This window comes from Podarcis vaucheri (genome assembly GCF_965113315.1).
Source record: "Podarcis vaucheri genome assembly, chromosome: 4".
NCBI lineage: Eukaryota > Metazoa > Chordata > Lepidosauria > Squamata > Lacertidae > Podarcis > Podarcis vaucheri.
Window position 1 is genome coordinate 81,856,400 of NC_138762.1, and position 243,384 is coordinate 82,099,783.

At 41.6% G+C, this 243,384-nt stretch overlaps 8 protein-coding genes and 1 long non-coding RNA gene across 27 annotated transcripts; 3 read left to right on the forward strand and 6 right to left on the reverse strand.

Annotated features, from left to right (window-relative positions):
- The first annotated feature begins 616 nt into the window (after nt 1-616).
- On the forward strand, nt 617-23,499 carry GRTP1 (growth hormone regulated TBC protein 1). Its single transcript, XM_082218818.1, has 8 exons — nt 617-1,243; nt 5,451-5,602; nt 9,870-10,028; nt 11,998-12,122; nt 14,589-14,685; nt 21,794-21,966; nt 22,078-22,263; nt 23,055-23,499. The coding sequence occupies exons 1-8, from the start codon at nt 1,185-1,187 to the stop codon at nt 23,142-23,144; spliced, it is 1,041 nt and encodes a 346-aa protein (XP_082074944.1). The 5' UTR covers nt 617-1,184; the 3' UTR covers nt 23,145-23,499.
- Nucleotides 23,500-24,770: 1,271 nt separating this feature from the next.
- LAMP1 (lysosomal associated membrane protein 1) lies at nt 24,771-42,228 on the reverse strand. The gene is made up of 9 exons (XM_082218769.1): nt 42,052-42,228; nt 34,835-34,950; nt 32,567-32,780; nt 32,270-32,431; nt 29,620-29,801; nt 28,852-28,974; nt 27,909-27,978; nt 27,256-27,426; nt 24,771-25,744 (listed from the first exon to the last, which is right to left on the reverse strand). Exons 1-9 carry the CDS (start codon nt 42,098-42,100, stop codon nt 25,605-25,607), a joined length of 1,227 nt encoding a protein of 408 aa, XP_082074895.1. The 5' UTR covers nt 42,101-42,228; the 3' UTR covers nt 24,771-25,604.
- Nucleotides 42,229-42,350: 122 nt separating this feature from the next.
- Nucleotides 42,351-44,942, forward strand: LOC309530253. Its single transcript, XR_014218730.1, has 2 exons — nt 42,351-42,525; nt 44,210-44,942. It is a non-coding gene; the product is annotated as an uncharacterized lncRNA (long non-coding RNA).
- Nucleotides 44,264-75,877, reverse strand: CUL4A (cullin 4A). The gene is made up of 20 exons (XM_082218627.1): nt 75,459-75,877; nt 72,534-72,649; nt 71,351-71,455; nt 70,719-70,787; nt 68,532-68,605; nt 67,706-67,868; nt 65,281-65,370; nt 64,127-64,209; nt 61,350-61,417; nt 60,513-60,631; nt 58,436-58,628; nt 55,137-55,241; nt 53,922-54,032; nt 53,599-53,684; nt 52,494-52,601; nt 50,170-50,283; nt 47,820-47,925; nt 46,452-46,624; nt 45,795-45,947; nt 44,264-45,588 (listed from the first exon to the last, which is right to left on the reverse strand). Exons 1-20 carry the CDS (start codon nt 75,631-75,633, stop codon nt 45,493-45,495), a joined length of 2,307 nt encoding a protein of 768 aa, XP_082074753.1. The 5' UTR covers nt 75,634-75,877; the 3' UTR covers nt 44,264-45,492.
- A 2,015-nt stretch (nt 75,878-77,892) lies between these two features.
- On the forward strand, nt 77,893-89,075 carry PCID2 (PCI domain containing 2). Of its 3 annotated transcripts, none has more exons than XM_082218771.1 (15): nt 77,893-78,068; nt 78,640-78,713; nt 79,303-79,392; nt 80,770-80,843; nt 81,362-81,427; nt 82,128-82,169; nt 82,572-82,626; nt 83,187-83,290; nt 83,499-83,574; nt 83,655-83,796; nt 85,653-85,753; nt 86,073-86,146; nt 86,409-86,534; nt 87,898-88,021; nt 88,541-89,075. In XM_082218771.1, exons 2-15 carry the CDS (start codon nt 78,678-78,680, stop codon nt 88,628-88,630), a joined length of 1,200 nt encoding a protein of 399 aa, XP_082074897.1. In that variant the 5' UTR covers nt 77,893-78,068; nt 78,640-78,677; the 3' UTR covers nt 88,631-89,075. The 3 variants fall into 3 exon arrangements, with proteins under 3 accessions (XP_082074897.1, XP_082074898.1, XP_082074899.1); XM_082218772.1 differs by lacking the exon at nt 77,893-78,068 and adding an exon at nt 78,137-78,244; XM_082218773.1 differs by lacking the exons at nt 77,893-78,068; nt 78,640-78,713; nt 79,303-79,392; ... (1 more) ...; nt 81,362-81,427; nt 82,128-82,169 and adding an exon at nt 81,480-81,781.
- A 672-nt stretch (nt 89,076-89,747) lies between these two features.
- On the reverse strand, nt 89,748-98,849 carry PROZ (protein Z, vitamin K dependent plasma glycoprotein). The gene is made up of 8 exons (XM_082218770.1): nt 97,856-98,849; nt 97,088-97,251; nt 96,641-96,665; nt 95,108-95,221; nt 93,532-93,663; nt 92,400-92,485; nt 91,974-92,088; nt 89,748-90,387 (listed from the first exon to the last, which is right to left on the reverse strand). Exons 1-8 carry the CDS (start codon nt 97,926-97,928, stop codon nt 89,870-89,872), a joined length of 1,227 nt encoding a protein of 408 aa, XP_082074896.1. The 5' UTR covers nt 97,929-98,849; the 3' UTR covers nt 89,748-89,869.
- A 135-nt stretch (nt 98,850-98,984) lies between these two features.
- On the reverse strand, nt 98,985-114,540 carry F10 (coagulation factor X). Its single transcript, XM_082218734.1, has 8 exons — nt 114,093-114,540; nt 111,036-111,196; nt 108,447-108,471; nt 107,138-107,251; nt 104,756-104,887; nt 102,435-102,649; nt 101,428-101,545; nt 98,985-100,130 (listed from the first exon to the last, which is right to left on the reverse strand). Exons 1-8 carry the CDS (start codon nt 114,268-114,270, stop codon nt 99,580-99,582), a joined length of 1,494 nt encoding a protein of 497 aa, XP_082074860.1. The 5' UTR covers nt 114,271-114,540; the 3' UTR covers nt 98,985-99,579.
- An 800-nt stretch (nt 114,541-115,340) lies between these two features.
- On the reverse strand, nt 115,341-127,478 carry F7 (coagulation factor VII). 5 transcript variants are annotated; one of them, XM_082218747.1, is made up of 9 exons: nt 127,460-127,478; nt 125,394-125,573; nt 123,209-123,369; nt 122,237-122,261; nt 122,043-122,156; nt 121,722-121,862; nt 120,039-120,145; nt 117,200-117,320; nt 115,341-116,069 (listed from the first exon to the last, which is right to left on the reverse strand). In XM_082218747.1, exons 2-9 carry the CDS (start codon nt 125,548-125,550, stop codon nt 115,489-115,491), a joined length of 1,407 nt encoding a protein of 468 aa, XP_082074873.1. In that variant the 5' UTR covers nt 125,551-125,573; nt 127,460-127,478; the 3' UTR covers nt 115,341-115,488. The 5 variants fall into 5 exon arrangements, with proteins under 5 accessions (XP_082074873.1, XP_082074874.1, XP_082074871.1 ...); XM_082218748.1 differs by lacking the exon at nt 127,460-127,478 and adding an exon at nt 127,279-127,365; XM_082218745.1 differs by lacking the exon at nt 127,460-127,478 and adding an exon at nt 127,124-127,263.
- A 3,772-nt stretch (nt 127,479-131,250) lies between these two features.
- Nucleotides 131,251-241,067, reverse strand: MCF2L (MCF.2 cell line derived transforming sequence like). Of its 13 annotated transcripts, XM_082218554.1 has the most exons (34): nt 240,848-241,067; nt 236,577-236,766; nt 185,667-185,750; nt 180,674-180,788; nt 167,451-167,541; nt 162,946-163,065; nt 161,059-161,175; nt 160,220-160,369; nt 158,867-158,991; nt 158,597-158,711; nt 157,618-157,737; nt 157,316-157,507; nt 155,985-156,176; nt 155,051-155,210; nt 154,878-154,954; nt 152,823-152,899; nt 152,141-152,207; nt 150,608-150,723; nt 149,694-149,763; nt 147,756-147,848; nt 147,560-147,652; nt 145,763-145,888; nt 143,829-144,050; nt 143,548-143,640; nt 143,291-143,369; nt 142,817-142,886; nt 142,089-142,204; nt 139,807-139,866; nt 139,423-139,497; nt 138,918-138,998; nt 135,331-135,449; nt 134,363-134,475; nt 133,674-133,777; nt 131,251-133,549 (listed from the first exon to the last, which is right to left on the reverse strand). In XM_082218554.1, exons 2-34 carry the CDS (start codon nt 236,743-236,745, stop codon nt 133,455-133,457), a joined length of 3,696 nt encoding a protein of 1,231 aa, XP_082074680.1. In that variant the 5' UTR covers nt 236,746-236,766; nt 240,848-241,067; the 3' UTR covers nt 131,251-133,454. The 13 variants fall into 13 exon arrangements, with proteins under 13 accessions (XP_082074680.1, XP_082074683.1, XP_082074684.1 ...); XM_082218557.1 differs by lacking the exon at nt 138,918-138,998 and having other exon boundaries at nt 240,848-241,064; XM_082218558.1 differs by lacking the exons at nt 138,918-138,998; nt 240,848-241,067 and adding an exon at nt 240,495-240,653.
- Between the last annotated feature and the right edge of the window lie 2,317 nt (nt 241,068-243,384).

Below are 243,384 nucleotides of genomic sequence, written 5' to 3' on the forward strand. Positions count from 1 at the left end.
AGTAAATGCCTCAAACCACGCCCCCCTTCATTTCAATGGGGCTTACTTCCAGGGGTGTAAGTGTTGTTTATAGTGTCCCTAGGGTGTGTGTTTAAGAGCTTTAAGAGCACAGGTCCTTGCCCCTAGGAGCTTACAGTCTAAAACAAACAGCTGGAGGAAGTGAGGCAGGGGTAAACAGGGAAGCAAAGGTGCAGTTGTTTGCATACGCTCAGACTTGGTTATAAAGCTGTGTTACAGTAGGGCGTGCATGGGAATTAGGGAGCTGAGGTCACACCCTTTGCTCTGGACTTCCCAGCGGCACGTGCGTGGACCGGCTGCGCTGACCCACGAGAGGAATGCACGCTGCTGCTTCCTTTATTCCCACTGCACCTGCTCCAAAACGGAAAACGAGTCCCGGCCCTCCGCCTTGCTGCAAACTGAAACGCTGCCCTCACTGCCCTGGGCGAGGCTTCCCTCCCCGCTTGGCTCGCCGCCTCCTCTGCCGGCAACACGAACAGCAAGAGGAACGTGGGGAGAGGATTCCTTCTCCTCCCCAAGGTTTTTATGGGGAGGTGCGCGCGCAACCCGAGGCGAAGAAGGAGCGAAGCAGCAGGTTGAGGAGGAGCCAGTCGCGCGCTCAGCCACCCGGGGAAAGGGAGGCTTCTTCTCAGCTGCGCTCCTAAATCGCTCTACCTCAGGAGCCGTTTGCCCCGGCGCTGTCCTTAAGGAGGCGCAATTCCCAACGCGGCTGGCGGTGGGAGCCACAAATAAGCTAAACTCTACCACACAGGCGCGGGGGAAGAAAACAGACTGGTCTGAAAAAGCGCAGACAGAAAGGGATAAGCTCCGCGCGCCGCTCTGTTCCCCGTCCTTGAAGGGCGACGCTGTGGAACTTTGGAGACGCTTCTTTTTCCTCCCACCCCCCCCTCCAATGTGAACACATTTTCCACTGCAGGCTGCCCTGCTCTGGAAACCGCCCGCTCCCTTCCCTCCCACCTCGCCAAAGGCACTTTTTTTTGCAGACAACTTCGGAGCGTAAGAAGAGGGAGGAGGCGCGCTCTCCTTTGATAAGAGTGGTGGGACTTTGACTCGTCTCCAGCAAGGGGAGGAGGAAGAAGAGGAGGAGGAGGCAGCGGCGAGGCCGCGCCGGGCCGGGCGGGGGTTCGACCATTCTGTGCTGGAGGAACCCGGCGTACTCTCTTCCCATGGACGGGGAGGAAGAGCGGCGGGCGAAGCGCGAGAACCGCGAGAGCAACGTCCACAGGTAGGTTGCGCCCTTGCAGAATAATGGAGCGCGCTCTTGGCTTGCCCTCCTGCTTTTTGTGTGGGTTCCTTTAATATTCTATATAGTAACTATCTCTATATATATCATGCCACAAACGTAAATACATGTATCTTCCTGGGTTGGTGTTAAGTGGCCCCTCAGGTGTATCTGTGATACCAACAGGAAGTTAAAAAAAACAACACAGCAGCAGCAGGATTTGCTTGAGAAAGGCAACCCAGAAAACTTATTTACGTTTGGGGTAAATCGATGCTGGGAGTGCCCCATTCCCTACTGAAAGCGCTTCTTCCTTGTGGTTTTCAGCTAAAGTTTGTATCGCATGAATTCCCCTTTGGTTACTGAGTACACAGTGGGGCAGTTATTTCTGCCCTTCAGGTTTCAGTTGGCAGTGTTGGTATGGCTGTTTAATTCAGTGGATAAGTTAATTAAGCTAGCTACATTGTGTGTCCCCCCCCCCAATAATTAAACTTTGAAAACCCTGTTACCAAAGATCTTGATTTGTCACTCTCTTTCGGGTTTTCTTGTAATAAAACTAACCTTTCACTGCCAGGATTATTAGTCGTTTACAGCTGCCACAGTAAACACCTACTCCCTTTGGAAGGTTACATGGAAAGAATGAACTTTTCTTTCTGCTTTCAAACCAATCCACTTGAAAATTAATTTATTTCAGTGCTTTACACTTATTAGCATCTTAACTTCATAAAATAGTGAGATTTAATTATTTTTTGAAATCTCTCCCCAACACCTCCCCCCCCATCATCCCTATTGTTATTGCCACATAGAACTTTAGGAAAACGCTTAATTTGTAAAATAAATCTTAAAACTATAATAGACTCTGTCCCGAAAGGCTGTCTAAAATACTTTAAACAAGAAGCCCTTGTTACTATAAGAAATATCAAAACAATTTGTGTACTGTAGTACTGTACTCTATATATACAGAAATATTATAAAAGAGCGCAGAGGTTGGTAATCATTGGAGAATATGGAAAGGCTGAATACTGTCTAGATGGAAGTTATGTTTATAAATTTCCTTGTAGCTGGAAAAAAGGCTCAGTGGAATTTCTGCAGAGAGATAAATGAGACATCAAGGATGGGCTGACCATCATTTCCCTGTTTATCACCTGACAGTGGCTAATGACTATGCAAGGAAGTAACATAAGAAGAGCTGCCCTGCTGGACCAGATGAAAGATCCATAATTGTTCCACATCCTGTTCTCAACAGTGGCCAACCAGAGGCTTATGGGGAGTCCACAAGCAGGACTTGAGTGCAACAGCACACTCTCCCCACTTGTGAATTCTAGCCACTGGGATTCAGAGTAACACTGCCACTGCAGTGTTCTTTGTCCTGGTGCATATTATCAGGCACAGCCGTTTATACAATACAGTAGCAGAGGCAGATTTAGGAGAGCGCAACCAGTTAGGCGTGGAGCCTTGGGGACGCCATAGCTGCGATTTAGAATGGAGCATGAGAGGCACTGGTTTTTTTAATTTGACACCCCAAGAGGTGCCACTGACAGTAATAAAAGCTTTTCTCCTGAGCTGTACCACTTCAGATTCTATAATGATAATGATAATTTGTTATTTGTACCCCGCCCATCTGGCTGGGCATCCCCAGCCACTCTGGGGGGCTTTCAACAAAGATTAGAAATACATTGAAATGTCACACATTAAAAACTTCCCTAAACAGGGCTGCCTTCAGATGTCTTCTAAATGTCAGGTAGTTGTTTATCTCTTTGACATCTGATGGGAAGGCGTTTCACAGGGTGGGTGCCACTACCGAGAAGGCCCTCTGCCTAGTTCCCTGTAGCTTTGCGTCTCGCAGGGAGGGAACTGCCAGAAGGCCCTTGGCACTGGACCTCAGTGTTTGGGCAGAACGATGGGGTTCTAGTTGGAACCTGGCTTGTTTGAATGCCATCCTCCCAGCAGGGATGAAACGACCAAATGGAATGTGGAAACATGAAATCTTAAGTTACAAGGAAACACAGTGCGATACTTTTTTTTTTTTTTTAACGGTGCAGCATAGAAACATATTGTATTAGTAGTGCAGTCCAGGAAAGGCTTGCTCACCCACACTGCTGTATGTATAAATTGCGGTTGAGCAATTAGGAGGTATTGTGGCCATCTCTTTTGGAAGAGTACTTTTTAAGAATTACATTATTATCTAAAGTCCCATGCCTGCTTTTCTGGGAGGCTTGAGAAAGTTGTGCCTTTTGCGTTTGAATGCTAAATATACAACTTGTTTGTGCTGAAGCGCTGAGCTTTCCTGAACTTTTGCAGTGATTAAATCTGCACAGTTATGCATGCTTAAGTTCAGTCGAAACCAATGGCACTTAAGCACATGTCCTGTAGCTGAACATTTCCCTTTATAAGTACATGGTGAAACTGATACAATTTATTGGAAATGTCTTAAGCGGTGATACTTTATTCTCTCATTTGTCTGTTTTCAAGCAGCTAATAGCCAGAGGCTAAAGGGAGCGGAAAATGGATTGATTGACCTGCCTTATATATGCATTTAGATAAGCAACCATGTAAATCAATATTGGTCCCATTATACAGAGCTTGATGAGGTTCAGAATTTAATGCAAAACACACAAGTGACCTGAAAAAGGCCTTGTCTACTCTCTGCAAGAGTGTGCTATCACTTGCCTGAGTAAACCATGACTGTAAAACTGAGGTAAAACTCTGGTCACTGAAAAGATCATTGATTTGTAACAAGTACTAATAAAAAGAAAAATAATCAGGATTAAAATTACAAAACATCCAATGATATTACTCTGTATAAATGGTCCATTAATGTCCTGGTTAGATAAAAATAATTACCAGGTTATAATATACAGTGTAATCTTTACAACAGCCTTATAAGATAGGTTGAAAGTGTTACTTGGAAGGAAAAAATAAGTATGTAAAAGAATTCCCTGGATGCCAAGATCCACGTTTGGGGCAAGTACTCTTTGGTGAGAGAACTCCAGCAGACATAAAAATCACAAAATATGCAGGAAAGTAAAGTGTGAAATAGATCATTAAAATATGTCCTTCTAAGTTCCTTCCAAAGTCCCCCTCTTCCCTTAGCATAGAAAAAGTCCACAAACTTGGTAAGTTAAACTCTCCAAAGGTTAGGTTCATGTGCTTTTCCACACAGCATTTAAAAAGCATAGGCAGTAAAACTTGGCTTAGTTACACTGCTGAAAGTTCCTAAATCTCTGGTATAGAAACTCAAAAGAGGCTTACTAGAGGCATGTGGTCTGATCTTGGAGCAACTAGCTCAGACCTTGCATGTTGAGCTTCTGGGGTCTACTTAGGTACAGCAGTAGGCCCAATTACAGTGGTGCCTCGCAAGACGAAAAGAATCCGTTCTGTGATTCTCTTCGTCTAGCGGTTTTTTCGTCTTGCGAAGCAAGCCCATTGACGGATTAGCGGATTAGCGCTATTAGCGGCTTTTAGCGGCTTATCGGCTTATCGGATCAGCTGATAAGCGGCTTAGTGGCTTAGAAAAAAGGGGGGAAGGGAAAAAACCCCGCAGGAACTCGCAAGACATTTTTGTCTTGCGAAGCAAGCCCATAGGAGATTCGTTTTGCGAAGCACCTCCAAAACGGAAAACTCTTTTGTCTAGCGAGTTTTCCGTCTTGCGAGGCATTTGTCTTGCGGGGCACCACTGTATCTTCCTCCCAAGGGGAGTGACCTAGCTAAGCCTGGCAGGGCCACATACTCTATGGCATTAACCCTTCCATGCATTAATTAGACTTAAGCATGTTGGTTATATGAGGCTGGTTATCCCTCAGGGTAGAACCAACTGTAACCTTCCTTAGTGTTGCCATTGTAGACTCAGCAGGGAGGATGATGGGGGCAAAACTAAGTTTGCTCTTCCTGTCATTTGTTCTGGCTTCACCTACTGTTGGCCTCTTTGTCTTCTTCCCTATCAGTCCTAATTAGCATCAACCACCACCAAAGCTAATGGGTGTTAGCTGAGTGTCTACAAAAGCAGACACATCTTCTAAACTTCTGGAAGGTTTATTGAGCCCATGTTGGCATTTCTAGTCGATAAAACATTTTTCATTCTGACATTTTAAAATCCAATTTTTCCTCCCTCTAAGCTGCATTTCTGGAAAAAAAAGTTTTAATTTAGGTATGTGAAGTTTATATAACTACATAAAACTAATATGTGTGTACAATGATTTCCCTTCTGTTGCAGAGTGGATCCATATGGGTTTGAAAGGCCAGCAAACTTTGACTATACATCATATGAAGATTTTTTTTCTAGATACCTAGTGATACTCACTAGGAGGGCAATTAAATGGTCCAAGCTTTTAAAGGGTAACCGCGGTGTACCGAAAAGCTTAAAAGGTAATATTCCAATATGAAGCTGTTCCTTGTTTCCTTCTCCTGTATGAAATCTTGCTTGAATCTTTTCAATAGGAGTTTTTCAATAGGGGGAGGTGGACATTGTTTTCACATTTATTGTAGTGCCAATATCTTACACCTACCCCACTTCAGACCTTACTTTGATTCTTTCTGGACAAACAATGTAATCTATACGAATGTACTCTGAAGTATATTCTAGTTCAGGCTTCCTCAACCTTGGCCCTCCAGATGTTTTTGGCCTACAACTCCCATGATTCCTAGCTAGCAGAACCAGTGGTCAGGGATGATGGGATTTGTAGTCTCAAAACATCTGGAGGGCTGAGGTTGAGGAAGCCTGTTCTAGTGAATTCAGTAGAGCTTACTCCCAGGTAAGCAGGCATACAAATTACAGCCCAAATGAATAGAGTTTATGGGGAAACTGCAAGGAGGGTAACCCCTGTTTTTGACAGTTGATCGCTGATTAATTGCTTTCATTTCTACGTAAATTCTGTCCTTGTAAGAAATAATCTGTCGGCTACTACGGATGTTTGGTAGGAGCAGCTACTTGTTGCAAATGCAGCACAGTGAGTTGCCGTGAATAGAAACACTCTTTTTCTCTCCAGCGTCTCTGTTCCCTCACCATGTTTTAAATATGGCATGTTTGGAAATGTAGGTTTTCAAATGCGTCATTATAAAAGCAAATGTAAATGCTGAAAGGAAGTATAGAAGCTTGTTCCTTTAAATGTACATTACTGAAGCTGAAGCAATAAAATCAAGTTTAATTAATTAATCATTCTGAATATCTATTGATTCCAAAGTTCTTCCAAGATGAACAACAAGGCACTTCTTCTTAGTCTATGGTTGTTGTTGGTGGGTGGTGTGGTGGTGGTTGCAGATTCCCCCTGTGCTGCCTCTCATACTGTTCTAGAAGGTTCCCCAACACTTGGGGGCAGATTTTCAGGAAATACATAGGGCATTCAGCAGGAAGAGGATATGAAAGGGCCCCATTCCTTGGAACAGGATTCTGGTCATGAAGGTGGAATCCAAGCTAATGAGATCAAACTCATTTAGTGAGTTTAGTGAGTAGGACAAAGTTTGAGGACGAATCATGACACTGAAGCTAATTAAAATATTTTCACGTTTGCATATTCAAAGCCTTCATGGGCTGAATAGGAAAAGGGGAATTTCACAGTCAGGTATGCGTAACTTATTCCTCTGTGAAGAGAACTGGGCGAGTTCATGACTCGGTGTTTGCACAACAATTGCAGCTTACTGCTGGAATGGTAACAAGTAACTTGCAATTATACAGTTTTCCTGTACATACGAAACTGCTATAACCAGTTGGGCGAGTAAGATGCCACTGATTATTAGTGGCTGTTTATCATAATTAGGCCCAACCACTGGCTTAATGCCAAACTGGAAAGTGATTAAGCTAATCAGAGCTGGCAAAATATTTAAATATTTTCTGCGCCTGTGTCTCTTTAGGTGCTGGCTCTACACATCTTTTCTAAATTCCAGCACAATATTCTAGGCACCCCAGGTGGCATTGCCCCAGCACTGAGCTAAATTTGTGAAGCTTGGCTTCCATTTAAACTGAAAGTAAAAAAAAACAACACCACCATCTCCTTAAAAGATTATTGATAAAGTTTTAATTTTGTAATCCTTAATGGGTGTAAGTAGAAGTTGGCTCAAACCCAAAATAGAACAGTTTGAGAGGTGTTTTGGGTTCTTCTGCTCTCCCCTACGTATACACACATTTTTCTTTTTTAAAAAAGCACACTGAAAATATAGATTGTAGAGGTATACAATAGTATATCTCCCGGCTGCAACACCAGCTTCAAAAGCAGAGACTGCTACAATTAACAATTGTTTTAACTGTTTTCAATTTGTGTGGGTTTGTTTTTGTTGTTTGTTTTTATTGAGGGAAGTCAGATGTGTCTGGGAGGAGAGGAACTGGAGAGAACACAGGGGCCTCCAGTCACAGTGGTTCAGGGTAGGGGAAAGTGGGGCAGGCCAGGTAAGAGGCACACTGCACAGCCCGCTGGTGACTCTGCTGTGTGCTAGCCCTTCCTCTAACCTGGGGAACTGCTGTTGTCCCTTCGGCCAGCCCTTAGGTCTATGACTTCAGTTGCTGAATGCCAGGCTGGCTCTGAGTAAGACCTCCCTCATCCCTCTTCCATGCTCTGATTATACATGAGGAAGCTGGTCTGGTCCATATCACTGAAACCTGGGTAGGCGAGCTGAGGGGAGTTGGTCTCACGCAGCTGTGCCCACCTGGATACTCAGTGCAGCGTCAGGGCAGACTTGAGGGCTGGGAAGGGGATGTTGCTGTGGTTTATAGACATTCTCGTTTGGCTAAACCTAGACAGCATCTTAAAAAGCAGAGACACATCACCTTGCCAACAAAGGTCCGTATAGTTAAAGCTATGGTTTTCCCAGTAGTGATGTATGGAAGTGAGAGCTGGACCATAAAGATGGCTGATCGCCGAAGAATTGATGCTTTTGAATTATGGTGCTGGAGGAGACTCTTGAGAGTCCCATGGACTGCAAGAAGATCAAACCTATCCATTCTTAAAGAAACCAGCCCTGAGTGCTCACTGGAAGGACAGATCGTGAAGCTGAGGCTCCAGTACTTTGGCCACCTCATGAGAAGAGAGGACTCCCTGGAAAAGACCCTGATGTTGGGAAAGATGGAGGGCACAAGGAGAAGGGGACGACAGAGGACGAGATGGTTGGACAGTGTTCTCGAAGCTACCAGCATGAGTTTGACCAAACTGTGGGAGGCAGTGGAAGACAGGAGTGCCTGGCGTGCTCTGGTCCATGGGGTCACGAAGAGTCGGACACGACTAAACGACTAAGCAACAACAACAACATAGACATTCTCTCTCTCAACCTTGTGATGTTCAGAAGAAGGACAGTATCTGAGAAAGGAACGCATGGCCTCCATAACTTAAATTTACTTTCCCTCATTATAGGCCTCTGCAGGGCTGGCCCAAGGCCGCCTGGCACCTGAGGATGCTTCCCCATCACCACAGATCCGGACCCACACCCTGGTGGGGTGGGAGGAGCATGCCGCCTGAGGCGGGTTGTGTCACTGGTGTGCCAGCCATGCTAGGGCAGGAAGCTAGCTTAGAAAGCTAACTAGAAAGGCACACCTTTCTAGCCAATGTCCAGCTCTCTGAATTTGCCACCTGAGGCAGCTGCCTCACTCTACATCATGGTAGGGCCGGCCCTGGACTCGTGGCTTTGCTGTCAGCAACAACAACATTAAAGAACAATGTAACCTCAGGGTTGCATTCCCCTTCCACTGTCTACCAAAGTCATGAGGCTATATCCGATTGCAGCATCTGATTGAGCTGTGTTTTAAGCTGGCTTTACTTTTAAAATCAATAGCCGTGATGGGAAAGGGTTAGCTGCTAGTGCAAGAGACATTGTGGAAGCAATATTCAAATATGGTGCTTTGCTTAACTATAAATATCCATATACTGTAATATCCATACACACAAAAAAAATGCATGAATAGATTCTCCACCCTAATCCTATTTTTGTAAATGGGAATTGTTTGGCAATTGGAATATTGGCAGCATTTTCTGAGCCAGATTTTTAATTTATTTTAGAATTGTAGGGAGATTTTCATATTCCTAATTGACTTAGTCAATCAGATCTTTATTACAGTCATAGATCAGCACAAGTAGGGTGCGGGTACAGTCATTTAGAATCTGTAAAATGTTTTGGAAAGCTAAAAAGTATTAAAACAGAAGGTATACTAATCAACCTAAAAAACAATTAACCTGGAAAACCCAGGAGTGTTTGGTTGTACTAATAGCCCACGTTGAAACAAGTGCTCCTTCCATGGTGGGTATAAATAAAGGAAGGTATAAAAAGATGGGAATAAATAAACAAATCACCTCCTTTTTGCCCTTCTCCATGATACGCACAAACTACCTCTCTCTCAGGATTTTTGTGGTCATCTGAAAAAGGCATTTGCCTGCTTTTTGTGTTTTCCTCTTGTCGCGGAAGTTTCCTACCTTTCTTACTAAGGTCACACAAATGTTGCTTTCAAGCTCTTGTTTGTGGAATGATCAGCAATTGCTGGTTAATAATAATAATTTCATTTGTGCCCCGCCCATCAGTGACTGGGTTGTCCTTGCCACACTAATTACCTTGATGTCCTTTTACTTCCCTTGGAGGGTTTTTTTTTTTTTTGTGTATTTTAAGTATCCAAAATATAATGCTTGAAATATCAACTGGTGTGCTTTTTCTTTTGCAGTAAAACGCTATATCAGGAAAGGCATTCCAAATGAGCACCGTGCACTGGTTTGGATGGTGGTGAGTGGTGCTCAGTCCCACATGGAGCAAAACCCTGGATACTACCAGAAATTACTTGAGGGAGACAAAAATGACAAACTCGTGGACACAATTAAGACAGGTTAGCATCTAAACATATATGTGGTTGCTGTTTACCAAGGAACCTGTAGCCAAGTATTCCATGGATAGAGAGGCAAGCGTGGGAATTTGTTCGTTTGTTTGTATATTGTATTTCATCTGAAGGCCACAAAATCAGGACACAAAATACGTAATAAAACAAAAAAACCAGTAGCGCCCCTCCCACAAATGCATTTAAAATGCCATAGAATGTTAATCAGTCAAAGGTTTGGCTTATAGAGAAACTTTTTTGCCAGGTGCCTTTATGGACTTGTGCCTTGGTTTTGGAGACAAATGAAAACCTGACCCTTTGCAGAAGCAATGCTGTTTGTGTTCAATGTGGGACATTCCCTTGGCAATTCCTATGCATATACAGTGGTATCTCCGGTTACATACGCTTCAGGTTACATACGCTTCAGGTTACAGATTCTGCTAACCCAGAAATATTGCCTCAGGTTAAGAACTTTGCTTCAGGGTGAGAACAGAATTCGCGCAGCGGCAGCAGGAGGCCCCATTAGCTAAAGTGGTACCTCAGGTTAAGAAGTTAAGAACATACCTCTGGACCGAACTAAGTACTTAACTCGAGGTACCAGTGTGTGTGTGTGTGTGTGTGTGTGTGTGTGTGTGTGTTCCTGCTCAAATGGATTATTTGGCTTGATAGTCTGCCAGACTGGTACCAGCAGTGTCTCCACAGGTCTCAAGTGAGGTTGTGTATACACTGACCCATTCATAGCACAGAAATGTAGTTTTTCTCAGTCCAGAATCATTCGTGGTTGTCCTCAACATGCTGCTTTCAGTTTAGATTGTTGCTAGATCCTGTCGTCCACAAGGGTTACTGGCTATGCATTTTAAAACTCTCCCCTTTATCAGTCATGTGCCTTTCCCTCCCTGCGCATGCCACAGGTGAGTGAAGAAGGAAGCGGTGATGCTCACCCACAACATCATTGGGCTGGTGTGAGTGCCTCCCCGTTCCCATTGCTGGAACTGCTCACATCAGTTTTCACACTGAGGGGTTACAGAGAACTGATCTGCAATGAACTTTTATTTTTGGAGTGAAACAAATTTCACAAGCAATGCTTTTCAGGGGCAATAAATAAATAAACGCATTAGATCTAGATTATGTTTGGATTATATTGGGGGGAGGGAATACTCTTTCTCTGTTGATTCTAGAATAAAATGCCAGTTTCTGCAAGTATAACAAGCCTCTCAGAATATCAGGGCAGCGTACAGCAACCCTTTAAAAGCAGTACAGTACAAACATTAAGATGACTGCAGCGATACCACCACATAGTTAATGTTCTAGGCAAGCAACTATGGTGATTATTCAAGGTCGTTGGAATCTTGTAAAGGATAATCCCTGGAATGCAAAGAAACAATAAAAGACTTCTCTGCAGTCCTGAGGGAGATGGGATAATGTTAAATCCATGGACAGTCGGCAAATGAAATAGACACACAGTTGTGGCACCTTTAATGACCCAACAAATTTATTATGGCATGAGCTGTTGTGAAATACAGTCTACTTCAGAGTTGTTTAGAGTCAACCTTCCCTGTTTATAGATATATAGCATTTTGCCTGCATTGCTGAAGAATAAAAGGTTTCTTAAAGCCTGTAATGCTGATCTTCTTCCCTTACAGAAAACCATGTTCAATGTGCAGATGTTTAAAAACAACAACCTGATATTGAGGACAGGGCTAAAATCATGACCCTGTTCAGCTTGTTCAGATCTGTATTTGAGCACCCCCTACGCACAAGTCATGCATCCATAAGGCTGTTTCGATCCTTTCAATAGAACAGCAGAACCGTATTGTTGATCAGTCCTATGGCAGGGAATCCCAGATAGATAACATGTTGTCAACTATTGAGTTCATGGGTGAGAAGGCAACTTCAGATCCCAAGACTTTGGTCCATGAATCATATTGCTTTATAGATACATTTTAAATTTTTGCCGTTTCCTTTTTTTTTTACATTTTAGACATGAATAGGACATTTCCGGATAATGTAAGGTTCCGCAAAACTGCTGATCCCTGCTTACAGAAGACACTCTACAACGTATTAGTGGCATATGGGCACCATAATCAGTCTGTGGGATACTGCCAGGTATGTAACATTCGGAATGCAATCGTGAGCTTCTTTTAAAGCGACGCATTTACAACTTGGGTGGCCTTGATGGCAATGCAAGATTTGAGAAATGTAGATTTCATGCACTTAACCTTCCCACCCTTTTATTTTAGTCCTTAGTCAATATCTTAAATTTGCCATAGTTTAGTACTTTCCAGTTTGCTCCTTTGTTTGTAACTTTCCAGTCTCAAGAGGCTCAGAGACCCTCGCACCACCTCACATGCGAACAATACCTATCAAACTTACACCATCATTGCATATCAAACTGCCGTAGGTATAAAGTGAGCTGCTACTGTTCTCTAAAATGCACTGTAAACCTTAACATTGGTTGGGAGACTTTTTAAAGCAAAAATTAGACGTTTCTTTAAAAGAAGGCAAAGCCTTTTCAGCAAGGTAAAAGATTGCTTGCTGGAAAAAGCGCTCTGGGGGGTGGGGGCAGATTGCTTTGAGTCCTTTCAGACACCCACCAAGTGTGGGACAATGCTTGCGAACCTGGGGCACCCGAGTTTGTGTTTCAACAGGACCTTCCTAACGCTTGTAATGTTAATGTGCCTGACAGTTAACTCCCTGAGAAACATCACTGTGAACTCCGAAGTTAGTGTTGCCTTGCTATTGTACGCTGCAGTACTATGCTTCGGTGCATGAGCTTTTATGCTGGCATGTACAATTTAGTTTGCTCCATGAATGTCTGTTGAGGGGCACTCTTTTGTTGCAGTGCCAAATAACCCTCTGTCACCATGGTTGCTATTGTTGAGCAAGCTGGCAGTCTGAGGGCTGAAAACGTACCCTCACAATTGGAGGGCAAATACCCCCATAAAGTAGAATAGAGGGTTTTGTTGTTGCTGTTTACAGCATCTGTTAGCTTTTTTACATTTCAGGGAAAATTGGAAACAAATGTTTTTGAATCATGCCCATTAGGTACAAACAGATAGTTATGAATTCTTGGAATTAAAAAGCAAAACAACTGGACCTATTTTGGATTAACTGAGCTACTAGTTGTGGGACAACTCTTCATTTATCCAGGAGTCAGTCCCGCCCTCCCATCTTCCTTCTTGAAACCAGATGCATTGTTTATGAAATAAAAATGAGAGAGCTTCGTTCTTTTCCATGGAAGAAGATGGTAAAGAAGAGTGATTGGTGAAAGGTTCAGGGAGGTTTCAAAAGAAAGAGATGAAACAGGAGATGCATTCAAAGGCCGGATCTGACAGACTGCAATTGATACTAGTGTCCATGAATGTTTTAAAACGATCTTACAACTTGTACACTTCAGACTTGGGGACTAGCAATTGCTGTGAGTGTGACTAGGATGGCTGCAAAAGAAATTCATGGTGGGGTTTGTGTGTGTGTGTGTGTGTTGCAGAAATAGAAATAACAGCACAACCCTATCCATGTCTACTCAGAAGTAAGTCTTATTGAATCCATTGGTGGCTAACTCCCAGGTAAATAGGGTTAGGGTTGCCGTCAAATGTGAACTAATATTACGATGAACTTGATGCAATCCTACTCTTCCCCACCACACAGACAGCATTGAAAATCCATTTCTTGCCCAGAGACTGTCTTTTGTCTGCTTTTTCTTCTCCATGCCAATTAGCCACATCATAAATCATTGAGTTAATTGCCATTTCGCTACTTAACCCAAAAACCTACAATGCTTGTGATGATGCACTCAGCTGGTTCTGGTCCATGGCTGACTGCCTGGGAAGCACATGCATCCTGCCTTTGGTTCTGTGAGGAAAGAAAGGTAGGGCATAAATATAAGGAAACAAAAATAAAACAACATTACATCATATGATGCAAAAACCAAACAATGCAGTTGTATTTCCTGTGTTGCTTATGTGTGTTATACTTCAAATAGCCAGGCTATGAACAGGCTGTAATTCTGGAGTCAGCTGTAGGATTCCTAACTGGTATTTTTTTAAAAACACACCTAATTACTCTGGGAAAAGTTTGAGTATTATCATTGGCTCAAAGTAAAGGAGTGTGCTTGGGGTGAACACTCAATCAAAAACCACAACTGGGAGCCATTTTGGCATATAAGCGGTATATAAATGAATAAATAACAATAAATGAAAACGGGGCTTATTCACATCCCTGAATACTGCTTCTGTTTTATGCATTCATTTGTGGTCATTCAAACAGTTTTCATCCTTCATTATTCAAGGCAGTGGAATTCTAGACTTCGCACAACTATAAATGGAGACTTAAGTCTGTGTGATCTTAAAGTCAAAGTGGCCCAAACATTATTTTCCTTTTAATGTAGCCTTGGCAATTGAAGTGTTTTACTCTTGCATCTGCAGCAAGAAATTGCTCACAACACTTTTAAAACTGACTCTTGATAAGCGTGAATTACCATTAGGTCCTCCCTCTGCCCCTTGGCTCCTTTTAAGATTACTTTTGTCAACATTGTATCAAGCTAATTAGATAAAGTGTTCCTTTGTGTTTTAGGGCATGAATTTCATAGCAGGCTACCTGATTCTTATCACAAGGAATGAAGAGGAATCCTTTTGGTTATTAGATGCTCTCATTGGTCGAATATTGCCTGGTAGGTCAAACTCCCACCATCTCTATCTTTGTGTCACAGATAATTTCCTGTGTTTGAGCTAAGTAAGAGTGACTATCAAATGGGTAGCCTAATCATATAATATCGTAACTCCAGAGAATTACTCAATTACTACATTGAAAGCAGTTCTCTGTAGGAAATAGCAATCACATTCCTCTATTCATTCTATTTACACTTCCCTTTTGTATAGCAAAATACATGTTGATATATTCTTCTCTTTTTACTGAGAGCACATAGCCTAGTCTTTTTTGGCATTTGGGTTATTTCCTTCCATAAGAGGCCCTACGTCCTATCACAACATCATCCTATACTATATATATACACACACAGAGAGAGAGTGTGTGAGTGTGATAGTGATATATATTGAAAAGTTGCACAGAGCTAAAACAGACCATAGAATTTGTGATATTTCCATGCAAAAATGCCCCCCCAATAGTTGCGGTGGGTGGCTAGGGGTGGGGCCGTGACCCCCCTGGGTGCGTTCCATGGACCCCAAGGGGTCCCCGGGCCCCTAATTGGGAACCACTGCTCTATACCATAAAACATGTACCACTGAGAAAACCTGGAAGATGTTTCTCACCTAGCCTTTTCTGACATGATGGCTATCTATGTATGGGGAATGTCTTCTTCATGGTACATCATTCTCTATCATGTGAGCTCCCACCTGCAATATAAAGTGCTGCAGTCTGGACATAGGCATAGTTGGTGTTTTGCTGTACTTCTCATCCTTTACAAAAGGCAGGCAGGCAGCAAGGAAAGTAAAAACCTACATAAAAAGAACCTGCGAAATTGAACCAGAGCACTTCTGCAGGCCTCTGTCCATTTGCATGTTAATTAAAATAGTTAAGGTGTAGTACAATAGGAACTGCTAAAGCATGCTTCTTAGAAAGGAAGTGGAATCTTTAGTGGTTCATTCATCTTCCAGTGACTGGAACTGGAACTGCTAGATCTATTTTTTTAAGAGCATGCCTTTAGAAGGACTGCCTGGGGTACAAAACCTGTGACATCTTGAAAGTCTTGTTTGCTTTTGAATTATTTTTGCTACATCCCTTGTTTTTGTTTTCTGAAAATAGTCTTTTAACCATTATCCCAAAGATAATGGGGATTTTCAAGACACCAGATAGCGGTCTCTCTTCCCCCTTTCTGCTCTACCCAACCAAGAAGCAATTCACAGTGAAAATGTGTAACTACAACCTAGCAGAGAGTTCAAAGTTGCTGGATCTGAATCCAGAATTTCAATCATTGTACAGATCTATTTGCAGCATCCTTGAAATTTGATCAGTTCCTGAGTATTGGACAGGACAATTGAGGTGCTTTTGGTGTTTTGAGAGTTCTGAGAAGATGCCTTTAAAGATGCCTTTAAACAAATGCTCCTAAAAGTGTGAAAGCAAGCATAGCTGCGATTCTTTCTCCTTTAAAAAAATGTTTGAATAAATGCACATCTTTCATAAGTTGGCTGGGCTGCCAAGTATTGGGGAATAGCCCCCCCCCCAAATGTCCTCAAGTGCTGCACTTAATCTCTTCTTCACAAGAGTGAATAATCACTACACACTGACGTAGCAGAAAATGAAGAAGTGTGTTTGGGGGATGTTGTTGGAGGGCTAGAATCTTCCGGATATAGACTGCAACTTGCCAATTTTCATTTTGACTTCTTTGTTAAGTATTTCCCAGTTAAACATCCAAAGTTTTTTTAAAAAACTTTCTTGCAAAAGTGGGTACAGCAACCTTGTGTTGAAGTCTAAATGGGCATGCATATGCCGTGTTTCAAAAGATGATTCTTCAGCTTCTTTGCATTGTTGATCTGAAGATGGAGATTTAAAAGTAGAAAAGGTCAGGGCCATGCTCTATTTCTGGATATTCTTTTTAATCCATTTGTGGCAGAGAACAAGTCCACAATAGCCGTTATAATCTTTATTCCTTATTCCCTGCAAATCTCATTACTGGTCCATAGAAGAGTTTGGAAGAAGAGTTTGGACTTGATATCCCGCCTTTCACTCCCCTTAAGGAGTCTCAAAGCGGCTAACAATCTCCTTTCCCTTCCTCCCCCACAAGAAATACTCTGTGAGGTGAGTGGGGCTGAGAGACTTCAGAGAAGCGTGACTAGCTCAAGGTCACCTAGCAGCTGCATGTGGAGGAACAGGGAAGCGAACCCGGTTCACCAGATTACGAGTCCACCACTCTTAACCACTACACCACACTGGCTCTCCCATAGGACAAGAAAGCAGCTGCAACTTTATTGATGCTTTATTAAAGATTGTAATATCAAGACTCAAGCAAATCTGGCAAGCAGAATTCTGTTGAACTGTGAGCCCTAAAAGCCACTGTGTGTGTGAAAATACTGAGTCCCAATGATGAGGGAAATGCATGCACAAACCTGAGCATCATCATAACCCTATAGGGATCTCGTGTTCCTTTTTCCTCCGTCAGTACTGAAGCAGATGCAGTTTTCAGCTGTTGTCTGAATCAGAGGTATATATTGTGAGTTAAGAGGAAGCAGTATAAAGCATACCTCTGTCCAGCACATTGGGAAAAGCAGCTCTCTCTCTCTCTCTCTCTCTCTCTCTCTCTCTCTCTCTCTCTCCAACTTGGATAGGGAACATACTCTCTTAGAGCACTTTTACCCATTTTTTAAAAAGGAAACAAACGCATATCGATCTTCAACTGTTTTGCAATGCCAGTGCAAACCTACAATGACCAGCACTCACATTTTAATTTCTTATGCTTCAGTCTCACAAGGATATGAGAGAGAGGCTCAAAAGCTATTGAACTCTTCCAGGTGAAAACATTGGTTTTCACCCGGTAATTTCAAGTTAATGCAGTTAATTCAGTTGGTTAAGTAACACGTCAACATCACTTTGCAACAATTTCCCAAACAGCCTTTCAAGCTGATACACAAATACTAAAACCACTTCAGTAAACTGCAGGTTTGGTACTTAAGTGAGCTAGCTTTCCTTTGTCTCTATTGCAGCTGTGTATTTTGTGTTGTTGTTTTTTGTAGTGTTGAACACAACTCACTTGGTCTATGACAAAACCTGCTGCCTCAAATCTTCCAGATATTTCATGACTTCAAAGGCTGGTTGCTCCAAGAACTGGACATTCTAAATCTGTTCACAAGCAAAGGAGCTTGAATGTCACAGGGCTGGTGTGGATGCATCATATATTAATTGATCATATTTGATTATATTAGGTGATATTTGAAATTGTGGGAATGGCAAGCAAAGTAATGACGAGATAGAAGGGAAAGATGCAGGAAATACAGGACATTGGATAAATCTCAGTTAGACATGTTCATAGTCGACTGATGAACTGGATAAATCAAGTTAACTTAGGATGATTAGAATTGTTAAAAACAGGACACAGTTAATTTTAAGTTTTTTATCTCCGCCATGAATCAGTCTCTCTCCTCCCCCAATCACTGAGCTGGAGTAGGTGACAGCATATGCTAGGTTTCCTCAAACTAGGCCTTCCAGATGTTTTTGGCCTACATCTCCCATGATCCCTAGCTAGCAGGGCCCAGTGGTCAGGGATGATGGGAATTGTAGTCTCAAAACATCTGTAGGGCAGAGGTTGAGGAAGCCTGGCGTATGCCATGAAAATAATGCCTGGCATATGCCATGAAAATAATTCCCTTTGAGTTTTTACCTAGTCCACACACACAGGGTGGTTTGTTGCTTAGCAGACGTTAATGTCTCTGTAGCTTAAGCCACTCCATAGAATTGGATGTGCTATAATAGTCTTTTAGTAGACCAACCATACCATTTTTGAGCCTGCCTCAACTGGTAAAGATCTCCATCATAGGCAGTGTTCAGAACTCCCATTGTTCTAGGTGCATTTTGTGACAGGGAATTTAATTAGCGTGGGCAGTTTCTGAGCTCTGGGCACAGTACTGCGTCTTAAGATTTCGGATTAAAACTGCGGAGTATAAGAAAGGAGGACCTTTTTCTGCCTCCTCACTTCCAGCTACTCTCTGAAGACTGGGGAAGAGACCCTCTTAAGAATATTAGGGGGGTGGGCAGGGGAAGGACCAGACTATGTGAAAAATGAACGTAATGTTTTAGCAGCAGTTCATTCGTTTTCAGCTTTGTATTCTTGTTATAAAAAAGCACACCTAGACATATGGTTGTTGCATCCATAACCAAGGTTTAAGGTGCCATTTAGCTCCTAGCTTTCATATCTGTTTCTAACAATTGATCATAGGCTTGACTCATAGGTTTTGATTCTTTAAATACGTAGCTACTGGGTGTAAGGCTCTCCTTGACTATGGAAATCTCTCTCCTTATCTTTGTTGCTGCTCTACTTGATCATCTTCCAACACTGAGTAAAAGCAATTCTTCATTTTTGGGCTTTTCCTTGGTACCCTAGGAGCCAACTCCTAGACGCCAAGGGCCCTTCACCTGCCCCCAGTAAAATATATTGGGGGTCAGGCATCCCTAAAGTTGATGGGCATTGCCATTCAAATGGTGTGCATGCACCGTGTCTTGTGATCAATTCTGCAGAGTGAGGCCTGCCTCCCCCTCCCCTTGCTCAGTAGTATTTAAATGGCTCTTGCGAGTTCCAGTACAGTGGTACCTTGGTTTACAACCATAATCCGTTCTGGCGGTCCATTTGTAAACCAAAACAGGTTTACAACTCTGGGGTTGCGGCGCTCATCTTTATTGGCCAAGGGAGCCGGTGTACAGTTTCTGGGTCATGTGGCCAGCATGACTAAGCCACTTCTGGCGAACCAGAGCAGCGCACGGAAACGCCGTTTACCTTCCCACCGAAGCGGTACCTATTTACCGTGTTTTTCGCTCTATAGGACGCACTTTTTCCCCTTCAAAAATGAAGGGGAAATGTGTGTGCGTCCTATGGAGCGAAGACGCCATAGCCCTGCGACCCTCTCCCGGCTGGAGAGGTGACGCGCGGCTATGGCAGGAGCCTCTCCGCTGCGCCTTTCCGCTGCTCCCTGACCTGCTCTTTGGGGCTGGTGGTGGGCTTCCCCCCGCCAGCCCCAAAGAGCAGGTCGAAAGGAACCTGAAGCCTGGAGAGCGAGAGGGGTCAGTGCACACCGACCCCTCTCGCTCTGCAGGCTTCCAAGGTAGCCACCTGAACGCACCTTAAACGGCACCTTGTTTTAGAGCGGGAAAACAAGAGGGGGAAAGTTCTCCCCCTCTCTGTGCAGCGCCTCCTGCCGCTTCACTGAAGGGGCGCTGGGCAGAGAGGGGGAGAATTTTTTTTTCTTGTTCTCCCCCCTCTAAAACAAAGTGCATCCTATTGTCCGGTGCGTCCTATGGTGCGAAAAATACGGTATCTACTTGCACTTTGACATGCTTTTGAACTGCTAGGTTGGCAGGAGCAGGGACCGAGCAACGGGAGCTCACCCTGTCGCGGGGATTTGAACCGCCGACCTTCTGATCGGCAAGCCCTAGGCTCTGTGGTTTAGACCACAGTGCCACCCATGTCCTTGTGTAAACCAAGGTACCACTGTACTATTATCTCAAGTTTTGCTGTTTTTTATTGTTGTGGTTTGGTTTTAAATACGTTATTCTACACTGCCTGTTTTGCAGAAAGGGCCATCCCTCTTTCTATTTTGTGCCTGGATGTTAATATTCCATGTGCAATAAGGCACACTCTGTGTGGCAGTGATGCCAGAGAGAATCCATATAACACTGGGGCACAGACTTGGAAAACTTTTAATTTCTAGTTGACCTCTGTGCTCAGTTGGTGCTAGTCTTTTCTGATCATGAAAGCACAGTAACTCAATAATGGCACGTCTAGCCTCAGTCTAGTTTTTTAGCAGCTTGGAAACATGCCCTGCTAGCCTTGTGGGGGCTTTACCATTCATTTTCTGCTCTGAAGACTGAAAGCAGCAACTGCTGTTCCCTGTCCACAGATCAAGTGATTAATGTTGAACATGATTCACAGTGACTTATGCCAAGTTACAGAGTGCCCTCTAGAGGCTTCCTTAAGAAAATCTGTTTATTTTCTGTATTTCTTTTAAATACAGTGGTACCTCAGGTTATATATGCTTCAGGTTACATACGCTTCAGGTTACAGACTCCGCTAACCCATAAATATTACCTCGGGTTAAGAACTTTGCTTCAGGATGAGAACATAAATCGTGTGGCGGCAGCAGGAGGCCCCATTAGCTAAAGTGGTGCTTCAGGTTAAGAACAGTTTCAGGTTAAGTACAGACCTCGGGAACAAATTAACCCGAGGTACCACTGTACTGAGTTTATGTAAAAAAAAGGGGGGGCGATTACTTGAATGGGATTACTTGGTTGCCTATCTGACAACTTTTTTTGCCACCTGCCCCCAAGCCTATTATGGTGCCAACAGCAGTTTCTGTAGTCTTGAATTACATTTAGCAACTTTATATTTTCAGGTGCCTGTGATGGACTGGGAATTAGCTTGGAGCAGTTTCTCTAGGGCTTTTCAGGCAGGACCCCATCCAGAATGAGACCCAGGGACCCACAAATGTAGTTTCTGATGACTACCAGTGCTCACAAAACCATTCTTGCAACCAGCCGCCCCTGATCACTGTGCACAAAGTAAGAAATCTCCCTTCCCCCGAGTTTTCCGTGAGTCTTGCAGAACTTAATAGGCGAGAGGAGCTATTGCACTATCGGTGGTGACAAATCATAGTAAGGCTGGCACTAATTTATGGAGCCGTACTGAGACCTTTTTGTGTTGAAATAACTCTGTGACAATTGCATGTGGCCTTCGAACGTTTTGTGGACCCACATGTTATAGGTAGGGCCTGAGATGCTCTGAAGGATAAATCCCAAAAGGTACCACATATAGTCACACACAGCTGTTTATCTGTCAACTGTGCATTTGTGTATCTAGAGTTGGGTCTGCTCAAGTCATGGAACACAGGGCACTTTGACAGCCTCTTCTAGTTATAGCGCAATCTGAGCCCTCTTAACAGCTGTCACAGTATGTGGAGTTGAGCCCTTTACTCTTGAAGTGGAAAGACATGCTGCAATTTTACCTTTTGAAAAATGAGCTCTTTCCCTTCCCCATATACTGTTTTTCTTTTCAATGAATGATAGCAATTGGATCATTTTGGTGATTAGCTTTTGTTTCCCCCCTTCCCCCCCTCTTAAAGATTATTATAGTCCAGAAATGATGGGTCTGAAAACAGATCAAGAAGTTCTTGGAGAGCTTGTGAAAATGAAAGTTCCTGCCGTTGCAGAATTAATGGAGAAACATGGCATCATGTGGACTTTGCTGGTATCGCGTTGGTTTATATGTTTGTTCATTGACATTCTTCCAGTAGAGGCAAGTGAGAACTTGATGGTATTTTTAGCTGTGTGGGTTTTGTTTTTGTTAATGACATAGGCTATATGCATGCTTTAGTGATGCCTTTAAACAAAATCCTCTCTCCGACAGACTGTACTTCGAATTTGGGACTGCTTGTTCTACGAGGGATCAAAAATAATATTTCGTGTGGCCTTAACACTAATTAAGCACCACCAAGCTTTCATTTTGGAAGCCACCAACTTCCCAGATATCTGTGATAGATTTAAAGAGATCACCAAAGGACCATTTGTAACGGAGTGTCACACTTTCATGCAGGTAGGCGCCCCATGTTGTAGAGAATTATAAACTGGCTAGAAACGCTGTGAGCATTGGCAGCCTTCAGTTTATTTGCGGTTGCTTTTATGCATACAGTACCCCTTGAAAGTCAAACAGCCTAGTTCTCAAACGTTTGGCTTCCAAATGATCGAAATCTGGAAGTGACTCGTTTTTGAACGCTCTTTTGGAAGCTGAACGTCCACTGGAGCTTCCAATTGGCTGCAGGAGCTTCCCGCAGCCAATCAGAAGCTGCACCTTGTTCGACTTCCAAAACGTTCGAAAACCAGACTTCCAAGGTACAACTGTATTGCTTCAATGTGCTTTTTCATGGTGCTCTTGAACTTGGGTTGGTTGGATATAACTAGAAGTGGGCCGAACACTATAGCGAGAGGAGATTGAGGCAATTTTTTGCTGATGCTCTCTCTAATCTCCTGTAAAGCTGCTGAAAGATAGATGTTCAAGGGATCCTGTGAAGCAGTATGGGAGGCAGCAGCAGAGCCGGCATCTTTGCTCTGGTGTGAATTTTCACTGGATCTCCTTCCCTTCTGCTCACAGAAGAGCAAGTCTGAATCTGACCCATAGTTTGCAGCACTGAAGTGACCACCCTGGGAGACAAACCTGGGCAGAGTGTATGGAGGTGGTCCTGGGCTCCCCAGCCTCGCTGATGTTGTCCAAGGGAAAGAGCCATTATAGTGATGGGAATACTCAAGGATGTAAAAAGAAGAAACCACTTGTAAAAAGAATGACAGTGTCCTGACTTACACTAACAACTGCTAAATTCTTAATTCTAGAAAATATTTACAGAGCCTGGAAGTCTGAGGATGGCTACAATAGAGAAACTACGAGAAACTTGTAGAGCAAATCTGATTGCTCAGACATAAATGGACAATATTTAAAATAGACAAAATGCTGCAAAAAAAAAATGGGCACATTTCTTCACTTAATTCCACTGATACAGCATTTCTTCAGTTTCCATTAGTGTTGATTGACATGACCAATTCTCTCCAGACTTTCAAGTAAGTGTTGAACTGGGTAATTTGATTATTTTTATTTTTTGTAAAAACAAAACTTTGTTATGTGAGAAAAAAATGTGGTCACTGTGGTGGTAACCTTTTTTTTTTTTTTTGGAACAAATGCACTGCAATACCTTCAGAAGATTTTGTAATATTTAAATACACAGATTTATAAGTATCAATATAAAAATGCAAAATAAATTCTATTTTGAAATCCCCTCTTCTTGAATTTGCATAGTAAAATGGACCTAAGACCTCTAGCAGAAGTATTTAAGAAGAATCTTCAGCAGCTGGAAATACCGTATTTTTCGCTCTATAAGACGCACCAGACCACAAGACGCACCTAGTTTTTGGAGGAGGAAAACAAGAAAAAAAATATTCTGAATCTCAGAAGCCAGAACAGCAAGAGGGATCGCTGCGCAGTGAAAGCAGCAATCCCTCTTGCTGTTCTGGTTTCTAGGATAGCTGTGCAGCCTGCATTCGCTCCATAAGACGCACACACATTTCCCTTTACTTTTTAGGAGGGAAAAAGTGAGTCTTATAGAGCAAAAAATACGGTATTCAGTATGCTTCTGCATGCTGCTGACCTTAAAAAAATCAAATTTGGTCTATGTATTGATCACAGGGAGGTTTTGCTGTATCTCCCCTCCCCCCGAGGAGTAGGCTGACGCTTGAAATAAATTGTTTGTGTTGGGAATCAATTGTATGATTAGGAGCTATCTGGTATGCAGATCTTCGAATGAATGGCTACTGGAACAAGCGCAGCTTCTATTTGCACCTCTGAACTTTTAAGTTGTGTGTGCTTTGTCCTGTTGCGACTGTATGATATAGGGTCTCTCTACCTGTTAAGTAAGGCTGGGCAATATCTGGTCGTTAACATTGTGATGTATCAGCAGCTAAATGCCATGATTTACTGATATCATGATGTATATCGGCTGCTGCTTCCTCTCCACCTTAGGGGAGGAAGCAGCAGCCAATCTACATTGCCCAGCCCCATGCCGTTGTGGCTCACGTGAGCAAGAGCAGTATGGGGGCTTGATCCGTGCCCCTCAGTTATCAAGCACCACCCCCACCCCCTTGCATAAGATGGGGGGTGGGGGCTTCCTTAAACTGCTCAGCTGAGGGGCAGGAAGCCTCCAACCCCACAGCTGAGTAAGCCACCATACAGCTCCGGCTTCCGCAAGCCAGAGGGGCAGGGGGAAGGCAAGTGGTGGCTTGCCGCCAGCACAGCAGGAGTGAGGTACACTGTGCTGGAAATGGCTGCCAGGCATTTACACAACAGCCCACCACGTATTCCCTTTGTCTGTAGGTACCTTGTCCCACTGCAAACCCAACTGCTCTTTCATCTCCTGGAACTGCTTCTCTGGGGCACAGAGGCAGACTAGGGAAATGAAGGTGGCAGGCAAAAATTGCTGCTTGGGTTTTGCAGTGCGCCCTTTCCACTTCTCTTTACACAAAGATGTCGCAACTGCTCAACTGGACACTGACAAAACATACAGAAAAGTCTTTATTAGCATTGTTACAGGCAATGCATCCATAACTGATCCTTGCAGTGTACAGTCCCAGCCAAGATCAAAGCAAGAATTAGCAGACTGAAGTCTATTATTGTACACATGTGCAGAAAAAGGACCTCCTTTGAACTTTAACAGAAGAGACTGAAATTCACTTTACAAAAAATAAAGTAACACCCATTTTTTTATGTAAAAAAGGGCCAGCTCCTACCAAGCTGACAGACCAAAAATATCTTAGAAGTCAGCCAAATTGTATCTCCACACCTTGCATATACCAGGCTTAGCATTTAAAGCTTATTAATGATACATACCTAGGTAGAGACAAAGTGGGAATTGTGTAAGTTTGATTGGTCAGTCATTATTACTGTAGTTACTGCACCTAAGCAGTTTAAATTCAGCACTGGGTGGTAGTATCAGAAAAGTGGAAATTTCCCTTTGTTAGATATAATTAATCTGAATTTTAAGTGAATGAATGTGAATTAACTACATCACATCCATTTAGAGTAGTTGACATTAAAAACCATGCCAATTCAGAAAAGCATTCTTAAAACTTCAGCCTGTTTCTATGTGGGTGAATACTTAACCCATTAGCAAAATTAAACAGAATTATAGAAGTTATCCTTTGTGCATAGTTAAATGCCACGAGATGGATTTCACATTTAGTAAAAGCAGGCACTGCAAGAAACAGTTGGTAAGGAAGAGATTGTGCTCCCTCATATCAATCTATTTGAGGGGAAGATGGGGAAATGGGGGGAATCGATGTATCTGCTTCTTGCAACTGCTGTTCTCCCACACTGGTTTAAGGAAGTGCAAATCATTAAATTGTTTGGTAGCCAGCATGACTACGTTTTCTGCCAATTAAATATGCAATCAACACTATAAGGACAAGTCCAGCAAGGGCTGCACCAACTATGATTGGGATCAGCATATTGTTTTCATCCATTGGGCATTCTTCCGCTGAAAGAAAGAAAAAAACAATTCTATTAAGCAGCTTTAATCCTAAAATTCTGTTAGAAAAATAGCAAGGAACCAGGTCAAACACCAAATAACCATTCCAGGACCCAATCTATTCTACTCTTCAATGATCTGTCAGGGTATCTACATTGACTATCAGAAAGTGAATTTAAACCATTTTGCCTCCTAACTTACTGCACGTGCCTTCCAAATACTTTTGGACTACAATTCCCCTCATGCCTAACTCCTAGCAGGCTCATGCTGGAAGTTGTAGCCCAAAATATCAGAATTCTAGGTTCCCAACTGGTAGAACCTTGGAGGAACAACTTCCAAGGTATTATTATTACAGTTGTTACCACTTGGTAAAACAGTGTCTGTATTTATTCAAAATTAATAGAAAGTACAATGCTACTTCAAACTCTAAGTTTTGACAGTAGTAGTAGTAGTAGTAGTTCTAATGGTGGAAGTGCTTTCTTGCCCACCTTTGAGCACAGGTGGTGTCTGAACTAACCGTTTTAACCTTGTTACTTTGCCCTTCATATGAAATCAGGCAATTTCAAGCCTAAGAAAAAAGGTACACAATCTTACAAGCAGCATCTTTCTAGGCTCTCTAATCATGGCTATCATATTTTCTCCCAAAAGTAATGGGAGACAACCCTAACTTTCTGTGGAAAGGCCATATGCACTACACCAGTCCCTCAAGCACACCAGTATAGGAACCCCCTTGCTAGCAGTTCAGCACAATGGGATGGATGCAGAGAAGTCTGGATTGTTGCAGCATGTAGCGCTAGGATGAGGAACCAAAGTCCCACCAGCCACAGCTGGTGACTGGGAGCGATGGGTTAGCTGTTAGCAATATGATGCAAAATAAAATGCTCAGCAGTCAGATCAGATGGCGTCTTGGCAAACCCTCCTTGGGAATCTGAAGGGCTAATAGCCAAACATTTGTAGCATACTAATTAGCTATAAGCACAGTTGTGTACTTTTGCAGTAAGGTCACCCCATAAGGCAGAAATACACACTTTATCAATCTACATTTTTTTCTCTATACTGTATATGGCATCTTGCTCTGTGCCAACTCCCACCCCCCACCCCTTTTGAAACTGCAAAAATGACGATCTTCCTTTACCAATTGGGAGTCAACTTTAAATTAGTGAGGCTGCAGGAAGAAGAATGCTTATTGTGGAGTGTTCTGGTACGACAGACTAGGAATCAATGATAAGTCTTCCTTCTGAAACTTAGTTAAGCTTCTTTTAACTACCTTCAGTGTTTGGGCAGAGCCAAGATGAGCCACCGTATAATAAAACTTACCCCTGAGGTTATGACGAACAAATTAATCTACATTTAAGTCACAGATCATGTGCTCACCCACAGTAATGTAAAGAAACAAACCTATAAATGTGTACAGGTGACACCACTGAGTAGGGCCAAGCTAGATCATCAAGTTACTATTGCTCTGAAAGAACGAAGCTTTTGCACTGAACTTGTGTTTAATATGTAGTTATACAGCTTACGTGTTCCAAATGCATTTCCTGTGATCTTGAAAGCCTGGACTTGAGCATTGAATATATTGAGAGAAGTTTCATTTGAGATCCAAATACTCTCTTCTGAAAAACACTTGTACGATTTTCCAACTGTAGCTTTGAGAGCACTCAGGCTATCGTTGTCAGCTTTAAATGTTCTTTCTGTATTTAAAAAAAACGCACATATGAGATTAAGTAGGATCACACTCTTTTGTAAAGGCACCAGCCCATTTTGCCACCATGTTTTTATAGGTGGTGTGAAGTTACTGATGAGCAGTAACAAGCCAAATGTCAGGACCCCTTTCCTGCTGTCAGTACAGCATTGTTTTGGACAAGCTATTGCACCAAACTTTACAGGCTATTTGCTTTCCTGGGCTTGAGGACCCTGAAATCATGGTGTGGGTGTCAATCAAACCAGTTGACTGTACTTCAAGGTTCATGGCTTTCTCTCTTATCTCCTAGTGAGCCTTCTAAAAGCTAAAGAATGAACAACCCTGGCATTTCAAACTGGCAGTTAACACAGTTTGTGAATACTTGCATCTCTTTATCTTCTTTGAACTCTTTGCTGTTTTGGACATTCTTTGTATCCTTCAAAATCTAAGCTATTAAAGTCATTTTAAAATACATATATATATATTACTTACTTATAGATTCAGGAGGCAGACTTGTGCTCACAGAGATACGGTGCAGAAAATACTTGTCAGTGGTTGAGTTCTTAAAAAGAAAGATAAATCTTAGTTACTGGTTGGGTTTCTTTTAAAAGGCTAGCCTATGCATGCTACAGGGCCACGATATCACTGGTAAAATATGCTGCAGTTGTTAATAGAAAGAGACAACATACATAGCATATACATCTGCATATCATGACAAGCCATAATTAAAACATGGCTTATGTGCATGCACATGCTACTGAATCATTCCTGCTTCATTCCCTTTGTTGAGCCAGTGACAAAAAACCACAAGCACTGGCAACTACAGATCAAGAACCATGGTTTAAACACTAAAGACGACACTGAAGAAGAAATGCCCCATTTTAAGGGTGTGAACTCCAGATCCCACTGGAATTATTGGTGATTTTAAGATAGTGAGGCTGTTTCATAAGCTCAAGTAAATAAACGGAAAAATACAAAATGGCTGTCATGCCAATCTGCTCATTCACAAAATTACAAGTCATCTAAAATTGCCACTTTATTTTTTAACAAGTGCCATTTATTTATTTACTAATTTGCACCACCTTCCTCCAGGGTGATAAACACACCAATAGTAACATAATGAAAACCTCTAAAGCAACCTTCTAAAAACAGTCTAAAGCTACTGAAGTTCTGCACATAAGCTGTTGTGCCCTGATCCATGATCTTCCCAATTACTGGTAGAAGCAGAGTTATGCTCATAAATAGAGTAATATTTGCATGGTCTATACATGTCAAACACAGCTCCGCCTGTAAATCAGAAGCAGTCAATGTGGAGTCCTCCCAACTTCACTGGCTCCAGCTAGCATGACCAAAAGTCAGGGACAATGAGGGGCATAGACCAATACCATATGGAGTACATCAGCATTCTGTAAGTGTCGCATCAAACTATGCTTACCTGCTCAAAATAAAAAACCAGGTCAGTGCTCCCAGAAGTCAAGTTCAGAGTAACTGTGGAATCTCCACAATGCCCAGAGAAAGTTGTATTTGCTGGAAGATTCAACAACTCCCACTTCTTAGTCTTGGAAACAGAAAAACAAAAAGTTATGACAAATTTTTCCTTTAAAAAAAACCTTCTCACTGGAGATTAAGCAATAATGTATGCACTTTCAGTAAATTTTGTGTAAACAGCTTTGGGAACAGTGTGCAGAAACAGGGAAGCAACTTTCCTAGCAGAACACAATAGGGCTAAATTGGATGACTTTACTGTACAGGCTTTGATCTGTATGGATATTGAAATAAGCACATTATTAAAAAGCCTTTGGTGCACAGCAGTGTTATCTCCTTGATTGTTTTTAAATTTTAGCTATTTTTAATTGTCTTGTTTTGCTGCCCTGTGCTCCTTTGGAAATGAGGGCAGGAAAGAATTTTCAATAACAACCATAGCGCCATGGGGGTGATCAGGAGATCAGCTTTTCCAGATTTTTGCCATGTTTATGATTAGTCTAAATTTAACTGGCAGTTGTGCAAGAATAAGAGATCCTGGCCAAGTGTGCAGGAACATAGGGCACAGGTGGACAACACTAACCTCCTTAAACACATTATTGTGTGGCTGCTGGTGGTGAAGAGCCTGGATTTAATAAGCCCACTTGTCTGGTCTAAGGTGCATTAGCTTCCCATATATCTCTATGTATTGCTATGTATAAATAATAAATATGGAAGTTACCTGGTTTTTGGTGGTGTAGGTAATATTAAGCTGCAGGCCCATAGAAGCAAGCAAACAGCCAGTCAAATTGTATCGTCCAACATCTGGAGTTTTGGGGGCTGCAGTTGGTGCTGCAGTTGGTGCCACACTTGTAGTTGCGGGAACGGCGGTTGTAGGCCCTTTGTCTTCACTACAGACAGTTTCTGGAAGGCAGTGATCACAAATCATAGCATGGAAAGTAGTCAATCAACACCCAGACAACCTTCATTTTTTCACTTTGTCCAGTCTTTTCTCCTGCTTTGCTCCCAACTACAAAATGTGTACTTAGCCCCTTTTCGTTTTTGAAAATATATTTTAATATCCCTTGTACAACTGTGTTCTCCAAGGCAATTCGTAGTCTGTTAAGCTCAAAAACAAAGATGTTTACCAATAATGCAATCATTAAAAAGCCCAACAATACGAAACATATGATGAGCACGGGAGCTAAATATTTAAGCATCAGCATGAAGCCTGCAGGGGCAAATTTACCACAAAACTCAGGAAGACAATAGTATAGGCAACAGGTGAGCCTTTTTGCAGAGCATTACATAAATGGGGTGCCACCATCAAAAAGACCCTCTCCATGGTAGCCATTCACCTTACCACATTAGGTGTGGAAATGTGGGGAAGAGCCAATGAAAATCTTAAGGCCCCAGGACAGAAATATATGAGAAAATATGCTCATTCAAGCAGCCTGACCCTAAGCAATTTAGGGCTTTAAAGGTTAAAACCAACACTTTGGATTGGGCCCAGAAAATGGGCTGGAAGCTACTGCACATGTGCAATATGATTTTATTTGCCAATCCCCATCAGTAGTCTGACCACTCTTATTTTGGACAAACTCAAGTTTCTAGATAATTTTCAAGGGCACAATGCTGTATTCCAACCAAGAGCTTTGTTGAGTCATAGTTAGGGTCAGCCAAAACTGATAAAAGGTGCTCCTAATCACTGGACCACCTAAACCTCATGAGGGAGGGGGCAGCGGAGTGCTGGATCTAGAAGCACCCACAAGCTAGCTTTTTGTCCTTCACATATTTTGGACTATGATCAACTGCAGCCAATATGACTGTGCTGTAGTTGGAGGAGCCTGAGCCACAGTACAAAATATCTAGAGGACACTGGTTTGGCAATGGCTGGGCCTATGATACCAAAAGCTGCTGACGGGTAAGAGAATCAATTAGGTCACACTCCTCACCTGTCTTGGCAGAGAACATCTCATAGGGAACCACAGGCAGTTTCTGTTCTGTTCCAAACCCAGTCCTAATGCCTCACTAAGGTGGGTCTAGAAAATCAGAGCCATCCAAGAGAGCTTGGAGCAGCTAAGCCTAGGCAACGTTCCTGTCTCACTCAGTTGCTGTATAGCTTGGATCCACTCCCTCTCACAAGGATGAATTTACATTCTCCTGGATCCAGGCAGACAGCCCCTTCCTAACACAAGTGGTTGGTCAAACTAGTCCAGAGCCATGTCACTACCCTCAGACCTCATTAAGTGAAACTCCAAGCAATAAATTGGACCAGACAGTGTTATGGAGCCCACCTAAGGCACTGCACTAAAAGTGAAAGGTGTGAGGAAACAGGCATAATTATCATCAGCCAACATTTCTTTTCAATCTCCATTTCAAAGAACACTTTGATAGGAACACCCACCCACCAGATATTAACTGTTACTTCACTCCCCCCCCCCCAACAAAAGACTAGATAAAATTCCACCAAGACCCAGTGAACCCAAACACCCAGTTAGCAATAGCTAAATGGCCAACAAACCTTCTCCCTTCTTTAACTCCAGGCACGAACTAGCTTCTCAGAAATGACTCCATCACTAAATTGCTCCCTTAAAAGGTTAATAGGGTAGCCCTCTCCCTCATATTACCCCCTCCACTGACAATGGCACAGCAAAACACACACCCTTGCTTGAAGAAGTCAAGGCTCTTGGCCTTTCTCAGCAAATTCTATCAGCTGTGAGGACTGATGTGAGTCTCATAGCAGGGATGGTGGCAGCTGGTGCTCTCACCCCCAGCCGGGTTTTTTGTGTGGTAGCAGTGAGGAGCAGAGACCAGATGGCAAAACAGATCTCCTGCTGTCCTACCTGTGGCACTGCTGTTCCAAATTCACCCTTGTATTTTGAAGGAAGCGGTGTCTCAAACTAAACTTGGGTGTCAGGCTCCTCAGTGTGATAGCAATTTGCTTCCTGGAAACGGGCCATTTCAAAATTCATTCATTTGCTGCTACATTGCCGTTTCACAGATTGCACACAGCAAAGAGGGCTCCTCCTGTTCTTCCAAAACAGAATACTGTCGGACAGACCAGTGAAAAAGAGAACTGGGAGGAAGGTTCTCCCAATTTGCTCTTCTCTTGTCCTTTCCAACTAGGCTTCAGCTGCATTTGCCAGTAATACTTACTACTTCCAAACTTATTAACAATACCCTTCGGCTTTCTGCATGATAAGTTGTTGGCCATTCAAATCCAAATCTGGCTTTCCCCAATCAGAAACTCATTTTACATAAACCATTACAAAATAGCAATCTTTCAGCACAACCCCAGACCTACAGAGAAAATGAGAGTCCCTGGGGTATGACTAGTTCCAGTGGGAAGAGTTGGCATGCCATAAGCTTTTTGAAAATACAATGCTTACCTTTTCCACTGAAGGTGTTGTTTACAAGGTATGCTTCAAGCGTAACGTTGCTGAGAAGAACAGTCACATTTTTCATGCTTATGGTGTTGTTGCTGTGACATGTATATGTTGTCCTTAAGCCTGCTCGAATATCAGTTTCTTTGGACACATTTCTTGCTCCAGCTGCAGAAAGTGTGCAATTGTATTAGTGTGTGATGGTCTTCAGATAATTTCTCCATAAATATGGCAACCATCCTATGTACCACCAACCCAGCTACCTTCATCATACTGTACTTTGCAAAGCCTCAAAACACTTACTTTCATTTGAGTTGGGGAAAAGGCTGGCATCTGACAAGTTGTAGATGAAAGTCAGACTCTTGACAACGTAGACATCTGCATTTCGTACAAATGCCATCTTTAATGAGTTATTGTTGCTAAATCCAATTGCAAGAACTTCTGAAGTGTCGTTTGGCTTGCCACATGTGCTTTCTGGCAGTACCACAGCATTAGAAGGAAGTGAAAAGCTCTTGACCTAAGAGACAAAAACAGTATTGCTGTTATAGTGAGCATTAGAACTGTTGTAAACATAAAACAATCAAAAGTAAGTAAAATGCTTCAATAACCATAGTACATTTTTGGGGGTGGGGGTGGGAATACAAAGTCAACCTACGTACGTTTTAGTGGTGCACCTTTGGGTCAGGATCAAATTGCCGTTTAATTTCTACAATGTAGGATAAGGCTTTAGAGTGAAAGAAGGATCCCATGCCAAGTAAAAATGTGTTTGCTTGTTTTTGGTGTGCGTTGGGGAAAGAATAATCCCTCCCTATGTTTTAGAAAGGATTTGGCACAGTGTAGGTTGGAGCTTACTTTCCACATTTCGTTTCTGTCTCTATTCCTAAATTAGGCAGGCATACGTAGCAACAGAAAGTTAGCAAAACAATAGTGACAGAACCAATGGTGTACTGATTAGAATGCTGGACTAGGACAAGGGAGATTCAGGTTCAAATCCTAACACAGCTATGAAGCAGATTTTGTGACACTGTGCCAGTCATTGTCTCTCAGCCTGAATTACTTTACAGGGGTATTACAAGAATAAAATGGGGCTTTAGCTTTTTGGAGGGAAGGCAGGATAAAAATTGTAAAATTTAGCCGAATCTCCTTTCCTGCAATTTCTATCCATTAGCTCCAGTTCTGCCCTCTGTTAGCTCCATTTTCTGCATGATATTTTTGAAAACTGCTATTGTCCTCACACCCCATCTTCTCGTCTCAGGCTAAACACGCCCAGCTTTTTCAACCATTCCTCATAGAATTTGGTTTCCAGACTCCTCTGCACTTGGGTCATTCTTCTCGAGACACACTCTCCTCTTTCCATGTCTTCTTTAAAATGTGATGCCCATAACAGTACACAGCTGTAGCCTGACTAGTGCAGAATGGAGTGGAACTATTACTTCTCATGGTATGATTCTGGACACAATGCTGCTACCAATGCAGCCTAAACTTTCATTGGCTTTTTTTAGTAGCTGCACTGGTGGCTCGAGTTTAATTTGTGACCAACAAACCTTTAGTTACTAAAGAGACCTACTTTTCACATGTATTGCTTCGAAGCAGGTCTTCCCTATTCCTACACTTGTGCCCTTGATTTATTAAACATAGAACTTTACAATTTCTCACTGTTCAACTTTATCTTGCTGGTTTGGGTACCATGTTTTAGCCAGTGATAATCACTTTGAGTCTTGATTCTGTCTTCTTCCAAGCTTCCTGTCATCTACAAATTTGATAAGCATATCCCCTACACCCTCATCCAAGGGATTTATAAAGATGTTAAAAGGCACAGGGCCTCAGACAGATCCTTGCACTACTTCACTCAGGACCTTCCTTTAGGTCAGGGTTTCCCAGATTTGGGTCTCCAGCAGTTTTGGACTCGATACTCATCATCCCTGACCACTAGCTAGGGATGATGGGAGTTGTAGACCAAAAACAGCTGAAGACCTAAGTCTGGGAAACTCTGTTCAAGGTTGATGCAGAGACCATTAAGGAGCACATGGTGGATACGGTTGTTTCAGCAGCTATAAAAGTGAAGTAAGCATTGTGTGCCTTATAAACAGGGCTATTTTTAATCCTATATTTGCTTTGAGGCATTATTACTGATCCCAAGGAATTGGGTTAGGACATAATTTTATGTATAACTAAATTTTACCCTCATCTCCCACCAGTAAATGATATTACAAACTTGTTTTCCATCAAGCTCTGCCTTCAGTTGACCACAAACACTTCAGGAAAGTGTCTGAGTGAGTTTTGAGCCAATTCATGCATCACTTTCATGGTGTACATTTAAAATTATTTTCCTACCACGTGGATAGGATGAACATATACACATACTAACAAATCAGAGACCAAGGTTTAACTGCCGCTCCCAATCAAATATAGAAATCCAAAATTTCTTCAAACAGACTCAACCATGAGTGCAAAATAAGCAGCTTCAGCTCTGAAAACAGCATCTTTAGCCACACAGCATAGCACCTTAAAAGTTATGTCTCTGTAAGCAGCTTTCTGGCCCACCACTCATTTAAGCTTCAGCATCCTCACCTCTTTACTGGTTTTTGTGTTGTATTCCACTGTAAATAGCACAGAAAAATTGGCTAATATGCAGGTTTTGTTTTTCCCATCTCTTACTTCAAACGCTGAAGATGCTTGTAAAAATCCTGCAAACAGAAAACAATAAATATCAAGAAGTGCAATGCCGATAGACAGCTTTGAAGAATATGAAGAATATATGCAACATCCATATGTAACGATGGGCTTCACTAGGACAGATGACTTTTGTGGAAGGAGAATATGATTGCTTTTAGAAAGCCCACATTTACTCAGTACAGGCACCTCCCCACTCGCACACAATTGATTTTGGCGTCAAAGGGGGTGGGGTAGAAGGGACCCCCATGCAGCCACCAAGAACAGAAAATAAGCAAGGATTCCCCTGTAGCAACTCTAGCTCGCAACACATTTTATTGTGAAGATAATCTAAGCCATTACAGTATTATAAAACACACAATATTTAAGAACCTATTATGTATTAGTGCGTTCCAACATTCATACAAAGCATGTTCCAAAGGGATGAAAAACTCTTAAGCAACCATGAGAATGATTTAAGAAAAGTCAATTTATGCCAACCAGAATCACAACCTTTGTTTGCAAAATGGTTCATTGTATCTCCACTGGCTTTATTTGTATCTAGTCCTCTTGATAACACACTGATAAAGAGCCCTGTTACAAAACTACCAAACATTCTTGTTAAATTTGTCATGTGAGAAACACAAGCTAACAAGTTTTATCTACATGCTAAAGAATCATTTTCATTTGAAAATATACAAAAGTAGAAAACTCACCACAATCCATTTTTTATACTTTTAATTGTTTATATGAATGGGTAGTATATATTTTCATAAATACAATACCAATACTCAAGTGTACAAGACAGCTTTTTAATAACTGAGCCATGGCTTACATTAAGACTGTACGACACACACAAAAATACTATCTAAATAATCACTCCCATTTTACTGAAAATTAAAGGAATGTAGAAATCCCCACCCCACAAAGGTGTTTGAGTATATTCTACCTCTGGCAGGGATCAGTATTTTTAAAATGTGGTCAGGCAATATTAAGTTGACCTCAGCTATCAGATGTCTTCATTAATAAGGTTCTAGTTGCTACAGTACAGGCTGTTGCCAAAGGCAACTACAGATTACCACCTGCAGGAGCTAATGATTTACTCAAATTGCACCAACATAAGATCTGCACAAAGGACAATTTTTAAAACTCCACCTTTTTAAAACTGTGCAACTATAACACGTGTGTGTGGAAGTCTCAACAGGACCCCATCCCCTAATTTAAGCTAGAATCTTATATGCTTCCCCTCTAGATTTACACGAGTACATTGTTAGGTTTTTTCTACAACAGTGACATGTTTTGTCAGAGGGGAGGACAGGAAAGGGTTAGGGAGGAGCTAGGCCGGGGGGACGGGGACTGGATAGCCAAACTAAACAACTCTCTGTGAAGTGAAGTGAATGAATACAGGTTTGCCTAGCAATATGCAAGTGGGTTGGACTAGATGACCCTCAGGATCCCTTCCAACTCTACAATTGCATGATTCAGGCTAAGATACCATTCAGTCAACTGTTCAACAGGCACCGAGTCTGGTATACCAAGCTTCTCGTCCTCTCTCCAAAGGCCACCCAACCAGCATGTCTCAACTTTTCTCCAGTGGATTTGACTTGAGAACAAACATGATGTACTGTGAATTTAAGACTGGCTGTATGTTGCTGAAACTTTCCATTGCCTATGACTGATTTGTGCTTCTTTGTCCTCTTCCACAACCATGTGCAAGCTGTGAGACTACTGAAAAGTGATGCAGCACGTGAATTTGTTTTCAACTGCTATAGAGCCAAACCATTAATAGGTATGTTTAATTGTCCGACAGCCTTAATACTATTGAAATAAAACCCCAGTGCTTCCCCCTTCCTTCCAAACTGTAGCGACTTTCTTCCCTCTCCAAAAACACAAACAACTATCTTGGAATACCAAGTAGTGACCTGCCAATGAAGAAGCATTGTTGGAAGACACAAAAATCGAGCAAGTTTCACAGCCTGGTTATACCCCATCATTTTGTTGATTTTGTCATTTTTGAACATGCTGGAGTGGCAGCAATTCAAGCCCATTATGAAAGTGCATTCATACAAGTCTTTTCTCCCAGGAACTGCTTAATGCAGAGAGAAGGGCAAAGTCCACTGCAATGTTTTCCTCTTCTACTTAAAAATGCAGGAAGGCTGTAAGCTGTTTGTACTTCTGGATGACAAGTTTTACTGCAGTAGAATTGTGTTCCATTTGTTGTCAGAGGTCTCCTAACATTTAATTGGGAGTATATATACCATGGAGGGATTCCTCTAAAATGGAAGAAAACTGCTACAGAAATCTGCATTGCAAACACACTGCTACATCTCTGAATTGTTTGAATTGTATGGCAGACTCAGAAACAAATAAATGAGCTACACTTCCAAAACAGCATCCAACGAATAGAACATATTCTCCACAAGAGACTAGTCTAGCTTATCCAACTTTGAGAACAGATGTTTCAAGCAGTTTTACATCACTTAGTGCACAATCCAAACTCCTGATGTGCCAAACAGTTTCACCAGCCTCTGTGGGATGGGAAGGGGCTAAGCTGGCCTAAGATCCAGGCCCCATCCCTACAATAGCTCCAGAAGCAGAATTTTGCCTGCCCTGCACCCTGGCAATGAGAGCAATAGAGCTGCAGACGTTGTGGAAGTTCCGCTGCTCTATGTGTTTCTGCTGCCCAACCAGGGTTTGGATTGCTCTGCCAGCGTATTTTCAATGCCAGTTTCTTTAAAGACTTGTCATCAAATATTCATACCCTATGCAAATAATATTTTAACCAAAATGCTTGCTTGGTTTTTTAAAGATATGCACCAGAACCAAGAAACACAAAGGCCTTTTTTTAAATAGATAAATCCTTTTTATTGGCCAATTCTCACAGGTTTGAAACTATCAGCATTATGCAATACAGAGCTGGAACTGCTTATTAGGAAAAGGATAGGTGCTTTACAATATGCAAGCTAACAAGATGAATATATAAATCAAAAGAAGACACACCTGCCTTACTCACTCAACACCATATTAATAGGGTGAAAGAGGCATTTTAAATACAGTGTGTGGACAAATTAAATTTTTAACCTGTGGGATCCGTTGAAAGTTTCTTTGTATTTGCGAGCGCATTTAAGATCTGCAGGCAGGCATCAAACTAGGGCACTAGTCTGACTATAGCCCCACCCGTGCATTTCACAATACTGTACTGCACTATGGGAAAATGGCTGCTCCAACCCTTTATGCAAGTGGATAAGAGCAGAGACAGGAAGACTCCAGGGCAGCCTGAATCACTCTCTACTCTATGATAAGTGTGCCATGCTCAGAACAGTAGAATGGTAGCTACATGTTTCATGCAATGAGAATCTGAACCATGGAGATACCTAGTCAACTTGAGTGAAGAGCAGCTATGTGGGAAAGCAGTTCACATTAGGATTGCGCACCCCATCTTAACTTATGAGTAAGGCTAGGTTAAGTTTCAGTGGATCATTTAATAGTAAATCTTGAAACCAAAAAGTTCATGGTTATGCAAGACAATATATTACAGCTTCCTGCTAAATAGTTGTCCCGGCCCAGATTTCATGCTGCATCAGCTCTTCCTGAGTAAGCAATTCTATGCTACGGATAAACATAAAAACACAAGTGTTAGTGGAAAGTCATTTGTAAGCTTCATGTTTTGGATTATACGTATGTGAAATGAGCTGGTACAAAGAGATGTTTCTAGTGTTTATGCACCAATGTAGGTTGCTTCCTTGTGACTATGGGGCAACTGCAGATAAACCTATGGAATGAATATTACCCTTCCAATAAAGCAGCCATTTTAAAAAGAAACTCCCCCACTGCTTTTCATCTGATAAAGGCACCTCCATCCTCCGTCATGAGCCCTTTTAAGTTAGTGCCTTTTAGAAAGAGATTAGATGACACCAATTTGTCAGCAACTCTGTAATATATGCAAGGACTTTGGGCCAACACTGCACTAGGAAGATCCTAACTTGCATATCAAGAGTTTGGCAGCACTGCAGTGTTCAGACTTGACACACTTTTCTAAAAACACTATCTGTGCAATTTTCAAAAGCTGAATTGGTGGCCATTAATTTAAAGCAAGAAACACTTGCTATGTTTTCCAAATACAACTTCTTAACACCTAAACTGGAAAAGTCCACTGCAGAAGGGAGTTAAAACCCTCCAACAATTATCTACATATCCAGAGCCCTCAGCCTCATTTAGGGCACTGGAAGGATTATCATTCCTTTTACAGCCCTTGTTTATCTTCTTTGTTTGCTCCTAGTAAATCAACTAGAGTTTGGCAGTTCTGGAGAAATATCTACCAGGCCTTGCAGTTAGCTGAATTATTGTGCACATGCACAAGGATTCTGTACCATGAAATCCATTCAAACTGCCCAAAGTTTCAAATTGTTATAGAAACCTCATCTCATGCCATAAAGCTGATTCTAGTTCAACCAACTGTAGTTGACAGCTGATCTGGAAAGTTTAAGAAAGCCAGCCATTTTCATGTAGGCAAAGATGTACTAAGTTTATAGTTGCTTATGGAAATTCATTCCAAAGTCCTGAAATAATCAAGTTCAAGAGAAGCCACCAGTCAAAGTTACAGCTCCTACACAATTAGATATCAGTTAACAATATTATATTTCACTGAGCACCCATAAGTCTTTTGAAGACATGGGCATGAATGAGAGTTCAAGAGAAGACAACAGTTGACCAAAGAGTACTAAATCATCCAACAACAAATATTGTTTGTAGGCAGTAAAAGAACATGCTCTCCTGTCCTTTTAAACCTTTATTTTGGTGCACAGCAGGAAACTGCAAAGTGAAACTTGAGGGAGCATCATATAAGCAAACTAAAGTTGAATTTCAGGAAAAAGCAGGTATCACACCCAGAATAAAATCCACTGACAATCAAATCCATGAATGTATCTTTAAAGAATCCAAGTTCAAAACCATTAAAAACACACACCAAGTACACATAATTAGTTAAAGTAAAATAAGTATTCATTATTTTGCAGTAAAAGGGGAGACTAGTCTCATTAGCCCCAGGTTTGTCTCTGGTTTTCCTAATATTTGTGTTTTAATGCCTTTAAAACATTGTAAATAAACCACTCTTGAATTTGCTATACGGTATGTAGCTTTTTACTTCTAACATACCTCTGCTTTTTTACAATAGGCCCAAATACTTCAGCCTATAATGGCAAGGCTAACTTTAATGACAAAAGTGAGAAAAGGAATCCTGGGGAAAAACACTTCAGGATATACATAGCCACCATGTACTGAGTTGGGATGGAATAAGGCAGACCAGTGATTGCAGACTAATAATCACATACAAATCCATACTGTATCAAGTCAAAGCAGCACAGAAGGACACAAATTCATGAGTCATACTTGTTCTAAATTCTATACTCTGGCCTACAATTCTGGGATGCCCAGGTTTTCTCATTGACCTCATGCTATAGTGAGAAGATTGTATGATTTACAGCCTAATCCTATGAATATTTACTTGGGGGATAAAGTCCCACTGAGTGCAAGAGAACCTGTAGAAATCTCTGCAAGATAACAGCTTCATATCACCAGTGTTATACAGCCAGTGATAAAGGTACTGAAACTAGACAATGCCACTTGGGAGAAAAAAACCAGAAGACAACTACTATCAGGAGAGAAGAATTTCACCTTCAGCTGGGTCACCTATTACATTCTAAGTTCCTTCACATTTGCTACATCTAGTTTCCACAAAACACAAGTTTGGGAAGATGGGGAATGCCTTGCAAAACAGCAGGGATGCAGAACCTCTTTTAGATGGGAGGACACATTCCCTTCTGAGAAGCCTTCCTAAACCACATGCCAATTATGGGTGGGGCCAGAGGTAAAAGTGGACAGAACAACAAATGTAAATTTCACCTTTGTACAGCAGGTTGGTTTGTTCACTCTCACTCTCAAACAAGCCTTCCTATCCTCCATCCAGAGAAACAAGACGACTTATCAGAGTTTAGCCAAATATTCACAAGAAGGCTACAGCAGTGCAGTGAGGGTCAGCCAGAGTGGCCTCAAGGGAGCATTGCCAGTTTTGTTGGTACAATCAAGCAGAGAGGAAACCCTCAGTGCTCTCTGCACCAATATACCAACAGTGAAAGTCATCTATTTCAAATTAGCAGCATGCAAGGCCTCAAGCACAAGAAGGCAAACAAGTTCTCTTGCTCACACCTGTCGTTGCTAGAAGAGGGCGCTTCCGCAAAAAAAAAAAAAAAAAAAAAGTTGTTTGCAGAGCTGCTGGGGTAAAACAGAACATAGGGACACAGGATTTGAGCAGCCTTCAAAACACAGTTGCCTTGGAAGGAGAACAATAAAGTGGCAGTATGTTTCTTAAGATACGCAGCTGCAGCCAAAAGGAATTAGGCGTCAAGGTTTAAGGTTACAAAGCCATCCACACCCTGAGTGTGCAAGCTAGGCAAAGGTTGGAGCAAAGCTACAGCAGCAACTAGTCACCATCTTACAATACAGTGACCTGGAGGAAAAGTAGGTGGTGAGCTCTGAAGATTAATAATAATAATTTTATTATATATACCCCACCCATCTGGCTGGGTTTCCCTAGCTGGGCGGCTTCCAGTACATAAGGGGAGAAGGATGGGGGACGACGACATGGGTTTCGGTATACAGCCAAATCACACCTGCCTAACTGAGGAAAAGAGGCAGCTCCTTTAAACGTTGAATTCCGCGTTAGCGGTTGAACTGCATTAAAGTACACCGTGTCCTGCGCCACCGTTTCCCACGGCGGAAAACAGTCCTCTTGCTTCTCCCTAACGCGGAGAGGCTGCTCTGCCCTCAGGGCCGCGTGGGAGGCCCGCCTGCCCTTTGGCGCAGACACCTGGCCCGCTAACTTCCCAGGTGCCGGGGGAAGGAAGCGGCTGCGGCGACCCCGCGGCCCGGGCTCGGCTCCAGGGAGAGGCGCCACACGGGAGGAGGCCGCCGCCGCCGCCGCCTTTTTCCTCGCCGCGGGGCTTCCACGCACAGGGCCTCGAGCGGAGGGCAAGGGGCGGCGGCGGCAGGCAGGCAGGGCGCTCCTTCCCTCCTCAGGGAAGCGGCGGAGACCCGCGAGAGGCCTGTGAAAGGAAGCCGCCGCCGCCGCGGATACTCACCCAGCAGGGCCGCCGCCAGGAGCAACCCCCAGCTGTACCGAGGCGCCATGACAGGAGCGGGCCGAGACGGGAGACAGAGAGAAGAACGCGAAGCTGAGCGGGGAGCGCAAACTGAGGAACGTCGGCGTCGGCAGCACCGAATAACGCCGAGGCGCGGTCACGTGATCGACGTAGTCGTCGCCGTCGGCCCACCGCTTTCTTTTTTTTTTTACCTCCGTCACCTGATCTTAATAAACCACGCCCGGCCTCTTTAATAAAGAGTGGGGAGGGGGGCAGAGAGAAAGAGAAGACGGGCAGAACCAGAGCCGTGATCTCGCGAGAACGGAGAGAAGCAGGCCATAGGCTGAGGCCGTTGAGGGGCTTTCTCCCCCCCCCCATTTTTTTTAACTGTAGCTTTTTAACCGATTTCGGTTCGTTCTCACGGCACGGGGCTGAACTGCTAATAGCGAGATACAGTGGTTCCTCGGGTTACAGGTGCTTCAGGCTACAGACTCCCTCGGGTTAAGTAGTACCTCGGGTTAAGAACTTTACCTCAGGATGAGAACAGAAATCGTTTGGCGGCAGCGGGAGGCTCCATTAGCTAAAGTGGTACCTCAGGTTAAGAACAGCTTCATGTTAAGAACGGACCTCCGGAACGAATTAAGTTCTTAACCCGAGTACCATTGTATAGGGGAAGCTCGAATCGGCTTGTGGCGATTATAATCACTATTAGGCCCGCAGCCCATCCTGGCTGGGAATTTGTTGCGTGGAAAACGCCGCTCTTCCCGTGCGTCGCCCGAGGTCGGCTGGTGGCAGGAGTTTCGTTTCCTTTGGGAGGCTGCTCCGGGTTCAGTGCCAAGGAAATTACTCCCATGTCACATGAGCTCTCGCGATAGAGTCATTTTTTTAAAAGAAATTTTATTATTGTGTGGGCGGAGAGGGAAAACAAATCATATCCTCTACTGGAAGGTTCTCAGAAAAAGCAAGAGAGCCCCTAACAAATGGGGCTTGTCGGTTGTACTGTCGCCACAAACGCGACTTGATAGGCATTTCAACTACAGACATTTTAGGGCGAGGGGCAGGGAAAGTCACATAACAACATGCCAGTGAGACAGCAGAAACCTAAACACAAGCTGCGTAAGTTTGAAGTTGCTTTACGTTGAGCTGAAAGAAGTTTTAAGACCTGCTCCGGCTTCTGAAGCCACCTGCAGCAAATGGAGGTGACAACCTACCAATGCCACGAAACCTCACTAAAATGGCTACTGCTGTCACTGGTCATTACTGCCTTTAAAAAGAAAGAGAGGGACTGTAACGGAAGAGGGTAGATATGAAAATGAGCTTGGCACCAGTGATTGCAAACAGGAGGCAGTCTTTCGAGTTCCCCCTCTCCCATCCCTTGATTGACTATTGGAGTCGAATATTTCCCTTTATCTCTCTATAAATGCATCTCTAATGCAGTTGTCTCCCACATCCAAATGACCAGGCACAGAACACTGGAAAGCTGTAAGCTGAACCATTTTCAGGCCATCATTATAGGCAGATGTGCAAGCAAAAATCTAGTACTAACTGGGAGAATTACTACGTTTATTTAAAATTGCAGTGTTGACAATAAGAATTTATAAAATACATGTTATTAACTTTTATATTTATATTTTTCTCTTTTATACTTTTTCAAGCAATCGATAGTTTTGACTAGTAAACTGAAGTAGGATCCTGGTTACTGATATATGTTGTTTTGGTTTATTATTTTGTTTTCCAGTCTAAATAATAATGCAGGTATATTTATTGTAGAGATATTTCCCATAACTTTGTTAACAGCCTTCTTTCTGTGCAAGCTTCCAAGCTGAACAAATGTTGCAGGAAATAAAGCAGTACTGGAGACAAGAAAAGAAAAATGAGGATGTACTTTGTAAAAATACTGAAACATTGAACTAATCCCTTGTATGAATCGTCATGAAGGTTCTTGTCTTTTAGAAAGAGGCATACTCATTATAGCATTAAAAAGGTAGCAACACAATTTTACTAATATTGGATAGACAATACTCCATGCTATTGCAAATAGGAAAGAGATTGTCACATTCATACAGTGGAAAAGCAGTTACTATGCACGACATCTGCTTTAAGTAAAAATCAGATTTAAAAGTTTCTATTTGCTTAAGATTATTTTTTTTTGAAACAGGAAAATGGGAAGGAAAATTCAACGAATGTTGGATTCATCACTAACTCATAGTAATGCAGATGAGAAAAGGATTTTAATTTGCAGAAGTCAAAATAATACAAGGGAGTTTATATAATAAACCAAGTTACTAATTTTATGCAAAGCATTTTAATAAAGATACTACTAACATTAATGACACAAAAGGTCAAACTCCCTTTGGTTTCTTTTAAACATACATCATTATGCGTATCCTATAAAGCCAGCAGTTACAACTGTCTGTTAACATAGCTTTCTTTCTTCAAAGTTCGGTGAATTTCCATGTAAATGATATGAAACAAGCTACTTCATCTGTCAAGGTAAAACTATGAGAACAATCAAATCTTCCTGCGTACAGAAAGTCCAGAGAAACTTTGCAAATGAATGCACAGTATGGGATACAAGGGAGGAAAGCTACCACAATAGGAGTATTTTCTCATGTTTTCTCATGTTTCAGCAAGTATGATCCGAAGAGGAGCTGGATTGTTTTCGTTACAGGGCAAAAAAGCCTTAAAAAAATATTTTGAAATTTTCTAAGATCATGCCACTGTAATTACCCTGTGTGTAACTTTTAGAATAAAACTATTATCCTGTAGTTTCATTTTTTTTACATGAAAGGTTATAAACAATTATCCCAGAGCTAGAAAGTGCTTATTTGGTTCACCTTCATGTGGCCAAGAAGAAAATATATTTCACCAATGAATATCTGAGCTCATTAGGAAGCTCATCTATTGTTTTTAATGCAGTTATCCTCTTGGCACTTGATCCATCTAAACAGGGATAAGGTATAGAAAACAAAAAGACAAAACAAAAATCTAACAGAACAAACTAGAATTCTTGGTGCATAGTTAAAACTTCAGTGTACCCCGAGACCACTGATTGTTCTTCAACAGTGTTTAAAAGAAACTCAAATAATTCTTGAAGCGAAAAATGGCAGCGTAAAGTATTTTTATGATGTGCTGTCAAACACACACAACCACTCTTCAGGCAAAAGAATTATATCATACAGAGGACAATTACCATTCACTCCAACTCCAAAATAAATTTTGAACAGAATTCTGAAAGAAATCAAGAAGCAGATCTAAAAATAATTGTCTCTGAATACCACCACAGATTCTAGGCAAGGATGTTTCAAGTATCAGCAGTACATGCAGCTGCTTAATGAACATCATTCCCAGTTCTGCTAAAAGTAAGGTTTGGGAACAACACAAGTATCCATTGTTGGGAAGCTAATGTCCTCCTGTTTTATAAAAACAGTTTCCTCCTCATCATGCAACATAGTGGTACTGATTAGGGTTATCTTTGTCTCTCTCCATATAGTCTCTGTCTATGAGAGATTCAATCCGCTTTTTCAAGTCTCCAGGCTGTAATAAGAGAATAAGTTGACACTTTAGCAATGTAAGGACAAAGGAAATAAAATACTAGAGAGAGACAGACAGAGAGACAGACAGACAGACGGAGACAACAGTCTGAAAACGATAATGTATTCTGTGATCACAGTAATTTTACCATAATTGTGCTCCCAATTTCGCCTCTCCCTTACTGTATTATACATTAATATTTCACTCACCTTTACTGGAAATTTTAGCTGATTATATAACTCTGAAACAAGAAGATTGTGACTGAGTGTCTTCCTCATCTTCATTATTCGTACTATAGCTGCATCAATCTGATACTGTCTATCTTGAAACACCCTTTCAGTTGTGCTGACTTGCTCTTCGACCTATACGGCAAGTATGAAAAATATGCATCAATTACCCTGACACACAAACACACACATGTGCATACATACATGCATATTATTTGGTTAATACTTATACTTAATTGATAGTATGGAGAGAGGATCTATACCAAAAGAATTGGGGGATTAGGCAAGAGTGAAACAAAAGTCAACTAACGGTTGCATCATGTAAATTTGCCTCAGAAAGGAAAGGCAGCACAGGGTATGACTGAAAATAAAGGTCAGATAAATATTTACAAATTATCTACAAATTTAACTGGCTGAATCCATAACCATGTCAAATGTTTAGTTTTTACCCCTCAAAACAACCCCCCTCTCTGAGTCTAATACTACAATACTTGGTTGAGCCCGGAACAAAAGCACTTCTATTCAGAGCTGAGAATACAGCACATTTTTCATACATGTCTTAACCTCTCTTGGTTAAACCCAAACACCACCGCACTATAGACAGACTATTCCAAAGAGCTGTCCGCATCGAATACATACCGTTTCTTTCATCTGGATTTGATTGATCTTTATTCTGAACAATTTATGCTTAAAATCACCATTAAAGGCAAATTTGTCTCCATCTTCTACATCCTTTCCTCTTGGACTTTTATTCAGCACTCTTGCTTTACCACAGGCCAGAGACTGCAAGGTTCTTTTTAATTCGCTGTCCTCTGTGAAAGGGGTTCAAAATGCAAACACACAGTGGAAAATTGTTTACAATTGCTGTATCAATTGCCACAAAGCACAGACTGAAGAAGAAATGAGCTGGAAAAGTGTTGAGATAGGGGCAGGTAGAGATTGCTCTAGTTCAGTCCTGAAAATCTACACATATCTACTTGCTTAGGGGAGTTAACAATATCCTAGGAGATCAGGATATCAAACAGCATATTACAAACTGCTTCTGTCCCCCTCCCTTCTGCTATAGTGCAGAAGACTGTGAAATATAAGCCTGCCATATACAGGTACAGTAGCACCTCGGCTTATGTTACCCTCGGGTAACGTAAACTTCGGATAGCGAAAGCGGCAAACCCGGAAGTGTTTCACCCCGCGCACATGAGCAAGAAATGCTCTCCTACACTGTGACCATGCACAGAAGCAGTCTGCCACCACATGTGCAGAAGCGGTCCCTCCGGTTGAGGAAACCTCGGGATCCGACTGGAGTTCCGAAACGGATCCCGTCCGCAACCGGAGGTACCACTGTACAACTACCATAGTAGTTTGCTTGGGGAAACACAGCAGTACTATTGTGGATCCATGTGCCTCCCCTGCTTTTCTTCTATGCTTAAGTATAGAAAAAAGCATGAGGGAATTGCCAGATACCATAATGCAGTGCAATCCATAGGTACAATATTCAGTTCAGAGTTCCATTCAGTTCAGAGCCCAGGGTCAACTACATCCTGTATGTCATAAGCAGTTATTGGAAAAACTGCTATTTGCAGCCTAAATGTCATAGGATCATAGAATGTGTTCCACAATATATTCTGAAACAACAGTAGTAACATGTAGTACTGGTATCTCTTTGTATTCATGTTTACCTCTATTAATAAAGCTCTTGTAACAAGTCATTCTCCTGTACAGTGGTACCTCTACTTACGTTCACCTCCGGTTATGTAACCTTCAGGACACGTACGTGGCAAACCCCGAAGTATTTTTCCGGGTTTTGCCAGGCGTGCATGCGCAGAAGCACTCTACCGTGCCGCATGTGTGTGCAAAACAGGCACTTCCGGTTGCAGAAACCTCGGGATCTGACCGGAGCTCCGGAATGTATCCCGTCTGCAACCAGAGGTACCACTGTATTTTAATCCGATCACATTTATGCCAGATCAAATCCACAAGACACCTGTCTTCTCAAAAACTATTACATACCTATACCAGTGGCCATTTTAATTTCTTCAAAACTGAATTCATCTCCTTCATTGAACATTAAAAGCACTAAGGTTTGGAAGAGTGACACCTGAAACTCCTTCTTGCCCTAGAACAAACAAAATATTTATATTTATAACATTACACACACACACACACACACACACACACACACACTAGCCTAACTGTTAATGACGCTGTCCCCTGTTCTTTACCAAAGGTCATTTATCTGCAGCTGGATAGAACGATTACAAACAAATCGTATACATAAGCTGAACACTGGAATGGGTTAAGTTACCTGCCATACTCTACCATATCTTTAGGCCTTGGCTAAGCCAGGATAAAGGACTTATGCCAATGTATCTCCAGATGAGCAGGCTCTATGTTGGAGAGCCAACTATTCTAAACTCCCCTCATTCAGGAGGATCTTGGGTTTGAGTTGCTCCCTTTGTGCTAGAAAGGCAGGAAGAAGGAAACTGATGGATGACAGGTTTGGCATTAAACCATTCTGAGCTAAAGTGAAATTCAACCTAGGAATTTCCAAAACCCACCTCTGCTATTTCCAAAAGAAGAAGAAGAAGAGTTTGGATTTGATATCCCGCCTTTCACTCCCTTTAAGGAGTCTCAAAGCGGCTAACATTCTCCTTTCCCTTCATCCCCCACAACAAACACTCTGTGAGGTGAGTGGGGCTGAGAGACTTCACAGACGTGTGACTGGCCCAAGGTCACCCAGCAGCTGCATGTGGAGGAGCGGAGACGCGAACCCGGTTCCCCAGATTACGAGACTACTGCTCTTAACCACTACACCACACCATGTTTTCCATCCTTAGTTCCAAACAGAATGCCAAAAGTCATTGGCCAAGTTCAAACAGTACGCTCCCTGACTCACTCTATGTCACGGGTGTCAAACACAAGGCCCGGGGCCCGAATCCGGCCCGCCAGACCTCGTCATGTGGCCCATGTAGCCACCGCCGGCCGCCAGCCTTCACTTTTTATTCTCGCTTTTTTTTTTTTTTTACACAAGAAAGCCGCCTCTTCAGCGCATGCGCGGCAGCCTACAAGCCAGAGAACGTCTGCCCTCTAGCGGCGCCGGCCATTCTACACAGGAAACCTCCACTTTACATGTCCTTTACATAGTCCTACAGATACAACCGGCCCTTTGAGGGTGACCAAACTGCTGATGCGGCCCCCGATGAATTTGAGTTTGACACCCCTGCTCTATGTGCAACAAAGGAGCAAGATTCCACCTGACACTTCTCAACATCTGTGCACAGACGGAGTATTTTAATAGGATAAAATGACATTAAATCCATGGCTAATTTTTTCTCAAATGAATCTCTGGAATGACCATAAGCTTCAGATCTACATGTATCCAATTCTAAATGCTGAACTCTAAATGTCTGCACAAGAAAGATAGGCAAGTTTCATGGCAAGAAGGCACAATCTGATTCCCACATCATGCATAGAGAAAAGATAAAAATATCACGTGAATCAGAAGAATACCACCAATATATTTTTGGTTGCACAGCAGAATCAGACTCAAAGTTGCAGCATAATATATATGGACTGATAAAAAATCTCATAGAATGTTGCTTAATGTGAATGCTCCAATGTTCACCAAACAACTAGTGTTTATGTTCCACAGATTAAGTGCAAGTACTCTTTCACACCTATTTGACCACAACTGCTCTTATACAATGCAGGCAACTAGTAGCATAAAATGTTTCTGATCATCAACCTCTGAAAATCCTTCTGGCTCCTGGAAGTGTGAATTTCTTTTATGTATGACCAGGGCTCTTTTTCTAGAAAAAAAAGCTGCCAGAACATGTTGACCTTTTTATAGAGGGGAGCTTTTTAAAGCCAGCAGTCAACTAGCCAGGACAGGCAGCTCAGGCAATCCATGGAGGAGCTTTCAGGCCAGGCCAGCTCACCAGCAACCACTCTCCAGTCCTACTATACTGCTGCTGCATCTGTCCTCCTCTCCCTCTGCCACCAAGAAGCATTTTTGGGGACAAACTGCAAGCCTGCAGTAGTGGCTGGTGAGGCAGCATGAGTGGGACTCTGTTGCTATCCTGGCTTCCCAACACCATGAGTCACTGCGGCTTATTGAAGAAGGAAAGTGAGTAGCGTGTAGAGCTTGGTGCACGGTGGCAGAGTTGACCCTGATTCACTGCACTGAGCTCCTTGTGCCTTGTACTTCTTGGGGTACTGGTAAACCAGAAGAGCAACAGAGTCACACACACACACACACACCACCCCCTCAGGCTGCCATGCGTAAGGGAAATGGAGGGTTTGGGAAAGCTGTAAATGGGAGCGGGGATAGAAGAGCAAAGATTAAGTTATTCAAACACACCTCTTTAAATTCTGCTTTCAGGACAGCATGTCCTAAACTAGTTTGCCACTGAAGTTTTCGACCACTATGCTTTCCAAGATAAAAAGTCTTAAATACTTCTTGAAGTTTAACCATCTGAAATACAAAAAATAATAAGAAACATAAAAATAAATCCGGGCAAACACACAAATCCAGGCATAAATGGCAGCTAAATACAAGTAACATTTCATGTATTCATTCGTGTCTGTAAGTAAAGCAGAAAACCAAGCAAAGAATGCAAATTTGTACAATTTGATGGATTTGTTCCAACTGCAGGATATCAGCTTGTGGCACAGAAATGAATACTCTCCTTGAACATCCCATTAATATGAATGACTAGGGGAGAAGAACTCAACAGCCCTTAATCAGTTTTGGAAAACGTGCAGCTACACTGCATTTATCCAGGATCTTACATTTGGCTTTAAAAAATGTTAAATCAGAATTGAGTAGGCTCTAAGGCAGGGGTGCACAACCTGCAGCCCTCCAGACGATGTTGGGCTACACCTCCCACCATCCCTGATCCCTGGCTATGCTGGTTGGGGCTGATGGGAGTTGTAGTCTAGAAATATCTGGAGGGCCATAGGTTGTGCACCCCTGTTCTAAGGGGTAGAGGTAAGTAGATAAAAGTATACTGAAAGGTATATTCTGTCATAGCACCCCTATATTTCACGCAGAACTACGGCATTCAGCAAAAACACACAACCCATTATTCCTGGGGATACTTCACTTTCGGATTCATGATGTACATACATGTGCACACATGGGGTGACTGGATCTCTGTATGCTCCCATGGCAAAAGGTTTCAGGAACTATGGTATTATAGGCCAGACAGAATAGTTTTCACATTCAGGAAGCTTTCAACATGGGAGTACATTCATGTATTCAACCTCTCCCCCTGCAGTCTGAAGTTATTGCATCCTAGAAATAATAACCAGGTGCATTCCCTGCACTACTGGCCAGTGTTTCCCAATTGTTGGGTGTTTATACTACATTTTTTAAGATTTGCCTTGAGAGAGTCTTTAAACCTCTTTTGTTGACCACCAGCATTATGCTTTCCATCTTTAAGTTTGGAATACAGTAGCTGCTTTGGAAGGTGATAATCTGGCATCCGAACAACATGACCAGTCCAACAAAGATGATGTTGAAGAATAATTGCTTCAACACTGGTGATCTTTGCTTCTTCCGGTACACTGACATTCATTCGCCTGTCTTCCCAAGTGATATGTATAATTTTTCAGAGACACCATTGATGGAATCTTTCAAGGAGTTGCAGATGTCGTTTATAAGTGGCTCATGTTTCCACAAGCATACAGTAAGGTTGGTAGTACAACAGCTTTGTAAGGAAGCATTTTGGTTTCCCTGCGAATATCCCAGTCCTCAAACATTCTTCACTTCATTCGGGAGAAAGCAGACTGGGGCAGACCTGACCTGACCCAACACTAAGGTGGGATGAGGCGACCACCCCAAGCGGCACCCCCAAGGGGTGGCGTGCTTGTTCCGCTGGTCATCTTTGCAGCCAGTCTCCTCCAGAGTTGGCAAGGGGGGAGGCATTCCACCACCCAGCTTGGCTGCTGGGCGGGCGAGGGAGATTTTCCCACCCCCACCTGGAGAAGCTGACGTAAAGCCTCGCTGCCAGGTGGGAGAGAGAAATCCAGAAAGGATCTCACCCCCACCATGGCAGGGAAGACCCTGCAAGGGCATCTCACAGAGGAGTCCTTACGGAGGTGGGATGCTTTGCCTCATGTGCCAAAACACCTCTGGTCACCCCTGGTGGTGGGATTAATAGCATCTATAGGAGCCACACACTTCCTTATGAGCAGTGGTGAACCTACTGTTTTGGGGCCCTGAAGCATGAGGCAGCCAGCACTGAGGTCTGAGTAACCATGGCTATCGTCTCCAATGGTGTTATTCCACGACAGATCACCACACCTTTACAACATCTGTGCTACTGACTCTCACGACTTCGGGATTGTTGAAATATATACAACAAAAAATTAACCCATTTGAGTTGTGCTACTCAAATTGGGCCTCCTATACCCAAAAATTTTAAGCAATGTGGACTAGAGTCACTTCTCGGGGCCCCATATGGAAAAGTGCTTGTCCGTCAGCACATGCATGCAAGACTGAATACCTGATCTAATGACACGGAACAGCTTTCACCAAAAATCACTGAAAGCTTCTGTGCTCTGGTTTGTGCATGTGTAAATCCCAATGTATGAGCTTCCAGAGATCAAATCCAACAAACCAACGAACATCAATAATATGGCTGGGATGTCCCAACACATCAAGTGTAGTTGAAGACTTACCTCTGGAGGCAAAAGGACATCCATAGGTGTATAAGTTGGCCAGTATCCCATTGTAAGTATATTTACTGTTAAGTCTATATTCCCTGGGTCCTTTTGATTCTGTATGTACTATGATAAAAAAGGAAGAAAAGGATTTTCAGTCATGTTAATGAGTTAAGAGGTTTTGCCAGGGAACAAAGAAGGAAGGAGGAAAGAAAGCACTACTGCTGCTGCTAATTATTATTATTTTCTACAAAAATGTCAACTTTATTCAAATAGTGTAGCAATTTCCACCAATATTTACAGCAAAATTGAATTTAATCATTGAAACAATGACTTAAAACTGTTATTTAACAAAGGTTGAATTCAGTGATACTCTACTTGCATGGTAATGTTATTAAAACTCAAAACAATCTGAAAATAAAAAGCTTAAAATAATATTTAGAGCTGATGTTGAAGTGTGAGTACTTTCCTAATTCTGACCTGCATTTTTACCTATTGAAGTATTAAATTTCAAAATCAAAGTTTGATGCATCTACGTTTTTTAATAATGCAACATTTCCAATTCCTAATAATACATTAGGATATATCTGTGTCAGTTAAAGTGAATTCAACTGATTGACAAATCTTATGGCAGCATATTCCATAAGTTATGTTCTGCGTGAAATATTACTTTATAATCTACAGACAAAAATAGTAATTAGCGTGGATTTTAAAATGACAAAATAACCCACTATATTTGCAAATGCTCCTCTCTCTTCTTTCAGCACAGCTGCAAAGATGAGTTCAGAAGATTTTGCTTCTAGTTTTGTCCAAACATAGGGAAAATGTAGTCAATCTTAACTGTGATTTGTTTGACACAAGCCAACTTCAAATCAAGAGCTATGAAGCTACAGTTAAAATTAACCAATTTAGGGTTCATATCAAACACTAAACTTCAGTTAACAAAAAATGGAAGCTTCTGATCTACTCATGGCTGTGATCTTAGGTGGGGAGGAGTGTGCAAGTCCAATGTTCATTGCAGCTCATTACTGTTATGCCAAACCATAATTTATCAGGTCTGAAACTAGTCATATCAAACCAGCTCAAAATTTCACTGAACTATCCAACTGAAGTGAAATCTTACCTGTTTAAACTGAACCATAACATCTTTTGAAAGTTCCATATCCTTAAACATTCCTTCCAGTTTACTGGTGAAAGCAGCACCACATTCTGTTATATAAAACAAAAAAAAAGTAATATAGATGCTGTAACTGAAACTGTCAATTTAGGCACACAATGAAGGTAACAAACTCTTCAGAAGGAGTAAAGCAAACCAAATATGATTTTTTTTTTTAAATGTTCATTTGTTTGGCATCATAGATTTCCAAAAGGACTAACCTGTTCCATTTCCCCCATATATAAGGGCGCAAACTTGTAACTGAAGGAACCAAATTCACAAATGCTTACCATGCTTAAGCTTAGACAACATAGATTTCTCAGCATCTACTGAAGCGCTTTTCCCAACCAGAAGTCTTTTGGCCAGATCCTTTTTATAAAATGCTTCAAATACATCTTTACCTGCATGGACAATGTTGAGGAGGATGAGAAAAAACATCACTAAAGCACATGATGTGACTTTTTTTTGAGCCACAGAAGAAAAAAATTAACTAAGAATATATATGTGTGTCTGTCTGTCTGCCTGTGAGAAAGCATAGGAATAATCCTATATTTAAAGGAAGTAGCAGAAGCAAGATTCTGTCACTTTGTTGTCGTTTAGTCGTGTCCGACTCTTTGTGACCCCATGGACCAGAGCACGCCAGGCACTCCTATCTTCCACTGCCTCCTGCAGTTTGGTCAAACTCATGCTGGTAGCTTTGAGAACACTGTCCAACCATCTCGTCCTCTGTCGTCCCCTTCTCCTTGTGCCCTCAATTTTTCCCTACATCAGGGTCTTTTCCAGGGAGTTTTCTCTTCTCATGAGGTAGCCAAAGTATTGGAGCCTCAGCTTCAGGATCTATCCTTCCAGTGAGAACTCAGGGCTGATTTTCTTAAGAATGGATAGTTTTGATCTTCTTGTAGTCCATGGGACTCTGTCACTATAAACCTCAAAATACTACAGCTTATACAAATGACACTTGTTCAGTAAATAACTTAAAACTTGACCTACACGTTCTACCTGTGAAAGTGCCAAATTTCAAACTGATCTGATAAAATTGCCACAGATACAGCAAGTTTAAAAGTGCTGGAAATACAAAATTTGACTCTTCCTCCCCAATTATTAAGATAACATATATATTTCTTTCCCATTCTGGTGAAAACTACCAATGTGCTTTATATAGACTTGTTGCAGAACCTACATGTCTGTTGGGTTTCTCAGAAGTTATAACAATGTTCCTGCCCCATTTCTATTGAAAACAAGTAGCAGAAAATTGTGTTGTGCATGGCTGAAAGTGCAATGTTTGTAGAGGGAGCTACAATTCCTATTCCTTTAGCTATAAAATATCATTGGATCCTTCAATGTGCAGTTCTATAGAGTTCAATCTTATCCTTCAAGCGCATGAAACCACTGTGTAGTGTCACTTACTGCAACATGCATCAAGCCTTTGGTATTTTGGTTAAAAACTCAGCAGTGCAGAAATGTATGATACACTTTAAACAGTTGTTTAAAAAGAGATTCCTTACCATGAATAAATCTAAATATTATCATAATTTTGTCAAGGATTCTTTCCAGCTCTTCATCTGTTGCTTCCTTATTGCCAGCTCTTAGCTTTGAGTCCACATGTTTTGCTAAAAATAATTAAAAATAAACAGCTTAAAACTAATCTTGGGGGGTGGGAAGGATCATTTGGTTTCCACATATTAGTTTTAACATATCTAAAACTACACTACGAGTTTTATAAAAGTTGAAAGAAACCACTCAATGCCAAAAACGTATAGTCTAATAAAAATATGACACAAAAAATGAAGGAAAAGTAAAAAAAAAGCAGCAGTGGCAGTTTTCCTGTTACAATGCTGCAAACAAGCAGGCTGCTTGCAGTTCATTTGACTTCAGTGAGATTAATCCAGTCTGTGCATAAAACTGCAATATTTACAGGGTTTTTAAAAATCCAAGTCTGTGCCAGACTCAGAGGAGGGAAATATGAGGAGGGAAACTTATGGGCAAAGAGTGGCAGAGATAGTAGAACTATAGTGATGATGATGAAGAAGATGAAGACAAAGCTAAAAATTAACAGTAAAATAAACCGTTTGAAATTAATATACAAATCTACAGAAAGCCAATGATAGTGATAATGAGAATGATATTATCAGAGAGGCTAATAATAATAATAATAATAATAATAATAATACAAGTAGCAGAATTCAGAACAAAAATCTGAAGCGTTCAATGTGAAGCAGGAAAACCAGTTAAAAATATTACAGGTTAGGTGCCGTGATAAAATTAAAATAGTAGTGAACAGAGGCAGTAAACTGGCAGATATGGGGAACTGATGAAAAGAGTGTGAAAGAGAGAAATTTAAAAAGAGGGAAATTTAAAATATGCACACATTCACCAAAACTATGAAATAGTATTTCCTCTTTCTGTACCTTTCTTTACTATACAGTGGAATATGTATACACCCACCCACCCATGTAATCTGAATTTTTGTAAAGCTTCAATATTTATATAAAAGCACTAACATATTTACGCACTATTTATTAAGTTAGGGAATTTTTCAACATTAACATACTACATGAAAGACCTAAACTTCTTTATTTATTTTTTTACTCTAAGCTATTGTAATGGCTTAAAATATTTCCAATGGCTTGATAGCCAAAAAAGCCCCCAGGATTACACCATGAATCTGAAGATAAAAAGACCACCTCCTCCAATTAGAAGTAGAATGAATGGAAAGGAAGAATGGAAAGGGCATGTTAAAAAGGTGAGAACTCATTCTTTCACTGCCTTTCCTTACTCATGGTTGTTAGAGGCAGTCACTGTAAAAGCAGATCCAAAAGCCCCTTGATATAGATAGCACCAAGCTGTTTTTAAATATACTGATAAAGTTCTTATAAGCCATGCAAAATCCCTGAACCTGTGGGAAAGAGCAGGGTGTGCACATAATAAAGCAAATAATTTAATTTTCCACTCCTTATTACAGAGCTCTTAAGAGATTTCTACACAGATCTCAATCTAGATATAAATTGTGACACAACAGTTTCCTTCTGAATGCTTTATGCACAAACTAACACCAGCTGCAAAAATAAGTGCAGGCTCTTTTGACGGTAGGGCAGCTAAATGAGATTTGTTAGATGGTAACTCAGGAGAGGGCCTTCTCTATGGTGACACCCTGGTTGTGTAAATGCTAAATATATAGCTGGCACCATCTCTGTTGAATCTTTGGCAGGCAGCTAAAAACGCACTTGTTTGAACAGGCATATGCTGAGCAGAGGGTAAACATTTAAAACACATTACTTCCTCCAAAGAATCCTAGAAACTGTAGTTCACAGAGATATAATTCCCAACATCCTTAAAAACTAGTTTCCAGGATTCTTTGGGGAAAGTCAGGTATGTAGTCTGTGTTTGCTTCTACTGCTGTTTTAATGTTGTTTGGTTGTCAATGGCTTTCATCTGCCCTGTGATTCACTTTTTATGTAACCATTATGTTTAACTTGTTTTATTGTACTCTGACCTGCGACTGCTTGTTGATAAGGGGCAGGTTTAAAATGTTCATGATTAAGAAAGAAAATAAATAAATGCAGGATGTGGCCAAATTACAAAAGCTTATCAACTGAAGTCTATGTTCCACAAGACTTCTGCAGTAGGATACCCAGGTTAAGGACTGCAGAGACAGTTTTTCAGTTGTTCTGCTCCTGCCTCGAGGGTCAATTCAAGAAAGCAGGAACCCGCTACTCAGCAGATGCTATTTAACATCCACATCAAACTGCGGAATGGAGGTCATCCACAGACTTGGGACTTGAGTGGCATCAGTATCCTAACAACACCCAGCTAGTTAGCCAATCAGAGTATATTACCAAAGAGCAGGGTAAATAAAACTAAGAGTAAAATCAGAATTAGATCACATTTCTTTCAAAAAGGGAAACTGGTTAAACATTAAAACTTTTGAATTTTATCTTTTCCCCACTCCCCACCCCCCTCCAAAAAAATCCATCCCGCATGTAATAAGGACTGCAAGAGCACTAGTGTAAGAGATACTGGAGAAAGTGTCTGCATGCCTACTCCCCATTGAACTCTCTCTTCCCAGAATTTTACCTGTTGTTATATCCACTGCTTTTGGGAATACAAACTCATGCCAAATCCAGAATTTAACCAGACCTTCTATGTCCCACTTCCAATCAATATTAAGGCAGCTGTGGTCCCCCCCCCCCCCACGTTAGAGGACAATGGGACAACTTCCATGGCAGGGATAGGAAATCTGTGGCTCTCCTGATGTCGACTACAACTCTCATCACCACTCGCCGTGCTGGCTGAAGCTGATGGGATTTGGAGTCCAGCAACACATGGATGAATCATCTCTGCTTTATGGTTTGTGTTCTTTGGACGTGTGCATGTGTTTGGGTGTGTTTGTTTTGGCCCCCTGAGGTCTTTACTTTGGAGACCTTAGGAAAGACCACTGCTTTAGATAGCTCTAGCTTCTCTCTTTCATCAGATCACCCCAATAATAAGCAACACAACCAAAGTTAACTCTGCCTTTTTTGGAGCTTCCTTAAATAAAACTATGTTGTAACAGCACTCTAATTTCCATGCAGTTTTCTGAGCAAATGGCACCGCAGTCAGTCAGAATAAAAGCAAGCACAGATGCCCAAGGAGAAGAAACAATCATGTCTCTTAAGAATGCAGCCAACATCCTTATGAGAATACACACACAAGCAAATATTTTCATGGAATAGATATTGTACTGCTGGACACTGGCATATTTAGCAACTTAATCCTAGACAGTATAAGTTTTAGAAACAGTATTTTTGCAGAAAAATAGTTATACCTATAAGTTCTGCTGGTTTATTTGGTCTCTTGTTGATAAATGTTTCAAAAGATTCTTTCATCAAGTTTATACATTTCTCATTTTTCTGAAAACACACTTCTATTATATGATCCACTTTGTCCTTAAAATCTAGCAGCTCTTGCACCATATCCTTGTCTTTTTCAGGGTTTACCACTATTGTTGTCCCATAGTTCTGCAAAACAAACACTTTTGATCAAACGTGTCAATAGTACTTACCTCTCTTATTTCCTAATATTCCCCCACCATTTACATTGATAATAAAATCATTTAAATCACAGTTGTTTTAATGCACCTGAAACATTAAAAACACCAAAACATGAGAATCGCACTACATTTTTTAAAATAAATAGACACTTAGTAAGTGTTTTTCCAGCATGTGATGCTAATTGACACAGAAAATCTGTTTGTACAGTACTAGTTTAGGCACAATACAAAACTATAGTTTAGTAATACAAGAACAAGTCTTCTCTTCTGGCAGTCTTGCATACTCCCCCCCCTTCCTTAGCATGACCACAGGAAAGAGTTTGGAAGCTTGTGCTTCAGTTTTTGATTTAACTGCAATTTGCTAGGGCTATCCAAAACCCAAAAAACTGTGCTTAGCTTAACTATGAAGCTAGTTTGCTTCCACTAACCATAGCCAAGATTAACCATTGTCCAGAGATTCAGACAACACGTTAAACCGAGATTACTCTAAATTGGAAACTGAAGTATTTTATTTCCTCCTCATGGCCACACAGCAAGTCTGAATACAGCCACAGATCATTGTTATATAATATGAAAAGGCAAAATATGTTTAGGGAACGTTCAGAAGGTTAAGTCCCATCAAATTTGACTATGGGGTGCTGCACTCATCTCCGCTTTCAGGTCGAGAGAGACGACCTTTGTCCGCAGACAACTTTTCTGGGTCATGTGACCAGCATGACTAAACTGCTTCTGGCACACAGAACACCGTGACAAGTGCCAGAGTGCATGGAAACACTGTTTACCTTGCCAGCACAATGGTACCTGTTTATCTACTCGTGCTGGTATGCTTTCGAACTGCTAGGTTGGCAGGAACTGGGCCAAAGCAACGGGAGCTCACACCACCACGCAGATTAGAACTGCCAACCTTATGACTGGCAAGCCCAAGAGGCTCAATGGTTTAGACCACAGTGCCACCCATGTCTCAATGCTAAAATACTGCAGGCTTAAAGATAATGGATAGCAATGTAATTAGACAAAACAACAACAAGAAAAAGAAGACCCACCATCCCTATCCCACCACTTAATTTTTCTTTCCCCTAAATAATCACTACATTAAGCTGACGACATAAATTCAGAGGTAACATACTGTCAGCTTTAGCCTTCCATAATGAGTGATCCACTTCTCAACCTGGTAATTCTTCTGGTCTTTTAATATCTGTGAATTCAGCCTCTGTGATTCTAGCTACCAATCAGGAGAAAGTCCTCAAAGAATTCTACCACTCCTAGGTTCTTTATAAATATGAGGTGGTTTAGGTTTTCCTCAGGCAGATCTTCTTTGCGAAGCTAAACCACACTCCAAACATCAGAAACATGATTTTCTAAAACAAAAATTGTGCTTAACACTTAACTACTCCCACGGTTCTTTTGTATTCCCTCTCAATATGCAAATGTGGCCTTCCTGAGGATGGATTCCAGGCAGTAACAGTGCTTCTAGAAGGAGGTGGCTGCCACACAAACTGTTTGTTGCTTATAAGTGGTTGGCTGCAAATATTGCAAAATATAGTAGCCATGGTTCAAAGAAGATTTTTTTCTTCTTATCCTGTGGTATGTTTTTCCACATGCAAAGTGCACTGCTATGTTCAACTTTGATAGGATTGCTGCTGAACAGTAGAGAAAACTGAAGTGAAGCAAAGTTTCACCTTCTCAAGTTTCACCTTGCTTTCAGTATCTGATCAATCTTTTTGTTTGTTCAATAAAAAGGGGATTTATTATGAATTGGTTGAAATTCTAAGTTACTCAGAATCTAGATCAAGCAAATCATTTTTGACTTTTTGGGGGGGAAAGTGCAACAAAACAGCATGTTTCCAAATACCTTGATGTATTCACTCCAGTGCTGCAAGAGGAGCTGTTGTCCGGTTTTCACACGGCTGAAAAGCTGGCACATCTGGGTGAGATCTGCTATTCTGTTTTCATCAAGCAGATTATCAAGTCCTTAAAATGAGAATGATCAACACATAACACATTAAATAAGGTGGTATTGTTAGAAAATGGAACAGAACTTTCTGTGAGTTTAAAGCAACAGCATCTAGACATTATGGTGGTTGCAAACAAGCAACTTTCCCCCCTGTAAAGAATATATGATTGACAAGTGCTTTATATACAAACTGAGTTTCTGTCTCTCATATACATAGATTTTAAAAGCACTATATCCAAATGTGGAATTCTAATGGGCTAGATTTGCAACAGCTTGTCCTAACAAAACTATCAGCCTGCTGAATTTAAAATATTTCAGAGGAGCGGTTGGATTTTAGTTCATGGAAAAATACAGGTCTGTTATTGCTACAGCACCAAGAAAGAGCTCTGTCAGTTATAGAGGTCTGCGATTAAATAAGCAGTTTTCAGAGAACTATCCGTGACCCAGCATTCCTGGCAATTCCTTCCCATACCATGTTAGCCAGTTTTATGAACAATTTTATGAAAATTTATACATATCCCTTAACTTTTATTGCTCTGAAAAGGGTTTGCTTACATTATTTGTTGCCAGTTGCGTGCGGGAATGTGTATTGGCCATCATATTTTAAGAATACTTGTTTGTTCCAATGGCTTTTCCCAGGCCAAAGAGGCAGCTGTACAATCTGTTTTCAGTTTCCCATAAAATTTGAGCAGATTATGCAGCTTAAAAAAAAAAAAGCTAATTAGAAAAAAGTACCTTTTTGCAAAACAGCTGATAAGTGCTCTCCTAAAAGCTGCCTCTCCACACAAGCAATGAGTGGCTTCCTGTTTAAGGCAAGAAAAAGAATCTATGAATACCTGTACAATTTAGGATGAAGAGCCTTCAAAAGGTGTGCAAGTGTATACTATTGGTTGCACATACAATTGTAGGTAGAATACACATCTTAGGTTCACCAACTCTATGTTTAACTACATACACAGAGGGACAGTATAGCAGAATGATAATATTCAGTTAACAACCCAGCCATTCTTGATGTAGAATCATCAACGTGATCTTTACACTAATCAAAAGGAAAAACCTAAATGTGAGAAAGAAGCCACTTACTGTTATGTATTAATCCTAAATGTATATAGAGCTTAGCAGGAGAACTATAAAGTTCTGTAGGTGGTGTTATACTGTCTACTTAAAGCACCCATGAAAAGTGTGTAGAGAATCTAGATTAACTGTCCAGCAGGTTGAAGGACAGCAAGTGGACATCTGCCACATCAAGGGCTTACACCTGAATTATGCTGTGGAGTTCTCTTTTCACTTGTGTACTTTTTCTTGAATACCTGCAGATTTGCCTTGTCTGTGGGCGGCCCCATTTTGCTTCCAAACTAGTTATCATGATGCTCTGCTTCATCATGAGAGGGAGTCATCTGAGAACTCCAATATGCTACAGAACGTTAGTGTATCCCAGGTATATTCTTGGCTCCCTACAGGAGTACTCTAGCCTACTATTATTTATGAAGAGGAAAAGTTTCCGGATAGCAAGGATTTATTTTTCCTTGTTCCATGTTCCTGAAACCTTCCTTTACTGTGTTAAAGGGCTCAGGATACCAGGCTCAAACCTGAACACATTATTGTTGTAAAGTAATAGAAGAGTTTCTAAATCGAAAACGAGGGTGTGTGTGTCCTTTTTTTCTTTCCTCCTTCCAGAAAACTGCCCATGCAGTGCAGAGAGGAGAGAGTGCACATCAGTTGTAATCCCTACCTCAAGCTTCTAAAAGATTTTAGGAGTTCAAGCAGGTCAATCCCCTACCAAATAACACCTTCAACATTTCATAGGCTCTAGAAGCCACTGAGCAAAGATAGCAGCTGTGTTTTCTTTTTTCCGTGAAATTTACAAACGAGTATACTTCTGCATAACTCTCTAGTATGCAGAAACCAGTACCTTATTTATAGTTGGCCCCATTTCACTCCCAAACTGAGAGTAATCAGACCAGCAAATTAAGTATGAAAAGAAATGATGATATACAACGCTTCAGTAATGAGCATTCATTAATAAAGATCTTGGGGAAAGTCGAAAAGGATACACAAATGTAAGACAAGTCCTTCTGCATCAGAGCAAAAGCCCATCTAGTCTAGCATCCAGTTCTCACATTGGGCAATCAGATGTCTGTGGGAAGCCCACAAGCCCATCTTCCTTGCCAAAGACACTCATCTTCCATGACAGCGGAGGTGTAGCCACCCTGGTTCTCTCAAATCTGCCATAGCCAGATGTTCCCAAAGGCCTTATCTATTAACCTCTCCGCTTGTCTAGAGCAGCCACCTTGGCTGCCCTCTAGGGAACAAACTTGTCCCATGGGCGCCAGGAATGCATTGATTGCACCATGCACACAAACACAATTCCTGCCAACAGGTATATAGTTCTACATGTGACATTTGGCACAATACAGTGGATAAGTCAAATCTCTGCTGGCTTTCTACCTGCATACGTGTTACTGTTGTTTATTGAGTAATTTACTATGGAGTTTCAGATTTCTGGAGTTGAAAAGTGGTGCGGGAATAGCCTGACAACACAGTAAGGAGGCCAGGGCAAACAGCCTTCTAACTTGCTTGCTACCTTAATGCTTTTCCACTGGTTCTGACGGCTCCCCATATTCGGCTGCATTATATTTATTCCCCTGACTAGCTCCCCGGAACTGGCGCTGCAGCCAAATTGTTCACGGTCCTCATTTGAAGAACACAAGGAGGTGTAATTCAGACTTGCATTGCAAAAAGCAAAATGTTATCTTGCAGCTGCAGTAAGCCAAAGCTCCTCTTGCAACTTTTAGAACAAAAACAGGTGATAAATAGGAACACACAGAGCTGCCTTACACTGTCAGACATAGGTCCATCTAACTTAGTATTGTCTACAATGACTGGCAGCAGTTGCCCAAGATTTTAGACAAGGTTCTCTCTCCCTTCCTGGAGATGCCATGCATGGAAGCAGACACTACCACTAAGCTACAGCTCTTCCCCTATCTGTAACTACAATTACAGATGTTATCATTAAAGTTAATTATTAATGAACAGATAATCTAAATTGAGTGTTATGTAATAGGTAGAATTCTAAAACTCCAAACATTGTTAAGCTTACCCAAATACCTTTTGCTTCTACAGTGGTACCTCGGGTTAAGTACTTAATTCGTTCCGGAGGTCCATTCTTAACCTGAAACTGTTCTTAACCTGAAACACCACTTTAGCTAATGGGGCCCTCCTGCCGCTGGAGCACAATTTCTGTTCTCATCCTGAAGCAAAATTTTTAACCCGAGGTACTATTTCTGGGTTAGTGGAGTCTGTAACCTGAAGCGTATGTAACCTGAAGCATATGTAACCTGAGGTACCACTGTATTTCAAGAGCATAATTTTAAGAACATAATTTAAATATAATTTATAAAAGGTGGCACCACTACCCCTTTAGATATAAAGAGTGTTGTACAGTTTTCTATAGAACCAACTTTTAAAACAAACAAACCATGTATTAAAGAAAAAAAGTAAGAGGTACTCACTGTGTGCTGTGGTCTAAATATGTCACTACTCTATCTGCTTCTTCTTCTAAACGTTTGTTAACATGGTGAAGGTATTCTGGGACCTATCAATTTTTTTAAAAAAGAAGATATTTGGAAGGGAATTTTGTTCTACAAAAGGACAAGTAGAGTGTTAAAGCTACTAAATAGTAAAACAGCATGACCATATGCTCGTCTGATCTTACCTCATGTAATCATATAGATAACTATATGCATTGATGGCTCTACTCATTTATTTGTGGTAATTCTGTTATCCCACCCCACCTTTCATTCACAACAGGCAGGCAGCAATAACAAGAGAAAGTAAAACTGCTATTCATTGTGATTCCAGTCCTTTTTCTATGAACCAAAAGCAATTATTGCAGCAAGGAGTCTCAAAATACACAAATGGCAGTTTTAATCTAACCTGCCGGATACTCACCCCACCCCCCAAAAGAGAGAATTGAGGAGATATTAATATTTTTACAGCAGTAGGAACAATCCAGAAATGCACACACTGCTTTCAGTCCAGACACATCTGCAGGGTTGAATTCTTAGAAAAATCGCTCTGCAAGTTTGCAGCAGAAGCAGGCTGTGGACAGCACGGCTGACCTTGACCTGGCATCCATGATGTCAACAAGAAGCCTCTCTCTGGAGAGGTTTTTGCCTTCTGCCATGCTATCTCAGTACTCACATTCATAATTACTTCAGCTTCTTTTATGAGAGGTACAAAATACTGCATGTTTTATAAATTTTGTACACAACTTCAGAATCACATTTATAAATATTTGTAAATAAATAAATATTTAGAAATCTCTCTCTATATATACACTGAGGTGAGATTTTCTTTGTGTGGGAAACATCTAAGTTCTCAAACACAGTCACATGGAAGCCAGATTATTGGCTCTTTATATAATTTTTATGCTATTTTACTGCTTTCCTTTGGCTGTAATCCCTCAAATATACAAAAATCCCATGTTTATATATACAGCATATATTTAACAGCAAAACTATTTCAAAAGGTAATTGCTATGCATTATTGTGACTTTTTTGTTCATATGCATAGTTATTGAACAATTCTGCCAAACACAACTCCCACTCAACCATTTGAACTCATATTGGGAACAATTCCTACTACATTTTGTTTAACTTCATACCTCTCTTTCTTGCATTAATCTTTGGCCTTCTGCAGTATATAAACGATTTGTATCTTCCAAAAACCTTTGTTCAAATGCATCTTTATAAACCTATTTAAGAGACACATTAATGTAGTTTATCAGATTAGTGCTTAAATTGTACAGCAATTTGTCAATAAAAGATAAAACGTAGTTTCTATGCAGTTTTCTTCTAAATGCAAGCTGTTTTATTCATTTATTTAGATTACCCGCCATTTACAATAAGATCCCAAGACGGATTACAACAATAAAATATAGTTACAAAACAAATAAAATAGGTACAACCATAAAACAAGTGAAGTGTAAAAAATAATTCCACATCTTAAATGTTTATATTGTTTTTACAAGAAAAATAGTTCCAATACAGATGCAGACTAATTTTATCCATTCTTCAAACAACCCTGTGGCATAGGAAATATTCCTACTTACAATTAGGGAACTAATAGTGAAGGAATACCACTTGAACTAGTTATACAAAATTATTGGGCTCACGCATTTCCTTTTTTCATTCTCCTTCAATATGGGCACAAAGAGAAAATCAAAAGCTTTCACTTCCTCTTTCTACTAATTGAGGTTTGCTGCTACATTCTAATCTGGAACTGTGGTTAATTTTAACTATGGTTTAAGAAAACAGTTTGAGATCAGAAAGCATTGTCTATGCTATTTGAAGTTGGTTTGTTCCACTAAACTTTAAGTATACTAACCAGAGCTTCTCCATGTTTGGACATAACATGTGTTATTAACAAATCACACTAAGATATGATTTAGGGTGACACGCATAAGGAAGAACAAGCCACTACGACACTCAGCCTCGAATGCTCCCCCCATACCTCTCCCAAGTGAAGGAACTACTGGTATGATGTGCTGTCCAAACCCAAAACCATGGTTAACGTTATGCTTAGTTTAAAGAAAGAAAGCTTCAATATGTGCACAACCATGCACATGTGCATCGAGCCAAACCCGGAAGTGATCCAAAAAGTCACAAAAAGGGGCGGAATGTGGTGCCTTGGAATGTAACCCCCATGTAAATGGGAGATTGCCTGTGTTCAAAAAGACTTTCATTTCTACCTCAAAACACTGCCTTAGTGATAATAATAATAATAATTTATTATTTGTATCCTGCCCATCTGACTTTGCTGCCCCAGCCACTCTGGGTGACTTCCAGCATATATAAAAACATGGTAAAACATTAAATCTTAAAAAAGCTTCCCTATACAGGGCTGCCTTCAGATGTTTCCTAAATGCTGTATAATTACTCATCTCCTTAATATCTCATGGGCAGGCATTCCACAGGGTGGGCGCCACTACCGAGAAGGCCCTCTGCCTGATTCCTCTGTAACTTCACTTCTTGCAGTGAGGGAACCAGCAGAAGATCCTTGGAGGAGGACCTCAGTATCTGGGCTGAATGATGGGGGTGGAAATGCTCCTTCAAGTATACAGGGCCAAGGCTGTTTAGGGCTTTAAAGGTCAGCACCAACACACTGAATTGTGCTCAGAAATGTACTGGGAACCCATGTAGGTCTTTGAGGACTGCTGTTATATGGTCTCAGCGGCTGCTCCCAGTCACCAGTCTAGCCGCTGCATAATGATATGATAGGAATGCCCACTATGAAGCAAGTTGCTCCTTAATTGAGCAGGTCATGTGATATGGTATGTCTTTTCATATCAGCACCACTACAAATACCATGCCAAGTTGGAAAATTCAGCTCTTTTCTGTGAGCTTTTGCTGAGAGTTTGGGGTGGAAGGAGGAAAGTGTCATTGAAAGTCTACTCAATATTGATCCAGTGTAGATTCCAATGTATAGTTAGCAGAGTAACAACTTAAACACCTTGCAGGATTCCCAAAAAATAGAGCAGAGGCATTTCATCCAGCAGAGCTTTACTACTATTGAAGGTAAATGAGCATAATGGTCACAAATCCAGTACATTCAGGATTGGCATTGTCTAGAAGAAATCCAGTTACAGGAGACTTAACTCAAACTTACAATAAGTCTAAAACTTAACACTAAGCATACTATGTACAGAACACCACACCAGAAGGAAAAGATATTGAAAGAGAAAGTGTGAAACCCAGCCTCCATCTGGCCTATTATTATAGTCAGCATGACCTTGACAGAAAGAGATAACAGAACCAGTTTAAACCAGCTGTAATCGGCTTCCCTGAAGGAATAACCCAAACAACACGAACCTTCTGCTTGTTTCTTTCACACAGATAAGCTTCCAGCACCCTCTTGAATTAAGTAGAATAGGAAAGATCTCTACACATCAGATCAATACGTTCTGCACTAAGAAATGCAAACTGACAGGAAGGCCTCAACTTTCTACACATTCCCATCCAGAAAAGCAGAACAAAAAGGAGTCTGTTTACCTGCCTGTAACATGGTACATATTTAGCTTTTATACTTACTTGCAAATCAGACAGCATACTTAACAGACTTCGTAACAAGCTTCTATCTACAGCTTCACCATTCCGTTCTCGTTCAATCAACAGCAGGATTCCATCAATCGTTTTTGTTTGAACTAATTTATCATTAATAATATGGCTTCTGAAAAGTTCTAATCCCATATCCCTGTAAAATTATAACAGGTTAATTACAATTTGATTTTATATAACATTACATGTTCTTATAGACCTAAAATAATATTATGCTTCTATTCCACAGTGTGAAGGCTCCGAGTTTGCTCCCTAGTATAATTTCAACTACAGATGCTTGCATGGCTTGAGAAGTGGTTACCACTGTAATGACCATTCCTTTTGCTGAAATTTGGATCGGCAGGAATGCATTACTTGCAGTTTTAAGATTATGAAACCAGAAGGGGCATAACAGAAGCCCTGTCTACATAGCTATTAAAGTTCTAAGAGAATTTTAAGGGTGCAGGTTATCAGTTAAATGGGAGCAGAAATCACCTGCTAAAATTCTTATTTTTGCAGAGACAGTAGTATATGCTTGTGGAACCTAGAACCCTCCGGATGTTGTTGGACTGCAATTCTAATCATTCCTGAACATTGCCCATGCTGACTGGAGCTGGTGGGATTAGGAGTTCAACAACATCTGAAGGGCCACAAGTTCCTGTGTAAAGGTACAAGGACTCATTTATAAGCAATTTTACATTTTACTAGCAATTTTACAGCCCATATATCCACATTACACACTGCAGGTGCATAATGGCCAACACTGTAATAACAGATCCACACACTGCCAACATACATACTACTTAAATACTGTACCTACCATATAGAAGGTAGCATTGAATTCTGAAGAACATAAGTACGATCCAAAAACAAAAAAATGCTTCTAATCATGATCTGCAAAAAAACAACCCATAAAGATAGAATTAATCTTCTTTGCTTATGCATTACCTCTACCATATATGTCACATTTCCTGATTTCCTATCCTCATCAATACCTAGGGTTATTATACATTCAGACTATATCTTGAAGTTTCATCAAGGAAGAGAATCTACAAGCCAAGAAAGAATTTATACAGTGTATGATCGCCAACAAATAAGAATTTTAAGGAGTTTCCTTAAACGTATACATGTTTCCTAGAGTTGTAATAATTTGGAGTGAAAAGCAGAAAAATAGGGCCAGCATATACTTAATATTGCTTATCTTAGCCAATATCAGTAGTTCAGAAGCAGCTGTGATTGCATAGTCAATTCCCAATAACCTCTTAATCTTAATCAACATTAATGTGTTACTAATCCAAAATTAATAATCTTAGCTTGATATTTTATGAGCATGACTGCTAAAGAAGTTTAACATAAAACATATCAAATATGGGGTGGCATTAATCCATAGGGCCAAATGACCATTAAATGTGAAAATTTATATATAATCAAACAGTATATAAATTTTGTTAAATGAATATTGCTAGCTAATATAAAGCCTATATATATATATATATATATATATATATATATATATATATATATATATATATTTGCTTTCGTAGATTTTCGCGGGTACAGGAATGCAGGTTTTGAGTGAGACCTCGTCGAAACGTCGCCCAGACACCCCGACTCTTACACGGGAAGACACCCGAAGACACCAAAACCTGCATATATATATATATATATATATATATATATATATATATATATATGATAATCCAAAACAGTATTAATTGGTGATGACACCGTCATTCTAATTTTCCTAATTAATTTTTCTTTTCCCAGCCAAAAGTTTTCTTAGGAGAGTTAGCAAAAAAGCTTGTGATTTATCTGTGCCAGCTGTACTGAGTTCTGTTTTTTTAAAGGGCCAACCTCTGGTCCAAGAAACTTGATAAGTGACTTAAAACATAATGGAGCATCAAGCTTGAACCCACTCACTTCCTGCTGTTTTGTCAAAACGTTATTGATTGGGTGAAAAAGGCAACTTTATGTAATTCGAATACTTAAGGGGATTTCACACATTCCCCAAAGTCAAATAGCTAGTTCCTAATGAGCTGCACCAATGTGCAATTAAATTTGAAGCCAGCAAGCTTCAAATGTGTTATGCAACTTCATATTTGTGAAACTAGGTAGCAGCTCAAGCACTCTTTGCTTTGGAAAAAGCAAAAAAGCAGGGATGCATCTAGGAAACGAAGTTGAAGTGAACTTCAAAGTCTTTCAAACTCTCACAACACAAAAAGAGAAGCCAAAGTAATGACCAGTTTGGCAAAGAACACCAAACTCTGTTTGTCCATATAATCATGCTACAAACTGTTTTTCAAAAGCAGATGCTTAATTTCATAGGGACTTGGTAATAAATTGTTTTTGTAGTAACAGAATTAAGATCTAACCAATAGCTTTTCAAGCAGTCAAAAGATTAAGCTACAAAGATCAAAGTTTATATATCCAAAGGAATATAATTGGCTTCGGCTTTCTCATTCAGTTTTTGTAAAACTTTTTCAAGTCATAAATACATATATCATTTAGTTAATTTAACAAAGAATCTAAGAGTTGAGCCAAGCAAATACAAATTTTCCTTAATTTTATTAATGGGGTCAAACAACAGATATGAACCTGAATTGCCTCTATGAGCTAACTGTGTTGCACAGTAGCTAGTGTCATCGACTATGACTAGGGGGTCCTGGTTGAAATTCCACACTAAGCCACAAAGTTCACTGGGTGATCATGGGACAACAATCATCTCTCAGTCTATCCTACCTCACAGGACTGTTGTGAGGCTAAAAATGAGAATCATATACATCAGCGATGGGAAACTTGTAAACTTCCAGATGTTGTTGGAATACAAATCCTATCATCCCTGAGACCCCAGACCATCCTGGCTGGAATGGATGGGACTTTTAGTCCAAATATACCAGGTTCCCCATTCCTGATGTAGATCATTTTGAACTGCTTGAAGAAATGTGGGATATACAACTTTTTTTAAAAAAGAAACAGAAATATGCATTATGAACTACATATAACTTACCATTTGTCTGCAGTGATCTTGCCAGCATCTGTTTATTTTCTTTAAAAACAGGAGACTGTCAAGAGAATCTGTGCTAGAAAGGTTAAGGGAAACTATTTTTTTTAGTCAATATATCAGTGGTTACTCTAGATTGGGATTCTAGCCTGAATTTGGAGCTATCATTTCTGAAAGAAATTAATGCTTCTGATTAGAAGAATTTCTAGACTTTTACAGTGACAACCACATCAAGTCTTTAAGAATCTGGAGTCTCCCTGCAAGCATCCAAGAGGGGAAATATATGATTCTTAGTATAGTTGAACGAAGGAAATTATTGCACTGATGATTAAACATACCCCAAATCTTCAAGAACTGTCAGCAATAGATTCTCCACTCTAGAACACAATCTTAGCCAAGCGAGACCTAAGCTAGACTCTGGGGAAATTAAGAATGCAAGTGGCCTTGTTAACTTCAATATCACTGTAAAAAGATGCCAACATGCTACAAACCTAAACCATAAACAAGACTTTACTTTTCAGATTCCAAGTACATTCTTTGTGAAGCATTATTACTTTGGTGAGACTACAATGTATACTTCATGAACACTAAAACTATTAATAACTGTTTGGCTGCGTTTTTTGTATATAAAAAGGATATTCTCTAAACTGCAGTATTTGGGCTTTCACGTGGTCTTCACAGACTTGTCTTAGCTGTTTATACAGCATAGGTGATGCTTTATAAGAACAGACATTTTCAACAGCCTGGGATATGAGGACAGAGAAAGAAAGAGTTCAACATCATCAATGTATCCACCACCACCTCCTTCCCCTCCTCCAGGTTTCAGATCCTTTTTATTTTTAAGGAGGGATAGAATACTTCTGGAAGAGATATCCCAGGGAGAGAAAACAGGTCTCCCCGTCCTCTTCTAGGTAAACCTATTTTGTCTTACTTAACTATATTCTTGAAACAGTTCAACTTATGGGAAGATTTCTGGGCAACTGCTTCACCAGACAGAATACTAGTTTATTCAAGCACTGAAAATAATATGGAGAAAATGCTCCAAAATAGACAGTTCAAAAGAAAATTAATCCAAGAAGACCCAAATGAGAATACTGGGTGCAATGGGGGAAATGGAGTGTCCTGGGAGAAGGCATGGCTGCCTGACTAGCTGGACTCAACAATGCCTTCCACAATGCATTCTTTTCTTGCAGGCTCCCCTTGTATATTTATAAAATCTATAATAACACACCACTCCTGACATTTTAGTAAGATTCATTTTTTAGCTTCTTGCCATAGGTCCAACACTGCAGGCAGATCCCCCAACTGTCCCATTTTTACTGGGACATCCCAGATGACAGAAGCCAATACTGGCTTCTGTTTTGATCCTAGAATGTTCTGTTTTTTGGTCAGGTGCTCTGGTTCAAGCACTGGACCAATAGACGCTCACTCTGGTGATTGTCAGCAGCGTCACACCAAAGCGCCTTCCCATCCAGCACTGTGGCATGACTCTCCTGATCGCCAGAACACTGGGTGAGAGTGGCACGAGGGGGCAGTGAGAGTGATGAGAGCAGGGGGTGAGGGATGGAATTTAACGTTCTGAATTTAGTTAGGAAAAAGTTGGGGCGTTGATGCAGGGTAAAGGATAAAATACCTGAATGCACCCCATGCATACAGAAATCTAGGCAGGGAGAAATCTAGGCATCAGGGCATTAGAAATGTCCAAGAACAGGTTTTCCACATGATGTATTCTTTGTTACAGACAGAAACTCTCCCAAATCACTACTTCTAAAATATCCATTTTATTCATACAAGTGTTTTAAAAAACCTCGAAACTCTTACTTGGTAGAGCTCTTCAAGATTATATTTAATAGATGTACTGCTTTGAATTGCTCTGACTGCTTCATGAAGCTTCTGCCATGTGTCCTGAGTGTAGTTATCAGGCAAAGTGGGTCTCTCTGCGTTAAACAGACAAAGAAAAAGGGGTGAGGAATAGTATATTCTTTCACAACTTTATAATTTTGAGTGTGGTTTCTTAATCGATAAATAAAGCATTTTCTATTTTTATTTGGAGGTTACGACCTTTTGTAACAGGCAACATGAAGAAAGTGCTTTTTTAAAAGGAAATAACAGTGTGATAAAAGATCACACACCTTTTAAACTTTATATGAAACACCATTCCATACAAACACGCACTGAAAAATACAAAAATCCACCAAATCAGCAGTCATTCAATTACTACGTCAAATGTGCAGAAAATGGTACCCTTATATACTCATGATCTGCATTTAGAGTATTCTGTGCATCACTCTTTCACACAAAGACTTCAGTCCTATGTATGCTTGGAAGTAAGCCCCACTGAACTGAAAGGGATTTACTCTCAACTAAACATGCATAGGATTAGGCTGCATATGTAGTACAAGGAACAGGTGTAATTTGTACTTTATCCCATTTCCTGTCACTTGATTGACGGTGATTAGTGCTCCACTTCTACATGTTAATAGTCAGTACTTTATTAAAAGGATATTGGCTTCCTCATAACTAATTTGGACCAACATTTCATTGTGCCCTTTTTTCCAGCCCTTTCATTTTTAGAGTCGTTTTTTCTTATGTAAAAAAGTTGACGGTGAATTTGTGCATCTGTATCCATTTATCACAATCACCCAATTTTTTCAGTTAATTTCAAAATGTGATATGGAGTGGATTGTTTCTAACCTCGCACATGTTCTCTGCTGTTATTCTTTTAATACCTGCAAAATTATGGATCTGTCTCTGGATGCAACTGCCAGTATCCAGCATTTTTTTTCTAAAGGTCAAAAATCCACATTATGAGGGAGCACACATTAACGAGGAACACCAAAATTATACTACTGGAACAAATGAAGGCTGCAATTCTGTGCAAACTTACTTGAGAGTGAATCCCACTGAACATATTAGGACTTGTTTCTGTGGAAACATGCATAGGGTTCCCCTGTACATGTGATACCTGTTGCTGCACATATATTCTAAAATGAACTGTCATGTATGTATATGTCCCTGAATTTGTTATGCAGCATTAAAGTGGGTAAGGGTGAGAAAGAAGGGTTAGGCTAACTAAGTTTAGGCAAGTAACATACCGGTAATGTTTTGTGAAAAAAATACAAAGCTCAGCTTCATAGGAGTGAAATCTCTCTTTTGGAGATGTTTAACTGGACACATGAGAGGTATAGATGCTTGAGAGTGTATACTTCAGATTGAAAGGATTAGTTGTTCCTTAGCATACTTTAACTTCCTCAACATTTCAGGTGATGTCTACAGATTCTAATTTGTTAATGATAAGAGTATGAAAGCAGTGGATAGCGGTTAGACACAATTAAACAACATGCAGTACACAGCAGCTTGCTGTCATTTGGTGGCCTGCAGACAATGCAGCAGGACACCAAGCAACAGATGAAGGAAATATGAGACTTAAAACTGCCTCTGTGATAACAGTAACAAAATCTAGTTTCACTCTTATAGAGAGGTCCCATGTGGACAGTAAAGTGAGGAAAGGGCAATGGATGTCACACGTCAACACAAGCCAAGGGGCCTGTGCTCCTGATTGGCTGCCAGTGACTGATCTGACCAGGCAAAGTGCCAAACACTCTTATACTCCTGCATGTCAAACAAGGAAAAGTTGCTTAGAGTCCTTGGTCTGCCTAACAAAGAGCAACCCCTCCCCAGCCAGGCTTAAGATGACAGCAAGTACATCTGTATGGTAAATATCAAGTTTCCTGCATTCAGGCATGTTTACAAGCAAGCTTGTATGTATGCAAGCAAACACACATACTCACACTCTTGTGTGCCTGAAGAGCTTTTTAAAATCAAGGAACACTTCTGGAATTCTGCTGACTCATATTAATAAGTCAACAGCATTACGATCAAAATATGTGAATCTTGAAGATACAGAGAAGTAAGACTGTTTTCACCAATCAGTTTTAAAATTGCTTGCTGTCTGTTAGGTCAAATGTCACTTTTAATGCCACATGTGAAAATGTTCTGAGCTACATTCACAAGATCACACCCTTTTACTCCACATAATTTTTTAGAGAGCCCCATCCCATTATCATACTTGCAGGTTCACCCATAAGAACATAGCAGGAGGCTTGGGGGCAAGAAATTAAGCTTCTGTCTTTAACCCCCTCAAGTGCAACTAGGGTTGCAAGCCTATGCATACTTACCTGGGAGGGAGTCCTATTGAAGTCAGTGGGGCTTACTTCTGAGTGTGTGTGTGTGTGTAGGCTTGCACTGAAAGGCAGGTTTCAAGGATATTAAGAGATAACCCCTGGGGTATAGGGCGGTATATAAATTCAATAAACAACAACAACAACCCTATCCACATTTGTGATGTTGATCGCCTAATATCCCCAGGTGCAAAACAAGGCAGGTCAGTAACATTAAAAGAAACAAACAAAACCCCCAAACCGACAGTGTAGGAGAAACCATTTTGTATCCCTAACTCGTCACCCAAGGAAAACCCACTTTTACACCATTTTTGCCTTTGAATCTGACAACCCCTCAAGCACATCTGCAAAGGGGTGGGAAACGAAAACAAAACCAGGTTGCCATTTCTAAACGAGCTATTCAAATGGGGACGAAAAAGCAGAACAAAACGTTTGAAATGAGGGTGTTGATGAGCGCGACACCTTCACTTGCAAAAAAACAAAACCCAAACAAACAGGGGAGACGAGTCCCACACGCGGACATCTCCTTCCACCTCCAGCATCCCAGGTGCGCTTGCACACCCACCTCTGAAGTTCTTGATCACTAATTTCTTGGACGTGGCCCCTCCACCCGCAGCTCCAGAGCCGGCCGGCCCGCTTCGGACGCCGGCCACAGCTGCCAGGGAAGCGGGCTTGGTGAAGCCGTTGGTGTGCCCCACCAGCGCCGACAAGTGCTGCTTCTTCTGGGGCTCGCCGGCCATGTTCGACCCAGCAATCCCGGGGGTGGGTGGGGTGTAGATTTCCCTTGGTGCCCCCTCCGGCTTTCCTCTCAGTTTTGAACGACGGCTCTCAAAAGGGGGCGACGGTAATAACAACGACGACGGTAAAGATCCTCGCCGCCAACGGGGCGCCGCCTCAGCGACCCAGGCGCTTCCATGAGGGGCGCGCGGAAAGCGAAGGAGGAAAAGGCCGGAGCGGAGCCCCCTTTCCCGGCCGCTGGACTCGGCGTGCAGACGACGACGCCCCCGATGCCGCCTCACAAAATGGCTCCTTTGGTTCCCCCCTCGGGTGAAGGCCGAAGCTGCTGCCTCCGCCGCGAGTCGGGGCGGCTGCTGAAAGCAAGGCCGAGGCGGCGGATGCGCCTCGCCGGTGCAGATACCTACGACTTCCTCGGCCCGGAGGAGGGCTCCAGCCTGCTGTCACGGGACTCGGGCAGGGGCCAGGCAAGGGGGTGGTGGGAGGCAACTGGCGAAGCAGCACCTCCGACACCGCCGCCGCCGTTTCCACAGCAGCAGCTCGGCGTTAGGCAGGCCAAGGCCGCAATCCTATATCCACTTACCTAAGGGGTGGGGGTGGGCGGTGCGCGGGCGAGGGAGGCGCTATTTCTGCTTTGTTTTGCTCTTACGTCGTGTGGTTTTTTGCACGGTAAAAGGGCGCCGTGTGATTCTTTGCATTGTGAATTAAACGGAACGACAAATCATTTAGTCAAACAAATAAATCAGTCAAACAAACCACCCACCCACCCATCTTCTTTGAACTCTACGCAAGTTCATTCTTTATTCGTCGTGGGAACAAGCTGATACTGTATAGTAAGGTCACCAGACGTCCTCGTTTCCCGGGGACAGTCCCCGGATTTACAAGTCTCAAGACCAAGCAGAAGAAGCTGCGAGGTTGGCATTCTGTCTGCCTCAGAGACAATGGAGGAGAAGTGGGGTGAAGACAAAAAGCACTGGGAGTTGAAGTCCCAAAACATCTGGAGGGCTGAGTTTGCCTATGCCTGCTATAGAGCTACCCATAGGGGAGAGACATGTTTTGTTGCAGCCGGGGCAGATGGAAGCCTCTGGGATGTGCTGCTGCAGATGATTATTATTATTATTATTATTATTATTATTATTATTATTATTTTATTAAGTGAATTTATACCTGGATGTCTCAGGGTGGTTCACAGATGCACCATTCACAGTGAGCAAAGATAATGAAGCTGTGACATTGACAGTTTATTTTCAGTTCTTTTCCTAACATGGGGTTTGCCATTTTGCAGCTGCAGAACAGCTGTCAACATTTTCACTGAGTTATCTAGCACAACTCAAATATATCTTTCCCTGTCAGTCACTACTATTTCAGTGTATAAATAATATATATGTATACACTGCTCAAATGTACACAACTTCACAATTGCTTACAAGGGGTAGGGCCTTTTAGCTGGGCTAGAACTATGTTGATTTGAACACAAAGTAAAACATTCATAACTGTTAATGATCCTCACTTGGCACAAAGTCTAGGCCCCTTTATTAAGAAGAAAGACCCACTGGGTTCAAGTATCCCATCAGCTTGCAACTTCACTCATTACTTGTGCAGTATGTAGGGCTGCCCATTGAAGGGGGCAAGTCACATTGAAATCCGTTGGACTTCTGGGTAAACATGCACCACCACGTTTGCTGCTTTCCACATTTGTGTTTTGATTTGTTGGAAGCTTCCCAGAGTGGCTGGGGTAACCCAGACAGATGGGCAGCATATAAATAAATATTATTATTATACAAATAGTAAAAACATTACATGATTACATGTGGGCTGTAGTCAGGTTTGCATGAGACTCTCACAGACTGAACGCGTATTTGGATAGTTTGCTCGAGAGTCTGGGCCACTGGTTGTTGCAAATTGCAATTCTACTGTATAAATAGGTATAGAGATAGCATGTGATTTTCTACGTACATATAAAGATTATATGCAAACGCCTAGAAGGTAGGGCAGAACAGCAACAACAAAAGTGGAACAACAGAACGGGATGAATTTAGCACCCCTGATCCTGTCATCTATATCGCCTTAAATCGGATAAAATCCCCGCCCCTAAGACGAACCCTGCGCCGGTTGCGATTTAAATAGGAGGCTTTGGTGAGGCCCCGCCCCCTTCAATCTAAGGTGAACGGCGAGCGGAGGCCCCGCCCACCCACCTCTGCCGGCCTCGCGAGGAGCCGCGACGCAGGCTGTATGGCCGAACATGTCACGTGAGCAGAAGGAGTAGGTGGAGCCTTGAGGTGGCGATAGCCAATCCGCGAAGGGGTAAGATCTCGGCGGAAAGGAAGTTCTTTTTTTTTCTAAGCTAACGCATCGTTGTCGGTGCGACTCTTCACTGCTGGGCTTCCTCGCGAACCGCCGAAGCGACGCGTCTAGGAGTTGCGTGTGCTGAAACTCGGCGGTAGGTCGTCAACAAGGGGCTCTCGGGGGAGGGGTCCGATGGAGTGGTTGTTCTGCGCATGCTCGGTGTGCAGCGTGGAGGAGTTCTGGGGCGCTGCACGTCGAAATCAGGCAAGAAAGCTCGTCGCTCTCCAACCCTGAAACCCGCAAGGCCTTTTTCTTTGCAAAGCTTCTCTCGTAATAAATGTCTGAGCCTTTCAAGTGCCCCAGACCTTCCTTCTTTCCTTTCTGAATGTACTTCTGAGCATGTGCAGAGTTTCTTTTTGGAATGTTGTGGTTCTAGCTTTCACGTCAGATAGATTATCACATCCTGGGGTGGATCATATCCTCTGCAGTTTCTCTGCTCTTTCTTTCTTTCTTTCTTTCTAGAAGTCTTGTGTGTATAGCAACATCTGATTTTTAATTTTAACATAGCCTGCTCTGCAAAGGCAAGAGTCATATCCATTCTCCCACCCCTTTTTACCCAAGCATGCAAACATTTGAGGAGGGTTGACGATAGTTTCCCCAGTCTGGTCCACAGAATAACTATTTTGTCATCATGATTCATAGTGTTCTTTTTGTTTTGTTTTCAGTATAAGGTGCTTACTTGCTTTGGAGCAACACCCTTTCAATGGCACATATCAGTATAAATCAGTATCTGCAACAGGTAAGTGATAGTTTTGTGGTGAATCTTACACATCCTAATTTGGAAGCAAGTGCCATTGAACTCAGTGGTGCTTACTTCTGAGTAGATATGTCTACCTTGGCCTTATCAGCACCACACTCTAATCAACTGAGCTAGCCATTAAAACTCTTATTAGAAAGTAGCTAATTGACTGGGCACAAAGTCTCTTCAAATTTTTACCTTTCTTTGCCTCACTAAAATCACCCATTGCTCACTGATATTCTTTTAGCTGTAGGGGATATAGAAGGCTGGTCTCTGCATTGGTGTAAGAATGAATGTCACATTCCCTTGCAGTGAAACTTGGAGGTTTCCCCACTCTTGCACCAGGAAATTGTCACTCTCCAGATGTTGTTCGACTCAAATTACGTTCAGTTGCTGGCAGCATGACTGCTGGTCAGGGATAATCAGAGCTGTAGTCCAACAACATCTTGAGGGTAACAGGTTCTCCTCCCTAGCCTTTTCACCAAAATGGCAATTGACAAAACAAGGAATGAGAATATTTCTTACTGTTTCTGTGGGTATGGCTAGGGAATTTGTTCTATAATATTTTGTTTGTGTGTTCTTATTACAGGTGTTAGAATCTATTGACAGCAGAGATGGACTGTTTTGTGCTGAGTTGGTGTCATTTAAACATCCTCATGTTGCAAATCCTAGACTTCAGGTAAGAGATTTGGGTTGCAATCCTGTATACACTTTATCTGCAAGTAAGACTAGCAGAACTGAATGGGGCTTACTAAGCATGTTTACTATGGAATAAAACAATAAAGGTAAAGGACTCCTGGACAGTTAAGTCCTGTCAAACTTGACTATGGGCTGCAGCACTCATCTTGCTTCAGGTCGAGGGAGCAGGCATTTGTCCGCAGACAGTTTTCTGGGCCATGTGGCCAGCATGACTAAACCACTTCTGGCACAACAGGACACCATGACGGAAACCAGAGCGCACGGAAATGCCATTTACCTTCCTGCCACAGCAGTACCTATTTATCTGCTTGCATTGGCATGCTTTTGAATTGCTAAGTTGGAAGGAGCTGGGACAGAGCAATGGGAGCTCAACCTGTTGCACAGATTCTAACTGCCCACCTTCTAATCAGCAAGCCCAAGAGGCTCAGTGGTTTAGACCACAGTGCCATTATGGAGTAACCCCCACTGTACATGGTGGGTGTTTATTCTGAGTAAACATGTATAAGCATGAAAATCTTCAGCATTTACATTAAGGGAACTCAACTGCTCTGCTGTATTTGTACTGAAAAGGTAATTTCTGCCGTAACCATTTCCAGTGTAAAATAATTGCATTCTGCTACATTATTTTGGTTAGTTAATTTATAACTGCCTTCATATTTCAACTATGTGGTTTACTTATCCCAACAAAAAGGAATTGGTATAATGCAAATTCTGCATTCAGTACCAAACAATACCACTAATATTACTACTAATAACAATTCCACATTTTAAGCAGGATAATTAAAAATGAATCTCTCTAAGCATTGTATATAAATAAGAACCACAAAAATAAAACCTTAATTACCAAGGCAAGCCATAGACCAAATAGTAAGATCTTCAGGAGCCCTGCCCATATGTTCAGCTCTTGAATACATTGTCTTTTATTGTACTTTATGAACTTGATTTACATGCACAATTTTTTCTTGTCACATATTATAATAAATGTGTTTGCATGGATCTGATCACTTTCCCTCATATGCACACCGTTTACTGAATATGCACTGACGTTCTAAATTTTCTCACAGATAATTTTAAAATGTTAGCGCAATAGGCCAATTTTAAAATGTTAGCGCAATAGGCCAATTTTAAAATGTTAGCGCAATAGGCCAATTGGCCACACAGGCCAATATTGCAAGCTTTATGAATGAAGAACTGTTGCTGTTGTTTTTTCACGCTGTTGAGTCAGTAATTGATTGCACAATGTCCAACAATCCCTGTTCCCCTGGTGGTTTCTTTCCCCTAAATCTAGCCCTTTTTGTTACATTCTTTTGCATGTAACAAGGTATCACATTTCTCATTGCATTTAATTTATTATTAGCTTTCATCTCCAGAAGAAAAATGTCAGCAAGTGCTGGAACCACCCTATGATGAAATGTTTGCTGCCCACTTAAGGTAAAACTTTTTGGGGGGTTATGGCTTGAATTCTTGAAGATTCAAGCTACAAGTTCTATGCATATTTTACCTAGGAGTAAGACCCATTGAACTTAGTGCAGTGCAAAATGGAGGGACATAAGCATTGGAAGCAGTGATAGTAAAAACAGAAAAACTGTAAGAGGAGCCCCAGTGCTCTGTATAATGTGTAACCAGGTTATGTGTATGCTCACTTGAAAATCAGTCCTGCTTTATTCAGTCTGTACAAGATTGCAGTCTGTAAGCTGGAAAGTAAAAAAATTCTGCTCAAATATCTTTAGTGTAGAGGAAAATAACAAGTATTACCTGTTGCCAAATACAAATTTTTAGACTTCAGTGCTGAAACAAACGTACTCGAAAGTAAGCACTCTGGGTAGATAGGGAGGTGTTTTTGCTGAGCAAATAGGCAAAGAATTGCACTTATCAATCTAGCTAAAGAAAATAGTATAAAGCTTTGCTATTGTCTCATGAATCTTAATCTTTGTCTCTCCTCTTGATAGATGTACTTACGCAGTTGCCAACCATGATTTTGTAGAAGCTTACAAGTGCCAGACAGTTATAGTACAATATCCTTTATGATTCACTCCATTAAAAGTCTGCTATGGAATTCTGAGTTCAGAACCTTCAGCATGGCCTACGGAATAAACAAGTCTGTGTTATGACAATATGGGCTGCTGGCTGCATTCCCAGGAGAAGATAGTGTTGAACTGAAGGATATGGAGAGATGCTGGGCTTTCGTTAGATAACTGGACAAATGGGACATTTGTGCTGCTGGCTGGATGAACAATATTCCCCACCAGCCTGGTTTTATCCAGATGTTGGTGGGCTACAACTCCCATTACTCTCATCAACTAATGGGATTTGTAGTCCAGCAACATCTGAAGAGCTTCAAGTTGGGGAAGGATGCACCTAACTTCGAGGTACCTGCATAATTGCCACCCCATTGTGGATGGAATTGCTTTTCTCCTTAAAAACCACATTTGCTGTTTGGTAGTGCTGTTATATCCATCCCTTGCTTTAGATATCTAAGTGATACCGGTGGCATGGAGTGACTTTTGCCAGCTTCTGGTGGTGTGGTAGCTTCAGCCTGGATACAGACAACCTGGCTCCTGGCAGCCACCCTCTGGTAAACATCTGTAGTGAATTACTGAAATACATGGTCCATGAGGCTGCCCAGTCGCTGTTGCCATTATTGTTGTCTGTGTTTGCTTTAATAACACATCATTATATAAATCACAGTGTATTAATTTTCCGTGACCCTTGCACATCTTTCCTGAGAGCCTTTCAAGCACACAAAGAAGAAAACTGGTAAGTATCTGGTAAACGTTTAAGGAGAACTATGCCGTTGCTAAATAGAACGGACTTTTCACCTAGAGGCAAATGCCATTTCTTCTGTTGATGGTCAAAACGCCATTGCATTTAAAGCCATCTCTAAATGTTTCATCATTAGTTGTGCATAGGGCCAACTAAGGCTATTAGAAATCATGAAAACAAAGGTTGCACAGCTCCCAGCAAGAAGGATTGAAAGGACAAATGTGAAGAGAAAAGATGGAGCGTGGTGTAGGGGAGATGGTATCAAAGAGTACCATGAAAGGGGTATCTCTGAAGGCTATATATATGTGCTTGAGGGCAAACTTAAAACTGCCCCGTAAGCTGCTAGACTTGGGATATGTTGTATGCATTGTTATGTTGTATTTTATTTTTTTCCAGGGCTTTGCCTATTATGTATGCGGTAGCCCTCGATCTTCGAATTTTTGCTAATAGTGTAAGTAGTATCTTTAGTCACTAAGTTACTGGGTGCCAGTGAGATTGTTGGGGGGGGGGTGAAGGCCTCTGATCTGGGGAAAACCTTGGGGTTTTTCTGTGCTCACCCTGAGACTCGCCTTGCCTTGGGAGCACTTGCTCTGCATATTGCTTTGAGGTTTTCTTACACTCAAGCAATATATAAATTTGGTTAAAGAAATTGTTCTTGGGGTCTTGTTTGCAGTGTAAGCAGGACATGCGTTGGTTCTACAAAGCAAGCGTTTCCTACAGGGCAGTTGTTCTGACAGCAGACAATCTAATTTTGTTGGTCGTGGGGTTGGGAGGAGAGAACTGGCCTATGGTGTGTTTAAGGACATGTTGAAGATGTCTACTGCTCAGAGCAAAATGGTTAGACCCTTGATTGTGCAGCTGTGTGTTTGCAACAGGCAGAATGAGGGGTTGATTCATCCTTTTCGAATGCATGTTTGAGTTCTACACTTCATCTCGGTTACTGTTAGGAAAAGACAAAGGCCTGCCAGTAGGAGTATGACTGTGACTCTCGGTTGCTTTGTGTCACGATAGGCTGACCAGCAGCTGGCAAAGAAAGGCAAAGGCAAAGTTGGCGACATGTTGGAAAAAGCAGCAGAACTCCTTATGAGCTGTTTTCGAGTATGTGCCAGTGACACGTAAGTGAATGTGCTGTTTAAATTGGACCAGGAGTAGCCTGTGTGTGTCTATATATATGTATATAGGTGGCAGCTTGGTTAGGTTCTGTTGATTTTGTCGGTTTGCAAAAAAGTGGATCAGAGGCTTAGAGGATTTTCTTTGTATTTTAAAAAATCCTGCCTTTTAAAATACAATCTGATCCTGATGCATTTTTAATGTTTTTTATAGTCGAGCTGGCATTGAGGATTCCAAGAAGTGGGGCATGTTGTTTCTGGTGAATCAGCTGTTCAAGATTTATTTTAAGGTACGACCTTGAACCAAACTCCTAAAGCAATCCTGCCGTTTGTGCTGATTTCCCTCTGCTAACGTCAGGCTCGTTTCCAGATCAACAAGCTTCATCTGTGCAAACCGCTGATAAGAGCAATTGATAGCTCAAATCTCAAAGATGAATACAGTATGGCACAGAGGGTTACATACAGATACTATGTTGGACGGAAAGCTATGTTTGACAGTGACTTTAAACAAGGTACTGTATTGGTTTATTTGTTTTTTGCCAAAAGTGTTGTGCACATTGATGTGGTTTTGTGCAGTTTTAAGCAGTTTGTGTTGGTGCATCTATCTGTAATGCCATTGTGATGTGATGTATTGCACTGGTGCAGTAGCGCTTAAGGTGAAGGTACAAACTACAATTCTTCAAGCCGCAAGTTATAGGAGTGGGTTAGTTAGCCTTGTTAGCTAAATCTCTCTGCAGATGCACTGCTGCCCATTTAAGAGTGCTATGGGCGCGTGACTCTTTCCTATCTATAATCTGTCATTTGAATTCTACTCAGTATTGATCCAGAGTAGATTCCAATGCAGAGTAACAACTTAAACATGTTGCAGGATCCTCCCCAAAAAGGCATTTTATCCAGCAGAGCCTTACTGCTACTGAAGGCAAATGAGCATAATGGTCACAAATCCAGTACATTCAGGATTGGCACTGTCCATAAGAAATCCAGTTGCAGCAGTCTTAAACTTGCAGTAACTTATAGTTTGACTAAATCTTAACACTAGATATAGAGCACCACACCAGAAGGAAAAGAGATAGAAAGAGAGAGAGAATGAAACCCAGGATCCATCTGGCCTATTATTATAGTCAGCATGACCTTGACAGAAAGAGATAACACAACCAGTTTAAACCAGCTGTACTCAGCTTCTCTGAAGGAATAACCCAAACACCATGAACTTTCTGCTTGTTTATTTCACACAGAGAAGCTTCCAGAACCTTCTTGAATTAAGTAGAATAGGAAAGATCTCCACACATCAGATCAAGACTTTCTGTACTAAGAAATGCAAACTGACATAATCTCTCCCCCCCCCCAACCTTTCAGTTTCAGATGAAACTATGGCTAGTATTACATCTGAACCGCGTGGTTTCATTAACCATAGTTAATGGCAGCCATGGTTAGAAATGGGTTTGCACTAGCTGTGGTTTGTGTCGATGTAACACTGCAAATAGTTAGCCCTGAAGCTGAAAGAAGAAAAGGGGATTGTCCAGGAGAGCCAAGGAAGGGAGAATGCACAACCCCCAAAGCACTGCTGATGTTCTAAATCTAGTTCTGTGGTAATGTCTACCTGAAACTAAAGTGTGTGGAGTTGCATTAATATTGTAAGCATTTTATATACATATTTTCCTCTCTAGTTTTATTGATATACTACTTTCAGTGTTCAAGTAGGAGGGGAAAAAGAGAGGTAGTTTGGCTTCACATTAAGCCAGCCTCGGTTATATCTGTTGGGGGGGTGGGGAGTGAAATGACCTGAAAATAAGTAAAATGGCTCTCATTCAACTTAGGTCACATACTTAAAAAAACCAAAACAGTGTGTCAGAGTCTTTTGCTTTCCCAAACACTTTGGTTTCTGGCAAACATTGGAAGGCAAAAGCTTATTTTAGAAGACATCTGAGGGCAGCCCTGTTTAGCTTTTAATGTTTAATAGCTTATTGTATTTTAGTGTTCCGTTGGAAGCCGCCCAGAGTGGCTGGGGAAACCCAGCCAGATGGGCGGGGTATAAATAAATTATTATTATTATTATTATTATTATTATTATTATTATTATTATTATTATTATTGCAATTCAGGAAAGCTGATACCACAGAGCTAACAGTGAGTGTGGAAATAAATGCTATGAAACTTGACTATATACAAGCCACACTCAAATATGATGATAAATATTTTGTTTGGGTGGGGGAAGGAGTGGCGGAGGCTGGTTTTATTTCAGGACAAAAAGCTGTGAACCTTTTCCAGGTAGCTTTGACACCATTATTCTAAAAAGTGTTTTCTTACCATTGGTAAATATGGGGTATCTGTTTCAGCCATGGCATTAATCTTCTTTCTGTGTTTTCAGCGGAAGAGTATCTGTCTTTTGCCTTTGAGCACTGCCACCGCTCCAGCCAGAAAAACAAAAGGATGATTTTAATTTATTTGCTGCCTGTGAAAATGTTACTGGTGAGTGGCATCTGAACATACCAAAATCCTTTTGGCATACTCCAGCGCTTTGTAACTATGATATGTGTTTACAGAAATCCAGCCACATGCTGATAACTAATCGGCGTTTAAAGTTCCTAGTTCGCAGCAAAACCAAGAGGTGTATTCAGTGCCTGGTAGTTTATGCTTGGCTTGGTGAATCACCAAGTCAATGGCGAAAATTGCAGATGGCTCAGTTGGAACTCTGCTGAGAACCATTCCAGAACAGAGGGCTAGATTTCTTCAAGAGCAGGGTGTCCTAAAGCTGTCAAATCAACTTCAGACTATGCTTTGATTTCAGGGCCACATGCCAATGATCCAGCTTTTAAAAAAATATGACCTCATGCAGTTTGCTGAAGTTACAAAGGCTGTGAGGTAAGTTTCATTTCTTTGATAGAATCTGACCTTTTATGAGCTGATTTCCACATTCACAACAGGGCTTCAGCTTCCTTCCGTCTCCCCATAAACCTTCCCTACTGCATAGAAAACTACTGTGTCCAGAAGAAGCAGTTCTCCTTTTCCCTGTCCATCCACATCCTTCCCTATTTCTATGTACCATATGTAGGAAAGACATGCTGTATGCATCTGCCCTGAAACAAGCCTTTTCACAACGCTTCTTAATTTTAAATTCCTCTAGTGAAGGGAACCTTCTTTTATTGAACGAGGCTCTGGCGAAACATGAGACGTTCTTCATTCGCTGTGGTATCTTCCTTATTCTCGAGAAGCTGAAAATCATCACCTACAGGAATCTCTTCAAGAAAGTGTAAGGAGAGTATCACTCGTGTTGTCTGAAAGGGCAGTCTGTGATGAATATGTACTTAGAGTTATTATAATAATTTCTGGTGTTAAATATAGGGAAAAGCCATCTGGGCTTGAATCATGTTACCTCTTGCCATTTTCGTTAACAAACAGAGTCCTGTGACATTTTTAATGGCGGAAATAAACAAGCTGAAGTTTTTCCTTCAGAGCAATTGGTTCCTCTTACATCTAGGGTCTAATAATTAGAGAGCCAGTGTGGTGTAGTGGTTAAGAGCGGTGGGCTCGTAATCTGGTGAACCGGGTTCGTGTCTCCGCTCCTCCACATGCAGCTGCTGGGTGGCCTTGGGCTAGTTACACTTCTCTGAAGTCTCTCAGCCCCACTCACCTCACAGAGTGTTTGTTGTGGGGGAGGAAGGGAAAGAAGATGCTTTGAGACTCCTTCGGGTAGTGATAAAGCGGGATATCAAATCCAAACTTCTCTTTTTCCTAACTGTAAGAGTGCTGATTAAAAATGTATTTTCCTGTTTGTAGGCCTAGATTTACACCTTTGCCAGATATTCCTGGAAGCAGTTGTTAATGTAATAGCCATTATTGCTTTTTAAATCCATTTCTTGGTTTGAGATCTACCTGTTAAGATTTGGTTTAAAGACCAGGGAAGTTTTACCTGAAAAGGGAAGACCGTCCAGGATGGGGGAAAGACTGACTCTGACCCCTTTCTCTTGACTCTGCCTCTGGTCCTGCTGGCATATGAAGATTCAGCCAGGCTGCCATGTTTGTTTGTTCGTTTTGTTAGGCGACTCTCCCTTTTGGTAGCCATGATGCTAGTTACCTTGGAAAAATTTCTAGGAACATTTCACTGAATATGAACAAAACTTGTAGAAATCAAGTTAGGGGCAAGAAGTAAAAATGAATTACATTGTGTTAACTTTGTTTTCTTTCCTTTTTTAAAAGGTAAAGAAGTTGGCAGATTCAGGAACAACTGGCATAACTAGATTATTTTGCCCCCTAACCCTGTGCTTGGAGTACAGCCTTAGGTTTCTGTCCCACCTCAAAAATAAAGGAGGATGCAATGGATGCAGCTAAGCTTGAGATTTTAGTGACTAAGTGAGGTTTATTTCCCCCTTAAATCTTTGTCCATATATTATAACAGGTCGCACCCAGCTTTGACTCTCTGCTGAGGGGAAAAAATTGGTTGGATTAGCATGGCCTGGCCTTTAGGTGGGGCTCAAATATGGTTTCCCCAGATAGAGAAAGTATTTTGTACTCCCCCATTTACAGAAATATGAATTGGTACTTACAGGATAGAGATGGTGGGACTCCCATCTAGGTTTGCTACAGTAACTGAGGTGTGCTTGTTCTTCTTTCAGGTATTTGTTACTTAAAACTCACCAGCTGTCTTTAGATGCCTTTCTGGTTGCCCTGAAATTCATGAAAGTTAATGATGTTGATACGGATGAAGTCCAGTGCATTCTAGCTAACCTCATATATATGGTGAGCATCGTGGTTTTTCATTCATCATGAACAAATGAAACCATTCTGCACAAACATGTTGTTGTCGTACCAGACCTATATAAAACCAACTCTCAATTCATTAATGAACACTGGCAAGTTATTTGCATATATGGTGGCATGCATAGACTTGTGCATATTCAGTGCAAATATTTCATAAATCTAATACTAAAGTATTAAGCAAGGGGCATTTTCTTAGTGGTGGTTTTACGCACTACCACAATATGGGTACAAAAGGATGTCTATTATCCTGTGCAGGCCTCTCACATTGCCCACTTTCTTTTCTGTAGAAAATGAAAAAGGTTTGCCATTTTTCTGGCTTTTCATCCACTATTAACTACACAGTGTCCCATTTAAGTAGCAAATGAAAAACTATTGCTTTTATAACATGATGATATTATTTGGAAGCCCTGTGCACTTTACTGAATACATATCTCATTCCAGCAAAAGTCTATAAAGGGTTTTACCTTCGCAATACTAATATTCATTTTCCTGTTCCAGGGTCACATCAAAGGCTATATATCGCACCAGCACCAAAAGCTTGTTGTCAGCAAGCAAAACCCGTTTCCTCCACTGTCTACCGTCTGTTGAATCTGCTGTGACCTAAATGGAGACGTGCTGTCCATCGACACTGGTTGCTGTTGGAGCAGGATGGAACTGGCCGTGAATTTAGACCAAATCTGTTGGGAGTACTCATGAGTATTTAAGAGACTGCTATAATGAAATGGGGCTTTCCTGCTTATTCCTCCAACCCAAACCAACTCTGCACTCTGCATAGGACCTTTTCAAACAGCAGGCAGGCAGAGGCTGCAGCAGGCTGGGGAAAATGGGACAATCTGGCGAGGCTGCCTTGTGGAACTGTGCTGGATCCAAGCCTTGTAGAAAACTGCAAACTTTTTCTAAAAATTGTTTTTGTAACATTGTGTCTTCTTTTGACACGCTTTGGTTAAATGTTACTGTAGCTGGAACAGTTGAAAATGTGTTTTGCAACCATTTGTATCTGATATTGGTTGACTAAATACTGAATAACAGTAAACATTTATCTTGTGGTATTTGTGTGTTCAAACGACAGAGAAGGGCTAGAAAATCCTCATTTTTTTCTGAGAGGATTGAAACTTTTATTTATTGGACGTTTTTAAAATGCTTTGGTGTGGCTTGTTTGCTTTCCTCATGCACTGTGTGCGACCTGCGTTTAGCATCTTTTGAAATAGTTGACTGCAAAAAAAAAAAGACATTGAATTTAGAAAGAATAATAGTTTGTCTGGTTTTGTAAAATAGTTGCAGAGCTCCATTTTGTGAAGCATTCCGATTCCTTTCTGCAGTGTGTATCCCAGGAGTCACAGAAATAAATGCGATAATTCCCACTGAAGAGACTACAGCGGTGAATAAGAAGAATGTTTTTGGCATAAATTTATAGTCAGATTTTACACCACGGTTTTATCAATCTATGCAGGTGACATTTGTCCTACATAGATGGGCTTTCATTGCCCCTACAAGATGGCATGTAGGACAATGTCTTAAAGTGTTGTGTGAAATCCTGTCACACAGGAGCACCCTTGCTTGCTAAAACTCATGCAGATGTAGCCATGGAAATCAAAAGGCACCAACAGTTGCAATATCTCAGGACCAGCTAGTACTGTGTAAATAAAGCTACATTATTATTATTTCTTAAATGCCGTTAGTAATGTGTTCTGTTAAAATGCATAGGTCAGGGCAAAAAGTTTTATTGTCAACAGTTAAGTGCACGTAATTTTTACAACTGACTTCTACACAAATACATACAAATGCCGGGCCTTGCCATTCCACATATTCCTCTGCCCTTGCTTTCAGTTAGTCCATTTTTTGCTTAAACCACATCATGTATCGTGTCGTCTTAGTGAATATAAGTGTTTCCCACTTAGTTGCTTCTGTTGCCCATGGTTCTAAAACACCCGTCAGAAACCAAGTGCCTTTATAGTCAACAGCGCTAAAGCTACCTCCAGCCAGTAGTTCTCGCGATACTTCGCGGCTATAGCCACAGAATTCCCTTGTTATCAGTGTCCTGTTGAGGATTTGCTTGCATTCGTCTCCGTTGAGGTACGAAACCGACAGCTCCGCCATTGAACCCGTGGAGTTATTGCCATCGGCTTTCCAGCCACTAAGAGTGGCCTCCCGTTCTGAAATCAGCATGTGCTCCGCAAAATCCCTCTCTGGGATGCATATGGGCAGGTGGTGGCTGCTGCAGCCAATGTGCTGTTCGAGTTCCAGCAAAGCCAAGTTGTTCTCACCGGTGTCACTATCATAGCGGATGTGTATGTTTATCTGTTTCACAGGTATTTCTTGCCTAGCTCTTTGCAGCCTGATGATTCCTGTGTAAGTAATGATGTACCCGTTAGTTGTTGCAATAGCATTTGCTTGGAATAGGCTCACATTGGCAAACAGTTATTATAGCAATAGTGCCTTGAATTGAAATAAGCACATAGCCATTTCTCAATAGGACTTAACGACATACTCTGGCGATACTGTTAGTTTCCAAACACATCTGGACTGTCAGCAAAACCTTTTTTTGGTGAGAAGAGCAAACATTTGATATGGAGCTCGCAGGAATGCATGTGTATGTTTACCGCCTTTTCACCCCAATTTTTATACGGGCAGAAAGAAGAGAAACCACAGAATGCTACAACCTTAAAGGTAAAGGTAAAGGAACCCCTAACCATTAGGTCCAGTCGTGGCCAACTCTGGGGTTGCAGCTCTCATCTCGCTTTACTGGCCGAGGGAGCCGGCGTACAGCTTCCGGGTCATGTGGCCAGCATGACTAAGCCACTTCTGGCGAACCAGAGCAGCGCACAGAAACACCATTTCCCTTCCCACCGGAGCGGTACCTATTTATCTACTTGCACTTTGATGTGCTTTTGAACTGCTAGGTTGGCAGGAGCAGGGACCGAGCAACGGGAGCTCACCCCGTTGTGGGGATTTGAACCGCCGACTTTCTGATCGGCAAGTCCTAGGCTCTGTGGTTTAACCCACAGCGCCACCTGCGTCCCATACTGTTGTTGAAAATGTCATGTACTCTTGTCCAGGTCAAATCCTGAGTGGGTTGACTTGGCAAAGCTAGGAAAGTTCTCTAGAATTCTTACAACTTTTAATATGGATTTGGTAAGTTTAGGTATGTGTCACAGTCGCCTGCTTATCTTGGAATGCAATGGTGAAGTGCAATCTTTTGTTGGTTATCGACACCAATTGCCTGAACCAAAGTGGTTGCAGTCTTGTTAATAATAGTTCCTGCACAACCCCCAGTGTGAAATGTACGGGAAGTGCACAAAAAGTACCTTCGTGCGCTTTTGCATTGCAAAGAGGAGACATGCCTGAGATGGCTGTGAGCTTTCAAAACGGAGATTTGTCATTGAAATTCTACTCAATATTGATCCAGAGTAGATTCCAATGTATAGTTAGCAGAGTAAAAATTTAAACACCTTGCAGGATTCCCCCAAAATAGCAGAGGCATTTCATTCATCAGAGCTTTATTGCTACTGAAGGCAAATGAGCATAATGGTCACAAATCCAGTACATTCAGGATTAGCACTGTCTATAAGAAATCCAGTTGCAGCAGACTAACTCACACTTACAATAACTTGCAATAAGTCTAAAACTTAACAAAGCATACTATGTACAGAACACGACACCAGAAGGAAAAGATAGAGAAAGTCTGAAATCCAGGCTCCATCTGGCCTATTATTATAGTCAGCAAGACCTTGACAGAAATAAATAACAGGACCAGTTTAAACTAGCTGTAATCGGCATCTCCGAAGGAATAACCCAAACAACATGAACCTTCTGCTTGTTTCTTTGACACAGATAATTCAAGAGGGTGGTGGAAGCTTAAGTAGAATAGGAAAGATCTCTACACATCAGATCAAGAAATGCAAACTGACAAAAGGGTCATTTGGCTACCTACCAATCACAGCGATGACGGGAGTCCGCCGTGCACATTCAGCTGTAGTCAGGACAAAGTTAGTTTTCAGTAGAACACCACCACAGAACCATTCTCCTTCTGAGTTTAAGAGCAGGACCTTGAAAGTACGGAAGACAGTACATGGCTCTAATTTAGCAATTTTAAGTCCATAGGGCAGAATACATCGTTCTTCTGCACCAGGGAACACACCATTACAGAAGAAAAGCTCATTTCTGGTGTAACCACAACCAGTCAAAGGGATGTTGAGTGCACTGCAAATTGGGCAAAAGTTTAGAGGGGCAGTTGAGAGGAGGGAAGAGAGCAAGCTGTGGTCTGAGCAAGGAAAATGGGGGCAGACCTGCCTAAGCACTGGTGAGGCACATATTTACAGCAAGTCTGGATAAAGGCTGTGTTCAACATTTCACATACCTGCCAAGGGAATCCTCTCTGGATTGTTTCGGTTGCATCCAGCTGCACTGGTAAGTGGTCTTTATGTCTGCCGCATGCACACTGATCTAACAATGGTAGGTAAAAATATGGAGAAATGCTATGAGTGGCTTCCAGAACTTTGATTCATTTTTAATATTAACTTCTTTGTGGGGGGGGGGGAGAGCCCAGACACACCACTAAACCCAATCAGATCCTTGGTTGACAAAAACAAGCACAGTTCCTTTCCATTTAGCTATAGTTTTGCTTGGTGGGTTTTGTCACGACTCTGAAACCAGGTATTCATTTCTCCCCCTCAAATTCGCATTGTAAAGAAGGCTTGGGCTTTATACACGGCATGCATGAGTTTTAAGGATGATGTGCACATGTCACAACTTTATGAATGTAATTTGTTTACTTTCTTCCACGGGAAAGAAAAAGTAATTTATTCCTATGGGTTGGTGGGGAAGGTACTGTTCTTTTCGGCAATGTTGCAATTGGGGTAGGGCTACCCAGTCTCCACCAAAAGGCGACCCCAATGGGTAGGCATCTCTGCCTGCAATGTGCAAGCATCTCTCTCTCTCTCTCTCTCTCTCTCTCTCTCTCTCTCTCTCACACACACACACACCAATCCCTGCAAAATAACAGTTCTCTATGCATACTCCAACCAATCATAATGATATACATTTTTCTCACAGTAGTAGTAATAAGAGCAACAGCAGGGGACAATCAGCAGTGCCCACTTATGAATGGAAGGAACCCCCAGGAACAGAATGGGACTTCCCCTTCCTCTCCTCCCCTCCCCACCACAGCTTCCCCACCACCAGAGAGTTGGGAGACAAAGGACCAGGAAAGAGAATTCCATTGCACAAGCATTGACTCACATGAGGTTGGATATCATCCAGTCTTTGTACAGGGATGTACATAAGGACTTTCCGGGGGGGGGGGGAATCCCTGCAATTCTTAGCAACCCACTAAGAGAGGCAGCTATCCCCGTTTTACAGAAGGGGAAGAATGAAGCAGCCACTGGATTTTATGACTTGAATCACAGTTCATTTCCTTAACTACTATGGTACATTGGCCTGTATTGTTGCCTCCTAAAATAATTATTTTCTTTTCCATTTTCTAGACTTACCTTGGGGAAGGCATGATTTAGCATCTTTCCCAAGTTCATAGGCTTTTGCACACGAACAGCGGTACGACGTCAGTTCTGGATAGCAGAAGTGCTGGCAGCCCTCGTTTATTTCATGGCGGCACTCATTTTTAGCTACAGGGGGGAAAACACACATTTAAAACTACAGTGGTACCTCAGGTTACATACGCTTCAGGTTAGATACACTTCAGGTTACAGACTCCGCTAACCCAGAAATAGTACCTCAGGTTGAGAACTTTGCTTCAGGATGAGAACAGAAATCGTGCTCTAGCGGCGCGGCAGCAGCAGGAGGCCCCATTAGCTAAAGTGTTGCTTCAGGTTAAGAACAGTTTCAGGTTAAGAACGGACCTCTGGAATAAATTAAGTACTTAACCTGAGGTACCACTGTATAGAACAAGCATTTAAACAAAGTTAAATGTCCAGTGAATCCACTCACTTATGCAGAGGAAATATCCTTGCACAACAGGACTTCTGATTTCACTTCTCTCTGCTCCAGCCTCTGATCTACCTCCCAAAATCTAATCTAAGAGCTTCCTCAAAACTCCAAAGCAGTTTTGGGGGACTTCAGGGGGGAGAAGTGAAGGAGAAGTTATGTTGCGCAAGCATACGCCAGCTTGTACTATATCAGATCTCACCCAAAATTAACAATCAGCTGAAATTATCTTGCATAAATTAACATGGGCTCCCTTTCCCTAATTTTTTTTCTTTGATGCTCAATTATTTTTCTAGCATCTACAGGCTTAACCACTAGTCCCTATTTTTGTGTGAGATACATGACACTTGCGGCATCCATTAATTCCTGGCAGCAATGTTTTCCAGAAAAGACTAAAGCTGTAATCCAGCTGTAACAGTCAGATTTCACTTTTGACTATGGAAGTCAAGAGTTTACCATTTATCTTGGGGATAAATTTAAAAGAAAGCAATTCACACATCCATCATTCGCCCGAAGAACAACTGTCTTTATGATCAGAAATGGCAAGCTGGGTTCAGAATTCCACCCATGGGATATTCTTATTAGAGAGCTGGAGGGAAGAGGTGACTCATCAATTTATTCTCTCTGAAGCCCTCCATGTATCCTGAAAATCTGTTCAGGATGTGGTTGTTAAGACCCTCCCACAAGCAGCATGGAGGTGGCATGAGAAGCTGTAGGAGGAAGGTGGTGATTGGTGGAAATCACCTCCCATCACCATCTGTTTTAAAGCTGAAGCATCTCCCTGGATCTCAGTTCTATCCACAAACAGAAGGATCAAATATGTAATATCTTGCTTGTCAGACAGAAAGGGGGACAATTGTGTACAACACCCTTGTGAATTTTCCTATGGCACCTAGTTAGCTATTGTTGGAAGATAGAGATTCATAATGATATTACGTGACATAGGCTGGATCTAGACAAACCAAAGAAGCGTTTCAGGTTAAAGCGTTGTAAATTTAAACAGGGAAAACAGGTAGAGAAAAATGGGACTCCACATCACCACCTGGTGGCACAATGTTATATTTAGAGAGATTGTAGGAAATGATGTGGCATGTGCCTTTTTATAAAGAAAACATTGCCATTTACCAAAAGCACAGTTGGCTCCTTCAAAGCCATCTCTACAATCACATGTGTAGCTTCGGATACTGTCCTTGCATACACCATTATGCAGGCAGGGGTTGGAAGAACATGGTGCACCATCTGGGGCCAGTGGGAGAGAGGAAATATTATTAGTAAGTGCATTTAGAATAGTGAGAATATTTTCTCCTGCTCTTCTGCTGCTGCATCGAAATTGTTTTTGTGAACCCCATTCCCTCCCCTCTAAAAACCCACATTTCAATAAGGGATGCTGCCCAGTTTCAGTAGTCCTGATTTCAGAATGTGAATCTTGGCAACTCTTGGAAGGCATTATAAAGGTAAAGGGACCCCTGACCATTAGGTCCAGTCGTGGCCAACTCTGGGGTTGCGGCGCTCACCTCGCTTTATTGGCCGAGGGAGCCAGCATACAGCTTCCAAGTCATGTGGCCAGCATGACAAAGCCGCTTCTGGCGAACCAGAGCAGCGCACGGAAACACCGTTTACCTTCCCGCCGGAGTATTTATCTACTTGCACTTTGCCGTGCTTTCGAACTGTTAGGTTGGCAGGAGCAGGGACCAAGCAACGGGAACTCACCCCGTCGAAGGGATTCGAACCGCCAACCTTCTGATCAGCAAGTCCTAGGCTCTGTGGCTTAACCCACAGCGCCACCTGTGTCCTGGAAGGCATTATACCATCTAGTTAATCTGTATCCAAACTGCTTCCGAACCCAATTTTTCTGGCTGCTTGCTTGCTGCTGCTCCTGCAGCGGGAAGGGAGGAAATTTATACCCTTTGCAACATAGGAAGCTGCTTTAAACTGAGCCAGGCCAATGGTCCACCTCAGTTGTCTATGCCGATTGGCAGCGGCTCACCAGGCTTTTGTAGAGGGAACATCTCCTACCTGAAGATGCCAAAGATCAAACCTGAGACCTTCTGCATGCAAAGCAGATTCTTTGCCAATAAGCCATGGCCCTCTGACACTTGGAATGCAGCTGTGTCTGCAGCCCAGGTGCCAGGAATGCTGGGAAATTCATCTTTCCCGGCAAAAACGTGCAAACTCTATTTTCCCACACTTCTGGCGTCTGTTTCACAGCTGTAGCAGAGTGCCAAGTACCAGATAAGTCAATTTGGCTCATAAGTGGACTTGGAATAAATCTAAACATTTCCTAAGTTTGAAACAGAATAATTGGGTTTTCTAGACCAAATTACTAATTGGACCAAAGCCTAACTGGAGTGGTTTGCCTAATCACTTATTTCAAGGGCAAATTTTCTGCAATAATTTGGCTCACACCCTACTTCTGTGATCATCTAGTTCATGAGGCAAGTCCAAGAATAGAGGAGAGCTGGAGGAATTGAATGGACTTGTTATTTATGTATTTTCCTTGCCACAAAACAAAAGAGCAAAAGGAAGTGCTATATTAGCCTCATAACATATACTCTATTATCAACAGATTTCCTTTAGTATAATGAGCAACTCCAATAAATCCCTTAGTTTTTAATATAATATCCAATTTTAAAAAATGAAATATGAAAAACTACTTACCCAAGTAGCCATTCCAAAACTTGTCCTGGGGAAAAAATGTATTTTTTTGTTTTGTTTTTAACAGTGGACCATTTCTCTCTCTCTCTCCCCCAGCAACATATTGTACCAAATATAGGATTACCACCTGATTTCTCTGATGATTTGTGTGATTTTGGACAGAAAAAGTTAATGGGGTCAGAAAGGCTGCTTAAAAGATCCTTAATAGTAAGGGGTGAGAACCAATGTGGTACAGTGGTTAGAGTGCCACACTAGGAATTGGGAAACCAGATTTCTAATCTCCACTCAGCCTAACCTACCCCACAGGCTTGTTGTGGAAAATAGTGCAAGAATGATTATATCTTAAGAATTTATCATTGGTTCAGCAATTATTGCGTCATGAATTGGATTTCAATGCCAGGACTACAGCTTGATTGATATGCCCATAAAGGAAAAGTTGAGAATACATACAGTTTTCTCATTGTCTTCGAATACTTCTCTAGCCTCTTCGTATGTGCACCTTTCTTCAAGGCATTCTCTTTCCAAATTACCTTGGAGGAACTCTTCGAAATACATGAATCTGGCACGCTTAGACCTTGCAACAACTTGATTTGCATCCCTGGCCGACAGAAACACTGAAAAGAGGGAAAAGGTGGAGGGGAGCAAATAGTTGTTGCCCACAAACCTACTGGGAGCAATCTCTCTCCATGTGTATTTCGCTTCCTATGCATGGAGCGATCAGAATAGCTTTCTGTAGAGTCAAGCTGGGGAAACTTATTCAACCTTTCCAGGCACCCTTTTGAGTAGGTTGTGCTAGTGGTGGGTAGTGCCACAGGCAAAAGTGTTCCAGAACTTTGAAATGTATTTCACAGACCATGTGACCGAACCACTAATTTTGGCTGCATCTGATGAAACAGACTCTATTGCTGAGAGCTCACATAGATACATGCGTATTACTGTATTTCAGAAAGTGCAAATTTGGTCAATCTGGCTTTAAAAATGTGAACCAAATCAAATTTGACTACCAAATAAACTGCATCTATATAAATCACGGAATCTGCCATGTGAGTCAAACCAACTAAGTTTCCACCTAAACATTAACTGACGAAGACTGTATTGGAGGGGAGTAATTCTCAAAGGTACAGATTAAATGACAAGTCTAAAAGCCCCCGATTCCCATGCTCTCTCTCATATATATATATATGGCAAATTAACACTGTTGTGGACAAAACACCATACCTTTCGATTCTGCCTGATGAAAAATGAATGCAAGGAAGAGAAACCATATTGTCCAGTTGTTGTGAGTTCCCATTTTGGTCCCCTTGGAACAGTTAACTGGATTTCTCCTGCTTAGCAGTTAGCTCTTGGGTGAAGTTACTGAATGACTAAAGTTTAAAGTTCAAGAACCCAGTAAGAAAACAGAAGGGCAATGGCAGGGCCTAATGTTTACAAATGGGAGCTCTGAAAGAAAAGACTTCTTCCCTACAGAAACAGAAAACAAGTGGCAGGAAGCATTCCAGGGTATCTCTATAACTGACCAAAACTTACTCCGTGTTGTGGCAAGATATTTCAACCCCCTTCCCTCAGCAGCTGAAAGCAAATTGGGTTCTGTAAACGGGCGAGGGCACTGAAATACCCTAGAACTTCATCACGCCAGCCTGTTGTATGGATCTTTTGGGACTCTGTCGCTGAGCTAGGACACACGAAGCTACTTGTCTGCCCTAATCCAAAACAGATTGCATACATTCAGTTGCGATTACAGTTTTGCGATTTGTTCCACCCAAATGGTTTTTAGGAATGAGATGCTTAAGAGCGTAATTACTGTAAATATGTGTACGATTTGCATTTGGCTTATGGATGTTAGGATTTTAGGAAGTTGGAAAACGCTGAATATTATTCTATTGAATCAAAATCCCTCATCTCTAACACTTTTTGGGAGGGGAATACACATTTCTAGCACTGTTTCTGCATTGGTACTTTGCGGCCACTAGAGGGAGAACACACACAATTTAGTGGACAGGCTTTCTGCCAAGCTATAGACTGGGAGATTGTGAGTCACTAGAAAATGGGGCTACAATTCAGTGTATGGAATGAAACAAAGATCATGAAGTATTAGCTATGTACATTCTCTAGCCAGATAAATACAGGGAGGTTGGCCCATTCAGATGCAGGCTAGCAGATGATTTGTGATTTCTGAATAGGTTGGAATACTAACTTTCTGTGGCAGCTCTCAACTCGCATGGCCTGATAACATGCTTTCAAAAAACAAAACAAACCCAGCAGCGTCCACAAGGCATATAATTTGTTGCTACTGTAAAGGATGCGTTGTTGAAAATGATGTATAACAACATAGCGTTTTCCCATCAGATAAACGTTAACACTTTCTTTTATTATGGCATTATAGGGATGGGGGAAGAAATTCAGTTCAGTTAGCATTTAAAGGCTAACATGGAATTTGTGCTTCTATAAACAATACATGAAGCAAAACATACTTCAAAACCTGCACTTCTCCGAATTTTGCAATCCAGTTCTCCAGACAAGTAAATGTGCACAAGAATGCATGTACTAGGTGGGCACAGAGTACATATAAGTGAAAATAACATACAAGAATGCATTGCATTAGGCAAAACTACATACTATATTGATCTTTCTTGTTCTGGAAGAACACCTGAACAAGGCTTTTGAAATGAAGAGGCCATTAAAGTAACATAGTGTAAGTCATGCCTCACCAAGCTGGTGCCCTCAGGATGTTTTGTACTACAACTCCCATCAATGCCAACCAGCATAGTTGTGCTGGCTGAGGCTGATGGGAGTTATAGTCCAAAAATAATCCTGGTTGGCAGAGGCTGGTTTAAGTCCTAGGCAAAGCGACCTATTTAATTCACCCATGGAAATGCCTGTGTGAAACACGACAATAAACCATGATCAGGGAGACAATGGTTGTCCTCTCACGGTCCACCGTGTTACAGCAGCTTTGGACGCATTATTCTCCTCAGCCAACCTATGAATCTCGACACCTTGGTATAAATCCCATATTTCCCCTCCCTTGCACACCCTTCCCCCCAGCTGATTACACCAGTCACAAAATAAGTGTCCCAGTATTGAGTGACATGTGGTCCTCCGCTGTCTCCCTGACACGCATCTTGGGCTACGGTATGGTAACCAGCACAGAACATATTTTCAGTGATCGGGAAATTGCTGGACAGCTTGCAGATATGCCTCTCGACATAGGGGACATCAATTTTTTTGAGCGTGGCGGATACTCGGCCTCTTTCGTGGAGGCGGCCAAAGCCACTGATCATACCCTTTCCTGCTCTCATCAGGACTTGATTTGCAAAGTCGGCAGTGGGAAGGCACGCAGGGATCACGTTTTCGGAAAACTGGATAGGGGTCTTCAGCTGAATGAGGGCTATATCGTAATCATAGGTTGCCAAAACAAATTTTTGATGTACGTATATCTTCTCCACTGTATGAACAGTCCCTGTTCTTGCGCTCACCGTTGTGTTCACTTCCCCTGTGTGAGAACAACACAGTATAATTATTATGTGATATAAATATGAGGTGCATTGGTATTCAAAATGGGTGGTGTTGTTATTAATCTCCCCCCATTAGAATATACCGGTAATAAAAACAACAACATTTGTACTCCACAACATTTGATCCAGAATAAATACAAAACTTGCTGATCTCTTCTCAACTCATCCAGTCCTTGCTCACAAAACTATGTCTTTCCACCCTCCCAGAACCCCAACTTCTTGATGTTTAATGATAATAATTTTGACACCTATTATTTGACACCTGATAATATATTTAACCAAATTAACAAATAACTTTTTTAAAAAATTCAATGGAAGAAAGAACGAAGAACAGAGAAGGGGGATGAAAACAGCAGTATTTTCTGAGATTCTGTGGCAGCTGCCTGAGGTAAGCAAGGGTTGTGCACACCTCCTGAATCGCTGAAAAGGTAAGGAAGTCCCACCAGATATCTTCAAGATGATCTGCATTTTTTCTAAGGCTGCGTACACACTATACACTTCCTGCTAAATATTTGAAGGACATTTGAAGCGCATTCTTTCATTCAAAGAATTCTGGGAACTGTAGTAGTCTGCTACTGGGAATATTTCTGGGACCAGTCTTCCCACTACGCATAGCGAGGGCAGCTTATTTCGGGAGTCACAAAAAGGTTGGAAACCAATGGCAATTTGTTATTGTTGCATTTTTCCTGCCAGGAAAGGGAGGGAAGTACTTGTGGGATTTGCTCTCTCAGGTGACAGAATAATTTGTCCAGCTTGGGTTTTATGCATCTCGATATGTGTGTGTGTGCCATTTGCTGCTCTGCCTCAGACAGGCTGGCCCTAGACTTTCCATGACTGGGACTTGCGCTTTCTGTGGGTGGGTGCTAATCCTCCCTGCCCCCGCCCCCGCCAGTGTATTTTCTCAATTATCGCTGATATTCCAAAGCTGCAAATTGCCCCACGGGGGGAAACACCTTCTTTTGAGCACCACAGTTCATACCCAATTCATTCACACCCACCTGCCTACTTCTGATTTCTTTTTTAAAAAATCCCACATGAGATCAGTAACACACACACACACACACACACACACACACACACACACTACCACAGCTCACAGCCAAAGGCTTATTTACAAAACATGAATTTACAAAACATGAATGTTGGTGAGATATTGAGCAAGATATTAAAAACTATTAGTGATTACCTCTGTGTACCTCACCTACCATTTTTTTTGTGTGTTTTGTTTTACAATTTAGCGTCTTTGAATAGGTGACAAAAATCGAAAATACCCACCAACAACAACTTTCAGCGTTTTTGTCTGATTTATACAATGAGCCGCGGTAAGCACATAGATTGGGCTCAAAATGGTGCCTCCACAAAACCCTTCTCCTGCATCATCTATCAGAAGTGCCTGAAAAAAGAAGCAGGTACAAAAATCAGGATTGTGTGAGTAAGTAGCTTTTTTTTCTGAGGGAGAAATGACACCATAGGATGTATTGAGTCTTCTTTCTAGAACACGTGTAAGAATCAAAATAAGGCAGAGCCAAATGAGGGGGGGGGGGACCAAATAAGGACATACAAAGACAGGGAAGAAAAGAAAAGAAAAGAAAAGAGAAGATTTACAAAAGCAACTTTTAAGTGCCTGAGTGACGTGCTGCATTTCTGTCAGGGGTTTAATGGGAAGCAGGGCCGTCTCTACCATTAGGCAGAGTGAGGCAGCTTTCTCAGGCAGCAGGGGAAAGCTAAGGGGCAAGGAGTGGGAAAAGCTGTGAGGGCCATACAGCCTGGCCTGAGCCCCATAAGCTAGCCTGCTGCCTGCAAGTGTAGGTGGAGGACTCTGACCCGTCAACCAAAGCTGAAGTAAGAGTTTATGTACAGAGAATGGAGGAGATGCCATCTTGCCCAAAATGCCTTGATGGGAAGAGCCCAGGGTTGGTTAAGGAATTGCCAAACTCCAATTCCAAAAGAGATTCACTTGTCTGATTCAGTCAGGATGGAACATGAGCTACATAGTCTACTTCAGAATCTGAAGTCCTGTGGGAAACCTGATGAGGCTGAAGGTTCCAGGCCCATAGCCCTGACTCTCTTCTTGTAAAAGCTATTTATTGCCTTTAAAAAAAAAAGTTTAAAAACAGGTAATCTAGCCAACCACAGCCTGGAGTGGGGATCCTTGCTGTTCCCCACTTTAATACAATATGGGAGCAGCTAAAAATGATAGAATCAGTGTCCATTGTTAAATATGGATAATAAATGAGTACGGTATATAATATTTATACAAGATACATGACAGAGTAACTTACCTGCCAAGGACACTGGCCCAGTTTACAATCCTCTCCGTTAACTATTCTGACACCACGGTCCTCGTCAGGATCTTCTTCGATCCCATACAATGGCTCTTCAGCTTCGGGACCAGGGCTTGGGAAAATCTGTGTGTCATTATAATCCAACTCTTCTAAATAACTTGCTTCTCTCTTTGCCACCTTCTTTTTCTGAATCCGACCACATGGATATGGAACTGCAAAAACAGCATTTAAAATTAGGCAACACAACCAAGCCAACTTGTGCCAATGAAACTGTTATGTACTGAAGTTCTTACCCTGGGCCAGCAGGGGGATACTGTAGATAGTTATGCAAATAAGGGATCGAAAGTGACGTTCAGTGATTGGATAGTTTTAGAAAATTGTTACAGTTACATTGTACTGGAGCTCTATATAAGCAGGCTGACTGAACCCTTCAGTTCAGTTCTGTTCTGGCCTGTGAATAAACAAGAGCTGTTTGAGGAATCGCTGTGTCGTCTGATATGTTCACCCACAACTTAACAGAAACAAAAAGTCAGTCTTTTAAAATATGCCTTTTCCTACGGAGGGCTGAAATATTATTTTTATTTTTATATTTATTTATGCCCTGCCTTTTCCCCTGAAGATACTCAAGACGGCTTACAGATAAAAATAAAAAGCACTAAAACCATAGAAAAAATAATTAAAAATTAGAATCTATAGAATTAAATCTCCCTCCCTCCCTCTCTCTCTCTCTCTCTCTCTCTCTCTCTCTCTCACACACACACACATCTATTTAAATTTTACAAAAAAATACAAAAAAAAGCACGGCACAAGCCCCCTCATTAAAAGCAGCCAGTTTCCAAAGGCTGTTGGAACAATAATGCTTTCACCTGTTTCACAAGGAAGGAGCCAGTCCAGCTTCTCTAGGGAAGGAATTCCAAAGTTTGGGAGCAGCCACAGAAAAGGCCCTGACCCACATCCTTACCAAGCATATCTGTGAGGGTGGCGGGAGCTAGAGAAGCGCCTCTCCCAAAGATCTCAAAGCCCAAGCAGGTTTGTATAAGTCCTTCAGACAGCTTTGACCCAAGCTGTTTAGGGCTTTCTTAGCCATAACTAACACTTTGAATTGTGCCCAGAAACAGATTGGTAGCCAGTGGAGCTGTTTGAAGAAGAGAGTCATATGCTCCATATAACCAGCCCTGGGTCAAGAAACTGGCTCCTGGATGTGGCTTGGATCCAGGAAGATGAAAGGTGGACAAAGTAGGAAAGAAGGGAAGTCAGAAGACAAAGACCCATTGAACTCAATGGAGCATTATTTTTGAATAAACATTCGCAAGAGTGCCTTACGAACCTATGATTACTTAATTTTCCTGTGACCAACTATCTTTTCATTGCACCTTTCAAATATGATGAAATTTAAAAAAGCACAGAGGAAAGACATAGGTCACCTTAAAATGAAAATATCAGCTAAAGGACCTTCAGATCTAATGGTCAAATGAAATTCTTTTTGATTAAAAAAATTCTCTTTCTCAGACCCTTAAACCACATCAGAATCTGTGCACTCACAGTTAGAAACAAACTATGTATCAATAATAAAGGATGCAGAACACAAAGTGCAGATAGAAGTATTTTGTGGTTTTATATTCTGATTTTATCCTGTGAACAGCCCTTAGACCTGCGGGTATAGGGCGGTATGTAAATAAAATAAAATAAAATTGAAATAAATAAATAAATAGATGCGGAACATCACAGAGGTTTAGATATGAAATTAGGGTTTAACTTTAAAATGCATCTTTCATGGCTTATAGTAACTAATCCTTTAAAAAAACAAACACTGATATTGCTGGGTGAGGGAAAAACGAGGGGGGGAAATAGTACCTCCAGTGTCTCTCTTAACATTTTTTTTTTTTTTTGGTACTGTGATTTATTTTAAGGTAGAAGTCAAAAGAACAAATTCTATGGGTGCTTCTGAATGGCTATTTATTGTGATATGGGTGCTCTTCGTGCATGCAGGATTTTAATTTTGCAGTAGCAAGAAAACGTTGTCAGCATCAATATGTCAGCCCATGTCCCTCTTCCTCTTCTTTAACTTATTTTGTGAATAGGAGACACAACAACTTTAGATTGCTGAAGACTCCTGGAAATTTATGGATTTATTTCAGAACATGAAGAGAAAAAATGGAGATAAGAAAGTTTGAGAATATCCTTGTAAAAGGGGAAAAGCAAACTCGAAATTAAACTGTTGGTAGCATTAAAAAAGACAGTGCATGCAAAAATGCACCCCCAAAAATAAGAATATATAATTATAACAAGTTGCTTCAACCAAACAAATGGCTTCATACCTGTAGGAATGCAGGATTGTCCATTGTTTTCCAGAATATATCCATTGGCACAAAAGCATTCAATATTGTTTTCTACAAGCCTGCAGAACTGCTTACAGCCACCATTTTGCAATTTGCAGGATCTTTGTATGACTGTATAAAAGACAAATACATGAGTGCTGAAGAATAAATTAACACACATTTTTCAGGCAATGGTTAAAATGTTACTTGGAGCCAGAGCCATTTTCCTCTAGGTTGTAAATTTTTCAATGCATTTTTTTGTTGCACTGGGTAATTCCTTTGTGTTCTCTACTGTTTAAGCTAAAGCTCTACCAATGGACAAATGGGGCAATTGTTGAGGGTCACTGAAAAGCCAACTGCTTTTCAGGAAAATTGGTTTGTAGTCTAGCCATTTCATGACCGCAAGCCTGGGCATAACGTCCTCCAAGACGTAGCAACAATTTTTGAAACTGTGTGCTTTGCTCCAGTGGGAGAAACAAAACAGGAAGCCTCGTTTATGTTTGAACCAGAAATCATGGTTTGTTGTTCCCTAACAAGCCATGATCAGCAAGCCAACAAAAGAACAACAAATTGTGGGTCAGGACTGGCTAGCTATTGTGGTTTGCTAGGGAGAAAGAAACCACAAACCCTGGAGGAGCGGAGTAGGAACAATTTGGCAGGAATTGCTCATTCACAATAAAACACAATAAGCCAGATAGTCAGGCTACCATTATGTGCAAACGCAGCCATTGTGTGGATACCATAAATGCATAGGGACGTAAGAATCAAATCTCCTGGATCAGACCAGCATCTTATTCTCAGTGGTCAACAATATGGCCATGAGAAGCATTCTTAAATACTTATCTAATACATATGGGAATCCTGTTTTGCTCAAGTTACATTTAAAGAGGAACGTTTACTTCAACCCTGCAGTCAGATGCATAAGCTCTCCCCTTCCTTAGGATTTCACCGTAGCGAACATTTAAAAGGATCAGGGAACTGAAATGATAGGTGATGTCTGCCTCTAGTTCCCAGCTGGTGCCGTACAGCATATTATTTATGGGGGGGGGAGGTAACGGTAAAGGGACCCCTGACCATTAGGTCCAGTCGTGGCCGACTCTGGGGTTGCAGCGCTCATCTCGCTTTATTGGCTGAGGGAGCCGGCGTACAGCTTCCGGGTCATGTGACCAGCATGACTAAGCCGCTTCTGGTGAACCAGAGTAGCGCACAGAAATGTCGTTTACCTTCCCGCTGGAGCGGTACCTATTTATCTACTTGCACTTTGACGTGCTTTCTAACTGCTAGATTGGCAGGAGCAGGGACCAAGCAGCAGGAGCTCATCCCGTCGCGGTGATTCGAACCACCAACCTTCTGACCAGCAAGCCCTAGGCTCTGTGCTTTAACCCACAGCGCCACCCGCATTCCTAGGTGGGGGGAGAGTCCCCTAAACCAATAAATTAATAAATGGTAAGATTTTGGGATATGAAAGGAGAAATACAAGCTGCAGAGGAAATCCTGGCCTAGCCTATGCAAAAGGACCTGGCCAAGCACGGGCTGTTACAAAACAATGCAGAGCCACTGAGGACCATTGGCAATGCAAGAGAACTGTCAGGGGTACCAACATGAATAAAATATTGTGGGGGCCCGGGTAAGCCTTGCCCCACATAATCTATCACATGACGCAGTGCACACACAGCATTTGAATGGGAATGTCCATCAACTTTGTGAGGCTCAAGTCCCCACGAACGCCAGGACTTGGCTCCTAAGTTTCCGGTGTGAAGAGAGACAGGTTGCCAGGGTAACTGGATGTAATAAGACAGGAAGAGTTTAGGGGCCTTTCACAAAGCTTGGAATAGCTGAAAAATGCAGGACGATTTAGGCTGGCTGGCTGGCTGGGAGAGATGCCTTGGACTCAAATACTGTACTGTTGTGAGGGACAAGTCCCTCTTGAGATCTGTAGTCCCTCCATCTAAATTCAGGTGTAAATATGTGAATAAATCCTATTTCTTAAAGCTACGACAGCCTCTGCCATGTCTTCAGTTCTCCAAAGGAACACAGACCCTGGTTGAGGACAAAGACCACAGTTCGGCAGGGATTGGGATGGCCTGTTAAAAATGGAATCTGTGTTTCACAAAGAGAAGGCCTGGGAGCAACGTGCACCTGAAGTAGAAAATGGAGGGAGGAAGACCAACAACCTTCGAGCCGGAAGGAAAACTAGCAGAGAGAGAGAAATGGTATTGGCAGTTCCCACATTCATAACAACATATTTAGAAATGCTGTTCTGTATCGTCTCAGCCTAGGATGCTTCTATGGAGCTGTATGGAGCCCACCCTCAGAGAACGTGGTGAAATAAACCAACAAAAAAGAGAGTCACTGCTATTTTGCAACTGAAACACAACTTACCAGTATCACAGTTCGGCCCATCATAGCCATCCAAACATGTGCAGGTATATTTATTAATGCCATCTTTGCACGTTCCACGGTCATGGCAAGGGTTTGAAGCACACTGATCCCCATCTAGCATTTGGGGGAAAAATATTTGTGTAATATAATTTCTTGTTATCCAAGGTATTAATGAATGTGTTAAGAATGAAAATATTAGGTTACCTGGTGTCACTTTTTATACTGGTTCCCCAAAGTTCATCTAGTCCAACTACCTGTCAACATAGGGCTCAGTGGTGTAGCGTGGGTTGTCAGCACCCGGGGCAAGTCAAGTAATTTGCGCCCCCTAACCCGTGGATTTTAGCACTCGAGTCTCTTCCGTGCCCCCCCAGATGTTGCGCCCGGTGCGGCCAGCCCCCCCTGCACCCCCACGCTACGCCACTGATAGGGCTTCTACCACTATGATGTCCCTGATAGGTGGCCAGTCAGCCTCAGCTTTGAAACCTCTTACAAAGGAGAGTCCACCAGCTTCTAAGGTGGTCTGCTCCACTGTTGCTACAGCTCCTGTGCCTAAATCCTAGACATTATATTGAGGTAAGTTCCACTGAAATTAATAGAACTTGCTATGGACTGGGGTCTTATAAGCACACTTATTGTCGATGTGTGGGGCATATAGGTTCAGCTTTCATTCCTATTGCAAAATGCTGATCATAAGTTCTTGAAACAGCTGCTCACAGCTCTAAGAGTTGCTGCCATCCTTTGAAAATAGGAAGCCACCTTTGCAAACGTGGATTGTAATCCCTTGTTTGCTTTGGCTCTCTCAGTCTCACCCCTACCAAAAGGTAAAACTCTTCCACCAGCAGGCTTTGCTTCTGTTGTTTCAAATATATATATGTTGAAGGCACCAGTCAGTCAATATGTGGCATAGGGTCTTCCTTTATCAGTTTTATGCAGCCATGGGAGAGTGGAAACACACAATTTAGCATCTCTGAACATGTTTTCTACTAAGATACAGGCTGGGGAGCATTAAAACATGGAGCTACAGTTCCTTTGTCACAATCAAAGTAGTTCACATTAACCTGGAACAACTAAAAACTGTCCTAGCTAAGAAGTATAATTGAATCTGAAACAACAACAACAACAATAATAATGTATATCCTACATTAGTCATACTGTGAGTAGACTCATAGAAGTCAAGCAACTCAAATCTACTTGGATTATTGCCTTAGTTGGATATTACCCAATGAATCAACTAATTTATTTCTTATCTAATACATATCAACAGCATTTTAAAGAAATACTTGGTTGGGAAAAAATATGGATCTCTTACCTACATACACATTCCAGAACTCCTCCTAATAAGAAAACAGCAGATTTTATTTACAACAATATAGCAGTTCTTCCAACAGCAGCAGCAGCAGCAACAGCAGCAGCTCTTCCCATAATCTGGTCATGTTAGAGCTCCGATGCCTTACTTCACTCTAGCTGTGACCGCTGTCCCAGAAGCACAGGTGTACCTGTTACTTTGCATCCTTACTCACCTCAATGAGATAGTCTTCAAACAGACTCAGCAGAACCCATCAAGAAATGTAGACCCACTTGTTAATTTTCAGACCACATATTCATTGGGCAGCAGTGCTGCTTTTGTGATCCACCTTAGGTCAGGCTGTAACCCAACTGAGGACCAGTATAGACAGGCCAACAGTATAGACAGAGTCTGCCAATTAAGGACATCTTTCAGTCCTCTGCCAATTTCTGCTACAGCCTGCCGCCTAGCATAATGGAACTGCTTAAGCCACCTGAACTGACCTAGCAAACAGTACTAACATTGTTTTGTAATGTAACCCACCTTGGGACCTTAGGTGGGAGGGCGGGTAGATTAAGAAGAATACTATGTCAAGTATCAACAAGAGCTGTGCATATATTCACAACTTCAAACAGATCTGGGAGTATTTGCAAAAAATAATTGCATTTGGTTTAATTGCATTTAAATTAATGTACATTTAATTAATGTATTAATTAAAGTATTAAATTAATGTACAATTAATATTTAATTGTATTTAATTTAATTGGTTTAATATTAGTATTTAGTAATGGCAATTGACTGCCATTATTAATACTAAAAGAAAAGAAGCATTAGCTAACTGAGAGACAATATTGCACTACCTGGACTAAGGCAACTTAAGGGAGGATTGCTATTTCAGAGTTCCCCCTTTATCACTTGCAGATTCCCCTCTTTCCTACCTGTGGAATTCCTTTATTACCTTTACTCTTGTCTTTCTGGCTTGTTGAGTAGATGGCCATAATTTATGACAGGTAAGGGTGAAACAGACCACTCATGAAAGAGTCTGAGAATTATAAGGGGGTGGAATTAAATAAATGTCTTCTGGTCATTAAGTGCATTGAACAAAATATTTGAGTTTATTATGAAGTGTGAGAGGAGCATAAAGTATTAGAGGGGAAGAAGAGAAATGCAATGTAAAGGTGTTGATTGATGCTTTTCTTTTATTTCTCTTTTGATAAAGAGAAACTCTTTCTTCCAACACTATGATTCTATGATTCTCCTTTCATAGTAGAATTGGCACGTAAATAAACAAGGAGATGATGTGTTGCAAGCAAGTAGGTAGCTGCTGTATTGTTAATTTTGTTTCATCACTGTAATGTTTGTAACACTCTAATATTTCTAATAAGTATGCCACATCAGTGTTAAGTTCCTGTTTTTCTTAACTTACCATAGCTTCTATGCCTTAAGTGTCCTTAATACCTTGTTACCTACACAATTAACATTCTTAATATTTCTAATGATTTTAATGACTTATGTTTTTGGTCTTGACTGTTCTATATCTTATGAAGAACCACTGTATCTCAGCTGTTTTTGTACAGTAATAAAAATAATAGAAATATGTTAATAAAATATTAATAAAGGAATCAGCTGCTGCACACATATATGTAAGCATGGGAAAAATATCATTTAAGATGCAATATAAAACAGGGCCAACCACACACTACTGAGTGCACCTTCACAACAGAGTTGTCAGAGTGGTATTATTCAATAGACAGTCTTGACCCTTCCTGCTTGTCCACTCCCTTTTTCATTATTATTATCCACAATTTCCCCCTCCTCTGCTTTGTCTAGGACAGGGATGGGGACCCTGCAGAATGATGTCAATGGTCTACAATTCCCATCATCTCTTATCCTTGACATTGCTGGCTGGGACTAATGGGAGTTGGATTCCAACAACGTCTGTACAGTCCCAGATTCCCCATTCCTGGCTTAGGGAGAGAGATATGGAGAGATATGGCTGGGTTCCAGTTTGTTCTCCAGCTGGAAGAAGCAATAGTAAGGAAGAAGAGGGGGAAATAGTAGCACATGGAGAGAACGCTAGGGTATTGCAGGAGTAAAGGTAAAGGTAAAGGGACCCCTGACCATTAGGTTCATTCGCAGACGACTCTGGGGTTGCGGCGCTCATCTCACTTTACTGGCCGAGGGAGCCAGCATACAGCTTCTGGGTCATGTGGCCAGCATGACTAAGCTGCTTCTGGCGAACCAGAGCAGTGCACGGAAACGCCGTTTACCTTCCCGCTGGAGCAGTACCTATTTATCTACTTGCACTTTGACATGCTTTCAAACTGCTAGGTTGGCAGGAGCAGGGACCGAGCAACAGGAGCTCACCCCGTCGCAGGGATTCAAACCACCGACCTTCTGGTTGGCAAGTCCTAGGCTCTGTGGTTTAACCCACAGCGCCACCTGTGTCCCTATTTGCAGGAGTAGGAAGCTGTTAAATACAGCTGACAGTTCCACTGTGAAGGCACGGCTGGTAGAACATAGCTGTCGACCCTGTTTTGATCTTGTTCCAGAGGACAGAAAGAGGCAGTCATATGAAGGCAAAGCAAACACACTGGCCAGCTTTCTCCTTACAGTTTTCTCTTGGTTTTCAAAGGCTTCTCTGGCTTCTTCCTTGGAGCACCTCTCTTCCATGCACTCCCTTTCAATGTTTCCCTGCCTAAACTCCTCAAAAGGAGAATTGGCACGCTTTGCTCGTTCCAAAAAATTGTTTGCCTTTTTATCCTGTAGAAACACTAAAGAAAAAAACAACAACAAAAAACAGCCACCAACTCAGGTCTTGTATGCATATTTCAAAACACATTATGGAAAACTGTTTTGCATTTATAGATAAATGTTGCACATGGTTTCACATCTCTGCTTGTGATAGAAAGCACACCATGGTTCTTTCTCTGTCTCTTTCCGTCTCATGTGCATGTTGTATGAGGCCGCATCCACAGGGCAAGTGATTCAGTTCTTAGGCTAGACCGCCTGGCTCATATGTTTGCCTATGGAGTGAAGATAAGCCACCCAGTGCTTGTGGTGGCTGCTGCTCCCTAGAGGAGGTTGACTTACTTCGCTTCCAGCCTTCTCATATTTCACTGGGGGGGGGGGGAGAAAGCCACTCCCATTTTGCAGCTGAAAACAGCAAGCTCATCCCCACCCCAGCACACCCACTGCGTTTCAAGTGGCATTCGCACATTGTTGTACACACCAGAGTGGGAGGAGGGAATGTATTCACTTGATGCACACTACCTGTTGGGTTTTTGCACCCCTTGCAACCTGCTCCCCATCTGTGTATGTGCTGTAATCCTTGCATGAGCAACGGCTGTCTCAAATCCACACACCTCAGCTTAGCTGTGAAAGTGGCTTAAGTTTTCCTTTTGAATTGAAACTGGTTTGAAGGAAAACACATCAAACAGCAGGACTGCTCAAGAACCTACAGGATAACTCTGCATGGCAGGTAACTCCATGTGTACATGGATCCAAAAGGGAGGTCGTGTGGGTGTACTGGAACCAGAGGAAACAGCAATGTGTACACAGCTTTAGTTGCTCCCACAGCAGTAAAGTCCCTCTGAAACCTCTCACAATCATTCAATGCTTTCTTTCCATACAGCATGGGGTGAAGAAACAGGTGGCATAATAGCCTGTAGTTGCAGGGTGGGTGGCTAACACAGGCATCAGGAGACTTCCCTGGTCTATGTCTCAGGAATTCTCAAAATTCCTACTTAGACCACCATATTGGATTTCACTACATGCCACGAAGATGTGGAAGTAAAACCCATTATTCTGGGATTGCCACTCTGCACATCTTGTAAGCAGTCACTTTCTGCAGGCATCACCTTGTTGCTTTCAAAATTGCACACACTCCATCTTTTTGTCATTTGCTCCTTTCAGGGTCTGTAGTCTGTTGATGCTCTGTTGACTCTCTCTCACCAACTCCCTGGGCTCTGCCTCTAAAGCCTGATGGCCAAACACAAAGCTCTGGCCTTATCTTTGGTTCTTCCTCTTTCTCCCCCCTCCTCAAATCATTGCAGAAATCTACCGATTCATCTGCAAAATCTCAGCTAAAACCTCAGCTGCATGCTCTGGTCACCTCCCACCTTGACTTCCAGCTGTTTTCTCTGGCTTACACCTTTCATACCTCGTTCCTTTCAACTCTATCCCTCAATTTATACTGCCCAAATTATTCACTTCTCCGATCACCCTGAAAATTCCTCCTCTAAAGTTTTCAATTGCATGGAGGAGGAGGCAGGTAGGTGAGGAAAAGCTTATTTTGCCTCCACATCTGCTGTTATGCTAATAATTATCAGCCACCTGCCCCAGCATTTAAGTTGCACATCAAGTGCAAAGGTGCTTTTAACATCATGTTGCTTGGTCCCCTAAACTGGTGGCCATCACTACATCGTGTGTGGCAGTGAATTCCATAATTTTAACTACCTGTGGTGTGAATAAATACTACCTTTTGCCTGACCTATTCCCTGCCAACCATTGAGGACTCCTGAGAAGAGGTTTATGAAGACCCAAAATGGGGCGGTATCACTTTTTCACTATATGCTATTGTTTCCGTGCCCCTAGTCCCATCCCATATTGGCCACTTCAGTTCCCATTGTAGCCAAAGCACATGAAGAAATACAGATCATCATTCGTCTGAGCTGATTGCATGTGATGTACAGTGCATTATAATCCTAATCAACTGTACTGAACAGTGGGTTACAGTTAAATTAACATGGCTTGCTTCCATGCCCAACCAAGTGTTTACTAACAGGGTGTTAACATTCATAAAGCCTATATTGCTTTTGCTGATGACATAAAAATGAATTTAAAACACCAAAGTCAGCTACTTGTTTAAAAATATCATTCCAGATTGCCAGTGGGGTCTTGTTATATTGTATGTGAAGTTTTTATGAAGTTATGCAGTTCATAGCAACATTGGTGTGTTTGAGAGAACAAGCATATTAAATTTATTGCCACAACTTCATTGATCTGTGAAATGTTATGATTCCCCCCTCCCCAACTAAAACTAGGTGCATTTCTTCATTTCACAGAAACATTACTTCCACTATCATTCTCACCGTTTCTTGTTTATTAACTCCTTCTGTGTCACACTTTTTATTTTTCTAGGGACAATATTAGATATATGTTTCTGCCTTCCTCATCAGAAACATTTATTTGCTATATGAAGGGCTCTTTCCCTTGTCATGTATATAATTTTCTCTCCCACCACCCCGTAGCTGAAAGAGAATGTATTTTTACCATCTCACAGACAGAACTACATTCCATGGTGCTTTCCCACACCATTTAAATCACATTGAAAGCAACACCCCCCAAAAAAGAATTTTGGGAACTGTAGTTCCTCAATGCATTGTAGCTCTGTGATGGGTAATCTATAGTTTCCAGGATTATTGGGGGGGGGGAGTGCTTTAAATGTATGGTGCATATGCAGCCTAGAAATTAATTCCCACACCATACACAGGCAAACAAGATGCATTATACTGTATAATATACTGAGACCCTTTTGGTGGAGAAGACTTCTCCTAATTTGTGACCCTTACTTTCTTCCTACACACAAAGGAAAAATAATAATTCTTATTCGAAATAAGTGAAAGCAATTGCAAGGAGAGACAGAGAAATGATTTAAGGCTCTCTTACCATTTCTTTCTGCCTTCAGGAAACTTGACAGAGAAGTGAGAATCAGAATGAGGAACAGCTGGCTAGCCATGGTGCCTATCCGTGGAAAAACAACACACTGTTCTACTGCAGGGGCTAGTCGTGAATAAGGTTCAAACAGCACACTTCCTGTTGCTGGGCTGCACCTCTTATCACACATAACAAACGGGGTTGTGTTTGGATGAGGATTATCCAAATTATTGTGCTGAATGATAAGACATCCTGGTCTTTTCCAAGTAAGGTCATAAGAGGCAGAGTAAAGGCAAAGTGGTGCCTTGGATGCTTCAAAAAGCAGCTTCCCTTGCTTTTCTCCTCAGATATTTAGGCACAGAGGAAGTGTGTCTGTAAGTCAAAAGCTGATTACATTTACGGAAATAAGCCCTCTGTTCACAAGAAAATTCAAAACAAACCCATTTGGGCAATTTGTTCCGAATGAAGTCTCTTCTCCGCCCCCTCCCCTTCCCAGAAACATTTTGTCATGGGTGTCTCTTTTGCAGTATCTGAACAAGAAAGTAAGAGAGAAGAAGTGAAATGCATATATTAGGGGTGAAGGTGCCTAAAAATTAATTATGTTAGTGAAAATAATATTCAAACATGCTTGCAAAAATGCGCACCTTAGGTCAAAACTGCACACGAAAGCATGGTTACTAGGAGGTATTTGCACTAAAATGCTGAATAATTTTCATTCTTTTTTTTAAATCGCAAGCTGTTGCAGAAATGTGGAGAACTGAATTTAAGAGTGGAAAAGCAAGCAACAGAGAGAACCATAACTGACATATCCTTTCATCTGTACTCCTCATTGGGAAGGTGGCCCCAAGGTGATCCTCTGCTCATTTTGGTTGCTCTTCTCTGTACCTTAAATCAGGTGCACGTGCATATTGGTTAACTCAGTCTAACCTGCCGCACAGGGTTGTTGAAAGCATAAGAGCAGGGATGGGAATGTACATAGCATTCACAAACTGTGTAGAGAGAAAGGAACAAAGCCGAGACAGCATCTCCTATCACTTTAAATACTTTGCCTTATGCAAACTGAATTAAGCATGTCCACTCTTTTTTTGTACTGAAACTTTTAAGACTGCAAGAATCAAATCAAATTCTTATTTTTCTTGTTGTAAGTGAAAAAAAGTTAAAGATTACACTACGATTATAAACAGTGTATGCTCCCTTCCTGGACGCAATGTTAAAAATAATTCTGAAGAATAAACTTGTGAAAATGAATAAAAGTAAGTGTTAATTCGGTATATAGCCTTTAATTGATATACGATGCTCGAAGAATGTTGAAAAACAAGTGTCAAAAAAAACCCAAGGAAAGTGCTAATGAAGGCTGCAATGCTGTATACATTTATCTGTGATTAAATCCCATTGAACTCAATAGGCCTTAATTCTGAGAGGGTGTATGTACAACTGCCGTGCTAGAGGTATTCTGCATGTGATTGTTTAGCCACCCAATGTATTCTACGACATTGGTGTAAACTCCGTATGTGCCCATTGCCGCACAGCCTTTACCCCAGCTCACGATCCCTGTTAGAAACCACGTGTTCCTGTACTCAGTGGCGTGAGGCCCACCGCTGTCACCTTCACAAGCGTCTCGACTCCCATCAAGGTATCCTGCGCAGAACATGTTCTTTGTAATGTTTAAGTTAGTGTGCTGAGCACATTCTTTCCTATGCATTTTGACGAGTCTCACTTGCATAAGTGTGGCTGACGTAGCCCCGCCTTCTAAGAGACGCCCCCATCCACTCACTGTGGAGTATTCAATGAAGCTCAGCACATCTGCAGCAAACCGCTGCTGAGGCAAGCATATGGGCACCACGTAATCTGTGAAATTGACAGGTGTTGCTAACTGCAACAAGGCAATGTCATTTTCAACTTTTTTTGGAGAATACTTTTCATGGATTATGATTTTAGCAACTCTTCTTTCCTGTTCACCTTCTTCTTCCTGGTCTATCCTGTATTTGCCTGGAAAAGCAGGAACATTTGTTAAGCGACAGGTATCAGGTTTCTTAATAGCACAGATCTCAGAGTTGAGCCAGGTCTTTAGGCTCATATTCAGAGAGTATTAATAGCACAAAGATTGACCTTATTTTGGGGTCACACACTGGCAAATTTAGGTTGTGCAATTATAGTTGATTGGGAGGTTTTGCATCAAAGAACCCACTTTCCCAAGACTGGACATTTTGTAAGTGACATGAAAATGCGCTGGAATGTGTGGAATAACGTTAGTTTTGATGCATCATAATCATCCAATTTCCATGCAAACTAATCAGAATAATTTGTTATTCTGTAGCCAACACTGTCTAATCTCCCTGGAAACAAATCAGGATGACCACTCAACAAACAGGTTGTCTGGAAGCACTGCATGGTCATTAATGGTTATGTTTTTGATTATTTTCTTGTTGCATGGCAGAATAATTTTCCATTATTGAACCTCCAGCAGGTACTCTTCCCCAGGGCAATTATTTCATTCCCTGGGACCTCATTCTCCCTGACAGCAGGGGACCTATCACTGTGGGAATGGGACACAGCTGTAACATCCCTGAAGGCCTTATCTGCCAGCTTCTCTACATCTTTTAGCTTTTCCAGGTCTGCCACTTTGGTCTCAATGGAACAAATACATTTCCAGGGAGCCAGGAACCTTGATGCCCCTGCTGGCATTCTACCTGCATAATATTTTATTTAGTTTAAGCTACTTTACTGAGAGTTTGGATGTTATGTCAAGGAAAGGAAGGGCATAATGGAATGCCCTGGTCTCCACACAGATGGATTCATATTACAGGCTGTGTTTCTAGAAGCGGAATGTGTCACACTGATCAGATTCTGATGTCCAATTATTTATGCTGACAGTCTTACTTGATCTACATATCTAGTGATCCAGTTATTGGCCATTTGATCTCCCTGCATGGCATAGCACTCAATAATGTTTATTTTGTTTTTTAAAACCTTGTACCTCGTTCTCCACACTTTACCAGGGAAGCTTGTTCCAACTGTCCAACCATATGGATCAAGCTCTATGTAGTTTCAGCACAGCATAATTGCAAGCCTCTCTTTACTAAGTTTATCTTCTCAATTCCACTGAGGACTGTACTCACCCAGCTTTATCCTGAGTTTTTCGCGGCGTGTTTGTGAGAAGCAGTGGGCTGCAGTAACTACCCATGATGGAGCAATCAGAACACCTCCACACTTCTGCATTTGACCTTCCATCATGAGAGCCTGAAAATACAACAACCATCACTGCAAACCCCTTTACAAGAAACATGATTTACTTGGCATTTATGAAGGACCTGTCAACACATCTACCAGTAATGTGTTCAACTGAATGGCATGGTTAGGTTGTTTAAATGACACTTAAAATTTTGGGGAACTGAAATAATCAGAAGGCTGGAGCAACTTCTCCAAATGAAGGAAAGTTACAATGTTTGCGGGAAAGGGTGAATTTAGAAAAAACAAACAGATGAGTAAGGAGGGGTGTGACTGACTATAAATGCATGTAAGGTGTGGAAAAAGTAGGGAGAAAGATGTTTCTATCTCTCTTTCTCTCATAATACTAGAACCCTAGGGGCATCAAATGAAGTTGGATGGCAGGAGATTTAAGACAGGCAAAAAAAAAAGCCCTTTAAAAACAGCTTTAAAGGGTGATGTAGAAGAGTTTGGATTTGATATCCCACTTTATCACTACCCGAAGGAGTCTCAAAGTGGCTAACATTCTCCTTTCCCTTCCTCCCTCACAACAAACACTCTGTGAGGTGAGTGGGGCTGAGAGACTTCAAAGAAGTGTGACTGGCCCAAGGTCACCCAGCAGCTGCATGTGGAGGAGCGGAGACGCGAACCCGGTTCCCCAGATTACGAGACTACCGCTCTTAACCACTACACCACATTGGCTCTCCACTGGCTCTCTCTTAGTAGTGATGGCTACTAATTTAGGCATCTTTAAAATGAGATTAGATGAAGTCCTGAAAGATAAATTGTGATAGCTATGTACTACCACCAGAATCAGATGTTTTCAACACCTCTGAATACTAACTTGCTTGGAGATAACTGCAGGAGAACATCCTGTTGCTCTCATCTCTAGCTTGTGGGCTGTCAGGGGCATCTGGTTGGCCACTGCAGGAAATAGGATGCTGAAGCTGACAGGCCTTGTTCTGACCCAGCAGGGCTCTTATGTCCTTATGGCCAAGGAGAGCACCTGAGATACCAAAGCAAAGGCAAGGGTCTAGGCCAGTGTTTCCCAACCGGTGTTCCGCGGCACACTAGTGTGCCGTGGAACTTTGCCTTGTGTTCCGTGGAGGCGGGCGAGTCGGGCGGTGAGAGGCGGGGCGGCGGCGGCGAGCACACGCGGGGCGGCGAGCGAGCGAGCTCCCACATCCCATCGCCGCTCGCTACTGGGCCTGCGCATCCGCTCGCCACTGGGCCTGCCCCAGGAGGTGGGGTTGCGGGCATCACGCCCTTCCCCACGTGAGCGGGGAATCCCATCCGCCCCCACGTGAGCAGGGAATCCCATCTCAGCCCCCCGCGAGAGCAGGGGAATCCCATCCGGCCACGCCTCCTGGCTGGCTGGAGGGGGCGTGGCTTGCCCTTTTTAGGGCCGGAGCGGAGGGGGCTCGCCCTCTCTTCTCCGGCTAGCCCCATCGCCGCTCGCTACATCCTATCGCCGCTCAGCGAGCACACGCGGGGCGGCGAGCGAGCGAGCTCCCACATCCGACGGCACCAAGCAGGGGCCCTTGGCCGGGCCGGTGCCCACCGTGCCCGCCTCCGCCCAGGAGGGCGACAAGCAGCCACCGCCACCACCACCCCCGCCGCTGCCCGGCAACCGCGCCGCCGCCCCCGGCTCCCTGCGGCGGGTGATCGTGCAGGCTTCGACGGGCGAGCTGCGAGCTCGGCGGGCAGCGCCTCCGTCTGCAGCGCCCGCCTCGCGGCTCTCATTCCCTGCCCTTGCCAAAGCTCACTCAGCCAAGCTGCGCTCTCCTTCCTGCCTCGCTTTGCTGCCTCCTCCCCCCCCCAAAGCTTGGAGGTTCCCCGGCAAGGGGGAGGGAAAAAATTGAAAACTTTCACTTTCGTGCGTCCCTCCCGGCGTGACGCTGCGCGCTGACGTCACGGGGCTGTAATGGTGGTGTGCCGCGAGATTTTTTTCATTAAACAGGTGTGCCGTTGCCCAAAAAAGGTTGGGAAACACTGGTCTAGGCATCCTAAGAGTGGTTACAAAACTTAGTACGTAGGGGGAGAGCTGAGTGTACAGCATCTATGCCTGTCTTTTTTCTGCCCCCAGAGCTATTAGCAGTGGGAGGTGAGAGGTGGTTTACACTGTGTAAAGGTGCAAAGTTAAGAATCCTTTCCCAGAGAACTACACACCGAATATCAAAAGCAAAACAAACAGCACACATAACTTTGGGTTTGACCTCCATTCAAGCACATTACATGTCAGGCTTTTCTGTTCCTGTGAAGAAAAAAGCCCCCCAAAAGCACACTTGTGCATGTTCTCCCTCAAGGTTGCGCTTCCCAACATTCAAAATACAACTTCTTGCTCATGTTTCTTACCCCTGCCCACACCTCATAAATAGGTGTGCTGTTTGACTGCAGTGCAAAAAATGCGTTGTAACTATTCCTATTATCAGTCTAATTTTTATAACTTTTTCAAAAATGATTTTTTTTTTTAGTATAGGAATGGTTGTCTAGCCATTTAAGCTTCTCCTGTCTGCACTGAACACCTTGCAATGTTTAACCACTTTGTGAATGTTATGTTGGAGGTTTTGTTTGGATATTGTTTTGTCTCTTTTGAAATGCAGGGATCTGGCACAGTTTTCTTTCCCCCTAATGCACCATACAGTGTATGGAAAGTCAAGAGGAACCTGTTTGTGCCCTTCCCCCAATTCAGTGTTTCTGATGCAAAGACAGACAGACAGAGAATTGTACTAAAGTTATTTGAAGACTCACTTGCCATGGGCATTCACCTTGAGGACAGGTATAACCACCTACGATTCTTCCCTGTCGGTCCTCCCTTTTTTTGGCCAGAAGTGGTATTTTCCCACAAGGATAATCAACTGCAAAAAGATGTAGCTTTTGTTATGCGTGAAACATGGTATGAGCCCTTCCCCACTTCTGAGTTTGGTCTGCATTGCAAAACATCAGTAAATAATATTTTTAAACATACAGTTGAGCTTTCAGACTATAATACTGTGACAATATTTTAAAGCGCAAATTTACAATCTTTTGTTATTAACTACTATGAAAAAAATGGGACGTGGGTGGTGCTGTGGGTTAAACCACTGTGCCGCTTGGGCTTGCCAATCAGAAGGTCGGCGGTTCGAATCCCTATGATGGGGTGAGCTCCCGTTGTTTAGTGCCAGCTCCTGCCAACCTAGCAGTTCAAAAGCACACAGTGCAAGTAGATAAATAGGTACCGCTCTGACGGGAAGGTAATCGGTGTTTCTGTGCGCTGCTCTGGTTTTGTCAGATGTGGCTTAGTTATGCTGGCCACATGACCCGGAAAAACTGTCTGCAGAAGTGGACAAACGCCAGCTCCCTTGGCCTGTAAAGCGAGATGAGCGCTGCAACCCCAGAGTCGTTCACAACTGGACTTAATGGTCAGGGGTCCCTTTACCTTTACTTTTCCTATTAAAAAAGCTCATTCTCAGGTGGGAGTTTTGTATTGTGAAATCCTTTAAATCCACTGATTGAATGCATTCAAAGAATGTGACATGCAATTCTTTTTTTAATTTCTGTGCCTCATTCCCAACAGGCTGTTACAGTCACATCTGGCCTAGTCAACAAACCAGTTAAGCGGGAGTAGTTGGACTGAAACTGATGCATATATCCCAGCAAAGTCACAATCTGCACTCCAGCCACAAGTTGATGACCCTGTACTGCTGCGGCATGACAGATAGCCATGTAGTACAGTGGTACCTCGGGTTGCATACGCTTCAGGTTACAGACTCCGCTAACCCAGAAATAGTACCTCGGGTTAAGAACTTTGCTTCAGGATGAGAACAGAAATCGTGATTCAGGATGAGAACAGATGGCAGCAGGAGACCCCATTAGCTAAAGTGGTGCTTCAGGTTAAGAACAGTTTCAGGTTAAGAACAAACCTCCAGAACGAATTAAGTTCTTAACCCGAGGTACCACTGTATAGTTACTGAAAATGGAGAACAGGATAGTAGAGCACCGGCCACGTTTAATCCCCAATATCTCCAGGAAGGAAAAAGGCCCATCTGAAATCCTGGAGAGCTGCTGCCAGTCTGTGTGGACACTACTGAGCTATGTGAACCAATGGTCTGACTCAGCATAAAGCATTTTCCTTGCACTGCCAGTAGTTAGATCCTGGGAACAATGATGTTAAACTTGGTTTAGCTGGATTAGTAATTGAAGCCCTAGAGTAAATATTTCAGTTTATAAGCTAGTAAAGATACAACTGCTAAGTGGGAAAGAACAATTTTATCTGAATGGGGAATAGCAAGGAATCTTTTTTTCTGCCATCATATTTTAGCCTACCATTTGATTTTAAATTAAAATTATCAGATTTTTTTTTTTTTTAAAGATTTTTACATATTCTCTGACATCTATCAGGCCATGGATGTAACCTGAAATACAACTGGTGTGGTGATGTGTTCTATACCTTACCTTCTGGGATACAAGATTCTTTATCACTTCCCAGCCTATATCCCTCTGCACAGAAACACTGTCGTACTGCATTTGGGATATCGATGCAATAATGCTCACAGTTGCCGTTGTCATAAATGCATTTTAGTCTGGTTTCTGGGCCTAAATATATGAGAACATATTAATTCACCAAATGCCTTGCAAAAGACCTGCAGATTTATATTCTAAACGTTATATAGATAGATACTGTAGATAGATAGATAGATAGATAGATAGATAGATAGATAGATAGATGGATGATAGATAGATACTGTAGATAGATAGATGATAGGAATATCTTACCAATTTCACAGTTTCTGCCCTCATAATCTTCAGGACAGTAACAATTGTACTTCTGATACTCATCATGACAAGTCCCACCATTCTGACAAGGGTTGGAGTCACACTCATTAGCATCTATGAAAACACTCAAGTGTCAGCAAAAATTATAGGAAGAGCTCCAATAGCAAATTTTCTATGGGCATGAGTCAGTTTACCTGTGTATTGTTTCCAGAATTCCATCTGAGTAGAAAAGGACAGAGATACAGGAGAAATAATCAAAATGAGCATAAAAACGTCAATATCTAAGTAAAACAGCATCTACTCTATAACAGTTTGGGAAAAGGCATCTACTATCATGATAACCTTCAAAATATTAGTTTACTTCTGGGTTTACTTGTAACTTCCCTATTTTTGAACCAAGAATTGCTTCTTAAATTGGCTGATCCCACTCAGACACTCCACAGTATCACAGATGGGGCTTTTCTGTCTGCTCTGTTAATTTCACCTGCAATAGGTTCTTCTTTGGTGATGCAAAAGCCAATTGGGCATGTGTTCCTTTGTTTCACAAGGAAATTATAAATGCCGTGCCCAGTATTTTAAATTGAGTCCCACCAGATGCAATATAGGAAATGTACGTTGAACACCACATGTTGTTCATGTACTGTATGTACATTTATTACATTTACGTGTGTTTGTACAAGAGATATGATGCACTTCATAGATCTGTCCCCAAGGCCTGAAGAATCACAGATCTATCAACTCCCACTAATGCATTTAAAACAAGTAATCTCCAAAATCCCATTTTCTCACCAAAGACAGAACAGGTATTTTATCAGACACAAGAACCAGATGGAACCTTTTTGCTATTATAAAGTATCAGAACTGGCAAATTCTCCGCCAAACAAGAAGTTGCAAATCACATTCAAATTGGCAAGTTACACTTTGTACTTGCAATCAGGGTCTGTAGTTCTGGTTTGGAGGGTGAGCACAACCCACAGTTTGCTGGTTTGGATTTGGGAGGGAATTGGGAGTGAGCAAGGGGATTAGGGAGGAAAGGCATGAAGCCATTGGTTTCTCATGTAATGTCAAACCATGGTTCAATTTGTTATAAACCATTGCTTCTAATACAGATTTGGCAAATGTCATCAAAATGGGAAGATGCTCTTCCATTACTTCACATTACTTACAGTCCTTTCGCTATCTTTGTAGATTTCTCTGGCTTCCTCAAATGAACATTTCTCTTCCATGCATTCTCGTTCCAGTGATCCCGTTTTCAACTCTTCAAAGATGGTGTTGGCTCTCTTATTCCTTTGTAGCACACTGCTTGCTTCCTCATGCTTTAAGAAGACTTTAAAAACAAAAAAAAATCATTGGCTTTCTGCCTCCGCAAAGCATGGTTATTAGGGATATCTCCACAGCCGAGGAAAGCAGGGAATGGAACTAAACCTAGAATACTGTATTTTATGTCCATTTTGGAGAGTTCATTCTGTGGGGGGTTTTGTGTGGATCAGCGTCCCCAGGTTTTCCAGGTTGCCATTTCTCAGCCCAACAATTCCTTCTTGCCCTCGTTTGCCTTCACTGCTATTTCACCTTACTGGCGGTAGCAATCCATATGACTTTTGTCAATGGTATCATAAAGCTATGTTGGTAAGCTGTGCTTTTTTCCAAGACAAAAAGGTGCAGGAACGTGCCTCCCCCAGAAGACCCACCCCAGAGCCCAGAGATAATCTCTTCAGGCTGTGTGTGTGTCCTCTGCAGGTAGAGGCTTGTCGAGGCTGCTCAGCTGAGGCGAGGGGAGCCTTCCATGCCTCAGATGAGCAGCTTAATGAGCCCCCACTGTGTCTCTCAGGCTCACATGAGCCAGAGCAATTTCAAAATAAACATCAAAATTGAGGAATACTTAACACAGTCTTAGTAGAAATGCTTCAAGCCAGAAAAATACTTTACTGTTCATTGTGTTATGGGGCATTGTAATTCTTTTCGTTTGAGTTACAGAACAACCCTCTTTGTCCATCCCACAGAGAAACTACTCTTTGCTGCCCATCAGATTCGAACGCAGTTACCAATGAAACGTTCAAGAATTATAATTAAAATTCACAAAATTGACTGCATAGTTCCTTGCATCCAAACAACTGTTAATTAAGAGGCATGTGCATCTTTGTGAGCATGCAATCCCCCCCCAAGTCTATCTTTTTAAGATTAGCTCCTCACTTGAGTGCAAGTGTTCAAATTTACTTCATTAATTCGAAGTCATGAACAGCAGGCTTAAATATAGTCGGGACTGATAGTTAACTAAGCCATTCTCATAGCAGCCCACAAAAATAAATGGACTTAAGTAAGTCAAGTCCCTGTATTTCAGTGGGTCTACTCTGAGTATGACTTGTTGGATACAACCCAACATGTCTATATTTCATAAGGTTTCTTTTCCTTTTCCCCCTAAACAAACATCTGTCTGACAAAGAATGTGCACTCTGAAAGCTGACTCTTTGTCAAATAATGGGCTGACTCTATAAATAAATATTATTCCTGTTATGGTACATTCAAATAGTTTAGTAACTAAATTGTATTTTTGGATTAAGCAAAAGAAACCCTGGAACAAATATTTACCATGTTTAGTTTTAGTCACCTTTTATCCTTCCAGTAAAGAATGACTTAACCTCTATTTTCAAATGATGTGTATCACAAATAATACATAAGTTTGAATAATTACAGATTATGATTGTAAAGAAGATTAGTCTATAGCTAGACTCACATATCACTTACTTGAGCCAACGGACAGTTCACACAACTTGTTTACTAATAATTCACAAAATGTAAAGAATCACAATTTTTTGTGATTACGGCCCTTCCTCTTTAGCTTTGTGAATGCCAGAAAATTTGCTCCCCCCCCCAAAAAAAAACACCTTTCAGTAATTTTGGAAAAATTACTGGTAAAATCCTGGATGTGGAGGCAACACAGTGATATAGGTTTCTCTCTTCATGATATTATTCTACAGGTTCTGTTTAAACAAAACAATAACCAACAAAGAGAAAACTACATGGAAGCAATAATTGATAATGGTGGTTTTAGAAATACATAAAAAAGAGTTGGTCAGATTTGCTGCTTTTTTGACCTCTCAGTTTAAAACCTGGTTTTTGATCTATCTGTGAGGCAGTGGGGAATTTGGTTAACCATTAAGCTTAGCAGCAGATTTTTCTAAATCATTATGGTAATCACATGAGCAGCTGTGTCACACAAAACAGTTTGGTTTTAGGAAGATTTAGAAGCCTTTGAATCCTTTCTCAAAATTGCCCTGCACTTTCAATAAGAAAATTACAAGAAAAGGAAACATTTCAAGTTTATACATTATGGCAGTTTTTCATGAGTCATACCTGCAGCCGGTGAAAGCGGATACACCAGGAAAAGGAAGAAAAACAGAATGCTGAAGTGACAGGAAATCATGATGAAACCAAAATGCTTGTGTCCCAAATTGTGTGCTGATATTTCAGCAAGATCGCAGTGACCAAAGTTCTGCTGCAATTGCTCCATTCATAGGAGGGGGAACAGAAACACTGGAAGAGAGAAAACTGAAGCTGTAACAAACCAATTTTCATGGGTGGAAAGCTGAACAAACAAGAAAGATCAGATTTAAGTTCATTTATTTCTGTTTATACCAGGGGTGGAGAAACTTTTTTCAACCCAAGGGCTGCCGTCCCTCATCAGAAACCTCCTGGGGGCCACATGCTGGTGAAAAGTGGGGTGAGGGGCAAAGGTTGTGGAGCAACAGGTGTGACTCTTGCCTTTGCACACCAAAAAGCCAATATATTTCTACATACGCGAACATCCAATACGTATCTCTCATTCCTCCAAAAAGAGGTTTTGTCGTAGTTCAAGGACACATTCCAGCCAGAAAAAAAAGCAGTTGAGGAGACTGCAGAGGGTTTTCATCTGGGAAAAGGGTGTGTGGACCGGGAAGGGGAATGAATGGCCTAGGAAGATGGTTGAGAGCTGTGTCCTGGACAGCTGCATTCAGCCTCTGACCATGAGGTTTCCTACCCCTGAGGAAGGAAGGCCTGCTTTTCTACACAGTGTGAAAGCCAGCCGACAACAGAACCAGCGAAACACAATGAAGAAAATAAAAGTATCTAAAGTGTGTAAACAGTGCTGGAACTAAATCCTAGGAAGTTGAATATATATCCTAATACAGTGGTACCTCTGGTTACGTACTTAATTTGTTCCGGAGGTCTGTTCTTAACCTGAAACTGTTCTTAACCTGAAGCACCACTTTAGCTAATGGGGCCTCCCGCTGCAGCCGCGCTGCCGCCGCACGATTTCTGTTCTCATCCTGAAGCTGAAGGGGTACAGTTAGGGTTACCCCAGAAAGCCCTAAAAACTGTTTGTGAATCCCCCCCCCCAGCCAGGCCTCGGAGTACGCATTTTAAAAACTGCATTTCCCTCTAAGAGAAAAAGCATAAGCTAAGCAGTCCTCTCTGTAACAAAAACGCTGTAACAAACCCAGAGCTGAGAACAGTAAAGCTTTTCGTTTCCCAGATCCAAGATAACCTTGTCCTGGTGCATTGATTTGCAACATACTTCCGGGAACAGAGTCAGAGAACGAAAAGCAACATTTCTATGTAAGAATCTGTGAAGGGGGAGAAGAAAAAAGGGGTTTGAAAAAAGGATAAAACCTGCTTGTAAAATGTTTTCGGGGCGGCCTGTCTTTTGTGAACTGAATCACACAGGTGCCTCTGCCCCCCCCCCCACGGCAGAATAAAACACTCTTTCTCTGGATTAACCCCTCTGCTCAGGTGCAACAATTATTCCTACCCATGGATTAAAAAGGCTACAAAGCAAAGTACTTAAGCTGAGGTAATATTTCTGGGTTAGCGGAGTCTGTAACCTGAAGCGTATGTAACCTGAAGCGTATGTAACCAGAGGTACCACTGTACTCAATTGCATTTTCCTCTCAGGATCAAATCAAGTTATTGTTTTGATGCGTTTAATCGCAGGGCCTATTTGGTAATCTGGCACTGTATGTAAAGTAAAATTAGAAGAGCTTTAAGAAAATCGCAGAACACCAAACCATGAAAACTTCTTAGGCGGCAAATGAGAAAGATTAAACTAAAGGAAAACAAGCATGCGGCCTCCCCACAGAAAGTATAGTATACAGCCCTGAGATGGCCTCTTGCATGTCTCCACCAAAAACACTTCAGATTCGGGTGGGACTCCGGCCCTGTCATGTCCCCTTCTTGTGAAGGGGAAGAGTGGTTCCTTCACTTTGTCCTCTCCACTGCACTCCCAGAGGACTGGCCCTGCTGCCCCACATTCATTGGGGCCGAGCTTTTGCAGTGGGGAGTCTGCTCTGCCAGCATAGGCATAAAAACAAGCAAACCCAGCCTAGTGCATGGAAGGGGTTGGGCGGGTCTGTTAAGAAATCAACAAAAAGGGTGCTCCTCACGAGGGTAGCACTGCTTCCCTTCCCGTATTTGGCCTTATTCCTTCCAGTCCTTTCTTAGGCCATAAGCTTCCTTTGTCCTCTGCTACAAACATAATTATAAAGTTTCACTGAGAGGCGCTGTGTGTGTGTGTGTAGAAATTTCTTTTTTTTCAGTCATACTGAAACTGTTGGGATGATTCTGCCACCCGTCCCTCCCCCAGGAATATTTGGAGAATATTCACTGCCTCCCTCATTTTGCCGCTCATAAATAGGACGGTGAATTTTGGGGAGCCCATTTTCAACAGGGTCTGACACTGACCTTGGTGAACGCTGTCACCTTAATCTAGGAGGAAATGAGGGGCTGCCAATAATAAAAAACAATCCCAATTTGTACTTGCTTTTCTGTATCACCATTATAACTAACTGGGTCATTGACGTGCCTTTCTTGGTGGTCAGGTGTGGGGGACCTACCTGGACAGTATTTTTGAACCTTGCAATTTTGTGATGATGAGATATGCTCCAACATTTCTCTGATGGAAATAGGAATGTCCTATTCAATAATATAAATAATAATAATAATAATACCCCACAAATCTGATTGGGTTTCCCCAGTCACTTGGGGCGGTTTCCAACATATATAAAAACACAAAAGAACATTAAACATTAAAAAAAAACATTCCCTATGCAGGGCTGTTATGTCGGGGGGGGGGTGTCACATAACTCCATACCCTCCAACATTTCTCTGATGAATATAGGGACATCCTAAGGAAAAGCAGGACATTATGGGATCAAATCAGAAACAGAGACAGCTTCTGTAAATCTGGCACTGTCCCTGGAAAACATAGACGCTTGGGGTTTTTTGGTATTCATTGCAGATCCTCTAACACAAACTCCGTAATACCTATGCACTTTGATTTTATCAAATGATTGATTAATCCTTAGACTTGTTCTACAGCTCTAATGAAGCATAAATCAAAGAATGTTTCCATTCTGTTACTGGAAGTTTCTAGGTGGACAGTATGAACTGGCCTTTCCTTATCTCAAATTCCTATTCCTGGTACAAAATACATTCCTTGCACCAGGCAATGTTAAGTACAGACTATGCTTTGGTTGTCTGATACCAGGAGTATCTCTCTCCCCACCCCCCCCCACCCCAATGAAGTTAACTTTAGTCCACAAAAGGTTATGCAATCTTTCATCCGCTTGTCTTCAAGATGCTTCGGTACCTTGCTGATTTTGCTGCTAAACAGATTAACATGGCTACGCTTCCGAAAGTTGGGACAAGGAGCGTATTTGTAATTTGCAGGAGATAGCTACAGAAGTGCAAGGTTATGTTGACAACAGTGGCTTAAAATGAAGTGAGGTTATTCTTCTCCACTGTGTTTCCAGACAGATTAGCACAGAATTGTTCACATCAAGAGGTGGAGGGGGGATTTCTTCACCACACACGTTGTTTTTTTTGGGGGGGGGGTTCTGTACCCTGCAACCCCCCTGCCAACTCTTATCCATGAAGCTGTGATCTGCACATGCTGTGATGGCTGCCTGAAATGTCCACATTACCACTTACTTCACATCCAGTTTTCTAGTCAGGTTGAAGTTGGTGTAAGAGAAAAATCCACCAAACAGCAGTATTTGTCAAGAAACAACAGGATCAATATGAATTGTGACTAATGCTATGTGAATGTGGTTTTCAAAAACTAGCAGTGAGAGCGCATTGGATGTGGAACAAGTGGTAATATGAACATGCCTCAACATAGGAGTTCTATAATGTACTGCAGTAACTTGGGATACAGTGGCAGAATACTGTGGGTTTAGTCTGTGATATTGGTGGTTAAAAATACAATGCACAAAGGAAGTGGGAGGGAGGGAATTTCTGCAAGAGAGGAGACGAGAGGAAGTTTCGGAGACCGTAGGGTTAAGAGAATTGAGAAATGTTATAGTGGCAGTGGTCATTGTTTTTTCTTCATCTGAGATGATATTATAGAGATGATGGCAGAAGTCTATGCAGGTTGCAAACCACTTCCTCTCCTCCCTTTGGTCTTCAAGGACCAAATTAAATTCCATGTGAACAATATACAATTAGGGTCTCCCGACAGCAGCTATCTGGCAGAACATGAACTGGATTGGGATAACAATATGCTGACAGTTTTTATTTATTAAAAGTAGTAATAATAATAATCAGATCATGTCATTTCCCCTATTAAAACAGATACAGATGTGTAGCCTATCAGGAAAAACCACTGCTGGTTTGACAGAACAGCAGCTGAGGGGCATTTAAATCTGGAAAACAGCATACTATACCTTCTCCTTGCCGACTGCCATAACAACAACAACTTCATTTTTTATATGCTGCCCATCTGATTGGGTTGCCCCAGCCACTCTGGGCAGCTTCCAGCAAATCAAAACATCAAACACAGTAAAACATCAAACATAAAAAAACTTCCCTATACAGGGCTGCCTTCAGAGCCTAAGCCAGTCTCTCCCCCCCACACACACACTCCATGGCTGCCAATGAAAATGGGTCAGTTAAAGATGCCTTCCTGCATGTTCCAGCAACGCAGATTGCTGAAAGTAGGATGGCCACAAATTAGAAGCATTTCCTCTTAAACATCCAGCACTAGCCGCTACTTGGCCTAAGATTACCGGGCAGACAGAAAACCAAACAGACCCACTAGCTAAAGGTTTGCATCCTTTCCATGTTCAATGTGCAATGTGCAAAAGCCATTTAAAAGCTGCAGAAGAGAGCTTATGGCTGCCCTTAAACAGGCAGCTTGGAATGAAGAGAGCCATCTGAGTGAGGCTAACCTCAGGCCCTCTGCAAGAGACATTATTTGCGCTCTGTTTGCGCTCATTGCTGGGTCTGCAAGAATGCCATTTGAATAGTATTGAATCGTCAACCCAAGCTGAGGTAGAGGATGTGCATGAAAGGGAACCCCCCCTTATTATTTAGAACCCTTTTCTGCCAGAATTTGTTAAAACACATTGATATTGGTTAGAAGTTAAGACTTGAAATAATTTCGCCTGATGCCTGCAACCAGTGGTTTTTTTTTCTAAAAAAATGTTTAGGGGTACTCTCACTTTCCTACTCATATTGAAATACTGCCCCTCAATGAGGTCAAACTTAGATCCACAAAATGTACAGGGGTATGCGTACCCCTGCGTATCCCCAGGGGGAAAAAAGCACTGCCTTCAACAGTCTCCCCATTACTATCCATCAAGTCCCTTTCCATCTGCAATGTACATTTTAGCAAATTCAATCCTGACTTGTCGTGGATTCAATGACTTGGTATCTTTCACAACAAAAAGCAACCCCAAAGTTTTTTTGGGATAGGGATATTACTGCTAGTGTTTAGGATGCCCAGTGCACACAAATATATATATATTTTTAAACAGAGGACAGGCACACTTTAAGGGGCACTGCCATGGGAAGATCTGCTAGATTGAGAAGCTGAGGATCTCTAGCTCAGCCAGAGATATGCTGGTGCTGACAAAGAATCTGGGGTTTGGAGTTGGGACCAGAAAGGGAGAATTTAGGTTGGATCCTGAACCAGTTCGGCTCAGTCACATGATCCGGCAACCCAACACAGAATATTATTTGAAAATATTGTTTCCCCTTTGTTAGGCTTAGGCAAAAGCCTAAGCTGAGTGGGGTTTGGATCTGGTGTAGCTTTCTGCTGGCTTTATTTACAAATGCTTTGCTTTACGCCAGCTTCTTGTACACAGGATTCCTCCCTTAAGATTTGCTGCATCAACTTCCGACACACTGTGGTACCATGTTAACACACCCACACAAAATAGACATCGCCATCATGTTGAGGAGACCCAGCAAGAAATGCTGAATTTTATTCAAAATTTCATACATATACAATAAAGACATCAGATCCTGTAATTGTAATTTACAACAGCAGTAGAAAATTGAAACGTGGGTCATATTAAAGTGCAATGGTATATGTACAACCACATGAACAAGGAAAAGGCATTGTCAGGGACAATGTAAAAAGAGACAGCCTCTAATATAAGGGCTTTCTCTGTGGTTTTTGTTCCCCGTAATAACTCCTCTCACTTGAGCCAGAGAAGCAATAAACCAATTTATTAATTCTATGCAAGAAAAGTCATTTATTTTTTGGCAGTATCCCAAGCTAGGGCCACTGGCAGAGGAAGTCGTGTGTGTGTGTGTGTTTGTTGTGTTTGTGTTTGTTTGTGTTAATGATGATGAAGGCCTGTGGATGCATCATAATTGTATCCTTCTTTCTAGGACGATTTTGCAATTGAGGTGAGGGGTCCCCACTCCCAAACTCCTATTTACAAAATAAATTACAAAAGACTATTGCTATTTTATGACCACAACAGGACAGACAGTGCCTTGGCTGGCACAATCTCGTTTGTTTAAGATGCTTTCAAGAGATGTACTTTCCTGTGCTGGAAAATATATAAAGTAAAGCCTTGTACAACCTTTACATTGCTGCCGTATCAAGAAATTTAGGACATACAGAGGCCATCTTTAGCAGCCGGAAGTGTATAAATACATATTTTACATTAATACACATACATACACACACATATATAAATATGAACATATACAAACAGATATAAAATTCTGCACTGACCAGAGCCAGTCACAGTTTGATTGTTAACTATAAGCCAGAACTTGTTCCTGACGTTTGAAACAACAATCTGAGATGCTATTTATACTTCAGAAAAAAAGCAAAATCCAAATTAGTTTTATCTTTCCAGATTCTAATTGCCTAGTATTCATTAAGTGCTGACCACCAAACATTCACTTCTTCAATAATATATGAATGAGGTACATACGCTATGAGCTGTAAATTAATTCAGGTGTATGGATGAATCCAATGTGGTTTATACATCAGTTTACATACTACTAGCCTTTGGTAAGGCAGATTTATAAATCGTAGCTTGAGGGGGAACAGCAATTTACACAGCATTGCTCTATTTCACATGTGTTAAATGAAATGCGTATGGTTTTCATCTTCGTTTATTTTAAAACTATGCCCACAATGATTTTTCCCTGCTCAAATGACATACTCATGCATTTCATAGAAAATTAAGCACCAGGAAAGATTTAGAAAGGTTTCATTTAGAAGAATTGTAGGCATCTTCTAACAGTAAAAGACAATTGCTTGCTATTATAGAATGTTTAAGTTCAACCCATATAAAACGTGTTCTGGTATTTACTTGATAATTAAAAAATGGGGTTTGTTTTACCAAACAACTTATGAAATTACAAGCATTCTTGTAAACAATTGTCCTTGATGGTAAAAATATCTCAAAAGGGCTATCGCCATAGATTGTTTTAAAAAAAAAGGAAAGGAAAGGGGATAGTCTCTGTTGAAGTGGAATTGCTATTTCTTTTGAAGCAAAGATTACGAACAAGCTCATGGCTAGATAAAGCACAGTGGTTCAAAAAAACCAAGCCAGAAACCACAGCCAGATCAAAATGGATTCCCCTGATGCTGTAAGAGATTTCCTGCATATTAACACATTGCCTCAAGGAGGATTTCATGTAAAATGACCTGTAAAGATCACATTTCTGTTTCCTTCTACATGATCAATTAACTTCATATTAATTATATATTAACATATATTCATTGTTTTACTGTACAGATTCACACCAATGGACACAACCTGGTTTCTTCATAGTATTCTCCCACATTATCCCTGTCCAGGTTCATTTTTTTCTAGGAAAATGATAATGCACCTTCCAGAAGATTCTCTTTCCAACAAGGCGCACTTCTTCCACTCCATGCTGCTGGCAATCCTTTACATCTTCATTCAATGTCTTTTTATTTTTTTATATAAAATTTTCTTTTTTTATGATTCAATGTCTTTTTTTTAAATAAAAAAGATTTTGTAAGCTACCACTGAAACATGTGTGTGTGTGTTGGGGAATGGAGAGAGATGCAAGTGATGGTAGCTTCTCTGTTTCATTTAACATCCAGCATTTGCATTAGAAGTTTGACAGTTTCGCAAGAGTCTTCATGGAGGTTTTAACAGGTTAGCCCTTTATGTCCGAGAAGCTGATGCTGCTGACGTTGCAACTCTCACTGTAGCTTGACGATGAGCTCAGTGTACTGGAACCAGCTGCAGACTCTGGATGGAAGGAACACAAATTTACAGAGAAATATATTTGTAGCTAACGTGGTACTGGGCTCTTTGACAAATTAAGTGCCACTCTGCTAAACCAAAGCAATGTCTTTTACAATGAAAATCATACCTGAGCTGCTCAGAGATATAGCAGATTTTGAGTTGCCAAGCAGCACCAACAAACTGTTGACTGGAACCCAACCTTCTTTGCTTGTGGTCAGATTCTTTACATACCTAGGGAACAATTTTTTTTTTTTTTGCTTTTAAACTATTAAAAAAATTATAGCATCAAAATATTAGGCCTCATTTGGAAGCAAAGTAGCCCTTGTTTAGAGGCAGTCAACATTTTTTTGTATTTCTTCTGGTGCATATTGTAATACTCTAAAATCAGGATTTCCCAAAATCTAGCTGTTTTTGGACTACAATTCCCATCATCCTTGACCACCGGTCCTGCTAGCTAGGAATGATGAGAGTTGTAGTCCAACAACAGCTGGAAACCCGAGTTTGGGAAACTCTGCTCTAAATTAACAACATTCCAGGTTAGAGTGATAGTTCCCCATGAAGTCCCCTTTTCTAGTGAATTCCACCCATCCATCTGATAGCTTTAGCCATGGTTAAGGGAATACTTTCTTATCAACCGTATCCATGGTTTGCAAACCAGTTTCAGGAACTGAAAGAGGTCAGAAACAATACTGAGAAATCAGCAATGGGAACTGAACAATCTCACTGTCCTTTCCAAATCTCTTAACTATATTTACACATCTGGACATTGGAAGGTGCTTTTGCGGACATTGTGTCTTAAAATATTGGTCTTCATACCAAAGTCCATCTTCTCCTTCATGCATCAGCTGAACTAACTCTCCGCTTTTCAGCACCAGGTCTTCAGGGCCTCCTCTGTCATCATCGGCCACAACAGTGTATTTACCAGGAGTCTAAACATACACAGTAGAAGATACAATTGGTTTAATGAGAAATAATCAAATAGCTATTAACTCTGAGACAGATTTTATGGTGTTTTTTTAATGTGACTTATGTATTATGCATGTGGAGCATTTCTCCCTCATAACTGAGAAGCAGAATCACATCTAAAGTGACTATGCATATATAAAAAAACCTAATTTAAAAGACATTTTCCAGGATTGTCACAGTCCTGTACAACCAAGAAATAGAAGAGGGAAAGGGTTAAGGAGTTCTGAATTATTTCACTAGCATTTCATGGGACTTAACTGTGTCAGTTTGGCCCATGATTAGCCAACATGGTGCCAACTACAAACTCCTATCAGTCCCAACCAGCTTGGTCAATTGTTAGGGATAGTGGGAGTTGAAGTTTGGAGGGCACCACCTTAACTATCTCTGGTTTAGCCTTTCTCCAATGGTACACCAAAGTGCACCCTGTTCATTTTCCTCCCCCCCCCCCAATAACAACATACTGCAGATACCAATTACAGAGTTAGGCTACATTAGAATAAGTGCTGCAAAACTATTATCAACTCACTGTTCATTCTACCAGTGTCACTGAAATAATAATAATAAATACTACTACTACTACTACTACTACTAATAATAATAATAATAATTATTATACCCCACCTTTTTTCTCTGACAGGGACTCAAGGGGGCTTACAGATAAAACAAAAGGTTGTCATCTGCTGCATACCATACATTCTGATTGACAACCTATTTCCAAAGACACCATCTCCAAGGGGTCTATGGGAGATTAGTCACTGTGGCCAGGTTCATACATTATATCTTCCTCCCTCCTATAAACATGAAACTATATTAGTTACCAGCTTTTTCTCTACTTTTACTTCTTCTTCTGCATCTGAGGAATTAAGTGGATCCTCTGCACTGGACCAGCCATCATTTTCTTCAGAAGCATCAAGTGACTGAGATGTTTTGGACCATCCTTAATAAACAAACAAGCAACTGTTATTGAAGCTTCTCAAGCAAGTACTGAACTGTTTTGATATAATAGCCATGAAGGGTTGTTTTTTTTTAAATACTCAGAAAAGTATTATTTATTTATTTGACATTTAGTTGCGAATTCTATATAAAACGGGGGGATACACTTCGAACAGTTACAACAAAACACTAGATATCCTTTGAACCAATTCAATTGTACTAAGTGATATGCCGTTTTGGTGCTAATAGGCAGCTAGTGAGATCAACAACTGCAGCCAGGTAAGAAATGAGAACCTAACCAAAAAACAATGGTTTGATCCAGACTTAAATCAAGCTTAGAGTAAACCCACTGAAATCAATGGGACTTAAGTTAGGTTTGCCATTACTAAGTCCCATTGATTTCAATCCATGAGTCTGGATCCAATCCAATGTTTTTCCCCAAGCCGAACTACAGTGGTACCTCTGGATGTGAACGGGATCCGTTCTGGAGCCCTGTTCGTATCCAGAAGCGAATGCAACCCACGTCTGCAGGTCGCGGTTCGCCGCTTCCGCACATGCGCGTGACATCATTTTGACCCTCTGCGAATGTGCGAGCGGAGAAACCCGGAAGTAATGTGCTCTGTGCCACAGAGCGCAACCCAAAAATACTTATTCCAAAGCTATTTCAACCCGAGGTATGACTGTATTATTAAATTTATTAGATCCTATAAATAAGAGATGGCTAACCTTAGGTATCAGGTATCTCAAGAAAATTTTTCTAGTTCTCTGAAACCCCACTGATTTGGGGGTTGCAGGAAAAAATTAAAAATCCCACAATATAGATATAGAATTGGGGTGAACAGAAGGGTTTAAAACACTTCATCCCAACATCCTTATGGGGATGCAATTTGTTTCAAGTCATCTGATTGCTCATTTGATGAGCAGGGAGGGGGCAATGATCTGCATAGATCAGGGAGGCTATGAGAGTGTTCAAGGAGTGACATTCACAGATGCCATGCTTCCCTGGAGTGCTAGACAAGGATTAATGCAATCTTTGGGCCAAAAAGGGTTAGCCACTCCATGCTGTTGGTGATTAACCTCAGCCTGTTTTTCTATGGCATTGCTAGAATAGATAACTCATTCTGATGACTTGTTAGGTGACAAAAACTTACAAGGTAAGAAAACAAAAGGCCAAAAAAAAAAAGGAAAATAAAAGGTCCTGCTATTTATGTCATAAACGGTAATTCAAACAGTGGGAGACAGGTGTGATTAGTCAAACACATCACAACGTGCTTCAACTGGTACACTTTTTAATCTGCCAAGTGTATCTGGCTCAAAATGCAATGGAATACGACACTTTACTCCCAAGTGCAATTTAGGATAAGAACTTTCACACAGAATAATGGTCCGCTAGTGGTTCATCAGGTTGGGAACACCACGCTTTCATGTTGAACACTAAAGTATCCCTTGGAAGGTCATGAATATCCATTCCAATGAATAAAACATGTATTTAGTTTACCATGTCACAACAAAGCAGCATATAATTTGATCTCTTCTTGTCTTTGTTTTTCTTTTTTCACACCTATGTGCTAGCATAGATATGGCGTGTGCATACTTGCTTGAGTTTAAAGCTGAACAATTCTATACTGCAAAAAATTACCAATTCTCCCTCTATGCCTCCCAAATAGCGTGCAATGAGAAAAATCTCTTCATTTGTGCTTTTTGTATCATACATCATCATCACAACAACAGGATACAACAATGGACACAATAACAAATCATGCACGTGTTGGCAATGGTACACTTATATTTCTCACTGAGAGTAGACTAAAAGCTACTGTTATTTCTGAGTATCTCATCTTCTAAATAAATAATCCCAAATAAAACTCGTACAACAGATTTCCAAATCTGCTTATTGAAAAACAACCCACTTCAACACAGCTCCAAGGATACTGTATGAGTTCCCTGTACTCTCTCTGTGTCACATTCCCCTAGTGTGAGCAAGAAATGAAATCTACAGTGCTGCTCTGCAGATTAAAACAAGTCTGATTGTCAATGCCTTCCATTAATTACAATTAGGCAAATTAAATGAGCAGCGGTTGGCAAGACCCTTTGGGGTGGATCAGAATCTGCTCTTCCCAAGGAAGGTCATTGGGACGTTTGCTCCCCCAGCCCCATGCTGCCAATAAATACTGTATAGCTATTTACTTTCACCTGTATAAATGCAAATGGCTGCCATTCACGTTTGTGGAAAATGTGGGAAGCTACACTTGGGGACCTGTGTAGCTTCCCACTGCCCTTCTTATGTCATGAGACGTTGGATGACCCAGCTTCCACAAGGGACACAGGTGGAACACAACTCCTTGAGAAGTGGTTGTGACTGCCCATGCTAATCATATCAAGGGGCTTCTTGCAAATATAAAGAACACTTTTATAGTGAATAGAAGGTTGCACTTGGACTAGGGTAATTTTGGGCTTAAAACCCTACTTTGCCATGAGGATGCTCATTCGTTGGCCTTAGGTCTCTTTTTCAGGACCAAAATACATTGGAGGGAGTTCCAAAACTGGAATCCCTGATGCCATTGCCTGGTTCAAATAGCAGCTTGGGGTGGCGTGGGGAGTATTAATCCTTTGCTGTGGGTTAAACCAGAGAGCCTAGGACTTGCCGATCAGAAGGTCGATGGTTCGAATCCCTGCGACGGGGTGAGCTCCCGTTGCTCGGTCCCTGCTCCTGCCAACCTAGCAGTTTGAAAGCACGTCAAAGTGCAAGTAGATAAATAGGTACCGCTCCGGCGGGAAAGTAAACGGCATTTCTGTGTGCTGCTCTGGTTCACCAGAAGCGGCTTAGTCATGCTGGCCACATGACCCGGAAGCTGTACGCCGGCTCCCTCGGCCAATAAAGCGAGATGAGCGCCGTAACCCCAGAGTCGGCCACGACTGGACCTAATGGTCAGGGGTCCCTTTACCTTTATGACTCTGCAAAGCAAGTTACCCTTCTCACATCCCCATAGCTGCTATTAGTCACGGAGGGAAAGATAGGCACAATATTTGGGGAGGGAGGATCCCTGTCCCCAGTCTAAATCATGCTGCTTTTTTGGACATTGCTGGAAACTCTGATTTTCCCCCACTCAGTCCTCAGTGGAATTAACCCCACACAATGGAATGGGGAGGGACTACCAGGATGGATGCTGTCCTGAGCTTTTTGGAGGAAGGATAGCATACAAATAAGATTCCAGGCAGACTGAAAACCAATTTAAAAAGAAGGAACAATTCCCAATTCTAGCTATAAATGAGGAAAATTGAACAACCACCCCCCTCCCTGAAATGAGGTTTTCAGTTTTTGGGCAGTTCCTGCAAGACTTGTGCTTCGTGTCATCTGTGACACTACAATGTGTTAGAGGAAAGCCAAAGCAAGCCCTTAAAAGCAGCCACGAGTCACAGCACACATCACACCATGCACAAAGTCCATGTGGCCCCAGAAGAGATACGTTACCTTGCCTGCGCTGGGCTGCTAGTAAAAGATAAGTAGTGCTGACCCACTTGGCCCTGTTCCAAGTTAACACAGAACTTGCATCTGTGAAAGAACTGAATAATAAATATTCCCAGTGCATTACGCTGTTGCCGTGATACCACCTTCCACCCTGAGCTTGCAATTGGAAACTAGATTCCACTCAATCATAATTAAAATGAAATAGCCTCTCACTATTTATCAAGCATAGATCTATCATTTCTCTCTCCCACCCTTCCTAACGTTTGCTATCTTTTTATCAGGTTATATGTTGCAACAACCTATCTGCCCCAGCTCTACTCCTAGGTTCTCATCTCTCAGCTTTTCACACAATGTGGTTTCCTGGCACATTTGTCCCTGAACTTAAGTGGAGGTACAGAAAATTGCATTGCTTTGTTGGCTACCAGATGCGGCAATTTCAGTCAAAGCGAAGTGTATGCTACTGTTAGGGTTCTGCGATTTCAAGTTTGGAAAGTTGGCTCCACTCTACCTCTCAAACCCAAAGGAGTTGGATCACTCTTTACTTCATGTCGTTTAGTGTTTTTGTCTGGGCTGGTAGGAGAAGCTGCAGTAGGGCAAACAGGCAAAAAAAGACGGAGAGACAAGAAAGAGATATTGAAGAATTTGAGAGAGAGAGAAAATAGGTGGGTTGCATGCAAATTACCTTTGAGCTTAGACTGGAAAACAAAAATAGAATCTCATACTTTTAACTGGTATTCATAAAAGCAAGGAAAAAAACATTTTTAAAATCTAGGAATAATTAAAAAGTGCATATTTGTGGTTATATGTACAAATATTAAAAAGCTGGTAGCAAAGCAATTTTCTTTATTTATATATCATTTTATTCCAATAAAACTAAATCCTGGATCAATACCTGGTCGTGAAAGAAGGATCATTGGCAAAGTCTGGCTTTTAGCGGTAGGAGACGCTGTTTCTGTCAAGGCAAGCATGGAATATTAGTGCTTACCAATATGAACTTTAAGTAGCTGGCTGCACTCATTGGCAGCTTCTCCAGAAAGAACTCAAAGGTAATGGGGTTGTTAAAGAGAAGGAGAGAGAGAAAAAAGAGACTTTTTCCATCAGGGCAATTGATGCATATTGTTGGTCACTCCTTTCAATCTTGTAAAAGCTCCATGGTTATAGTGTGAATGACATCTCAACATGTCTTCCTGGACAATTTAGATAAGTTATTCACTATCAGCATGGAACCACTGTGTATTCATATAGGTGTGCACATGGCTCCCACAACCAAAGCACTGTAATAATAATTTAAAGCAGCCCAGAGCAGAGCAGGGCTTTAAAACGCTTTCATGTAAAACGGTACAAAGGAAAATGCTATCAGAGATAACAGCTCTGAGAGCAAGACTAAGTCCACCTTCTGTGGTGGAAAAACACACAACCTCTTTTCCTTAGGGACCTGTGAAAATAACATTTCAAAAGGGTCTCTTTAAAAATAAAACAACAGCTCATCTTGATAAAAAGCTTTCTTGAAGAAAGCAAGTGCATTCCTTCTCCAGTAACAAACTGAGTTAATGATGATGATGATTTTATTTTATTATTTATACCCTGCCCATCTGGCTGGGTTTCCCAGGTAAGTTTTTAGAGATGACAGAACACAGCATGGAACATGAGAAAAGAGTGGAAGGAGTTGTCCACTGGGAACACATCGTGACAGTGATCCCAAAACTGCATTAATTGCCTCCAAATATCTGGCAAAAATTAAGCCAATTCCAACTTATAGAGCTTGAACCTTACTTTCCTAGACACCGTGTTTATCTCCAAGTGCAATCTCAGTCCTTAATAACCAGGAGGGACTTGATTGATTGATTGATTGATTGATTGATACTGCACCCACCCCCCAATCCCCACCACAAATGAAGTTTGAACATTCATTGTTCACAGAAAAGCATTCTGGTTGGTGTGCAACACATCTTACAATTTTTGTGGAGCTCCCTCCCAGCTCCAGGTCTCCTGCTACAGAGTATTTTGAAAAAGAGAGTAAGGAGCAAGGTCTTCCTATCTGAACAGAAAGGCAACAGCTAGAAGGTTTGGGTGATTTATGGCTGGGAGCTCTAATGAAAAGATGCTAAAGCAACTTTATAATCTTGTCAACAAAAATCATTTCAATCCTTCTATTTAGCCTCATATTTTACATTAGCTTCACGGCTCAAGGCCTGACAGCTGTTCTTTCGAATTTTTCAAGTCCTTAATCAGGGCTTTGAAAAATCAAGAGTTAAAGCTTTGAAGTTACAAGAACCATTTTGGAAATACACAAATCCTAACGGTTTGAATCCTAAGTACTGTGGGCAAAGTTTCCAAGTCTTTTAATTCCTGTGCATTCAATGCCAACTCCCTGCAAAAACCTGATCTAGAGTGTCTAAGGACTCTTTGGAATGGTGTATATAGGCCTCTTCCTTGGATTCAAGCCAATATTTCTACACATACAAACAGTGGCAACTACAGTGTGTACTGAACAAAAATAAAGCAGCTAGCTTTGTAAAATTTACCTTTCTGGCTTTGGGGATTAGTAATACTGTACATTGCAATATGTGTGTGTATGTGTGTGTGTGTGTGTGTGTGTGTGTGTGTGAGAGAGAGAGAGAGAGAGAGAGAGAGAGAGAGAGAGAACTGAGAAATTTGAGATAGTATCGTCAATAAAATGAAGACAGAGAGGAAAAGGATAGAGGGAAAGAACAGAGGAGTCAAAGGTAAACCAGAAGGTTGTGCCAGAAAAGTAAGGCATTTATGAATAATTAATTATTGAAATTGGAACAAATTAACAGAATCACTCACATGTTTACTACACTTTTAGAATCATTTAATATTTTTAAAGGGCTTGAATCATAATTTAGTAATGAAAAAATCACCCTATGGAGACAAATAGGTTCCTGCAAATAAATCAGTGTGGTTCTTCTATGGGATTTAAGACAGGCATGCTACTGAACAGATATTAAACAGAACCAACTAGCTAATATTTGTTCTATACCTACCTAAACAAAATATATTTTTATCTTACTTTTTGCACACCTGTTGGTTCTATGACAAGAGTTGACATCACAAAATATGATCACATGACCAAAATATGGTTACAACTCCTTTTATTCTACTTTACAGTAATTGATGCATATTAATAACCAAAGGGTCCTTCAAATTTACCTTTGCCTTTTTCAGGATACTTTGATGCTACTGAGGTTACACATCCATCAGGACTTACAACACCAGCACTTCTCTCCTCCTGTTTTCTGATGTTCCTTGCCTCATTTCTTGAAGGACTGTTCATGGAAGAAATATAAGACTACACTAAAGGCCAATTCACTTCTTCCCATTACAAGATAACCACAACAATCTCAGAGCAAGTAAAACAAACTTTTTATTTTCCTTTCTTTTTTTTAAGCAAGAGACAACCTTACAAATTAGACATACTTTCCCACTTAATGGGTACAGGGAGAGATGTTCTACACTACACACTATGGTACTGTGTTTGCCTAGCTCGTTCCATATCTACAATAAATATTTCAGAACAAAACTGAAGGGACAAATTTGTACCTGACACAGTTATTTTTAAGCTGAGACTTGCAGAGGATGTTTCAGGTTGCCTGCCAGTGAAGTAGGTAAAGGTGCAGGTAACCTGAAAGTTTCTAAAAACGCATGTGTACAAAAGTTGGGGTCATCATCATTCTCTACTGTTTGTAAAAGCACCCATATAGAAGGTGCTATATGTAGATTAAGAAGGCATTTAAACTCGCACACTGCAATGTTTCGCAAGTAAGTTAAAAGCAAATAAATGGTTTTAGAGACAGGCAAAGCAGAGAACACTGAAATCGGAAGAGTATTCGATGAATCAGTGTTTTATAAAGTAATTAGTGGAACAGATAGCAGCTTACCTGGTATTATTAGACGATGCAGGTAAAGGGAGACTGTGTGTATGTTCTAGAACTCTATGCTGGCTAGCTTCTGTAAGGAAAAGAGAGAGAAAGCCTGCCTATCAAAGCATCTCAGGCAAGCTGCAAACTTTTGGTTCAGATTTTGGAAGTTCTGTGCAAAGTTTGGAGCTCTCACTAAATACAGAAGGGGGAACAAATTATAAGGCTTCCGTTACACTGCAACAAACTAAGCATGAACAGAACTCTTTGACAGTAACTGTGGGACTTTGGTTCCGAGCTGGGAGCAAATTAGCAGCAACCCCAACGTCAGGACAGGGTGGGAAGTTTTGCATCCATCCCCGATTGCAACATCTTTAATCTCCCCACACAAAATACAATGGAAGGCACTTGTGTCTGTAAGGGAAACTAAATGCAGCCATCATACTGATAGCCACATTGCTATTAACAGATATTAGGGAGAAAGAAAAGACTTACGCCTGCATGCCTGTAACTGACTGGTCAGTACTTTCCTAATTTCATTTACCCAGGTGGCTTTGACTTCCGGGGTTGGAGCCTGCATCAAAAAGGAAAAGGTAGAAATTCAGCCAACTATTTGCCACAAATTACGCCATTTCGAAACGAGACAGGCAGGACCGATGTTTTCGGGCCTCAAAGAAAACATCTACACCTCCATAAAACTGCCTTTAAAAGGCAGCACAATGCTTACTTTTTTTTGGGGGGGGGGAGTTTACCTGTATTATATACACTTCTTCCCTTGCATTATACCAGATTTCAAATTTTTTAGCGTCACCTTTAACATTCTCTGTTATTCCAACGGCAGTCATCTTAAAAAAAAAAAAAAGGAATGTTAAATTGACATCCGGCATGACACCCTTGCTATTTTTGTGTGATATGTGTGTGCGTGTGTATGTATGTGTGTGTGTGTGTGTTGCTGAAGCCAAAATGGTATTATTTTTGCTCTACTATTTGTTAAAATGTTTATTTTTTTTTAAAAAAAACCCCCATATCTTACATTTAAGGAATTCTTAAAGCTGTATGAGGGTGCTTTCTCATATCCTTCTCCGTTTTCTTCTCTCTTTTTACAGAAGAGTATTGCCTTCTCATGAAGGAAGAGGTGCCTCTGCATTGGCTTGAAACGCGCCAGGTCCTTCACTTTTGAGTGCCCCTTTTTGTGATCAGTCCATACACTGAAAGATCCCTGCATCAGAAGCTTGCCAAGTTCATTCAGGTTTCCCTTAAAACAAACAAACAAACAAAACAGACTGTTTACACTTTGTTAATGATATTTAGAAAGGAAGACCAGCAATGGGAGCAGCACCATGGATAGAATTAAATGTTGTGCTAAGGAGAATGTGCCTTCATTTCTACCTGCCAGATAGAACAATCTCCCCTCCCCTTCTCCCAACATGCTGTTCTCAGGGTTCCCCTGACCCTCCTGAGTAAATTTGGGGAAGGCGTGGGAGATGCACATGGGTGGGGAAGAGAAGCAGAGAAAGTCCTGTTGCACCAGGGGGACTAGGAGAATTAATACCAGTGTACTGGAAGAAGCAAAGATCACCAGTGTCAAAGCAATGATTCTTCAACATCAACTTCGCTGGACTGGTCATGTTGTGCGGATGCCTGATGATCGTCTTCCAAAGCAACTACTCTATTCCGAACTTAAAAATGGAAAGTGTAATGCTGGCGGTCAACAAAAGAGGTTTGAAGACTCTCTCAAGGCAAATCTAAGAAAATGTAGTATAAACACCGGCAACTGGGAAACACTTGCCTGCGAGTGCTCCAATTGGAGAACAGCCTTTACCAAAGGTGTCATGTGCTTTGAAGACACTCAAACTCAGGGCGCAAGGGAGAAACGTGCTAAGAGGAAGGCATGCTTGGCAAACCCACACTGTGATCAACTCCCGCCTGGAAACCAATGTCCTCACTGTGGAAGGATGTGTGGATCCAGAATTTGCCTCCACAGTCACTTACGGACTCATTGTTAAGGCCGTGTTTATGGAAGACAATCTTACTTGGCTACGAGTGATCGCCAAAGAAGAAGTTATGTTGGCTTGTGCAGGTGGAACAATTTAGTTGAAACTGGTCATAAGCCTGCATTATTTTCCTGCAACTGGGTGGGTTGGTTCTATGGTCTTGCCTCTTAAGTCCAGTGAACAGTCCCTTCCTGAAGAAATGGGGAACATCCAAAGTCTGGACTTGTTACATAAGGCTGCTGGGTCTCATGAACTAACCAAAAATGTTTCAGAGTTTTGGTCTACCCTTCTCTCAGGGCTGTGGATGGCAAAAGTTAAATATTAAAAGACAGGAACCAGAATCAAGGTGTGGGACGGTAGAGAGAAGAAAAACCTATTTTATATAAGTTCTCTCAGCAACACCACCCTGCAGCTTTCCATTCCATTCTAAAATTCAGTTGATGTGTATATCTCTTTCTGTGGTCGAGCGACACACACCAAACACAGGCAAAGTGACGTGCCACCAGAAATAATGTAAGAAGGGGAAACATTTTCTCGTAAGTGCCAACTAACAGAATACATTGCAGTTCAATGTGTTTTGAAACAAGTTCCTTCTTCAGAAGCAACCTCAAAATTCTGTAGAACAGCAGAAGCAGCTTCGACAAATATTGCAGCACATCTAGTACCGTTAGTAAAAGTGCAAGACAGGGCGAAAAGATACGTTCGAGCTGCTGCAACTATCCTATATATATAAAAAGGAAACTTTTAAGATTCCTTCTAAAGAAGGAAGCTGTAGTCTGAAGTGCACTGAGGTGGAACAAATCTTGCAGGATGGCATTTTTGATAACTGGCTTCTTCTTTCTTCATTCTTTCAGTAGTTTTAACCATCATTTCAGATAAGTGGTGGTGGTGGGGAAAACTGTTGCAGAAAATATTGGCACTACTGCTTGCATTATGTATCGCTAAAATGTGAAATTTAAATGCTACTACTTACATCATAGCCAGTGATTGCAATCTGGTGCATGGAATCATTAACTGCTTTAAGAATTCCCAGTATTGATGTCAGTGCCTCTTGAAGATCTTCTGCTCCTTCACAATTTTTACTGTATTTTAGCATTTCCTGTGAAAAAAGTAAATATATAGCACCTTATGAATCTCAAGAGCAACAAAATTCTCTAGATACAACTGGGGAGCTACTACTATATGCCATAAAATACCGTATTTTTCGGCCTATAGAGCGCACCGGCCCATAGGGCGCACCTAGGATTTTTTTTTTTGGGGGGGGGGAATCAAGAAAAAAATTATCCCCCCCCGGCACGGGGCTGGGGCAGGGGAAGCCCGAGCTTCCCCCGACCCCAGCCTCCAGAACAGGCTGCTATCCACAAGCCTTGGGAGCCCGGCGGGAACTTCCGCCAGGCTCCCCAGGCTTGCGGATATCTGCCCAAAGCCCGGGGAGTGCTCCGCTGCGCTCCCCGGGTTTCGGACTGCAGGCTGCTGTCCGCAAGCCTTGGGAGCCCGGCGGGAACTCCCGCGGGCTCCCAAGGCTTGCGGATAGCTTCCTGAAGCCTGGAGAGTGAGAGGGGTCAGTGCGCACCCCTTCATTTTTGGAGGGGAAAAAGTGCATCCTATAGGGCGAAAAATACAGTAAATGGAGACTGCAATATAAAATATAAGGTTACAATCTGAGAAGGACAGAACTGGAGACAGTGAAGATGGAATACCTTAATTCAAGTACCGTATTTTCTCAGCACTTCTTATATGACCTTAGTAAACACATTGGGCTGGTTCACATGCAATGATTAACCTAATCTGTACATGTTACATGAACCTCTCATGTAGCAGAAGAAGGAATAAACCACAATTCAATATCTCTTTCTAGGATTGCTGGCTGGTACGTGACAAGTCAGAAATTGTGGTTTAAAATAAACTTTTAGTTAACTGCAAAACAAAGTTAATTCTAAAATCTGGGTTGTGATGTGTGCTTGCTTAAACTAGAATTTATTCTGAACCACGATTCTTGGTTTAAATGCAACGACAAACCAGGAAATTGAGAAAGAGAAACTTAATCTTATTTTGATCCCCTCCCAACTGTGCTGAGAGGAGAAAAGAAGAAAGGGGAATACTCCAGTCCAAGGGCTTCATGCATATAACCTCAAACCACAGCTCAGCATTATTTGGGAACCTGCCCATTATCTCCCAGACTCAGCTTGTCAGCTCATAATAATTCACTTCATTGCAATCTTGCTGAAGGCAACTATAAAGGAAGACTGTAAAGCATGCTGCAAATTGCAAACACTGTCAAAGCTATAAACTATGGAATTACTCATAGCGGCCAGTTGCTCTAAATCACAGTAACTTAGAATCCCCCCCCCCAATTTTTTAATTGGTTTTCACAAAGTAAAAAACACACACTAACAAATAAACAGACAAACATAAATCATAACCTTATTAAAACTAATCTTCTTAACATTGTTAAGTGACTTCCTCGTATCCCCCTAGTTGGGTTTCAATGAATATCATTTTAACGGTTTTCCAAATCAAAGTTCTGAAAATCTTAACTTAATCACTTAACATCAGTCATTCTTCACAATTCAGCATTAAACATAATAATTCCTCACTTTACTTATTTAAATCCTAGGCCTAGCTGGTAATTGCAAGCTTTTCCCAATTAATTTAACTTGATGTATTTAGCTTAACAGTCATTAAATTTCTTCTATTCTGCTAGAACCTCCAAACAAGGTCACTTAGAAATTAACTAAAGGCATGGCTGAAATAGTATTATACTCCTTACCTTTAGCAAAAGCTGATATTTGGTTATTCTTTGAACAGGTTTCAGTAAATAGGAATCTAAACTCAGCTTGTGGTCAAGTTTTCTCTGACACTCCTATAAATGTAAATGAATAAAGAACTGAAAAAATCCTTCCATGAAATGCAATGAGAAAGATAGTAATCAACTAATTATGTGTTTACAGTAAAATAAAGAATACCTGAAAGAATACAGAGTCTGAGAACTGCCTCCACAGACTTTCAGATCGAGGTTTATTTTGACAGTATTTTTCATAAATCTGAAAGTCTTCCATCTGAATGAGAGAAAATAATTATTACAAAAGTTTTAAGTTTTCATGCAATTATGAAGTAAACTATCACACATACAATGGGCATTCGACTAAGTCTTACTCAGAGGAGACCCACTAAAATGAAAGAAGATGGCTAAGTTAAGTCAATTGCTTTTAATGGGTCCCCAAGGAAAGCTTGAATAACAACCATTCTTATTAACGGACTGTTGAAATATGTATGGCTGTTCCGATTGGCTAAAACTGAGTTGACATTAGATCACGCAAAGTAACACCCCCCCCCCGGTTAATTCATGTCTCTGTTCCTGTGAGAACTCCAAAAAAACCAAAACCCTGTATTATTTATTTAATATCTATACTCCACCCTTCCTCCCTGAGGAGTCTCAGCTGGTAAGCACATTACTGTTAAAAGAATACAATGAAAAATAAAATAACGTATTTAAAATGTCTTTTTTAAAAAAACAACATAACTCTCATAATCATTTAAACGTTGCCAGGAAAATTTTTAGCCATCTAATGTCTGGGTAAACAGGGATGTTTTAAAATCCACCCTGAAAGGTTATAAAGAGGGGGCAGATACACCTCACCACAGAGGAGACATTCCACAAACAGGGAACCTCCCCTGAGAAGGCCCTGCTTCATAAGAATGCCAACCAGGCAGAACCCAGCAGTGGCACATCCAATAGGACATTCTCCGCTGACTGTAGGGCCCAAGATGGCTGACACTAGGGAAGGCGCTCTTTCAGGTACAGTGGTACCTCGGGTTATAGACACATCAGGTTACAGACTCCGCTAACCCAGAAATAGTACCTCGGGTTAAGAACTTTGCTTCAGGATGAGAACAGAAATCGCGCGGCGGGAGGCCCCATTAGCTGAAGTGGTACCTCAGGTTAAGAACGGTTTCAGATTAAGAACGGACCTCCAGAACGAATTAAGTTCTTAACCCGAGGTACCACTGTACTTGGGTCCCAAGCTGTTTAGGGCTATGTTTGCCAGCACTAGCCCCTTTAACTGAACTGGTACTACACAACATGACCCACAACAGCGAAACTCAACTGGGTAAATCTGATATGACTGTAATTTCCTAGAAGCTAGCAGAACTCAGAATTCTAATCTGCCTCTCTAATATGCATTTGTTTCAGCATGAAGGCCTAGAGCTGTGTTTCCCAACGTGGGGCACACACCCCACAGGGGGGCAATTTGATTTTTAAGGGGGACAATTTGAGAATGACTTAGACCAAGTTAATGGCCTTTTAGGCTTCCTCCACGTGAATAGGAGTTCACTTTTTGAATAATAAGAATTATATGTTACGGGGAGGTGGGGGAATCAGGATTTTAGAGATGCTTAGGTGGGGCATGGCCACAAAAAGGTTGGGAACCACTGGTAGACATTTGCAATACAGACATTATTGAGGAAGAACGATCAAGTTAGCAAAACAACTATGCTCTTGATCAGCTGGTGGGCATACTTCAGGCTTGTTGAATCTATTTCGCTTCTCATGAGAACTCCCAAGGTTCACCAACCAGAGACAGATGCAAAATAGTGGCTCAGCACAACTGGGAGCCGAAAACTTTTGTGGATCTACTGCAAGTCATTCAGCAATTTTCCACTGGATCCTGATCCCACCCCTGCAACAGACCACTTAAAACGGGTTGTGCACACATGATTTTTGTCACATTCATCGTAAAACTTTCATCATTAACCATATGTACCAGCTTTATTCTTGATTGAATTAGGAACATGCAACCATGGCTTAATTTCTCCTCATATTGCTGGTGCCAGAATGAAAACTATTCTTCTAATGAAAGGTCAAACACAAAAACTATGACCCTCATTTTCGTACTACTTACCCTTTCAAGGAAACACCTTCCTACCAGCTCTGGATATTCTATATAATTTTCTAGTTCTCTTAAGAATATTCTGCAAAGAAAATAATTTTAATTTATTTGAAAAATATGGAGAAACAATTGATAAATAACTACAGCTCCTCTACCTTTTAATATATACAGTGGTTCCCTTGGTTTAAGAACAGTCCTGTTTAAGAATGATTCGGTTTACAAACTCCGCAAAACCGGAAATAGTGTCCCAGTTTAAGAACTTTACCTCGTCTAAGAATGGAATCTGCAGTGGAAGGGCACCGGCGGCGGGAGGCCTCATTAGGGAAAACACACCTCAGTTTAAGAATGGTTTTAGTTTAAAAATGGACTTCCGGAACAGATTAAGTTTGTAAACCGAGGTACCACTGTACTGTCTGAAATATCAGAAGCAAGGAGCTGTAGTATCCTTATATGAAACTAAACAAAGATGAATCTAAAACAGCACCAAGTTCAAAGTAGCATTACTGCTTACTTTTTTTACAGATTTCACACTTAAATACAGTGGCCACTGCATAAAGAAGACCCCTCAGGAATCTATGGTTACATTTGCATATCATACTAAACCATAGTTTAGTACAACATGAATAAGCTTCAGCAAAAGGAATGGGACAACCACAGTAAGTACTTACAAAAGAGAGATTGGGTGCAAACCCTATAGTAATTTCCATGGAGTTTTCACAAAGAACCAATGTGCAAAAAAGCTGAAGCAATGTATTTGTGGACTACTGCTTTAAAAAGGAGCTTAACTACTGTGACTCTGCAAAACCAAATAATTTGGGGGTTTCTATGTATTTTTTTTTTAAATCACAAAGAATATATTCTAATGTGTTCGTTTTAATTTTCTGTTAATATGACTAGAAATTTGTGCACAGGCCACAAATCTTAACCTGTTGTGAAAGTGATAGATTTCTTCCATGTTTCCAAACAAGACATCTTTCTTATTTTGCAGCCCTGGTAAAATGAGATGTGCCATTAAGGGGCTGTCCATTTCTGCAGCATAGCCCTGTAATACAAAAGGCAAGCAGATTAATTGCTTGCAGTTAGTTCCAACATCTCTCTCTCCTTCTTCAGCAAGTCTAGTCTGCTCAAAGCTGATAAACACACAGCAATATTTTAACATCATTGTGAGGGGGAGAGACTATTCAATGTCCAGTACAGCAGCTCTCCCTTTTAATTCAAGCCCAGTTCTGCAAAAACAAAAACAAAACCCCCACAAAAACACACGCATCTGCCGTCTTATAAACAGTTTTGGAGAATATTCTAGTTAAAGAGGAAGTTTACAAAAATCAGAATGTATTTTTGAAATGCATGTAAATTCAAGACTATAAAAATCCATCCAACTGATAATTCCAGTGTTTTGGATCCTGAGCTCACCACAATGACTATGGATCCCCATATCGTGACCTTTCCAGCCAATTGTTCTTCTTCCTTCCTGACCTAAGTTCCTGTTTATGACATCTGCTGTAGGCAACAAAGCCAGATCTATTCTTTAGCACTTCCACACAGCAGGAAAGACGCACAAACTTGTTTTAATTTGCACTTTTAAGTACTCATGTACTCTTCATTCAGTACAGCTAGGCAAGATTTTCCTTTTGCCTGGGTTCATATAAAGAACTTGGCTTGAAAAGCGAAACAAGGCAGAAATGCAATAGAATACATTATGTCACCAGGCACACTGATGAAAACAACATTTTGATCTCCCTTCCGTACCACAACATTAGGAGGTACATGGACGAAGGCCTGTCTGTCTCTGCATCCTTCGTCGCCAGGAACTTGGCAGATGCAAAATGCAATGGCCCTATATGGGGAGTGCCGTATTTTTCGCTCTATAAGACGCACCAGACCACAAGACGCACCTAGTTTTTGGAGGAGGAAAACAAGAAAAAAAATATTCTGAATCTCAGAAGCCAGAACAGCAAGAGGGATCGCTGCATAGTGAAAGCAGCAATCCCTCTTGCTGTTCTGGCTTCTGGGATAGCTGCGCAGCCTGCATTCGCGCCATAAGACACACACACATTTCCCCTTATTTTCTAGGAGGGAAAAAGTGAGTCTTATAGAGCAAAAAATGTGGTATTTTCAAATATTATGGCAGGAAGGAGGAGCAGGTCTGCACTGGGAAGCCATTCAAGGATGACCATGTCAAGGAATTTGTAAAGCTGACTGGGTAGGAGATTCCTCCTCTTTTAAGTGCTTTGTCAAGAGAGCGGAGGAAGGTCCCAATTCCACAACAAAAGGGAGTTATTTCTAGGGGAGCATGGAAAACCTTTCACTGCAAAAATCCCACAACCTCTACCCGCCCCATTAACTCAATCCTAATACCATTTGGTAGTCATACATACAGTTTCGGAAGGTGCACTGCATAGCAAATTTGCTCAAGGGTTGAGTTAAATGTAGCACTGCAATGGGGCTCAAATGCCTACCTCAAGAACGCAGAGAAGTTCTTCCACATACGCCCGTTCTGTTTCAAGAAGTTCATTCATTACATGTCTATGAACACAGGAATCAGATTAGTCAAGTGGCGGCTCCTCAAATCAGTCTTCATGTGTTTCTTAGATTACTGACAATAGAGATCATGAGTAAGTCTCTGATACATACTAGCAACTACATAGGAGCTGTGAGGGGTTTCCTAAAAATGAAAGAACTGTAATGGTATTTTAGCAGCTTAGTACCACCGAAACCAAATAATGCCCTATCTAAATGTTGCTGCCACATTATACAGGGATGCGTTCAAGGAATTTGCTTAGATCATGGATAGGCAAACTAAAGCCCAGGGGCCGGATCCAGCCAAATCACCTTCCAAATCTGGACCGTGGACGGTCCGGGAAACAGCATGTTTTTACATGAGTAGAATGTGTGCTTTTATTTAAAATGAATCTCTGGGTTATTTGTGGGGCATAGGAATTTATTCATCCCCCCAAAAAAATATAGTCCGCCCCCCCCCCAAGGTCTGAGGGACAGCGGACCAGGCCGCTGCTGAAAAAGTTTGCTGACCCCTGACTTAGATCAACCAAATCTCAGGTTAGATGCATAAAAGGTGTAACCACTGGAGAAGCTTCTAACATGCTAACTGTACAATATTGCTCTGGTATGTAAAGTACTTACTTCCTTAACACGGCTAGATTTTCTTCATCATCCATCACAGATCCACCTCTGTTTTGATGGATTTCACTGATTTCTCTCTGAAAATATTTTTTGTTTCAAAGTCAACAGCACCATATATAAAGCAACAAATTTACATTTAGGGTCAAACCAGAAGGAACATTGCAACCAGCCATATGGGCGGGGGATAAATTTATATTATTATTATTATTAACCTGATGCTTTTGTCTCCTCTCCAAAGTACCTTCGGGAGGGAGATTTGCAACAGAGTGGGTAGGGTGTGTATATGTTTGTCTTTAACTCTCTCCATCTTATGCCTACCTGCCAATCTTACTCTAAATGCCACTCCTCAGATGCTTTCTCTCATGTGGCAAGCATGGTCTTGAAATTCCATTGGGAATTGAAAACACAAGAACACAACAGCAGAGGTGTTTCATGTTTCAGGGGGAAGTGGTGATCAGGAGTGGTGCCTGCTTCTCTACTGCAAATCACTCTTCCAGAGGACACTTTCGAACAAAAGAGCAGCCAGCAGGCTAACATGGCTACAGGTACACTGGCAATCACTCTCCTTTATTAAGTATGTGAATGGAAAGACCCATATTTAAAGAGATATATCTTCTGCCACCAGATCTAGTTTGGCACTGAGAAACACAGGCAGAGGTGGAGGCTCAAGCAGGTATACAAAAGTTGCAAAACTTGGTCAAATGTTTTGATGTTCTCACTTTGTATTACTTCACATGGAACACACACAAAATGTATTGCACGGCCTGGGGTGAATCAAGTATGATGGCGTTTTTTTTTTTTTTTTTGCTGGCAAAATATTTGCTGGCAAAACTGTGGGCTTGTGGAATCTTTTTGCACAATGAGTAGGATCAAGGATGCACTGAAATTAAATGCTTTTCCTGCTTTCCGTTTGGGAATAGATTGTTTCCTGATTTAAAATAGAAAAAAAATCTTTATACAGTCGTACCTTGGTTTTCGAACAGCTTAGTTTTCGAACATTTTGGCTCCTGAACACTGCAAACCTGGGTTTGCGAACTATTTTGGGGTGCCAAATGTCCAGTGGGGCTTCCGATTGGCTGCAGGAGCTTCCTGCAGCCAATCAGAAGCCGTGCTTTGGTTTCTGAATGTTTTGGTCGAATAGACTTTCGGAATGGATTCCGATCGACTTCCAAGGTACGACTGTATCTGTTTACTGATCCTCTGAAAAACTGTTTAATAAAATGATCTACACTGTTTCAGGCCCTGATCTGACCCTGACTATTCATCCTCCAACCAAGACTCAGACCTTAGAGTGCCAGCAATCCTCTAACCCCACTACCGATGCTTCAACATCTAGGGAGACACTTCACAAGCCAGCTCCCTGGAAAGATCCTCAGGGCAGACACTTGATTCAGACAGCACAGACACCAGAAAGCTATCCTAGCTATCGCAGCCACTTGAAAGCCCAAGGGAACAGAGCAACTTTCAAGGAAGGAGCTTTTGGGAAGCAAAGAGCACAATTCAATCCTTGTAGCTGGTCTTCAGTGGGATTTGCCAAGGCCAGACTATGTAAGCCTTCGGTTTAGTTTGGTAGTTCTTGGAACAATACAGGACTTTCATCTCCCAGACTGTTGCAACTTGACTTAACTTCTCTGCCCATGATTGACTCTTGGGACCTGCACTCAGCTGCTGTGCCCTTTGGATTACACTCAATTCTGGACTGCTTTCTTGCATTTTAAACAATGGGGCCACATGCCTGTAGTAAGTGTAGCCAGAGACAAAAGGGAGCAGAGCAATGGATGTGAATGCTAGTTCTCTGTGTTAGGTTAGTTTCTACATGCACCTCCCCCCTCTATATCTTCCATCCAGCGTGATCAGAGTTCAAAGACACCTTCCACCCAGAGACATACAAAGAAGGTGAAGGGCAGGTCTGATGAGAGATGTCTTGGGGAGAGGGGCTATGGTCTTGAGGGTCAGACAGAGGTCTGGAGGGCTGTATTTGACCCCCAGGCCTGAGGACCCCCCATCCCTGATACATCTATACATGCTTAAAAAGACACATGGGCAGCCACACACCTTGATTCTTCTCAAGTACATTCCTCGAACCATGAGACTGTCAGGGCTGGATGAATCCTCAGTGTCTCTTGGAAGGCCTGGTATGCAAAACAAATCCAACCATTGAAAGCCAGTCAAGTCATAAGCTTGGTTATTCTTGGATTCAACAGGTTCTGAGCAAGCCAGCTGCTTACCTGGAGAAGGACAAGGTGATTTTAGAGAGTTCTCTGGTCTAGGGGCCACGGGCTGAACTGGGCGCATCTGCTTAGCTGCCAGTTTCTTAAGGCTGACGCGCCTCTTTTGAAACATTTCTTCCATGCTTTCCTGCTTCTGCAAAACCTTTTGTATGTGCTCCTGTAGCAGAAGCCAAAATTAAACCATCGTTTTAAACCATGTCCATGGTGCTTATTTATTTTTAAATTGAACTGCTTTAATCCTGCATTGCCAACACACAACTCAGTTGATAGTGCACTAATTTCCAGTAATTCAATAATGATTTGGAACAATAACATTTTGTTTTTTTAATACAAAAATGGATAACAAAGAACATGCTTGGGTTTAAAAATGAATAACATTTTCACACATGGCACACATTTAAGATTCTTAGGACAATACTCTAAGCAACTGAATTCCGATTCTGTAGTTCAGCTGCATGCCTATTTGTTGCCTAAACAAACCGTATAGCAAAATACTCATTTGTCTTGCATTTAGTCTCCTATCCTATTTACATACAGAGATACGCAGCTAAAATTTCCCATAGCGGCAGCCCCACATGCTGCTCTGGAGTGTCCCGTGAACAGCTTTCCGTGGGCTGGAGGACTGGGCAGTCGCCAAGCAGAAAAAGCAACCATGTGACCAGGTGCTTCCGCTCAGAGTTAGCCAGTGTTTGTGAGTGGGAATCCACAATATTCTGACTACATATGCACGTGTTTGTAGCTATCTTGACACCCTTGCAGAAGTATTTTAACACCTCAGCTTTAGGGACAGACTTGGACTACCTGTGCTTCATGATGGGGCAAGACACGGGTTTCGGCTCCTTCAATCAAACAGGTTTGGGTAGAAAGTAAAGCTACCTTGGCATAATAACTGAATACTCCATTCATTATTAAGTTCCGGCATTAAGAGTACCATTAATTCCTCACTAAGGATGGCTTCATATTCTCTGAACAAGTAATTCAGTTCCATGAGCTTGTTGTCTCCACCCGTCTCCAAAAACTTCTCAATCTCCTGTAAAGCGGATTCTGCTCCATCTTGGGACTGGCATTTGTCCACAGGCTGTGAAGCCAGCAGGAAAATTCCCTCATCACACCATTTCATGGACTGTAAATGTACAAAGGTGGCATGCAGAAAAGGCACATCAGTAAATATCCTTGAACTGGAAAAAGATTTAGTAATACACATGCACTCCCAGGCTTGCACCCCTACTCACTCTGCCTGCTATTCACCCCATATGAACTGCCTAGAGCTTCATCTCTCCAACCCAATTTCCAAAGCCGCTTCTCTTTTCTGTTTCCGCAGCCCCGCTTTGCAACTGTTTTCACCTTCACGCCATGCCCATGGCTCCCCCACCTCCTTTTGCTCAACCCCTCCCTTGTACAGAAACTACCCCCATGGTAACTTCTTGCATCTTTCTCCTCCCACACATTGCAACTACCAAGCAGCCTCTTCGCCATGTGACACTTATGAAGCCAGCATCCCCTCCACTTCTTCAGACCCTTTCACACCCCTGCTTTCACTTTCAACCCAATTCCCATGCATCCTACTACCTTTTCTTGCAACCCATTTTGCACTCCCGTTTTCACCTTCACTCCATTTCCCCCTGTAGCCTCCTTCTTTACTGTTCCAAACTCTCCCTTGCACACAGATCACCCCCATTTCCATGCCTCAACGTCTATTCTGTAGTCAGTGTAGATCAATAATCTTCGATCTTTTCAGATCTCGGATTATACATCTGTATGGTGGCAGGACTGCTGCAACTCAGTACAGTGGAACCTTGTGTTACGGATGGATCCATTCTGGAGGCCTGTCCATAACACGGAACTGACGCAAGGTGATGCGCTGTGTCTGCGCATGCACGCAGCGCAATTTAGAACTTCTGCGCATGCGGTGAAACCCAGAAGTAACCCCTTCCAGTACTTCTGGGTTGCCGCAGGACGCAACATGAAAACACATAACCTGAAGTAGACGCAACATGAGGTATGACTGTAGTGGTTCCTGATCCACTAGCTGAAGGGGAGGCAAGTGGATCAATGGTCTGTTTCAGTATAACACATCTTCCTATGTTTCTGTTGCCTGTCACTCTAATAAATGAAGTTGTCTCACTCTTTGGTTGGATATTTTGGTCCCCATTGTTGTGGGGAGCTACTCCTTCTGTGTTACAGTAGTCAACAGTGACTGCCCCAGGAAGGGTCATCACATGCCTGCAATTTGATGAGCAAAATCAGTAAAGTTAGGCCTACCTTCTCCAGCCGGCTGTGCAACTCATGCGACTGGTTCAAGAAAGCCCTGATTTTATTCACTGCGGTGGCAATGGCATCACAGTGACGTTGGAGTTCGTTGCACTTGGGGAGAATGGAGTCCACAGCATAATGGTTGTTTTGTATAAACTGGTCACCTTTAGAGATCAGCATCTTGGCCTTTCCCAAAATCTCCTATGAAAGTAATTGGTTAAGACATGAAAGCATAAGTTGTAACGTTATCTCTTCACAAGAGCAGCCTACTGGGAAAAAACATGGCAAAGGAAGAAACGTCAAATCTTTACATGCGATTTCTCTTCAGAGCTGGTGAGATCTTTCAGAATGTGCTCCACATGTGAACAGCTATTTCCCACTTCTGTGAAATGTGACAGCCTCTCAGATACACTATCAAGAGCTGCTTTGACCTGAAACGAGAGACAGCTACATGTAAACGAAAATGTGGAATTTTACACACCTGAGGGAACAAGTTTCACCTCTTTCATAAATCGTCAAGTTATATAACAAGGTCTTCATTTTCTTTAGTCACACCAACAAAGCAAAGCTGCCAGTCATCTCATTCACTGAGAGTAATAATCATGGAAACTTGTATACGTTGAACTATAAAGGGTGTCTTTTTGATGCTGTACAGCTTTCTTGTGTCAAATATATTTAAATCACAGAATGTTGATTTGAAACTTTGAGAAGGGATTCCGTGAAATCAAAGCTGTGAAGCTGTAGGACTTACGTCAACAATATTTAGATGTTGAATGACATACTTTATGGAAGGTCACAAATGTAATTTATTATTGTACAGATAACATTCTGTAGATATTGATTCATCTGATCTCTCAGTTACAACACTGGAATTGCTATGGTTTACATTTAGTTTTATTCTATCCTGCTCTTAGATTATTATAACATATGGCAGCTTATGAACACTATTAAATAAATAAAACTGAGACATGTTTTTTGATAGTACTACATAAGGCAAAATTAATTTAGTGAATGGCAGAGGAGAGAGAGCAAGACGATAGCAAAGTAATACAACACACAAAATATTACTGGGTGTTGACTTTGAATTGCATTGAGGATAGCCCAGTCAGTAGAGCATGAGACTCAATCTCAGGGTTGTGGATTCGAACCCCATGTTGAGCAAAAGATTCCTGCATTGCAGAGGATTGGATTAGATGACTGTTGTGGTCTCTTCCAACTCTGCAATTCTATGTTTCTCTGTCTGTCTGTCTCTTTCTCTCTCTCTATATATATATATTTAAAAGTCATCACCTCTTTGAACTCCAGTTCAAAATGTCTAAGTTGCAAGCACTGCTCAAGCTTCTGTTGATGTTTAGACCAAAAATCATCAAAGGCTGCTTCCGTTTCATCTAGCTGAGCTAGAAGCCTAAAAGAGAAAAGGACAATAACTCTATCCAGTGAAATAGAACAGTTACCTGTATTTTGGAAACAAATTAATTCTGGCTGCTTATTTGATTATCTTTTTTGGGGAAGCAAGCATGCAACACAGCATACATGTTACAAGCACCAGGTTTACCTCACCTTTCCACAGTCGTTTGATTTTCTAGCTGATCCGGATTCATGTTGTACTCTGAGTTTTCAAAAACCGGTTTTCTAATACTTTTGAGAATATCTTGTCCTTGTATTAATGCTATCCTCAGATCCTCCTGTAGAAAAGTTAAAAATGCTATGACTTTCCCCCCTAAGAATTCCACTGAGGCTGTACCTTCAAGCTCTGCGAAAACTGAGATTGGAGACGAGTAGTCTATTGTTGTACCATCTAAGTCACTGGAACGGCGTCATTAAAAGGCTGCCTTGTTCACCTCCCACTGTCTGAGAAGGAAAAGTCTGAACCCTGGTCACCACCACTTAAGTATCCTCACAAAACTTATCCCCAAAGGCAGGTGATACATACGAATACATACATACAGAGACTTTAGAGATTTGGGACATCGGCTGGCTCCAAAACAAACAACCAAATCTCCTTTGGAACCAAAGCAGCATCATTCGTGTCAACAGTGCTCACCCCATCCTGCTTCTACCTAGTCTACCTTTCTTCTCCAAGCTAGACTTCTGAGTTTCAGCTGAGGTTCTGCTGTTCCCTACAGCCCAATAGTTAGGGTTAAACACTCCAAAGTATATTTTGAAAACCGTCACTGGCAAAATCCTAGCACAAACAACACCACGTTGTTGTTTTATTAAAAAGCAAAACATCTAACAATTAATTTGTTTAACATATCACATTCAATACAATCACTTAGATTTGCAATAAGTTGATTTGAGTGTGTGTCTTTTTATTCTGACACATTGACTTTCTCTTTCTCTAGCTGTGTGCCGAAAAACCTCTCTCACCACATTGCTTAAAAGTGAAAAACCCCTGAGCAAAATTCTCCTAATTAATCAATAATTAATTATCCAAACACTGATTCGGGCTTTTGTGGGGGAAAGAGATGAAAGAAAGAAATGCTGTTGTAAGAAATGATAAAATACAATCAAGCTACTTTAAAATCTTACATTGCTACTATTCTTTTTGCTGGTACTGGTAACTGGGGAGAGGATGGCCCAAAGCATTTTAAAGGCAGCATGAATTCTATCTGGCAAAAGCATGGCAAACCAAGTTAAAGCTCTGTTACTTGAACTACAGTGGTACCTCTGGTTACAAACACTTCAGGTTATGAGTTCCGCTAACCCGGAAGTAGCTGCCCCAGGATGCGAACAGAAATCGCGTGCGCAGTGGGAGGCCCCATTAGCGAAAGTGCACCTCAGGGTAAGAATGGTTTCAGCTTAAGGACGAACCTCCAGAACGAATTAAGTTCGTAACCAGAGGTACCACTGTATTCAATAAAACGTCCTCAGATATTGCTAACACTACATATAATAACACAGCTAGAATACCTTCATTTTGTCTTTGTTTTCAGTATGTGCTGTAAGAAGGGCACTGGTGGATTGCACATCGTTTGGTAGCTCTGTTTCTGCCAGTTCAGTCCCGAAGGATCGAAGGTTTTTAGCAGTCTGCTTAACCATTTGAGCAAAGTTCTCTATAGCCTTTGGGATTAATGAAGGCATTACACAGTTACACTCAGGAGTCAAATGCCAACACACACACACACACACATATACATAGAAGCATAAATAAAAAGTGACATATCAGTAGATAATAGCCAACTAAGTCAAACTCAAGAGCAGACCCACTAACATCAGTGCACCTGTTACTTAAATTTGTTGATTTCTGTTTGACTATTGTTAGATATCATTTGACATTTTTAGAAATATCACTTACAAAAATTAAAAGGCTGCATTAAAAATAAATGTCAAAACCTATAAATACATCGTCTCCACTGTTATTCACCTCATTAAGTGCCTCTAAGAGAATTATAAGAGAAACTTCAGTGGATGATACCCAGGTCTACTCCAGTTATGACTAATGATGGATATCACCTAATGGATCTAAATTTTTATTTTAAAAGCACTTTAGTTGTTGCATTCTTCCTGTCTCGTGAGTTATCACCAAAAAAAGGCCACCCTCTTTTAACAATATATGGTTAAATCCCAAACTCTAAAGTCATAACTCCCAAATTCATTAATCATTGTATATCTCTCTGGGATGGCCAAGTTCTACTTAAACATCTTCTCATATACGCTACTTCAATTTGTATTCATAAGGCTATGCCCACAGTGACAGAGTGTTCAACAGAAGGGCCATTGATACAACCAGTTAAAGGGAAGTGACTTACAGTGCGATGTGTCAGCCACCTATTATGACAGTAATCTAGAGTTCCTCCAAGATCTTCTGTTAGTTGTGTTCTGTCAATGTAGCTATTTAATTCTGCTAGTGAGCTCAGCATTATGATCTATAGCACAGAAGCAGCAGGAGCAAAAAGAAAAAGAAAAAAGGTTATTTTAGGGGGGGGAATTGACAGCTTTGGAAGTTTGCAATCATTTAATTTCATTTCAATCAAGCCACAATGCTTCATTTTGCATGGGACAGTAACAGAAAAAATAATAATTGCTTAAGTCAAAAGGCATAACCAAAATGTATACATAAAGATAAGTTGTAGTGACTTTGTAATAAAATATGCAATGTATTATTCATTCAAACATGGCGTACAATGTCTTTTTCCCCTAGTCCAAGGATAGAAGAGGGGGAGGCTGGTTGTCATGCTGCCCTTTGTGGCTACTGTCACCAAGAAAAACATGAGGGGTTCATGCACACCTAGTGTAGGCAATGCGACACCCTGCACAGGCATCAACAAATGACAACGAAATGATTAATACCATTGGTTCATGTCTTCACAATTTGGTGTTGCTTCCAATACACACATACCATGCACGCTCACAACTGGCTGCCTAAGATCTTCAGAAAACACACTTGTGGCACTTCATTTTTAGTGGTGAGGTGGGTGGTGATGCATGATATAGTAGTCTGGAATGCTGGCCCTAGGGGGAAGGAGGAAGCTTTCCCTACTAGGGAGAATCTCAGCTATCAAAATGAATGTGCTCAGAAAAATGCTGTTCTTATTCCAATCAATCCTGATCATGGATAAACCAAGTTGACTCAAGGAATGGGGAAAAAGGATATTTCTAAATTTGTCTGGCAGGGAGAAAGCCATGAATTAAACACAAAAAAATGTTTGATACAAACCAAAGAGGAGGCTTTGCCCTATCAGACTTACAATTGTATTATGAGGCAGCTTGCTTGTGTTGGCTAAGGGAATGGGTTGGATTGGAGGATGCACACATTTTAGATCTGGAAGGCCACAATATGAAGTTTGGCTGGCGTGCATGTCTTTGGTATGGGAAAGCTAAAATATATGAGAGTTTTATGAACCATGCTATCAGGAGAAATTTGTATAGTGTCTTGGAGAAACATAAAAACTTGTTGGGGGGAAAACATCCCTATGGTTATCGCCAATTGAAACAATAACGATCAAGAGAATTAACATGGATAGATGGTGAGCAACCTATAGAGATTTGTTTGATTTTTCAGGAAGCGAATTGATTGAAACCAATGGAAGAAGGAGCTAAATTACTGATTGACTACATTATCAGCAATTATGTGATATGTTTGAATTAGATTTAAAACACTTTATTTTAAACCAACGGTCTCAATTTCAAAAATAGCTATTGATGAACAAGGGAAAACTACTATCTAAAATGTACAAACTATTATTGGAATGGGAAACAAAAGATGAGCTAATTAAAGTGTCAATGACCCACTGTGCAATGGATATAGGACATAACACAGATTTAAACCCCTGGGACAGCACTGGATGTGTTACTCATACCTTCTGTTAGCTCGCACTACATAAATGGGACAACATGGAGATAAAAGGATGGAGAATTAAACTTGAAATGCTATGCATAGGAATAAAACCTATGCATACAACAGAGCTAATCCCACAGGAAGAGAGTTTTGGATTTAGGAAATCCAAAAAAGATTGGATCTCTCTCACCAATATTTTTCATACAGTTGTTAATTTGCAAATATCACATGCCAATTGTGTATGAAGAACTATCATAATTCAGGTCTTCCAAAACCAGATTAGTGATCCTAGCTGTAATATTACCAAGTCTACCCAAATAACAAATCACAAACAGAAGTAAATGAATTAAGCACTAACCGGCAGCTTCATCTTATACTCATCTCTATGAAATTTGAATGCAATGTCGAAAATGGTCCTGTGAAAGAATCCCGTTGGTCTCAAAACCAGAACTAGCTGCAAATTTCCGGGAAACGATGCCTGCAAAAACCATGGGAAAATAAAAGCCTCTTATATTAAAATGGAATGATCTCTTCATGGATTTTTGCCAAAAGCAGTGAAGAAGAGTTCCAGCTTTCTGTAAAACCCCATCAGGAAAGGAGAGAAACCATTCTTTGAATTTAAGTGGATTGGCAAATCATGGTTTGTGCTAACCATGGTTTGACATGATTTCAGAATGGCAGGCCATGGCTACAGCCGTTTCCCCTGCGCTATAGAACTGAAAAACAGATAAGCAGCTTCCGAGCATTGTTTATCTATGTTTGGAAGCTCATACAGTAGTTTGTGGTTTGGTGCAATTCATGGATTGGTGTGATGTGTAAACTTGAGCTGCTGGTATTTATTAATGATACAATATTTATTAATACAAACCATTTTGAGATGACAACTGTGACATAGGTTGAATTATTGTTTCTAAACTGATAATGTAAGTTAATTTTGTTGCATTCAGCCTAAATCCACAGTAAGTACAGTTGTTCTTCCAGCTATTAGGACTCAAGTCTGAAGTGGGTATTGAACTGTTCCCACAGTCAGGCAGAGAGGGGGGGAAACACCCTGCTTTAAATGCAGGTAGCAAAGCTGTTTTCTTCTTCTAAAGTCTTTTGTAATAATATTGATGATGATGATGATAATTTCATTATTTATACCCAACCTATCTAGCTGTTCTGCCCTAGCCATTCTGGGCGGCTTCTAATACATATAAAAACATAACATCAAACAATTTGTAAGCTGTGTATACAATACCTTAAGTGAATAGACAGATATTGACCTGGACCTTGCCCCTACATTTACACTCAATTCTACCTCCAGACCAACCCAACACAGATGGATTCCACATTTAGACCTGTGCAAAGCTGCTGGGATTCTGTCTCAATGTTTCACCCCAGGCAACAAGCTACTGTGTTATGTTTGCTCACTAAGCACTGCTCCTGCTGCCTATAGGATTGCCTGGATTGCCTTTCCTTCTGCTCGCTAAACCCCTAAACACTTAAAACTTGGTTGCAGGCAAAAAGTAGAAATCAAATTGTTGCCTTCTGAACTACAAAAAACACACGGTTCATGTTTCCAATACATAATGCATTTGCATGCTATGGACACTGTCATGTCACACAAAGATGCGGAGCAAATAATGAACTGATGAGTTCCAAAATAAATACAGGAAGCACTGCCAGTTGGAAGGACACATTCTCAATTTTCTTCACAGCTGGATATTTCTTGGTTCATCAAGTTATATTGCCCCCAAGGAGCTGTACTGCAGAGGCAGCCAACGTGTTACCCTCCTAATGTTGTTGGACTCCAATTCCCATCAGCCCCAGACAGTCGGGACAATAGCTAGGGATAATGGGAGCTGGAGGCACCATCTTGGCATCTCTCTTGTATGGTATCCAATTTGCTACTTCCTAAAGTTTTAAAAGTCAATCGGCTACTACCATTACCTTAAAAAAATGATACAAGAATAAGCAACATTAGATGAGAGAACTAAGTTCACAAAGACCAACCATCTCCTCCCCACAATGTATATTCCCAGAACAGAATGACAGTGTTCTTTTAACCTTGTGTCCCCAGTTATAGTGGGACTACAACTCCCATCATTCTTGAACGTTGGGTCAAGCTGGCTTGGGATGATGGGAGTTATAGTCCAACATTATCCAGAGACCAAGGTTGGAAAACACTGGGGTATGGGGCAGTACACCACTTCTGATCATTCAGAATCCCCACCAACATCACCAAAGGAAAGGAAGCTGGCAGACTTCTTGGAAGACAACACATGGTAAGCAAGCACAGAGCATGACAGGAGACCCATTTGGGAAATAAGCCACAAATAAGCTCCCAGCACTCACTGAAGAGGAGATAGGTACTGGCGGCTAGGGACAGACGCTAAACACTCCTCCCATTAGCACTGTTGGTCAAACATCTCTGCACTTTCTTTCCTTGCGGAAGCTTAACCAGAAAGTGATCATCATACATCAGATCCTCTAGGAAATGGTGACTTCTTCAAAGGCAATACAAACTTATTTACAATATTAATGCAATATAACACAACTGGTTCCTCTCAACTGATGAACCCTCGAAGTTCTGATAAGGTAAGCACAAATTTAGCCGGAGTGAAAGAACACAATAAGTGGCATTCGGACTCCTTGCTATAAGCATTTAGTCACAGGGACCATCCAGCTAGACTGCAAACTATTGGCTCCATCTATTAACACAAGCTGTTCTTTCAATGAACCTAAACATATCTACAGCAGCAAAGAGATGCTTGATGCAAGAAGCTAAGGAGGACTGCAGCAGCAGCAGCAGCAACACTAGCAGCTGTGAAAGGTGGAGAAGCAGATGGCCAGATGAGATCCACCCACTGTAGAATACAATAAGTGCTTTCAATAATGCAATCTGTGTTTGTTTTGTTTCGAATTCAGGGATGAATCTCCAACTCCCTTCTGCAGAATAAACATTAGTTGAGTTTGGATGCTCAAAGAAAGGGAAGGATCAGTATCTTCTTGGAGGTGCGGACTTCAGCAATTTGGTCAGAAGCTGGGCAGACCCAAACAACCAGAAGCCCAGCTAACCACGAAATAATGCTACAGGACAATAATTCATAAACCATCCTGTTGGCACTGCACTGGATACTTGACAGCTGTCTTCACAACCAAAAACTGGCATCTCTGTGGCAACCTTGGTGTCTTGGAGGCTTTGTTGGTGCAAAAGGAAATCCTCAAGGGTGTCAACGTTGGCCAGCTCAGGCTTGTTAACTTATAATAAGTTAAGTTCTGGATCCAAGGTTCTTTCTATAAATAGGTGATTGAAAAGTTCAACTTCTCACAAGTTAAATAGCTAGCATCTAAAAAAACTCTACTGTAGAAGTAACACCCCTTTCAGTTATTTAAGGGGGGGGACACTGGTTGGTTATCAAATAGGGGAAGCCTTGAGGAAGTAGGCTCTGCCCTGCCAAAATGAGAAGTGACACTAGCTTTTATATGTATTGGACTTTTTTGCTTCCAGGAACAACAATGTGGCCTTATGAACACACACCTGATCACACTTTTGTATTAACTGCAAATGGTTTGGCTCTAGGGAAGTGGAAATCATTTACTGTTTTAGATGATGATATACTTTTAACAAGGGACGCGGGTGGTGCTGTGGGTTAAACCACAGAGCCTAGGACTTGCTGATCAGAAGGTCGGTGGTTTGAATCCCCGCAACGGGGTGAGCTCCCGTTGCTCAGTCCCTGCTCCTGCCAACCTAGCAGTTCGAAAGCACGTCAAAAGTGCAAGTAGATAAATAGGTACCGCTCCGGTGGGAAGGTAAACGGTGTTTCCGTGCGCTGCTCTGGTTCGCCAGAAGCGGCTTGGTCATGCTGGCCACATGACCCGGAAGCTGTACGCCGGCTCCCTTGGCCAATAAAGCGAGATGAGCGCCGCAACCCTAGAGTCGGCCACGACTGGAACTAATGGTCAGGGGTCCCTTTACCTTTTTATACTTTTAACACAAGGACCCTGAGTCTATGTTATGGAACATTTTACGATTACGGTAACGTATTCTGTGTTTACTTATTTTGGTGTTGTCTTTCTTAGGTGTAAGAACAAAAAGAGAAAACATGGCCAGTATATTTTAGAGCCAGAAGGTTGTTGCTGTGTGTATCAGGCATAGGCAAACTCGGCTCTCCAGATGTTTTGAGGCTACAATTCCCATTATCCCTTACCACTGGTCCTGTTAGCTAGGGATGATGGGAGCTGTAGTCCCAAAACATCTGGAGGGCCAAGTTTGCCTATGCCTGGTATATATAATATAATAAAGTAAATGCTTATCAATGCATTTACTGTTTTGTATTATTTGTTATGAACTACACGCCTAGCTAATAAATGTTACAATAGCAATACTTCACAAAGTTTTCATGTGAAATACCAATTGTGCTTTAACTGAAACCTGCTAATTTGTCATTTTTTTGAGCTACATAGTTAGAAGCAAGTGATTCTGTGGGCATCAAAAAATAGCCCTTCCCCCAACTTCCCTACAATCACATACACAGTTAAAAATCACAAGACCGTTTGAAGCCCACCCTCCTTAAATCAGCATAACCCTAAAGGACTGGATCCACTCGATCACCACATCATAAAGCAGCAGGTTCTACAAGCATCCCATTTTTAGTGCATTGCATATTTTTCTATTGGTACAGATCATTTCTGCCTCTATTGCTATGCCATATATAGCATTGTAAACCACTGCACATACTGTGACCCGAGTTGAAATCAGAAGCAGACAATTATTATATAAAGCAGCCTGACAAAGGGATAACATGCAAATACTTTGGTGAATGAAATTTGTGTAGGATTGTTAAGAGAGTCGAAAGACTTAATTGCATAACAGCTCACCGCAATTCGCAGTATAGAGGCTTGCACTGAAGTCCATTTGTCTTGCCTGCGGTCTATGACAAGTATAAATCCAATTCCAGCATCTTGTGAACTAATGGGGGGGGGGGCACAAGGGAAAAGGAAAGGAAGAAGCAATTATGGGAATGATACAAGTGGTTGAAATTCTCAAGCAATTATTTTACCGTCAGGAATGAACCTTTTCCTACCAGAGACTAAGTTATCAGTCTTCTGAAATCAATATGCCGATGAAACTCAAATGCAATATGCACAACCATTAGAAGAAAGAGACATTCTCAAATGGATTACACATAGCTTCAGCTGGTGAAAACATCCATTACCCTTCTCCACAGGTAGCAAGGCTTTATTAATTTGATATGCAAATATGCTTCCACTTCATTCTTTCAGAATCTGTCTTGCTGTTTTCTGCAGTACAGTGATAATCCATCCTTTAAGTAAGGGTCAATAAGGGTCACTCCAGAAGGAGAAAAATATTTTTCTTCCTCTTAACATTTTCTTGCCGGTACACTGGTTTTATTCCATCAATATATATGTTTCCATCCCTTGAAATGTAAGCTCTTAGGTTCCAGATTCCAGGCATCACTTTAATCCTAAGGAACCTGAGATTTCTCTAGTCTTCTGCATTTCCGTGAGCTGCTCTTCGAGGAATTATGTAAACCAAAGCAGAATTTTCCCCACGTCATATATCAGAAAGGTGAGAAAAGAGGCAGTTTCTGCAACGGGAGTTTTTGAGACAGCACACAAGCTTGCATCCGTCTGGGGACTGGGAGGAGAATCGCTGTTTTCTTGCTCTGTTCAGCTGCATGTGTTACAGTCACAGAGTATAAATAAAGAGCTCCACTCCTGTTTTATACTTTCACATACAAACCAGTTGTGTAATGCTGGCAGCTGACTGCTAGCCAATTACAACGTAATGGAAATGACAGGCAACTAAAAGCCAGAATGACTTGAATTTCTATTTGTTTTGTGTATGTTTGAGCAGATTCTATATATTAATACCCATTACATTACTGTAAACAAAACCGTGGATTATATTAATAATAGCAATCGACAGATCCCTGCATATTCCCAATTGGAGAAACAGGCATCCTATTTGTTTTCGCTTATAGCATTTCACATGGTGACAAGTATGTGACTGAATTGGCCATATATGTAAATGCTACTTTCTAAAACAGCATTTCCTATTACGATGATTCCAAGTCAAATACATTAGGACTTTTCACTATCACAATTCTAGATAAGCATCAAGGGCTTTAATTCACTCTGTTATCCCATCTGCAGTTTTCCAAGTGCATATCTGTGCTGAACACTATCATTTATTTACATTCCTAACCTGTCATAATACCCACGTACTACTGTTATTTGTAACATTTTGTCAAATCTTTCCAATAACATTAAGAACTAAAGCATTAGATGTAGCTGAGATTTAGAATATGTACCTAAACAATGCCCGAAAGAAAAGAAAGAATAAACAGAAACTATAGGTTACTGTGTGTTAGCATTTACACTGGGCTGGTTAATGCTAAACATGGGCAAACTCTGAAGAACCATTAAGAGCTTGCCACCCTTAAGTGCCAAGAAAATTCCAGAACATTCAGGAATCACTTAGACTCCATTAGTATCTGGGAACAGAATTACAAGTCTGGTAGATGAAGGGAACGCAGTGGATGTAGCCTACCTTGATATCAGCAAGGCATTTGACAAGGTGCCCCATGATATTCTTGTAAAGAAGCTGGTAAAATGCGGTCTTGACTATGCTACCACTTAGTGGATTTGTAACTGGCTGACTGACCGAACCCAAAGGGTGCTCATCAATGGTTCCTCTTCATCCTGGAGAAGAGTGACTAGTGGGGTGCCCACAGGGTTCTGTCTTGGGCCCGGTCTTATTCAACATCTTTATCAACGACTTGGATGATGGACTCAAGGGCATCCTGATCAAATTTGCAGATGACACCAAACTGGGAGGGGTGGCTAACACCCCAGAGGACAGGATCACACTTCAAAACGACCTTGACAGATTAGAGAACTGGGCCAAAACAAACAAGATGAACTTTAACAGGGAGAAATGTAAAGTATTGCACTTGGGCAAAAAAAAATGAGAGGCACAAATATAAGATGGGTGACACCTGGCTTGAGAGCAGTACATGTGAAAAGGATCTAGGAGTCTTGGTTGACCACAAACTTGACATGAGCCAACAGTGTGACGCGGCAGCTAAAAAAGCCAATGCAATTCTGGGCTGCATCAATAGGAGTATAGCATCTAGATCAAGGGAAGTAATAGTGCCACTGTATTCTGCTCTGGTCAGACCTCACCTGGAGTACTGTGTCCAGTTCTGGGCACCACAATTCAAGAAGGACACTGACAAACTGGAAGGTGTCCAGAGGAGGGCAACCAAAATGGTCAAAGGCCTGGAAACGATGCCTTATGAGGAACGGCTAAGGGAGCTGGGCATGTTTAGCCTGGAGAAGAGGAGGTTAAGGGGTGATATGATAGCCATGTTCAAATATATAAAAGGATGTCACATAGAGGAGGGAGAAAGGTTGTTTTCTGCTGCTCCAGAGAAGCGGACACGGAGCAATGGATCCAAACTACAAGAAAGAAGATTCCACCTAAACATTAGGAAGAACTTCCTGACAGTAAGAGCTGTTCGACAGTGGAATTTGCTGCCAAGGAGTGTGGTGGAGTCTCCTTCTTTGGAGGTCTTTAAGCAAAGGCTTGACAACCATATGTCAGTAGTGCTCTGATGGTGTTTCCTGCTTGGCAGGGGGTTGGACTTGATGGCCCTTGTGGTCTCTTCCAACTCTATGATTCTATGATTCACCCTAAGTTATGTCAAATCCAAGGGTCACTTTCTGTTCCAAGATGGGGACATTTCAAAACAGATTTTCAATGTGAACCAGGAAGTAACTGCAAGAAGGTAAGATAGTTCTTTTGAGCCCTTTTAAAACCATTGTTTCTCTTACCTCTTTTCCCAATTCCATTTTGCAACCCACCCAGCTATCGGTTTTTCTCCTCTCAACATTATGCGCCGTTCAGTTCTTAAGGGACTGTTTGGGAAGTTGCTTCAAGCCTTTGATCAGAATCCCCCCCCCAACAAGGAAAGGGTACAATATTTGGGCTTCTTAGTTTAGAAAGGGATGCGGGTGGCGCTGTGGGTTAAACCACAGAGCCTAGGACTTGCCAATCAGAAGGTCGGCGGTTCGAATCCCTGCGACGGGGTGAGCTCCCATTGTCTGCTCCCTGCTCCTGCCAACCTAGCAGTTCGAAAGCACGTCAAAGTGCAAGTAGATAAATAGGTACCACTCCGGCGGGAAGGTAAACAGTGTTTCCGTGCACTGCTCTGGTTCGCCAGAAGAGGCTTAGTCATGCTGGCCACATGACCTGGAAGCTGTATGCTGGCTCCCTCAGCCAATAAAGCGAGATGAGCGCTGCAACCCCAGAGTTGGTCATGACTGGACCTAATGGTCAGGGGTCCTACAGTGTATGGTCAGGCCATACAGTGCAGTTGAATGTAAGAATATTCAGGACAGAAACAAGAAGAAGATACATTGCCCAGCACAAAGTTGCACTATAGAATTTGCTCACAGAGGATTAGACAAATTCATGATGACAAGGTTATCAGCAGCTGCAGGCCACAAGGGCTATGTTCTCCTTGTCTTGCATGTGAAGAGATTCTTTTTGCTAGTGCAGTGCTATCCCAAACTTGGGTCTCTATCTGTTTTTGGACAACAACTCCCATCATCCTTGGCTAGCAAGAGCAGTGATCATGGATGGTGGGAATTGTAGTCTGAAAACAGCTGAAGGCCCACGTTTGGGAAACAGTGTGCTAGTGCAAAGCTACTGAACATTAATATCAATGTAAATAAAGCAATAAGTTAAGCAAGAAAGAGCAGGGCGGATAGACAAAAAAAAATATAAACACATGAATTTGCAAATATTCAAATAAGCCCCATACCGTACTATATTTTGTGGCAAAAACATACCACAGCAAAAAATTCTCTTGGGCAGTTTTGGTGTATTGAAACGCTTCCCACATCTCAAACAGTACCACAGACATCATATCATTTGACCTTTTATTGAGAAGACAGTCAAATGATCTCATGCACCTAGGGGAAGGGGTGGGAGTTTATAATGCAGGGGATTTTAACAAGCAACTTTCCCAAAGGGTGAGTGGAAGGAATGATCTGTTAGTCATTTTGAAGATCACTGCATCATCGAAGGGATGGGTGGTGGTAAATGCTATATAAATCATGAGTTAAGTATTTCTTCTGGTATGAGTATAGTTTCTTCTTCATTCCTCCCTTTAAAAAGAATTTTATCTCCTATAACTGCAGATAATTCTTGAATAATCTCGCCAAGCTTGTGTGTGTGTGTGTGTGTGTGTGTGTGTTTAATAAAAGGTCAATGAAGGCACCTCTAAATAAAAATATTTCCTCTGACAGAATATTATGTAAGAGTATTTTATACAACACTGCTCTCTACTGCAAGCCGCCTCCACCATATGGGTGTTCCTGGCTGAGTAGCAACCTTCACATTAGGAATCCCAGACATTAGCAGTGTGAGTTCAAGAATGCACACCTAGCTCAAAACACACTTCCAGCAAAATACCGTATAGTACAACTCAACGAAATAAAACGCTTTCCTATATTTCTGCTCCGTTGAAGTTACATTTTAATCTACCTGCGCAAATATAGCTGTGCTGCCTTAGTATTTACTCACCAGTTAAATGAGACTGACTATATGAGAGTGTAGCTTTGTCTCATGAGTAGCAGCTAGAGTGGGGACTCTAGAAAGATTTAGGCAGCTACATTTGAAATTAGAAAAAAATCACAAAATATAAGTATCTCTAATCACTAAGATTGCCACTGAAATATTTTGCAATATCCCACTTGAGCAGGGGTCAGCAAACGTTTTCAGCAGGGGGCCGGTCCACTGTCCCTCAGACCTTGTGGGGGGACAGACTATATTTTTTTTTGGGGGGTGAACAAATTCCTATGCCCCACAAATAACCCAGAGATGCTTTTTAAATAAAAGGACACATTCTACTCATGTAAAAACATGCTGATTTCCTGACCATTCACAGGCTGGATTTAGAAGGCGATTGGGCCAGATCTGGCCCCCAGGCCTTAGTTTGCCTACCCATGCACTTGAGACTCTTTTTTCTTTTCAAAAGAAAAAGAAGGGGAAAATATTTTGAAATGTAACACCAGCACCATCTCTTAATGTTCCAGGTTGAATCCTTTCAGGTATGGCTAGGGAAAACTGGAGGGCCACTGTCAGTCGGTGTGGTTCAAGCTGGGAAATCTGTGGCCATCTAGTTGTTCCTGGATTAAAACATCGATCATCCCTATTCATTGGCCATGCTGTCTGAGGGTTATGGGAGTTGTAGTCCAACAATATCTTGTGTAGTCCAACAAACTGTGTAGACCAGGGTTTCCCAAACTTGTGTCTCGAGATGTTTGGGGCTGTATTGGGGCTCCAGCTGTTTTGGGGCTACAACTTCCATCATCCCTAGTTAGCAAGACCGGTGGTCAGGGATGGTGGGAATAGTAGTCCAAAAACAGTTGGAGACTCAAGTCTTGGAAACTCTGGTATAGGCAATACAGCACTGAGATAGGTGGACCAATGTCCTGCCTATAAGGCAGTTTCCTAAGATGGTCTGAGAGTTTTATTAAAAATGACCATGTTCATTTAAACCATAGAATAGAATCATAGAATCATAGAATTGGAAGAGACCACAAGGGCCATCGAGTCCAACCCCCTGCCAAGCAGGAAACACCATCAGAGCACTCCTGACATATGGTTGTCAAGCCTCTGCCATAACTCTGTCTTCTGTTCATTTTTGCCACTAACAGCCTATTATATCTTATTTTATTATATAACAAATCCCCAAACAAGATACCAATTGTGTCACGTAGTAGAACTTTCAGTTCAAATCTACATCAGCACAGCATACCCTAAAAGCAAACAGCGTGAGTCATTCTCTTCTAGTAAGTAAGAATGCCATCTTGGTACAAAAATAACCTGAGTTTTAGCTGTTTAGACAGAGAACAACAATATCTTGAAGCCATATTCTGCTCCTGTGCTATTGTCAGAGAGGTTAGCTGTCCGAGGACACAGCTGTTTATAAATGACCGTGATAATAAAATAAAATAAAAATTAGTCACTGAACAAGCTATAGAACTCATGATGGACATTTTTCACATTGTATAGCATACAGAAAGTAATGTACAATCATCCAAATCTAAAAAAAGAACCCTACTCATTGCTGTTAAGCTGCTGTCAATACGGTTGAAGCAAATAAATATCTGCCTGCCTAATGTCACGTTCAATGGCTTCTATATATTTATTAGAAAATAGCTGATGCTGTTTTATTCTGATTAATGAACGGACATGGGCGGCAATCTTATGAACGCTTGCCTCAGCACAGTAGGCTTTACTACCGACATGCTGGAGGCTTGGTCAGCTATCAAGTTATTTTAACAGTTTAACTGGCAACTTGGTTTTCAGTTGGAGGAAAGGAAAAAGAGAGAAGGTATCAGAACAGGTGTGTGAAATTTTTGGCCTTCCACATGTTGATGAACTGCAAGTCCCAGCAAGCATGACCAATGCCCTGGGATGTGTGGAGTTGTAGTTCAAGCGACATCTAGAGCAGGCTTCCTCAACCTTGGCCCTCCAGATGTTTTTGGCCTACAACTCCCATGATCCCTAGCTAGCAGGACCAGTGGTCAGGGATGCTGGGAATTGTAGCCTCAAAACATCTGGAGGGCTGAAGTTGAAGAAGCCTGATCTAGAGCATGGGTAGGCAAACTAAGGCCTGGGGGCCAGATCCGGCCCAATCACCTAAATCCGGACCGCGGACGGTCCAGGAATCAGTGTGTTTTTACATGAGTAGAAAGTGTCCTTTTATTTAAAATGCATCTCTGGGTTATTTGTGGGGCATAGGAATGTCTGAAGGACAGTGGACCGGCCCCCTGCTGAAAAGGTTTGCTGACCCCTGATCTAGAGGTTCCACACACCTGCACTAGAACATCCCATTTTCGGTGCATAAACCAAGGTCAGGGGGCCACCAGTCAGATCCGGCCTTCCAACCCTTTGCCAATAGCCCACAAACACCCAGTTTTATGGTGGCAATGGCTGCTGGGAGGTAAAGCATGCAGAGTCAAGCAGGGAGTTCCATAATTAAGGGGCCAACATTTTATCATGTAACAAAACGAATGCCTTTTAGGCTTTTAAGCAAGTACATTTTTATTTAGTCAAGCCTTTTTAAAATGATTACGTGCTGATGCATTTATTTTCCTGCTTGGTTACTTAGCTGATGTGCTATTTTTTTTTTTAAAGGCTTTGTAGATTATGTGTTTGTATTTCTTCAAATTAAACTATTATTTTTGCATCTGCAAGCCCTTGTGGATGTTTTCTAAACTGAAAGGTGAATATAAATGTTTTAAATAAATGAACAGTCTAATAAATAAAACAAACTTTAGGTAAGTGAACACAGAATCCCTGCAGTTAAAAAGAGAGAGAAATATAGCACCAGGACAGGCTAATAAAAAGTTACATTAATAAAAAGTTAAATTTATCTATCAATCATCTATCTATCTATCTATCCATCCATCTCTCTCTCTCTCTCTCTCTCTCATCTCAATATCAATTCATTTTCCTTCAGACTCAGCCTCTGGGTTTTCACCTAGGGTCCAGACAAACTCAGCTCACCCAGAAAAGTCTCACATTGAGAAGAGTTTCTGGAAACTGAGGACATCACCCTAGTTGTCCTCTCTCTCTAGACTTGATTTTTATGGGCAAGAAGGATGGTACTTCCTCAGGCTGCCCACAGCTGTGCCCCATTCAGCTGCACTCTCCAATTCCAGGCACACCAGGTTTGATGTTTCCCAAGGGGTCCAGAAGCTGGGGAAAGAGTCTGCCCTCCACCCACAACTCTTTCTTCGCCCTCTGACCTCTCCTCCAGCTGCTCTCCATATGACTATAATCTTACACTTTTCCCCAGTGAGTTTAATTGAACTCATTCACATATTAAGTAAGCACTGAATCGTAGCCAGAGGCTGATTCCGAGTTGGAGAGCAAAAGCATGGAGATGTAAAATATTCAAATATCCACAAAATGTCTGGGCAAATGGACCTTTAGATAAGGCATAGGCAACCTCGACCCGCCAGATGTTTTGGGACTACAGTTCCCATCACCCCTGACCACTAGTCCTGTTAGCTAGGGATCATGGGAGTTGTAGTCCAAAAACATCTGGCAGGTCAAGGTTGCCTATGCCTGCTTTAGATCATGCCAAAGGAACAACATTTCTAGTTACAATAAATTATTCTTTATGACAATTATTCATTGAGATAAGTAATAGGGGAAACGGTATGATTTGTTACTTTGTAAGTGGCCACATGCAGAAGTGGCGCTGCTCATTATTGAAGGAGCACGTCAACTAGTCAAGTCAGCAGAAAATGTTATTTATTGCAAGCAATAATTCTTGAATTGAGGCTATATTTGTCTTGACTGCCATAAGTTGTACATGGCAATTATATGATGCCTTACCTTCTTCTGTGGATTTTTAAAATAAAAAGTATGCTATTTCATAGTAACATTTTTCTTAGTCTGACTGCAGCAAGCTAAGCAAACTATTCCTAATGACTCTTACGATACTGTAATAGTAATATGAACACCATCTACTTTTTATAATCCATCCCCAAGGACAAAAAGACTCCTCTAAATCCTATGGATAACTCCTAAACTGCCCTGTAGAATTAAGAATAAATAAATCTCAATGCTTTTCACAGTATTACTAGAACATTTAACATTGTCTCCTGAGACAGACGGATGCCAACATGAATGAAAAAGAAGAGACAGCAATTTAAAAAAAAGATTGCCAGGGAAATTGTAAGTATATTCACCATTCTGTAGCAGCCTCTAGTGGTTCTTGCAAAAACTGAATCCAAAAATACTGGAAAAGCTCACAACATTGAGAAAACCAGGGAAGAATGATAAATGAACAAAAATACTGGGTGCCACTCACAGGGATGGGGGATAAATTTGGTTCAGCTTGCATTTTAATGCAAACCTACGTAATTCCCATTTCCAGAAACAATTCATTTATTTATTTACTTCATAAAATGTATACACTGCTTGATTGTAAAAAGAAAACCCTGTATATGGAACACAATGCAGCTATCCTTCAAAATTTGCACTTCTCTGAATTGTGCTAAATGCAGTTCTCCAACCAAATAATAGTTTCTGGAAATAACAAAAAATGCATACAAACATACATTGGATCCCGAACGCCTTGTGACTTGAACGTTTTGGCTCCTGAACGCCACAAACCCGGAAGTGAGTGTTCTGGTTTGTGAATGTTCTTTGGAAGCTGAACATCCGGTGCTGGAAGCTCCTGCAGCCAATTGGAAGTCGCGCCTTGGTTGTTGAATGTTTTTGGAAGTCAAACCGTGCCTTCAACATTTCACCTCTTGAAGTCTCTTCTTTTTTATTATTTCTGATCATGGAATTTCACCCAAAGCTGCTGTTGTGTGTTGTTACTTATAATGATGTAATTCCTCCTAAACTCACAGCATCCTGACTGGATGATGAACAGAGAATAATAAGGAAAAGAAGTTCCAAGGGGAAAGGAAGCTGCGTAAACGTCACACATGGCTTACATGCTGACCTTTAAAGCCCTAAACGGCCTTGGTTCAGTATATCTAAAGGAGCGTCTTCACTCCCATCGTTCTACCCGGACACTGAGGTCCAGCACGGAGGGCCTTCTGGCGGTTCCCTCACTGCGAGAAGCCAAGTTACAGGGAACCAGGCAGAGGGCCTTCCCAGTAGTGGCACCCGCCCTGTGCAACGCCCTCCCACCAGATGTCAAAGAGAACAACAACTACCAGACTTTTAGAAGACATCTGAAGGCAGCCCTGTTTAGGGAAACTTTTAATGTTTGATGTATTACAGTATTTTAATATTTTTTTGGAAGCCGCCCAGAATGGCTGGGGAAACCCAGCCAGATGGGTGGGGTATAAATAATAAATAAATTATTATTATTATTATTATTATTATTATTATTATTATTATTATTATTATTATTATTATTACAGATAGGAGGCCTGCTTGGTAGTAGATGCTCTACCATGAGCCATAGGCTCTTCCTGAGATCAGAAGGTGAAGTACTCTGTTCTTTTAGAGATTGTTCTAAAAAACTGGATGGAGTGGATCAGGAGATAACGTTTCAGGGCCGGCGGGCCACTTCCCGCAGCTTGCCTGTGGGTTGCAGGCTAACCACCTTTGCTTTCAGTACATGGCTGCTTTGGGTTTCTGTATTCCACCACATTTTTAAGTTGTGCCGACAAGAGTAGCAGAGTTATTGTTTCGTGGCACAGATCGTTGCTGTTCATGTTTCTGCCAACTGCTCTTTTGTACACTGTATGCTCAGTCATTGGGTAAATACCATGCAATGAATACAGGACATAATATACATGAAATTCTCTCTCTCTCTCTCTCTCTCTCTCACACACACACACACACACACACACACACGGTAGCGGAAGAAGATCAATACTCCCGAGTGGAAGGGAAGGTTTGTGAGTCCAATATTGCTCAGCTAGACATGGGTTACCAGTGCTCATGTTTCAGCATGCTATTCCTTCCTCAGCATTAAAATCAGCCTGCATACTATATGCACTGCATGCACTGATTGGAAGCTTTCTGTTGGTGTTTCATTTAGGGAGCCACAGGAAAATTCACCCAGGGATAATTCACCATTTCGTTGAAAATCCTCCAATCTATCCACCAGACAGGTGGTTCTGCTGCTCTTCTCCTTCCCTGCTCTGCTTTATAATTCGTATCCTTATTTCTTCTAACCTTAAGCCAACAGTTTTGAAATTCCCAGAATTACGTAATGTTGCTGTTGTTAATGTTGAAGGGTTGTTGTTTTTCTAAAGGGGCAGGAATCTGTACAGAACTGAACAGGAAGCTTTTCAGCAGCTGACCGAAGCATTCTAGTTCTGAAGAAATTTCCCTGTGTATGAAACTGCAGTGTCCTTTCTGTCTTGATTATTTTACTTCCTGATTTATGGGGGAGTTATGTAGTAAAACTGGGTTAAGCACTGCAGTTTCCAATAAGGCTAGTTTACATGACATTGTTGACTAAGGGCAGAGACGATACAAGACTCTGCCATACAATTAAACAGTTCAGTGTACCATGCCATGAAGATTTAGAAATAAAGGCTTTTAAAGCGCACAAGACCAGATACTGCAAAGTAATTTACAAGGACTGTACTCTTTGGCATGTCAAAGCAAATACTCCCAACACCACTCTCACGGAGATCAATTTTCATTTCTATTAAAAGGCAAACTTGAGACTCATGGATGCATATTAAAAAGGCTCTTACGATATAGCTTTGCAAATCCAACCATTCACAAAGCTATACCGCAAGAGCCTTTAATAGCACTGGCTTTTTGCCAAAATGCACTTTCTTTATTAAAAGTAGAGATCACTTGGTAATGTTTCTATGTCAGATGAGTGCTAGGGAGCAAAGCCTGATGACTGATTTGCTATGTTCAATAGTTGCATGAGTTGAACTGCTTGAAGCAGTTGTGTGAAGCAATGTCCCTGAGATTCAGATGGTTCCAGTGTAATCCTCTTTTTTTTAAGGGAGCTGGGGTGTATGGCTGAACACAGCTAAGCCACATGGGTTACTACAAACAATGGCTTAAGAGCCATGACTTATTCAGAAACAGGCCAAAACTTCAGTAACCAAAGATGTTTGGATGACAAAGTGTTGCTTTGTCAGCACGCTTATGTCTTGTTGACACGCCATGGGCAGACCCTGTACTTTGGATTTGGAAACCCAATTATAAGAACAGAATTTATGCCACAACAGTCATGGAGGAAGCACACATGTATAAATTGCAGCTTGCTCTTGTGAAAACAGAACATGCACAGAAAGTGGGGTTCCAGTCCTTTGCCGCTAATTCTCTACCTGCCCATGTTCATCACTGAACCATATAAACATGGAACTTCTTGATTAATTTATCATTTCATACATACTGTATTGGCCCGAATGTAAGCCGCACCCGAATATAAGCCGCACCTTTAAAATTGGAGGGTGGGAAAGAAAAAAAAAGAAAAAATACCCGAATATAAGCCGCTCTATTCCTCGTTGCTCCTGGCTGCATACTGAGGATGGGGACCTGCACTGTGTTGTGGGCGGTCTTTTCCCTACCTCACTCTCTCCCTTCCTGGCCTTGCGGGAGAGGATGGGAGACTACACACGAGGCAGACGCCACTTTGCCGCCCTTCTTGCTGCATACTGTAAGGTTGCAAATATAATCCGCACTTTAACTTTCCATGGTTGGAATTTGGGGGGAAAGTGAGGCTTATATTCAGGCCAATATGGTATTCATATTTCACAACAAAATAACTGTATCACAAGATTGCAAACAAGGTTGATAAAATATGCATTCAACTGAAAGAACACTCATTGACTAAGTTACCATCATTCTTTACAAAGGGCCTCAAAGATTTCACTCCTGTCTGGGTCATGAATTGGCCTAAAGAACTGACTCCCCCAATCCCTGTTTTCACGTGGCAGGAATGGGGGAAAGGACAAAGAATTTAGCAGTACTGGAATGGCGCGTACATGTGGGACTAGTATTGCTTAAGGACTGTGGAATAGAGCTGAATGTTTGCATGCTCAGAGCTGTAGAGAAACACAAAAAGGGGTCTTTGAACCCAAAATTTATAATTCAGGGTGTTCCAAAGGCTCATTTGTGCCAGTGTGGCCAGTCGTGGTGTAGTGGTTAAGAGCGGTAGTCTCGTAATCTGGGGAACCGGGTTCGTGTCTCCGCTCCTCCACATGAACTGCTGGGTGACCTTGGGCCAGTCACACTTCTTTGAAGTCTCTCAGCCCCACTCACCTCACAGAGTGTTTGTTGTGGGGGAGGAAGGGAAAGGAGATTGTTAGCCGCTTTGAGACTCCTTAAAGGGAGTGAAAGGCGGGATATCAAATCCAAACTCTTCTTCTTCATTTCTCCTTAGAAGTAGCGATATGCTTTTTCAATCCATGCTTTATATCCATAATGTTCTTTCCTTTAGGAAACGGTTTACAGTCTGCCAACTTTCTTCCTTATGTGTGTGATGTACCTAATGAAGCACTAACGTTAATTTGATAAGCATTCTCATTTCCTTGAGCACAGGTCTTACCTGGGGATGTTAGTGAGGTATGTCAGAACACTCTGAAACTCCTTTTCTGGAATTTCACTGAATGTTGAGTACTCTGGAAAAGTGATGACTGGGCAGCCATCTTTTCCTCGCCCACCTGGCAAGAAACACAAAAAAATTATTTACTCACCACTCATTCCTCACAAAGAAGCTATAATTGCTACATCGCTTTCAGACTTGAAAACAGATCAATTAAGATGTCAAATATCTGTCGTGATTTACTTATGAGCCCGATAATGAGAATGCTCCTCAGAAAAGGAGGCTGAGGAATTGCTAGTAGTGAGAGTGCTTTGATTTATTTGAACAGCTGCAGGTAGGGGAAATGCTAAATATAAACAAGTCCAAAACAAAGTGAACCCAATGGAACCACCTACTATGCAATAATGCAATAACAATTTGTGATGCAGCTGAGCTTAGAAAAAAATTAGGCTTGGGAAGCAAAAGTCAGTGCCAGCGGCAACTCACAAAACTGCCGAATGGATGTACAGCTTGATAAGGAGACAAGGAAGCAGATTTACCCTCCCATGTTCACTGCTGCATGCAAACTGCTAGCTGCCTCCTTCCTTGTTCCTACTCCCCTTTGGTTTGATCCACAGCTTCCCAAAACACAATTTCTGGAGTTTTTTTCAATGCTCAGCTCCAGAAGATACAAAACAATACAGTTTTGCAGCATGGAATGGTCCTGTTTAAGGTTCCAGCCAGCCATGCCCTTTTGGGGAATATTTCAACTCCCCCTTGCAGTTTTTCCTCACAACAAGAAGTTAGAAAATCATTATTCCATGCTCCATTCTCTCTGAGCAGTTTCCCCCATTTTTTTTTTATTTCTGCAAACCTCAGGGTTCCTCTAAGCATACTGATACCTGCATTTTCATAAGAGGGGTATAAGACTTTGGCTACATGTGCAATAGAATCAGACTTGAATCAGACTTAGAATACACAGGTAGGGCCTCACAACATAAGTATATCCCTGATGTCCAACACTTTTTACCTCAGGCTCTGGCTGAGGGGGGTTAAAGCAACAGAGTTTAAAGACAGGAGTCCATGCTCTAACTTGGTGCTTATTTCATCTGAAAGAAATTACTTTAGATTTTAGAAGCACAACCAGTCTGCATGCAAGTCAGTGGAGCATGAAATTTCTTCATGCTTGATTTGGCCTAGGAGGAGGTCTGAAGGAGCAATTTAAGTTGAATGACTTAACCTTTATTGCAACCTAGGAAGTACGGGATTTTTTTGAAATTGGAGATTCAAATTGGCGTCACCTCTGCCCTACAATATTAAGTGTGGACTATGGACATGTATACACTTTGTGATAATTGTCTATGGATGAAATAAACAACATAGGGAAACACAGGCAATGTGCAAAAGCAAACTTTGAAAATATGACTTCCGTGCATTTCAAAAGTCTATACAGTGGTACCTCAGGCTAAGTACTTAATTCGTTCCGGAGGTCCGTACTTAACCTGAAACTGTTCTTAACCTGAAGCACCACTTTAGCTAATGGGGCCTCCTGCTGCCGCTGCACTGCCGGAGCCTGATTTCTGTTCTTATCCTGAAGCAAAGTTCTTAACCTGAAGCACTATTTCTAGGTTAGTGGAGTGTGTAACCTGAAGCGTATGTAACCCGAGGTACCACTGTACTTGCAAGGCTCTTTTAAGCTTCCCTCTTGTCAACACAGAACTGCAAACCTGCAACGGGGGCCTAATATCTCCAGACAAAACTGCAGGGTTTTTGTAAACCGTTCAGAACTTTGAACAGCAGTATTCAGTGTGAACTACAATGCAGGGCTGTCATAAGCCACTCTCTCTGTGTGTCATAGCCCCTTTGTAACCTGTAGTATGGGGACATGGAACTGCATTTGCTGTGGAATTCACTTTAGCTGTATTTATTTGTTTTATTTTATGTTTCACTTTAAATAAGAACGGAGTTATAAAAATCAGGAACTCTTCTATTTTCTGCTATTGTTGAGGTTTGGGGTTTTTTTGGGGTGGGCAGGGAAGGGGCTTTGTGGCCACATTAGTAGAGTAAAATCTTGATTTTCTCCATTGGGTTTGATGAGCCGCTCTCGCTTGTGTCCCTAAGAAATACTTAAAACCTCCTTCCAATGTGAATTAGGAAATGACCTTTCCAGATAATGTGATTGTTATCTCTGCATTTTTTTTTAAAAAAAATCTATGCATCTTTTCCTCTTTTCCTAGTCCCTCTACCCACCTGGCTTTCAGTTTTCCCCCTTTCAACAGCCAGTTAGCAGTAAGCATGTTCAGTTCTTGCTGGGCTGTTTTTAGAGGTTTTCCCCAGCATCCTAGGGTTTTTAGAAAAAGAGTGTTTGTACACCTGCAACCTAGGGATTTCCCCGATTCCTCTTGTGTATGGTGATGCAGTTCTGACTATTTGAGCATGAGTACAATCAGGGTGTCCCCGCAACAGGGTGAGCTCCCATTGCTCGGTCCCTGCTCCTACCAACCTAGCAGTTCAAAAGCATGTCAAAGTAGATAAATAGGTACTGCTCCGGCAGAAAGGTAAACAGTGTTTCCGTGCACTGTTCTGGTTCGCCAGGAGCGGCTTAGTCATGCTGGCCACATGACTTGGAAGCTGTACGCTGGCTCCCTCGGCCAATAAAGTGAGATGAGCGCCACAACCCCAGAGTCGGCCACGACTGGACCTAATGGTCAGGGGTCCCTTTACCTTTTACAATCAGGATTACAACCGTAAGAACAGAATACCCCAAGCTGCCTTCTAGAAAGACTGCTTGTTCTCCAAGTTCTTAAAAAAATAAATTGCCCCAATGAGATAATTTCAAGGAGTAGATAACCAGCTGTGAACATAAGAACATAAGAACAGCTTCCTGGGACAGGTCATCTCATCTCGTCTAGCATTCTGTTCTAACGATGGCCAACCAGATGCCTATGGAAAGCCCCAAAGTAGAACCTGAGCACAACAGCAATATCACCTCCTGAAGCTTCCATCAACAGGTATTCAGAAGTACAGCATAGCCATAAGGGTCAGCAGCCACTGAAAGCCCCATCCTTCCACAAATTTGTCTAATCCTCTTTTAAAGCCATCACTGCCTCTTGCAGGAACGAATTCCTTAGCTTAACGGTGTGTGATAAGTAAGACTGGCAAGTTTTCAAAAACCTCAAGAGTAAATATGGGAGAATGCAACAAGCCCATTCATTTTTTTAGACCCACAGTCAACATATTACACTATTGTTGTTATTGGCACCTGTCTCTCTTAAGAGAGAATGGAGTGCACTTCTGAGGATAAAGTCAAACCCAAGTAACCTCCTTGGGGCACACGCCTGGGTAGTGTATATGGAGGTCCTTAGCTGTCCAGACAATACAACTCCCCTGTTGGCCTCACTGTTATGGTCCAAAGAAGAGCAGAGCAATGCATTTGTCACCACCCTAGGAGTTGTGGGAAGGGGGTGTGCAAGGCACCATCCAACCATCTTAGGGACTTCAGATTTGTGTAGGGTTTGGTTTACTCCTTAGCCTTTTCTGTCCCTCAAGGCAGAAGAGGTTTAGGATCAGTTTTCCTTCTCCTAGGTGGGCTACCTTCCCACACTGATGAGCCCCATCTGCCCCTCACTTCCCTCTACAGTACTATAAGGGTCATTAAACTAATCCTATTCTTAATTATCTTTATGACTTCTGGGAGAGGAGACTCCAATGCCTTTCAACATCACGTTGTTCTGACCAGGTTGACTGCTCTCAGCATAACATTTTAAAGTTAACTTAATAACAAAGCTGTGTTTTTAAATCAACATACATTTTAGTTTATCTTGAAACTACAGTGTCAGCAACCCTTAAGAAAAGTGCAGAATAACAACTGACAGCGGCAACACCCAAGCTGGAACATCAGCAGAATCAAAACTGCAAGTAATTTGCTACATAAATCCCGTGGCAGACAATTAAATTCTGCTCAGATGCTGCAAGGGCACACTGCAGTGTAATATCACTGAAGTTGGCATTTATCTTGTATGTTGATAGACAAGAGTGGGGGGGCGGGGTCAGAGAAAGATAATACAGTATCTATCTCTCTCTCTATTTAGCACCATTTACTTATAAAATGATAAGATCTACTCACCACAGAATCAAAAGAGTTAACTATAAATTAAGCAAAATGGAACGAGAGAGGGCTGTTTCTGTTATGCTCCACTGGGCTGTGGATGAATGCCCATTATGCTTGTGGATGTGTTAAACTAATAAGGGTAGGAGGGATTAAAGAACCTGGAACTCAATTTCACACTTTTATGTAGTCCGTTTTCAAAAGCACCCCACTTTTGCTTGGGGGAGGGAATTACTCTTAATTGTTGTACCTTTCGATAAACAAGGACAACTTTCCTTCTTTAAGCATTTAACAGGAGTGAAAGTGTTCCACCTCAAAGATCCAAACCTGAAAAGACTATTCTTGGGCTACCTTTTGATATCAGCTATAAGGTACTCTAGGCATGGCTGGCATCCTGAAAAGCTGTTGTCATTCGGTTGTAAGCAATACAGTGGTACCTCGGGTTACAAACACCTTGGGTTACAGATTCCGATAACTCAGAGGTAGTACCTCAGGTTAAGAACTTTGCCGCAGGATGAGAACAGAAATTGCACGGCGGCAGCGGAGGCCCCATTAGCTAAAGTGGTACCTCAGGTTAAGAACAGTTTCAGGTTAAGAACGGACCTCTGGAAAGAATAAAGTTCGTAACCAGAGGCACCACTGTACTGAGCTAAATTGGCCAATGGTCTCATTAAGTATAAGGTAACTTATGTTCAACTGCTATTATTAAATGGCTGGCCTTCTGTTCTTAGAATTAACATTTCATTTGTGCGGTATTCATTTGGTACCATTCAAGAAATCAACATGTACAAAATGAACCATGGAAAGAAATATACTATAGGGTTCATGCACAGAATAAGAACTGAATTGGCCAACACTTCGTTCTTTTTTTAAAAAATAAAAATCTAATGTAAACATTCAAGCTCTTACCTGATAGATAGGCAAACTTCTTCCTTAGCTCGTCCTCAATTTCTGCAGCACAGAGGGGAACAATATCTTGATGCATGATTTCATCTGAAACAGATCCCCCCAACAAACAGTTCATTATAACTCCCATGTAGAAATGCTTGGCTCACACAATTTTTATTTACTGAAAACATTTATGTGCCACCATTTCACGACTGCACTCAACATTAATTAAAAACATTTCATCCAACCACTATAAAAAAAACCAAAGCCATGAACATTAAAACTCAAAACAACAATGCTTGTGGGAAATATAATGATTTCTAAAATAAGCAAGATTCAGATTCTGAGGTTACATCTGGGGAACATTAGAACACATTTTGGCAGCTCAGATGCATAAATTAAAGCATTATTCTCTTATAAAGTTCCCCAAATGCTTAGGCAATCAGCCTAATTAGAAGTGCATTTTAGTTAACAAAAAGAAACTTTTAAATAAGTAGAATGCCACTCTGGGTTCTTCCAAACACATTTCCCGCCCCCCGGTACTGGAAGGTATTATCTAGCGAATTAATGCCTATACGGTTTTGCCACTGAACCTGTTATCTAACAGTTTGAGACACCTTTTCATTTACCCTCTGGCATTTACTGCTATGAACTGGGTTGTGTAGAAAAGATGGGATGTTGATGAAAAGCAAGTGAAAGTAGCTGATGTACAAATCAACTTAAGAAGCAGAACTGTTGTGTCACAAGTTCACCATGTGAGAAGCCTATGGACATCAGGGGATGAACAATAAAAGAAAAGGAGGAAAGTCCATTTTTACAGGGGCTGGGTGCACGGGCACAAAAAAAAAAGCTTAAGCTGAATTTTGACTGACAGCTTCATAATTGGGATAACCACATTTTCCCATCAATTCTCTGCATTTTTTTATTAATGTGTATCTGCTTATGAGAAGACCACAGGAATACACATGTTACATGCATGCAATCAGCAAACAAACAAACAAACAAACAAGCAGGACTGCCTTCATGGGCCACATCTGGCCTAACATGGGAAACAGCATGTGTCTTGCATGTAGGCAGGCAATGGGTAGAACAAGTAGGTATGTATCTACATGTATTGACCGTACAGTCCCATGTTAATAACCCAATGTGCTCCTCTGATCTGTACATGAGGAACCTTCAAATCTTACTTGACACTCATCATATGTGAAAATTGGTACCAATGGAAAAGAACACCTATTAGCCAGGTTTACTACCACACATACACACATCATATATGCAGGATTTAAGTCTGCAGGCTTGGAATACCAAGAACAGTAGAATTACTTCAGCACAATCAAAGATAGGTTTTAAAAACTCAGAGCATAAACCGATTATCTCATTTCCACCAAGCGTATTAACAGTGTACCATGGACAGCAGCACCTTTCACATTTCCTACAAGGACATCATTTCCATAAAGGAAATTTTGTACCCTTGTCACATAGGACAAGTACACGGGCACCTTTCACCACATGGGCACCCGGCAATTCTTCCATCTATCAGGTCTGCCTGGGAATGTAAATGCAAAAAAAGAATAAAAAAGACTTGCACACTCATCGTATTCGGCAGCAGTTGATGTTTTAAATGATGGCATTATACATGAAGTCATGTGTGGAGTGTCTCTCTGTTTTAGTAATTCTGAATATTTAGTAGTATATGAATACCTGAATTAATAAATAACTTGAAAATAAATAGCCAACCGCAGTTTGCTAGAGTACGGTATGATGAAACTGCTATTAACAGTTTAGTAAAGGACACAACTAATAGTATCCATTGGTATTAACAGCAACACAGGCAATATTTGACAGGCAAATTACGAAGCACAGTAGAAGTCTTGATGTATTTGTTTTAACTAGGCCTGGGCGATATATCGATATATCACCCAGGACCGGTATAAGGAGCAGATCGTGATGTCGGTTTCACTCAGCGGTATATCACTGGTGAAACTGCCACTGCACCCGAGTCCTTCTGCTACAAGCGTCCATTGGAGGGTGCCAGGAGTTCCTTCCTCCAGCAGGTGTTGCTAGCAGAGGGACTCAGGAGCAGTGGTGGTTTCACCAGCGATACATCACTGAATGAAACCGCCATCCCACTCTGGCCTCATACGACAGAGAGGGAGATACAGCTTGTTCCTCCCTCTGCATCTTTAAACTGCTCGACTGAGGAGTGTGCAGCTGCCCTTGCCTCAGTTGAGAAGTTAAAGGAGCCCCCAGCTTGGCGCTGGCTCCCGCAAGCTGGCAGTAGGGTGGGGGGGCTCTGTGAAACTGCTCGGCTGAGGGGAGTGCAGTTGCCACAGCAAGCAAGGAGCCCCGAGGCTCCACCCACTCATGAACAAGTGGTGAGAGCACCGGGGCTGTCTCAGCTGGGGGGCGGTATCTCCCTCCAGCTGAGTGGTACAAATAAGCTGCATTGTCCCAGCCTTCGAGCCTGGGTGGAACCGCCTCAGCTCTTGAGGTAAGAACTGGGGAAGTTTCACCCAATGCACCTCGTTTTTTTCAACACTGCAATGCGCTCTACGTGGGGCTACCTTTGAAGGTGACCCGGAAACTGCAATTAATCCAGAATACGGCAGCTAGACTGGTGACTGGGAGTGGCAGTCGGGACCACATCACACCGGTCCTGAGAGATCTGCATTGGCTCCCAGTACGTTTCCGAGCACAATTCAAAGTGTTGGTGCTGACCTTTAAAGCCCTAAACGGCCTCGGCCCAGTATACCTGAAGGAGTGTCTCCACCCCCATCATTCAGCCCGGACACTGAGATCCAGCGCCGAGGGCCTTCTGGCAGTTCCCTCATTGCGAGAAGTAAGGTTACAGGGAACCAGGCAGAGGGCCTTTTCGGTAGTGGCGCCCACCCTGTGGAACGCCCTCCCTTCAAATGTGAAGGAAATAAGCAGCTATCTTCTTTTTAAATGACATCTGAAGGCAGCCCTGTTTAGGGAAGTTTTTAATATTTAATGCTGTACTGTTTTTAACACTTGATTGGAAGCCGCCCAGAGTGGCTGGGGAAACTCAGCCAGATGGGTGGGATATAAATAAATTATTATTATTATTATTATTATTATTATTATTATTATTATTATTATTTATTGCGGTATTCCGCCAAACCATGTTTGGCTGGCGATACACCGCAATTTTGAAAAGCTGATATTGCCCAGACCTCGTTTTAACAAGTTAAAAAGAAGTGCCTCTCACATAGGCTTTAGGTCTTTTGATACATTTTGACCCATAGTATTCATGGATTTCCCCACTGCTGTTAATGTGGAAGTATTTAAAGGGTAAATCACTACTACTTGCAACATTTTGTTATTATGGTGATTATTATGGCTGACAACCATTTTTTGAAAACTAAGAATGAGGGCAATTGCTCTTTCTTCTACACTTCAGCAGCAATTTTAAATTTAGAAATCCTTACTGATATAAATAGGTGCATTCAAAAGAAAATGCTTGAGCTATAGATGCTCTATTTTAAGTGCACAAAATACAAAATTGATTATGTCTGGGAAGTGAATTACTACTCACAAAACACAAGTGAATGTATTGTAGTCTACAACAGATATCTTCACTAAAAGAAGAAGACGACATTCCCTGTATTATGACTAATATAGACATTAATGTCATTCATCAGTTACAAGTGGGAGTTGAAACCCTGAAGCAAATCCTTAATTCTTCATCCCTTTGGGGTCTTTATCTTGCCCCCTACCAATAGCCTGTCCAGCTCCATCAGTAAGAAGATTGGAATTACAAAGAGATTAGACTGTGGGGCCCTTTATGCGGAAGATGACTGCACGCCACTGTTAACTAACTGAAGAAACAGCTGTCATTTCGGACCTCTTAGCTTAGAAGCTCACTTCAACAAGTTAACAGATTCAGTAAGAAACAGAAAATGACGACATTTAAAAACACACTCTGTATAACACATAAGTTTTATTAGCTCCACAAGGAAATCCAGAGGAAAGGACAAGCAGTTTGAGCACTCCATGCCCCTTTCCTCCTCCTTGCAATATATTACTTGTATCTTGGGTTAATCTGTAACCTGGAAGGATGATCTCGCAGTTAAAGCACTACAGTAACTGAGATTTCCTCAGTATTTTCAGCAACTGTTTCAAAACATTGTACCTGAAAACTAAATACATGATTTCTGTTAAGAACGGGCTTAAAAATCAATGGGCCTTATAAGAGTCTAGTGTTGGTGACTCAAGTTGTGTACCTCAATTTTTTAAATGGAAAGGGTTTTCTCCTGAATGCACTCACTAATGGAAGCATTTTTGTTAGTTTATGAAGTAGCTTAGGACAAGACCCAACAAATCTGCCAGGTTAAGCTTGTCCAAGTTACTAGCCTATGACTAAAAGGTTGACCAAGTATAGGTGGTTTGTTGCCAGATCCTTCTGGACAGCAGAATGTCTATGCTCCCCTTCCTCTGGCTGGTGGCATTGTAATCAGTGTATCATGAAATGGAAGAAAAGACAATGTAAGCCTTGCAACTGGGATGGAAAAGGCTTGTTGTCTTTGAGAAACCAAAGCTGTGGCATTTGAGGGCTTCCCTAGAACCTACTGGGGAAACACCTTCTGTTGGGAGTTAATGCGGTGAGCCTTCCATCTCATATTTATGTGTTTGGAAATAAACCTTGTATCACAGCAATGTCATAAGTCTCCAATGACCTACATCGTAAGGGAACCAAGGAACCAAACCAAAGTTTCTGTTGGAACCCCTCACTCCTCAAATATTGGGGTGTGTGTAACACTGGGATCAAGTGATAAGGATAACTCTTCCCCGAAATCACATCACATGCAAGGCAGGCAATAAGAAACTGGAAGTTACTACTAAATGCACCACTGCATATGATGCTACAAGCAACTGGGCAAAGCCCTGCCAGGTATGTTCACAATATAAAGTCTGCAGTAGCTGATCTTTACAAATTTCTCTCACTCGAAAGAGCACAACAAACGAGCATGTGGATAAGCTGTAGAAAGTATGTTCAGTGACCAGAGCTGACCCCATACCTTGGCTTTGAATGCATCTCACAGCTCTGAATACCTTTCACTTCAGGTTAATTTTTATATGATGTAAAGCACTGAGTGAAGCGGGCGGGGGTGGGAAGGCTGCAGCCGCAAGAGAAACCAACCTCCACCTTTCAGCCCGAACACATGAGAAGTGAAATGGAAACGCAAGCTCCTTTAACATTCCTTCTTCAAGATGCAGTCAGAGCAATGCTAATTCCGCTTTACTAACTGTAATAAACCAACAAGATCCTATATAGCTGCTAGCATGCTTCTTTGTTGTAAGTTAAACATCCAAACCAAGGGTCGATGAATAATACAAAATTAACAATTTGAGATGATCTCTGAGGCATTCTATATACTGGCAAAGCAATGCTGTGCCATGGCCCTGTACCACCCTACAGTTCCACTCTTGTCTCCTTGAGTCACCATCAAGCTACTTAAAAAAAAAGACAGTGTCAGCACAGTTAAACTGGATGCAGATCTGAGTTGTGCAGTGGATGCAAATGAGGCAGTCGCTTAACAGCTTCACCACATGCTAACAGATCCATCACCCCACATCCACAATGCAACATTTTGGTCATTAAACTCAGCAGATCTCGATCAAATTTTCCTGATCAAGTGCAGTTTTAACAAATGAACTTAGGCTGCAATATCATGTACTCTTAAGTGTGAGTAAGCCTCAAAGAAGAAGAAGAAGAAGAGGAAGAGGAAGAGGAGGAGGAAGAGTTTGGACTTGATATCCCACCTTTCACTCCCCTTAAGGAGTCTTAAAGCGGCTAACAATCTTCTTTCCCTTCCTCCCCCACAACAAACACTCTGTGAGGTGAGTGAGGCTGAGAGACTTCAGAGAAGTGTGACTAGCCCAAGGTCACCCAGCAGCTGCATGTGGAGGAGCGGGGAAGCGAACCCGGTTCACCAGATTACGAGCCCACCGCTCTTAACCACTACACCACGCGTTGCTCCCAATGCAGCAGAGACTTATTTCTGAGTAAACATGCATGGGACTGGACTGTTAGCACATATAACTATTAAGGTCAGTATAGTTCAGGAACTTCAAGAGGTCTCTTTCTGCCAACTTAGCTGTCTCTATCAAAGCAACCTACCACCTAGGGTACTGAATTTCAAGACTGTGGTGTGCCCTCTCCACACCAAGAGCTGCAGGACCCCAGAAGTAGGAAACGAAATGCGAGGGAAGAACAAGACCCTGAAATGGGTCTTAGTGGGACCCTAGTACAGAAGCTTCATTGATACAATGTGTGCATGGTTTTGCTAGAACTGTATATGCTACAAATTAATCAGGACATTTAACCAGTGCTTTTTTTTTCTTAAAAAATGTATAGGGGTACTCTCACTTTCCTACTCATATTGAAATATTGCCCCTCAATGAGGGAGGCCAAATATAGATTCACAGAATGTTTAGGGGTATGCATACCCCTGCGTCCCCCCAGAAAAAAGCACTGCATTTAACTATTGGTTCCAGTTGAATTTACCCCCAACTAGCTTTCTTCCATCAGCTCTGATTGATTTGCACAAAAGCAGTTGGATAAAAGACATTAACTTAATGTTATGCTCCCCTTGCCATTCAGTACAATACTTATTAAACTGAGGTCCCAGTGAAGCAAAATACCTACTGAACCAAAGTCTTTTTGATACTGAACAACAGAGCAATCTGTCTGCAATGAGGAAACTATGCCCCTGGTATGACCGTTTTCCAACTAGTCCTCCTGATGTAGGATCTAACAAAATGTATGAGAGTTTTCTGAAGTGCATAACTGAATATGCTGCCTTCAGCAGTACTTGAAGGTCTTTTAAAGAGAATTCCACTCCAAATTGGTAAAAGTCCATGTGGAGATGGGAATGCTAAAACATTGGTTCAGGTTTGCTATTTTTCTCTCTGTACAGTAATCAATGTAAAGAGTTAATCCAGGAAGTACAGGTGATTCTTATGTGACTTTTATTCTTGCAGATCGCTATAAAAAGTAATGCCCACTTTTTAAAATTTTTTGTCAGAACTGGCTGAAATTTGTAGGCAAGGTAGCTTATTCTGAGGGCATAAATCCTGTCCACTTTCAGAAGAAAAGTTGCAGTGATTTTCATGCAAGAGCAGCCATTGCAATTTTGTGGTGGGCAGAAAAAGGAATCCCTTAACCTCACCTTATGTTGTCTGTGCAACTGGACTGAAAAGTACAACATAGGATTTGGGGGTGCGGTGGGGCAGTCTGGTCGCTTATAAGCTAGAATTGTTGCAAAAAACCCTCTCCAAATCCAGTTCTGACGCTTCTCTTAAGTTTAGACGCATACTTTCTACTTGCAAAGTTTCCCCCTCTCCTAAAGAACCCAGGATGGAGAGCATTGGTAAAATAAATCCCTCCGATAACCAAGCTAGAACCATCAGTCACAGTGGTGCTCTTTCTCTGTGCCCTGGTGTTTTCTCTTCCTCCCCAGTATCATTCCACCTTGGCCTTTTGGCTTTATAGTAATCCTAGACACATTACTTTCACTTTCAACAGATGCCTGTCTGCAACATTATTTTGATATCTGCACCACTGAGGTGTCAACAAAGTGTTTCAGGGATTTCTGCTTCAGCTTGTGCCACCTTACAAAGATCCCACTTTCACAAGTCCTAAATACCTCAAATGTATCCCACTTCACACCAGGATTTGCCTAAATCCAATATCCATCCCTACTTCACAGTTCCATTCAAGCCAATCAATCAATCAATCAATCAATCAATCAATCACACCAAGGATGGGGAACCTGCAAGCCAATAGATATTATTCACAACAGTTCTTATCAGTTCTTGCTCTGATGGTGTTTCCTGCTTGGCAGGGGGTTGGACTCGATGGCCCTTGTGGTCTCTTCCAACTCTATGATTCTATGATCCCTGCCCATTGGCCATGCTGGACAGGGTTCATAGCAATTGGGAGACCACCACCATTTGGATGGCCAAAGGTTCTCCATCCCTTAATTGCATCTTACTTGCATAAAACTAGTATCTTCTTCCACATGACATGGAATAAATGAATTACCACCAGGAAGCAATTTCAGAGATGAGTAAGAGCATGTCCACATTTTATTTGCATGTGTGTAGTGACTGGACTGCTCAGTATTATAGGCAGCCAAACCTAATCTCAGAACTTACCTCAGACTGCATACTTCTTTGCACACTGATGTCCCAATACCTCTAGCAGCAGCAGCAGCAGGAGCAGGTGAAAGCTTATCTCCATGTCCCAAGTACCTGCTGATGAACAGCAGGCTGATGGGCAAAAAAGCCAACACTTTTGTTTCTAGGCCAGGAGCTACCGTTGCTTAATATCAGAGAAGTTGGACTACCCAGAAAACACAAGGATTCTTACGATTACCCTAAGTTAAACTACATTTAAAACAATTCATACAATACTATCTGGCAGCTAGCATAGAAGTACATTTCCCCCAAATAGCATTCGCTTAAACAAAATGGTTTTAATAATAGTATCAAGCAAAACATTTCATGCACAATGGCAGAAAATGCAGGGGACAACGACTTGAATTTTCTAGTTGTTATCATTCTGCTTCCTTAAATGCTTTTTAACCTCAGCCTTGCATTCCTTCTTGTCTCCAGCAGTACACCAAGACACAAAAAGCCTAGCACAATTCTCCTGAATGCACAGTGATGCTGCAGGCACACCCAGAGCCTTTGATATAACTTACTTTAAATGGAAAACATCACATCTCCTAATACACGCCAACACTTAAACTCAACATTAAATAAGTATCATTTCAGAGACCAAAGTGGTAGAATACAAATCACCAACCTGACATGTCACTGCTGTTCATCCCGTATTCCTCTATAGCAGTCATGCATACCAAACAGAACACAAGACAGGCAACGTGAACTGAATCAGCAGCATTTGGTTTCTCTCTCTCTCCCCCTCCCCTTCCCCAATTTCCACAAAAACAAGCTTTCAGTTTCACAGTGGACTGTAGCTTCACTATTTACAGCAAAGACTGCCTCCAATGCTTCATTCATACCCTATCAGAATAAAGCGAGATTGCTGTGGAAAGCTCTGAATTAAAAGAAATTGTAAGAAAAGATACGATAGCGAAGCTTTGCTACTGACAATTTTGGAAGTAGATGTAGTAGCGGAATCCCCTCCTTTGCCCTAGCCTTCTCACAAAGGTAATAAAATGCCTTGGAGGGAGAGTGACAATCAAACAGCACATCGCAAGATACAAGGAACAGTTTCTAAAGGAGCTACCAGTAGGTACAACAAGGAAGCATTCGTGATCCTTTAGTAAATATATTCTACAAACATTCTGTGTGATAAAGCTCACAAAGAACACATACGTGGCACTGACGTAACAATAGGCTCTCTGGAAATGAAAAATATAAATGTGTGAATTGCGCAGCGGACCGGAAGATCCCTAACAGATCCTTAATACAACATTCAAGAACTACTAGATTGCACCCGTCATTTCAGTTCAGGGAAGTCACTGGAAGTGGAAACAAGAAAGGGAAGGGAAGAAAATATGAAAGGTAGACGCACCTGTTCTTTTCTTTAGAAGATACCACAGTTCTGCAATATCCTTGTACAGCAAGGAGATCAGACTTAAGGTCATATTGCCACAAATCAATTTTGTGAAGAGTTGCTCAGTAGATGGTGACCTCTGTCTTTAAAGTGCCGTTCAATATACAAGGAAAGCTCAAAACCTCACCTTTCACAGTAAAAGTCAAGCTGAATGGGACACAATACCTTTCTTCAAGTTACATGCAAAGCCAGTGTGTCTTTCAACAGGATCAGAGGTCCACAAAAGGGTTAGCGAAAGACTGGAAACTTCTCATTTTCATTTTATGGTACAGAGAACTCACATGCAGCACACTAAGTTTATTCACCCAGAATGTAAAAGACAATAACTGAGCAAATTCAGTTAAACACAAAACATCTTTTTAAAACAAATTAATTTCTAAACTCTCCTGGAGTGGCATGTCAAAAGCCTCCCTTAAGGAACCCTACATTAGCAAATGGTAACCTATCAAGTAAAGCCATCTCTTTTTAGCCTGAAAGGAACAACACTGGTCAGCTGACAGCTGCTTCTCTCAAAGAGCTCTCTAATGAGACAATTCCTTGAAATGGAATGGGAAATTTCACATTTGTTTGGGGGGGGGGGTGGAATCCCTATTCTCACTTTTTTTTCCTTGAAAGGTGCAGAAAAAGACAATTCAATCTTTAATTGAAATCTTCACCAATATATGTGCATTCCTGAGCTTGATAAAACTTTTCTTCAGCTAGAATAATAAAACTTATTTAAAATGCATGTACTTCAGAACATGTTTTATATGCCCAAGGCAATTCTCTTGAGAATTTTGCATGTGGTTAAAAAACAACAAAAAACTTAAATGAATGTAGATTTGTTTCTTATTTTTAAAATGACATCTACATGTCTTAGAATCATAGAATTGTGGAGTTGGGAGGGACCACAAGGATTATTTAGTCCAAATTGCTGCATTGCAGGACTCTTTCGCCCAACATGGGGCTCAAACCCACAACCCTGAGATTAAGAGCCTTGAGCTCTACCAACTGAGCTATCCCTGTGCTAGGTTTTTTGTCTTTTCTCAAAGTAACAGAGCTATCCACACATCTGTTTTGTTTTTTTTTAAATGCACTTGCTATACACTTTCAGAGACTGTACACAATAGGTCAGAATAGTCAATCCATAAAGCTTATGTTATACATGCAGATCAATAAGATTACAGCAGGCAATGTGAAATTAGAATGCCAGATGAAGACCTGAGAGACCAGGGTTCAACTCGCCATTCAGCCATAAACCTCACTGGGTGACCTTGGGCCAGTTACTGCCTCTCAGCTTAACCTACTCACAGGGCTGTTGTAGGGATTAAATGAGGAAGAGGAGAAGCATGTACACCACCTTGACTTCCTTGGAGAAAAAGGTGGGATGTAAAGAAAACAGAACAAAATAAAATAAATTGTAGTGATATGTGTAAAAGGACTTTTTAAAAAGATGCCCAAGGTTCAAGTATGCCTATGAACTTTCACCCATTAAACGTTAAGCAAAGTCTTACTTCACTTGATCCTTTTAGGTAATTGCTGCAGGGGCAGATTACCTGTTAATTAGTGACCTCAAGATTACTTACTAGCAATCTCAAATTCTGTAATACAGATAAACAGGACAGTAAATGAAAGTGACAGAAGCAACTGTTAAATGACTCAAAGAATATAACAGACTGTTTCCCCTCTGCTATCGGAGAAGACTTCTGCCTTTCCAAAGTCACCAGAAGGTCAAGAAATGAAAACATGGTGGGTAACTCAATGATTTATAATTACAACTATCCAAACAGTAACAGTAATGTTTCTTCTTCATTGTACATTTATATCTGGAAAAGCATTCCATTATGTATACAAAATTATGTACAAATTTGTAAGAATCACATTAAGTATAAATTCTACCTAGTTATATTCATGAACAACTTACCCAACAAAGCTACTTTTAATGCCATGAGGAAGTTGCTTGGATAATATAGATTTGATAACAAAAAAGCACAAAAAGAACTGCAGGGAATGAGTGAGCTTCCCATTCCTGATGCTTAATTTTCTATAACTGGAGGAGAGGGCATCAGCGACAGCAGAAGGGAGACAGATGATGTTTCAGGCAGCCCACCTGAAACATAGTGGGGGAGAGATAAGACCACAGAATGCAAACCTGACAGTTCAGCTGGCAATCCATTGTTATCATATTATGGTTGTCTTTATCCTTACTGTTGTAGAAGGGCTTGTCTAAAAACTTCAAGAAACCAACAGGAAACCTCATTATCTTCCATGCTTCACATAGAAACTTAATAGAGATGAACAGATGAAACATCTTGCCAAAGGCTATATAACTCACCTGCGGCTAAGAAGAAGAGAGCCCAGAATTGTACGACTTGTGGTAGACAATAATGTATATGGTTTTTCAACCAGCAGATGTTTAAAGTTCTTAAAATTCTGCACAGAAGGCAGTCCGCCTGCCATCCACAATACCTCCGATGACACATCCTTGAGACCTTGCTTAGAAGCCCCACCTGACAAGCTGAAAGTTTGCAAAAGCCCAGCCCTTACTGGAACATGGTGCCTGCACACCTCTCATGGTCCCTTCTCCCAACAAGAGATACTGTCTTATTTCTGATCGACACCAGCAGCCGCCAATCACACGCCCAATTGCCGCAGCAGGGCCCAATCACCAACAGCCATTGCCACAGCAGTGACCAATCGTCAGCGGACATTGCTGCAGAAGCCTATCACCCACAATAACACCAGTGACAATCTACTACTCAAGACAGAAATCATTTCCACCATCCCCCTCTGCACTACCCATGTATAAGACCCCAATTTGTAAGCATTGTTTCAAGGTAAAAAAAATCATCTTATAGACGGAAAAGTACGGTACATCCAACCCACTATTTGGGGTCGTGTCCAATGTCCATTGACACTACAGCTCGTCCATGGGTTGTACACTTGGCAAGAAGAGAAAGAAAGGACTCTCCTTCCTTAGAGGTTATTAAGCACACTGCTGAACCCCCACAAACCATTAATATAGTTTGTATAAGTTAAGAGAAAAATCAGGCACTGGGTTTCTTTCCAGCTCTTTAAAAGAATATGTAAATGATGTGTATGGTTGATTTTGGGCCATTTTCTTTTCTCTCTCTCTTTTGTACTTCTGCTGTGCTATGATAGATGTGGCTACACTGCCGTGTGTGCTTCCTCCCTCTTGAACCATTATAGCATTTGCTCAGTGTCAAATAAGGCTAGAAATCCGATGCTGTGGGATTTACTCAAATACCCATGTGGTTAGCCTAAACGCTTAAGACACATTATTTGACCTTACTATAAAATAGCCAACAGAAGCATCAATATAACTTTTCAGTGTGATTTGTTTTTTAATGTTGCAAACATTTGTAAAGTTGATTCCTATTCAAAACAATGCAAATTTCCTGGATTCTTTTCTAGGACATCAGGGTGGAGATTTAGCTTGCGGTTCTGATTTGGCCCACTAAGTCCTGGTGCACATGGGTGGCGTGACTTATGGCAAACAGGGGTTGAAATTAGTCTGCACTCACTTCAGCATTTATGCCATGGATCAAATCATCTAGGCCGCTCCCCAATGAAACAACTGGACGAAGCAGGGAGGGACTGATTTGTATTACAGTGATACCTCATGTTACATACACTTCAGGTTACATACACTTCAGGTTACAGACTCCGCTAACCCAGAAATAGTACCTCGGGTTAAGAACTTTGCTTCAGGATGAGAACAGAAATCGTGCAGCGGCGGCACGGCAGTAGCGGGAGGCCCCATTAGCTAAAGGTTAAGAACAGTTTCAGGTTAAGAACGGACCTCCGGAACGAATTAAGGACTTAACCTGCTGGATCAGGCCAGTGGCCCATTTAGTCCAGCATGCCTACAGGAAGCCGGCATTCAGGATCTGAGTTCAACAGCACTGTTCCCCCCTCCAGTTTCCACCAACTGGTTTTCAGAAGGATTTCTGCCTCTGATTAAGGTGGTAAGACTGCACAGAAAGGGGACAGGGAATCAATGGTTCTCCAGTTGTTGTTGGCATTCACAGCTCCCAGCCTGCCTAGCCAATGATCTGGGATGATGCAAGTCGTAATTCAACAACAAATCCAACCATGGCTGGGAAAAGTTGTCACAAGAATGAAGCCAAGCAGCCTCCTGCTCTTCACCATGGAACAGGCACGGAGCAAGACACTTCAGTGTACATTAACCATCCCCACCCCCCAAATAAACCCCACAAACTTTCACTTAAACATTGTTATGGGAGCTCCAGAAAAATGCTACGATGCATTTCTTATAGAATTGGGGTGGGGTTTGTTTTACACCAAATTATGAATGGGAAACATGGCCCCTAAATCAGCTGTTGCCAGCTACATTGTGTAAAGGAAATGAACTCTGGCACTTAAACCCACTAAATAAAGACTGAGCATGTAAAGCTATAAGCTGAAAGTAATTAAATCTATATGTTAACTATGCACTTGAAAAATATAAGCCTACAAAACGTCTCACCGGTCATAAAATATGCATAGCAGCATGGCAGTATACTTGTCTACTCTGTTAATCCAAAAGGAAGCATAATCTTACCTCTACTATTCTGTTTCGATCCCAAACTTTAGAACAATGGTTATTCTTTTTTTACTTTTGACTTTCCTAAGGTGCTTCCTGTTTTAGTCCTGCATGCAAGTAATGGGTGTGCAGGAACAAGAGCCACCCCTTTCCACACTGTTGTTTACACTGCTGCTTCTTTATGTACTTTCATGCTGAGTATGGGTGGGGTAACACAAACATTAAAAGAAAATGCAACAGGAAATGATATTGTTTAGAAAAGGCATTTTGCTTTAGTCTCCTACATGTCATATTCCACTGTTGTCATTTTAGAATAGTATGCCCTACGTAGTACACCAGTCTTCAGCCATTCAAAATCATTTGCAGCATCAAATATTCAAGGCATACAATACAGCAGCAGAGGAATTCCCAGCCTATTATGCACCCAAATCTTTTCATTTATGATTATTTGCCTTGTTAGGTTTGCAGCTTCTACTAGGAGTCCATTTCCATTTCCTTCTCTGGTTTGTCTCTTACTTTTCACTGTGAATGTCTATTGGTTGTCATTTGTTCCAGCTGACCCGAAACCCATCAGTGATTTGTTTTTTATATCCCCAGTGCTATTTGGGGTCCATTTTAACTCCAGTCTTCTGATGGGTTTTCCAGTCTTGGGTAAGGCATGGAACCAACATTATTCCTTTCTTCCCTCCATGCCATTTTTCCATTTGCACCCATATCTTAGCTGCATTCCTTTCTTTCTTCCCTTCCATGGCTTTGCTTGGTACTGTTTGGGGGATGGAATCAGTGACAGAGCACACTTTGCATGTAGAATGTCCCAGGCTCAATACCTTGGCTTAATATCTCCTTTCTTTCTTTTTTAAAGACAAAGGTGGACTGTAATGTGACACCCCTGACCTAGAACTGAAAGAGCTCCTGCCAGAAAGAATAGACAATACGGACTAATAATCCTACCCAGTTTCCAATACAGTGGTACCTCTGGATGTGAACAGGATCCGTTCCAGAGCTCCGTTCGCATCCTGAAGTGAACGCAACCCGTGTGTGCGATTTGCCACTTCCGCGCATGCGCGTGACGTCATTTTTACCGTCTGCACATGCGCAAGTGGCGAAACCCAGAAGTAACGTGCTCTGTTACTTCCGGGTCACCACGGAGCGCAACCCGAAAATACTTAACCTGAAGCTACTTCAACCCGAGGTATGACTGTTTTCCTATACAGTGGTACCTCGGGTTACAGACGCTTCAGGTTATAGACTCTGCTAACCCATAAATAGTACCTTGGGTTAATAATAACTTTGCTTCAGGATGAGAACAGAAATCGTGGTCCGGCGGAGCAGTGGCAGCGGGAGGCCCCATTAGCTAAAGTGGTGCTTCAGGTTAAGAACGGACCTCTGGAACGAATTAAGTACTTAACCCGAGGTACCGCTGTATGTAGCTGTGCTACTTGAAAGAGATTCAAGGACCAATTAATTTTGTTCCCTTTACTCCTGTGATCAATATGTGGTGCAGGGATAGCAAACATGCTGTCCTTAAAATGTTGTGGTCTTATTACCCCTGACAATTACATCATGCTGGCAGGGGCTGATGGGAGTTGTAGTCCATAACATTTGGAAGGCACCATGTTGGCTGCCACTGATGTAGCAAGAAACCAGCATTGTGCAGTCTGGTCTCTCTAGGCTTGACTCAAGCAAAAAGACATAGCAGCTTGCAGCCTTCTCCCAGCTGCACCCTATACAGTGGTGCCTCGCAAGACGAAATTAATTGTTCCGCAAGTCTCTTCGTCTTGCGGGTTTTTCGTCTTGCGATGCACGGTTTCCCATAGGAATGCATTGAAAATCAATTAATGCGTTCCTAGGGAAACCGCCTTCAGACCAGGTCCGGGGACAGTCTGTCCCCGGACCTCTTCTGAAGGCTGGGGGGGGGGGGACAAGGGCTTTTCTTCCCACCCCCAGCATTTTAAAATTCTCCGCTGTCCGGGCAATCTTAAAATGCTGGCGGGCGGCATTTTAAAATCGCCCCGGGACAGCGGAGGACTTCTCCGCTGTCCGGGGCGATTTAAAAGCCCCTGGGAAGGCAGGCAGGGGGACAAAGACTTTTGCCCCCCGCCAGCCTTCAGAAGGTGTTCCCACCCACCCCGCCCCGCTTCGGAGCACCGTTCCGAAGCGGGGCAGTGGGGGAAGGTGTTCCCACCCCCCCGCCCCGCTTCGGAGCACCGGGAGAAGCGATCTCCCCGCAGCCCCTTGCTTCAAAAGAGGTCCGGGGGCAGCGGGAAGCGCTTCGCACTGCCGCCGGACCTCTTTTGAAGCAAGGGGCTGCAGGGAGAAGCGATCTCCCCGCAAACCCTTGCTTCAAAAGAGGTCCGGGGGCAGCGGGAAGCGCTTCCCGCTGTCCCCGAACCTGGGGCTGCGGGGAGATCGCTTCTCCCCGCCGCCCCTTGCTTCAAAAGAGAAGACCCGCTGTCCCCGGGGCAAGCTTTGTTTTGCGAAGCAAGCCCATAGGGAAATTCGTCTTGCGAGGCAACTCGGAAACGAAAAAACCTTTCGTTTTGCGAGTTTTTCGTCTCGCGAGGCGTTCGTCTTGCGGGGTACCACTGTACTGCAGTATTGCAGCAGTAACTTCCAAGCTTGTGAGAAAGGGACATTGCAGTTCTATTTAACAGCACCACCCTGTGCAGCAGGTAGTAAAGGTGCAGTCAAAATAGGGTTGGGTGTTCCTGAACACTGAAAAAAATACAGACAGTAGTTGAAAGCAGCATGGAAGTTTCGAAGTTTATAGATTTGTTTACTACATACAAATAAAATAACATGCTCAATTACATCACTCTCTAAGTAAGGGGTGGGGAACCTGTGGCTCACCAGGCTCGACTAAATCATTCACCACTGGACATGGTGACTGGGGACGATGGGAATTGCAGAACAACAACATCTCAATGGGCAGAAGTTACAGCACCCCTGCTCTAGGGCATCAGAAAATTTCCTGGGACAGACTGAAAATTTCCTAGAAAACCGACATCACAGTACACTGCATTAAATTGTTTTAAGCAAGCTGGTACAGAGGCAAGTTGCAGAAACACACATGAAAGTGCATGCACACAAGAGCAAATTTGACTTGTGCATCTTCCTACAAGATACATAGAAACTGCTCCTTTGCAGAGGAGTGAAAAGCAGCAATACCAAGTCAGTAGTAGATTCTCATCCCAACTCATTATTGAGGTGTGTTTGGCTCTTATCTAGAACCCAGCAAAACAATTATGGCATTATTAAGCTTATGGACTAAGCCTGTGGTACTCCCTTGCAAACAGTATTTCAAAGAATGAAAACATTATTTCTATTTAATAAAGAACCCAATTGCAAAGTGAAGGGGTTTAGATGGATTTATACTCCCCAAACAGATACTTGACGGGCACAATTGTTCCTTGAATTACACAAAAATGTCATCTCAAATGAATGTTTGTGTCAACATAGCCTGTGGTGACTGGAACCCCTTAAAAAATAGTCACCTGTAACCTCTGGCCTTGTACTCTGGCAAAATTAATGAAACCTCTGTAAATTATTAGAAGAGTGGGATTGGCAGAAAATTGTATAGTAAAAATTCACCTCAGCAAATGCCAGAAGCTACAAGTATCTGCCTGTTACCTGCCATATAAGCGAGTCTAAGTGATATAAACACTTCAATCCTCACATTCTGCTACAAAATCAAATTTCTTTTACTTACCTTGAGCCATAGAAACTAGCCAGGAGCTGCAACTCAAAAAAACACTATAGCTTTCCATTTCTTTAACTGAAATCACAATACAATGCATCTTCACCCAACCTAACAAGGAGCAAAATATTTCCTCTTCCAACAGATCATGCTTATTTGATCTGGCTTTACTTTTTGTGTGTGGAATGACCTTTGTTCCTTTTATTATCAAAAGTTGGACAAAGTTACTACGCAATTCCATCACCACCACCCATCGTTGCTGTCTGCTATTTTCTCTTTAGTTATAAAATTGTCTACAGTCACCCAGGATGTTTACATAAAGCAGAGGTACCTAACAACTGGGTTACTACAAACCAGGCCTTTAAAACTTCAGGACAGGCTTCAGATCTGAAATAGTACAAGATACTGATACTTTTTGGCTTTACCTAATCCAGAAAAATGTATGAACCACTTAAATAGCTCTCTATTTATTTACACAAACAAATTTGCAGATAAAATACAGCTACAAACTACAAAACAATTTAAAAAACATATATACATAGAACTATGATCACTGAAGCAAAGATTTTAAAAATCAGTAAAACTTTAAAAGAAATATAGGTAGCTAAAGTATTAGGTCTGGGTAGATTTGCCAGCACAAAAACCTTTTCAGCAGGCACCTAAAATAATATCACAAGGGCTTCTGCCTAATGTCAATACATTGCAGCTCAGTGATCTTGTGTAAACTCTAACACAGACAGGAAAAGATGTTTTCAATAGAAACACGTTTGTCCTAGGGGAGCACTCGCTGTCAATGTGAATAGAGTTATCAAATGTAATTTGCCGAGTTTGCAAAGGGTGAGGCAGGTTACCTGGTGCCAAACAACATTTATTATTCAGGAAATACCTGAGCGTCTTCCTGAGCCTTTGGAAAAATATAATGACAATATGTAAATTAATTGCTTTTAGTGAACTGTAATTATGCAGCAATGACTGGTTTTCCTCATGATGGAGGAAAATGTATAAAATGCTGGAACTGAAAGAACTTTCATTAAAATATATTGCAAGAAAAAGAATCTCTTCCTTTTCCAACCTGCAGGCGTTGAGTGTGGTTATGTAGTCAAAACAATGTTAAACACACATAAGAGTTCAACGGGGGTGGGGGTAGCCCTCCCACCAATGTGTCGTACTCCTGATTCCCACCTTTCGTTTTTTGATAGAAAGGAAGTTTCTAGCATTTGTAGAACATGAAATAATATGAGACACCTACCAAAACTAGTATGAAATGAAGGAATCACATGCACCTTCGAGGTTACTTGGCTGTGTTTTATTGATGGCCTTAGCCAAAACCTTAGCCAAATTTGTTGAGTAGATATTTTATTATTCCAAGGTACCTGCTGTCCAGTCATGTGAGAATCAGATTTAAACACACTCAGGGACTAATAAAACACATTTGCAAGAGACAGGTGAAATAAGGCCATTATCTTGAAAGCAACAAAAGGAGTCTACTGAATTGGATACCTTACACAACCTCGTGAAACAGTACCACATCCTTTGAACCTCAGGCCTACTCTAAAACAGAGGTTAAAAGGAACAGCTGTTAATCTCTATTCAGTACTGGACCCTGAGGTTGACTTAATTCACTCCTGAGCAAGATCAACAGGTGTTTCTCAAAAGCCTATTATAAAATTAATAGTGAGGGGGTGGGGATGATCCTGACTGAATAAAAAATAATAATCTGATTTTCACAGTCTAAAATTACTGCTAAACATATGAGGCAGTGCCTATTAAAATAGGGCTTCGTCTTTCATAGCAGAATGTGATTTCATCAGTGGTGCAAAAAGTCAAATTCATTAAAACAAATCCTAGGCTGGAAATTTGTCCAAGGTCTATTTACAGCCACCATACCCTTGTCAGCTGACAAAACCAAGCCAATATGTATGTGTGTATTTCCTCCCCCAACCCCCAAGCAGGTCACTGAGCAAAGACAGTTCAAATATTTTGAACAAAACCCTACCCAGATTGTAGTCCTAGATGTAAATCATGGTCACTTGTGAACCCAATTTTGTAAACAAGATTGCAACTCAGAACTGGAAGCAAATAATGGATATTTATCTCTGCCATTCAGCCTCTGAATTAAATGCTCCTGGTGGCTTTGTCTCTACACCAATTATTGTAAGCCTTTAAGGCAATTAAGTACTAAACACAAGTTAAGGTGTATTTGGATGGACACTTACTTACACACACCTCAGATATGAAATCTAAAAAGCACTCCTGTTATATTGCAGGGCACATACAATATCTGACATTTGTGGAAAGGTTAGGTGGGGTTAATTGCATGTACTTTTTTCCAGACTGTGAAATGTACATTGTCACAAACAATTACTTTCTAAACAAGAATTATTTATACAATGCATAGTTTACATACCACATAAAGGGTGACATTCATTGCTCGTAATACTGTGACTAAAAGTATAGGTGGAATATTTTGATATCCATTGAGGCCCATTGAAATGCCATTTCAATCACTAGGATTAAAAGGTTAGGAAAACCTGATCCGATACCTACAAACTCTAAAATATATATTATACTGAACAGACACTTGTTTAAAAACTACTTATTTTTTATTTGTCAGCATCACTTGGGACCATTAAATAAGGTTGTGCTATTACAAGTGCACTAAAACTGAGGAAGGTGTTTCTGTATTTTGAGAGCTTTTAAAAATAAAAGAAAAGAATAATGTAGTAAAAGTAGTGTCTGGCACATACAAGAATTGCCATGTGAGTCAGACACTTATATTCTGGAACATTGGTTACAAATGATTATTCTGAAATCAAATCTTACCAGAATAGGCGTGGCGTGGGTAATTTCGCCCATGCCTCTTTGTCAGAGACCGCTGTACTGCTGAAGAAACACTGTGAAAGACGTGGTTCACTCTGCGCAGAATTCGGAAAGGATTTTCTTGTCCTTCTCTTGCATATCCACGTTGCGACATTGTGCTACTGCCACATGAAACTTTTTTAAAAAATGTTTCATACAAAGAGAACCCACAATATCTTTTTCTTGTAGCCTTTAATGTTCACTCCAGTGCTACTTAAAAAGGTAGCATTTTAAAAAAGTTGTCCAGGACTTTAGCATTTGGAGATGAAGGGTAACTCTTTGTATTTCACTTCTCATTAATAAATGAAACAATAAAAGACTTGGCGGATTTAACTGCCGGTAATTCACTCCAGTTTTGATCGCAGCGACAATTTCTTGATGCACCTAAATTACACTGTATACTGCTAAATGTATTTTACAAAATGTAACTAATATATTGATGCACGGAACACATTCACTGCCTCTCCTCTTCAGTTGCTGTTACGTAAAGCCAGAAATCTACATGAGAAATAATACTGTACAGAAATTTCTGAGTAGCTAACTTCTGTTCTTGGATCCAGGTGTGTTTTCAGTCAAAACCCATCATTTTTAGAAGAGGTCATAACCAGTTTTATAGTCCATCTCCTTGCCACATAGCTCTCCCACAATATTAGAGAGTTTTCCTTCATTTCCAAATCGCCTCTACCATTATTTACATATTTGCAATCTCCTTCTTAATGCCCAGGGGTATTCTGCAATTACCAAGCAACGTCTTAGGCTTCCACTGTAGAAGGGCACATGGAGTTTCTCTTCATAAATTCATGTCAGCAGCCAGCCAGGCAGAAATCTATTGCTTAAATTGCTAAACTTTCAGCTCCCACATTTGCCCCATCAGGTTTGTCTCTTCCCCTCTCCTTGAAGTTTGCACTGTTCTGCTGCTTTCAACAGGGCAGAATAAAATAGCAAGGCTAAGTAGGATGCTATAAACAAATTATGCACCTTTCCTGTAACAGGTCCTCTTTTTAACTGCTGCTGGAGCCCCAAGAAACTGAAGATACTGCAGCTGAGCTCTTCAAAGTCAGAATGGCTTTTTCCTCAAAGCATTCAAAAGGGAAAAAGCTAAGAGGACACTTCCCAAGGAAATTCAAATAACACACAAATTACAGCGGGAAGGAAGGGAGGGAGACCACTGCTGTCTTAAACCATACCAGGAAGTTCTGCATTGTCTCTTCATCTTATTTAATACAGAAGAGAGAGAGAGGGGGCGGGAAACTGATTATGTTGCTTTACTTGGCAAGAACCCCTTTCTGTGAGAGACATTTGGCTAACTTAACTGTGGGTGTGTTCAGATAACTCGTATTTTCCCACAACAGCACACTGATGCTCGCAACTACTGTGCAGTGTGATTTTCAGAGAAGTATGTACAGGTCCAACAAAACACTGGACTCAGGAGCGAATATTAACAATTTGAGAAACACAGGTCTTCACACTTTGTAATACATATGCATCTTTTGAAACTTTTTCATCAGTTAGTAACAGGAAAACCACAATGCACGAAGCAACTCAGCTGTTTCTTTGTGGCTTACAGAATCCAAGGTATTTTTTGGATCGTATGGTCCACGCACAATCAAAGGCAACTAAATGAAGCTCTTTGGAATGTAATAACACTCTTCGTCAGAGAATATTAAGCATGTGGAAGCTGTGGCTGGATGGTTACATGGGAGCCGGTTGAAGTTAAATCCTTCGAAGACAGAGGTCCTCTGGCTGGGACGGGATGATATGAGATTGAGGGGGCAACTCCCATCTCTTGCGGGGGTGCAATTAGTGCCAGCACTGTCCGTTAAGAGTTTGGGTGTAATCTTCGATACCTATGGAGGCGCAGATTACAGCTATAACAAAGGTGGCATTTTTTCATCTCCGCCAAGCTAAGCAGTTGGCTCCTTATCTCTCTCGCCCTGACCTAGCCCCTGTGATCCACGTGACGGTCACCTCCAGACTGGATTATTGTAACTCGCTCTACGTGGGGCTGCTCTTGAGACTGACCCAGAAACTCCACTGGGTGCAGAATGCCGCGGCGAGACTCCTTATGGGGTCTTCACTGCGAGATCACATTCACCCGGTGCTATACCAGCTGCACTGGCTCCCGGTGGAGTACAGGATCAGGAGGTTTAAGGTGCTGGTTTTAACCTTTAAAGCCCTATACGGCCTAGGACCCTCGTACCTACGGGACCGCCTCTCCTGGTATGTCCCACAGAGGAACCTACGGTCTGCAAATAAAAACATCCTGAAGGTCCCAGGCCACAGAGAGGTTAGGCTGGCCTCAACTAGAGCCAGGGCTTTCTTGGCTGTGGCTCCAACCTGGTGGAACGCTCTGTCACAAGAGACTAGGGCCCTGCGGGACCTGACATCTTTCCGCAGGGCCTGCAAGACAGAGCTGTTCCACCAGGCCTTTGGTCAGGGCGCAGCCTGACTCCCTCCTCTGGCAATCTGCACAGAAGTTTGCTTAACGGTTGCCATCAATTTGATTTTAATTAATTTTATAATGGAATGTTTTTAGAATGTGGGATTATTTGATTGTTGTTAGCCGCCCTGAGCCCGGCTTCGGCTGGGGAGGGCGGGATATAAATAAAAATTATTATTATTATTATTATTATTATTATTATTATTATTATTATTATGTGTTCCTCAACACAAGACTTATTGCAGAAAGTAGTTAAAAGCAGTTTTTAAAAAAGTCACTTTGTTCCTACAGTTGTTCTTAAATATCCATTGTGAAGAGAAGTCCAGCTTGAAAACACTTCCAATATTCCAATAAGAATCTTTAAAATGGTTTCTGTACTCACTAACTGAACTTGGCTGCCTCACTCTTCTACCTCTCCCCCCCCCCACTTTAAAAATGAAGATTATGGTATAACAAAATGAAAAGTTAGATAAATATGACATGTAAACAGAATTTACTCACAATAGCAAATCACTGTGATTGGCCTGTTATTGTCTAAATTAATGCAAAATAATAAACCAACCAACAAACCTTGCACATCTGGTTAGTAGTATCTTACTGAATTACAAAACAACAAGTTGACAGAAATAATTCAAGTAAGGACCAAGGTTTAGTTCCGGTTTTTAACATGAGATGCATTGTGGCTGAGATATAACTTATTTTTCAGTTTCATGATCCCTATGTACAACATGTTTTTCTGGCTAGAAGAGTACAGATGGCTCTACGAACTGCACATAGGATCACTCAGTGTTGGAAACACCAAGAGGCAAGTAGTTCAGGAACTACTTATCACAACATATTTGCGATACAGTCAAACACATATATGGAACCCTTGCAAACTGATGTGTTGCTGGTTGCAAAACCTTGCAGGTAAGTGTACTTTCCACGTCAGTAGCAACTTCCTATTAGGTGCCAGGTTCGGGTTCAGTTCTTGGCATCTCCAGGTAAAGCTGGGGAACAGCTCTGCCTGACACTCTGACAATCTGTTGCTGATTAGACTACAGTGTGGATGGGCCAATAGTGTTGTATAAAGCAGATTTCTACATTGATTCACACTAGGGCTATGTACACAATGCCATTTACTCTGGCTTCAGTTCACTTTGACTGCTGGCGTTTGGAGTGGAGTACACAAAACGCTAGCCACAATCCATACATATCGTGTAGCTGCTTGAGAAATACTCCTGTTAGATGTGCTTCCCCCTCAAACCAGCTTCCATCCTATTAGAGGATGGAAGCTGCAGTTAAGCTGAGGTGTGTACATTTCAGGCAGCTGGTTTGAGCATGTGCAGATGATGGCACATGCAACGGTGACAGATTCAGTGAACTGGAGCTTGGCATGGGAAAACAAATCAGGTAATGGGCATCAGGTGAAGACATCCCCAACCAGACTCTGCTGTGTGCAGCAATGTAAGAAAGCAACCCAAAATGCAATGGGTAGGGGCGGTGTGTGTGTGTGTGTGTGTAGCCTAGGACTGCTGGTGATTCCTGAACACAGGCAGGAGCAGGGAGAACTTTTTTTAAATCTCTATGGTACAAACATGGTTAGCTTAAAAACACAGATAATCAAAATGGAAGATTACAGAATACTTTCGTTTCCACAAGAAGATGACCTATTGGCATGCTTTGGAAAAAAAGCATAACATTAAACTATAGTGATGATGCAAATTGGCCGTACATTTCATTTCATGTACTCAAGAGTTCTGAGGTGCAAAGAAATTTGTCGCAACAATGATTGTGCCTGCTCAGAAATCTGAAGGAAACAGATGGTGTGACAACATCAAGGGGGGAAAAATAAATATTTTTCTGGCTGCTGATTCCTACTGTTCAAAAATATATCCACTCAGGATTTCTTTTTCAGTCTCTGCCCAACCACCACCAAGCCAATTAGCAGCTTGAAAGACAGCAGTATCCTACCGTGTTAATTGGAAATGCTAAGCAAACTGCACCTGATCTTATCTGTCCCCTGTGCAAAGGGGAGAGTTGGTTTAAGACTTAAACCAACAGGGATATTGAAGGACCAAGCTACAGTGGGGGAAAGCCTTTTTTTTTTTACCTATTCAATAAAAGTCTCATATCCATTTAAAATGCACTTTTCGTGTTCTTTTGAGAAGATAATTGGTTTTTTAAAAAATGAAATAAAAATAAGCTTGAACAAGAGTGGTTCATTTCATGAGCTCTCTGCAGCCTGTTCTCCTAATTCTCTGAATTGGCCTGTATATAAAATGCCACTTGGAAGGCTAGTTCTTCAGACAATTGATTTTCACATGGAACGATCTGTGCATATTGATTTTCTTTTATATACTCAATAGCAGAAATCTCCTTCAATTTAAAATTACCATGCTGCATACGAGCAGGCCTTCTTTTCTGGTGAAGAGGCAAATGATATGATTCTATGATATATATTTGGATTTGTGAAATCCCAGTTTTTTCTAGCGAAGATTTCCAAGGCAAAAATGGCATGCCTGGTTCAGCTCTAGCTGGCTTAGTTTAATCAAATATGCTTTTTGTTCTAAGTAAAAATTAGTTTAGTCATCTATGATTAGTCCTAAACTGAAGATTTGCATGAAAAGTAAATCACACATGCCACTTCAGTAGACAGGCATAAGAAGGATCAGTTTAGAAGTGCTAGCTGGCAATGTTTCACTTTCAGGCCTTCAAAGCCATTTCTTTAATGTAAACCATAGAAAACTAACCTATGTTATGTTAAAGAGTGTAAAATTTATAAAAAGTGCCTTTTCCGTAAGAGATTTTATAGAACTGTTAGTTCAATACTACAAAGCAACAGAATTGAAAACTATTTTTAAGTGTTATATCCACCATTTTGAAGACTACTATACACCTTCCAGAACATTTGCTATTGTGAAAACTCATTTTTTCCCCTAAAGCATATTCCCTCCCACTTTTGATTAAGGAGGCAGTAGAACAAAATACTTTGTTCGCTTAAAACAGCAAGCCAGAAATACAAAGAATATTTCAGAATAGGTAGTATTTTCTTCCTTAAATATCACAGGATTTAAAAAAGAACATCTGCCACACTGCAAAACATAATTAATGTAACAAATATTACTCACTTTTTGTTCTAGGTGAGAAAACCACCTTAACAGTAAATTTGTTTTGCACCATCATTTTAATACCGTATTTGGCAGACAGCTGAATGTAGGATTTTCCCACTGTAAAGTGAAAGTCTGTTTACTTGCTTTTCAGAAAAGGTAGCAAGGTGCTTTTTTTTTTGCCTGGAAAGCTAGTTGCTAGGTGTTTTGTTGATTCAGTTGATGATACTTACGTCTTTGGTATTTGTTTTATGGTAGATACATTACTTTCTTATACTCCTTAAGCTACTTTGATATTTAGAAAAAATGGCATAAAGTCTTTAAAATAAATACGACTTTTCCCACACAATTGTTCTGCAAAGTTAGCAAAACATCTCAGCTGCACAAAGGGAGGTCAAGTTTATTTCTTTTTAACATAAAAAACAAACCAGCATTGAATTTCTATGGCCTTTTGTACATCATTAAATGCAACAGAAAGCACTACCACATCACACAGTTGAGAATCAAGATTGAATGTGTCAGTCTACACCCCCAAAGAAGTCTCAAAATAGGGGCACACAGTGATAAAGCTATTTTTAAAAAATAAAAAATAAAAAAGCCCAGTCGGAAAATTTCAAATATGAAACAGTTATGAAACCTGCATTTGTTTTAACTTGATTAGTTAAGCAGAGAATCCTATAACAAAGGAGGAGGATACAGAAGCCATTTCCTCAGAGGAAAGCAAAGCAAACAGAAGCAAAAAAGCTTTGGGTGAGAAAGGTGTCTAAAAATAAATGGCAGTTCTGATTAGGTGAGAACCAGACATTATGTCTACAGAGTTTAAAGGAGCTGGTTTTCATTCAAGTTGTACAAGGAGAAGCCAAAGTGACTTTCATTCAGCCAGCTGACGGTCAAGGACTGCTGGGACTGCCTCTATTTGGCAAAACCACATTTCAAAATAGTGTGCCTCTGCGTCGGCAGCAGAGCTTTACAAGCAATACCCCGAGAATCCTCTTCTCTAGTTCTAAGAAGAATCAGAAGAAAAAAGAATGTGCATAGATGAATCATAAAAATGTAAGATGAGCCCTGCAGGATCAGACCAAAGGCACATCCTAGCCCTATTATTCTTGTTTTCACAGTGGCCAACCAAATGCCCATGGAAAGTGTGCAAGCAGGAACTGACTGCAACAGCACTCTTCCCAGCTGCAGTTCCTAGCGGTTGGTATTATGTGGCATATACTACCTCCAGTGTTAGAAACTCAAAGCTAGGTGCCAAATGGCTCCTTAAACCAAGGTTGCAACTGCCAAAATGGAATGTCTAGCTACCATATTTGGGCAAGACAACTCTAAAGCCTTATTTTTCCAAAGGATGGACTGACTGTGATTGGTTATCAGTTAAAACACCTGGCTAGTTCATACGGCAACCTTGAACTGGGTTAGGAGCTCTGGGAACTTACAGGAGAAAAGTCACTTGATCCAGGGACATTCTTGCACCTGCTCAGAAAAAGCATTTTTGGTTCCAGAAATTCATTCCGATTGTGCAGATGAAATGTAACGGATAGAATTCTACAGGATGGGGCATTAGTTTGGGAAAACGGTCTAGAACCAATGATCCTCAGATGGTGGAGATGTCAGGAGCTAACCTGGTGCCCGGGCATATCCACTTGGGCAGAAGTGGTCAAAAGCCAGGTGCAAAATGCACCCACTGACTGGCTACAGTGGAACAAGAAGATAGCCATAACAGCTAGTAGCCAAAGATACAGTGGTACCTCGGGTTAAGAACTTAATTCGTTCCGGAGGTCCGTTCTTAACCTGAAACTGTTCTTAACCTGAAGCACCACTTGAGCTAATGGGGCCTCCCACTGGCGCCGCCGCGCAATTTCTGTTCTCATCCTGAAGCAAAGTTCTTAACCTGAGGTACTATTTCGGGGTTAGCGGAGTCTGTAACCCGAGATACCACTGTAGCCTTATCGTTCATCAACTGATAAACGAAGTGAAGAAATATTTTGTTTTGTCTCTTCACGATTATTCTCAGGCGACCTGGTCAATTCAAACGCTTGATCACAAATAACGATAAAGTATGTAAGAGGAAACAGCAGTAAAGTTGTTGGGATCTTTCATCTCTTAATAACATTTCTTGCAGCTGAACCACATCAGAACTAGTCCTATAATTAAACAGAGGAAGCTACCTCAGGCAGTAGTTGTGGTAGTACCCCCTCACATACCACCATTGCATTCCCCCTGAGACCCACACCCCAAGATAGCCTGTTGGTCCTCAGATATGATAGAATACAGTGGAACCTCGGAAGCTGAACGCCTTTGAACTCGAACGTTTCAGCTCTTGAACAATCGAAACCTGGAAGTAATTGTTCCAGTTTTCAAACAATTTTCGGAAGTTGATTGTCCAGCGTGGCTTCCAATTGGATACAGGAGGCCGTGCCTTGGTTTTCAAATTGTTCCGGGAGTAAAACGGACTCCCGTTGGAACGGATTAAATTAAAAAACCAAGGTACGACTGTATTCTGTTCAGTCACACAGATCCAAGTCAATATTCAACAACCACTCCAGTCAGATTTTGCACAGACACCCCCCCCCCCGGCAATTATGTTGTGTATTTTGGGTTTTTTATGTTGTAAACTGCCCTGTGATCTCCAGGATGAAGGGAGGCATATAAATCTAATAAATAATAATGCAGAAAATGAGAGGTGTCTCCAATCCCACCCCAGGTCAAAGTCAAGCTGCTAAAATCCAATGTGGTCGCTTTCTTAAGTCTGAAGTCATTTGGGCACTGCCTGACGTGTAAGGGAATGTCCAGAGAACATTTTCACTTCTATTAGATATACTGCAACAGATCTGCTCTGTTTCAGCAACTACCAATAGGATGCCTGGCCCTCACAGGTGAGACATTTTTGAAATAGAATCGGGGATCAAATATGTTGCTTGCCTGCAGTCGTGAGGCAAGGAGAAGTAGTAACATGTTACAGGCAAAGACTCAAACTAGAACAGAAAAAGGAACCCTGGAACATTTGGTCACATTCTGGTCCTGCTTGCGTGAAACACTTAGTCATAGTTTAGTATTAAAAAGAGAAGGCATAGAGAGCCTTCAGCTCATGGGCTCCCTCTCCCCATTTGTTCTCCAGCAAGCCCATAAGGAGAAGTTGGGAAACTTTTGTTTCTGTTTTTCATTAACGGAAGCTTGCCATGATTTCTAACCATGGGCAAACTTTTGGCTAATTTTAACTGTGGTTTGCTGAAACAAGCCACCTTCAAACCATGGGTTACAAGTGAGCTTATTCACAAAGTCCCGTTCAAAGTAGCTACAGCTTGTGGTTCAGACGTAATGCCAAACTAACAGAAAATCTTATTGTTCCAATCTCATCATGGCCTTACCAGAAGAAGAAAGGGCAGAGCGCAAAGGTCTTACTGCAGTTCGTTCTTGTAAATGCTAAACCTTTTATTGGCATCACATACAAACATCCAAAACAAATCAAAACAAACCATAGTTTAGCATGACATGCAAATGCAGAATCCTTTACAGTCCCAGTAAGACTGTAATTGAACATTTCTAATTAAACATTTTCCAATGCCTTAAATAGTTTCGAATCTGAATTCAGCATGTTTGGGCAACACAAATTTATGGTTTAAATTCACTCCTTTCCCTACTTACAAACAAAGCAAGCAAGCAAGCAAGGGAGAGTGTATGACCCCCACTCTCTTAAAAGTTGTACAGCTTTGAAATCACACAAGTTGGTGGTGTAGCAATTCATTATGTCTCATTTAGCAAATAATGCATTTTTTAGAAATGGGAAATATAGTAGTGGAAAATTCCCAAATAAAAGGAAGGGAAAAGCAAGGTCTTAGCTCCCCAAGGTTACAGAAAACAATACCAGATGGCAACAACTTCAAATGCATTTGTCAATGCCAAACATGGCTCTTCCCTGACTACAAAGTTCAAGCCAAGCCGTGCTTTTTAAAAGCACAGAAGGAAACATGCCAAAATACATTAGGATGCACCATAGTCAACTATGCTATACAAAATGAGATATAGATATTCAATCAGGTGTACAAAACTCAAAACTAAGTAGTCTAATATGCCCCCAGCAGGCAGGTGGTGGTGGATCTGGCTGGCACATCTCTAAGTGACTTGAAGCAACTGTTTACAAACTCCCAGCAATTTAACAGTAGATATTAATCTAGACCCTGCTAAGTATTGCAGAACCATTATCTGCAACAAGTAGCAGAACATCCATGAAAGACCAAAATGGATGACAAGTTCTGTGGCACTTGTTTTGATGATGAGCCTGAAGACAACACCGTATTTATCAGCATAAATAGGTTGGCATGAGTCCTTTGGAAATATACCAAAGCAGACAAGGAGAAAAAACAACAGCAGCATGATAATGGATAAGTAATTATAAATATTGATGAAATGTTTCAAAGAATGCGCTGGAAAAGCAAGGGTCGCAATTATACATTCCCCCCAGATAGATTATGGTAAACCACAGTCTACCTTTTATGTGAGTTCACCTACATGAGTAATTAAATTAACGGAGAAGATGGGAAATTCCATCCTCCTGGCTCAGTTCCTGATCAGTATAAAGGGTGTTCAAAGGATTATTTCTTCTCTCTTTTCCTTGCTCTCTATTCAACTCAGCTTCATCTGCTGAAGGCCACAAGATCCTGGCTCACAGCCCTGGATGGATTAACTATGAACTTTATTCCAAAATGCTAGGGAACTTTGAAATTCTCAACAAGATGGGCTGGAGGAAGGAAGGCCAAATCTTCAGCTAGGATGGGATTGAAACAGAAAATTGTAATTGTTTTGTCAACTCAACTGTAATGCAATTCTTACACCATTTTTAAACCATAGGAACTTTTATTTCCCTATTCCATTGTGTTAAGTTGCTATCCTTTCCAGATTTCACAGTAACATGCAGATAACAATAAGCCTTAAACTGAAGCACTGGACACTAATAAACCACTTGATTCGTTTCAGATACAGTCTGTGGTATCACACTTTTCTCTCCATCTCTTTGGGTTGCAAATTACCAAATCTGAACCCTGAGTGGAACAGCCATTTAGCATTGGTGCACTGACCAGGAATTGGATGGATTAGATCCCAAATTAATAACAGATCATGGTGTACAAAAATACACTTTTGAGCACTTCAGTTCCTATTGCTTCCAATCACCCTCTATGCACAAAAAACCTATTTCAATCCTCACAGCAATTTTTAAAACAGAGAATGTACACAAATAGATGTTCTCATGAGAGATTGCCAGTGTCAGAATGAATAAGAATTGCACAGTTACATTAAAATTGAAATATGCAGAAGAGCAGCCAATGAAAACAGATGCAAACAACTCCAGTTATTCAAGGTGTTAAAATGAGATCAAGAGTAAATCTGAAACTGTTTGATACCTTAAAGGCCAATCCAAGGGAACGGTTACCCCTCCAGCCTTAGAGGTTTTAATGTGGTCGATGACTTGGGTCTTCCAAGAGAAAATATGCTTTAACAAGTTTTATTTATAGTCAGTGCAGTGCTACAAAAGGTGAGATTTCACAGGAACCAGAACCTGAACATTGCTACAGGGCAGTGAAACTCACCAAACATTACTAGTCTAAAAACAGTCTTAGATCTCAAATTATCACAGAAAGCTTAGTACATTAGAAGTCAACGAAGAAATCACTACAAATCTCCTAGAATTTTACTAGCTACAGCTGATATGTCAGTTACAGACGACCTTGGACAGGAATATTCTGGCCACAGTGATCCATGCACTGGTAACCTCAATATTCGATTACTGGAAGGTGCTCTGTGGGCGGCTATCCTTCAGCCTAGTCCAGAGGCTCAAGGTGGTGCAAAACACACCACTTGAACTGCCTGCTTACTCAGACCCATCACCCATTTCACTTGGCACTCCCCACTCTTAACATCTCCACCCAATCCTCCTTCCTTGCTGCTACCCAACCATCTGAGTTCATCACTGCAGTAGGAATTGTTGCACACTAGATAGAGCATAAAGAAAGCTGATCGCCGAAGAATTGATGCTTTTGAATTATGGTGCTGGAGGAGACTCTTGAGAGTCCCATGGACTGCAAGAAGATCAAACCGATCCATTCTGAAGGAAATCAGCCCTGAGTGCTCACTGGAAGGACAGATCCTGAAGCTGAGGCTCCAATACTTTGGCCACCTCATGAGAACAGAAGACTCCCTGGAAAAGACCCTGATGTTGGGAAAGATGGAGGGCACAAGGAGAAGGGGACGTCAGAGGACGAGATGGTTGGATAGTGTTCTCAAAGCTACAAACATGAGTTTGACCAAACTGCGGGAGGCAGTGGAAGACAGGAGTGCCTGGCGTGCTCTGGTCCATGGGGTCACGAAGCTAACGACCTAACGACTAAACAAGAGATAGAGCCAGTTGCCCACCTAGCTTGCTTCCCTCTGCTCCCCCTGGAAAAGGCAGGCTGGCTGGTGGGCAGGCTGAACCTTGAACAGGAGAACTTCTGTTAGAGCTGAGTGTTTACAGCAACCTTTGGTTGCAGATCCCACTTGTTAAATCGTGAACTGTGGATGGGTTTTTAAATATAACTTCCACAAGGCATTTTACTGGAAGCAGAGATGAGCTTATGTAAATCCCACTCCCTAATGGAATCATCGTTTCCCTCCCCCTTTGGGGTAATTTACATCTGTTAACTAATTGGGATGTCTGTCCCAGAAGCATAGGGACTGTAGTGCTGCTGCAGCAGCAGCAGCAGCAGCAGCAGCAGCAGCAGCAGCAATCTTCTCATTGTTAAAACCACTGCACTATCAACTAGATTCTATGCTGAACTTCACTGCAGCAGCATTAACTCCAGAAGGGGCCAGCTACTATTCAGTTTGGGAGCTGATGCTGATATTGTTGATTGAAAAGTTGGAGATTTTTGCAATAGGAGGAGAAGTATCCTTCCCCATTATAGTTTGGTGCTACTGGGGATATCAATACAGTAGTACCTCTGGTTAAGAACTTAATTCGTTCCAGGGGTCCATTCTTAACCTGAAGCTGTTCTTAACCTAAGGTACCACTTTAGCTAATGGGGCCTCCTGCTGCCGGCACACGATTTCTGTTCTCATCCTGAGGTAAAGTTCTTAACCCGAGGTACTACTTTCGGGTTAGCGGAGTCTGCAACCTGAAGCATTTGTAACCTGAAGCCTTTGTAACCCGAGGTACCACTGTAAGGCTCTATTCTGCATATGCTCCCCTCCTTTCCAATACTTCAAGTTACTGGCATGTGTTAAGGTGACTAGAGGTTGGGCAGAGGTAAAACTACTGGAAAAAATGAAAACCTGCTGTGTCTATATTAATTTGGAGCGGTGTGGTCATTACTGAGAAAGAGGGAAATGTCATTAAAATCAGATATATGGGGGAAAGCGGTATTTCTCCCTTCCTATTAGGAATGGTTCATTTGTTTTGAAATATTTAATGTGCATAAACCTTTTAAAAGGCTGTTAAATCAGTACTGGTATTTTACAGTGGTACCTCTGGTTAGGTACTTAATTTGTTCCGGAGGTCCGTTCTTAACCTGAAACTGTTCTTAACCTGAAGCACCACTTTAGCCAATGGGGTCTCCAGCTGCTGCAATGCCACCGGAGCACGATTTCTGTTCTCATCCTGAAGCAAAGTTCTTAACCCGAGGTACTATTTCTGGGTTAGCGGAGTCTGTAACCTGAAGCGTATGTAACCTGAAGCATATGTAACCCGAGGTACCACTGTACTAAGTATACTCAGAGACTATATACATGTGCAACTGCACATGAACATGATCATTGCTTTGATGACTTCACAATAAGTTTCAAGAGTTGTTGGGAGACAAACAGCAGAGAAATTTCACCCAGTAACTCCAATATGCACGGATATTGTACACTGTTACAGCAAACTGTGTGGTAAATATAGTAATTTTCTGCAAATACTACTACACAACGGCAGGTGGATGTTAAGTATTCCCCCCTGCTCCCAGCCAATGCTCCCAGCAAACTGAAAACTTAGCAGCAGACATAGCTATGGCTCTTTCTAGTGTGGGTGCTAAAGACCATAGTACAGTTGACATTTTACTAAGAAGTACAATGATATACAAGCAACTCCGTTTGCATGGGGGTTGTGTTCCAGGTCAATGCGTTTGTCAGTGGTTGTGTGTAAGCCCATTCTGCCCTATTCTGGGGCCGAAAATGGCATGCGTGTTAGCGATCCTGTGTGTCTTGGTCATACACAAAATGGCTTCTCTCGCTGTACATGTCTGCTCAGAAGTATGTTTGTGTGTAATAGGTCCCATTGCCAGGTATGTCAGCAACCATTACTACCTCAGCTTAGAGTTGCCCTATGGGGTTCATGTACCCTTATAACAGCTGTGTGGAGGGCAGAAATTCAACAGGGTAAGACTTTTGTACTATTTATTTTTTGAGCACTCCACTCTGCCCACAAAAGAGGACACAAATCTGCATATGGCACAAAGCCCATGCAAATCTGAGGCCTCTTTTGTGAGTGGTTCAGAGGGCCCAATCCACATACAGCAGGCATAGGTAAACTCGGCCCTCCAGATGATGGGAGTTGTAGTCCTAAAACATCTGGAGGGCCGAGTTTGCCTATGCCTGACATACAGTGTACTGGGTATGTACACACACACACACACACACACACACCACCCTGGTAAATTGCACCCATTTCTGCATAATTAGCACTATAACATTTTATGAAATGCAGGTTTCTGGAGCTTATATGAATATGTAGTGTTATGAATTTGACAAATAACAGTCCTATTATAAACAGATTGCTTATACCAAAAGCCTAAGCCTTTTTAAAAAAATTATCACACTGACTTCTAGCATTATCTATGTAGCAGGTCTTGCAGAAGTTAAAAGCAAAACTCTTTTGACCTTGACTGTGTCCTTAGATTTAGTCCTATTGCAATATTTGCATTCCTGGAACAGACACACTTTCCTCCCCAAGAACTCTGTTAAGTATCTAATTCATTCAACATGTCCTGCTCAAATAAAAGCAAAATTTCCATTTCACAACATATTTTATGGGAGCTTAAAATATATTACATGGTAGGAAGCACAAAACCTGTATTACAAGGCGCAGCAAGTCATAGATTGAGTTTAATGTTCAATTTTGGTGCACTCAGAGATAGAAAGCACGATCAGAAATTAAGAGTAGAAGCCACATCACAGTGCATGCACACAAGCTCACACAACCGTACCTTAGCACTAATAAATAATGTACGACACTTAAGAACATACTTGGTTAAGAAATGTTTTTATTAGGAAGATTCATACTTCAACCTTTCAATGCACTCACAGAGCTCAGAGTGGTTTACAACAATATAATAACAATCCAAGAAAAAATAGCAAATAAAATCTAACAGCAACAAAGCAATAAGAAACAGAAAACGTTCAGCAGAGATAACCAGACCAGAAGATTATCAGCCATTTGCTCATTTTAAGCAAATCCTTAATACATCTAATCACCACAGCTCTACTATCATCAGCCATTTTGTTAATTATCTCAGATACTTCATGGGGGAAAAAGAAAGGACAGTTCGGAACCCTGGCAGAAAGGAAACAACATTAATAGCACAGAATGACAAGGAAGTAGGATGTTTTTAATGTCCTTATACTAATAGCACATATGAGGAGGGCAAAGGAAGGGGAGAAGTCGGTGTAGGAAAATCTGTACAGTATCCAACCTTCTTTCTGGGCGATGTTACTGTTTCCTGTGCTATTGTAAAGCATCACAGATTACCATGTTTGATGCTGGGGGGTAAACCTAGAGAGAAAGGATGAATGTGACAAAGTCCCCTTCGTCATCCATCCTTGCTATGCTCTCTGGTCCATGGTAGTAGTTAGAACACGGGCAAACAAGTCAGTAGTTCAAATTTCAGCTCAACCATGAACTCACTAGTTTGCCTTAGGCAGGCTGCTGTCTCTCTGCTGCCTTCCCAACGCAGTGTATTAACAGGAAGACAAATACTAGCCTACTTAATAGGCTTGTTTAAAGGATTACTTGGCTAATATATGTAAAGCATTTTTGGTACGGGGTAAAATCTTTATGCAAAATGATAATGCACGGACGATTCAATTACTGGAAAGGAGCTTCTTCCACTGAAATAAGATGGAGCTCCTTTCCCATTGCATGGATTGGACTGCAACTCTTATTCCAAAGCCCTGGCTTACTTGTGAAGAACATACAGGGGGAAATGCAAACTTGTTTTCAAATTAAGCAACATCTTCTCTTCAGTTTGAAATATGCAAAACTACACATGAAACACATTAGCGTAGCACCTGCCCATTTAATTGTTTCATGAAAGATGCATAGGGGAACTTCTGGAACTTCCGACACAACTAAGCAGCTATTAAACAATGATAAAATTCCTTAAACATCATTAGGTTTTTCAAGAATCTATGACTGTCTTCCTGATTCAGAAAACAAGTCCTGCAATAAAACATTATTAAAAAAGCCGGTCTGAAGCCAGGCTAAAATTAGCTCACAGCGTCCCTCTGTCACACAAGTAATTTCAAGGTTGTATTTTTAGAAAGCAATCTTGGGAGAATCGCAATGGTTTGTACCTGATCTCTAGGAGCCATCTATGAACAAGTGTATATTTCACCTGGATACTTCAATACAGACCTTAATTTGCTAACAAAGACTGTTCAAGGCAAGGTCAGGTCCTAGTATCAATCAGCAGATAAAGTTTCCATCAACAGACACATGTAATTATCATGCCAATTACAACCAGAGTTTATTTTTAAAAAAAATCTTATTAAAAACACCAAGTGTCAAAAACACATTACAGTATTTAAGACCTGCAGCTCCTCCTACCAGTGTGCTGAGAAACAGCATACAATCTCCAATCCAATTCTTCCAAAGCCATTTCTTCAGTTTTTAGCCAGCATCTCATTCTCTAACAAAGGCAATGCACAGGAAAGCATTCTTCTCCCCATCATCAAGTAGAAACATTATGGGGGGGACCTACGGCACTGCTTCAACAGCACTGCATTTCAGTTACTGCACACAGACACCCCCCACCCTCCTTCTCCATATTAGATCAAAAGGAGGTGCAAGAACCCTTCCTCCGCAATGCACAGACAGGAGGGATGCTGTGGAGAGGCAGAGTCAGGAATGATAATTACATCAATATTGCTTTAAAAAAAAAAGTTATCCCCTCCTCCACGAAGCAACCCCACCACCCAGCCTTGCTCCCACGCCGAATCGCTATTAGATGTCAGAATTAACACGGCGCTTTCATTAGCCAGCTCTCCCTCGCTGGAAGAGTTAAAGCACATCCCAGCGCTGCTCTGCTTTAAGAGCACATCTATATTGATGCTGCCTGCTGTTTCCTTAAAGAGAGGCAAGCTAACACAGCTTTGAAAGATAATACAGCTCTGAACAGAAAAAGGGGAGGACACAGAATTTCCCTTCCATTGGAAGCAGCCAAGTGAGCCTAGTTTAGATGAAATACTTGTTGTTTTTAAATTTCTGCCTGGTTGGGATTTTTAAAATAAAATGAAATGAATGAAAACATAAATCCAGTGGGTCAAGTGCTATTGACATTTGGTTGTACTGTATCCCTTAAGTCTTTAAATCAGTGTTGGAATCTGGGATAGAAAAGCTAGGAGCCAAATGGCTTCTGGGACCTGGGTTGTGGGTGCCAAAATAGACTGTCTAGTCATCACTGGGGGAGGGGAGGCAGTCAGCAACACTTTTTATTTATTATTTTAATAAGCATGAATTAATATGCAATTCATGTAAGTGACACACTGTTAATACCACATTTTTAGCAGAAATTGTTAATACTTGTTTCATTGGGTGTTTACAATAAAAAATATTGGTACCGTACTTCAGTTTTCAAAATACTCTTTATTGTTAAAACACCTTAACGAATTGTCTATCCTTAACATATACTTCGAGGCTTCAAAGCACATACAGTGGTACCTCTGGATGCGAACAGGATCCGTTCCAGAGCCCCATTTGCATCCTGAAGTGAACGCAACCCACGTCCGTATGTCTTGATTCGCTGCTTCCACGCATGCCATCATTTTGAGCGTCCGTGAATGCAGCAAAATTTTTCATGGAGGGTGGTAAAAAAATGTTTTAATACAAAATAGCATTTAATTAATCTAATTAGAATTAAATAAACATATAATAAATTCCCCAGGGACTCCATGGTTCCCTCTTCTTCACATTAGAAACTCCCGCAAGCAGAGGCCTTACTTGACCTACGCAGTTGGACCCAGTGCTGGTGGAAATTTATAGTTTGAGAGGGGCAATGGAGGTCTGAAGTGTTATGATCTTTGCAAAAAAAGAAACAAACAGCCATGTTGTTTCAGATGAGCACTTTTTAGTTAAGATAAAAGCCACATTTTAAATTATTATTAATAATGATGGCGATAATTTGATTTATTACCTGCCCTTCACCCTAGGGTCCCAGGGAGAGTCACAACAATTTCAAGTACTACATTTAAAATAAAATACCTTGCTTAGAAGCCATTTTTTACCATGCTAGTTTTGGATTTATGAACATTAGAAAACTGAAATCAATTGACTGAGATTAAGCAGTCAAGTGCTGCATAAACCAGGGGGAAGACAACGTGGTGAACTCCAGAAGTTGTTGGATTCCACCTCCCATTAACACAGCCAACAGGAATTATGAAAGCTGCAGGGGAACTCAGTATGAATACCCTTCCTCTACAAAACCAGAATGCAAGCTGATTTTTGCTCCCATGTGTGGGAAGGCTGTGACGAGGAACCACAAAAATAGGCAACCCTTTGTAGGTTGCCTGGAGTTCTGCATGGTGTTATGGGCTTTCCTTGAACTAGAGATAGCACACATGCAGGAACGCAGAGTAAGTGCAAGACCTATGTCTTCAATAGCTACAGTGGTACCTCAGGTTACATACGCTTCAGGTTACAGACTCCACCAACCCAGAAATAGTGCTTCAGGTTAAGAACTTTGCTTCAGGATGAGAATAGAAATCGCACGGCGGCGGCAGCGGGAGGCCCCATTAGCTAAAGCGGTGCTTCAGGTTAAGAACAGTTTCAGCTTAAAAACAGACCTCCGGAACAAATTAAGTACTTAACCCGAGGTACCACTGTATTTGGATCAAAAATTTTGGAAGGCTGGCCTAATTTGCTCAAATATCCATTAATTATTTCTTGAGCCCCGGTCCCTACATCACAAATAGTGTGAGGACTAGCAAACTTTAATGAGACATTTTTGTTGTTGTCCTTATGGGTTACTAGGATATGTTAATCTTAGTTCTTGCAGCACAGAGCACTTCCTATAAATAACATGTTCTTAACAAATTCCACTTCCTGAAGGCAGCAATCTCACCAGGAAACCTCTTAAGATACCCAAACCCACATTCTCCCTTTCACTGTAGTTGAATTAACCCAAGAGCAAAGCCTCACTGCTTTTTAAGTAATGAACTCTCCATTTACTGTAGCAGAAGTTACAACAAATAACAAACTTGAAGTACCCAGAGGCAGTTGAACTGTGGGATTTTTCAACTGGTTTGATGGCAGAATCCATAATTCACAGCACACTATTAGTTTTATTTATGTGCCTCAACTATTTAAGTCCCAGGAAATTTATTTCCTTTTTAGCCTTAGCTATTTTTTCCCTTTTAAGAAAATTAATCTGATGCAGTAAGTAGAGAATAGAAGAAAACTCAATACCGCTTGGTATTCAAGTCCAGATTTTTACTCTGCAAAAGACATGTCAAACAACGAAGTGATGATTTAAAATATTCTGGCCTTACCAGCGGTCCTGCTTGGATCACAACCCAGAAGGCAGCTACATTTATCATCTACAGCTTTTTGAACCTCAGATCCCCTGCAGTCAAGTCTGACCCTCTGTCTAGGGTTGCAGCCTGAGTATTAAGAAAACCATTTGAAAGCCCCACCCTATCCCAAAATCAGCAGTAATATTATATCCAATCAAAGTATGTACATGGTATACTGTATACCTTTTCAGTTCTCCTATGTGTATAATATAATAAAATTTATCCAGGGTGAGAATAGAAGCTTTTTTCTTTTTTTTTAAGTTACCTTCTGAGAAAAATACAACAGTAAACAAAGCCACAAAGACTTGTGAACTACCCAGCTAAAATGAACTTATCATGTCTGGTTTCAATGGATTTTTCAAATGCTTAACTCAGTCTATTAGATAAGTTCATAAAGATACCAACAAAAGGTAAGTTCGGTGATATTCACAATACCGAGAGATGCTAGTAGAGTTATAGATAGATGTTAATAAAGTTGTAGACAATGAAGTTGTAGACGACAGGGTGCTGGTGTTTTGCACCTGTTTCGCTCTGGCAGTCCAAGTAATCAAAAGGCTGCTGTTCGCCCCTGATAGGGCCCTTTAACTGGGGCTTGCAGGTACACACTCCCAATATAGTTTTCCGGGCTTCTTCAGTGGTCTAATCATTGGACTCAAGGTCATGTTCCAAGATACACGTTCGGTTAGTGTTGCAGAAGCATCTGTAGAACATATTGGTCCCTAACCATGTTGGCTTAGCTTAACCACAATGCAAAGGTAAAGGTACCCCTGCCCGTATGGGCCAGTCGTGACCGACTCTGGGGTTGCGTGCTCATCTCGCTTAAGAGGCCGGGAGCCAGTGCTGTCCGAAGACACTTCTGGGTCACGTGGCCAGCGTGACGAAGCTGCTCTGGCGAGCCAGCACCAGCACAGCACACAGAAACATCGTTACCTTCCCGCTATAAAGCGGTACCTATTTATCTACTTGCACTTAGAGGTGCTTTCGAACTGCTAGGTGGGCAGGAGCTGGGACCGAACGACAGGAGCTCACCCCGCCATGGGGATTCGAACCACCGACCATACGATCAGCAAGTCCTAGGCACTGAGGTTTTACCCACAGCGCCACCCGCGTCCCTTGTTTCTGTAGAACATATTGGTCCCTAACCATGTTGGCTTAGCTTAACCACAATGTAGCCTAACACAAACCAAACTTTCCTGTTGCTACACACAACATAATGGAGATCAATGGTGGGTGATCTTTCTTTTAGAGGATCCTGTACACCATTACTGAGGTTTTTCTTGAGATGAGAAAGCCTAGATAAGCTTCCAAGGTTTCCTAGAACAGAAATTGAACACCTGGAATCTAAATCTTGACCCAATATTCAATTCCTGTAGCTGGAAGAGGTAGACTCCCCACTCTGCTCAAAGATGCCTATAACTTGGAGTGTTTATTTTGCAAGTCAAGTATGGTGAACACAAAGAAGTGATAATGATACCACCAAGTCTAGAAAATAATGATATGCTCCTGAACTGCCTCCAATCCCAATGAAACTTGAAAGTTATGATTCATAATTGAGTATAGTCTTTATTTAAAGGCATCAGACTAAAGGCATTTTTATTTATAACAGAATTATAAAGAGACTGAATAAAGGCAAACTAAGTTTTAATCCTTAATATTTATCACAAAGCAACAATGGTAGGGTTGCGAGGTTGTTGTTTTTTGTTAATATAATAATTGCAGTCATGTACATTTTAAAATTAACTTTGATGATATAAAGCTCTCTTAATCCACACTCCTTATGACTCCCATGTAAAGAGATTAAACATACAAATCAAGAGCATTCATTTGAGAGCAAGTCAGGCTAATCTTAACAAACGGCATTTTAATAAAATGCCACATTTAATCATCACATAGCAATAATTCCAAAAGGTATTTCAGGACCGAACAAGAGTACATCACTGGTACCTTGTCAGTTTGAGTACATATCAAAGAAAAGGAAAATTCACCCTTGAGGAGGAAAGCAACTCATTATATCATACCAGCAATATAGTTAAGTTTTCCTCCTTTCTTTAAAACATTTACAAAAACTGTCAAAATCTTAAATAATCTTAGCTTTTATTAAAAATGAAGAGCTTTGATATGTGAATACTGGGGGAAAAATTGGGACTATCAAATGATACAACGTTTGATTTTGAAAGAACTCAGTTGCATCTAGTTTCCCCCCTCTGTGTTCAGTTCCCTGACATATTATATAAGAGAGCCCATGGAATTTACTGGTTCAATCAATGTTTTAACAAGGCTACTGGTGGTCACTGGACAGAATTAAACTGGGACCTGGGAGATCTGGGTCTTGCCTCCTGAGGAAATATCCTCAGATTCCATTTCAAATATACAAAACAGGAATGTGTTCACATCTGCAATTCCTCTTGTAACCAAGCAAGATTACTACTGAAACACCTACAGGGGCTTTCAATTTACAGGGGCTTTCAATTTAAAGGCATTCATTCATAATCCCACATACAGTAGCTCTGCCCAATCACACAACAGAAGCAAAAATGCAAGAAGTCATTCCTATAGTCCCCTTATCATTAATGTTTGTTGTTGTTTAGTTGTTTAGTCGTGTCCGACTGTTCGTGACCCCATGGACCAGAGCACGCCAGGCACTCCTGTCTTCCACTGCCTCCCGCAGTTTGGCAATTAGATAGCAAACTCATGGGGTGTCCACCCAACTGTCTCCCTTTAGTCATTACCTCTCTTTATTTAATTGGCTATTTTTATCCCAGACTGGCATCTGTATTGGACTTGAAATGGTTTTATATCTTTTTTTTAATTGCTGATGGGTTTTTTAAAAATTGTTAAATCACTTTAAGATGTTTTATAGGAAAAGAGCATAAATAGATCTGTACTTTTATTTCCATAGGATAACTGCCTGCCATTCTGTGTATGTGCACTATGCAAAAATCACAATGTTGGGAAAACCGTGAAGCCAGCCAATGCTTCTCTTGATTCCTGCAGTCCCAGTTAACTTTGCCAGCTCAGCTGTCCCCTGCCTCATGCAGGGGAGCAGGGATTCACAAGAGCAGGCACGATACAGGAAAAACTGTGAAGCCAGCCAATGCCTCTACATAGCGATATACTGACATATCAGGCACTGTGATGTATCACAGTATATCACAATGTTCTAGACTATTGTGATGTTGAAAACCAGTTATCGCCCAGTTCTACTCCCATCACATAGAAAAGGGTGTGTATCTTAATTTTAAACACCACAAGTATTGGATGTAAACAGTATAGACTGCTCCCCTTATCACCTAAAGGTTCTCTCCCTTCAGCCACTTTCTGCCCTCCCACAAGTTCTTTCCCCCTCATACTGGAAGTGTGCACACCTGGGAGAAGAATACTTGGAGCAAGAGGCCATGGGAAGGGAGAATTCTGCACTTTCTATCCCTACGCCCGTTTTGCTGTTCTGCATCCTCATTCAATGCAAAGAGAAGGTGAGAATCATGTTCAGAATACAGGGGGCTACAAGGTCTAGATCACCACAGCTTAGGCAGACAAACTCTGAGCATCCTTCTTCTAAGTCTTATGTAGGTGACTTTGCTTAAGACTTTGAAAGGAATGGACAATGGAGTCACAGTGGTACCTCGGGTTAAGTACTTAATTCGTTCCGGAGGTCCGTTCTTAACCTGAAACTGTTCTTAACCTGAAGCACCACTTTAGCTAATGGGGCCTCCCACTGCCGCCACGCCGCTGCTGCACAATTTCTGTTCTCATCCTGAAGCAAAGTTCTTAACCTGAAGCAATATTTCTGGGTTAACGGAGTCTGTAACCTGAAGCGCATGTAACCTGAAGCGTATGTAACCCGAGGTACTGTATCTGCTGTCTTGTCTCTCTGTCTTAATGGGCAGAGGGTAATTAAAGCCATGATCCTACTTTGAAAACAAGCAAGGGTAGATAATCCAAGCCTTAAAAATTGCCTTTTATGAATGAAACAAAGAGAATCTCCACATTTTGCCACTAGAACTGTGGTATATTTTACAATTACATTATAAAAGTTACTTTAATAAAGGTAAGTACATAAATATAAGTTTTGAGTTCTTTCCTGAAAAAGCATCATACAGAATATTACTAAAACAGACACACATGTATTAATCCCTCCCATCTGTAACCAACTTCATCTACATGAAACTGTTCACATCCATCCCTTGCTATCTGTTCTCTCTCTCACTCTCTCTGCCCTGACATTGTTTTCTTCACTGTTGATTTCAGATTAAACACTCCCCTGAGACTTGTGTTTTTGTTGGATTACAACACTCCTTAAAGTGCCACATGCTGTAACAATAATGATTCTCCACAGCATTTTTTAATACTACTAATAAAAAGTCCATGCTATTAATCTTCTTCAAAAGCTTTAACTTGGCTATCATTCACACAGGGTTAGATTTAATCTTAAAGAGCAACTGCAAGTTCAGGAAACATTGACGTGGAAGATAAAATCACAACAAACACAAATCTCCATCCCATCACAACATTTGATGTTACCTATCAAAACCCTTTTAAGAGGCAAATGCAATAACTCTCCAGGTTATTGCATATATAGAACTCAGGTTCTATATTCTAACAACATCATTAAATTTCCATTATTTATAAGGGGGAATTAGAGGAGTGTGTATTTTCAACCAACACTTGCCCCAGGAAAGCAGACTAACCTTTCCTGAAGCTTTCTTCAAAAGCGCAATCCTATTTCACCACAGAGATTTACTTCATAAAGTTTAAGGAAGGTATCATCCACCACGTGAGTCAAGCAGGAAAGGAAAAAGTGCAAGTACTAAATCCCAAAACTGCAGTCACATAACCAAAAAGCAGCATAACTGACAGATTCAACTTCATGCAGTCCCTTTGCAGTGCAGTGGTTTCCTTGGAAACAGAGCACAGGGGAGGGAGTTCACACAGTGAAATCCTCATTCACTCGAAAGAGATTTACTGGACACTTTAATAACCAGGCATCTTTCACTTTGGGGAGTAACATCCAGTTTGTTCAAAAGTGCTGATGGCTCAATTCTATGTTACACATTACATTTAGAAGTCATATGATTTGTTGCATGTTTTTCGTTTGTCTGTTGCTCAGATAGCGAAAGAGGGAGATTTAAAGGGGAGAGGACTTGCTCACCAGGCTTTGTCTCCCCCTAGGTGGTATATACACTGCTTTGACAATCGCTGCCAACCCCTATAAGTACCGGTAATTAAAGTCCTCCTTTTCCTCCTGTTTTAAACTCCCAGTCATGTCTCCATCATGCGACATTGGTTCAACAGCAACACCTACTGGGGAGTAAGGGTTCATACACCAAATATCTCACCATCTCATCTGTGTTGGTGTGTTAGACGACACTAAGAAAACTGCCACAGAATTTCTAAAACAGTCATTGAGATAAAATGTACACAACCAATATGTTTTAATCCTTCCATGGTTGATGATTTGGGCTGGTTCTCACCAAAACCAGATATTGTGTGCTTAGCCTTCTGTTCTAGACCAGGGTTGGGGAACCAGTAGTCCTCATAACTTGTTGCGTCTTCAGCATCCTTTAGCTCTAGCCATCATGGATTATGGGAGTTGGAGTCCAACAAAATTTGAAGGGTCACAAATTCGAAAACCCTGGTCTAGACTGTATCACTTAAGACTGCGGGTGGGGGCTCAAATCATGGAACATCCTTCACACAATCTTCCATATCTTCCTGATGACAAGGAGAAGGATTCCAGCTAGCCTAGGCATTCCCTTGATAGGCGACTTTCATGTGTGAGGGAATTTATGTATGCTCTGTTGTTGTGAGTGTTGACCCAGAACGCAGCCCCTGCACGAATCAGGGGTTGCCTGTATTACTGGTGTTTATAAGAATTAGGATTCTGCATTATGTTTTTATAAACATAAACTGGAAATACATGGGACAGTGCTGATTGGTGAAGACACAGAATTAGCCCTCAAGGGCTATGGTAAGAAACATTCTGTCCACATAGATTTTAAGGCCTATGTGGAAATAAAAATAAAGAAAACAATTCCTTTGACAGAAGCGGGGGGGGGTGCACCTTCCAGACCTTCTGTGCTCTGTCCATTTTATTATCTGAAAATACCCCACATGTAGGCTTTTGATTATGTCAATGTAACAGTTTCTGTTGTGTATCCAAGTTCAATTTATTTTTCTTTCAAAGCCATAAAATAGCAATCCATTTCCACCGAGTCCTTCCTGAATAGTTGTTTGTTTTTTTTTACACAAAAAAGCTCAGTAACTCAAGAGCCTGCCAACCCAAATCAGAACCACAAAGGCAGGGTGATTAGCCTCCCCATTGCCACAGCCAAAGCCCCAATGAAAATCTCCCCTCCCCACAAAAGGCTTGCACAAAATACCAGTGACATAAATCCACAAAACCAAGAAAACCCAGAAACTGCCAAATTACCTCAGACACAAAACAGACATTTTAATCAATGGCTATAAAAGCATCACTGCTCTAATTCCTTTGAAGCATGTCTGTGCAGAGACCACTCACCAGGAATCAGATGAGGGAGATAAGCTACCAATTTCAGCCACTGAATTTGCTTTTTAAATGAAGAGGAAAGTATCAAAGGCCAAGGGGAGTAAAGAGGCATATCTTCTGCATACAGCAGAAGCGCTAGATGCACCTCTGCAGGGATGGAAATACACAATTTGGGGGCTGCCACAGAGAAAAACCTCTCCCAGGGCAACATTTCCAGCACTCCAAGAAAGGTGGAACTATCAAGAAAGGTCCCTCTGTTCATCTGAACACTTTGAGAGTTTGTAGGGAAGCCTCAGATATTTGAGGCTTTAAACACTAATGTCAGTGCCTTGAACTGGATCCAGAAATGAACTGCAGCCAGTGCAAATGTTTTAGAAAAAGGGGTTGCGTGAATTCTAAATGGAACCACAGACCACAAGCTAGCTGCTGCATTCTGGACCAGTTGGAAGTTTCTGAATTGCTTTCAAGGGCAGCCCCAGGTAGAGTATATAGCACTCTAGACGCCATGCAAAGTACAGAATACAGTCACCAAGTAATACCTGCCCAACAGGAGCCATAGCTGGAAATAGGTACTCCTAGCCACTTGTGTCTCCAGGTAAAGATTGCTCAGGTCAATTAATGTCAATTCCAAAAAATACCTGAACTGTGTGTGTTGAAGTTAATAAAAACCTACGTTTTCACATTCTTGATCTACATTCATCTGGCTGAGGAAAGCTTTCTTCCATTTGTCCAAATTCACCCCCCCCCATCATTTAAGCCATGGTGTGCATACTCCTGTTAGCATACTGGGCTAACTGGTACTGCAGCATATAAATGTGGATTAAAAACCCTATTTTAAAAAGTACTGCGGAGTTCTCCTTTGAAGTATGGTTAGCTAATCTAATACTAAATAACGCCAAGGTTAATTCCAAGGTAGTATCAAGCAAAGCAAGTCTCCTCGGGGAAATTACTGTCAGTTCCAAAAAAAAAAAAAAAGTCACGTAACTTGATATAAGCTGGCAGTAAACACAACATAAAATATTTTTTGAATACCTCACTTCATATTTATTACGTTGAGCCAGTCTAGCTTAAAGACTCAATTATCAGCACAAAATGTAGCAGTAAAACTTTCCACTTACTTAAGGACACCCTTTAAGGGTAAAATTAAGTGGTGATGGTCAAAGCAATTAACTAAAAGCAATGAAAACTACAATTTTCATCCAAGCTGCCTTCCATTTAATTATTTTAGGAAATAAAAACCCGTATCTTGGGTAACTTAAATGGGAAGCATTACTACTTATGTATCACTAGTTCGCAAAAAAAATGAAAATCCAAGTTCTGCACCTGCAGGGGGTTGGACTAGATGACCCTTCGGTGTCCCTTCCAACCCTACAATTCTAAGATTCTTTGATATGTTCCTGATTTTCAGGAGGCAGTATGGGATTAATGAATGAAGCCTGTACTTAATAACCGGATTTAGCAAAATGTGTAATGCATAACAGACGACTTTCTGCCAGGGTGTGTGATTTCCTTTCTCATTTGAATTTCCACATTATTAAAATGACTACTATATTGATAATAAGCTAAGTTGAATTTGTTCCAAGATAATTAAAGAACACCTGCTGGAGTGCAGAATTACCATTTCTAGCAGTTACCATTTCTGCTGAAGAAAGCTCTGCAGGATGTCAAACTCAGGGGAACTTCCCCCCCAATCTTAACCCAGCTTGCCTGATGACTGTCTCCACTCCCCCCCCCACGCTCATAAATATAATTGCTCAAGATTTCTAGAGCCTGTGAACATAGCAGCTGTGAAATGAAATTTACATAAATGTATAAACTGACAATTTGCATTTTTAAGACAAGTTGAACAACTGACACACATACTGGCTGTGTTTGGACATGATAAACCATATTCTCCCCCCTGTATTTTCCCCTCAGTGCAGCTGAAGCTTTTACTTCCGTTTTTAATAACTCCAACATAGCATTATACACAACCTGACCTGTGGTTAATCTGAGCAGATTTATGCCACAAGGTGCCATAGGAAGGCACTGGACATAGTAAAAGATCCATCGCATCCTGGTCACTGTCTCTTCGAGCTCCTGCCGTCGGGACGGAGATACAGGTCGATGAAGACAAGAACGAGCCGTCTTAAGAACAGCTTCTTCTCCAGAGCGATCTCGGCCCTGAATGGGAAGCCCGGACTTTGAAAGTCATCTAATCTCCCTTGCTGTATTATTCTGTATTGTTTAATTAGTGTTTTTATGGAGCAGTCAAGTAATTTTGTTGTCCCCGAAGGGGGCAATGACAATAAAGATATTCTTATTCTTATTCTTCTTAACTATGGTTTATTGAAACAACGCAGCTTCAGAACCGTGGTTTGGCAATAGTTTAAGATTAACCACAGTTTGTCAGGTATGGGTGAAATGACAAGTTGCAGCTAATCAAAAACAGAAGCAAAAGTTTCTGAAGTCCTCCTTGTGGTCATGCCACAGAGGAGGGGAGGTTGCACCCAAGCCTGAAGCTCCTTCCCATCAAAATAAACCATGGCTATATTGTGACATCTAACTGCAGCTATTACAGATTGATATGCTCTCATTTTTTCTTCGCGTATTTCCATCATATGCCCATTTAATATCCTATTATCAATTTTAAACTGTTCTGTTTCCCAATCACAAACCATCTTATTATTTTTGTACCTTTAGCAAGGGATTCATTTAAAGCCCTAAATGGCCTCGGTCCAGTATACCTGAAGGAGCGTCTCCACCCCCATCGTTCTGAGGTCCAGCGCCGAGGGCCTTCTGGCGGTTCCCTCACTGCGAGAAGCCAAGTTACAGGGAACCAGGCAGAGGGCCTTCCCAGTAGTGGCACCCGCCCTGTGCAACGCCCTCCCACCAGATGTCCAAGAGAAAAACAACTACCAGACTTTTAGAAGAGATCTGAAGGCAGCCCTGTTTAGGGAAACTTTTAATGTAAAACAGACTGTTGTATTTTAATATTTTGTTGGAAGCCGCCCAGAGTGGCTGGGGAAACCCAGCCAGATGGGTGGGGTATAAATAAATTTATTATTATTATTATTTATTATTATTCCTTTTCTAATTAAATATTTGCAGTGATGAAAAAGAAATGTTTATATCCATGTTCAATACAGAGGCTTCCTACAGAGGCTTTCTAACCAACAATTTGGGTTTTTAGGTTAGGATGTGAACCTGATCTCTCTGGCCATGTGCATTCACTCTGCACCTGAACATTGGGTGCCTGGAAATGGATTTTTTTCTTGCAAATTTACACCGTAAAATGTAGATGACTTTATTCACCAGAATCCCACAATGTCCTTCCAGTATATGGTATCCATCCATTGCTAGCTATTTTCACCACCAAGTATTTCTGAACTGTACAGGAATTGCAGCAAACTCAAAAGCCTGTTTGTGCAATCAAGATAACTAAGCAGATTTCCTAAAGCATTTTTTTTCAAATTTAGCCACTTATAAGTTGCGGGGAGGGGGGGGTGGAGTAGGTGTGTGTGCAAAATATCCCAGGATATTTAAATTCAGTTGTTTTCAATACTTTCTTAACCTGGCTAAGGAATGTGTCCTTGTGCAATACTTCCAGTTTTGAGTCTGATTCAACATTAACATCCTAGAGCTTCTGGATAGTATTATTGTCGGCTCACAATCAGAATGTTCATGGTGGATTTCAGGAAACTAAAATCTGCTTACATTGAATAAACCAGACAACCCTTTTGCTCTAAGTAGCTAGCTGCAGTGTATGGCATAAATGGGGGTGGGGTGGGGGGAGGAAGCATCTGCAAAGTGGTAGACAATTGGGGGGGGACTCACTATTTTTCCAGAAACATGTCTACTGCACGCCAAATTAATCACCCTAGCTACAAAGTATCAAACATTAGCTGAATAACCGTATTGAAAGCAAGTTCCGAAGTTCTAGGATGCAATGAAAAGAAGCAAATTCTAATCTAAAGATACGTTTATCACAAAACATAGAGCTCGTTTATCCTACATTTTGCAGAAGCAGGAAATGGATGTGCTGATTGGAGAGACAGAAGTGAGAGAACACAGGTGAGAGAGCACATATTACACGCAGGCTGAAAAGCTACTAGCACAGCATCACACATTTGTTAACAAATTACCTCCTTCCTGCTCTTAACACTTTTTCTGTCATAAACACCCCTCTCCTGTGCTGGTTCTATATGAATAGGAGAAACAGGAATATAGAGGTGAGTGTGAGAGGCCACAGGGTCAAAGATGTGGGAGGAGAGGAACTGAGTTTCCTAGCAACATTTTAAAAAATGTATTCCCTGCTTTGCTCATTTTCTTTGTGACTTTATATATGACACAGAGGAAGACTGGCTTTATTGCAAAGTGTTTCTCAGGTGTAGCACAGATTGCCTTACCTGGCTGTACTGCCAGCATCTTCTGCTTATCTTGCACAAGCCGGATGATGTCCGATACCACAATGTGGTGATCCATATCTTCTTTCCCTTCATTAGGCTGATTGTCTTTTGAAAAACAGCTGCAACTTCCATTTTCTTTACACAGGACAAACCTCCAGTAATTAGACATGAAAGTATCTTACTTCACTTCCTACAATTTAAAAAGAAAAAAAAGTTTCTTCCACAAGCATGCTCATGTCCCCAGGTCTTCTGCAACTTGTAAAGTATAACACATCACCTAATTCTAAACTGGAGGCCACTTTGTAGGGACTGTTTAAAAAACTGGAATACAGATTTTGCGTATTCTGTAGGCCTAACAAATATTTAATTTGTGCAAATGTTTTTAGACAAAAGACCAAGCTGCTGATAATTTTGCCCTTTGTAATTCTGTATATATTATCTCATAATGTAACATTCCTTTTCAGAAAATGATTTCTGGCATATTGAGAAGCATCAAATCACCTCTCACAAGCTGAACCTGGCAGGATTATAGAGATAGCTGGCAATGATTAGCCTAAATGTTCAGTTTTCTGAAGAGTTATCAGGCCAGAAGTCACAGAGGCTACAATCCTATGTCCACTTCCCTGGGAGTAAATCCTACTGAACTGAATAGGGCTTACTTCTGAATAAACGCAAATAGGACAATGATTTACCAGTCAGAGTACTTTTCTTATTTTTGGTTTCCTTCCAGAAACTTGTCATCAAGCTGAGGGCAGGAGGCTTTTTAAAATAAATAAATGGGTATGTAAAAGTTTTTTTAAAAAAGATCCTGGATCTTTCAGCATTCTGGCAGCCTGTTTCTCAAAAGCAACAGCTCCAAAACCAAGAAAGCGATAACATACCCAAATTGCACAAATTCTCGGCAGAGATGAATTTTGCCCAAGACAGAAGACATTTAAAATGCATTAAATTCCCTGTTTTCATCCATTTTTAACCAGGTGACAAACTAAAAGCCATATATAGCCAAGGGCATTTCCAGTAGCAGCACCCTCATCTAGAACTCTCCCCCCAGGAAAGTCTGGCAGGCTGTTTACTATGAATACTTTATTCATCTAGTTGACAAATAAAACTAAAAATTCTTCCAGAGGGCATACATGGAGCAAGGCTATTCTGCTGTTGGCTTGCTGCTTGTATATTATTTTAAGGTTTGGAGATTCTCATTTTTAGCTGTTGAAATACTGTATTTTTATGGTTATGAGTATAGATGTTATATGTTGTGAGTTGTCCAAAGGGTTCTGAGGAACTACAAAAGCTTCACAAATCCAATCAAACCAAACCAAACCACATAATTTTGTAAAATTTAAATGGATATGAATTTTAAGGGGTATGAAATATACTTTAATATTTCAAGATATAAAGTTTATACCTCCCCCCAGCCTGCATTATTGTGCACCTTGCTAAAAAGTCACATATTTGGAAAACACAAGGAAAAGTGTACACAATTTCCAGTGGAACAATTCAAGAGAACTTCAGTAGCTCAGCAGCTCCAAGCAAAATGTAATTACGAATTAAATTGAGACATGGCATTTTTTCCCAACCACACAGGAAAAAAGGGAACACTTAACCTGAAACAGATTATTACTACATGATATCTCTTTACCCTGCTGGTTGCCATCTCTTTATAATATTTACTTCTATGAAAAAAGGAAAAATATAGATTTTTAATACAGGACTTTTTCTTGAAATATAATGTACATTTTTTTAACACAAGACCAAGATAATCAATTCAACAATTGCTTCCATTTAATGGGGTTGTATTGTATGCACCGTTGTGCTTAATGGAATTTACTCGCAAGTAAGTATGCCTGGATGCACACCTTATCTGGGAGTGAACTCTGTTAAATACAGTGGAACTTAACTTGCAACATAACATAGGATTGGGCTTTTTCATTATCCATGATGTGGTGCTAATATCCACCCTATGTCTCTGGGGAGGGTAAGGATCCAGCAAAAAGCACAGAAGAGGCAATGCTACTGCCATTAGAGGATCCTGAAACAAGGTGCTTCAGCGGCAAGAAGGCTGCCCAAGAATCCTATCCAGGTAGGTGATGTATACAACTTATACCTGGCTGACAGGTATTGCAGGGCTTTTTATGCAGCAATGGCTGTACACACTCCATTCTATTCTACTGCTCCCCAGATTGCCATTTGTTCATTAACTGCAATTTATGCACCTAAAAACAAACCACACTATCTATCCTTTCAGCACGTTAACTGATCCCATGGCTGCAACCTTACCACCAAACTGAGAGTTAAGTCTCATGAAAGTCAATGGGACTTAACTTCTGAATAGATATGCACAATATTACACTGTACACTAGTGGAGACTGGCCCATTAGGGAGAAAATAGCACACTGTCCCACCATCCCTCTCAGTCTAGCCTCAACCAGCCCCCAGCCCCCCCCCATGCTTGACTTCTTGCTTACAAGCAGTCCAGAGGTTGGAACTGCATGTGGCAACCTCCTCTTCCTTAGTTTTGTTGCTGCGCTTGTAAAATTCAGCAGTCAGGCAGGGGGTGGAAGTAGAATTTGTTGGCTCTGGTTTAGGGTTGCCATATCTCAAAAAGTAAAAACCAGAACACCCTGAAAGTTGCTGAACATTTTTTAGGAAGATCCTAAGACCTGTTCTTGGCTTCTCTACCTTCCATATTCCCAGTTCCAATGGACACCAGCCACCACAAATTTATACCAATACACAGTAACTGAAGCATGCGACTCTAATTAGGCCTACTCAGACATGTATATCTGATGTGTATTTTAATATGTAATTTTATTTTATAATGTGCATTTTTGAAACTACTAATTTCATTTCTATTTTGAATTTTTTAAAGTTCCCTAAGTTTTTTTAACATCTGATTTTCCTGGCAATTTTAATGTCTGTTTCATGTAAACAGCTTATTCGTGTTGATGACTAAGCAGTATATAAGAGTGTTCGAAACTCCCATTGTTCTAGGCACATTTTGCAACAGGAAATTTCATTAGTGTGAGCAGTTTCTGAGTGTAGTACTGTGCCTAAGATTTCAGATTAAACCTTCAGAGTGGAAGGAAAGGAGATTTTTCTACCTCCCCACTTCCAGCTACTCCCTGAAGGCTGGGGAAAAGACCCTCCTAAGGATATTAAGGGGGTGGGCAGGGGAAGGACTAGACCATGTGAAAAATGAACATAATATTTTAGCTGCATTTCATTCATTTTCAGCTCTGTATTCTTGTTATAAAAAAAGCTCACCTAGACATTTTGTCGTTGCGCCTGTAACCTAGGTTTAAGATGCCATTTAGCTCCTAGCTCAGTTTCTAACATAGTTATATAAACTTGTTAAAATAAATTCTCATATTCCCACTTGCAGCTGGGACATTAAAGTTGATAGCGACAACATATCTTGCGAACAGGCCTCAGATCTTATGATGAAGTGCGGCATATGTCTAATAAATAAATGTGAAAGAGGAAGGGCAACACACAACAGAGTCCAAGGTGTCTGTCCTTGTGCCTTTCAGCTGCTGTGTGAGCAAAAGGAGTTTCAGCAAGTGCATCTTTTCTCACGGCAGCACCAACATCTAGGACATGGCAAGACACACCTGGTCTAATTCCCTCCAATACACAACAATGGACATTACAGGTGGACAACTCACTCTTGCTTTCAGGAAGCCGTCTTTTTACAGTTACTAAGGTAGGGAAGTCCCTTTTGAACTTAGTGGGACTTAGGAGCAAGCGGGTGAAAGAGGGTGCATAGGAAGTCGCCACAGACCACGCCAGACCAATATCGTCTCTGAAGGAGCAATCTAGGGGTTTCAAGGCAGGAGTTTTCCCCAGGCCTACTGAAAGACAGAGCCTATGGGGATTTAACCCGGCCCCTTTTGCATGCAAGGCAAAGCCCTCTCTTACCCCAGGGCTACGGCCCTTGCCTCCAATCCCCATCGACGAGCCGGTGCTCTGGAAGCAAAACTGGGAGCCGAGGTTTCTCTTCAAACTCACAAAGGAACCGGGGGGGCGCGAGGGCGCGGGAAGCGCCGCTTTGCAGCTCACCTCCCCTCACCTTTCTTTCCCAGCAAAGGGGGGCGCGGAAACAAACACAGCACCCACCCACCCCAAACTAACGTGCACTGAGTAGGAGAGCCGGTAAAGGCGGGAGCAGCCGGGATTCAAATCATTCCCCCCACCCAACCCCCGGCTACCCCTTGACGAGGAGGAGCCGCCTGAACCCAAACAAACACACAAAGCACATGACTCGCGCTCACCTCCGGGGCCGGGATGCTGCTGCTGCTGCTGCTTTTTCTGAGGGCTGCGACGCTCCCCGGCCAGGTGCTCCCACCTCGCCTAGCAGTCTTCCTCTTTCTCCGCGCCCTCCTTCACCCGCAAGTTCCTCTCCAGCCTACGGCACGGGGAGGACCTGCCTCCTTTCTCCGGGGCAGCCCGGGACCGCCGCGTGGAGTTGGCGCGAGCGGGAAAGCGGTAGCAGCGCCGACAGCGGCGGCGCCCCTCACCTCCTCAGCCTCGCCTGCATGCAAGCCGAGCGCCGCCCACTCCTTCCAGCCCACCGCTATTCCGGGCAAGAAGGGGAGCGGGGTGCCCAGGGCTCCTTTGTTGCCGGTGGGGGAAAAGGAGGAGGAGGAGGAGGATGCGCTGCACTGAGCAAAAAAAGGGACCTGAGCGGGTGGGAAAACGGAAGTAGCCCTGTGCTCAGCTCGTCGGCTCTTCCCTCCCTGTTGTTTCTCCTTTTGCAGGATAGAGTCAGGCTTAGGCGGCTGCAGTCCTGGTACCTGCTCCCCGCCCCCGGGAGTAAGCCCCGCTGGACTCCGCCGCGCGTACTTCTGAGCAGACCTGAATAACATCTCGGTCTTGCTTCTGCTTCTTGCTTACCCGTTATTCTAGCTTCCCTCCCGCTTTCCGTCTGGGCAGCTGCTGCTCTTTTGCGCTCACAAAGCCTCGTTTCCGAAGGTGTAGCATCAGCCCTGCCAAACCTCAGTTTACCTGGGAGCTGAATTCAACAGAGCTTTCTTCTGAGTAAACATGGTGTTGTAAACAAAAATTGCCCTTTTCCCTTATGGGGTATCCAAGAGCCCATATAGAGTCCTTACCTAGGTTCCCTATTGGTAGGAGAAAATAACAGAGGCCAACCAGAGAATATTGAGAAGCAAAGCAGCTAGTAAGCTTGATCTTTATTGATCTGTTGCAACAGGGTGCTCCCCTCACCCGCAGGAAAGGAGGAGGAATCCAGAACAATGGCGTGCAAGGCCAAGACTTTTGAAATTGCCACCCTGTAGATCAAGACCACCCCAGAAACATCATACATACATCACAGAAGGGGTGTAACCTAAGACCACCCTCCAGATACATCACACCTACATCACAAAAAAGGCGGTCTTAAACACATTTGAATGTTGTTTTTCTCCTGTCATTGTTTATCTCCTGTCTGGCAGGTTACTTGATTGGATTGCCTGGGGAGCCTGGCCAGTCTCTTGTGATGATACTTAGTTCCTGGGCCAGGTCACAGGCTCACACCCTATTCATATCTTAAATGTGCCCTTAATACAGGATTTGTGAGGAAAGAGACAATGGGGAGGTTTCCCACTTTGACCTTGCAGAGAAAACATTTGCTCAGTTTAGGAATCAAAATGGTTCCAGGTCGGTCTTCCTGTGCTGATCTATGTATGTGCTTGGTTGGCCATATATCCATATACATATATTACCATATATCCATACCATACCATACCATACCATATATATTACCATATATTTGATGCTTTTGAATTATGGTGCTGGAGGAGACTCTTGAGAGTCCCATGGACTGCAAGAAGATCAAACCTCTCCATTCTGAAGGAAATCAGCCCTGAGTGCTCACTGGAAGGACAGATCGTGAAGCTGAGGCTCCAATACTTTGGCCACCTCATGAGAAGAGAGGACTCCCTGGAAAAGACCCTGATGTTGGGAAAGATGGAGGGCACAAGGAGAAGGGGACGACAGAGAATGAGATGGTTGGATGGTGTTCTTGAAGCTACTAGCATGAGTTTGATCAAACTGCGGGAGGCAGTGGAGGACAGACGTGCCTGGCGTGCTCTGGTCCAGGGGGTCACGAAGAGTCGGACACGACTAAACGACTAAACATACATACATACCATATATCCAAGACCTCAAAATTCCTATCACAATGGTGAGGACTGTGCTGTGTAAATGGAGTGTTGTGTGCATGCATATGTGTGTAGACACACACTATCTCAACATAACAGTTTACACGACACGTCTACTCTGAATATATCCGTCTCTCTGTCTCTGAAACAAAATAAAGTTTTTGTCAAGAGCTGAGTTCTTGCCTGAAGGTGGTCTGAGGGGATGTGTGGGCAAAAGTGTCTTCCAGTGAGCTTGCCTGGCTGCGAGAGTGCTATATGGTAACTTGTGTCCAATTCATACTGCAGTTAGCCTTCCTTGTCAGCCACGTGTTTAGGTCGCTTATTTTGGTGAGCAGGAAGGGAAACAATACACCAGCCAAACCCCCACCCCCACCCCCCAAAAAAACACAGTAGAGAGAATGTGAGGTCCAGACCAGGGGGATGGAAAGGCAGCGACCTTCCAATTCTAGCCTTCCCCGTGCAGTGTGTGTTAATGTACATGTTGTTGTTGTTTAGTCGTATCTGACTCTTTGTGACCCCATGGAACAGAGCACGCCAGGCACTCCTGTCTTCCACTGCCTCCCGCAGTTTGGTCAAACTCATGCTGGTAGCTTCGAGAACACTATCCAACCATCTCGTCCTCTGTCGTCCCCTTCTCCTTGTGCCCT

Coding starts and splice junctions, on each gene's coding strand:
- GRTP1 (XM_082218818.1), top strand. CDS start 1,185: ATGGACGGGGAGGAAGAGCGGCGGGCGAAGCGCGAGAACCGCGAGAGC. Junction 1,244..5,450: donor CGCGAGAGCAACGTCCACAG/GTAGGTTGCGCC, acceptor CTTCTGTTGCAG/AGTGGATCCATATGGGTTTG. Junction 22,264..23,054: donor AGTGTCACACTTTCATGCAG/GTAGGCGCCCCA, acceptor TCTTAATTCTAG/AAAATATTTACAGAGCCTGG.
- LAMP1 (XM_082218769.1), bottom strand. CDS start 42,100: ATGGCGCCTCGGTACAGCTGGGGGTTGCTCCTGGCGGCGGCCCTGCTG. Junction 32,432..32,566: donor TTTCCCCAACTCAAATGAAA/GTAAGTGTTTTG, acceptor CACTTTCTGCAG/CTGGAGCAAGAAATGTGTCC. Junction 29,802..32,269: donor CAACACCTTCAGTGGAAAAG/GTAAGCATTGTA, acceptor ACTGCCTTCCAG/AAACTGTCTGTAGTGAAGAC.
- CUL4A (XM_082218627.1), bottom strand. CDS start 75,633: ATGGCCGGCGAGCCCCAGAAGAAGCAGCACTTGTCGGCGCTGGTGGGG. Junction 61,418..64,126: donor TATTTAGACCACAGCACACA/GTGAGTACCTCT, acceptor TGCCTTAAACAG/GAAGCCACTCATTGCTTGTG. Junction 55,242..58,435: donor TAAACCAGCAGAACTTATAG/GTATAACTATTT, acceptor AATTATTTTTAG/CAAAACATGTGGACTCAAAG.
- PCID2 (XM_082218771.1), top strand. CDS start 78,678: ATGGCACATATCAGTATAAATCAGTATCTGCAACAG. Junction 79,393..80,769: donor TTGCAAATCCTAGACTTCAG/GTAAGAGATTTG, acceptor ATTTATTATTAG/CTTTCATCTCCAGAAGAAAA. Junction 88,022..88,540: donor TAGCTAACCTCATATATATG/GTGAGCATCGTG, acceptor TTCCTGTTCCAG/GGTCACATCAAAGGCTATAT.
- PROZ (XM_082218770.1), bottom strand. CDS start 97,928: ATGGGAACTCACAACAACTGGACAATATGGTTTCTCTTCCTTGCATTC. Junction 96,666..97,087: donor TCGAAGACAATGAGAAAACT/GTATGTATTCTC, acceptor TTTTTTCCCCAG/GACAAGTTTTGGAATGGCTA. Junction 93,664..95,107: donor AGGAGCCAACTGTGCTTTTG/GTAAATGGCAAT, acceptor TCCCCCCTGTAG/CTAAAAATGAGTGCCGCCAT.
- F10 (XM_082218734.1), bottom strand. CDS start 114,270: ATGTGTGATAAGAGGTGCAGCCCAGCAACAGGAAGTGTGCTGTTTGAA. Junction 104,888..107,137: donor TGGGCCGAACTGTGATACTG/GTAAGTTGTGTT, acceptor TCTTTTATACAG/TCATACAAAGATCCTGCAAA. Junction 100,131..101,427: donor AACGCTGAAAGTTGTTGTTG/GTGGGTATTTTC, acceptor GTTCTCACACAG/GGGAAGTGAACACAACGGTG.
- F7 (XM_082218747.1), bottom strand. CDS start 125,550: ATGGAGCAATTGCAGCAGAACTTTGGTCACTGCGATCTTGCTGAAATA. Junction 122,157..122,236: donor ATTCTGGAAACAATACACAG/GTAAACTGACTC, acceptor GTGTTTTCATAG/ATGCTAATGAGTGTGACTCC. Junction 116,070..117,199: donor AAAACTCAGGATAAAGCTGG/GTGAGTACAGTC, acceptor CTGCTTTTCCAG/GCAAATACAGGATAGACCAG.
- MCF2L (XM_082218554.1), bottom strand. CDS start 236,745: ATGTCTAATTACTGGAGGTTTGTCCTGTGTAAAGAAAATGGAAGTTGC. Junction 161,176..162,945: donor AGTATAAGATGAAGCTGCCG/GTTAGTGCTTAA, acceptor TCTGTGCTATAG/ATCATAATGCTGAGCTCACT. Junction 147,653..147,755: donor CAGACTCTGTATTCTTTCAG/GTATTCTTTATT, acceptor TTACATTTATAG/GAGTGTCAGAGAAAACTTGA.